Source organism: Patagioenas fasciata, chromosome 3 (assembly GCF_037038585.1).
Source record: "Patagioenas fasciata isolate bPatFas1 chromosome 3, bPatFas1.hap1, whole genome shotgun sequence".
Taxonomy (NCBI): Eukaryota; Metazoa; Chordata; class Aves; order Columbiformes; family Columbidae; genus Patagioenas; species Patagioenas fasciata.
In genome coordinates, this window is record NC_092522.1 from 92,688,179 (window position 1) to 92,976,536 (window position 288,358).

The following is a 288,358-nucleotide window of genomic DNA, read 5'->3' on the forward strand; positions in this document are numbered from 1 at the left end:
TCTTTTAGAAATACTGTTATAAAAATGAAAGAATGTTTTAGTTACCTGGTCCATGAGAAGTTGTTTTTTGAACTATTCACAACTTCTAATGCCTTAAAATTCTCCTAATGAACTAAAAAATACACTTATCCTCACTTAAGGGAACATAGGCGCAGACAGTGGAATTCATCTTTCTTGTCTTTAGATAACTGCAGAACTGTAGTCTACATCTGAGCTAGACGTCTGGCATTCTTTTATGTTTAATGGAGAAAAATAGGCACTTTGAAGGTGTGAGTCATTTGAGATATTTTTAGATATCTACTCGAGAATGAGAGGAATTGCTATCTTAAATCGCTATCTTAAATCTCCTGTTTCTTTCCATTAACTGTAGAGGGTATCTAGACATCTAACTCAGATGTAGATTTCTGTAGTGTATGAGTCCCTATTTGATCAGATGAATTGTATCTTGAGAGACTTACCAGAAAATACAAGCTGGCTGAGTTCCACACCCAACCCTAGTCTTAAAGAGGAAAGTACTGCATGAAGTTGTATTTCTATGCCCTGTTCAAGAGTCTCAAGATTAATTTAAATTTTTATTCTTTTCTCACTTGTTTTTCTAAGCAGGTTCTCTAATGCTTTTGGACCCTGATTTATGTTCAGAATATGCCTACAGGTCATGCTGTGAGTAGACACAGTTTTTCTACGCCACTGCTGAAAGCTGATGCAACCTCACACTGCAAGTGTTCTGAGCCAACTGAGGGTGTGTGAACTCAGTGCCTGGTCCTGCCTAATTAATTGTGCTGCATAGCAGCCTTGTTAGCTCCAGCATGGTGTGACACTTACTGCACTCACGCGTCTCTTGATCAGCACAGAACATAGGCAGGGTGATCTGGGGCCTGTCTAAAGTCATCGTGTAGCCAACGCTGCAGAAAGGCTATAACCGTTCCTTCTGCTTTTTTTTTTTTTTTTGCAGTTGTGCAGTCTGCTTGTCATCTGGTTAGGATTATGACTGTAATAGAGAACATCACTGCATATAAGTAAAATAGAAAAGATCTAATGATCTATTTGAGTTGGTGAACATATAGCTGCTTCTCTCTTCTGTGTGATCTGACTGAGTAGACAGCTCTCAAGAAAAGAATGTCCAGTCTTCTAAATAGGAAGAGCCAAAAATTAGTGTTACACCAGTGTGACTAATCACTAACTAACAAGAGCTATTTTTAAAGTTGCAATCAGAAAGATTAAGATTAGAGGAAGTTCTATACTGGGCAAAGGATGTGATGTACAGCCATTGGGGTATGGTTAAGACTGAGATTCTGCAGTGTGATGGCTTTTACAAAAATCATATGTGAAATCTCTCCAGGAAATTCAAGCAACAACTTCACCTCATGCAGTCTGTATCTGTAATCATCTCATCCACAGTATTATTTTCTCTTTTTCTGAGCTTCATCACTTACTGTGAAAATAGCTATATGACATTTTTCCTTAACTGTTGTGTTATCTCGTGGGAACAGGGAACTTAGAGCAAATTCTTTCTTATCCTGCCTCACACAGATGTCATTTTAATTGTGGAAACAGCACCTTTAATCAGTTTTGGTTTGGACTCCTCTATTCTATAATCTCTGAAATGAAAATTTCATCACAATTTTTTCATCTTATGAAATTATGTTTTTATGGCAATGTTTCATAGTGCTGACCTATGCATTTGATTAATATATGTAATTACAGAGTTTTAAGCAAGCATAAGAATTTATAGACTACTTGTCCATGCTTCAGACTAGAATGGAACGCTGTCCTTCCACAAGTCATTTACAAAGTAAATTGAAGGATTATGTTATTTTGATTTTTTATTATCTTATAAAATTAAAACTGAAGAATTACTGTTTTCAAGTTTTTGCAGGAGTGTTTTAATGAGCGAGCTGCAGAACAGCTCCTGTGAATGTCAATAGTTAGGCAGTCTTGGCTTTCTAAACTTTGTATGTGCAGAAATAAAAGAGGAAATGCCCTTCAATATTACTTTATCACCTTTTCAAATCATACTTTTAGAACTATACTTTTAGTCAGATGAATTGCAGCTGAAAATATTTCGTGTTTATGAAGCTAATCTTGACCAGATTGTGCCATTAGCATACTTTTGTTTACAAAACAAGAACAACAAAAAGTCCCGTCAGTCTTGATTGTAAAAATAGGCTAAACTAACTATGGAAGTATGTATGAACATTTCACTCTTCAGAAGAATTTACAAACCTCATAAAGTGCCCTGTCATATCACTGATGACACAAGGAAGCTCAGCATTAGGATAAAAGTAACCCAAATAAGTATAAGCCATCAGGAGACACCGCACTGTTTGATGACAGACCTCTTCTATGACTGGGATCTAGTGAATGCATTACAGTGGAATTTTAGTGGACTACATTTAGTGATACTGTATTTTCATAACAGCATCAAGAAGCTTTGATACAACCAGTCCAGCTTTGACTTCAGTTTCATTTACTGAACTGTCCATTAAATTTTTTAGTGTAAAGACTCCAGGACTTGATTGATCTAACGAGGTTTTTTTCATCTGTCACAAGGGGGCAGATTGGTACTGTTGAAGTTTCTATTTTTTTCCCAGCAATCGGCAGTAGCAATCTACAAGAGAAGACATAGGTTCAGACTGATCATCTGAGAATTCTTGAAGTACATTTTTGCCTACAGTTTGTTTGGGTTTTTTTGTTTGTTTTTTCAATATTGAATAATGAGGTTTTTATTTAAATATTTCAATCACAGAATGAATGCTTGCTCTGAGGGATTGTATTTGTAACTTTTGTAATGCAAGAAATAGAATTAAGCAATATAGTATAATGGATTTTCCATTCTACTTGTCACACTACTCACATAATGTTTGGTTAACCACTGCAAATGATTAGCTATTGCCACTTCTGTAACTTTTATAACTTATAAACGCAAATGACAAAGATTTGCTTCATTAAAGCTTGTGTCCAAAACTTCTCTTTCACAGTTTCTAGTAATTATGTAATAGTGTGTAGTACCTGTTAAAAATAAATTTTATTTATGAAGGTGAATTAAAACAGTAGAAATTGAGTTCCATAAATAAATCCCTTTCTGAATAAAACCCAAACCTTTATGCAGTGTATTCTTACCTCAAACTGCATCCCTCTCTGTTTATTTGCTGCAAGCATAATGCAATAGTCCACTCAGTTGCAGGATATAAACCGATTTACCTTGAATATTTCTCATGTACTTTTTCTCTCTTTTGTGAATTATACGCATTTCTAGGTTTTCATTTTCTGCTGAAAATTAAAATTCTAATTTTCCTTTTTTGATATTTACTGAATTCAAAGTAACAGCTTTCAAAATTATTTATATTTGATCTGGCCTTGCTATGTTTATGTATATACTGAAAGAGGAATAGTACTTCAGTTTACAGGGTTTTCAAGATGAGGCTCTGCTCAAGACCTTAAACACTTAGCACAAGCTAGTGTCTGACTCAAATGAGCTGTTGAAGAATCCCCTGAACTTTGATCTAGAAAATAGATAACAAAAATTTGCTTTGTATACTAGATAAAAACAGCAATAAATCAATTTAATTTACTGTATTCTGTAAAGAGAAAAAAAAAAGGCATTTCTGTTAAAATTCTTGCTTAATTCTTTTGTAGCATGACAGTATTTCCTGGGTGGAGAAGTTTTAGACTGAACATGCACGGTAATACATTATTCGAGCAAGTATTTTTAGAAAAAATTTAGGTACTAAAGAATGTATCGTTTTTAATACCTATGATTCTAGGAAAATAAGGATATAAATAATAAATCAATATATATTAAGAAGCTACTAATAGGAGAAAGAGAAAAGTGATTTCCACTTCTGACCATATACAACAGAAATGTTACTAGTATTACTTGGAGAAAATACAAGAAACACAGATGATTATGTGAAAGCAAGCCTAACTGATTTTCAGGGACAAATTTCATCAAAATACTGTCTGTTTTCTAGACTCCAACATGGAAACTAGTCTATATAGGCAGAGTCTTCTCTCTGCAAATCTCTAACAAGCAGGCAAACTTTTAAGCACTTGTGTATTAAATATGTGCAAAATAAGGTGGTCGAGAGGGTTGTAATTTGATATCAAATAGTGGCTTTACACTGCAAAAGCAACCCACCCTTAAAAGTATTTGGTCTCTTATGTAAGACAAGACACAGAAAAACAAGCCTTAATTTTGGAAGAGTTGCAATCAATCTTCATTAGAAGATGGCAAGGTTTTGTTTGTTTGTTTGTTTTTTTCTGAAATAAAATGTCTCAAACCAAATAAAAATAGCCCAAACATGAAACTTAGACCACATGTAGAAAATTGCAGCTCAGATGTTTTAGGAGATGTTTTAGTGATAAAAGCTCTGTCAAAGGAAATGGCATTTGACTAAAATATTTGACATATTAAATTTTCATGGCAAATTCAAACACAAATTATTTAAATGGGTTCATATATCTTTATGTGTGTGTGTACATATATATATATATAAATGCATCTTCAGATGTCAGGATTTGTTACAAATAAGCAAATGTCTTAGATAACTCTTCTCCATTTGCAGGTCATATGTATGTGGGATGAAGTACAGAGTGGTGATTGTTCTAAGATGAAAAGAAAGGCATTAAAAAGCCTTGTTGAAATTTATACTGTTTTTAAAAGAACAAGATGTCAGCTTGTCTTTGCCTTTTTCTACATCAAAACAATGTGATTTAAAGTTATATAATTGTTACATATACTTCTCATGGTTTCAACTGTCCCATGGTAATACTTAATGAGACAAACAGAAGAGGGGTTTTTATGCCAAGTATTTATTCCATGCTGCCATTACTCCTACTGGTAAAACTGGTGTGTACTGACCTTATTCATTGTAGTCAGGACATTATGTAAGGGAAAAATATGCATAATGTTGTTACGGACAGTACATCCCACACTTAAACAGAATCAAAGTATTCTTTAAGACATTTTCTAGAATGTAACCAGTGATAAAGACCAGATGGCAAACATTCAGCACACTGTGCTTGCAAATTTCAGCTGTGCCCTCTAAGAAATATTTCTGGATGTGAATGGACTTTTTACTCCCTATGCACTTGGAAACACCATTCAGGATGTGTAGCTGATGTTTTCTGTTTGATTTTGAATTCAGTGACAAAGTGTAATGCTCAGAAGCTTTTGGAAAACAGTGAAAAAGGCGATGGTAAGAAAGTGGTTTTTTATTTCACTTTTATGTTATATTTAGTGCTCCTTCAAAAAGTTGTTGGAAAATTAATTTTGAAGTTTAATTCAGTGTATAAATTGATTGTATTGTTTAATATCTATTCAAATATTAACCCCATAATGAACAGAGTACGAAAGAAGACCTGATGTCATTTATACTGTTGCTAAAAGTTATGTTGTTTTACTTGGATTTTTTTTGCTATATATACTGATATATACATTTCTAGTATATGTGTATATGTGAAGTATACGATAGTAAGATATTTAGGAAGTTTACTACAGTTAGAAAAAAATAATTTAACTTCAAGTTTTTAGGAAGGTATTTTTATCACTGTTTTACTGATCTCATGGCAAAAAATTATACATTTCCATGAGAAGGCAGAGGGTACACAACTAAGTGGGAACTATAGTGTTTAAAAAAAAGACACTAATGAATTGAAAAGGCTACTATGTGCTTTACATGCCACTTAGTCCTGCCGTGAAAATCACTAGAAACACACCATCTTAAAATGAAAGCTTAGACTGAAAAGGGCTGTTCAGGAGACATATAACAAAGCATTGGAAGTGCTCCCTCTGTGATCTCTTTGGAGGCCACAGGGTGGAAGCGGAAAAGGGAAAAGAGTTTTTGAAATATTTTTATGAAAAATATGAATAAGTATGGTTCATTTTATCCACTTACTTTTATATCATGATTTAAGGCCAAAAGTGTTGACAACTTCTTAAGAATGGGCAGTGAGAGATGGTTGTAGCTCATGTATTCAGGACTGTATTAGTATACATGAACTATGGCAAAATGTCCCCTTCTAAGAAGTTTTACCTTAGAAAGAAAATAGGAAATAGACATGCAATGCTCCAGGTGCCTAAATTTCAATTCAAGCTTCTAAAACAGAAACTTTGCTGTCCAGTGACACTGTGGTTAACTGTGCTGTAGGCCTGAGAAGGTGGGCGTAAAACTGCTGGAACATTCATAAACCATTTCTTTCCATTCCAATCTGAATACTGTAAAACATAATTTATTTCTGAAAAGGCTGCCCTGTCATCTCCCAGAACATCAGAGGTTTGTGTTCGTACCAAGTGGGAAGCTCTCCAATAGAGATTTAGCTTTATGGATGTAGCTGAAAGAAATCTATGAAAAGAAGGAAGGTACATCTTTCATGGTAAATTAAACTATGGGCCTGAGTACTGACACATGACCATATCATTAAATTATCAGGGCAGACCCTGTGACAATTTTGGTTTGTGCCAAGCAACGTTTTCCTAAATAGTCCCTGGGCAAGGTTCAGGTTAGCACAGGCTAGGGTCTGCTCCCAGTAGGCAGTCTGCAAGCAGGTAAAGAGGAGCCGTGTGACCACAGCAGTATTTATTAATACAGGTGTAGCCGGGGATGGTGAAGCCAGAAACCCAGTGTCAGGGTGATGAGGCTGGCAAAATTGAGACATTTAAAGGCTGGTAGAAAATGGTTTATTTCCGAAGGAGTCGTATAAAGGATCTGGTAGAATAAGAGTTTCAGTGGTCCATCTTGGTTTACAGGGCATAGAACAGGCGAGCGTGTACCATGAGGCCTGTTCTGCACTGACTCTGAGGTTGACCTCCACAGGTGGAGCATCTATGTTAAATGTGAAGAATTATAGACATATAATCACATTATTATTATTTTTTCACTATGAATCTTATGTTTTCTTTTGCTGATAGTTGAAATATATTTGCATCAATTGTAAGAATGAATGCTATATATTTGCCCTGAGACTCTAAATAACTGGTTAGCTATTGTGCCTGTTATAAATGGACAATAAAATGCTTTTAAATCTAAGTGGCTAGTAATAAGCTTTGAAATCTTTAGGTTTAGAAGATCAGTTTGTTTTAAACACTGAAGTCATAGTTGGTTTTGGTCAGAAGTCGAACAATTGGACGTTGTAAGTGACAAACTTTAAATTTAACAGTTGTTAAAAGCACTGAAGCACTATACCACTAGATGGCATTATCTAGTCATTTAGGATCCATGGAAAGGTACAGAATACTGATAACCAATACAGATCATATGGAAATGGTTAAGTATTACTGCACCACAATAAATTCTTTTGTTATCAAGTAGTAATAAAAATGTCTCATACTTACGGCATGTAAGATATGATATTTGAATATTGTTTTTTAACGACATACTAGTAATTGAGAGCTTATTAACTCAGACTAGCAGTGTACACACACTTAAAATGATCTTCAGAAAATTTAGTAATATTAAAAATGGGGCCAGATAGCAAAGGCATCGTGAGTGCAATGCACTCACACAATGTCCCATCCCTGGAGACATTCAAGGCCAGGCTGGATGGGGCTCTGAGCAACCTGATCTAGTTGAAGATGGCCCTGCTTATTGGTTTGAGTGGACCAGATGGCCTTGAAAGGTCCCTTCCAACCCAAACTATTCTATCATTCTATGATTCTGTGATTCTCCAGTACCTCCATTTGCATCCAGCCTTGACTTAGAGCTACAGATGGATCTCAGTTAAAACCCTGGAGATCAATAACTTCAAACCCTGATGATGTTCAACACTCATTTCCAGTTAGGAATTTTGCAAATGTTCCCCATGTTTAGAATGGGGCTACCTCCTGGAAACAATTATTTGTGAACTTTAGTGAGCTTGAAATCCAGTCTCAGATTCAAAATCTAAGGCCTCAGTATATCTGTACTAAGAATACTGTGGCCCTTGGGACTTTTTTTTAACAAAGCCTATTCAGTATACCAGTTGCTACGATGACTTCATAATGAGAGAAAATATCCATGAGAAACTAGTTTTCAAATGCCTCAGTTCTGCAGACAATGCCCATAGCCCAAAGGCTTGTTCTATTAGTAATGTCCACAATTCTGACCAGTTCTTTACAGGCATATAGCTCTTGTTGATTCACCTTTACAAATGAAGGCAAATTTAATCATTAGATTTCTCAAGAATCTTGATTAAAAAAAAAACCCAGATTTCACTTATCGTTTAGTCTTATTTGTAAATTCTTTTAGTTTAAATTCCCCCCAAAAAATCTTATTTCTGACCTGTACTAAGTAGACAAAACAATACTGATGTTGAGCAAATTGTAGTCGTTTTCCATTTTACTAGACTAGTAAAACCTGACACTATTTAGGGTGAGGAAAATCCAAGCATTGTCTCAGTTTTGTACTGTTCCAATACATCAGCTCCTGGATGCTACATGTCCTGATTAGAGTAGGGAAAATCCTACCCAAAAGGTCCATGACATGTGTGTGTCGTGTCCTCTCATAGCATGTTGAGGACTTCAAGCATAAAGTTTTCAGTTGGGACCATGACTGCCAGTGGGGCTTCTGGGAGCCTGGGTCAGTGCTGGGTGATGTGCCTGCTGCAGGTCCCTGTCAGTCTGTGACACCAGGAAGAGGTATAGCTGGAACAGGCCAACCAGCTGCACAGTGTGTGCTCAGGGCTGAGGCAGGAAAGTGGCCATGATGGGCAACTACTGATCTTTGAGATGGAGGTGCAGCAGCAGTGGGAGAACCTGAAACTCCTGTCAAATGAGTACCATGCTCTGTAAGGTATTTGACATGTCTGGCAACAGAAAGGAGATGTTGTTCCCTGGTAGTATCTACAAAACAAGAAAGGGAACTGTTCTTTTTAACCTTTCCCACAGTTTCTGCTGCATGACATTGGTTTCTCTGAACAAAGGAATTGTAATAGTAACTACAGTTTGGTGATAAGTAGCTCATATGGGCTGTTGATAATGGTACCAGCAAGGAGTGGAGAGATAACATCAGTCTCCAGAGCAATTAGTGGTGGGAATCCCCGATTTGTAGCACAAGTGTCTTTCAAGTCCCAGAGGCAGCATTTTTAGTGAATGCCAGAGTAGACAAACTCTTCAGTGGGTCACTACAGGAAGAAGCTTTCCATCCTACATCTTTTTACTATTTGTCATTAGGATATATGAGCAGAAGATATAAAAATAGATGTTATTTTAAGTTTTATTATTTTTTAGGATTAACCTGGTAAAGTTTTATTCAAATACAGGTATAATAAACATAATCTGTTCTTGTCACCAGTCACATTCATTCTAGTATAGTAATGTAACATCTACTTTATCCCATACTGGGACATATACATACAAATGTGGCTTACTATTATAGCACGTTAAGTCTATCTGCTACCAATGTATGACTGTCCAAGGCACCTTAATTGTTTTCTAGCTTTTTTTTTTTCTTTCTTTGTTTTAGCACACACTGAGTATGATGAAGTGTTCTTTTGAAAGATCTGATGTAAATAAGGCTTGGATCAAACTCATTAAGCTTTCCTGAGATAATCAGGATGCTTTCAAGAGGTTTTGGTATTTTCTGCTATGCCGTTCCTTTTTTATGCTGACTTCAGCTGATGTAAGCATAACCACAGAGCTAGTTTACATTAAGCTCGAGTTCAAGTAGAAAAGCTTGTGTGAAACTTAAAGCAAAACATCATTAGCATATAATTGCGTTTATTCCCAAGCCACATAACTCTATTGATCCCTAGTCAGTAGGTCTCAGTAGTCTTCATGAACTGCGGTATGATACTCTGGCTAGAGAGAAGAGCTGAAAAAAAAATGGAAAGCATAAGGCTACTTAATTTAATGAAAATGGAGAACAGAAAATTAGCTGTTTAAAATAGATGCTTAAATGAAAACTTCAGGTTTGTGAAAGAAATGCAGGCTTTTTTCAGTGGTACAAATAGATACTTGGGATTTGAAAGCAACAGTTAAGATGGTAAGGGTAAGAATCATGTAATCTAGTTTCAGATGTCAGGAACATCTGATTTAATCTCAGCATCTTATGATCAGTGAAGAGGAATAAACACTCCTAGGGAGTGATTTCACCAACTATATTAGTAGGAGAGGAGCTACTTTTTCGAAATGCTTGTTTCTCTCAACGGCACAGGAGGACAGAGCAACTAGCTCAAAAGCGTTCACGAACACTATAGATTTCTGTATTGGTAGAGCTGAATCCCATGCTGATCATAATGTATATGATCTGTGGTATGGCATGGTATGGTATGGTATGGTATCATAATATAGTGATGGGGGCTCTACCTTGCTGCTCAAATCCGACTGTGGAGGAAAGAACCTCTTGCTCCTGCTTGCTTGTCCTTCCTCTACAAATTCCTCAGGTGTGAGATGCAAAATTCTTTAAAATTAATAGGTGTTTGTTACAAAATGAATAAATTTGGACAAGTTTTTAGCTCCAATTTATTGACATCTTGCTACTTACTGTATAAAGCACAGTTATTTCAAGGTCATAATGGTTGTGTTTTTCTTCCATTTAATGTAAATTGGCTGAAGCACAAAGTTACAAAAACTCCTCTGAAGTTTTCTAAACTGGAATATCTAATCTGAAGTATCTTCTCTTCAGGCTTCAGATTTCTCACAGCTGTACTACTTGCATGTAGAGCAATTGCGGGATTTCTTCTTCTGACCAGTAATTAAATGGTGCATTTCTGTGTAATCACTATCAGCACCCTGAATTAGTTTCAGAGCTGTGGGATAGAGTTTGAGCAATATTCTCATTCTATAATATAGTTAAAAGCCGCAATATACAGTTTGTCAAACGTGTAGCTAGTCAAGTCAATTGGGGAACTTCCATGCTGGGTTTTTAACAAATAGCACATTGCTGTTTTACTGTGAGGTGTACCACAGGAAGAATGAGAAGGCTTAGAAGCTGTGGGCAATCCAGGGGAATGTACACCACTGTGATTCCATTTTTTGCAAAGGTCAGGTGAAGGCTGACTTAATTTTGTTGGTAGCTGAACTGAAGACAAATCTATTTACATTCCAGAAGAATTAATTTCGTGATTGTGGAGGAAGTCAAAAAAGAGGAATTTTGGAGGGTACACTCATTAGTGATCTTTCAGAATAACATTTTGGTGCTTTTCCTTTTATATGCTTTAACTCATCTGTTTTTATTTTGTTCAAACAGTATAGAAGAAAACCTCAATGTCTTTGGTTTTGAAGTTGTTCTTTGTGAATAGTTTGCTTTAGGTATGCTTACTCTGTTGTAAAAAAAGTAGGTATTTTCATAGTATTTATAAAATTCTATTTTGTAAATGTAATAATATTGAAGAATTATTGAAAACATGGAAAACTTATTGTGCTGCCTTCTCTTTTACTTACTTATTCACTGAAGAAACCTGAGCGAGATCTGGGAAGTCAGAAATATTTATGTAAAAGAATAGAGAGGTATTTGTATTCAGTTCTATAAATAGATTTAAAGTTTATATGATCCATGTATGTTTGGACTAGATTTCGTCGTTTGTGGCATCTCTCAAAAGTATGCATCTTAGTATTTTTGGAGTAACCTATCTTTCCATTCATTCTTGTAATGTATCCAGGAAAAAAAATCTGGGATAGAATAAAAGGGTATGCACTACCTAGGATTAAATTAAAAAGCAGGGAATTGGTGGTAACAGGAAAAAAAAAAAGAGTGCCTGAACAGTCACTAAAAACCCTCCTGCTTCTGTCCATGACTTGAAGACATTAGTAGAAGGGCCAATTCCCACAGTGCCTCTGTAAAGGTTTTCCTGGTTTTGATGGAGAAAAATCTGAAAGTAAAGAGATACTGCTCTTCACTGGAAAGCAGGTCCCTCCTGAGGGTGACTGATCCTGCCTGTGTCCTTGTCAGAACAGTGGAGGCTCTCTTGCTTTGTGCAGTCAAGTAACTTCAAACCCTGGCCATCCTTTGCCTTTCTATGAGTCTACTATACACAACTGTCAGTAAATTCCTTATATACAAGAGGAAAAATACGTAGCAGGCAGCTGGTGAGGAGCTGTATAATTTCCTACCATCCTAATAAAACTTCTTATAGGTAGCTCTCATTCTACACCCAACTCATTTCCACCTCTGCCATCCTGATGATTTGAGATCATTGCCCAGGAGTGTCATACAGATTACCAGCTACTCTTAAATACAGTGTTTGTCCAGGTTTGCTTTGTCCCGTCAGTTCTGCGTCAGTTCTAGGTCTTCACAGGGTGTGAAAGGCCTGTGATCTGCTGCTGTACTCTGCAGGTCCCACTTACAGCTCCAGTGACTCTCTCTATGTTGCTACCTGGTGCATTCTGTTGTTCCTAAGACCTACTCCAAACATGCTGTTTAGCAAATGCAAAACAGATATTTTCTGTAGTTTTCTCTATTTGTTTTGTACTTCCTGAAGGATTGCAAAGAAAATTTTCTTTGCACTTTGAACACAGTGATGATGCTGATCCTTATGAGTGACAAGTTGTAAAATGCTAATATGTGCAGAAACAGATGGAAAGCATACACACTGCCTGCTCATTGCCTTTACTGTACATGGTGGTGGACTGCCCATTCCTCTCTGTTACTTCCTTTCAAAAATAAAATGTTTTGAAGACACAATGTTTGTACAATATTTCAGGCTTTTAGAAATGAGTTTTGCCCTCAGATGGGTTTCAACATCGTGAGTTAAAGTCTTTCTCTGAGGCCTGAGTGACATCACAGTATCACAGTATCACAGTATGTTTGGGATTGGAAGGGACCTCAAAAGATCATCTAGTCCAATCCCCCTGCTGGAGCAGGAACGCCTAGGTGAGGTCGCACAGGAAGGTGTCCAGGCGGGCTTTGAATGTCTCCAGGGAAGGAGACTCCACAACCTCCCTGGGCAGCCTGTTCCAGTGCTCTGTCACCCTCACTGAGAAGAAGTTCTTTCTCAAATTTAAGTGGAACCTCTTGTGTTCCAGCTTGATCCCATTGCCCCTTGTCCTATCATTGTTTGCCACTGAGAAGAGCCTGACTCCATCCTCATGGCACTCACCCTTTATATATTTATAAACATTAATAAGGTCACCCCTCAGCCTCCTCTTCTCCAAACTAAAGAGCCCCAGCTCCCTCAGCCTTTCTTCATAAGGGAGATGCTCCACTCCCTTAATCATCTTTGTTGCCCTACGCTGGACCCTCTCCAGCAGTTCCCTGTCCTTCTTGAACTGAGGGGCCCAGAACTGGACACAATATTCCAGATGGGGTCTCACCAGGGCGGAGTAGAGGGGAAGGAGGACCTCTCTCGATCTACTGACCACCCGCCTTGTAATACACCCAAGGATGCCATTAGCCTTCCTGGCCACAAGGGCACAGTGCTGGCTCATGGTCATCCTGTTGTCCACCAGGACCCCCAGGTCCCTTTCCCCTACACTGCTCTCTAATAGGTCATGCCCCAACCTATACTGGAACTTGGGATTGTTCCTGCCCAGATGCAGGGCTCTACACTTTCCCTTGTTAAATTCCATCAGGTTATCCCCCGCCCAACTCTCCAGCCTGTCCAGGTCCCGCTGGATGGCAGCACAGCCTTCTGGCGTGTCAGCCACTCCTCCCAGCTTAGTGTCATCAGCAAACTTGCCGATAGTACACTCAATTCCCTCGTCTAAATCATTAATGAATATATTGAATAATATTGGCCCCAGTACTGACCCCTGAGGCACTCCACTAGATACTGGCCTCCAACTGGACTCTGCACCATTGACCACCACTCTCTGGCTTCTCTCTTTAAGCCAGTTTGCAACCCACCTCACTACTCTATTGTCTAGACCACACCTCGTCAATTTAGCTGTGAGGATGCTGTGAGGGACTGTGTCAAAGGCTTTACTGAAGTCAAGGTAGACCACATCCACCGCTCTGCCATCATCCATCCACCTTGTTACATTCTCATAAAAGGCTATGAGGTTGGTCAAGCATGACTTACCCTTGGTAAAGCCATGCTGACTGCCCCTAATGACCCTCTTATCCCTGATGTGCCTTGAGATGACACCAAGGATAAGCTGTTCCATTACTTTCCCAGGGACAGAGGTGAGGCTGACCGGTCTATAATTACCCGGGTCCTCCTTCTTGCCCTTTTTGAAGAGTGGAGTGACATTTGCTTTCCTCCAATCCTCGGGCACCTCTCCCGTTTCCCAAGACTTGGCAAAAATGATGGATAGCGGTCTAGCAATGACTTCAGCCAGCTCCCTCAGCACCCGCGGATGCATCCCATCTGGACCCATGGATTTATGGACGTCCAGACTACTTAATTGTTCCCTAACCCAGTCCTCATCGACTAAAGCAAACTCCTCCATTAACCTGGCTTCATCCGGGGTCTCAGGGGTACAGGGTTCCCCAGGACATCCTCCAGCGGAGTAGACAGAGACAAAGGCGGCATTCAGCAATTCTGCCTTCTCTGTGTCTTCTGCCACCAGGGCACCCACCTCATTCATCAGTGGGCCTACATTGCCTCTGGTATTAGTTTTATCTGCTATGTATTTGAAAAAGTTCTTCTTGCTGTCCTTGACCCCTCTCGCCAGCTGTAATTCTAAGGAGGCCTTGGCTACCCTAGCTGCCTTCCTGCATCCTCTAACAGCAGCCTTATATTCCTCCCAAGTGGCCAGTCCCTGCTTCCATGACCTGTAAACTCTCCTCTTCTGCTTGAGCATACCCAACAGATCCCTATTCAACCACGCAGGTCTTCTGGCTCCCTTCCTCGACTTCCTACGTGTGGGGATGCTCTGATCCTGAGCATGGAAGAAGCAATCTCTGAATGCAATCCAGCTCTCTTGGGCCCCTTTTCCTTCAAGCAGTCTTGCCCATGGGATTTCCCTCAGCAATTGCTTGAAAAGGCCGAAATTAGCCCTGCTGAAGTCCAGGGTTGCAATTCTACTTGCTATTCTGTTCCTGCCACACGAGATGCTGAACTCCGCCATCTCGTGGTCACTGCAACCCAGGCAGCCCTCGACCTTTACTGCTTCGACCAGACCCTATTTGTTAGTGAGGATGAGATCCAGCAGTGCACCTCTCCTGGTGGGCTCCTCCACCATCTGCATGAGGAAGTTATCATCAATGCACTGGAGGAACCTCCTGGACTGTGGCTGGCTGGCTGAATGGTCCTTCCAGCAAACATCAGGGAAGTTAAAATCACCCACAACAAACAGGGCCTGTGACTGTGAGGCCACTCTCAGCTGCGCATAGAAGGCCTCATCAACTTCCTCAGTCTGATCTGGTGGCCTGTAATAGACACCTACAACAGTATCACCCCTGCCAGCCTGTCCCTTGATCCTGACCCATACACTCTCAACTTGTTCCTCATCCGCTCCTGGGCAGAATTTAGTACATTGCAGTTGCTCTCTCACATAGAGAGCAACTCCACCACCACGCCTGGCTGGCCTGTCTTTCCTGAAAAGGGCGTAGCCATCCATGACCACATTCCAGTCATGTGAACTGTCCCACCACGTTTCTGTAATTGCCACCAGATCATAATCTCCCGACCGAACATAGGATTCTAACTCCTCCTGCTTATTCCCCATGCTGCGCGCGTTGGTGTACAGGCATTTCAGGGAGCGAGCAGAGCACACCAATTTCTCCCTAGGGGCACAGGAGGCCACCCGGTCCTCATCTGTTTTAGAATGCTGCCCCACTGGGGCAAACCCAACTACAACCCCATCCCCCTTCGAGCCTAGTTTAAAGCTCTCCAAATGAGCCCAGCTAATTCCTGCCCCAGCATCCTTTTGCCTCTGCGAGATAAGCCTTTCCTACATAACACTGTCTGGACTGGGGTCTTATAAAACCAGCCATTATCAAAAAAACCAAAGCCCTGCCTGTAGCACCAGTCTTGGAGCCAACCATTTAGAGACTGAATTTTCCCATTCCACCCCACATCGTCACTTGAAGAGGGAAGGAGTGAAGAGAAGATCACTTGAGCCCCTGAACCTTTCACCATCCTTCCCAAGACCTTGAAGTCATTCTTCATTCCCCTCAGACTACGGGAAGCAACTTCCTCCCCATCTGTCTGGAAGACCAGCAGTGGGTAGTAGTCTGTCGGGTGCACCAGTCTGGGGAGCTCTCTAGCAATATCCTTGATCCGGGCTCCAGGTAGACTACAGACTTCCCTAAGATGAGGGTCAACCCTGCATATTGGGCCCTCTGTTCCTTTCAGAAGGGAATTTCCTATTACAATCACCCTTCTATCTTTCTTATCAGAGGTAGTCTTCAGTTGTGTAGTCAACCGCCTCTTCCTATGTGATCTTGCAGGCAGGCTTGGCACCACCTCCTCACCTACCTCTTCTTCAAGATCCAGGGCCTCAAACCTATTATGGAGGGGCACCTGGGGAGGCAAATCAGGCAGGGAGGGGGGCTGCCTGTGATGCCGAACTGGAATAAGCTTCCAACCCTCATCTTCTTTCAGGTCATTTACCTCTGCCCGACAGCGACAAGGGTGGGGCTGTCTCAGGACCTCCGCCTCTGTCCGGGAGGGCAGGAGGTTCATCTCCTTTTCGGGGGTACCTCCCTGGGGCCTTTCCGATCGGCACGTAAGGGTGTTACTCCACCAGTCGATCTCCCTTTTGCACTCTCTGATGGAGGCAAGAGATCTGGTAAAGATCAGATTACAGCAGAGGGATCTTACCGAGTCCTGTCAATATCTGTACTGTTAAGTAATTACAATAATGGAATTGCATCTAGCTGATAATTCCAGTTTTCCTGCAAGCTGTCCGACTAATGAAGGCAAGACAGCAGAAAGAACTGAAGCCATCCTAAAGACATATGACCAGGCTCTCCACTGTTATAAAATAGATGTTGATCTACTGACTGCAATTAGTATACAGTTTTCTGTTTCACAGCTTGTTAGATCTTCTGAAAAACCTGGGGTGCGGAGTGGGTTGAACACAATTAAGCTGAGCTACAAGAAGAATAATGGTTTTTTTGGTCTTATTCCATTTAAAGTGTAAGTGAAGTTTGTGTTTAATTCAGTAAAAGCAAATGTTTATAATAATCTTTGCATGTGCTACTGATAATTACCTACCTGCAGCTAATATTTTCATGTTCCTTTCTGAGTGTTTTTTCCCTTAGGTAGATCTCTATTAAAGTAAGATTAATACTAATATTAAACAGAAGGTGATATTTCAATTGCATTACAAAAATCTGTGGCAATCCTTTTGAGCTCCCTTCAGGGTTGAAGAGTGCACAAGGCATCTTGAGAAAATACAGGACTATTTTCATTCAGTGCAACATCTCATCATGGGACTATTCATGAAAAATAGATGTCCTTTCAAGGAAATATTTAAGCCTCAAAGTAGTATTCTATTTTTGTCTGTATTTAGCCATATTTAACTGATGGATAATCTAATGTCACAGGATTAGACAAGAAGGATGATTGCTTATTTACTTGATTATTTTTTAACAACTCTAGGTAGTCTGAGTGGGTTCTTTCATAGTATACAAGTATCTGCCAAAGGACAGTAAGAAGCTCATTATGTTTAGTCCCTAAAAGAGGTGACTCGGTACTGACTTGATAATGATTTTTAATTACTTACTTAGTGAAAAGTGATGTAAAATTGTTTTCACTCTGTGGTCCAATGACATCTGTGCACTATGTCCAAGTGGGGCACAAATCCCAGGAAAATCACAGCTAGCTCCTGTAGGCTTAGATTTTCTCTGCGGAGTTGTTAATCTCCACAGGAACAATTTTAGAATCAAATAAATTGAGAGAGGCCACTGACTAGCCATCTCATGGGCTAGGAGGTAAAGTCACCCACCATCAAGCTGGAAATAAATTGCAGAGTTTTGGTTTCCTTGAAACATTAATTGTAATCAACTGTTGGACTGCATTATATATTGCTGTGGCCAATTATCCGTAATTGATTTTTATATTATTTCTAAAAGATGTACTTTAATTCACTGCAACTTGCTGTGTTGCATGAGGAAAATTCCACAGCTTTTCCTGTACAGGAAGCTGTATTAGATTATGAAAATAGTTTATTCTGGCCTTAAAAGCAATTAGCCCATGTTCAGCTCATTTTTATCAGTCTTTGAGCAAGTTGCATACCACTCCTGGGGTGTGGCAGTGAGGCAAATAAGATGATTTACTGCATTTCCAGAGATCTGAGTTAGCACGTTCCTCTAGGCTTGTGCTTCGGACTGTCTCCGTTTGACCCAACTGTAAGTGAGAGCCAGGTTCTGGGGCTTTGGACTCAAAAGCATCCAAACATGATTCTAAAGTTATCACTATATTTCTGACATTTTTCATAGACAGTTTTGTTCCCCTCTAAGTCTGACGGACTATCTGATGTTCTTGATGTGGCTATGTCTTTAACTGTCTCAAGTCATCTTCGAATTGCACCTCACTTCATTTGGAGAAGAGTTATGAAATGACAGTATTTTTGTTGGCACCATGGAGAAATACAAATTCTAAAACAACTGAAATGGCCAAGTCTTCTAATATAGTTCTTTCATTAAAATTGCCACCACAAAGAAGGCAAAAAATGTTTTTGAAGACAGAATATATGATCACAGCAGCATATGAAGAATCAAAACAAAAGACACGCAGTTTTTATTTCATTGATAAAGCATGCAAAACTGTTACAGGAAAGACTGTAAACTCCAGTAAGTGTGCCTGGAGGTTTGTGGCTGTGTCAAGGATCTTAAGGCACTGAATTTTTTAATATATCTGACATGTTTACCGCTAGCAAAAGTAAGATTAGTGGCATATTTTTTGCAGATGTCAAAAAAGGGAGTAAATAGTGTAAGGCAAATAGCAGTGTTAATTATGCAATTCACTTTTTAAATTCTATGTGGTTTTCTTAGGAAAATAATTTACTTACCTGGGAAAACATTTGGATTGAAGCATGTTACAAAGTTTTTTTTTATTTTCAATAATTTGGCAAGGTTATAAAGCAGATAACTAAACTACATTTCTGAGTACATGACAGAAACGTGTTCTTTGTTCTGAAAAAACAGGTACTTGAGCTGAAGGTATAGCAGATCTAATATCTAAAAAGTAATATCAGCTTTTATGAGGTGACCATAGTATCTGGAAAAATGTAAAAAATGAATACCTAGCCCTCTCAAAATGGAGATTTGAGGGGATGCAGCCAAGATCAGATTAATCAAAACTTGATCAAACACCCTCCCTTCCAACATAGTATAAGGCAGCACAAGTTATACTGTAAAGCCAAAACAAAGCTAAAAGCAGCAGCACAATCTAAAATAATATAGCTTTTATTGGAGTGTGCAGTAGGTATTATGTAAGCAGGCTATCTGAAGGCTGTGGTGTACTACTCTTCAAGCAAATAAAAAATTAACTTCTTAGAAACTAAAATACTGATGACTCTTACTTGAATGCATTTTAAGGAGCAACTTCATGAAGAACTGACAATAATTGCTCACACAGAATTATACACATAGTAGAGCTCCTCAGGACATACAGTTAAGACACTCTAAGCCTATTTAGATAAATTCGTTTCTAATATATTGGTCTAGTTAATGGTGATGTAAAATATTTAAAAAGGATAATGGTAGAAGGCTATGTCTCTGGGTGCCACTATAACTTAAGTGATGGACAGCTGAGATAAAAATTATATAGTGATACTATTGTATGTGTTCCAGAAAAAGCTTGTTTATAGGCACGCATTTTAAGGTCAAGAGGGACCAGTAAGGTCAGAAAATACAAGAAAGTCACATTTTAGACTTAGTTGCAGGTTGTCACTAGGACTTAGGATGGTGCTGTATATTGACATTAGGACCTAATGTAGAATACCAAACTAAAATGTCTCTCTTGTGGTTCTGTTTTTTCTCTTATTCCCCAGCCTCTACAACCTATCTATTTATAACTACTTTTTCCATCGTTCAGTGGGGGAAATACTTAGATGTGAACCATTTTCGTACTGCACGAAGTTAAAAGATTTACAGTTCCAGTAATCCAGAGTAATTACACTCTTTCTTTTGCTAGAAGCCTCTATGTTTTCCTTGCTTCACTTGCAAAATCTTCTATGTTCCCCATTTTTTCTCCTGAATTTCCCACTGTGTTACAGGATTAATATTTATGGTGCACAGCTTGAGGAGTAAGTTTGCAAGTGTACAAGAATGAGCAGGCTTGCATCAGCAGGTCACTATTGAAACCCACCCACAAGGGCTGGCAGCAGAGATTGCCTCCTGAGAAGTTGTATTGTTTTCCACTCAGTGAATGTGCCACTAACTAATAGGAGAGAAATGCTGAGAATTGTTCTTTTTTTTCTCTGAGATTTATGAGCCAAGTTAATAGTTTTGTTTGCCTGATTTATTATACGTGAATGGATAAAATACTATTATTATAGTATTGCAGTTTGAGCAAGAAGTTAAGGCCAGAATAGTCAAAAAGTTACTCATCTGATTGAAGTACCTCAATATTATGCGAGGGAAGAAAATTAGATGTTCCTCTTAGAATGTGTATATATGTAACTCACTTCAGCGGAAGTGTAAGCATTTAACACCAAATTTTGTGCCAATATATTAGCTGTTTCTACAATAATCTTCCAAATAGCTATTTCTGTAAAATAGAAGTTTTTCTGTCTTTACACGTTCTACGTATTCTGTCCAAGTCCAATATGGAAATGGACAATGTGAAATTAGTGATTATTACTTGTTCTCCAAAATAAAATATATTTGACATGATGGAAGTTTTTGAGGCATTAATAAATGTGTCATCCATGTCTAAATATCAGTTGCTTGACATAATACCTAATATTCGTTTTCTCCTTATAAGCTCCTTGGGAACAGTAACACAGATGAAGCAGAAGTCATTCCAGAGACAGGGTTAGAGCACCAGTCCACAGCTGTTTCCTGCAAGGGCTTGTGCTCACTGCCCAGTATCTCAGACAGTTGTACTGTATCTCAGACAGTTGTACTGTATCTCAGACAGTTGTAGCTGGTTAGATTCCTGCATGATGAAATTGTCACAAAGAACATGGTACCTTTTCACTGCCGTCCTGCTCTTTGCACAGTGACCCAGCATCACTGAAAGGTACTGTTAGACTTTCCTTGAATCTTCTACTTTTGCTCTGAGAAGCTGCGGTGTCTTCATGTATAAATATTGACAAGCAAACTTTTGAGCATCTTTCTAATTTTTTCTTCCCTTTCTTCTTTATTTCCTTCCTCCTCATCTAACCCCAGATGAATATCTCAGATCATCAGTAGGGAAAAGCTTACCAATAGAGGCCCATTCTGCATTTCACTCTGAAGCACAGCTCAGATGAGAACAGGATTGTTGGTGTAAGGAGTTTTCTGTTCTGCCATGAGGTGGTAGAGCTTCGCTATGGAGTCTGGGATCTGCAACATCTTTGGAGAATATTGATATAATGGTGGTTTGTGGTCTGAAAGCTGTCCAAAGTTACTGCTGGTCTGTTGATTAAGAGACTTACGGCTTAAAATTAGGAACAGTAATTAGATCCAGAAGCAAGTGCGGATACATCAGAATGTATACAGCCCTGGAGTAATGCATTCCTAATACTCATATCAAACAAACTGGGATTTGTGTGGTTTTCCTTTTCTTCTTCAATGACAGTTATAGACAGAGTACGAATTACTGTAGGAAGCTCTTGCTCTGGGAGAAACAGTTGTCTTTGGACTAAATATCACACTGAAACTTTTCCAGCCTAAGCCTTTCATTAATTTCTCTGTGTCATCTTAATATATTCAAAGTCTGTAAAAAATTATGCTGCAGAAAGTTCTCCCCACGTGTAATTTTTCCTCGAGTGAAGTGCATACCTTTCAAATTATAAACTTCCTACTTGTCCTAGGAAAATCCTCACTGTATAAATAATTGAACTCATCTGCTGAGAACACAAGTATCCTTTCTCTAGCAGTCTAAAATATATGCCTAAATACACATCTTGTACTTAGTGCTTTAAATAGTAATTACTCCCGTGAAGTCACTGGAAGCCCTTAAAAGGATTTGACAGTTTCCCCACAATCTTGCAGTGAATGTAGTAGCTGGGCTGTGCAGTGCTACATTCACTGATAATTCAGCAGCTGAGGAACTCAGCGAAGCCTGCTCCAAACTTCTCAGCTGTTGACAGGCTTGACTTGCTGAGAACACTGGTTAAATATAGCACAAGCGAGCTGAGCTCAACAAAGTCATTGCTGTAACACTGTGTGAAGAGACCAGAAGAGGGGAAATACAATCTGAGAACTAAACTGCCAAAGCCTAACACCACCTAGCAACAGTTGAAAAAACTTTTAAACAAAAGTCTGGGTGAGACACAGACAGAATATACCTCCTACTTCTCCTGCCTGGGATTTCTGTGAGAAGCGGCTCTGGTCTTCTGTTCTCTATCCCCTTTCTTTCATTACTTCAGCTGCTGGTAGACCTAGAAAAGTGGGAAAAGTTTCGCTCTTTGTGTTCTCCTGGGCTGGACCAGTCTACTGCTGGGGTAGTGCTGTGGGACGAGCTGCTGCAATCTTGCATTGTAAAGGATATATTCCTCGTTTCGTGTTGCTGACAGGTAAGACTGAGCTAACTGCTCAAATACGTTATTTTAAAATCTTTTTTAGTGACTATTGTCTCTTTCATACTATGAACAATCTTCTGCATGATTTGGAAATGTCGGTAGATGAAAGCTGAGATAAAAGTTTTAGATGTTTTTTCGCTTTCATCACAGGAAAACATTACTTAAAAAATTTTTGCAGCTCTTAGTATGAGGATAATCAAGTAGCTAGTTATAATATGAAAATATATATATAGGTTTTGCCTTGTATCTTGCTTCTATCTGCTTACATGCTGACAGAAGACAAACCAACATTTAAGAATAGAATACATATCATCCATTACCAGTGATAGTCTAGCAGCAGCTATTAAAAACAGTGACAGCCTTTGTGATAAGTAAGAGGAAATAGCCATTCGGTAACTGAATTAACTGAATACTTTGTGACAGCGCATTTGTACTTTTTGTTTCCTTACTAACTTTTAGCACACAGGCACACCTGGTGCTTTTCGTACTACCCTTGTGACAACAGCTCTTGTTCTTCCTCTTGTACTTATTTACATAGAACGAATATTAATATCTGATTAATTAGCTGTATAATCCAGCCATCCTAAAGACTGACCTTATGTTTATTGTACCCAAGTGTGCTTGAGCTGCATCATTGTTGTTAAACTGTTTGTGTCTTCTAGCAAAATAAATGAAAAACCAGTTCTCAGAGGCTGTACCCTGACAGCAGAATGGAAGCCTGTTTGTCTATTGGAAATGCATATCCTATGGTCCCACAATGGTCATGAAATTTAAGGGAGGAATTGCTTAATATGGTTTGCTTTGACTAAAGTGACAAAAACTGTGTGGTCAATTGAAGAATGAATTCCCCCCACCCTGTCTTTTAAAGCCATTTTCTCCAAACAAAAGAAATAGAGCATGCATGAATTTTTAAAGTATGTACTGATTATTAATTCATATGCAATACAAATTCAGTTATGAAAGCAAAGATTTAAAGACTGTACTTAACCCCTGTAAAATTCCTGTTCGCAGATTTATGTAGAATTGTCTCATATGAAAAATATTTGTCCTGAAGAAAGAATGGACTGACTGAGTCTCTGCTGTCTGTGGTGTTTGACACTTAGTCTGTGGACTCTGGGAACTGCCTCAGGAAGATGAGATGGTCTTGCTTTAGCTAAATAATTCTAGTTTCATCCCTGCATACTATATAAATTACATCAATACCACATCTTAGCAGTGACATGCTTACAGATTGAATGAACTTTGACTTCGTGGCTGAGAACGTAACTGCCTGTTAAACAATAAGATAAGTGAAGTATTAGGATGGAGGAAAATTCTTAAAAGCAAAAATATAGTTTACATTTTATTTCATAGCAAGGGGCATGCTACTTAAACACTAAATAAGAATACTTTTTGGTGGCCATGATTTAATATGATAATCATTACTGTGGAATTACTACAGCACTATGGTATCCCAAATCTAAATCTCAAAAGGAAACTTTGTTATTACTTTTTAATATAGACATATCCTGAGAAAGTTCTTTTTTCATAAGAAAGCTATACAGTGAGAACTAAAACTGAGACAATGTATTTGTACAGTTTCTCTCATCTGGACATTAGGGTGAAAATTACTGTTTCTTATTTTGACTGAGTTAATTGACAAGTAACAAACTGTGGAGAAATGGCAAATTTGATGTTCTGAATATACAGAGATGACAAAATCTGGGGAAAATGCTATGCTAATTTTGACTGCTTTTCGGTTTTAGTTGTTGCTCAGTATAATGTATGGTTTTACAGTTTTACATTTTCTGCACAAATTACTTTTAGCAAAGTTTTTAAAGGCAAAATATAAATTTATTAGCCTAATAATTAAAAAATTAAGTGACTTCTGAACAGTCTGATAGCAACTTCCCACTCTAACACATGACGTTGTGGTTTTACATGCATCTGTCTTCCTTTCCACTTCAAAATGGAGGAGGAGGCTAAAATTACTCTTCTCAACAGGTGTCCACAAAGAGGCTCTGAGATTTTCCAATCAAATCTGTGGAATATGTAATATGGCTATTCAACAGATGGTTTCATATTTGAAGAATAGCCAATCCTACTAATGACTACAGTGAAACCAAACTTGATTTTATATCAAATCAAAAAGTCATTTAGGTTTTGGCGATACACTTGCTTGTAGAGATTTTATTGGAAGACAACATAGCGTAGCCATTTATTTTCCCCATTATATATTATTTTGATTTTGTTTATACTCCCATAACTGTGGAACAAATGTTGCTTTTCATGGTGCTAAAGACTGTGTATTTCTCCCAATCTGAATCCACTTCCAGATTCTGCCTGTGGTTCATTCTTTCACCTTCATTACAGCAATATTATAATTTATGACTTCCTTTAGCCAATCTAGCCACAGCTAAAGTCGTCATCTTAACTGAGTGTTTTGTCATCACCTCAGTCTTCTAGTCTCTTTATAGAATGTCTGGTTCTTTTAAACACCAAATGCAGACTTGAAATCCATCTTCAAATCTCAGCAGTGTTCTCTCCTTGCCTGCATCTTCCCTGATTTTCCCATTCTCCTCTGGCTCATATCTGGTACTCCGTTAACCTTTGGCTCTGTTGTTAACTGGCCCATCCTCTCTGCTACTGGCTTTAGTAAGCTTGAAATGGACCTAACAATCTATGAGTTTTCTATAGTGGCTCTCACTGTAGCATGTGACACTAATGTCATGGAAAGTCTAATCTTGAAGATATAGTTGTGCTCCCTGGAAAGCAGCTTGTGGAGTAAGTGTAAGCATGTTGGGAAATCTCTGCTTCTACTTGTATGCCCTGTTATGTTCCTCTGGGTCACAGTTTCTCCAGTGTAGCCATTTATATACTAAAACCTCTTTTACTGATACAGGTGAATAAAACTCCTCCTGATACAGGATCTTTCTGTTGGCTGAGATTCCACACATGCTTAATTTAAGGCTTTTGGTAATCTCATCTAACTCACTTGATGTGCCCCCAAGGCATAAATTAAGAATGTGCCTCAGAGCTGTGCTTAGTCAGAGGCCAGGTTTATGCCACTGAGTTTAGAGTGAGATTTCCTTTGAGTTTAATAAGATCATGTTTTAGTGCTCAATAATTAACAGATAAATTTCGCGTTCCCTCAAGAGCATTTAACAGAATGGATCATCTGTATTCCTGTCCAAATATTTTTTTTTCCTAAGAGACATTTTAGTTTTTCTCTAATTTCCTGTTTCTTCCCTCCCTTTCTCAAGGTTTGTTGTTGCAGTTTGCCATAGTATTTTAATATATAAACTGAATGTGGGGGCAGTGGTTTTGTCTTTCTACATGCCTAAAATGCCATTTGAAGAAATAGAGCTATAATATTTGTGAAGACACCAGATGAAACGGCAAGGCAAAGGAGGAGAAACTCCATTTCATCTATTCATACTACCCATTTCACCGAAAATATTTAGAATGTAAAACCTAAGACAAGAATTGAAAGTTAGAAAGATAAAATAGTGGATGTGCTAAAATAATTATAATCTATTGCACAGAAAAATTTAAATATTTCATTACAAGAAGCACGAACACCTATACTTTTCAGCTTTATCACCTTATTCTGGTACTTTTCATTTTTAGCCATTTATCTTTTCATTTCTCTCAGTGATGTTGTTCAAATACTGAAAGTTGTTTCCTAATTTTATACAGAAGAGTGGGATTATTTGAGGAATACAGTTCTTTTCTTTATATTGGAGGATATTGGTTAACTGAGGTAAAATTATTTAATAAATAATTAAGATTTCTTAACCTCTCTTTTTCTCATTTAGTAGCTAGTATTTGTACCAAGTTAGTGATGATACTAGAAAAATAAAGCTTTTATAACACAGTTCTGTAGCTATTCTTTGAGGTACAGGTGTCCCAACGAGAGGAGCAATTATCCCTGTTTCCTGTTCAGAAGAGACATTGGGAGTCTCTAATAATGTTGACGATTGTGAGACACTTAATGCATTTTGTAAAATTGTGTCTTTCTGGATACTTGATTAGATTTTTCTTTTTATTTTTGGTCTTTTCACCTCCTCTTGCAGCTTCTGCAGATAATCTGCACTTTCTGTATTACTTTTTATTCTTACCATCATAGTAAAATAAGTACTAATATCAATGCAAACACAAAGTCTTCCAAAGTTGGGACACCATTTTTTTATTTTTTAATTCAAGATGGCTTTGCCCTATCATTCTCATTCTGCTTTTGTTGGACTATAAATCTTTCCCACAAGCAAAGCACACTCTAAAGAAGATATATAAGATTACATAGATTGTGGTTGACACCAAAATTGTTTACACTTTGCAAGTACAGAGAAACAGACAGTTCCTACCATTAAATGCACATATCCTAAAAGCACAATTGATTTTTATTTTGAAATTATTCTTCTATGGATATACAGCTTTTAAAATACATTATTTATCCTGGGCTGTTTAGAGAGCAGTGTTCTGAGCCAATGAAATGGAATTTCTCTTTTTTATCCCCAGTTAATAGAAAATTGCTGTATGTGGTATTATAGAACTGAGGAGAAACTGACAAATTCCAACATCCAGTTCCTTAATTTTGCTGAAATTTAATCAGGAATGTATGTGTGTGTGTCTTTTGTAAGAAAACAAATGCTTTCTGGCATTACAGAATGCATTGCTGAAGGAGTGGGACAAACACATCCGAAGTACAGGGAAATGGGCTGGAGCTTGTACTTTTTCCCTTAAATGGGCAACCAGTCTAGTTGCTGTTAGCTGACACAAGTAAAGGGGTGTGTGAATCGAAAAGATTGCTGTACATTGTCTGAATGAGTTTCATTTCAAAGCTGATTAAAATCTTTATTAGCTATGATGTGGCCAGGCTCAGATAGAAAACAGTGTGGTTTCAAAACAAGATCAAAAACCTCAATGAATTTGCGATAAGCTTTTTGAATTTGGTTTATATACTTCAAGAACTCTTTAATACAGTAAGCATCACTTTCATTGCTTTTCCTTTTTGGGGAAATGGTGTCAAAGCATAAAATGTTTTGTGATTTATGCTGTTCAAAAGTTTGTTCCAGTGCATATGTAAAAGTACTATTTTGGAAGCCACATCCATTTTCTGTCTTAGTCCATGGTATTTAGAGGCTTGTAGGTTTTCGGGGTGGGCAGAGGCATCTAACTAACTAGTGTGTTATGGCTGTGGATAGCAAGAGCTACAGCTTCACTAACAAACTTACAAAAAAGATTAAAAGTGGACTCTATTGTAATAACAAAAAAGGATTTTTTTAGAAATTGGTTTTAAGGCTTCTCCTAGTAAAAAAAAAAAAAGAAAATGAAACATTATGTGTCCTTGGGACAAGAATTTTCTTTATGGTTTATCAGACTGCTTGCATTTTTCAGAAAATACAAAGCAAATGAATGGTACGGAAAGCAGGAGGCTGCTAACATCAGTGTAATCGAATTGCTGCCAACTTGCCTTGTTTATCTAAGAGATCTCTGTGAAAATAAGGTCTTTCCCACACAAGCATGAGTCATAGGATGTAATGGGGCTATGCAGGCTTGCTTCGGCTTTCTAATGTGCACATATCTAAACTAACCTGTTTTAGTGCCTGTTCCTGTGACTAAATGAGCTCTGGCTTGACAACAGGAAGGGAGAAATGGTGGTGAGTTCATGGTGCTATTTCAGTGCAGTAACCTGAATGGTAAGGAAACTATGCAATTTCCATTTATTGGGAGAACTGCAGTTACTGTGACAACAAATATACACTGAAGAAAAACATATACAATTTAACCTCAAGTTCATATTTCTGAATGTACTAGATAGGATATTAATAAAACCTCACACTCTCTAGTTATGTGACGCAAAGGACATTCTTACTTTTAAAATATATTATCCAAATAGTTGAAAAAAATATCCCTTTAAAAGCCATAAGTATGGACATAAACGAAAGGGTGGCAAAGTATATGTGGTTAACCATGACTGGTTCTCTGTTGGGCTGACTAAAATTTTTTTTAAAATATATATTTCTTATGTTAAAACTATTCAATTCCTGTGTCTGTCATTCATAGTTATCCCAAAATCTCACTTGTCCCACCATCTGTAATCAAAAAACCTCTTGGATCTAACTTTTAAGGTAAAGGTTACAATACTTCTGCAGTGTCTTATTTCTCCTCCTTTTAGTCTTCTACAAGGACTTCTGTAGTAATAAGAAACATGAGTTATATTCCTGCAGATAAGGATTTCGGTTCCTCAATCTGATAAAATTCTTTAGAGAAAAAGAAACAGCCTGATTTTTGACTCCGGGCAGGAGAAAGAAGGAAGGGAACAATGCCATGCTAGATGTCCTCAAGCATGTTAAACATAGTGCAGAACAAGATGTCCCTTCTGCACGGAGGGGCACACATGGCAGCAGAGCTCCTGAGTGCCAGAGGAACTATGTGTTACACAGCAGCTGGCTATGGGAACCGCTGCTGCTTCGGGTGGCAGGAGCCAGAAGCTGGAATCCAAGTCACAAAAGGCATCACATTGCAAATAGTAAAAGGCAGGGTCACAGTAGCATGTCCTCTGAATGAGAGATGCCAGTTCTGGAGTTACAGAACCAGGATTTAGATGGAAAGAACTGACAGAAGTCGTCCAGTCTCACTCAAAGCGGGACTAACTTCAGCGTCTGATTAGGCTGCTCAGGGCTTTATTTCAGTTATCTTGAGTATTTTTAATTTTTAATTATTCTAAGGTCTCACATCTTATTTAAATCACAAGGCTTTGAACATGGATGGCTGAGGATTATTTTGCTAGTGATGATAATCAGTGTATCAAAATCCATACGCTGAATAAAAGATGGCTGGAGGGATGGTTGATAGTAACATAAATCACAGGCCTTTGGCACTTTCAAAATTGCAAAAGCAGTAATATCTGTAGGGGCTTTTTTTGTTCAATTTTGTTATGTTTGATGTGTTATATCCTAAAATAAGCATAAAACGAACCAAAAATCTTGTATGTAATTTTCTATTCTGATGTACTCCAGCTTTTAGAATGCACACCCTCCTCCCTGCTGCATTCTATTTGAAAGCCAAACATCTAGAATTATGATGCCATTAAGATGCCATCTCTCTGCAAAAGAATTCTGGAAAAAAAAAAAAAAGTTATGTCTATTCTATCTTTATATTTCCACGTAGTCCAATAATTTGAAAGGCTAGCACTGAGACTGTAAGCAAATAAGGAAGGAAAACAGAGATGCTGCTTTTAATGGAGCTGGAGACTGCTCACTTTTTTTACTGAACGTCTCTTCCCAATTGTATCCTAATCAGGAACAGAGCATGCTGCACTTATGGCAAAGAGGATTCCTAGATGGAGTTCTGGTTAGCCTGACACTAGTTTAAGCTCTTTTGGTTTTAAAAAAGCCCTTGGTTGTGGAAGCATCTAAATTTGCCTGGTGGTGACTACTGTAGCATCAAGCAAGGACGAAGTAGTGGCCTTGTGGCACTCAAAGGGAGGTGGCAGGCAGTCTTTCCACATAGGATTTGTCATACCTATTAAGAATAATCACTGAAGACAGGTGTTCTTCTCTTTAGATGAATAGGCAAGTAATATTTCTAAAGCTGGATACTGTAACTAAGATTTTGTCATCATCAGTAGAGATGAGTGAAAACAGGCTAGGGAATTCTCACAGCCAGTGGAGTACAGAGGTCTCCGATCCCAATGTACTTGTCTAGAGCAAACTCAGAGCTTGCTGCAGACAGGAACTTGAGGAGCTAATATGACTTGTGCACACATACAGGTCATACAAATTACCCTGGCAGCTTTATTTAAATAAAAGAAGCTGCAATATGCTCCAGTGGGGGTTAAGGTAGAGAGAAAGTTAGTGAGATTCAGGAAGAAGAGATATGCCTTGAAAGACACCAGGACAGCCTAGGACAGACAAGAAGTGCTTCAGCACGAGAAGCTTAGTGTTTTGAAGCTATGGGCCTCTAAACTACGGGTAAACCAGATAACAGCATCTTTACCTACTCTGCCTTGAATCCATGTGAGCAGCGGTTTTAAAAGTAGGTTATGGGTTGGAGAAAAAAAATAACTAAACTGATTTTCCCACTTTCAGAGAACATGTTCTTAAACCCAAAAGTATTTTGGAACAGCTTTTTATTAGAAAGATGGTGAGGGGGTCAATGTAAGTACCTTTGATACAGAACTTGGCCTATTTGTAAATGAAAATACACAACAGGATTGCTGTGGTACTTGGGGGCCCAGGAGGTCCTATTCAGAGCTCTCTCTGACGGTGACACAGCTGCCTGGCTCCAAGAAAATAAATTCCCTGCAGTGATTCCAGTTTCTATCCTCTGTTCAGTATCACTACTAGCCACAAAGTCTATATCACCACAGGTCTCTGAAAACTAATGAAGAGCTGGAAAAATATGTGATGTTACCTATAGACAGTGTAATGAGCTCTCCTTAGCTTAGGTAGCACAAAGGAAACACAAGAAAATATCAGAAGTAAGCTGCGTAATCTACGTGTTTGCTGAATACCCTGAACACAACACAACGCAACAGTTTGTAAGTTTGTTAAGGAATTCCTAAGTAGAGCAGAATCAACCACACAGGCTACTGCTATCAACTCAAAAAGTCCCTCTAAGAGAGCAGTGAGTATCTAAAAATGAGGCAACCATAACTGCACACAAGGAGGGTTAATTTATATACCTCCAGCATTAGTTAAGACTAAATCACACTGCAGGGAACAGGCTGCAAGAGTGACGGGACACCTAATAGATTGCTTATTAATCAGCAACGCTTTGCTAAATTCAGGTTCCCTCTCCAAAATTTTCATGCCATGTTTGAATTTTGTTGTTTATCCCTTTCAAATAATGTTACCTTAAAATGCGAAGTGCTAGGTATCCTACCAGGGGAGAGAAAAACTGGTTAAATAGCTGGCTTTCACATCACTGGCTCCTTGTGTGAGTCTCAGCAAGTTATTTACTTCTACACTTGTAATAACACCTGGGATGTCACAAGAATAAATATAGTAGTGACTCCAACACCCCGAGATGTTGCAGTATTGAACATCATGTCAACAACTTTGAATAAGGAGACTTAAATAGCCCTCCTTGGAAACCAGATTCTAATGGGAGATGTAGGAATAGAAGTTGAATTAATCTGAATGACAAGAGTATGTATTTTTAGAGGAGCTCCCAGAGGGAAGCATAGCTGTGCCCTGAGTTGCGGGTAGCAAGAAATGAGGAATGCTGGTAAAGCACAGCACAAAAAGGAAAGAGGGGGACTGGGGATGTGACTGGAAGCTACAAGAACAAAATCATACCAAAATAGAAAACAAACTAGTGTCAATACTAAGATGTTTTGGGAAAACCAAAGTAAACCAAACCAAAAACATTCTGTCAGGTTCAGATGTACCAGAAATAATTAATAGGACAAAGATGGTGCTGTCACCTCCTGGCTGCTTATTATTTTGGGAATGCTCAGGACAAGCTGCCTGGTACAAGAAGGAGGTTGCTGATGAAAGAAAACAGCTTGGAGGAAAAAAGGACCTTTAAGGTAAGAAATGTTCTGTGGCCCTGCCTGTCTTCTACAGGCCTCGCAAGCAACCTGGGTCTCGAGTCCTGCCTGCTTGGTTAAAGCAATGGTGACAGCTTGGGCAATTCTCTTGGTAACTGAGATTTTTTAGAAGGATTTACCATAGGAATTAGTTTGTCATTACATGACTCTCAGCTTTACTTAAAAAGAGAGAAAATCAGAAAAAAACCCCAGTCCTTATGGCTTCAAGAGAGTTGAAGTCTATGAGCTCCAGATGATCTTATGCCACCACATGTTGCTTTGTATTCTCCTGAAACACAAATTTCTAAGATTATCTGAAGATTCCAATGCATGCGGTTGACACTTCTTAGTTTACTTGAGAGCCTCCCTAGGGGGAAAAGAGTCGAGTCATACATGGATCTTCCTTGGATTTAATGAAAGGGATGTCAAGTCTTTATTGTGAGAGCTTCTCCTGACAAAAGGTGCAAAATGTGCAAGTCCAAACAGCCCTTTGTACCTGGGTGCACCAGCAGCGACTGGGCAGGACCCAAACTGCTCTGCATATCCTGCTCTGCTGTGAACTGCAGTGAAAGCTGTAGCCCTACCACAAAGAGTAGGGGAAGAGTGAAAAATGAAAGTCTCCTGGGACAGTTATATTAAGCTGCAAGAAAGGGGATTGCAAAGGAAAATAAATCAGTGGCACCAGCTTTAGGAAAGCAGTTAATTTCCCTTCAAAAAATAGGGGTCCACAGTAACAGTGTTTTGAAGGCTCAAAAAATGCTATGGAGTTGCATATATAACATTGGGGTGTACTGAAATGTAGCAACATTTCAGGAAATTATTTTACATGTGGAGAAGGGAGCTTCTCCCCATGTGTACAATGGTAGCACACATGCTCTTGTAAAAAAATCAGTCATATCATTCTTCGACAGAGTATGAGTTCAAGAAGTTTGTATAAAGTCTTACTGTAAATTGTAGCATATCAGTATTTTTTGCTTAGTTGTTTGTTGTTATTTTGTTGTTGTTGTTTGTTTAAATGAGGGGGGTTGGTTTTGTCTTTATAATGAAAGAAGCAAGTTAAACCCTCAGAGTTTTGGACCTACTGTCTCAAAGCTGAACCTAATATCTAATCTCCAGGCTCTCCTGAACAGCTTATTTCATTCTTGTTTTCCTGATGTAAAAACAAGGAACTCTGAGAAACAGACAGCTAGTAATTTCATTTCAGGGTGGTCATTTGGTTGCTTCTTGAACCAGGCAACTTGAGATGCTTGAAAACAGCTCAGTGTATCTCCCCCAGAGGATATATATACATCACATCTCTGATGTGTCTAAGCTCCCTTGGCCTCTGTCCAGGAACATCCAGATTTCCTGACTCATGGCAATGTACCCTGTCTGGTTGTACTTCATTAGCTCAAAAATCAGAAGAGTATTCTGCTGTTGCATAAGTTTTTCCAAGCAGCAAACAATGACACCCCGCCACAAGCTTTATTACATTTATCTTGGAATTCAAGATCCAGAAGAGACTGCTGTTTATTATTTTCTTTAATGGCAACCCAAAAAGACTGTAAGATGTTATTCTTTAATAAATATTTTCAGGATAGCCTAGTATCTTATTAATTAAATGTTCTGAAATGGAAGAATAGTTGCTACAGAAGGTATAGTAAGCCAACAGTTTTTCTTCCAGCTGCATCATGTTTATGATTTTTTGTTGTCATATCAATTTTATTCTTTTATCAGCACTTATACACTAAAATGGTGAGAGTAAATCTAGAGCTACAGAAGCTGAAAACAATTAGTAAGAAAAATCACATTTTATAAGAGCAGTAACATACCTTTCAGTGAGTTCTATTCTAAATAGCTCTTCTTTACTTGGATCTCAAGCATTTGTTTAAAACATTTTAAAGCAATAGCACTATTAACTGTCTCAAAGCAGGTTTGAAAATAAACAGTCCATGACTATTAATGGGGTTCATTAAAAGAAAAGTCTGTCTGACTCTAAAATCTATTTTGGAGCTACGATTGCTCCACTCCCCTGCTTGTAGCATGATGCAGCTGCTCTTTCTTTAATATTTTTGCTGACAGCTACAGCTGACAGATAACATTTCAGTTCACCCCAGCATCAACCCTATCTCAAGGGTCCCTTAGCTTAGACTGAAAATGCTACCTTTCTCATGGCTTTACCTGCATCACAGTGCAGTTCTGTACTATGCAATTATTCATAGTGATCACTTGTAATGGAACAGCAGAAAAAGGGTCAGAATAGGGTCAGGTCATGTGTTGGTGAAGCGTATCAACCATTCCACAGTTGCTAATGTTGCAGCAACAGCTACTCTTCTTTCCCTTATTTCATCTCCCCTCCCATGCCTGAAGTAAATAGGCACCTGCATCTGGGAACAAAAATAATATTGCATATGTAGCTATGCAATATGTCCACTGATATTTTTAACGTTGCATTATTTCTCACCTTATATCTTTGTTATAGTCGTATTTGTTATCATAGTCAGTATAAAAAAATATTTTATTTATCTTAATGTATAATTCCCTGAAAACCAGGCTTTGTTTTCTTTGTTCATAAAAGTTTTCATGTAATATTCAGTCACTCAGTAATACTGTAGTTATTCACCCCCAAAAGGAACTTTTCACAAATGCGGTACTGTCTTCCTCCCAGGCAGAAAACAAAAACATTTACACTTGTTACAGTGCTCCTGGTTATGCCCCTGAACCTCTTAAGTTGTAAGAAGGTGGAGGATAGGTTTCAAAAGCAGCCAGCATGCAAAAGAGAGACTCAAAGAGAAAAGTGGGAAGTAGGCCTTGCTCAGTTTGTCCTTCAAAGGAATTCCCAGGAAAATTAATTATGATTAAGACTGTGCATATATATATATATATATACTTTTTTGATTGATGGCTCAATCTAAAAAATAAAAACAAATAAATGTTTTGCTATGTTTTATCAGGATTTGCAGTAAGCCACAATAGGTTTTGTTTGGATTATTTTTTTATGAGATTGCAGAATATTGTTTTTATTGGAGGCTCTTCTAGCAAAATTTAAAGAACAGGAAAATAAGTGGGAGTTTGGAACCATGGAAAAAAATACAACCCAGAAAGGAAAAAGTTAGAATAGTTTATTGCTATAATATAGAGATTAAAACACTGTCTTCCACCTCCCAGGAAAATATTGTATACACAAAGTATTCTGAGATGATTGCTTCACTCTTTGCAGAAAAAAAAAAAAAAAAAAAGAGAAATCTACTTTGTATGCAATTCTTAAATATTCACCAGAGCAAGAGCTGACACTTGGGAAGTCCCAAAGCTACACACAGATTCATAGTTTTTCTTACTCCCTGTGACCTAAAATTCATACATTTATATTCAAATACTGATTTTGAATCATGCAGAGAATTTGAACAACAGTTCCTTTCTGTATAGTAGGAACTAAACCACTACTGGGCTTTGACAGGTAACTGGGACATGGAAAAAGAAGGCAGAGGAACAATTTTCTCATCATTTTTCTTCTTCACTCTGATAGCACCTCTGTCTTCTTGTGATGTTAGTGTGAGGAAAAAAAAGTTGGAAATAGCAAAAGGAACTGTTTGTGCGGTTCATACATTCCATTTTCAGTTTTTGTTTTTCTGAAGTCTATACTGAATTTGACCCAAATCTGCTTCAAAGGACTCAAACCCATGCTTTTAGCGGAATGAATTGTTTACTTGAACAAATTGCCCAGCGTAATTTCAGCTGCAGGCTCTAATCAGACTGTTCTGCCTCCAGTCCTCCTGCGGTGGCAAATCCCCAAGGGCAAAGCCTTGGCCACAGAAGAGATGCGTAGCTGTACCACCAGGGCTCAGTGAGAAAAGCACATCCTTGAGCCTTTAGAGACAGTGTGCCAGTGTCCCAGCCCTTCTCTATGCCACAGGAACTAATTTGGTGTTGGAGAATTCTGGTCTTAACCTCATATTGCTGTTTCTTTCCATAGAGAGAACCTAAACAAGCACAAAGCCATCACTGAAAAAAATATCTACCAGCACAAGTAAATAATATGCTGCCACTATACTATGAAGAAAGCAACAAACGTAGGTTTTCTGTGAGTCTGGTGGTATGTAGCCTTTAACAGCTGAAGAAATATCTAATGTAGGTACAGTTGTATTTTAATTTTCTTTTCTTTTGTCTTCTTTGGCACTAGTCTCCTTCCACAGGCTTCTCAGAGGTGGCAAAATCTTCACAATTCTGTCATGCAGTTCAATGAAATCACCTGGATTCTAACTCTGAGGAGCAGTGTTTCATCTGCATAACCCTTAAAATTAAAACACTTCCTTTATGGAAACAAGTCTGCCTTAAACAGCTTGCATTAAAACTCCATTCTAATTAATAGGTCAAAATTCCCAAGGACATCACAGAAAAGTCTGGCAGTGTCAGATAGGTTAATCTTAAAAATGCTGTCATAGAGCATCGCAGGCAGGCATACATAAATTGCAGACATTATGTTAGCTTGATATATTTTCAGAGTGCCGCCAAAATGGGTCATTTGCAGATGAAATAAAGGAAAAAAACATTGCAACTTTGGCTGAAACCATTATAAGGAATATTTAGAAATTTCTTAGGGCTTCTTTGAGAATGTGCTGTATATGTCAGCTCACCAATCATGACCATCTCCTTTTTTCCATGTACTCTCTAAGAAACCATGAAATCCACTGAGAATAAGATAGTGAAAGTCAAAACAAACACTACTTCTGATGTTTCAGTTATAAACAAAAACATATGAATTTATTTAATAAAACATCTGTTTTTATTTTCGCATCTTTAAAAATGCTTCTTTTTGAACACAGAAGGGAGTTAGTGGGTTTGTTGATAAGCAGTCTTATCAATATAGGTACATTCTGAGTCTCATCTGTTTAATTCTAGAAAGATAGCTAGTTGATCTAAGTCAACTGCTTCAGTAGTTTTCTCTTAGATTTTCTTTGTGAGTCCTTCTTTAAAGGAAGAAAATGGGAAAAATCAAGATGTTCCATCCAGATACTTTTATGAGGCTGACACAGATTTCTCTGATCTAGAAAATAAATCTGAAACTCTGCTAATAGAGACATTCGAAGGATTTTTATTAGTCTCAACTTTTGTTATTGTGTTAGCAAAATATAGCTAATCAACTGGGAATTAGCAATAGATGAAAATGGAAAGTATAAATGTGAGCATATATTAAATGCTGTAGTAAGTCAGGTATGCCAATTAACTTGCAAATGTGAAGTTAAGCTGGGACATAGGAGACATGATACAAAGCAAGCTGATAACGAGACCCCTATCTAAGTTTGCCTGACATTTTTCATTAAGAAATCTAGTCTTCCATGAAACCCAGTTGTTTACAGCTTTGCCAAACTTCAGTTGTTCAGGCTGGATGTCTGGCTGAGTCTGAATTGTTTTTGGAAGTTTCAGCTAGAATGCTTTGAGCATTTCCAAGAATGAGATGAGAGAAAATTGTTGTTTGCCCATGTGAAAACAATCCCATAACCATTTTGCTGAAGAGCTTTAGCGTCTCCATGTTGCAGAGTGATCTACTGAAATTCAGCTGGGGAACTGCTCTGTGGCAGTGAATTGGCTTTTGCCATCCCTGTGAAAACTATTCCAGACACTGAAAAATGTTTTTCACTGAAGAGAAACAGTAGAGATTTGTAACTGACTTCTCAGTATACCCTGCATATGCTGATGCTGTCCCGGTTCTTCACATCTCAACCCGTTGCAGCTGCCTTAGGCACATGCTACTTCCAGAGAGCACCTCTGTCCCAGGGTTACAGGGTTAAGCAATGCTCTTCCCACAGTTACTTCTTTGCCTGATGCTACAGCACTACAGCACAAAAAACAAGATGAAGGATCTTGTTTCTTCTCTTTCAACAGTACTTCCTCAGCAGTGCCTGTCCCATGGTGGGAAAAAATAGTGTGGACAGCATGATTGCCCTTGCTGCTGGGGAAGGACACTGGGAAGGAATACCTCTGTGACAAGCCTTTGTATTAAACCTTTGAACCTGTCAGTCAGGATCTCTTTGCCAGTGATAGGTGTTGTCCATCACCTTTGCCATGGGATGGAAACACTCTCTTTGGGAAAGCAGAGGATAATCAGCAATCACACTGACACTTTGTCAGTGTAAACATGCTTTTATTAGTAATTTATCTGGATCTTTGGTTGACTCACTTGGAATCAAAATTATCTCAGTTCATGTCTCTCTGTGGTCTGAGCTTTGTGTCACTGCTGTGTTTGGTGTTCACCATTGCCTGCCAGGCTGAGCTTGGACTTCTCTCTTCATCCCAGCATCTGCCTCGGCTGACCTTCCAGCTGTCAGCTTTGGAAGTGATTGTGTCCGATCCTCTCTAACAGCTGTGGCAGCACAGCGTCCAACACCACCTATCTGCATGGCACCACACTTCCCTGCAAAGATATCTTCTCAGTTCTTTCCTTTGGATTTGGGCACAGGACAGGCTCCTGAGGCAATTTGCTTGACCCGCTTTACTTTTGTAGAAACAGCTTTGGCAGCTGCTATTCTCGTATTTTTACCATGCTCACTGTTCCTCTTGTGTCTGCTGCACTCCCCCTCAGGAATTCATTCCATCTGACTGTGCCATCTGTCTGAGTGCTTCTCATTTGCTTGCCCTCCTCTCACAAATCCACTTCTCACAGTTTTACCCTTGTTTGAAAGCAAAGTGGTAACAGCCATACAAAAACCATTAGGAGTTTATGGATGACAGTTTGGCAATGTCTGCTATCAGGAAATTAGACAATGCCAATTCCAGTTCTCTGACGCTCAGCCCATTTATCACTGGTCATACCTACGTTATTAAACTTCCTCAGCCTTCAAAACAGGTTGGCTATGTCCAGGCTGCCAGGCCCTGGCCAGGCTGGTCCCCAGCCAGGGCTAATTCCTGAACCATTCCAGGAAGAACATTGGTTAGTGTGTGCCAACATTTTGACCAAGCCTTGGCACTATTTAACCTACTAGTTTAGACGTAATCCTCATGTCATACTCATCTGAACACATCAAATGCCTAGGATCATCTGAACAATTGCATAAAACCCTTTCTGCATTATAAAGATATATTTTATTATTATTGAATCAGAATTCTCAAAGATTATAGATAGACTGCTTTCCAAGAATATTTTGATCTTTCAATGCTGGAAAATTCTAGCATTGAATAAAGTTTGTGACGCATGTTTGAACTGGTTTTGTAGTTGTTCCCAAGGCATTATTTTAGTATCTTCTCTGCATGCACCTCTTTTACTTTCTGATGTTCTGCTTCAAATGTCTGCTTCCTTGTACTCCTTTCTTTAGATGAATAAAAACCAAAACCATCCACAAACAAAAAACCCAAAACAACAAAAACACACAAAGAAAAAAACAACCACCACCAAAAAAGCCAAACAGATCATTTTAATAAAGCTCAAGGACCAATGTTTCCACCTGAACTATTGTAATTAATGAGCATAGCAGATGATACTTTGGTCAGATGAGTCAAAGCTAATAACACTTCATTGAGTCTTCTTCGTTCCTCACGGACAAACAGTGCTTATTGCTACTTGCACAGTTGCGGGTGGGCTTTCACAGGACCATCTCCTTTTCAAAAGGAAACATGTAAGCAAAGAAGAAAATGCCAGCAAAAAAGCTTATTTTAAACATATGTGATTTGGGAGGACTGTATTTTATTGAACGGTAGTTCAATGAGTAATATACAAAGCTCATACAGACAATTCTATCCCCTGTCAGACAATTGTAAGAATTTCTTGATGTATTAAATGGTAAACTCTAAACAGCCAACAAACCAACCAGAAACTCAAATAACCACTTTGAATCCTTGGCTCCAGTGGAACAGAGCACACAACTTTTACTTAGTGGGAACATCAGACTGTGCATGGCTTTCTACACCATTACATGCAGAAGTAGAGCATTGGGTATTGCAGCAACTCATAAGGATTTGATACCAGCAGAATCCCTCAGCCCTCCTCTCCTGTGAAAGGACAGCGGCAGTGTCTTAGGGTCTCCAGGAGTTCTTCCTCCTATTAATAAAGCAGAACTGCAGAGGCAACTCTGTCCCACAGTGATAGCATGAAATAAAAAAGACCACCCTCTTCTTGCAGAAGTTTCCAATGCGCCATGTACAATGCATTTTTTGTTAAAATGAATAGAAATGAATATATCACAATTTTAAAGCAAACCAAAAGGACTTTCATCTGCCAACATCCCTGTTCAAATCGTTCTCCAAGAGCTGATGAAATCATCTGACATAAAGCAGAGCAGATGCTGCATTCTTTGCAGAGCTTTGAGTGATACATTTTTTACCAACTCATCCATGAGAAACGGATTCTCGAACAAAATAGCTAAGTAAAAAAGAGATAATTTAAAAAATATGCTCATGAGGAATTTCAACTGTGAACACTGCTAATGATTTCAGATATTGGACCATTCTCCAATTAAGAAGCAATTAAATATACTTTTAAATTGTAGCTCTGAAAACATGATTTATGTTTCCAGTACTTTTATCTTAAACAGTTTTCCTGGGTTAACAAAAATTTGGATGGAGATTGTTTAAAAACTGGCAAATCCAATACCAATTCAGCTGAAAAGTTCTGAGGAACTACTGTTACATCACAAAACACAAATCTCTAAATACATGTAAGATTCAGATCCTGGCTGTTCAAGATAATCACTTTCAATTTTAGGTGCTTGAAGTATTATTGAAAGCTTAAAAATGTTACTGAAAAGAGTGCTGTGACATCTGAGCCATGGCATGCATTTGTGTGCCCAGTGACAAACCAGCGTGTTCTGCCCTTCTTTCTGTCCATGGGAAGAGCTGATTTTGGATTTAATTTAAGGGTGAGGCAAGTGCTTTTGAGATAACATTTTGCAGTTCCCTGCTGCTCTGTTCTTATTTGCAGGCCCATTAAATACTGTTTTGCAAGAACAGCTTTCTCATTTAAACTTCTCAGTAATGACAACAAATTTTTGTGGTTTAAGACTAACATAAGCCAGTTCCAGAGCACCTGCCAGGAGATACGAGGATTTTTGTGTACTTCAGCTGAGGGTACAGTCAGCTTGTGTTTTGCAGGATATGTATTACAGTTTTTCTTCTAAAAATAGAAGTCTTTTGTACTCAGACAATAAAGGAAACTAACATTTATATTCAAAACAATTCAATAGAAGCATCCTTGGTGAGATAACAATACACTTTTCATGTCAGAGCTATGGTGTGCTAATGAAGCCTGCTTTCAAGGGTTCCAGCCAAACCATAGTAATTTAAGATAGCTGAGAATCAAGTCCTTCAGTTTTAGCTCAATGTCCTGCCATAAGCAATCAGATGAAAAGAAAGAAGTTTACTAAATTAGTAGTAAGCCACCAACTAATTTTTCCCAAGGTGAGGTTTGAGCCTTGCACTCTCTCTGTGCCAAACCCTGCAATTCAGTGAACTGCAGGGAACTCCACAGCGTAATCTGTGGCAACTGGGGACTGCATTTGTGCTCTGCCCTGGGAAAGCAAACAAATCAACCAACACACAAACCAGTGGCCAAAAGCAGATAGCCAAGAAGAGCAAGTGCAGGGCAAGGATTTGAAACTTCCCCCAAGGACTTGCCCTGCCTCCAGCTCTTTTCCATTTAAGAGATTGCCTGAAAATGATGTGGTTTATCTGGTTAGCAACCATAAGTGAGTATTTTGTCCAAGGATTTATATGGTCTCCCTACAAACCGTGTTAACTTTTGCATCCATAGACAAGGCATTCTGCAGATCAGTGTGTGAAGAACCACCCTGTTCCATTTTTGGTGGAGACTGCTTCAAAGCCCACGTAAATAAAAAATAACCAGCTAAAGAGCACAGGTGCCATGACAGGAGCATGGACTAGTTTTTTACTTGAACTCTTATGGATTTGAAAGATGCCAGTCACCCACCTTCCTGGATTCCTTCCCAGACACAGCCAGGACTGGAGGCTGTCAACTTCGGAGCCCTGTGGAGCCCAGCTCCTCGAGCTGCAGACGAGCAAGGAAGGGTGAAGACAAATGCCCTCTGGCTGCCATGATGCACAGAAATGATCTGATACCTCTGGGAGATTCTTTAGAACAGGTTTGCCTCTCACAGCTGATGAATAAAAAGCCTGCACATGAAATTCTTGCCCAGGGATCTAGATCTAGAATTAGTACCATAAACTTTCTGACATTCCTGGACTGTTTCCCCTGATATTTCAGAGGAGCACAGAAGCCAGTGGTCCTTATGGAGGCTCTACTATACTTTTACCAGTCACAGTGGAGACATAAAACCTACAGTGCTGGAGATTCTGTAGTGAAGCCATCTCTTCTATCTGATAAACAAACCTGAATGAAATAATGTGGCCCATCAGGATTTTCTCAGACACTTTTCAGGATCCTGATGCTTCTTCATTGACTCACTTGTGAAATAAGTTCATTACCTTTGCCCTGTCAGTGTTCAGCAGCTCTGTGTGGCAGCTGCGTGCAGGATACCCGAGTGCTTTTGTTATGTGAATAAGCATCTGTTAGGAATCCCACCACAACCACTAATTTATTCCATGTAAACATCAGAGAATTCATGAGAAAATAGAGGCTCCTGCTTATAACCAACCTGGTCTACTGTCACATAAACACATATAAGTGTGGCATTTTGATCAGCTCTGGCTGAGTATAGCAGCCATGCTTGATTTATTTTGTGTAAATCAATGCACTGAGTGACAAGCGCTTTCATTGGACATGGAGATGACTTAATTTATGGATTGGTGAAATCAGTCTATTTACACAGTAAAGTACATCTTGAGCATCGAAGGGGAAGAAAAAAAAGGCAGAAAACGCCTAACCACCTTGGTTTTTTTCACATGTCTTTAAGAATTATCTGTGAATTTTTCAACTGAAGATTAGCATAATTCAACATGTCGTTGTTTTAGAACTACATTGCTATATTTACTATAAAAAGGTGGAATAGAGACCGGACATCATGCTTTAAGTTACTGGGTGATCCAGTGCTTTGTTACCTTTAATGTGGGAGGAACAAGTTAAGAATTAGCAATCTGATGGCAAATAAGTCTTGACAAATGAAAAGAGTACGCTTTGAAAAACATTTTTAACTGCTGATGTGTGAATTCAGAATCTAGTGTCAGAAAATATAAATTCAGCATATATCTTTTCTCTTGAATATGGATCATGTTTTCTCTTAAAAATAGTTGTGATATTTCTCCCCACATAGGAAAAAATATTTCAGAACACCCACCTTCTGAAAACTCATTGGTCTCCATTTATTCATGACCGGTTTGCTTCTGAAAGAGTTCAGAGCACATGGACAGTTTCTGTTCAAATCCAAACTGTTTTTGCTTGAAACAAAAGTAGCAGTTTAATGAGAAAACAAGAGTGTTTTGATATATATACATCATGTGGGCTGCTGAGGTGAATTGGGAGCTCAGAAAATGCGTTTCTCTTTTTATCAAATACTCAAAAATACATAACGGGAATAGAAACAGAGGCTATGATGTAAATCACTAACATTGTCAGAGTCTAAAGTGAAACTGATTGCTCAGTTGAGAGAAACCAATGCAAAGGAGGCGTGAAGGAAGAATGTTGGATAAGAAGAGGCTGGAGAAGATGGATGGACACTCCTTCATAATGCATGAATAAATGTACATATGGTAAAAGCAGAAAGCAACAAAATTAGAAGGAAAAAATACGTGCAAGCCATGCAGATAAACACATATGCAAATGGGTACTTGATTTTTCACCATTTGTGATTAAAGCCAGAAGCTTAGAATGCTTTCAAAAGAATTTTTCTATAAGGTAGGAAATGACATTAGACGCCAGTATGGTCCCAAACCATCCATTAACGGATAACAATGGAGAGAGCTTGTTCATTCTGTGGATCCTTTCTTCCTGAGCATCTAAAGCTGAATCTGTAGAAGTGAAATTAGCATTGTTCACAAGAAACTGGTGAGAGATTTTTAACTGCATTGGCTAAGAAAGTGAACTGCTAATGGCAAAACCAGCAAAACCAATATTAGGTTTATGAAACCCCTTTGAGTGGGAGCAGAGTGAATCAGATTAAGATTCTATTAATTGCCATAAAAGATAATCTTATAGTACTACTTTGGCCATTGTCATGGTAAAATTTGCCTTCACTCTACTAGTGCTCTTTATGTTAATATAACATGCTTGTATTTCTATCAAAATTTCAAATAGGAGCTATAGGAAAGTGGAAATATATGTAGTTCCATCATTGCCATACTTTTGTCCCATTTTGGGAAGCGGGGAGGCAGTTCTCTGTGTGTCTGTGTGTGTATGTGTGTGCATTTAGAAATAAATACTTTTTGTAGATGATTGATTTTAATTTAAACATTTTACTTTGGTGAAAGCAGATTTACTTCAAAACTATTTTTTTTTTAACCCAAGAAGTTTTCTGTCTTGTAGAAGTTCATGGATTTTTAGTCAGAGAAGCAATCTTTTACACATGAAAAAAACTGGAGTTCTATAAAGTATCTCCAAAACCAGACAGCTTTGGTTTTAACAAAATGTCTTTCCTCTCACGTGTACAACCCATGCTATGACCAAAGTAAATGAGAAACAATCATAATTCTGTTCCTTTGGCTATATCTTTTGGACACCCTCCAACATAAAATGCATTAGCACAAAAATGTACTTGTCCTTAATTAATTTATAGCTTAGAGCAGAATACCAGAAATAACAGTTGAACTTCAGCTGCAAAGGTTTTAAAGTCATGGATAAAATATTGCATAAAATTAGTATGAAACATTAAACAGTGCTAGAGGACAAGTAGAACTAATTATCAATAATCTTAGGAATTTCAGTGATGGACAACTGAATGTAAAAGATGTTTATTTTTTAATACATTTGGATTCTATTGAATTTATTGTCGTTGTGGGAGAGAAAATTATTTAAGATATGCCACTACCCTGAACAAATACACTTACTAGGCTGAACTATATGGTTGGGGATTTTTATTTGTTTTGGTTTGGTTTTAAATAGCTTGAAGTATATGAAGTATGCTGGCATATCTTGTTCTGAAGCACGTGTAGTTGAAGGTTACAGAGTCTGTGTGATAGAACACAGGAACTCATGACTGGAAAGGATCAAATGGGTCATCAAATCTATTGTCCTAATATTTCAGGAATCCTATCTTATAATCCCCTTCATAAACTCATCAAGTTCCACTGTGACCGCAGTTAGGATTTTTGCTGCTATTACTCCAACAGGAAAACTGTTCCCAAATCTCATTGCTCCAAATGAGAACCTGTTTCTAGTTTCTAGCACAGATTAAATTCTGGCCAATCTGTGCCAATGGGTTCCCTTGCCAACATTGTAATTTAGTTTAAACGGCTCTCCCATCTCCCTGATGTTTGCCTTCATGGCATATTTATAGACAGCAACAGGATCCCTTAACAGCCCTCATTTTGCTAAGCTAAAGAAGCCAAGCTCTTCATTCTGTCTTCTCATATGATAAGTTCTCTATTCCCCTGATCACCCTAGAAGCCCATCTTCGTACCTGAACAAGTCTGAGGTAATGTGCTACAAATGACAAAGTACAACAGTCCTGTATAATAGCATAATAAAAGAAACCATAGCAAACAAAGTAATAATTTCAGGCTTGCAAAGATGTGCTGTGCCAAATGTTTAGGAGGTTGAGTAAAGGTTTTGTAATCTTCTAAGGGGATCTTTAGTAGAAATAACAGGGCTAAGTTGTTTTCTAAGTTGTTGATTGAAATTGCACTATGAAAGGTTTAGGGCTTTAATCAAAAACTGGGAAATTAATGAAAATTGTTATTTGGTTGAGACTTTCAGACAGCATAGTATGCAGTTGATTAGATTTGTGACAGTGATCTCTGAAGAAATGACTCTGTCATTTTGGAAGTTTGTTTGACAAAAGTGACTGAGAAAATTCCTATGAACACTGCATAGTATGTTGTGAGTCTTTCCTGGACAAGCGACAGTTGAATTCACATGTTGTTGTTAAAAAATTTCAATGGCAGATTTCAGGGGGCTGGTCCCCTGGCGTTAGTTACCTCTGCAGAGCACTCCTATCAGCGTGAGCCACTGGAAAGCAAAAGAGAATGTGGGAGAACTGATTCAACCACCTCCCAGGACCACAGAGAAAAGGGTATTTGGTCAAATCCAGTATCCCCTGGTCTCTTGTGCCATAGTTTCTTGGAAAACTCTAGGAAACTCCTGACTCCCACCTGTTAGGACTGTGACAGCATTTTTTTTTTTTTTCCTCTTTTACTTACAATCCTTACTGAGTCAATATTTTAATCAGGTTTCAAGGTTAGCTTCATACAGAAACATTTTTCCAGTCTTGCTGAGCCTGCTATCCCAGTGCTTGGGGCCACAATCACTGGAGTGTAGGATGCCTCTCTTAGTGTGGAGGACAGACATTGTTGGGTTTGGAGGTGGTATTTGTTCTTCTATATTCCTTTTCTCAGGAATAAACACACTGATTTATCTTTTTAGCTTTTCTCTGTCCTGTAATATAAGCAAAAAAAAAGCTTTTGTGGTACGCTGCTGGAAAATTTAAACTGATACATGCACATACAAAGATCAATTTAAATTAAAAACTTTTAAAATACAAACAATTTCTTAAGCAAGAGCAAAGGGAAATCCCAGCCTTGACTACAAGCAAGTAAATACACAACGAAGGAAATACATGTCAGGGCACTGCATGAGTGGCTGCTTCTGGGGTCTGGGAGCAGGGGAATCCCCATGGGGACCAGTGGGCTGGGGACAGCCCCAGCCCTGGTCACCAGGCACTTCCCTAGGGATGGGATGAGGATGGGTCAAGGTTGGGATGGGCCATAGGCCCATAAGTGGGTGCAGCTTGGTGGGACCTGTGGCCAGGAAGGGCAGGGCTGTAGGGATCTGGAAACCGGCCCTGCTGTGGTGACAATGGGCAAGGGCTAATGGCTGACATGGGGTCCTAGGTCCTCAGGGCCCTGACAATAATGGAACTGTAATTCTAATGAACATTTCTGATGATGGTAGTCATCATCAAGTAGCTGATTTGATAGTGGAAGCTGTAGCATGCTGCCTCCCGCTATGGTGGCCTATGGGCCATGGGAAGTAGGTGCCCCTTCACACATCCCAAAGCCTTCTCCAGGGATGCTAGTGGGGCATAGGGTGTTTGCCAAAATCAGCTTCAGTTTGAGTCCTATTCTGACTAGTTGTGCCTAGCCCAACATTCACAGGATCCCACCAGACTGTCCATCCAGAAGGACTTTCCTTTTGTGGTACCATCTCCAGAGTGACAGCTGAGGCTTGGAGCTGCAAGGGATTGAAAAGCAACTTTGAAAGCTCTTTGCTTTTCCTGGGCATTGCTTTGAGTGTTCTGGGAATTGTGGATTGTGGTTCAATGGGAAGATGGAGACTTTCATCAAAGCTGTCATTAGGGTATCTTAGCCGAGCTGCCAAAGAAAACTTCAGCTTTCCTTCTCCTAAGTTTAGCTCCATGATCTGTGATGCACTGGGGGAAAAAAAAAACGGGATATATACGTGACTGAAGAAAATCAAGAGGCTTTCTCCAAAACAAATCTATAGAGAATCAATAGCTTTGTATTACTGCACTGAGAGTAAGAAACAAAAATGATTCTATTTAGTGCATGTGATTAAAACTCTCAACAGTTGGCATGGGAAAAAACAGCCCAAGAGACATCCTGCTGTGCAAAGGGCTGTGATGTTGTTGTAGCCCTGTTAGGTTAAGGATGCTATTGAGGCAAAGTCTGCAAGCAAAGCTAATTCTTTCGTTAGCCTAATGGGTGGTTAGGAGCATTTTTGATGTACCTGTGTGATGGCTGTGAGTGAAATAACAGCTTTATTCAAATAAGTGGCAAAATCCCATGGGTTTTTCAGTACAAACACAATGCTGTATAATGGAGAATGTTTTAATTAAATACAATGATATTCATCCTGGCTGTTTCTTTAGCTCACCATATTTACTGTGGCATCACTTTGTTAAAATGAAGAATAAGGCATGTATATGCATAAATATTATTTGAAGATATTTTAAAGTTTAATGAAGAAAATGGGTTTCCAGAATAGTGTAAAACAGATACCTTGTCCTGCTGCTTGGTAAACCATCAAAGGATCTAAATTACTCCAGACTTAACTCTGTTCCAGGATGTGTCCTCTTGGGAAGATTTAGGTGTAGTTACTACACTTGTAAGATGACTTTAAAACAATATATACTTTTTTAAACCATATTTCCTGTGAACAGGGTATCTACAAATCATGAACACCACCACTTTTGTTTTGCATTCAGTACATCAGATTTTAATATCATTTAGACTGATTAAAATTCAGAGCAACATCTTTAAACTCAGAAGTCAAGGCAAATGAGGTTAGAGTTTGACCCATAAAGCCTTAGTCCACTCTTTTTATAATCTTCACCATTAATATGAGATGATTGACAGAAAACTCTTATTTGTTTCTTATATTTTGTGAATCACACTGAAAAAGAAGCTTTTCATTGCAAAAATATGGCTTATTTTCTTTTTTTAGGTCTAGATAGCTGCACATTAACTTTTAAAGACAATTGTTTTGATCCTTCCTCTGTTCAAATTAATGAGGAAACTATCACTGACTTTTTTGAAGGACAAACTTTTTGTAAGACAGAGAATTAACTTCTGTAAATCCCATGTGCCTCATACAAATTATCTCTACTTTGCTTCTTGTAAACTGTCATGCCAGATGTGATTCAGAGCTTGTGGGTATAACAGGGTGATAACTTCAATCCTTGCACTTGTAGGAAATGCTTTCTACTATTAATTAATAAATAAATAGATGGATAATTGCTCAATTTTCTCCTAGAACTAGCTGTTCAAGACCCAAGTTTCCTAAACAAATTTTCAAAAAAATCAAAGTAATTATCAATAAAGTATTTTTTTCCCATAAATCAAAATTTTACTTAATATGTTTGCAGGAATTTAAATGTGATTATAGCTTGGTTAAGTTTTCATTATTGTATCTGTCCTTGTGTTGTTCATAATCCAATAAACCTTGTTCTTTCAATTCAGAGTAAGGACCAAAAGCAATCTTCAAATGCAAAGAATTTTGCAAGAATTCATATATAGTTTGTTAAGAAATAATAGAGAGATGTGCCATACACTGTTCTGACTGTTATTAACTTATCATAGTAGTTCTGCTTTATTCCTTAGATGGTCATGTCCCTAGTATGACTACATTGTTATTAGAACTATATAAATTATTTCAATGTCAGTCTGTAGAGTTGAGCAAAATTGTTGCTGTTTTCTTTAAAAAGATCACAGCTTTCCAGAACACCATGTTCTCCTTGCCCAAATGTTTTGCCAAAGAAAGGCCACCATGATCTGACAGCCCTCAGAAGCTCTCTGGTACCACAGTCCTGCCACTGAGCCTGCCTGGACACATCACTGCTCAGATCCACTGGCTCTGATCTTTCCATGCCAGCTGTCTCTGAAGTGGGTTTGACCTACCAAACTTTGCTTTTACCATGACTATGGTACACAGTTGAGAAAGTTGGGGCGGAATTCAGGGAATCCACAAGGTGGATTCAAATTCTGTTCGATTTTGGAAACTAATCAAATGCATGAATGAGATTTTATCAACTCTGCTTCCCACACACCCTGCAACATCCCGAGCTTTCCAGTAGCAATGATCCCAGTTCCCTCCATGTCTGCTATACCTTCATGGTATTTGTAGTTGTCACCATGTGCCCAGTCTTGCTTCATTTGCTTTGTGGGTCTGCAATTCTTGCTGTGCTGCAAATTGCCCAGCCAAGGGAACCACGCACTCTCACTGAGCATTTAGAAGTCTGCAGGCTGCGTGCAGTGTTGCTGAGGGGTGGGCTGAGGTGGACATGTTACTTCTCTGTTGTCATTTCATCATTTTTTCACTGCATTGCATTGGACACATTCTGCAGAACTAGCCTACTCAATGAGGAATCCAGCACATTACCTACCAGCTTTTTCCTTCCCTCGTTACAGCTGCTTTTGTTTGCATGGAGGGCGTTACTTGTATTGATGCTAAATTAAAGCAGAAAGCTGTGACTTGTGGTACCAGCTCTTAGGAGGCAGCAGGTGCATGAGATTTTACCACCTGGGTCAATATACCTGCATCATACCTGAAAACATGTTGTGTGGTGTATTCTGGATACTTCAGGTCGCTGTGCTCTGTCATGGCTTTGGAGATACATGGATAAAGTCAATGGGAATCTCTAAATTAAAAAATATAAGTATTTTCAAGCCAGTTTAACTCTAGAAGTCTGTGTTTTCTGGCTGGCCTGCTGGCTGGCAGGCAGAAAAAGCAGAACCTGCTGCTTCTTGCTTTGTTCTTATGTGCCTCCCCTGAGCCTTATCTTTTCTCTAGGGAGCAGCAGGGACCCCAGTCAGCCTGAGGTGGGAGCAGCAGGGCGATGGCAGAGGGACACCTCCATCCTCGACTCCCTCCTCCCCCCTCCGGACCTAGATTCTAGTGAAGCCCCTGCTCTGGAAGCATCCCTCGACACAGGTATTACTCCACACCACGGGCTCTCCAGCTGACATGCAGAAACTCCCAGGTGGAGCTGTGCTCCTAAATGTATAGCATTCAGGAGGTGCTGTTGCAATGGCATGGCTGGAAAGGAACACTTGAGCTTCCTGCTGATGTCAGCTGCAGGAGGTGACCAAAATGACTTAGGTCATCTCTGGTCTTCCAAAGGCTCATCTGAATTGCAAAGCCATCAAAGCCCCTAGGGACTGTTGAGGATTACCAAGGATATCCTGAATGTATATTATTTTCCCTGATTTTTTTTAGCATTACGAATTAATAATAAACATCCTGAGTTAACGAGTTAGTGTAAGAAGGAACTCTTCAGCATGCACTACTGACTTTAATGACCATACTGGGTGTCTCACAATATTTGTCTGTGATTTTGCCTGTCTTTTAAAACCCCATTGCTAGTAACACATTGGTTATACAGTAATCTTTATTTCCAGTTTAAAAATGCCTCACAGTGCTGAAACATACTTTGCAATTGTGAACCCAACTCAAAAACTGGAAGGCAATCACTAATTGATTTTATAAAAATTTCAGAACCTTAAGCCCAATATCATATAATATTTTAAATATCTGCTTCATGGGGAAAGCTCAGGATTGTTTATATTCATTATGGCCCCAGAAGATCTATCTATCTCAACAGTCAGAAAACAACTCTGTTTGTAGTCAAGAATTGCAAACACAATCGTCCTGGAACTGAAAGTTGTCCATTGTGCAATTTTTATGGCTTGTATATCTTTTCTATTTTTAGTTGGTTGAAACCTGCAATACATCCTATAATCTTCTTTAAATTGTCATTCATAATGCTAATTTCCATTAACTTGGCGTAAGTAAGTTATTTTCTTTCTTAAATTTGTATAGTTGCTATTTTGCTTATCAGTGTTACAAAATGAAAACTTTATTTTCCTCTAATACAAATCAATGTGAGTACAAACTACTAATGATGTGTTTCTAGTTATGGAATTTTTAAACCAAATTAAAACAAAACAAAACAAAGCCAAAAACAAATAGTATTTTAGTTTGTATTTTAAAATATTCATGTGTTATGAAGTACAACAACTGTTCCATTATTTCAACAAAAGATTTATTTAATCCTCCACCTTTATAAGCATTTGGAAATGTTTCTCTGAGGTTTGGGAAAGCCTAATAAAATTGTGCTTTTCAGCTTTTTCGAAGATTGATACAATGGGCAGAACAATTATGGGTTTTTTCCTCTCTAGAAATGCATCTCCAAGATATAAGAGATCAGTCAGTGACAAATATTTGTACAGAACTCTCCAGCCTTGTTCTTGCTTGCTTAAATAGAGATAATGTCATGTATTTGGCAACCTGCAGAAGTCATTTGCGCAACAGCATCTCATGGCCTGGCTGAGCAAAGGGCAGGGGAGCAAGGCCTGCTGCTGCCACACCAGCTCCTGATGTCTGTGCTATAACGCTAAATGCTGTGTTCTGACAATATTTTTATTTTCTAGGCTTTCCTATTCCTCCAATCATAATCCCTTGTCTTTGACACATATACTTATTTCAGCAAGCCCAAGTTTTGTGGAATACTTGGAGTTTGCTGCTTTCCACAGGGAATGGCCAGATGATTTCTAGTGCCTGGAAGGCTGGTGCTACAGCCGAGCCAGGCCACCACGCTGCCATGTGCTGCCAAGCATTTTTCCGTGCAGACTTTTGGTTTTTCTTGATGCCAAAAAGTAATAACATTTGTATCAGTAAGTACAATTATAAACAGGATTTTTTTAAAAGCATGACAGCTACCTTAGGTCAAGCATGTGGCAAACTCCCAGCTGTACAGAGATTTTCTAAATATGGCCATTTCATACAAGGTCAGTTTTGCAGTCATAGAATCAACTAGAAAAATGCTGACTGATTTTTTAAATCATTATTTATTTATGCTGTTTGTCTGATGTACACTTGATGATGTTGTATAGCATGAATTCGAAAGATATAGTAGGATACCACGTTTTACATTAACTTTGATTAAATGAGTTACAGAACTTAAGATGGAGGCAAATACTTTTTTGGGGGTTTGACTGAGTTAAATAATTTATCTAGGACCGTGATATACAAATCTTAGAGCACAGTGTTATTAAAAGGAAATCCAAAAGTGTAACTGCATAGAAATGAATACAAATTGAAGTTTAATTTAGTTTCCTATATGATAAATATTTTAATAATAAACAATTGTATGTATTCTTCAAATTACATTTACTTTAGCAGAGTCTTTCAGGCTTAAAGATGTAAAATACTCTTAATAATTCTGTAAGGAAATATTTATTCAATGCAAGGAGTATGTCCTGACTTTTCTGAAAGCCTTGTGAAGTATTCTCAGTATATATAGAGTGGAGGCTCAGCTGGCTTGTCTGAGCTTGCTTTTTCTAGACAGCTGTGCTTACCAGTCAGCTACTGGGTGCTCTGGAGAGCTGCCCTTTAACTTTCAGCGGGGCGGGTCTGAAAAAAATTCTTTCACCTCTGAAATTCCTGCAGCATGCGTAGGAATAAGATAAGGAAAAGTTCTTATCCGTGGGCTGTGCAATGAATATTAAGAGGAAAAAGGTGGTACTGGAAGCTCATTTAGATGTTGTCACTAGGGATAGAAACCCAAGTGAGGTTTATTCTCGCTGGGAGTAAAACAGCATGTGAAATAAGCACATGAGAATACTTTGTTACATCTTGTTTCTTAGGATAACTAAATATAGCACCTTAATATGACAAGAGATCAATTTGCATCCTCACAGGAAGAAAACTGGTTAATCTTCCCTTCCCCAACCCACAGGTGAGAAGCTAAAATACAATAACAATACCATTTTGAGCAATTCAGACACAGTAGGAAAGATTAAGATTTTGACCCTAACCAGTGTTTACACCAAGGAAAGCAGCTGCCAGGGCAGTGTAGGGTCCAACTCGCTCCCTGTGGAGCCAACATTTGTTGTAGCTGCCAACAACGACCACGACAGGTCCTTGCCGAGGCCATGGGTCCACCTCACATGCATAGGAGAAGCAGCCTCAAATAATTTCTCAGTCACCTAGACTTCCTTGAAGGCAAATGAAAATACTTAAGGAAACAAAAAAGCAACGCTGAGATATTACATAACTACTGGGTCAGACAGCTTTTCATTAAATAAAACTATACAGTAATTTCTCTATTTATGTGCTGCTTTCTTACCTGTTTTCTTACCTCATTTACCAATTGTATGCCACCTGTAGATCCCTCTCTGTTTTTTTTGTTCGGATGTTGGCATACCTTTTCGGGATTATTATGAAAAGTCAAACTAGTCTTTTGAATTTGTATTGAGAGACCCAGTGATGCCTTAATATTTAGAGGCACCCACCAATTCCCTTCAGCAACACTGAACCCCACATTCCTTTTCTGTCATCCACCTCTTCATAGGAAATAGGAACTTGATTTTTTTTTTTCAGATTTACCTTATTTATTAAATATGAATCTCTAGTGTCACTTGCTAGTAACTAGAAGAAAGCTAACATAGATCCATTGTTTATTTCTGCTTCTTAAATTACTTGTTTGGGGCAATAATTGCCAAATTCTCTTCCTTTTTCCTCCCAAGAAAGAGAGTTCAGCACAAGGACTTGTGGCTGGAGAGTCAAATGAGCTCATTTCCCAGTTAGGTAACTCAGTAGGGTTAAGGTTTTGACTCTTTTCAGTACTTTTTAGAAATACTGGGTCCGTGTGGCAGCTGTTTGTGTACTTGTGCCTTGTAGAAAATCCATCCCAGCAGCACAAGCTACTTGAGTTTGCAACTTCATCAACACGGACTTGGCAGGGTTGGTTATAGCAGAGACTGTGAGGGGTGGGCACAGTCCCACAGCCTCTGTCGTGTCCTAACGGTTGCCACCAAGTGTGACACTGTCAGGTGCTGACAACAAGGTGCCAAATACTTGCTATTGCCTCCGCACCCAACAGCAAAATCAACCTTTGTGATCATGCATTTATGGATCCAGCGCCAGTTCAGTGAGCTTACTGATATGCCCAAATTACCACCAAAACGTCTTCAGAGAGATGAGTGGTGGCTGAGAGGGGCAAAACTGAGACCTCCCAGCACTTCCCACAGGGCCAGGATGCAGTGGTGGCCTCCAGCCATGTCCTCTCGCAGGGGAGGCTGGACAAACACTGCCTGCCCTCTGCCCAGCACCTTTTTCCGCAGAAAGAAAATAAGGAGATGCCTTCTCTGATAGACAGGAGCCATGGCAGGCTTCAGCAGTGGTCACTGGAGCTGCATGACTGATGACAAGGACAGGCCTGAAGTCTTAACATAGCCTCAGGGAGCTCAGGCTCCATTTCAAAGACACTGCAAATTACAGATGAAACCTAAACTTCTAGCTCACTCACACAAGTAACATACTTAAAGCTGAACAGTGTGAATTCATGCCAGTGCAGATGATTTTATCTTCATGTAGACTTGTAAAACACCCACTCCATTTGTAGAAACTCTTTTTAACATGTTTCCATACCTCCAAACTGAAATTACTTTCTAAGAAAGGCAGCTAAGAAGTTTTTACTCAGTTAGGTAAAGTAGGGTGTTTGGCTAGTTGCAGCAAGACAAACACAATTCACTTAGATTTTCTGCCTGTTGAAATCTAATTTTAAGAAGTCGCAGACAGTAAAGCAACTTGAATCTGGCAGCAGGTAATTTTAATTATGTTAATGTGAGATCAAGTCCATGCAGAGATATTTTTTCTTCTTCTTTCCCTTTTCTTCCCCTTCTCAAAGTAGCCATGCAGTGCTTTGATCTCAGCCTGACTTTTTGCTCTCAACCAAAAAGGCACATGAAGATTTGTGCGGATTAATATTGACAGACTGTTCAAAAAGAGATCGAAACCAGCTCAACCTGTAGATGAAGGATAACTCTTTAACTTCATTTTTTTCAAGAGAAGAAATTGTCTAGGGATTTGGAAAACAAGACATTAGAAGAGGCATGTAAATATGTTTTCTGTAAAAGAAAGCTATTAAAGACCATTTTCAATGCCCAGGTGATGTATCTGCAGGTTTTTGTGTTGCTCCCTGTCAGCATGAGACACTGGTATTATTTAAATCAGTTAGGCTGACATTTACTTCATTGCTCTTTTTTTTACCACAAGTTCTGAAGTCAGTGGAAAGCTTACAGGATAACTGGGAAATAATGACGGTCGCTGGGCTGGCACTGCCAGGAATGAAGTAAGACTCTCCTTTCCTTTCACCTCTTCACAAATAGTAATGACAAATGAAGGCTGGGGCTTTGAGCAATGCAAGGGCCACTCTGAAGCCTCATAGTGCTTGTCCTCTTATCAGTGACATGAAACAGAAGAGCTCAAATTTTGTACCACCAAACCCAGCAAAAGGCTGGAGAAGTCTGGTGTGAATTGGGCATGTTGTGCAACGTCTCTCTGCTTCAGTTGCCCTGTTTCTTCCTGACCCCTCTGCTGAACTGCTCTGTGTCCAGACCATCTTTTGGTAGTGACTTAAAAATACACCTCTAGAATAAGCAATATACTTCTGCTTGCCTTGATCTATCTGACTTGAAAAAATATGGATTCTTTTCTGTTTTCCCACCACCCTCTGCTTATGTTCTCTCTGCAAACTGTGTATTTATGGTGAGTTGCACTTTTCCTTTACACGGCTGATTAGTTTTCCATTTCCTTTATTTGTAAAGGAGCAGGCTGTGGAAAGGAAAAGCTGTAAATTAAACAGTGCTAGGGCATGAGCACAGACACTGCAAGGTGAATGTCTGTGCTTGTATTAAACCATCGGAGTGGTCTTTGGCACACTTTTGGCCAGGCCACTTAACACCCTCCTGAACCATTTGAGAGCGTGTTTCAGGAGTCAGCATGGGGTAGGAGCAATTCCCAGTGGGCAGTGTGGATGCAGCCAGCATGTTATGGATGCTGAGAGGGCTTAAGAGCCTGAAGGATTTTCCAGGACAGCTGGCCTCACAGTCAGAGAACAGTCCTGGACATGGTTAATCTCCAGTGTGCATGTAGCCAGAGAATTTCTTTTCTTCTCTTCCCAATGAGAAAAATGTTATTGTAAACACACTAAAATTGATGGTGAAATTCAAGGGCAGGTTTAGTGTTGGAGACTATTTTTAACTGTTTTGAAATCAGTTAAACTTCACAGAGTGCAGTTTTGGGTGGTGGAAGGCAGCCCAGTCTAAGGGAGGGGGTTAAATTCACCTCTCAAAAACCGACCAGACATTCATGTGCAAGCTGGTACTCTGTGTCTATCAACAACTGAAACTTCCTACAAAGGAGTCACTGAGAGAGATTTGGAACTTGCTCCCTGCTTTGGTTGACAGCTGAAATTTGAGATGCTGCAGATGTTTTTTTTTTACTCTGTTGTCTTTTTGAGACAATATTTGTGGAAGACACAGGTCCTCTGTAGAATATGTAAGAGTATCTACATCATGATCATTTTTTGTTATTTTTATAAAATGAAAGAAGGATTAATTAGTCAAATGTAGAATGTAGCTATGGCTGTTTACTGGTTTTAGCAAAATCAGAGCTGTGCAAATCATGGCTACCAAAAAGAATACAGGATTCATGATTCATGTCTAGTCAGCAACAGACAGCAGAACACTTCCCTCCACACAAAGCCTGAAGTTTGCTTTTGGGACGCTTAGCTTTTTGTTTTGTCTCACACTTGTTAAAATGAAGTTAATCCTGAAATAAAAAAGAATCTTCAAGTGAAAAGTTGAAATAGACTTTGTAGAAGGCTAATAAGAATTGGTTTCCTCATTTCCTAACTGCATTCCCTATTTGCCCTGTGATTCAGTCCCAAGTTAAAGTATGGTTGCAAAGATGACAGAATGACTTTACTTTCCATGCTGGTTCCCTCAGTGATACATCACTTTTAGGTTGTGGGGTTTTTTGTGGTTTTTTTTTGTTTGTTTTGGTTTGGTTTGGTTTGGTTTTTTTCTTTTTTTTTGTTATTGTAAGGATCAGGACAAGGGACTCGGAGGAAAAAACTGTGATGATTATCAGCCTGCTCCTCTCTATTGCTGTTGTCAGCATTTTCCTGCCATTTCAGAAGCAGAAAATGCATTATTATAGGAGCAATGGTCTTTAGAAACTACTTACAAGAGATACTGTGTGGTTCGTAAGTCCACGGTATATTTGATCTTGCAGGTTATCAGCTTGGTTCTGTGTTGTCAACAAAAATAAATGACTAATGCTTACCTAACACGAAAGATTACCCATCTGCAGGAGTCAAAAATCTTTGGTAGGCCAGTTAATCTGCATCACCTCTCTCACCATTTTCCAGGCACGTTCTGGCTGTCAAGTGATAAATGTTTGGTGGGTTTGGACTGAAACTAATGGCGACATTGCTAGCTTCATCTTCATGTGAAGCTCACAGTTTGATTTCCAATTGAAATGGCATAACTCAAAAGGGCAGAGAGCTGTAAAACCCTATGTGCAGAGTCACGATAGGACACAGTGCTCATCCAGCCCACCAACTGGGTGCAAGGTACACAGACCCAAGAAGCAGGGGAATTTCTTTCATCCAAGGATCCACGCTTTTCCTTCAAATCCAGAGTAGTCCTGGACACAAAACATTCAAGCGGGCTGGAAACAGGCTGGGAAGAGGGAGGAGTAGGAACCAAGTTACTCCCATGACTCCCATCTCAGCTGAAATGTGCTGGAAAGGCTGCACCACAGGCAGTTAACAGGGTTGCCACCTACCTTGCTCCTGGTCGGTCCCTTCCAGCCACATAGTCACTCCAGCAAATAAATATCTAAACCCTCGTCAGAGCTAGTGGCATGTTTGTTTAGTGGTGTCAGCTACTTGAGCTGTCTCTTCTCTATGACTCCTGTTTGTGCTTTCTGGCAGCTGAGAGCCACCGTAATCAAAACACGGGTAGAGTGATATACAAAAGTTTATTTTTTTGACTGAATGATGATCTAATAGCTTATCATTCCTCACGGCTCATGCATCCAAGATGTTTTTCCAGATGAAGCCTGGGAAACATGAATCTTTGTGAAACAAGTCTATGTTACTCCTTAGTTGGTCAGCATGCATTACTCAAGTAAAAGTATTCCAGCTGAAACCACAAGTTTTCCTGAAAATGACAAAATTAATGGAATTATACCAGCATAAACTCTGTTCTTTGTAAATCTGTGCCATAATTTAGCCAGTGAAGAGTTTATCTTGGAATTAAGAAAATGATGTTAAAGTGGTATAAATCTGCCTTTGTGATGACTGGGTTTCCTCTTTTAGTTTTGTGAAATCCTTTTCTGGTTTCATGTGGGCAATACTTATTCAGAATGGCAACTGGATAGGGAATTTTCAGAGATCTTTTTCTTTTCTTCTTGAAAAGACATTTATAGTTATTCCTCTCTTTTCTCTCTTTTTCAAGCAAAGGAACTATTGTTGATATAACCCTTGGTGAATATAAACCATGTGCTACTATGCCTCAATAAGATTCATTTTTAGAAGCTATAAGCCAAATCTTTGATAAAGCAAAAAGGCTTTGCTGATTCTCATGCTGTACCTCAACAAGTGTGTCTACTATAACTTTGCTGCTTTTCTACACTATTTGCAAGCAGCATAAAAAGAGAAGTTCTGTTCACCAAAATAGATTAGGGAATAAAGAGTAGCAATGACTTCATAGAACTAAATGATCTATGTCCTGAATCTAAAACAGCCACTGAATTTTTGTCAGATACTCAAAACAGGGACAAATTATCCTTCATTCTCATAATTGAAAAGACTCAGGTTTCTTCCACCAAAGAGACTCGATGTATGGTATGACAAAATGAGGCAGACACCGTGACACCCATCTGCCATGAGGCAATATTTCCTTCCTGCATGGGCTCCTCTGAGCAATGCCATGGCCTCTCCCCCTCACTTGAGTGCAGGCAGCAGGTCAGAAGGACCTTTTCTTGTTTGCTCTTGCAGATGAGTCATGATGCATATGAGGGCAAGAGATTAGGGGAGGCTTAGAGGACACAATGAATTAGTGCCCTAGGCGTGAATGTTTAAAAATTCAGGAAACTCCAGAACTGACAAGGGTAGATATTTGTTCTGTTCTTCATTGCATTAGTCATTTGGTTTAGCACCCTCCTCTGACCAGCATGACTGAAACACTGGAGTCATCTGCAAAAAGCAAAACAAAGAATGAGGTCTGCGTTCCCTTGGCATGGTGTTGTTCGGCTATCGCACAGTCTGGAGTCTGATATGTCTGCTTCGTGCAGCATCCAAGTCCAACTGGCAGTATTGCTCAGCACGTGCCCCTGCACAGTGCAGCCATCAGTTCCTATCTGGTCCTATGACAATCCCTTGGTAGTGTGATTCCTTTTTATTTCTTCAAGTCAGACAAAACAACAATAACAAACATTTGCAGAGTCCAGGAAAAAAGCCTGGAATAGCTAATAATAAGGAATAACTAATAATAAAACTAACAATTTTAATCAGTCTCTGAGTTGGCATGAACACTTGCATCTCTACCTGTTTGTCCTGTAAAAGCCACACCACTGAGGACATACAGCTTTAGTTCTGGCTATCTGGATCCCTGGGGCTAAAGCCATCCATGTCATTTGAGGTGGTTCTTGCTGAAGACTCCTAAGAAAACAAGGTCAATTTGGTGTCCCTATCTTCCTCTCTTACTGACATCTGAGAAGGTGTCATATTTTTGTTTGTTTGTTTGTTTGTTTGTTTGTTTGTTTGTTTTGCTGGTATCTACTACTTATAGATACACACTGTTACTGTTTTAAAAGTTTTACAGCTCTCCTCCTTATTTATGGGGTGTTACAGATGATGTAGTCTTCATTTTGAGTAAATTTTAATTCTTTTTCACTCCTGGTGTTATACATTGATTGATAATCACTGGTCAGAGATTCAGCTTGCCTAGTGCCTGAGTTCTCAGCAATTTCCCTTGTGTACAAGGCCTTTCTGCACAATGTTTTGCTCCACTCAAAATGCCTGTGCAGGAGAGCCTCTGAAAGATACAGTTCTTCATCACACAGTTCCAAAATTCACAGCTGAGAAACAATTTCAGTTTTGACTCACTAATAACCCAACTGCACCAACCCTACAAGACATCGTTAGCCTGTCAGAAACCCAGCACTTTCATGTGATATCTCAGTCAGTTAGATCTGCAACTGAACTCCAGACTACCAATTTATAGCCAAAGGCAACAACCATATCATGGGTATAAAACAACTTGTGTGTGTGTGTATTATAACTTTGTTTTTGTTTTTGTCTTGTTTTGTTTTGTTTTGTTTTGTTTAAAAAAAAAAAATAAAAGGGAAAGCACTATGGAGCCAAAAGCAGAATATACAATTAGCAAGAGGGACTACATGTTAAGTTCAAACAACCCTTTTGAGTTATCTGATTCTAACAGCACTAGTAATGGAGACTAATCTAACCTGTCATTTCAAGAGCTATAGGGAGAACAAATTGCCATCAATGGGGGAAGGGTTTGGAACAGCATGCAGCCTGTCCTCTCCTGACATCCTACTCAGCAAATTCCTCACAAATTTCCTCCTGATGTCAGTAAAACTAACATAAAGGTTATTTCATAAAATCTTGTGTGGATTGCTAACTTTTGAAAACCTAAGGACTCGTGCCCAGAACAACAATACGGACTCAAGTAAATAACCATAGCATTTGTCCTTTGTGCTTAAAGCTTAACAAATGAGTGAAACAGAGGAGAGGCTGAAGAGTTACCCTGCCAAGTACCAATGCTGTGAGCACATATTGAAATGAGTAGCCAATAAATGTCGAAATCAAGGTGACTGATCATATAAAGACTTCTTGTTTGACTGGAGACTGTTAGGAAAGGTTTCCAGTTTAATACACAGTATGATGAGGGGTGGAAAAAAACACAGTAGAGTTAAATATTAAATGCTAAACTCATAATAAATCATACCAGCTATTTCTTCAGGGAACACAATCCCTTCAGCAGATCAGGAATGCTGTAAGATATAGAGACATGATAAGTGCAGACAGCAGGAGGACATTTGTTACCAGTGTTAGACTGGCAGTGTCCCCAGAATCAGTTCTGGAACCCTGATGAAACAACAGATAGGCAAAGTTTTGGAATTTTGTTATTTGCATACTGAAATAATGTCATGCAACTGGTCAGAAACTTTTTTTCTTTATCATGATGCCATCCAAAATACAGACAGATGTCCAAAATGATAACACTAACCACTCCTTTCCAGCACACAGTATTTCAGCCAGGATCACTGGTATGTTCTGGCTACTTCACACTGCTCTAATTAAAACTCAGTCATCCCTATAGCTGCTTTGTGTTCCTAGAGCACTGCACAACATCTGGATCGTGCCGTTCATTTTGGCCCTTAAACTCCTTGAAAATTACTGTGTGAATATCAAAACTTTGGCCCTTTCAGTCACCATTCAAGCTTTGAGCTCACCTGCATCTCTGGCTTCACCATACAACACCTTTGTGTTTGGATAACATGTTGGAAAATTATTAACATCTGAAGACAGAGTAGGTGTCAGTGTTACCCTGATTTTGGCAGGCTTTTACACAAAGAAAGGCTGTTAGGGCCAGTGTCCCCAAGAGTGACAGACTGTCATACTTACTGTAAGACTTGCTTCAAAATAAAGCGTTACGTTTTTTAAAGGCCAAGTTCTAGAAATCTTTAAAAAGGCCAAGTTTGTCTTCATTTAGTGACAATCATATGCTAATTAGCTAGTTGATATAAAACTTCAGATCAATTGGTTAAGCTGCTCTGCTGCTGTATTAGTGAATTAAAAAAAAAAAAAATTGCATCTGTCCTTTGTGGACCTATATTTATTTACACCAAATGAAAGCATACTTTAAATATGCATTGATTGTTTCTCTGTTAGCATGGTTACAAACCTATAGTTTTCACACAGCTTCATGAATTGTCATCTCAGCTCCCACGGGGACAGATGGGACAGACAGATCAATGTCTTGAGTTATGATGTGACAGGGTGACACACCACATTTTGTGAAGTCTGACATATCCAGCTAAGTGCATCTGGTTGATTATGCAATGCTTGAGGTGGATGATGTGTCTCAACTAGTCATGAGTTAAATGTAAAATTAATTGTGCAGCTTCAGGTCTAACAGTTGAGTCATCTTACTAAGGAGAAACCACTAATGCAGCATGTTACTAAGCAGAATACACTGTAATGTGATAATCTGTTTTCCTCTGGAAAACATATGTAAGACAGACTTGCAATATTTATTCTTAAAACATGTAGGATGTTCTAGAGCCATGAAGCCATTCACTGTGAGCCATGAAAAATAGGTTTGGTTTAGAGACGAAAGTGGCTGGAGGCTGTGACCCACAGGGACTCAGAAGGAAACACTCAGAAAATAGAGACAGATTGGATCCCAAGTGCTCTCTCCTGAGAGGAAGCATGGTTGGAAAGTTTAAAACCCATTAAAGTTAAACAAATTGGAAAGCCCTATCTGAGAGGAAACATAGTACAATGTTTATTTTTCCATTACAAACCTGAGACCTAAAAGATTTCCTGAGGTTCTCAGGTATTGTTCATGCTTATAATGGAGATCTGTTTTTAGAAAGCGTAATTCATGTATTTAATCGAAATTGTTTGATGAAAAACATACTGCATAAGCATTCAGGAAGTTAAAAGCCATTGTATACCTGTGTCACATATTGTTTGGATGTGAGCAGACCTACAATGCAAGGAATCTCACCGTGAAACTTTCACTCAAAAACTTTGCGTCTAATTCTCTCCCCATTTATGCTGCTGGATGAATTCCATTGAATTAATGGAGTTAAGACATGAGTAACCAATGGTAGTAAAAAGACAATCTTCCTGCTGAGTGCGAAACTACCAGAATGCAAGGCCAATGTGAGCAAGAGATTTATGACACTGGCCTGAGTCAAGCAAGTAGCAAGCTGTAGCAGACCCAGCGTAACATTACCCAAGCTGATTAGTCCATGTATTTTAGGTTTTGCCCCATCACTAGTGAACTGCTGCTCTGTGATCCTTATCAGAAAAGTGTGTGATGTTAACAATGTTGAGAAGCATCTGTTTGACAAGTGAACAAACCGCAAACTAAATCCAGAGATGAATTTAAGTGCGAGCAAAGATTTGGAAGCAGTGAAATATTCATTAGATCTATTGATATAAAAACTGGGCAAGTTTCAGACATACAGACCCTTCTTTAGCATTCTTCAATCTGTTTGTTCAAATTGTAGTTCACTTAATGCAGGATATTTCTCTCTGCAGATCTTGCTTTCTAGTATTCTTAGTTTATCTTGGATAAACTGGGTTTAAGTAAAAAATTAAGGTACCAGAGTATATGACAATATACAAAAGTAAATTGGAGTAAGGCAACATAAACTCCTGATGGTGTTCCTTGTCTGTTATATAAGCAATTTCAAGTAAGACGAAGATTATCTAATTTTTAGGAGCCTGGCTTATTTTCTAGATCTGAATTTGGCCCTGTACCAAGACTAAATTCACTATTACCTTTGTTTTGCATATGACAAATATCTCGATTACAAAAAACAATCAAGATCTTCTACAGTTAAACACTGAAAATAATTACAAAGACCTACTTCAACCTAACACAGGAAGGCGACAGGATAGCAAGGTGACAGGATTGCAATATGGGCCCATGTATGTACATATCTGAGTATCCTACGCACATCTATTTATTAATGATAAGTAATGAAACGCACACTGATGAACCCATCTTGTCTTCTGTGCCATTACTAGCCAGTACCATAGGACTAGAACTTACATAGTAACTGGGACTTTAAGGGCTAGCAAGGGTCAAGGGGGAAGAAAGGAGAGAGATATTGATAAGAGAAGACAACAGGCAGGCATATTAAGCTAATTTTAGCTGAATGTGTTTTGTGGATGACAACTTGAAAAGGGCTGATGGGTAAGAAAGAGAACAGTGAAAAGATTTGAAGATAAGTGCAAGTGTTTAAATTTTATATCACTGAATGGCATCAGAGGGGATCAGAGTGAACTGTTGTTTGGTGAGGATGATGGAGAGAAAGGATGATTTTCACAGCTATACTTTGTGTGACACCAAGGCTGTGTTACTTGTAAACTAAGAAGTCCCAAGGCCCTCATTCTGTCCCTGGGATCAAACAGCAGAATCCAGCCATGCTTGTATTACTAAACTCTTCCAGAACAGGGTGGCTCATCTGGACCTAGCCTGGACTGATTGCTGAACTGTGCCCAGGAACTGGTTGGGAGAGTGGTAGTTTGCCTGGATCAGAAGTGTGCCAAGGAGTCTGCTAAAGTTTAGCAACACAGCAAGTCAAGTGCCAGAGCTCAGGAACTGTCACTGTCAGCTGTCACTGTTTAATTTCCTAGGACAGATGTAGTCTAAGAGTACTATGTGGGTGCTTAAGAGAACACAGATGTGAGCATACAATAACCATGACCTGACATTTTTGAGAAGACCTGAATCTTCTGGAAGGACTTGCCCGTTCACCTCTTAGCAGTTTCATGTGCTCTGTGCTTTTTTCAAACTTCTTTTCAGTTTTTCTTTATTGCACTTACTGTCTAATAGTCCCATGCAGTATTTAGCTTAGGATGGAGTCAACCACTTGATTTTACCTGCATTCCCCATTTGTCTTTGTTACCTGGGAGAAAACCATTGCTTCAGCGAAGCAAACTGTAGAGTCACCTTTGTTTACCATGCGTTGTTGCTCCACTCTCATAGAGAATTTATACTCAAGGAATATGTTTTCCTAAAATTTAACTGCATTCCTGTGTCTCAAGTAAAACCCAAGTTAAAATAAGATCTACTTGACAACCAGATTTGTATTGTAGTGATGAATTGTGAATGATCAAAAGGTTGACTGAAGGAAAAGGAACATTGGAAAATGTTCTTTATAATTTTTCCATATCGCTTTTAAGTTCCGTACATTTAAACTCATATCAGCATCTTGGCATGCTGAGAAAGATGGTTAGCCTTACTTCAGGAGTTTGTTCAATTTGTAATTAATTCCCTGGATTCACTGTCTGCCACACACGGAGTTGCTGAAGTGGTTGAGCTTTCTACCGCTGTCTCTTGAGCATGACAGTATTTTTCAATTTTCAAAAGACTGTTGTTCTTCCAAAAGGCAGTATTTCCACTGCGGCTTTTTGTGAGTAACTTCATTTATAAATGCATCGTTATGTTTGTTTCTTTCTAGGTAGGGATGAGATCCCGAAACCAAGGTGGGGAAAGCTCGTCTAACGGGCACTTCTCCAGTTCCAAGCCTGTCATCAGCCATGCAGAGAATGAAAAACTTCAGGAGGATGCCAAGAAAAAGAACAAACCTCATCGGAAGGAAGATGAGGTCATGGTTTCAGCAACTGTCAAACGGCACTCAAAATCACCTGGACCTACTGAAAGAAAGAACAAGAAGTCCCTAGAGTTTTCTAAAGAGGACTTGATAAAACTCCTCAGTATAATGGAAGGAGAACTGCAGGTAAACTAATTCTATTTTTTACTATATTTTCTATGTATCTATTTATTTTTAGGATGTCCAAGATGTACAGGGCTCAACTGACAGTGACATGCAAATTTAAGGCAAAGGACCATAAGGAGAGAACAGTGGTAGTTGGTGGTTAACAAGACAGTCATAGTTTCAAGTGCTGCTTTATTTGCCATCTCTATCTGCAGCTACCAAAGCAAGAGAAATTATAAACACCTGTCAGAATTGATGAAGAAAGAGGGATCTGAAAGTCTTGAACACTTTAAAAGAGGCAGAAAACAACCACAGGGAATCAGTTGGGAAAAAGACAAGCACATATAGTGAGTGTACTTACAATCTTCAATGCAAATATTCAAAAGACAAATCTGCAAGTCAGTAATACTGAAAAAAGGACATAAGATGGTCCCTGGACCTTCTGCATATTCAGATGTTGCTCAGTACTTGACCTGTCCCACCTGGCCTCCAGCACTCTGAACATTCCCTGCCTTGCAAAGGCCCATTAGTTCTATCTCTTGGAGTAGTACTTGCTATAATATTTTCTTGGTTGTCCTGATTTGCATGTTTATTCAGTCCAATAATAAGTCCTTGATAGCAGACAGCCTGATTTTGTGCTTAACTCACATGCCCCAAATTTCCATCCAGTTTTGAGAATTCTCTTAATTGTTAATAAATCACTGAGCTCTCAGGAATCTCAGCCTTCAGTGAAAATGTGATTTCAAAATAAAGAGTTGAAGGATTGTATTTCAAAAATTCAGTATGAACACTTGTGACTTTTTAAAACTTATCCCCTTTTGTGGCAGGACTGCTTGCTGCTTGGCAAATTTATGCATTCTTTTGTTTGCACTTTAATGGTACTTTTCACTGAATCCACGAACAAGAAGAATAAAACTGCCCAGCTTGTGTGAAAACTTTTTACATCTCAATCCCTTTTTTCTTGTTTAAAATAATTATTTAGCATTTCATATAAGGCTTTACTTTTTCACTGAAACCTACATTCATAATATTTTTACTTTCATTTTGGACTTGTTACCATCTTATCTGATTAAAAGAAGCAATTGTTTTGGAAGTGATCGATTAATTTCTTTGGTATATGATTCACCTGAGTTGCACCATTACCACAATGCTGAGGTTTCATCTAATCAAGTATCACTCTTCCCATGCATAATTCACCTTCAGTTTGTCAGAAAGTACTTCCAAGTTCAAGTGCGTTCAAAGTAAGTAATTTTTATCACAAAGAACAGTCGTTTTGCAGTGAAAAACTGGGGAAATAAACAAGAAAATATGTTGAATGCAATTTTGCAAAGGAAAGAAACTTTTATCATTAGAGAACACTATCCATATTTATAGTGTTTCATTTTACTTTATTAAAAAAAAATATGTATATGTAATTTCCTAAATGATGGAGCTAGCATGCAGTTTCAGTGGTGAATAGAGCCAAACCTCATTAGAAATGTATCATGCTCATGTTATTAGAAGTCTTTACCCTGAAGTCACCTTTGTGGTCTGGAAAGGGGAGGCAAAGAAAGTCACTAATGTTTCCTGGGTAGCAATAAAAGTGGTCTTTATTCTTATTTCTGTTCAATACATGGAAATCTGGCTCTTCACCATACTCTTACTTTGTAGGGGAGTCACGCAACCTTTAAAGGACTGCCCACATTCTCATTATCACTCTGGGGATGGTGAGGATAGCCATCTGCATTGTAATATGGGCTGAAAATTCTCACCAAGATGATAATCCCATTGCCATGGACAATAGTTTCAGGGATATTCTTATGTACAGACACCACAGAGAGGTTTAAGCACTGCTAAAGCTTCCCAGCACCACAGGAGGATTGTGAGGACAACTCCATTTGTAGCTGTAGACCGTGTCTGTTCTTCTGCTCACTGCCACCAGGCAAGGAAGAGAATAATTATTCTTTTAATCCACAGGAGTTTCTAATTTCATTTTTAAAATCCTATTTGAGCTAGTTATTTACCTATTACCTGTGCCGAACCATTACTGAAATGGGCAAGCTATGGCACATTGGCTTGAGATGAGAGCTTGGCTTTGACACTTTAAATTAAGATGAGCCAAGGAAGACTCCAGCCAAAGTAAATAGTCTGGTATTACCTCCTGACTGTCACAGTGACCTAATGCACTGAGTCATTTCATGGCTTTTAATTTTCAGATCTGTTCGGACATCTCCAGTGGTTGGCTGGAGCTTTGTTGGACTGACAAATCAGACTGTGGGTTTATTTTGAAGCCATTTCAATACTGGCAAAGCAAATATTATATAGGAATATGTAAGATGCAAACAGTGAGCTCAGCCACGGACAGTAATCTGGTCATGCCAACCATGCAGTTTGCAGGGTAAACTGGTAATGTACACATATGCTTTACATGCAGAGTTTCACTGCTCACATAATCTAACAACACTGGAAGCGTAAGAGTTCTGGTCGATTACAGGTGGGCCATGAGTCAACAATGTGCCCTTGTGGCCAAGAAGGCCAATGGTTTCCTGGGGTACATTAAGAAGAGTATGACCAGCAGGTCAAGGAAGGTTGTCCTCCACCTCTTCTCTGCCCTGATGAGGCCGTATCTGGAGTACTTTGTCCTGTTCTGGGATCCCCACTTTAAGGATAAGGAATTACTGGAGGGAGTCCAGCAGCGGGCTACAAAGATGATTAGGCACCTAGATGACCTTTGTTATCAGGAGAGACTGAGAGAGCTGGGTCTGTTCAGCCTGGAGAAGAGAAGGCTGAGAGGGGATCTCATCAATTTTTATAAATATCTCAAGGGTCGCTGTCAAGAGGATGGGACCTCTTAGTGGTACCCATCGATAGAATGAAGGGCAATGGGCACAGGCTGAAGCACAGGAGGTTCCATCTGAATATGAGGAAAAACTTCTTTACTTTGAGGGTGACAGAGCACTGGAACAGGCTGCCCAGAGAGGTTGTGGAGTCTCCTTCTCTGGAGACATTCAAGGTCCGCCTGAACACATTCCTGTGCAATCTGCTCTGGGTGAACCTGCTTTAGCAGATGGGTTGGACTGGGTGATCTCCAGAGGTCCCTTCCAACCCCAGCCATTCTGTGATTCTGTGACCCATGCCATGTTGCTTTTGATATCAATTTTGAGTCCTTACTTTGACCTTCTAGTTCTGCATTTTGAAGATGAATGTGCCAGTTAACCATGGAGACACGCCATAGCAGTGATTTTTCTGTCTTCTTATACATATATAAAAATATAATTTTTTTCCTTTTAATTATAATGACCTCAGGTAGCTTGCCTGTGTGTTTGCTTCTAGGGCCAAGTTGGGCTCAGCTCTGCCTGTAGTTAGATTTTCTGGCTGGGCCCTGCACACTTACTGAACACAGAGAAGGAAAGGTTTCAATAAATAGCTGAGGTTACTGTAGCCTGGGCCTTGTTATGTGAGAAAAGAAAAGGGCAGAAAAAGCATACAGAAGCTGTAGCAATGAAAATGTATCCCAATATATATGGCAGGAGACCTCTTAAGTACAACGTCTCTGAAGGAGAGTGGGACACAAACGAACTGATGACAGGAATTAATTTCAAAGGCTTTAAAGTTCAGTGGAGTGTCTTTTCTCTTGTGAAATCTCAGTGCTCATATAAAAAAATTCTAATTTTAAATACTTCAAAACTGATTTGAAAGGAAAACTACCAACACCAGTAGAATAAATTGGACCATGAAGGCACTGTATTAATTTCCCTGATAGTTACAGTCTAACTGATGTTTGAATAATATTAACTACAGAGCAACACAGGCCGTGTGCATCTTTCAATGAAGATATAATCCTATCTGTGGTTCACAGATTTTTGTTCAACAGCCTATGTATTTGTCCTGGCAGGAATATATTCCCTGTACACTTTCTGAGTACCAGTCATTAATCTCTCACAATCTCTGATTTTCAACGTTTCCGGATTAGGGGCCTAAAGTAAACGAGAAGCAGTGTTTATACATGTTTATCATCTGTTGGGTGTTTGGAGAAAAACCCCACAATAACAAAAGTTCATTTACAAAGACAGCACCCCACTACAAATTCTTGGGGTTTTTAAGAAGAGTAATTTTTTATCCAGATTCTGTGCCTATTGCCAGATGACAATTTAAGTTTGGGATACAGTTTCCTATATTTCATACAAATTCAAATAGGAGCAACTTTTCCATTCAGGACCTCTATTATAGCTCGTGTTTTACCATGTTTCTGCAGCACTGAGATGGTATTCATTCCCTGTAGCTCAGCCACCCGCTTCTGTTGATGTCCTTCACTTGCTTTAGGGCCAAGAGAAATGTTTCCTGAGAGCCTGGTGCTGTGGAGGGGCCAAGCTTTGGTCCTCAGAGCCAGCAAGTGGTGTGGGATGTAAATGAAACATGTATTAAGGTATCAGCTGTACATTTCTTTTGCTGCAGGCCTGAGGATGTGGATGGGAAATATGTGAAACATGGTGTCTTAGAGAACAATATGTATAAAATACAAGTGAGATGTAGATTAATCACAAGCCACCATTCCTGAGAAGTCTTCAGACTTCCAAATGGTCTAATATAACAATGGATTTGGACAGACTTTTGAAGGGAAACACTGTGTAGCATATAGTCAGAAGGTGAACTTATTTGCATTGAATCCCTCCTTCAAGGGGAGAGACCAAATGAATTTGCTGTCAAAGAAGCTCTTTCCTTTAATCTGTATTTGCTGAAGACTGCATTTAATGGTTGAGTATTCACACAAGGTCTCAGAGCGAGATATCCCGAGGAGGGAAGTTTCCTCTTGCCTGGGGAGCAGCAGCCAATGCACCCCACGGCAAGGGGTGCTCCCCCTGTATCTCCAGTCCTGACTTGAGGCCAACACTTCTTGTCATGTCCAGCTTGATTTGGTCTCTCTGAGGAGGTTGCTAGTGAAACCTTCATTCCAAGATTAAGACTGCCTGCCTGGGATTAGTAGGTTAATTGCATTTGTGCTTCTGATTAGCAAACTGGTGGCTTCATCAGCTGCAGAGGGGTTGTTGTAGGGCAGGTTTGGGGGACTGCTTGCTCATGGCTGAAACAGGGTTATCATGGGGGAAAGGAGCTCGCTCATCCAAAAGAGCCAGGAGGAACTCATCTTCAGGTGCGCTGTAAGACATTCTTCTTAACCTGAGTATTTCAGGAAAGGTTTAGCAGGGGTGGGTGAAGGCTGTGGGTTTTGTTGTCTCTGATAAGGTCTTTATGAAACACTTAGGTACCACTGACCGTACATCCTACCACAAGGGAAATCCTCTTTCTTAACAAACTCAAATAGCAAGTACCCACATGGGTACAAGTGATCTACTGCCTCTTGCATTCTAACATTTTTAAAGGTATTTTGGTATGTTACCATCTATCTTTCTATCAGAAATCTAGGTTTTGTAAATGTAAAGGGGGAAAGGAAAATTGTTTACTGTTTCCATTTTTCTACTTTCTTCTCTTTTGTATAGCTACATATTTTATTAATACATTCTATTTTATAATCAATGTTCTGTTCTCTTTCCCAAGTTTGATCTTTCCCTCTTTCTTCAGCTTTCCTTCTCTTCTCCTTTTTTTCTTTAGCTGTGACTTTTTTCCCTATTCTACCTTTTTGTCACTTCCTCATCCTGATACTGCAGATGCATTGACTGACCCATTTTCCTAAGAATCCTGGATATAAAACTTTAGAAGATCTGCTGTAAATCAAGTCCCAGCAGCCAATCCTCTAGGCAAAGCCTGTATTTAACCTTTGTCATTAATTTATCAAGCTGTGTTTTCAGACTAGGTGGGTTGTTTACCTCGACTGTTCCTATTGGAAAACAGTTCCAGAGCCAAAAATCTTTAATGTTTAGCAAATTTATTTCTTTCAATTTCTAGTGCAATTGTAATTATATCTAGTGAAACTAGATCATACTGATCATACTTCAAAAAGCCTGCCTCTCTCCCTACCGTTTAATGACTGATGTAGACTGCAGTCTCTCACCCTCTGAGTCTTTGTTTCGCTCTGCTAGCCATGCCACGGCCTTTTAGTTTCCTCTAGCAAAACAGACTTTCCAAATCTTCCATCACCCCTCGATCAGCACCAATTACACCCTGGCTTCATCTTTCTTCACATCTGTAGCTGGAACTGTGCACAGGGCTGTAGGAAAGAGCTTCCTGATGCCTTGTACATTGAGTTTAATATTTTCCTTTCTCTGCTGACATGACTTTTACTGGACCTTCCCATCACTTGTCAGTCTGATTGTTACAGGCCAAAGAGTTTGACTCTGTATCTGTATTTGTGATGTTTTTCTCTCTATCTCTTCTTCCTCTTTCTGAAATGTGTAAACTTTCATGTAATGCCTTGAACTACTTTTGTTTTGAACTTGACTTCCCTGAGATATCAAAACAACATTGTGATAGCCATCTCAGTATTGCTTAGTTAAAAACATCATACTAACTCCTATATTTTTTCTTCAGTGCTTTTCTTGATACTCTTGCATTAATATTATTAAATATTGAGCTGCCTGAAAGCTTAAGTGAGGAATATGGGGTGGATAGATAGGTGGAAACCAGATGTGTTTCTTTTGGGTAATATTAAAGTCAGAAGATAAAGCTGAAACAAGATGCCTTGGCACTGGAGGAAAGAGTACATAACAGAGTGAATAGGAGTTTTCAAATGGTCATTAGCAATATTGCACAGTTTGAGAAGCAGAAGAGGAACCAGAGTGGAAAAAATAGGTAAAGACAGAGGAAAGTGCATGTAGAGTAGCTTTGCATAAGGGTTTATAACTGTGAAATCTTGTTAATTGAATAGAAATAGTTTAAGATTTTCTGAACATATACAGATGAAATTCAAATCATACAAGAGAAAAACCTTGGCATGTACAGAGCTACAGGGAAAAAGAGAAGATAGGGTTAATGTGAGGAGGTGACTTAAGGAGAAAGGAATGAGAAGAAAGAGGTTGGGCAAGAGAAGAAAAGGAGTGTAAGGAAGGGGGTGGGATAAAACAGTGATGAATGTAGCCAAGCTAGAGACATGGAAAGCGGACACATAAAAGGCGAGAAAATGAAGAGAAAGATGGTACCCACACTGTAGCAAAATTAAAGGCTAAAAAAAAGATCCTTAAAAAAGTCTGACATATGAATGAGTTAAATGAGTACAATGAGTTAAAAAATGATCTCTCTCTGACTGGCTCCTTGTTTGTTTGTTAATTTGTGTTTTCCTGGTGAAGAAATATTTTGCAGGACAAAAAAAATTAAGATAGACTTGCGACCACAAATACTCTCTTCTATTTTCATTGAATAACTTATAACCAGAGATGAATTTTGTCCAGAATATTATGTTTTTTCTGTAGTTTGCACTCATTGCTGTGCAAAGTGCAGGAGATACCATGGGAGGTAAGCAGGGCTTGTCTAGTGAATCCCAGAAACATTAATTTTAAGATAGAACTCTGCTGTTTTATGAGAGAAAAAGAAATATATATATATATATATATATATAAAAGACAGTATACGAAAACACAGAGTGTTTCAAAAAGATGGACCCCAATTTGAAATCACTATATCTTTGAAACTGGGGCCATCTCTTTTAAACAACCCATATAGTCAAATTGTGCTACTCAGGCCATTTCCTGCTCCCTCTGAAATTAAGGGCAGAGGTACTATCAACCCTAGCGATGATCGCCATCTCTTTGGTAATAAGATTGCTTTAGAATTATATGTTTTTCAAAGTAATTATCCTCAATAAAATGTTGTCACTAGACAGCTGTAGGCAGAAAACCTCTTTCACAAAGGCATTTTAACATCCTTATCTGTTAATGCCTGAGATGTATTAACAGAGCTACATCTATAATGTTATTTAGGTTTGGAAGGTCAGAACAGAGAAGAAGAATAATTGGCAGGTGTCTCTGATCCATTGAACCTCTCATCTAGAGCAGAGGGAAGGGTGTGAGCAGTTTGGTGTTTTTTCAAAAATGCTTGGTCTTCTGTCCAGAACAGTAAATGCGGTCCTTGATCACCTTTTAAGTTTTGGTCTTGTTCCCATTGGGTCAGTGTCTTTAGCTGATCCTCCTTTGTAATACTTTAAAAATAATTTTAATCAACTGATGTCATTTAACTCCTTTTTTTCTTTCATGTACTTAATAGAAATTGTATACTCAGTGCAACAGTAATGAGAAAGCTTGTATCTTTTTTCTCATTTTCTTGAGGGAAGGCTCACTCTGTGGGAGAGGACATGGCCAATCCTTTTGCAATCAGTGCTAGATGCAGGGACATTCTGGCTTTAAAATATCTGGGATTCTTGGGAAAGCTTGCAATGAGCATATGTCTTATGTGTCATAAGGCTGTCCAGTACTCTGAGTCACCAGTTGTTAATTTAACATTGCGGTTGTAGCTGAGTCTGTTTTTATTAACTTTGCTGCCCCAGTTGTGTATTTATTAGATTTGTGTCTCCTGTTCTCCAGCTGAGGATCAGATAAGCTCTTGAGAGAAAAATTGATTATTTTCCGTCCAAAATGAGCTTTAACAAAAGCAAATATAAGTCTTTATAAAATAATTGTGAGAACATGGCTATTTGAGAAAGTGTCTTGTTTCTAGGGTTAAAGGCTCCACCTATTGGTTGACTAAAATAAGAGAAATTTCACATTTTCACATAGAAAACTGCTGGCCTCGCTGAGCATCCTGTGTCTTGCCACATCTTTACAGAATTGCTGGCGTCAGTGTAGAATTTTGCATGATGTCTAAAATAAAAAGAGCCCAGTGACTTACTTCTGAGGTCTGTGCACATGCAGCACCCGAAGTGATGCACTGCTGAGCCACTATGAAGGAAAGTCTTTTCCTAGAACAGGAATGGTTTGGATTTTGCAAGTGGAGCCTTTGTTATCCTGGAGATTGTTGTTTATCTTCACCAAAAAAATCAGTGTCAGTTCTTCCATGTGAGCAAAATGAGTGGAACTGACTAACCCAAATACAGTTTCATGACAATTTCCAGGCATTTGTCACCTTCAAGTTTAAACAAATCAGAAAAAGAAGTATTGATGTGGTCAGCTTCATAATGAAAACCCATTTCCCCAGCTCTGGCTCAGGCAGTCTCAGCAGTTCAGGCAAAATGGCATTTTGAAGGGCTTCAGTGTCATTCCTGGGAATGCAATGAGAGGATGCAGAGAGGAGAGAATGTCCAAATGGGGTTTGGGGAAGGCGAGGGGAAGGACAGACATTGGGGTGGATCAGGGAGATTTTGGAGACAGAAGGAGGCTGTGAGGGCACCATGGACATGTCCAGGAGCTCTTGCTCTGTGCCTTTCATTGCCCACCGTCTCTAAGTTACTTTAAGAGTTTGTGCCACTTCCCTTGTTTCCTCTGACAACTCCTCTGTTCAAATAATTGGCTATGCTGGTGAGTGCTTGCTGTCGCGCAGTCCTACTGTTCTTGCCCATTCATCAGTCGTCAGAAACTCGAATGCACATCCATGTAGCACAGAGTGCTGAAAAACATCTTGTTGGATTCAACGAAGTGCTTGGACAAGTTAAAGTTGTGTATACAGTTTGTTACGCATGTATACACACTCAGGTCTGTTGGTATCCTGCTCTGAGTTATGCTGGCGTCTCCTCAGAGAAGGCAGAAGGATTTCCTCTGAGCTTCATCTTCCTGATTGCTACAACCCCAGTGGCACCAGTTTGTCTCTCTCCATCCCACTCCACACGTGCTCATCCCTGACAGAAAACAAATAGGTCACTGTAGAAAAAAAATACCTAGGCAGGTTTGTTCCTCTTGGAGAGGGGGTACTTACAGCAGCAGCTTCAAGTGTCTCCCTGAAGTTCAGGTCAGAACACTTAATTTCAAGTGCTTCAGTTCCTTATACAGGCAATGAAGAGCAGTTTTGAAAATCTGAGTTACATTTCTCATGAAGATACTTTTTAGCTTCAAATGGATTTCAACAAATTGGATTATAGAAGTACATAAACATGGAAGAAATAAAATAATATAGTTAATGTGGGAAAATGAATAGGAGAACAGCTATATTGAGGTCAGAGTAACATATTTTTTTAGTATTCATAATGTTAGTATATAGATCTTATATACTTATGAATTAAATCTCACCACCTTCCTGGGAAGTATTGTTTCCTTTATGGAATGAAAACTGGAGCACAGTGATGTTAATTTTGTGTGTGAAGCATGAGAAAGAGGTCCATGAACAGAACATGGATCTCTTGAGTCTTGGTCCAGAGTGTTTAACATAAGATTAAAGGCAGATGATAACACAAGAAAGATGAAAATGAATTATTTTTCTGTTGTTACCCTTTCATTACTCATGTTTTTTTCTTCCTAAAGAGGTGCTAACTGATCACAAAATAAGTTGTGGTTACAAAAGGAACACAGCAACTTACTACACAACTCCAGCAGTATAGGAGCACCTCAATGAGTGGGAAATGTGCTGCAATTTTAATGACTTCCTACATTACTATAGTAGCTTGAGACTGGCCACTCACCTGGGACACGGAAAGCTGCAGATAATTTTCTTAGCATGCATAAACCAGAAGAGGGACTTATTCATTTGGGTTTTCATGTCTGATTTGGAGTACCTGAACCAAGGAGATCTCCTCTGCCTTTGCAAGCGTTGTGGTGACTAGTACCGCTCAGAGGAAAAACCTAAAGCTGCTTTGTCCATGACCTCATTTGCTAGGATGCACGCTGCATCACGTAGTCACAAATCAGCCCTTAACTGCAAACACAATTATTTTTTGTGTTCTGTTGTTCATGATTCTTCCTGCTCAGGTGTCCAAAAAGGTGTTTTAATAGATGTTCCTTTCTCTCCCTACTGGCTAGTTGGATCAATCAGTGGTCTCTGATTGCTGCCAGGCTCCAGATCATGTGCAAAATGTTATTGTGTCATTAATGTTGGCTGGGATGTAAACTACATGACTGGATATGGCAAACCCAAAACACCAGCTTTAGCCATCGGGATGCATTGCTGAAGCACGCAGGGCATATCCCAACATGCAGATTCACGCACAGAACTGACAGTGACCCCTCGCATTGGCTGCTCTGTACTGACTGAATCATGACACTGTAATTCTATATGCTGCAGCAACTGCCCCACAGTATGATAATATTGAGCAAAGCACTCTTGCAGCGTGAAAAGGCAAGACAGGGTATCCCAGACCCTAATAATTCTGAAAACATCAAGCAGTGTGGAGTTAATACTTTTCGGGGCCTTGCCATGGGAATTTTCTGGCTGTGGCCCAGACTGCAGATAATTAATTATGTCAGTGAAAACTCTGGTGGCCTGTTTTCTTCACAAAAAAGTGACATCATCCATGGAGCTCTCTGGCAATAAAGCAGAACAAAGCTGTGTGGGCAGGAAATAACAGACAGATGTCTTCTAGTACTCATTTGATCTGTTTCAAAGCTTGCTGTAAGAAATAATACATTGCTCAGTGCTGCTTCTCCTCAGCTCTGCAATCTTTAGTGTGGACTTTTTTAAACATAAGAAGCCAAATTAATCTCTGATGTAATTCTTCTGGAGCCACTTCAGAGGGTTTGTGTGGTGGATGAGCTGATCTATCATGTGCCTCTCCTCCAGTATTGATTTTAGAAGGACTTTCTGTACTATCACTGTAAGATAACACACAACAAAAAGAAATACACTGTATAGCTCCAAAAGCTTCATACAAGGCCAGAAAGTTCTGCACGGTGTGAAGACAAGGCAATTCTGTTTCATATCCCCAGATTCATAAAGGATCACTTGCGTTTCCAGATATCTTTCACTAAAGTTTTGTACAAAAAACACCAATGGTCACTTTTCATCTCTGAAGTCACCTCTTTACATCCAAAGTAAATCATGCACATAGACCTGAGTCCAAAAATGTTTCAAGTGTTACGGAATTAAGCTAAATGAAAGGCAAGAAAATAATTTTGCTGTATGTAGAGTCTTCCTTGCAAGAAAAACTATGCATACATGTCATTAGCCAGCATTTTGCATGACTAGAATCAGTAAGTGATATAAATAAGGCTATTTCAGATATCTGGTATAGGAGAGAAAAATACTTTTTGCATTTTTAGCAAAAAAGGAGCTTTGCACAATGCAAAATGCATTAGAGCATCTGATTTCCCAGCATTGAAGCATGTTTTGTACAGTATTTACATCTGACCTGGAAGATAAATTGCTACCCAGTCCTTGTAGCAATATGTAGGGATAGTTTGTGGAAGCCGGCCTTTAGAAGAACTGTTATTCCAGTAAATGGGGGTAATTTTTATTACTTTCTCTGTTCACATTCACAGTATCATGAGACAAAATTAAGAAAGTGCATTTTCCTTTTAATTATTTGAATTTCCTCCTAAGGTAAGAAGGGAAGTTACTGAGTTTAAATAGGGATTAAGTGGATTAGTGTTAAGAAAGTTGTGCAGATATAGGTTTTTGAGCATACCTGCCTGAAAACATTGTCTTCATTAAACTAAATGAATGCACAGTATTCATTTTCTGAGGTCTCTAATGAGAATTTTTGGAAATAATGGTATTCCTGCCCTTGGTATGACACGGTGCAAGCTTGTTGTGGATAGTGCAGAAAGCAGTGTGACAACATTCTCCTGATCTCCCTCAGAAGGATGCCTTGACTGTGCTGTTTGTTAGCTCTAGGTGAAACATTTGTAAAGTCTACTGGAATTTAGGAAATCAGCCACTGGTAAGACCACAACATTACATGGAGAACCTGTGACCTTATCTAGTTTCTGATGCAGTACAGAGCAGCTGTTGCACTATAAATAACCTGAACTGTGTGCAATGCAAGTAAGCACACCACAAGTAGAAGTAAAGGTTCCTGCCTGTGGTTTGATAGTTATTTCTTGTCATTAATCACTGGCAAGAAAAATATGACTTCATCAACACTAAACCTCTGTTACTTAGTGCTTTCACTTGTACACGCATAAAAAAGAAATGTCATGATAACTAGAAAAGAAATAGTCAAAAGCTGGAAATACCAGATCTTCCAAATATCACATAAGTGTATTCGCTATAGATACTACTCCTGGTTCTGAATTTTCAAATTTCTTTCGATTAATTGAGATGGTTGCCATCATGTTATTGAAATATTTAGATTGCTCTCAAATATTTAGATGTATTTTAGATCCAAACATGGAACTATGAAGGAAAGAGTTACTGGTAACTGATTTTGAGAGATGCACGCTGTGAATTTGCAGGAAGGCTACTTACAAACAAAATTCAGGAGAAGAGTTTAGGAGATGTACAGGCAAAGGATCTTGAGTTGGGTTTTAGTCTCAGCTGACAGTGATTACTTTGACTCCATTCAGCCCATCTTGAATACAACCAAAATTTTTTTTCTCATTTACTAGATGCCTTACATGAAACAAGTTCGATTAGCTCAGTCCCATTTCCCAGGTGACAAATGAGCTGTAGAAAAAATTCCTTGTTTAGTGGGTGCTGAGTTTTGTTAGCAGTCTCATGGGAGAGGCCAAAGACTGTGGGAATGGGGAGAGAGGGCTGTAGTAAATTGGCAGGGCAGGGCACGAGGAGGAAGCACGTCCGAACGCTGGGCTTGTGTAACAGTCTTTCCATTGACCAAGAATTTGGTTGCTAGGCTGCCAGTCCCCTTTTACAAGCAGCAGAGTCATGCTATTGTTTCCTAAATGGTTTCAATTTTATGCAGGGACCTCTTTACATCCTTCCTATATCATTTAAATATTTTACTAGGCACGTAGTAAAGCGAGGTTTGGAAGTCGGACCTCTGCTCAAGCCAGTGAGAAAAAGAAAACCCTTCTCTTTTATTCTGCCAAAAAATTAGTATTTTAGGGTAGCCCTGCAAACAGTGGCCTCATGTCAGCCTTCCAGCTGGGCAGCTGAGGAGACAGAAGCATTGTCTTGAGGAATTCATATTTCCCAGGTAGAAATGCAGACCCCACAATTTAAGTAAAGGCACTAATAATTGGGTAGTAGAGAGGAAGGAAAGGAGAGCAGGCAAAGCTGTGCAGGACAGCAGTGCTCCACAGCACTTCAGCCCCTCCATGGATGAGGTCATCAGCCTTTAGATTTTGGCATTTCCAGTAAGCACAAAACAAGACTTAGATACAGTTCAACTTTGTAGTTCTTCTATCAGGAGGGACAGCTGGAGGAGTTAACTGAGTACTGTGTCCAGTTCTGGTCCCCACAAATCAACAAAGACACAGACAGGCTGGGGAAAGTCCAAAGGAAGGCCACGACAATGATCAAAGCGCTGGACAACTTGTCCTATGAGGAAACACTGAAGGAATTTGGTCTTTTCTCCCTGGAGAAGGCTTATGCGGACCTCATCCCAGTATTCCACTACTTAAAGGGCAGCTACAGAGAAGAGGGAGGCTCTCTCTTCACAAGGAGCCACACAGAGAAGACAAGGGGCAACAGATACAAATTGTACCAGGAGAGGTTTCATCTTAACATACGAAATAAATTTTTTTACTGTGGCAACAAATAATCACTGGAACAACCTCCCCATGGATGTGGTAGCATCTCATCTTAGGAAGTTTTCAAGGACAGGGTGCTAAATGATCTCATCTGGGCTTCCTTTCCCATGAAAGGCTGGACCAGCTGATCTTTTGAGGTCCCTTCCAACCTGGGCTGTTCTATGGTTCTACAGTTCTGTGAGTCTGATGGACAGGGAGTCTCTAAGAAGGCTTTGCTCCTGGAGAAAATGATTGTAGAAAAACAGCTCGCAACATATTGAGCCTTCTGTGTTTCTTGCCATGAAAATATTTCTTAGAGGTAAAACTGATCTTTTCATTAATCTGTCCTCATTGCTTCTACTTTTACAGACCCAGGTACTTGGGGGGATTTATTAACAGAAAAGTCTGTTTTCTAGAAGCCGCAATATGAACAACACAGACTGAAAGTTAGCTTTTTATTTTCTGTAAGACAATTTAAGTAAAGAAAAAAACAAGGTAAATGTATGTGTTTTCTGAATTCTGTATCTTGACTTTAAAGAGCTTCTCTGACTAATCACAGTCTTCTGGATTTACGCAAATAAGTTTCATTGTGTTACAAGCTGTTGCAATGTGGTCTTCTCATGCCTGAATATTCTCTCTCAAAGCACCAACAAAACAAAAAGACTTGAGAGATGGCTTTTCTGTGCCAAGCACCACATTTCTTCTACCAAAACAGCCAACAACTTTCCTCTGGGATTTATATATAAATTTACTTGCAATTTGAAATCTTGTTTCTTGTGTTTGTCTCCTAGCTTATGATTTACACTAAACAGCATTGTGATTTGAGAAAAGGGAGGCCCTTACTGTAGATATCCATCAGTAGAAACAGCTTGCCCGTATGGTTTCCTATTCTTAGCAAGGACCCCCCATTTTAAGCCTCTTGTACCTTTTTCCAGGCGCATGTGTTGAAGTAGCCCAAGTGTTCCTCCACAGGATTATTCTGACTTGTTATCTGAAAATCATCTGTATCCTGCAGTTTAATAGTTGTTCATTATACATTGAAAGAAAACATCTCCATGTGAGTTCTCTTCTAGTTGTTTCAGTGGAAAATTAGTCATCTGGAGGAAACATGAAATCACAAGTCATACAGGCCTGTTGTTTCAGCCCCTTCCCTCGACATTTATCCTAAGGAGTTTCAGAGAGACTGACTGGATTTTAAATTCTCGGGGCTGATGGGAGGTTAGGATGTCTCCTGGGCCCCTCTCTGACCTAGACTAGCTACACTATGCTGGAGATTGCTGCTGACCAAATGAAAAAGCAAATTTCTTTCCAGTTTATTATTAGCATGAGGCCCATTTTTTGGTCCAATGCTTCCTAGCAACCTGAGTGTCTGTTTGTTAGTTTGCTTTTCACAAACTGTTATCATAAATCCATGGAAACAGAGTACTTGGTGAATTAGCTGATACCCTTGAAAAGATAACGATAGGAGCAGTGGCTAAGCCCAGAAAAGGCAGAAGGCATCTTGCCATGCTAATGCGATCCAGATCCTGAGCGCCTGCAGAGCGTGGGGTGCCCAAGAAGGGGGATACGAGTGAAGGGGATGCCTGCACCCCGAGGATGGTGCCACCAAGCCTGGTACCCTCTCTGTGAGCTACAGTGAGGGGTTTTCAGGGCTGACAGCCCTGCGCTGTCCCTTGGAGATAAGCATGTCACTGCTTCCTTTTAAAGACAAAGCCATGAATAAGCGTCCCTTTCAAAGCTCTGAATTGAGCCTGGGCACCTTCTCCTTTCCTGCCTGAGGTGCTGGTTCATCCATTCAGCATCACCCACTCCTCTGGCTCGGCTCCCTCTGGCTCTTGGAGGACTCAAACCTTCAGCTTCCAGAAATCCTTCTTAGCTGGCAAGTTATAAGGTGTTTCAGGGACTCTCATTTCCTCCTGCTAAAGTTGCTCCAATATTAATCACCAATGATTAAACACTAACGAGGCTGGAAAGAAAGTATGCACAGCAAGACACAATAGGACTGGGGTGTCTCCATCAGTTGTTACTGTATTGAATACCCATTGCAGGGACTGGAGTCCAGCTCCTTGCTCTCCCAAATCATAGCATTAAATCACCAAGCCTGAGTTGTCTCTGTTCTACCTGGCCATATCAATGTTTAATTATGCCATCCAGGCCCCAGCTGTTTCATCCTCCTCCACCTCCCAAATAGCCTAGGGTCCAATGTGTGCCCATCCCTGAGGAATGGGGTCTGTGGGGCCGGAAGATTTCTGTGCTGAGGACCAAAACGAATCGAAGTTGCAGCATGCCTGGTTGTGGCACTTGGTGCATAGAGTGGAAGGTGGCTGACCCCTCATCCCGCCATTTTTGGTGCTCCTCTGACACAGTGCTGTGTGTGCCTCCGGAATGTGGCACCTCCTGCAAGGTGCACAGTGGGACACCAAACTCTTTCATTGAGGCAAGACACGGATATGGGCCCAAAACCGTCACTTCCTAAAAGGGCCTAAGACTATATCTTAAAATTATTTTTATAAATACTCTCAAATTCCTGTGCTGTTCTATTAGACTTTTTAAGGGCTTTTTCCTCAGTTATAGAAGCATTAGCCTCATAGTCATGAAGACACTAAGATAACTGTTACTTCTACAGGGATATATTAGATGATATATTCTCAAGCCTGTCTAAAACTTTCCTAAAATAACATTTTTTCCTGCATGGAGGGTGGGCTATTCCCAGGACGTGATGTACTGAAGTGTACGGGTTCTCTTGGCACTTTTGGGACTAACCCACATGGTTCACTTGTAGTTTTGATGTCTATGAGTGATACACCTTTCCCACGCTTGTGCTGAAAAAACATTAATCCTATTACAGTCTGTATTTTGTATCTTACAGACATGCAGAAAGCTTTTACTTAAGATTGCATAATGTTGTACAGAGTAGGTCCCTACAGTTAGGTGTTTATAAGTGGGCTAGGTCTTGGATGAGTGGCACGATCTTTGCTTCAAAGTGGTCTGGTTTGGTTTGGTTTGGTTTGGTTTGGTTTGGTTTGGTTTAGTTTGGTTTAGGGGTTTTTGTGTTTGTTTGTTTGATTGTTTTGTTCATTGTTGTTTGTTTTTTTGTTTTATTTTTATGTCACACTACATATATATTAAAGAAAAAAAAAAAAGGATCTTTGCCATTTCCTGAAATTATTTCCTTGTTTATTTAAAAAGCAGGTAGTTTTGTAGAGCTGCAATGCCACTGTGGTACTGGGTAAAGACTTAAGATTTGTTACAGGGATATTGCGGAGTGCCATTATGAACACTGTGGAAGAGCATGAAGTGTTGGTCAGTTCATAAATCCTAAACAGTCATTGCTTACATAGAGGCAGGATTTGTAAGAGATTTTTCCTAAAATATCTGAACCTTTTCTTCACCCTTGATTTGCTTCCCAAGCCCACATGGATTGAGCATCAGAAGGGCAGGCGAGAGAAAAATTGGTGCCAGTACCCTTCTGCCTACCATCCCTTTGGGCTTGTGGGAGAGATGGTCTCCAGGGAAATGTATGAGCTCCCTTGTGTCCACTAAAAATTGTACCTTTTACAGCCCTCCCCTGGAGCACAGCCTTATAAACCTTCCTTGAAGGACAAGCAAAGTGCCCTGTCCCCATTTTACACATGGTTTAACAGATGTTGGCAAGTATCATCAGAAACAGTGCTCAGGATTAAGTGTTTGTGGGCAGAATAGCCCTAAAATGGCCCTTATGCACAGCCAGGTGACCTTGCAGAACAGTCTCATCACGCCCAGGTGCCTGCTAGTGCTGCCTGGCACTCGGGGCTCCCATGCAGGGTGGGCACCAGGAGCTGGGCCCTGTGTTCCCCTGCACCACGGGTGCAGCGCTGCTCCTGCCAGCGTCCCCAGCTCCAGCATCCACAGCCTTCCTCCTTCGGGTCTGCCACCAGTCATGCCAGTTGGCTGGGATCTGCAGCACTTCTAGGGTTTTGTTTCAGCAAACAAAAGTTAGAAAACTTTGAGAGTTCATTGAAGGGAACATTCAGTCACAAAGTCAGGTAGGGAATGATGAGGAAATACTTAATTCAAGACTGACTGAGAAATATTAATTCAGCCCATTTGTGCGTCTTGTTCTACTCTTCTCCTTACCCCACTCAGGGAACTGCATGGGCAGCACATAAGATGAAGGATATAAAGAGTAGTGATGTTCCCTGGTTATAGTTGCAACCCAGATAAAAATTCATAGCATTCAAATGTAATGACAGGCAGGAATAGATTAATTAATGCCTACAAGGATGACATTTGGATTGCACAGATCATGTTTACTCTGATATCTCCCAAAGTTTTTATATTTGTGTTGAAAGCCCAGCATTCTTTTAATTTATTTTACTTTTGTGTATGCAGTCTCTACATAGGAAATTCCCCCATTTTCCCTGTTTTCCCTATGGGTTAATAGGTTGGCTTATGGTACTGAATTGCAATGTTACAGGCAAGGGAAGATGTGATCCACATGCTGAAGACAGAGAAAACCAAACCTGAAGTTTTAGAAGCTCATTATGGGTCTGCCGCTCCAGAGAACGTGCTCCGAGTGCTACACAGGGATGCCATCCTTGCCCAGGAAAAGTCTATAGGGGAAGATGTCTATGAGAAACCAATTTCAGAGGTAATAACTTCTTGATTTACATCATTACATCTGTGCAGGGAGAATCCTAAGCAGAAGTGAGACTCCACGTACTTTGCATGTGTGCAAAGCACACAAGCAGATGATACAGCCCTTGTACAAATGACAAGAAATGGAAGAAGAATTTAACGCTCTTGTTCACTCAACAACAGAATAAATTGTAAGCAAAGTCACAAAATCACTGGGTTTGAACATAAACAATAAACAGCTTGTATGCTCCTTAGGGTTGGTGCTGTTAAGTGAGGAAAAAGTCCTTGGGTGTTACTTTTCTGTTTTTTAAAATTCCTTTTGATGATAGGCTCCAACCTCTACTGCCCACAGCACTGGTAAGCAATCTTTGATTTTCTTGGCATGGTAGAGTGGTATCATGTGGGTAGTTAGGAAAAGAAGACCTTCAGAGATTGACTTTGGGCATATTTAGAGGATCATAAATCCATAATCATTTTATGTCACTTAAGCTCTAGGACTGCAAAGTCAGTTCAGCCCCTAAAGGAGACTTGTAAAACTTAAATCCTTGCTTTAAAATCTAAGCAATAAATGAATGTAGAATAGACCTGGGAATGTCTTAGGCCAGTGTGAATGCCAAAATAAGCAGCCACTGCTCATGTTTATAGTTTCAGAACAGTCCAGGGCATGGAGAAAGAGCATTCTACAATGTACAATATAATACACTATAGTACCTGTCCAAATCTTCATAGTTCCTCCTATTAGAACATGATTTTTTTTCGCTAAGAATTGTGCTTACTATGGGATATTTTTATGCTCTGTATTATCATTGAAGTGTTTTCTGGAATTTTTGGGATGATGGTAAATAAAGAAAGCAATGATTAGCTGTGGAAGCATGCATGAAATACTGTTTAGCAAGCTTACAAGAGCTTAGCAGGGCTTTAGCCTGAAGAAGTTGATCATTTGATGGGCACCTCAGTGTAAAACTTTAGTCACACACAGGTCTGCAGGAGTTATGTTGGAGCTAAAACAGGATGATGACAAAATTTCATAAGTGCAAAAGATCTGCTCCCAAAGGCTGAATCCAACCCAGCCGGTTTAAAAATGCAATGTTTTGCTTTGACTGTCATGGCCAAGTTCTGGGGAGCAAATCACTATGGTCCTCGTGCTCTTTTATTTCCCTCAGTTTGCTGAGGCAGCCTGTGAAACAGCAGCTCCCTGGTGCAGCCAGGGCTGAGAAAGATGCAATTCCCACCAAGCAGGGGCTGGGGTTGGGCAGAGCAGCTCTGCCAGCTGCTGTACCAGGGGCAGGCGAGCAGAGAAGTGCCAGGGCTGTGGGCTGCGGGCTGCTTTGGTGGGGAGGAGGGTGGAGTTTGTTGTCTACTCTCAAGGAACACTGAAGCAGGCAACATGAACAGCTAAGGTAGTTTTGATGTGCCCCGGCAACTTTTTAGGCACACCTCCCCGGCCTTGGTGTTTGTTTGAATAATAATTGGCAGATTAAATTAATATTTAAAACAAAACAAACAAACAACAAGACAAAAAAGGCAAAGTGTTGCTAATAAAGAAAGAGACATTTCTGTCAAAATACAGGCTGAGGGGAAAACCGTAACGCTTGTAATGAAATGTATCTGGAAATGTAAAACTCAATCTATGCTGAATCTCATTCTTATCTCAGCAGTCCTACAGGTGTGTTGAATATGTACAGCCCAAATTTCAGCCTCAAGCTTACGCTTTACACTCCACATGTCTAGTCCCCATATAGGTGCATGAACTCAGACTCCCAGGGTCGGAGGGCATGTATCCTGCCCTGGTGTTTGCTACAGTTTTTCCCATGCGAAATGAGGAAAGTGTGCCCAGCACCTCACCACAGGAGAAATTCTTCACTGCAACAGTATTATTTGTTGCCCTAAAACTATGCAAAGTTCTCTTCTTTGTATATCTGAGAATCATGCAAATGTTTATTGCAGACATGCCATCCAAAGAAATCATTACTTTTACAGGACAGTTACTCTTATTTCTAGTCACTGTTTTATGTAAAGCCCAAGACATAAAATTATGGGACTCACATTTACCAAACACAACATTGTTGGTTAATAAATCAGATGAAGTAAGCAGAGACCTTTAAAACAGTCCATTCTCCTTTCCTACAATCCAGCTGGACAGACTTGAAGAAAAGCAGAAAGAGACGTATCGGCGCATGCTGGAACAGCTCCTGTTGGCAGAAAAGTGCCATCGCCGCACAGTTTATGAGCTAGAAAATGAGAAACATAAGCATACAGATTACATGAACAAGAGCGATGACTTTACCAACCTCTTGGAACAGGAGCGGGAGAGGTGAGTGAGTACCTGAGACAGTGGAAAGAGTATCCCCAGTGTCCTGGTGCTTGTCGGTTCGGCAGTGACACAGTCTGGTATTTTCTGTTTAAATGACACTAGACTCCTGTCAGTTCACTCACATTATTAGTATGTACATTCCTGTGCAAGCCTTGAGTTGGAAGAATACCATTAAATGTTCCTCTAGTGTGCACTTGGATTAAGAAGCAGATTTGTTTTGAATTACTCATGCCCATTTTGGGTTCACCTCCTGGTAGCTTTTGATCAGATGTTATTTATGTTGGCTAAGTTTGAGGCAGGCTTGCTCAGCTAAGTGCCACATTTAGTGAAGGACGGGGCACTGTTTGTCACAGCAGGAGGACAGGGTAGGGAAAACCACAACACACATTAGGATACTGGCACACAAGTGGTAGGGACTTTGTCATGCCCTTTACATTCAGGCTTGCAAAGTCACAAACCATTTGCATTATTTTTTATATTTTTGAAGATACATGCCTCAGGCAAGATTTACGCTCCCCCAGAAGAAAATATTTTCATGTTTTATAAAATTGTTCCCAGCTTGGAATGGACTATCTCACAGGCTCATACACTCCAGTTTTTTGGTTCAAGTGTTTTGGAAGTAATTTGTTCTCTGAGTCTCTAAGAAAAGAAAGAACACCTACCTTAGGTGAAGAATGATCACCCGGTAACAGCCTCAGTTTTTCAATATGAAATTTTCATGCTCATACTAAACTTCTTGGAATCAATTCACAAAGGTGTTTCTGGTTTTTTTTTGGTTGGTTGGTTTACTTGTTTGTTTGTTTTAAAAAAGGTCTGAGAAAAATACTTAAGGCAAGTTCAAAGAAGAAATGCTTTTGAGGAAACCACAGTCTGATGGCAGACATGTCCAAAAGGCAGGAGCTAAACTGTTTAGTGTATTTCCCGAGCTCAGTACAGCGCCAGCTTTGGGTAGGTGGCAGATGAGCTGAAGTGACTGCATTTCCTGGTTTAATAGCTGCTGTTTTTCTGTCTCTCTGTTTTCCTGGGTTGATTGGCAAGCTTCTGCATCGTAGCAATTTCATTGTCTTAGCAGAAGATAAAAAATGTGTTATATTTCCAAGTGAAGAGCAATTTCATATCTGACTCTAGTAGGTGTCATTGTTTTTCTGTGTGCTGAATATCTGTGTGTGTGTGGACATGCATACAACTAAAACGTTACAAAAGTAAAAGTGGTATCAAGACACCATTTACATTTGTATTTACATTTTATAGTCATTTTAATTTGACAATTGTTACCTTATTATTCCAGCTCAGCTCATGAAGGCCACTAAATAGCCTAAGATTATGGCCTGTTTTGAACTGACTTCCTTCAATGAATTGATTAGCAAGCTTCCTGTCTCACTACTGCTGAGATATCAAGTCCTATCTCTTTGGGCATTTTCTTGTACTCTTCCTGCTCCTTTGTGTCTTTTAAACTTCAGTTTTTCTCCTTTCTACAATTTTTTAAAAAACGGCAATAAAAAACCAAGATAATTTGAATTTGAACTTCTATTGAAAGCAGATCTTTAAGAGCAAGTAAATCTGCTGGCTTTAGTCACCAGTGCCTCTGGACTGGTGGCTGTGGGTGAAGAAGTGCAGTGCTGAAGTGCTTTTGATTTATGTTGAGTGACACAAGAAACCTGATGTTTGCTATTTAATCCACTTTGTTTGTTTAAGGCACCAATGAGAAAATTTGTTTCAAGTTTAGTAGTGACCAAGCAGAGAGAAAGAATATGGCATGTAGCTAAACATAGAAAACCAAGTATTCACATCCCTCCCTCCTCAGGTTCTTCCTCCCAGATCATTTGCAGAGCAAATTAGCAAAATCAGGATGGGCTGGGAACCACTCATTACTGTACAGTCTTAAATGGTCTCAACTCCTCATCTTTCTTTGCTGAGTGCACATGAAACTGAAGCTGCACCCACATCTTTGTATGTATTAAAAGCTGGAAGTAGTATCCTTTGACGGCTATATTCATGGAGAAAGAGAGAATGATGGGATGACTTCTTAGGAAAGTCCCACAGTAGAGATCAGCATTAGATTTTTGTCAAGAAAAAAAGAGTTTGTTATAGAAAGATTAAGTTGCAATGGTTAAAACATATGTAAAAAAACCAAATCAAAACAAAACAAACGTACTCGCCTAATCTGTATATTAGGACAGAGAACTGGCCTGCCCAAAGGCATTTCTCAGGGCCTTGCCTAGGCATTCTTGTTTTATAAGTACCACTATTTATATAATTTATTTTACTGTGGTGCTTTGAGGCCTAAGGGTTATTTTATTAAAAGCTGAACAGACTTGTAGTCTCCACAAAAAGGAAAAGGGACACGGAGGTGAACTTTGCCCGTCAGCCACTCTGCTGCACTCACAGTTATAACGTTAATGAGACAGGGTGAACCGGAGGAAGAACAGTCCTGCGGGACAGTCATCTCACAGAAGCCCGCTACAATGAGAGCAGTAATAATTTCTGTCCTGGTTCTAAGTAATTTAAGTAATTTCTGTCCTGACAGTAATTCACCATCTTTTCTAACCATTGATGTCTACACAAGCACTTAGAAGCCACATCAGCTTTTGCTGTCCTGTGAAAGTTTGAAGAAGATAAATATGGAAATTCCTTAAGAACAGAAATATGCCATGGTTCTAATGCATTTCTAGCACTCTCTTAATGTATTTACTTTGGAATTTTTTTTTTTTTTTTTTTTTTTGCATACACTTTCATACAGTATCTCTAATCCATCCACAACAACATGATATGAAAGAAAACAGTCCTCATGAGGAACTAATTATTAGGTCAGCCTTGCACAGGAAGGAAGTAACAGGAAAACGTGATTTGTCAAGAATAATCATGTATGAAAAGTAGATATACAAAAGAAAACTGTACACATGGATATTCAAATTGTAGACAGCTAGGAGGGGTAAATGAGGAAAGCTGGAGGGCCTGACTGTTAGTGTTGGCTCTGCAACAGAAACGTCATGAAAAAGGTTGCCATGTTACAAGAAAAGAGTAGTGACAACCGTTTGCTGGACAGAGATGAAAGAAATCTGGTACTTTTAGCGGAAGGTGCTTCTACAGACATGGTGGCTGAAGTGTTTTGCATATTTCACTACAGTACGCTATAATCATATCTAAAGATGGGAATGTTTTGAAAGTTGGGAACAGTGTTTTATTTTTATCGTTTGAGCAAATTTCCCCTTTACCATGCTTGCCCACCTCAGCCACTGTTCCTGTACCGTCAAGTTGTCCTCGCTATCTCTTAGCCCTGTGAGTGCAAAAGCAGCCATCTTCCTCCTGAGGAGGATGAAGAATAGGGAGAAGAGATCAGAGGCCTTTGGTTGCAGACGGTGGGGCAAGGGGTCTCTGGCCTGACAAGTGGAGAATGATGGGTCTGACTGGAACTGCACTGACAGTGTGGCTTGCAGTGGACAACTGAAGAGCAGCAAGAGCTGCAGTGATGAAGTTGGTCCTCCCAGCAGAGGCACACTCCTGGTCTTCAGCTGCACTTTGGGGAGTGAGCTCTGGCACCAGCTGAGCTGGCTGCAGCAAAGCCAGCTATGGGCGTGTCCCTGCCCTAAAAAGCTCTTGTGTAAAGCAGGCTTAGCATGAAGTGGTAACTGGTTATTCTCTTCTCTGCCTAGTCCCAGCCCTCTCACCTCTTTAGGGAACAGTAGAAAGGGGTGGGAGGGAAGAAATACATTTTCAGGATTGAGGATGAACTTTTTCATCTGATCAGTAGGGCTTTTTCTTCTGCTGGAATGGGGGAGAGCTCTGTGTAACCTTGGCACTGCTTGGACCTCTTGAACTACCAAAGAGATGAGGTTTAAAATCCTGACATTTTTAGAAGTGCTAATCTCTGAACAATTTGTCTTGTACTCTCCTTTTAATCCAGTTTGTTGACAGCACATTCTGCAGCTATTGAAAGCGTTGGAAAGCTCCCATTGATTTTAATGGTTCAGAAACAGCCTTGTGGTGAGGACCACTGAGCCAGTCCCGCAGGATGGATGGTAGAAAAAAGCTGAAAGCCATCAAAAATTTGGAGAGGAGGGAGTTTCTTTCATATGCGTGGACATGGTTTGTAGAATAGAGGGTGGGATGTGGCAGAAAGGCTTTGTCGAAGCTCATTAAGGGAGATCTGTGCAACTGCTTTGTGAGCAATTTGATCATTTCCAGCATGATCCCTGAGACTCTTTTACACCGCCAGACAATGTAACAGTAAATACACAGCCACTATCTAATGCAAGTATAGTCTGCCTGAAAGCATTGATATTATGTTTAGTCACATTTTATTGTAAGACTTTGTTGAAAGTGATGAGGATTTTAAATTGGCTCTTGCTTTCCTTGCTGCAGCTTCAAATTATTCTTCACAGCCACAGCAACAGTGTTCCCAGTGCACTGAAGCATTTAACGTTTTCCTCAAAGGCAAGGCTGAGGATTCAGTCTGTACTTCCTAAGCAGTGCCCTGCTAAATATGGTTTTAGTTAAACCCTCTTTTTGAAGTACATGGCCATAATTAGATCTGCTTAGAGGAGACAGCAGGACTGTGACCCCAGATCTTTCCTCCACAAAGTTTCCTTTCAGTGTTCGCGTAAAATTGTCTCCTCTCTGCCTCCCCCATCACAGCACCCCCAGCAAGGAATGCACTGGCAAGTCCCTCGGAGGTCTGTGATAATACATTCCTCTCGGCTTTGGTCATCCTGGCACAGAGATGCTCTTGGCTGTTCTGCTGGTGATGTAATTCTGGGCCCACATCACCTGCAAAGGAAACTGATCTGCGAGCAATAAAGCACACAGCCGTCTTGAAACAAAAATGGGAGTGTTGGTGTTAGCAAGTTTTTAATTTCCAACCCCCCTTTTTCGCATTTCTGTTTTTATGACCAAAGCTCCCCTTCTCCCTTTTCCCACGAGACGGCAGCACCAAGCCTTTCACTGGGAAATGCTTGCCTTTTCGTTTCCCTTTATTTCATGGACCCAAACGTGTAAAGGCTGGAATGTGACATAGCTTGGAGATTTTGTGTGTGTTACCCTTCCAGTTTGCATTTTCTCTTGATTTTCATGGAGATTGTAAAATAAAGAAGCTGGCAGGAAGACAGCAGGGCAGAGTATCCATCAGTCAATTGCTTGTTTAGAGAACAATCAAGCCAAAAGTATGAAGTGTTCAGGGCTAATAAACCTCTGTGATTTACCAGTTTAAGGCCAAATTCTGTGGTAAGAATAGCCCCATATGGAGACATTGGGGTGAGGTATAAGGTGCAAACATATAGCACAGATTTGGGCCTGTAACTGTGCAATCTGTTGGTGATTCCTTTAAAGTCTGGAAATAAGGCTACTCTACAGAAAAATTTTTAGTATTTTTTTTCTCCAAGACTTCTTATCTATGTTTGTACTCTGACTCTTTTCTCATTTGGTGATTGCTTCTGCGTCCTGGTTTCCAAACTGTGACCCAAAAAAAGGAGAAGCCAGCCCGATGGGACTGTGGGAATTGCCTACAGTAGTTACTCATCGTACTGCACATTACTGGCTGTAGTAGAGAACTGAGTCACTCTCTGTCTACTTTTCAGTAAGTGCATCTCTAAACTTTTAATCTTACAATGTAGAAGACCAGGGCAACAGTACGGTTTTTATTATTTTCTTTTAGGCTGACATGCTATCTGTATGGTGTGGAAACACTGGCTATTTTCTATCAATGTAATACATTCACAGGATCACAGATCACAAATTCTGTGCTAGTCTATCAAAAGAAACAAATGAAAAAACCTGGCAATGACAAATACCATTTCTGCAGAGTTAAGTAAATCTGAAGGTCATCCATTTTGCAGGTCCTGTTTTACGGCTCTAGCTGACTGCAAGGCAGCAACTGCCCAAAGTTTATGTTTTAACTAATGAATCTGGTCCCAAGTTCCAACAAAACGGCTCCAAAGGTAATTTAAAAATGAGAGAGCAAACAGCCACATCAGACTGTGGAGAAACAATATGAAAGATTGCAAGTCTTACACAATGTGAGGCTTGCCATGAGCTGGGACTAATCCAAATCCATCTCTTCACACTTGGATAGTCCTCAAAACTGTCCAGTCTTTCAGTCACTTCTGGGATTATATAAAATGGCATCATGTGTTGTTTCAGCTATTCTTCCAAAATTATTTCTAAGTAGGCATCAGCTTCATGGCCCTTGAGAGAGAATTATTATACAAAACTATATGTAGTTCATTATTCCTAGCAAGTTTGCTTGCTAAAATCATCAATTCAAATGTTCCCAGGTCAGACAGGGGGAAAAAATGACTTCATTCAAAATCTACTCACGAACTCAAACTCTGTCCAGGGTGCAATAGGTAACAATTTTAACATTTAAGGGGCTTTTGGCATGTTTCAGAGTTATTATACTACTGAAATAAATACCAGTTCACAGCTCTACTGAGGCCATCTTTTTAAGTTGTCATTTTTTAGGCAAAGAAAACAAGAACTGAATCAGGGTCATGTAGGGAAAATTGTTTCCTCATTCAGAAAGATTAGAAACAGGTTTCAGCTGAAGTGCCAGGTTTCAGTGAATTTCTAAAAAAATCATATAGATGCCACTTATTTACAAGCACAAATACTAATACACTAAGCACTCAAGCTTGAACATGTAGGATATTTTCTTTGTGTTTAAATGGAAGTTTACCTGTGCAGAGGTGTACAGACTGATTACTGAAGTATATGACTTACTATTTTGGTTAATGTCCTGCAAATATTCAAGGCGTCTCCTACATAGTCAGATAACTTCCACTAAGTTGTCTAAAGAACTTCAAGATCTTATCTGACCTGGGGGGTTATTCTGACTTGATGAGCCTAGATATAATCTTTCCTAACCCTAAACAGATGTAATGCTATTGCCATCTTCTTTCCCAAAAAGGGCGCTAAATTGTTCATCCCTTCTCATTCCTGCAGTGAAGAATACAAATAATGAGTTCAATATTTGCATCATTTCAGCTACCATTTCTTTTTTAGGCTTCTATATGGAAAAATCTTAAGGCAGAAGAAAAATTCCCAGGGGGTGCAAAAATTCAAAATAAATATTCTTGTGAAATTTACCAAAGCTTGTGCAAATGTGAGGGGGAAGAAATGCAGAACACAAAATCTATAATTCAGCATGTATTTGTGAAGTGCCTGTGATTATAATATTGTGTTGCCATAGTTAGTGTTTGACCAATTTTTTTTAAAAAATCATTTAAAAATGCCATTTGGAGTGTAAGATAATAATCACAAATGTCCTTAAAGAAAATCCATTGGCCTAAGTCACAAGACCAGCTACCTAAAAACCATATCAAATAACCCTGTAATGATGACATTCACCTAGACTGTGAAAGACTTTCAGTTGTCCCATCAGCCTGCCGGGATCTGAACCCACCTCCCTGAGGAGCCCTTCCAGGTCTTGTCATCGGGTCTCTTGGGGCATCTGTTCCCGCTTGTCCCAGCTAAAATTGTTCCATTCTTACAAGTCATTTACATCCTTATTGAGTTCTTTTCACCAAAGGGATGAAAATCTTCTTGTAGGTCAGTGCCTGGGTATTCAAATTCACCAAGACACAGGAATTCACTGTGCCAGGTCTCTCCATCTTCCAAAAAGTGAGGCTTTTTCACTTGTTTGTTTGATGAAAGGTGCTGAGTTATGGTCCTCTCTATCTACTGCTTTTCTTAAAATGACAAAAATTACTTATTCAAGATGAACACGTTTCACTGAAATCCACGTGAAACTTTTTTTCACTTGAATGAAAGAGAAAAATAAATCTCTTCTTTGATAATTACTTATTGAATTTTTGGTTCAGCTCTGGAACTGAAAAATCAGTTATTCACACAGCTCTGTTATTCAGTTGCTTATGTTAAGAAATGATTAATAGTAACGTAGCTGAATATCTAATAGCCTAATGAGAAAAGACAAATTAAAGAGCAGAAAATGAGGCTAAATTATAGCAGAGTGACAGCAATGCTTTTCTGATGATAGCAATTATGTCGTAGGTGAAAAAGTATCTCTTGGTGACAAGTATATCTATCACAGGATGAAAGTTCCTGTACAGTTCCATTTAAAATGTTTATTTTCAGAGGAACTGGAAGGCGATAGACATATTCTCTTTCATTATTTAAATGTCAGGCTTTTCCTAGATGACTTGTTTAAAAATGATGCATAGCTTTCCACATTTTTTCATTTTGCAGATTACTGGCTGCGATACAACCCTAGTTTCCAAAACCGGTAGGTGCAACACCGTGTCCACAGGGGTGACAGGCAGGCGGGTGGTGTGGAGGACAGGGCACTGCTGCTGGCAGCTGTAGTCACCCAGCTTCGGCTTTGTGGGCACCGCTAATCCTGCGGTGGAGAAGAGTGTGTCCTGGTTTGACCGGCCCATGTCCTCACCTGACAGACCGAGTGCTGTTGGTCCGACTTGCTCCCAGTGGCGAGCACTAGCACTTTGTGCCCATCATGAGCACACCGAGGTCTCTACATTAAACTTCTTCGAGTCTTAGGAAATAACTAATCTGTGAAAAAGGCCAACCTGACGCTGGATTTTGTGAGCACAAAGCTGGCACTGGTGAAATTCCTTTGAAGTCAGCAGAGCGCTTCTTGATTAATGGGATTAATGAGAATCAGGGTAGGAACTCTGAAAATGTTAAAACTGTGTGTGCATGTACCCGTACAAGTATTTATACGCACATAGAAATGTATTACATACAGCAGTTTTCTGACTGGAGTTATAGACCCTGGATAAGAGTTTGCTCTCCTGCAAAATAACTTAACAACATATATTTCCTGTATTATTATATTTTTATATAACTTCTATATGCATTTCTGGTTATGATAATAATAATTTATTGCCATATTATTTTTACATAATTTCTACAGCCAAATAACACTTTCATGTTTTGAATTATTTTTTGTCAGTATTGCCTATTGATTCTACCAAGGAGGCTGTAAATTTTTCCAAACTGATTTTGCCTCTCTTTATGTGCAATGCATCATTTGCACTTATGTCACTATAACATTTTTTAAAATAATAGTGATTTGTAAGTGAGGATGCTCAGTGGAAGTCAACAGCTGCCAGCCAAATACCTGTTAGAAAACAGCACAGCCAAGATGCATAAGCCCTGTAGCTATTCAGAGAGCAACACAGGCATGGTAAAAAGAAATTTTAAAGCAAGCAGAAGCAAAAAAGAGCACCTTCTAATTCACACTTACTGTATGAAACCGACCCGGTTTCTCCTTGCTTGCTCTCCATCTGGGTATATGAGTTTTCCCTGTCCTTCCACCATCCAAATGCTCAATAGGCTGGTGGTTGGGACATTATTGGAAAGGGGTAGTGCAAGCTGGAATTATTTCAGACTGAGAAGAGAAATAAAACCAGCTATGTTACTCCCTGGGCCAGTAATGCAGCTCACAGGTGCTGAGGCAAGAGGCAGCCGCCTTGCAAGTCTTCCTTGGAATGGAAGCACCTATGGCTCCCAGCCTTATGTGATGTTTGTGGTCAGCCCTTGTCTCCCTGGTCCTCAGAACAAGCTCCTCACCATTGTGTGTATAAATACATGTATTTCATGAGGTCCATGTAACCACAAGTGGAGAATGATGTTCAGCTCAGGCAAGACAGTGGCACTTCCAAGGATGTGCAACAGCAAGTTTGGATGACTGAGATACAGATCTGCTCAAAAATCAGGCATCTATGAACATTCAGATTAATATGGGAGTGTGTGGGGTATGATTTTTTTAAGTTATGTTTTTAAAATCTTCCTCTCTTAAAATTCTTTATTAATTGCATTTCAAAAATCTATACAAGTAGGAGGTTAAAATAGCATGCTCAAGCCGTGGGGGAGTCTAGGCCCTGGGTGAGTGCTGTGGGGTGTATAGTGGGGACAGTCTCTTCTCTAATTCCCTCTCAGTAGACATAAATTTTATAATGCAAGCAGCAAACCTAAGAATTGCATGAGCTGTAGTAACTAGTTATGTGGTAGTAGAAAAGCTTGTGTAAGTATGTTGTTTTTTTTTTTTTTCTGGTTGGTTTGTTTCATTTCATTTTGCTTTTGGGGGGCTTGTGTGGGGTTTTTTTGTTTGATTGGTTGTTTTTTTGCGGGGGAGAAGACGGAGGAAGGAGGACATGTCCATTTATGCTGCACCTCCAGAACACAGGGGCAAAAAGCACTAGCAAAGGTGGAGTTGCGAGATCAATATAGTGGGCAGGTGTGTGCTCCCTTGTGTTCAGGGAAAGAGCTGAGGGTCCTGGCATGAGTGTTAGCATAAATACCTTCAGAGCCTTTCAAACTGAGAGTTGGGATGCAGCACATTAGGATGTGGTGTGACAGCCAGGGCTACTCAGTGCTGATGTTGTTAAAATCTATCAGTCTATCTTTAGTCCATAAAAGCAGCCACTGACTGCTTCTACAGCATTTGAAAATTTTACTGAGGATTCATTATTTGCTAAGTCACTGAATGTGGTGCTCACAGGAAGCCACATCAAGAAGGAATCTTCATGACATTAATTACTTTTCTCCGCTTTTATAGGTGTGTATTGTTTTATCCCTATGTCAAGCTGTGACTGATGTAGGCAAGTATAATACGAAACAGTGCACACGTAGCCTGTATTTCTAAAATCTGAGACCCTGTGTTGAGGGAAATGGAGTTTTTATACTGACTCCACTCGAGCAGACTCTTGCTTTCAAGCTGCATTGCTGCTGTACAGCTGTGTGAGCTTTTCCATGCTTGACTAGCTCAGTGCATGCAATTATACGAATGATGCTACTTCCTAAAACTAGAATTTAAAGCTCTTCACTCTTTTTTTTCGAACACTTCTCCCATGTTTGAAGCCCTGTCATGGTGGTCCAGACATCATCACTTGGGTTGCTTTATGCTAAAACAGGAATTCTTTGTGTTATTCACTCCATCACATACATTATTATAAGGAAGTCAAGAAAAGGTCAGCAGGAGTTAAAGCAACGTGGCAAGAACTGAACTGATGGAACTGGAAGGTAAAAGACAACAAACAGTGAAGAGGCAGGTTGAGGGCAGGGGATGCCAGCCACAAGACAAAGAATATGGGAAACGAATCTGAATTAAGAGATACATGAGAACAGAGGGAGTGGTGAAGGGAACTAGCTGTTGACAAAAGTAAACTGCTGCAGAGCCTTCCACATGGGTGACAGAGGGAAGAAAGATGGTAAAGAGATGACATAGAACAGAGACCAAGCTGCAAGCAGAAGACATATAAAGGAAAATACATCAAAAATTAAGCAGAAGGTATCATACTGATGATGTTGTTTGATGCAGCACAGCACAGGCACTGGGACTTCCCAGAACTTGTTTGCACCAAAAGATCTTAGAGAAGAAAAGTAATTTTGCGTTGATTTTCAGTTTCCAGTAAGGGAATATTCACTACTGTTCTTTATGAGTTACTTATTGTCATGCTTTAAAATGTGACCCTTATCTCTAGATGGAGTATTTCTGTTCTATAAACCCACACTTGGAGAAGTTGGGTGAGAGGGGGGCAACACCAGCGAACCACCTGCCAAGACAACAAAAGAAACATGCAGGTGAAAATCAGTCAGGGTTAATTAATGTCCCAGACACAACTTGAACAAGAGGCTGAGACACTGTCAAAAGACAGAGTCTCTCCTGGTGAGCTGAGAATAAGCACAGCTCCCTGTTCTAAAGGCCTCAAGCTCACTCCTCCATGGCATTTTTCCACATGAACACCTACCACATCAAAAGTGAGTAATTTAGGAAAGCAAAGGTGGACACCAGAGCAGGTGAAGTTGGCACTAGTGGGGCGCTTTGATAAAGCACAGATACGTAAAGGTGGCAATGCTTAAAATGGCAGTTCCACAGAGGAAAGCAAGGAACCATCCTGCCATGTTGCACTTTGCTAAGGTCCTGGACACCACTACAAAATGGTATCTTTGACTTGGTACAATTAGCTGTGTTGATGGGTCCTACTTCAGCTGTAATCTACCTACTTCAGCTGTAATCTTCAGGGAGTCCCACCAGTAATGGAGATACTGAGCTTTCCCAGATATCAAAAGGATACATGCAAGTGTTAAGAAAGCAGAAAACCAAAAGGGGGGGGGGGGGGTAAAAAAAAAGGTGGAAAAATAAAACAAAACCAGAAATGCTTTTGTTAAACTTTTCAATCATGCTTCCATAAGAGGCAGCAGATCCTAACATAAGGCAATTTCATGCTGCAAAGAGAAAAACAATTTTAAATCTAGGCAGCATGACTTATTTAGAAAGATCTGGGGAGTAATAAAAAAGCCAGTGTGTGAATGTCTGTGTTTGTGTGTGCACAGTTTCTCTAACAGCTGCATGATACAACCTGTTTTAAATAAGAACAAAGGTGAACAAAGCCAGTTGTCAGTGCAGCTCACCAAATCAAGCTTTTTAGTGTGCATGACGTATGCAATATAAAATGTATTGCCTGAGAAATAACAGGACAGAGTTCAACTTGAAGTCTTTTTCTCAGGCTTTTCCTACAAAGTCATGTTTCAAGAATTTATTATATTTATCTTTGTTATTTATTTGTGCTCGAAAGGCCCAACAGATCACCTTGTTCACTCTATTTTCAGCAGCAAATTAAACTCAGCCTCTTCCCTCCCTCAGCATTCAAAGTTCTCATGTTCTGTCAAGATGCCACCAAACTCATTAATATCTCTTGTGCTCAGAGCAGGCAACTGGCTAAGTAGAAGTGGAGGACAAGTCTGATTTACCAAACGAGTTTGACTTACCAAAAGGGTTTAACTTACCAAAAGAAGCAAGGCGGGGATGGGAAATGATGGAAGATTTTCACTGCTTCGGCTGTTTAACAAACAAAACCATTAAGTCTGGCAAGCTACACAGTGTACTTTTTCACGTATTTAAATCAACACAATTTCAGGAATAGTTTTGTTTTGTGCAAATAGAAATATTCAGGCTTCTCCTAACATGTCAGAGCTAACTTGGAAAAAGTTGCGAGTTCTGCCTTCACTGTAAATGTTACATGTGTTTCTGCACTGAAGATAAAGAGCCAACAGAGAGTAGGGCAGTCCGCTGGAAAGGTTACAAAGCCCTGCTTACAGGGAATTTTATAATCAGGCAATCATTTGTTACAAGTCTCTAAGATCCACAAGAGCAATCCATTGCTGCGCACAGTTTAGCATATTTTTAAGGAGAGCAACATATCAAAGAAATGTGTAGTCTATTAGCACATCATTAAATAGTTAAACCAATTCTACCTTTTGCTTCCCAGTTACTCTCCTTTATAGCAGACAACTGTGCCAGATAAACAGTACAATTGCTGACTTTCAGAGGTGAGTTGGAATTTGGGATTCCTGTCTATTTCCTCCCTGCTTTTATTTCTTGGTGTTTTTTTAATCTGGTCTCCCAGTGTTGTTCAGTGCTGTTTTACTCAGGAATGTATTTCTTGGTCTACTTCATCCCAATGAAAGCATAAACAAAAAGATTCATGAAATTCTGGGGAGCAAGTTAGATTTTTCCCAGCCTTTGATGTGACTTAAAAATGAAGGTACTATCGAGAAATAACAACATATGGAGTAGCTTTATATTGTTATATATACATATAATTTGATTCCTATGCAGTAGAAGTTATAAAGGTTAAAGGCCTATTTGACCTTAGCTGTGACATTCTACATGATGTCCTCTATAGCTCTGATACTGCTGTAGTGGTGGGTATATGGAGTATTTAGACTGGTGATGGAGAATACTTTAATTATGCAGGGTGGTGGTGGTACAAACACATCTCAGCTAGTGCAGGGTGTGTAGGCTCACCACTACCACGCTGCACTTTCACTAACAAGTCTTGTATCCAGTTGTCTGCTGGCTCACATCCAGACAACTCCAGTGACTCTACGTCACCTTCCCTCGGCTTTTATTTCTAAGCTGCAGAATAAGATTGGGGAGCTGGTGGTCTGGCATAAGTCCCCTCTGAGGATCACTGGTGGTCACAGGTGCTGCTGGTGATTACCATGAGGTACATATGTGGTGTATGTCACCTTGTCTTAGTGATCTGACCTAATCTAGATTTTTTTCAACAGGCCCTGGAATGGGTTGCTCAGACAGGTTGTCATGTCTCCATCATTGGAGGTATCTGGGACTTGGGTAGAGCAAGCCCTGTTCAACCTTTTCTAACTGGACCTGTGCAGGGCTGGACTGAACATCTCCAAGGTCCTTCACAACCTCAACCATTCTGTGGTTTTATGATGTAGCACCCTCCAGAGGACACCACACACTTCCTTGTGACTCTGCTTGCACCAGGGCACAGTGGCTTAGACCAGGACAGACTCTGTAGCAACATCTGGGCATGCCCTTTAACACGTTCCTTGCCAGGAAGGGACACTGGCAGCGCCCTCGGTCATCCTCTGGTCTTCTCATGGCAGGTTAAGGTTCTGTCTGCTGTCATTTTGCTGCCAAATCCGTGATGAGTAGAGATAATACTTCAAAGTGTGTGCGGTAGGCTTATGTCCACTACATGGCTGCTGTGACTGTGAGTGGTCAGACTTCATGACGAGTGATTCCTTCTGTCCCAGACCCACAGTGCCCTCTCCCTTCTTCATGTGACATCTGTACAAAGCTGATTGCTATAGACTAACAGCTGCTTTCCTAAAATAAATATTAAGCTCCTCTTGATGTCCCTGAAATTTCTGCTCTGAGCTGAGACCATAAAAACACAGATGAGGAGAGGTGTGCTTCTTGCAGTTCCAGCCTGGACCAGCATGGTATCACAGATCGGAGAAGAGCCAAAGCAGATATGAAGGGACATCTATGACGGTTGTGGATTTGGGAGCGGTGGGGGTTAGAAATGGAGTGCAGAGGTGAGGAGGACCCTGGGACTGAACAGCGGGTGCAGCAGGACTGGGTGGGACAAGCTGTGCCACCAGCTCAGAGCTCAGAGCCACCTGGGACAGGGTGTGTGATCAGTTGTCCTCCTGCAGAGCCTCACTCCCAGCTGCTGATCACAGTCAAACCCGTCTGTCAGCAGATAGTTTAGAAACCTACTTGCAAAGTGCTCTGTGCTCTTCTAGTATCAAACTGCCTTGAGGTTGACAACCTGCTATTGCTATCAATAATTTTCTTAAGTCAGTGTAGACTTTTATGCAAGCAATCTAAAGGATCTAAACTCTTCTGATGATCTCCCTAAATGCCAATATACTGCCACATCATTAAATTTTGACGGTGGATATTTATTTTAGTGTTAGCCATTGTGCATGCCATTTCCTCTTTTTAAAGAGTACGTAGCTCTACCAGAACAGCTATTAGGATTGTGAAGGACACAGTAAGTAGGTTAAGCAGAACATCATCCCCTCAATACATATGCTCATTTGTAACTGGATAATCAAACACAAGTTTTGTACAGAAACCTTTCCTCTGACACTGGAAAAATAAAAACATGTTGAGATGCATCAGCTTTGTACACAGGAGGCAAGGATTTATCCATAAGACCCCAACTTCAAGTTTTGGAAAGTATTTAGTAAATGAGGTAGGGCAATATAAAAACGGAGAGAATTATTAAGGCTTTCCTTGGAAAATGTGACTTACTCCTGTTGAGTCTGTGTGATGGATTTCCTACATGGCGCTAGTTAAGTCATGTGAAGCTAATTTACATGGGCAGTGAACATTTTTCAATTTAAGACTGTCAAGGGTTAAGATTGCGGGGTGACAATCAAACCCTGGCAGATGTATTGTTAACCTCCTCTCCCCCACACTTCCCCCTTTTGCCCCTCCCTCTCCCCCCTTCCCACTCAGGACAGGCGATCGGGAGGGAAAAAAAGGACAGAGAGAAGAGAGTTGGAAAAATTAAAGATGTTTTACTAATGCTACTAATAAGAATAGAGAAAATAATACAAAATATACAAAACCAATCTTGAAAGTCTCAGCAACTGCAGGGCCAGCACCCAAAGTCCTGGATTAGACTCTGTAGCCAACCAGAGCTGGATTCAGTCTCTCACTAGGCCTCAGTTCGCAGGGACGACCAGCAAGGTCCTCTCCTAATGTCAGCCATGAGGAAGAAGGGAAGGAAAAGGGACGAGATCCTCGTGATCTCCCACTTTTATATGAAGTATTCACGTCGATGGAATGTTATACACCGTTGGTCAGTTTCTTGGTCACCGGTTTCTCATTGCCCTTCTCGCAAGATGTCCATCCGTGCTTATCAATAAGTTTGCATTTCATTGCTAGGTTTACCAAAACATGTATCTGGTTCTCCAGGAAAATGCAGCTAATATGAAGGCTTTAGCTGACAGGCAAAATTCACTAAAAGAGAAACTTGTTTTTTAACAAAACCAGGACAAAGACTGATTCTGATTTTGGGGAGCTTGTTGGAGATGTGGGCTCTGAAGTGCAGGAGTCTGGAGCACCCACGGCTGAGCTGGAGGCAAAGGGGGCTGTGATCTGAGCACATGCAGCATCCATCCTGCAGCATACTGAGAACCACATCTGACATACCCCAGAGCAGGTGTCCAAACTAGACCCTAGTCCCTTTGTGCTCCTATTTTCCAATCCAGAAATAGAGTGTGTGGTAAACAAAGCCTTGAACAAAAAGCATAAAATCAATCACTAAGCACCTGCTTTTCAGATGAGCACTGACCAGCCTGTATGCTGAATGAGGTGAGGGTCCGTAGGAAAAATAATTAAAGAACATCAAATTAAGTAGTTTCTCAAAAATGTAAACACACACACTGGTCCATTTTTGTGGATAATAATATTTGACATTATATGCTTTCAGTGATTTTGGATATTACAGGCTTCTTTAAAAAAGGAGGAATGTGAATGGGAAGGGGAAGGTGAAGAGGGAAGAAAAGAAGAAAGAGAAGAGGAAATGGAAGAGGAAGGGAAAGGGAAGAGTGGTTTCTAGTTCCCCTTGTAAAGACTGAAAAGGTGACTGTGAGCAATCTAGGGGACCATTAGGGAAACACAAAGAATTCTCAAATTCTTTCATGTTAGTTTGGGAACAAAAGGGCTGATTTAGGATTTATTTAGTGCAGGGAGCTAAGAGAACAGTGCTTTTCAGACTTCATGCAGACTCTCGGCTGGCTTCACTACTATGCATGAATTTTCAAAAACAAATACGCATGTGTATTAAATCCACAGGGGATTTTCTTCATGTGTTCATGCCTTTATCAACTGATCTGAAGATAAGTCAGCGCTTACCAACAGTAGTACTGCCACTTCAAACACCACCAAGACAAGAGAAAAGCAACAGGAACTTTTCTTGAGTCGGAAGGATGAATTGGCAGCTCAAATTGGGAAGCATTGCTTTTATGCATCCCAGTTCAGTCGAGCGAAAGCAATTCACAGGGGCTCCCTGAAATCAAATTATTATTTCTTAATCGCTCACCTATAAACCGTAAGCCCGGAGGGGGCTGTCAATAATAAACTCCGGGGAAGGGATGCTAAACGAAGGGCTGGCAGCAGCCAGCCACCAAGCCAGTGAAACCATCCCCAACCCACTTGCTCGCCGAGGCGCGGCGGCGGCTCCTCCCCTTCCCCCTGCCCCGGGAGGGAGCGCACAATGCAGCCCTCCAGCCTCCCCGGCCCCCCCGACCCCCCGGCGGGGCGCAGCCCTCACCTTGCAGTGCGCGGAGGACATGGCAGCGACGGGAGGGCGGAGGGGCCGAGCCGTGCTGCGAAATTATCATTTTTAATTATTTTATTGGCAGCCTAAAAAAAAAAAAAGTCTAATTATAAGGTAAGCGATTTCCCTTTTTTTTTTTTTTTTTTAAATATTGATGTATTAATTTGAGCGGAGCTAATTGTTCTTGTACATGCGCACTTCACGGGTTAACCGGCTGCGCTGGGCACAGGCGTAGGCGCCGGAGAGAGGTTGGAGCAGGGTCTGCGGCCGGGACAGCCCAGCTCCCGCTGCCGCAGCTCCGGCTCCAGCCGAGCTGGACGGGGCAGAACCGCGCTGGATTGAAGGTTTTGGCTGGAGCCCTGGAGGGTGCGCCTGGAGGGGCCGTGCCGCGGGGCTTCCTCGCCGGGACAGCGCATCGAGGGGTCAGGGAAGGATAGCGGCAGCTCGGAGACAGGTTTGGCAAATTTCATCTCTCAGCTGAGCGCTGCTGCTTCCTTTTCTCACGGATGCTGTCTGTATGCTTTCTGCTCATCCCCCTTCCTCTCCTCTGACCTGCGAAATTAATGTGGATGTCTTAATTGGCGGGCTGGAACAAAGTTCCTGTCCGGTTACGATACTGTTTCATAGCCTGGACGGGTTCTGCTCGTCTTTTGGTCTTAAAGATCTTTGGTGCTTTTCTTCTGTGAACAAGGTGCTAGCAAGGTGGTGGGACTCCGAATCTAGTAAGTGTTCTTATTCCAAAATACTGCCCTTGCTCAATGTTCAGTTGAAGTAAGACAGCTTCAACAAGAATGAACTATTTCAGCAAGCTGGATTTTAAGTTTTACAAAACCAGTGTTAGAAACAAAAAAAAAAAAACAGGACAAAAAATTGTTGTAGAAGGCAAGCAATATGTCCTAAATAAAGAAAATATTTACTATAATTTGGGAACTGTCATATGGTTCTGAAGTAGCAGGATTATTGAATTGCATTTGAAATAGTTTGATACAGTCACTTCTTAAACGTTAATTCAGCAATGAGGAATATATGGGGTTTTTATGCCTCAGCTTTGTGTAGTAGGTAGCCACAAAGTTTGTCTTTAGAGTCACTGGAACTGATAACCAGTTTTTTACAAGTTTTTATTTGTTTTCTGTGATAAATTGAAGGGCATCTCGGGAAGTTATGTAGCAAGGTCATCCAAACATTTATCTCTGTACCTTGTCTTTCAAGTTTAATGAATAGAAAGGAGAAAACAACACAGATGTGCTTTACTCTTACCATGGGATCCAAATCTCATTTACATCTTCTCTCAGTTGAGATGGATGTGAGGGAGGGACTGAAGCTGATGATTTGAAAGTGTTACTTAATATTAAATTTCCCAACCTGAGTGTTAGAACTGCATGTTTTGCTTCCTAGAGAGCCTGACCACCTTTTGGCTTTCTTTGATTTTAGCTGAAATTGTAAGTGCTCAGAATCACTTCAACTCAGCCTCTGGGTATCTCAGCCTGGAAGCAAACACGGAAGCACTCAGACATAGCCCTTAAATGTGGAGGATTTCCCAGTGGCTGTAGAAATAATCTTCAAAATCAGCTGTTGTACATTAAAAAGGGGAAAAAATATGAAGAGGGAACTCCTTTATTAAGTTAAACCACCTCTTGCTGGTTTTCATTGTCCTGGGATTCTAGCAAGCAGCCTCTCACATCACTTAATGGGCAGCAGTTTCCTAATTGCCAGTAGGATGTGTCTCTCCAACTCTGCATATGTGGTAGCAAACTGTTTAGGGCCAAAGTGGAAAGATGAGCTTGTGAAGGTATTTGCTTTCCCAGTGCTTCCCTGGGATGCTGTATGAGTGGCAGAAATGCTGTTGGCCCCTTGGGGAGGAAGCAGCCGTCATCAGCTGTCAGTCAGCCCATCCTTAGAGTGACCAAGTCCTTGTTAACACACTTCTCTTAACCCTCACTTACTGACCATCCACAAAATAGGATGGAAGTCATCACATCCCATTGCAAGAAACTTTTTGGAATTCAAATGGCAAAACAGGGTACTACAAGAGCAGTATGTCTGCGATGGCTTTGTGCTAGAGCAGCAAAGGGGAGCTCTGTGGACCTCCAAGCTGTGTACAAACTCAGTTAAAAGGTCGTCCAGAGACTACCTGCTTCCCTTCTTCCCATCCTCTTCCTTCTACCTGCTGTTCCTCCTGCTGCCCCTGTCTTGATAGCGGAGGAAAAAGGTCTCCACCTCTCTCCAGAGTGCCCTCCATGTTAGCCCCTCCTGTGAGTGCTTCATTAGACATTGTGAGACCCCTTGGGAAGCTTGGCTTAGTCTGTGTGCAAAGCAGGGAGCTAAACCAGGCCAACATAGCTGAAATACGGTGCAAAAATATTCACATGTACACAGTCTGCAGGAGCAGCTTATGTCCTTTCAGATCATCCTCTGGCTTGCCCTGCCTTACCAGAGTTTCCTTGCATAGGTGAGTGTCCATTTCTGTGCTAGAGATGGAAAAGGTCACATGAGCGTTTGTGATGTTTTCTTGTCTTCATGGAAGTACAAATGGGAAGGGCAATGCAAACACTGGTGTAATTTTCCATAAATGTTTTGGAGGCTTTTCACTTTTGCATGCTCTGTTTAAAACATTTTGAAGTGAATGCTTTATTGAGGGGAGAGGTGGGGTTTTGGAAATCACTGTGCATCTTTCTCCTGATAACTGAAACTTCTTCATATTTTCTTTAAATATTGTGAGTCGCTTTGTAAATTGGCTTCTCATATCAGCTATCAGTGCTAAGCATGTTTTTTAGAGTTCCCAGTCTGCTAAATTTATTATATTTCAAATGTAGTCATGAAGCTTATGATCCTTCACAAGGCAAGAAAACGTCTGCTGACCACTATTTGTAATTTCTTTTACAAATGTAGGCAAGAACTAATGGTTCTTGCTAAGCTAAGGTCTTGCTGCAGCTACTGCTTTTACAATTTACAAATAAAATAAATCCCATTTAAAATCCAGTAATGCCTATAGGAGCTCTTCTGTTGTGAAATGTCTTTCAAGACCACAACGTTATTCTCCAACTGTGAGTTTTACAGTTCATATTGAAGTCTCACTCTGGTCTGCAAAGAGATGCTGGAGAAAAGGAGGCTGAGGGGAGACCTTGTCACTGTCTACAACTACCTGAAAGGAGGTTGTAGCGAGGTGGGTGTCAGTCTCTTCTACCAAGTAACAAGTGATGAGAGGAAGTGGCCTCAGATTGCTCCAGGGGAGGTTTAGATTTGGTATCAGGAAAAATTTATTCATGGAAAGGGTTGTCAGTCATTGGAATAGGTTGCCAAGGGAAGTTGTTGAGTCACTATTCCTGGAGGTGTTTAAAAGACCTGCAGATGTGGTACTTAAGGACATGGTTTGGTGGTGGACTTGGCAGTGTTAGGTTTACAGTCAAACTCGATGATCATAAGGGTACTTTCCAACCTAAGTTATTTTTGATTCTATGAAGCCCATCTCTGGAGGGGTAGGATTCGGAAGCTATCAGCATCCCATTGTGCTTCTGTTGATCAGTTCGAAGCTTGGAGGAGGGAAGGAGAAGCAGAAAGACCTTGTGCAATAAAATGCTTCAGCACCAAAGAAAGGGGGACAGTGAGGGCCTGATTACCGTGCATCCTCTGCTTCCAGCACGCCGTTCATGAAGGATGTTAGAAAACTAAGTCCATAGTTGCTCTTCCTCCACTCAGGTGTCTACCTGCTCTGCAAACTGAGATTGGTTGTTGGAAGTCTTCATGCTCCTAAATCCCCAGCATTGCTGCCCACAGACCTTCCTCCTGCTGCCCTGGCACTGCCCGGTGCAGCTGTGAGCAGCTGATGCTGCAGTCTGTGGAGGAATGCAGGGGACACAGCTCCCTGATGCAGCGAGGACCATGCGAGGTTGCATCAGTAGCTTTTGTAGGCCAGTGTCCTGCCCCATTCCAGTCAGGGTCAGAGGCATCTTCTTCCTTTGTGGTACAAAATTGGAAAACAGCATTGTTCTGGGGTGTTTGGTTTTAACTGAGGCAATTAGTGCTTCGCACATATTCATACATAAGAGTTTGCTATTTTATTTATCCCATTTACTGTAAAGGATGAGTGTGATCATCCTGAACGCTGTAGGGCACCCATTCTTCAAATACTGTGGGGAGAACAGAGAGAAAGGAGAGGGAGAGACTACCTGGACCCTCATGGCAGCAGAAGACCATGTGTTCAGGACGACTAGGGCTGCATGTTTTGACATGATACTTGTGGCAACCTGTGGGGAGAAGGTGCTGCACAGACCTCAGCAGTGTTTTCCAGAGACAAGCAGGAGGTACAGTACCCCTCTCTACAAGGAACTTGAGCAGACCTGCCTGCTTCCCCACTGTGATCTGGATGCTGAGCCCCTGAGACTTTTACTGATAAATGCAGATTATCCAGTTTTCTCCAAATATTTCTCCCTATCTTAAAAAAAAAAACAAAATTGAGGTAGCAAATACAGGGACTGGACTGGGGGTACCAAACTGTTGGCTTGCCAGTGTTTCGGCTATATCTAGCCCCCCGTTTTATTATTAAAGCTCTTCTCTCTCTCCTCTCTTATTGTGACCTGAATACAGGTACTTTCAACCTCTTGACAATCCAGAGTGCAGTTGCTCTGGATAACATGCTGAAGATACACATGCTCTGAGTTTCTGAGGTTCTTTTAGTGTTGCGTTGGACCCCACGCAGGTCTGCATTACTTAGCAAACATTAGCAGCAACAGCAGTCAGATGAGAAGTCTGATAATAAATCAGTTGTAAGGTCAAGAGGGGACAACATCACCCCTTGCAATCCTGCTGAAATTCCACTGTAACCATGGAGTTATGATAGTTGTACAAGGATGAAAAGGCATGAGCAAGCTTAAACTCAGCTTTATTTTGGTGTTTAGAAGTAACACTGGAAAGGTGTAGATTTTGTCTGTTACTCTGACATCTGCAAACTTTGACATCTGTAAACTCGGATGCTGCTTTTCCACCCATCCCTCGCAGAAGCAGATTTTAGAAGCAGTTTCCCTAGACATGGAAAACAGAAGTATTGTCAAGTACCTTCTGTGTAAATTCACTTGTCAAATCTTACGCAGCCTAGTTTCACTGCATAAAAGCTGAGGCAGGATGAAATGCTGCACAGTGCTTCCCACCTTGTTCAGCACAGACATGTTAGCAAATTCATCTCCCCATATTGGCACAGTTACCATGCTTTATTTTTGCTTTTCCCAGAGGGGCCAGGCGAGTGATTCCCCACTGCTAACATTCCTGCAAGGCCGTGACAGTGATAACATACTTTCTTCTCCTGTTGCTCAGTCTCATCCCTGGAATTCTTGCCTTAGTTTAACAGGGTTTTTTTTTGTTTGTTTGTTTTTCAGTGGCCTTCTTAGCAGTAGTACCCAGTAGGATCTCAGGTAATTGTGTGGCCAGTGAATTATTTTGCACTCTACTCAGCAGCCTGGCTGGTGTGTACCACCTGTAGCAACTGCTGGGTGAAAATCACACATGCCCTTGATGAACAGACTAAGAATTAGAAAACATATGCAGTTTTCTGAGCTTCTCTACATAGGCTTTCAAGTGGCAAGGCTGTTAAAAAGAAAATAAAGTGCTGTCTTCTGTGTTTTGAATTTATAGAGGTCACTGTAAAATTTTCCTGTGGACAAGGGAGGCTGGAAACATTCTCCGTTTTGAAGATCTCATATTCTCGTATATATGTCCATGACTTTGGGAGACGGGTCATTTAGAGCATCACTAGGTTCGGGAACACTGTTCTGTCACAACAAATAATACTTTGTTGAAGGACGCATGCTATTTCTTTAAAAATGTAGCCTGGGGGAGATGAGGGAGAGTTTTTGGGCAGAAACTTTTGCTTGAAGCAGTGTGATAAAGTAGCCGGGGAATATATTGGATGCTAATAAAGTTCCTTCCTCAGTGTGAAAAATGCATGCTTTGTGAGAGGCGGCAGGTCTTTTTTTACCTTTTGACATTCTAACTTGACCCATAATGAGGCATCCACCTACAGGCCTTTTCAGTCCTTTCCAAAGAGCTGCCAAAACTAAAGAGATTTTTTTTGAGAACAATCTGTGACCCAGCAAGGTTGGCCGTAAGGTTTGTTTGTTTTTCTCTCTCCCGCTGGTTCCTCCTATTCTCTTACTCCCACATCCTATCCGACTCTTGTTTTCAAATGCATTCTTCAGCCTTCTCCTTCACTACCTACTGCATCCTGTGTTCTGCTTTCTGGCTTCCTTCTCTTTTCTTACAGCTTTTCTTTCCAGTTCCTGTTCATTCTGGTCCCGGAGGAGCAATGAGTGAAACATTAACAGTTGCTGGAGGACTAAGTTAATATGGCTGTTGTTATGAGTTTAGGGTTCAGGTGAGGGCTCTGGGAGACATCCTTTGTGTACAACATTGTGCCCTGGAGCTCTGTGCACCAGTTAATTGCTGGGGCAGCAGGGAGGAATGTATATCTGTGCTTTACCCTTTACCATCTACAGGCCAGCATTTAAGACAAAAATACTGATGAAAGTCGATCTCTGCTAAGATATGGATGTTCTGATTATGGCAAGTTAGTTAACAGGTGGTAAATTGCTCTGCTGTTATCACTTTACTGTGTTTCTCGCCTACAAAGAAGCTGAAAAGCTTCAGACATCAGATGAGCAGAGCAAGTGGATTTGAATCATCACATGTCTTGATAGGGGATATGGGAGTTGCTGGTAGTTTGACAGTGGTTTGAAAACCATGTAATTTCACAGTAAATTCAGTGTGCATACCTATGTCTTTTCTAAGTCGTGTTACTACTTTTAGAATAAGGCTCTTATATTAGTAGGGGATAAACGTATTATCTGTACCTCTTTGTCAGTTGAGGATCACAATCCTCATAAATCTGTGCTTACAATATGTGCAGGACCTTCCTGTGATGATGTCAACATATCCTGAATATAAATCACAGATACAAAATACTTACATTACTAGTAATTTCTTCATTGAAATGTTGCATGGGTAAGGCTGGAAAAGATAGGTCTTTATTATCTTTCAGAAGATACACATAATCTGTGTATCATGAGCTTTTTTATTGTTTGAAAATGCAGCTTTGCAGACTATATAAAAGAAGAGCATTTTCCAGCTGAGGTTAGCCGTAGCCAAAGGTTTGATTAGTCTGATCCTTGCAGTCCACTAAATCCTCTATTGTAAATGGAAATGTGCCTGGAAGAAGAAACTTTTAAACATAATAGTCACTGTACTGCCAAATTTATCTTCCTGCTAATTTCTTATGCCTGTGATGCCAAGATGGTTCTAAGTTGTGTGCAAATGTGATCTGTGTTGCTGGTTTATATATAACCAGGATTGATCCGTTTGTGTATTGCTGCGTATAGCAGTTATTTTTCATTTTTTATCTTTTTACCCATTTTTGTGTATGCAAGACATAAGGAGGAATCCACCTTGTAAAACAGGTTTGGTATAAATGGATTGGTGAGTAGATATACCCTGTCCTTTTGGGATATTGTATGCTTTTACCAACATCATCCTATCAGAGAAATAAATGTAAAGGAATGAAAGCCTGACGTATTTGTTACCTATACATGTATATAATTTCACTGCTTTTCAGATTTCTAGATGATTTTATATAGATTTCAGTTAACTTTTGTAATTTAAAATATTTGGTTTGGGAATGTAACTGTAATGGGTAATTATTTCTTGAAGGACTACCTAGGTTATTAATAAAAAAAAAAAAAAGATAAAATGAAGGTGATTTAAGAAATGGAGAAATACACCAAAAACTTTTTTTTTTTTTTTTTTCACTCAATATATCTCTTCTAACTTGTTTTAGGTTGAAGAAACTTCTTGAGCAGGAGAAGATCTATCAAGCCCGGAAGGAGAAGGAACATACAAAGAGACTCAATAAACTAAGAGAAGAACTAGTCAAGCTCAAATCATTTGCACTCATGCTGGTGGATGAGAGACAAATGCATATTGAACAACTTGGTCAACAAAGCCAGAAGATACAGGACTTAAATCAAAAACTAAAGGAAGAAGAAGAAAAACTGAAAATTATTAGTGCAAAAACAAAAGAAGATGGACAAAAACTGATGAAGTTAGAGGCAGAACTTGAACTGAAAACATCATCATTTTCTCAAGAACATGAGGAGATGACTGCTAAACTGGCTAACCAAGAGTCACATAATAGACAGCTAAGGCTTAAGCTAGTGGGGCTGAGTCGCAGAATAGAGGAGCTAGAAGAGACTAACAAAAATCTTCAAAAAGCTGAGGAAGAACTTCAAGAACTAAGAGATAAAATAGCAAAAGGGGAATGTGGGAACTCTAGCTTAATGGCAGAAGTGGAAAACCTCCGCAAGCGTGTGCTTGAAATGGAGGGGAAAGACGAAGAGATCACAAAAACTGAATCCCAGTGTAAAGAGCTGAAAAATAAGCTGCAAGAGGAAGAGCATCATAGCAAAGAGTTGAAACTTGAAGTGGAAAAATTGCAGAAAAGAATGTCAGAACTAGAGAAGCTGGAAGAGGCTTTCAGTAGAAGTAAATCTGAATGCTCTCAGCTACACTTAAACTTGGAGAGAGAAAAGAATTTGACTAAGGATTTAATAAATGAGTTGGAAGTGGTAAAGACTCGAGTGAAAGATCTTGAGGCATCAGAAAGCAAGTTGGAAAAGGCTGAAATAAGCTTAAAAGATGACCTGACAAAGCTGAAGTCATTTACTGTAATGTTGGTTGATGAACGAAAAAATATGGTGGAAAAAATCAAACAGGAGGAAAAAAAGGTTGAAAGTCTGAACAGGAATTTTAAAGTTGAACAAGGGAAAGTTATGGATGTAACAGAGAAACTGATAGAAGAAAGTAAGAAATTTTTGAAACTGAAATCTGAAATGGAGGAAAAAGTGTCTAGTTTGACAAAGGAAAGGGATGAGTTAATAGGTAAATTGAGAAGTGAAGAAGAAAAATCCTCAGAACTAAGCTGTAGAGTTGACCTGTTAAAGAAGAGAATTGATGGTATGGAGGAAGTGGAAAGAGAAATTACAAGAGGTCGAAGCAGGAAAGGATCAGAGCATGGTTGTCATGAGGACAACAAGATTAAAGAACTTACTGTTGAAATTGAAAGACTGAAGAAACGTCTCAAACAATTGGAAGTGGTTGAAGGAGATTTGATGAAGACAGAAGATGAATATGATCAGCTAGAGCAGAAATTTAGGACTGAGCAGGATAAAGCTAACTTTCTTTCTCAACAGCTGGAGGAGATGAAGCTCCAGATTGCCAAAACCAAGGCAATCGAAAAAGGTGAAGCAGTGAGCCAGGAGGCAGAGTTGAGGCATAGGTTTCGTCTGGAAGAGGCCAAAAGCAGAGATTTGACAGCAGAAGTTCAAGCTCTTAAGGAAAAAATCCATGAGTTGATGAACAAAGAAGACCAGCTTTCTCAGCTCCAAGTCGATTATTCGATTCTGCAGCAAAGGTTTATGGAAGAAGAAAATAAAAACAAGAGCATGGGGCAGGAAGTTCTGAACCTGACAAGAGAGCTGGAGCTTTCCAAGCGTTACAGCCGTGCTTTGAGGCCCAGTATAAATGGACGTAGAATGGTTGATGTTCCTGTGACGTCCACCGGTGTGCAAACAGATGCTGTGAGCAGTGAAGCAGCAGAAGAAGAAACTCCAGCAGTGTTTATAAGGAAATCCTTCCAGGAAGAGAATCACATAATGAGCAATCTGCGGCAGGTAGGTCTGAAAAAACCCATGGAGCGCTCTTCAGTGCTCGAGAGATATCCTCCGGCAGCAAATGAACTTGCGATGAGGAAATCCTGGATACCGTGGATGAGAAAGAGGGAAACTGGGGCTCAGGCGACTCCTGATAAAGGAGCCCGAACCCATGGCAGTCCAGCGCATCCTGGAGAGGTTGTCCTTTCACCAAAGCAGGGTCAGCCTCTTCATATTCGGGTGACACCGGACCATGAAAACAGCACAGCTACTTTGGAGATAACCAGTCCAACCTCGGAGGAGTTTTTTTCAAGTACCACTGTCATTCCTACTTTGGGAAATCAGAAGCCACGAATAACCATCATTCCTTCTCCAAACGTTATGCCCCAAAAAGGGAAAGGCAGTGAAAGTCCCCTGGGCTCAGATCGTTCTATGTCTCCAGTCACTATAACAACATTCTCCAGGGAAAAGTCCCCAGAAGGAGGGAGAGCACCCTTCGCCGACAGACCTACATCACCAATTCAGATCATGACAGTATCAACATCTGCAGCACCGTCAGAAATCTCTGTCACTCCGCAGTCACAAGATATGACCATGGGAAGGGCTGTCTTCAAAGTAACACCAGAAAAACAAACCGTCCCGACTCCAATCCGCAAGTACAACGCCAACGCCAACATTATTACGACAGAAGACAACAAAATCCACATCCACTTGGGTTCCCAGTTTAAACGCTCTCCCAGTGCCGCACCTGATGGTGCGAGTCCTGTGATAACAGTCAGACCAGTCAACATAGCAGCAGAAAAAGAAGTTGTGACCGGTACCGTCCTTCGATCACCCCGGAACAACCTGTCCTCACGACCTGCTGCAAGTAAGGTGACAAGCACTATCACTATAACGCCTGTTACGACATCTTCCACACGAGGAACACAATCAGTGGTAAGCAGCATAGTCTTAATCTGTAGTCTTCATGGTGAGGAGGGAAACCAAAGCTTGAGTTTGAGACACCAGAAAGAATGGGTGGGGTGAGGAGAAACTCTTGACTTCCCTACATTTGTTTCAAATACGAACCTAACTATAAAATCACAATTTGGCAGAATTGGATATTTTTGTACCAATGGTGGATGCTAATGTACTTTTGGCACTGCCTCCCAAAGGAGTAACTTTGGAAAGAAATCCCTGCAAAGTTACTGAAAATTATGTAAATCCTGTAAAATTGCAAGTGAGAGGCAGTGTCAAAGAATGATGGAGATGACAGAGCAGGAAACTATTTTTATTTTTGGTGAATGCAATTTCTGATTTCTGAAAATAGCCATAATGATTTTTGGCCTGGCTGGCAGGTCTTTAGAGTCCAAGCATGCAGGCTGGTATTTCTTTGGTATAATCCCATTATATTTGTCATTCAATTAATACTGAACTCCAGAGGAATAAATAGCCAGATGTGGTATCATTGCTTACAGCCTCAGGTCTCTTTTGGCCAGTAAATACTAAAGCTCTTTCTGTTCCTCTGAAATTTTCAGCTTTTATTAGGACCACATGACAATAGTGCTTCTTCTAATATATTTTTCCTGCTTTCTCTCTGTGCCTCTGTGTTGGCTTCCAGGCTTCTGTTTTGTACAAAATCTTACTTAAATCAGTCTCTCACCTCTGTCTCTGAACACACTGAACAATATTTATTGATAGTCCTCCACCAAGGTTTACTATTTTGCATTGTTTTAGTTGGAAATACCCTGGGAAAGAAGAATTTAACCAAAATACAGAACCAGCAGTATTGAATTAGTCCGAAAGCTTTTTTAGCTAGGCAGAGCCTGTAGCAGATGCTTAAGGGAAGATTATTTTAAGTGGGTAAACGTGCAGTAATGTTTCCAGCGTCTGTTCCCAGTTTTTGGCAATAGGTGGGTATTTCTTTCTGGACCAGGGCCTGTAGCCACATCTTTGTGTTTAATAGACCGTGGCAGAGTTTTCTTCTATTTATTCTTCTAATTGCTTTTTGAACTCATTTATACTGTTGCTTCCGCAACATCAGGGGGCAGTGAATTTGGTTGTGGGCTCTGGAAAAAATGCTCTTTTGTTTGGTACCTTTTATGCAATACCTTCATTGGTTACACCTTCTTTCTTGTATCCTGACAAATACTGAATAGTCATCCCCTGTTTGTTTGTCTGTGCTGCTCAGGATCCTGCAGACCCCTACAACACGCCTCTTCAGGCATCTCCAAGCTGAAATGTCAAGCTGTATTTAAGATACACTTCTACACTTTTGGAGAGAGGCTGCCATTCCTATTTAAGCCCCCTGATTTAAGAAAACTTGCGTTTGTCATACAGATCTGCTTGGGATTGCACAAGTGTGTGCTTTTTCTCTCCACGTATATATAATATATTGTAGATACTTTACAGTGTTTTCCTACATACTAGAAGCAGCTGTTCATTTTTTAAAAAAGTCTTGAATTAATTCATTTACAAACTCCTTTGCCTCTCAGAAGCTTGGAAAACTTTTTTTAAGAGTTTCTCATTCTTTTTTACTAGATGTCTGTCTCTACTGTGATGATGCACTGAACCGTGTCTGACAAAACTTTTTTGGTTTTTTCGGTCATCTGGCTAAAAAAGTGACTTCTTTCTTCACTTCATCCTCCCTGATTTGGGATGTAAGGAAAATAGTTCAGCCATAAGATTTACTTTATGTAATGCTTCCCTTTGTTTTTAAGGTCGCAAGTCAGATAAGCAGGGAACTTTGAACAAGCCCAACTGTGCCTTCTCCTCCCTACCCTTCTGAAAAAAAAAACCAAAACCCTGAATATTCACCATCTGTTTTGCAAATGACTACTTTACAAACGCATTTCAGTACCTCTAGTCAGAAAAAAACAAGTCATGATCATTTACTCAGTAACCCTAGAAGAAACCAACACTGATATAATTCTGAGGGTTAAGTTAATAAAATCAAAGAAGACAAACTGATACAATACTGTTTTCTTAGTTCACTGCCTTTAATTTCTTCCTTAACTCTCCTCATACAGATGCTTTGTAGAGTGTACCAATGCAGTGTCAAGCTACAAATTCTCAAATTTCTAGCTCTCATCTGTTGCTATAGCAAATTTGTGGTTACTGTTTTCATATTTGAAAACACTTAACTCTTCTTTCAATTTGAATTTATAGGGTTATGTTCAGTACTGCAGGTGAAGTTACCTTGGTACCATGGTACTTATTCCTGCATGTGTGAGCCCAAAACCAGAGACTCTGATTTCATGATGGACCATCATGATTTTTGAATCCCATGAATCCCACAGATTAACGGGTGTTATGGTTGTGTTGATTTACACTGACATACACTCTAGAGTAGCTACAGATTTATATTTCCCTGATACAAGGCCTCTTCTGAGTCTGCAATAGTTTTGATTTTAGAGAAAATGAAACCCTGACCCAAAGAACACAGCCACCTGAAGGAAAACTGGGGAGATTTTTGAGTACTTGATCAACCATAAAACAGTCAGTGACTGTTTCTCCACCGGCACTGGAACTCATTGGACCCAAATATTTTGGAGGCACTTATGTCCTGCCTGCTGCAGAAACCCAGGGCTGGCCCATGGAGCAGCTTGGCCTCATCACACCAGCGCTGCCACCCAGCCTGGCTCAGTCCCACAGGGTCCTCCATGGCAGGAGGCTGTTTGGCCAGTTGGATTGAATTCAGCATTTAACAGAACCATTGCCACTTTAATTAAACAAACACACAACCAACAACCAAACCCTAAGCTGGTAAATGCCTTTTATATGATAGCCTATGGATTTGGGTAATTACCATAGAAGTGGAAGAAATTTGGTTTGGTCCTCCTTAGCTTGATTAGAATCAAACCCACTCCCAGGAAAATACTCAGACTTCCCTAGCAGACCTAGCAGATGATTTTTTTTAATCACAGGTGGACCACTGCACAATGAAAAATTACATACAATGAGACCAGAGAATATGCAGGCCAGAATGAGCCTGAAACTGTAGCCTGGTTGTTAGTCTTGCCTTAGCACATTACCCTAAGTCCCTGTTTCCAGGACAGTTTATAGTTTACATTAAAAAACCCAAAGAATAAAAGCAAATATTCTTTGGGAAAAGAACAACTGTGATGCCTATATCCTGTGTTTTGATTTAGGCGTTACATTTGGCTATAGGATTACTGGTGAATTTTGATCATCTTTGGCTACCAGGATGGGTGTCAGTCCTGTAATTACTTCGTCCCTGTGCTCTCCACCTCCTACAAGCCTGGCATCCTCTGCTGGCTGTTTATGCTGCCAGGGTACACGGTGAATGCGGTGACGTGCAGATCTGCAGGGAGCAGAGGGAATCCCGGCTGCAGCAGAGCCAGCATGGTGGCACCGCACCAACCACGCAGGGCATCCTGTGCCCGAAGCAGCAGGCATGGCCAAAAGGCTGCAAGGTGCCAGAGCTAGCTGGGCACACGTTAAAGCTATAAGGCTGAGATCGGCATCTAAATTTAGTTCTCTGTAGGTGCCCCATATACGCTCTAAGCTTCTGTTAGAGTTACTGAAGATTCAGGGGTCAGCTCGCTCACTGGTACAGTGGTGCATGGTGCTTTGCATGCCCTGTGGCAGCTGAGGCTTGTGCATGAGACTGGGAGGTATGACATGGAGCTGGACCTTTCTGCAGGGGAAGCTGACAGGATACCTCAGATAGCACAACATGCCTCAGTGAGGGGAACTGAGTCAGTCCCCAGTCATCAGTCCCCTTGTCAGCACCGAGCCCTGTGCCCCATGGAGACTGAAGCTGATTCAGCAGAGATGCTGCTCCTGTCAGTGTGAGCTAAATCATCCACTGGGCTCCACTGACTGTATTGACTAGTCTCAAGTCCCACCCTTCAGTTGCTAAAACCCACTTCTTCAGTGTCATTTTAAGTCCTGTCAAGTAGCTTACCTAGCTTCCAGCTGCTTTATCAGAGGTTGTGGGTCTCCTTGGGTCCTCTGTCTTATCTACCAGCCCTGCGCAGACAGCTTGAGTAGCCCAGGGCATTAAAATTACACTAAATATCTGTGTTAACCACTGAAATGGACCATTACCATCCAGGGCAAGGTGGTCCCTGATATGACTGGGAGCAAGTGCTGAAAATGCGCCTTTGTTATTAAAATATTCCAAAAGTGAACGTGTGCACGAAAGTACTCATTTTGTGTATCAATAAAAAATGCACTAAGCAGGATCTGTTATAAACCATAAAAACATGCTAAGTATTCTGTACATTCAAATTGCTTTTCTTCCTTTAATGGGACTGTCCACCCTTACTGCAACCTCACTGCTTAATATACTTGCAGTGTCTGCAGTGAGCGCTGATTATCGACCTAACCAGCTTAGTGGCTGCATGTTATTTATCTCACTCTCAGTAATGTATATACTAATCTCACTCTGGCCCCCGTGGGTAGCTCCAGCACCACGTACTGCCAGCTCAGAGCCAGCCAGCCAGCATCACTCCGTGTCCCACATCTCGGGAACTCTGTGCTGGCTGCCTGGAGTTGTGCTGGTTGGAGCCACATTCCTGTATCAACCAGATGACAGCAGCCTGCAAACAGAGCTGGAGGGAATTGCTGAGAGCTTGCTTCTTGGAAGAAATGACCGAGAGACAGAAGGACATGTGGGTTCTCTGCCATAGACACTACAGATGCGTACCAGAGAGTGTCCCCTGCCTGTGTACCCCGTCACTCTCCCCAAAGGGGACTGCTTGCTGAAGAGCCACCTTTGTGCCATTTGTGGTGGCTTAGCCAACAAAAAATGCTTTTGCAGCTGCCGGTGAAGCAGGCATTAACTTCCATATGACCAACATGTTAGTGTGCCATAAGGAAGGCAACTAAGACATTTAAAGCAAGTTAGAGTGCTTTTCAAAGTCCTTTTGAGTGATTTAAGCTTGAAATGGGTAACTTGAAAGCACCCAAATCCTTAGTTAATAATTTACATGTGAATCAAGCTGAAGAAATGCCTGAGATTCCAGCTACTTCATTTGATTGCCTCATGTTTACACACTGTGGAGCTCTTTCAGGGAGTACAAGATGTTTGTCATTTGGTTCCCTGGGATGTTGACATATTTTCCAAGGCTGCTGGAATGCATTTGCATGTTTTGCCCTACAGAATTGTATGGGCCTAACTTGTTTTGACATCTACATGTGAGTTCCATATTAGCCTTTAGACTGCTATTGTAAATGTTGCTTTTAGTTATTGAAAATGGCTTCCTTCCTGCCAGGCAGACAGCATTCAAGTTTTCCAATTGTGATTTTTTTTTGGTGTACACATGTGGGTTTGAACTGTTCTTAGAAGATTAAGGAATGGTTTTCCTTTGAATACTCAGGATGCAGACAGAAGGCTCTGATGCTACTGGCTGGAAATCCTTCGAGAGAGAAAAATGCTTCTTCATGGAGCATTTTGTAATTAGCATTTTTAAGTAAATTTGCAAATACATATTGCAGTCCACATGATCCCCTAATTCAACCTATTTCAGCAGTTTAGTTTTATTTTGCTTGTATGTCATAAGTTGTAGAATTTAGTCATTTAGCAGATGGGTCTAGCTAGGATTCCAGGATCTCATGAAAAGTGTTCTCTTTTGTGAGATGAAAGTCTTTGTCCATTATCTGAACAGAAAAAAGTCACATGTGAAATTCAGCTGAGACACTGAAGTTGTGCCCATTAGCATTTATTTCTGTATTGCATGCTGCAGAAGGTAAAATACATTTTCCTTTCAGAATTGTCATGGTATTTTCATTAGGTCATGGTCCATGAGGGGTATCTTCCAGTTTTGGCCTTGCAGAGTATGTGCAATATTATCTGGCCAATGGATACAGAAAATACCAGTTGACCCTTTTGGATCTTTTTTGTCCTGTGCAAGTACTCCTTGTGCACTGACACAGCGGGATTCAGTTGCCTAGACGTATGTACTGATGGGCATTTTCGAAGCTACAGGATATCCGGCCTGGCCCCCAGCTGGTGCTCCAGAAGGGCACAGATCCCTGGTAGGAGCCATATTGGGTCTGCCAGTCGTGTGCTTGGGTCCTCAGCCACTGAGGCAGTTTCTATTTTTTGTTTTCACTCTGAAGTCCTCAAACTTGAGGATAAATGTGCTTGTTAGGCTGTTGTCCAGGGCAGCAGACTGGAAGAGACAGTAAAATGACCATCACTACGCTGCTTTGAGGCGTCCCTGGAAAACTGGGCTGCCTGCTTCATCCTCACCAGAGTTCACTAAGCTGTGGGTAGGGCTTGGAGGAGGAGAGCCCTCTCCCATGTCCCTCCTTCTAGAGCTGCACGAAAAGGAAACCCAAATCTTTGCTCTCTCTTTCTCCCAGCCCCTTGCACTTCCCAGTGCAGAAAATAGAGGCCCCAGCCATGGCCTGAGCGTACTTTGGGAAGCAAAGTTCAGTTTTATCTATAGTGCTGAGAAATCTTGCTCATCTCTGAAAATATGGCACTTAGTCTGGGTTCAGCATTAGCCTCACGTGGCCAGACTTTTTTGATGGCATGTGCTAGTCTCTGTACAAGATGCTAATATTGTACCTGTCTGACATCTAAGCCAGCGCTTTGGTAGCCTCTCAGGCCACCCTGCACTGTGTCATGCTGTGGAATTAGAATTTTGCAGGGATTCCCATCCCTATCATATCCTGATCCAAAACACTGGACCTCAGCTGTGGGAAACTTGTTTGATGCTGACTTTGTACCTCTGGCCCTACTGTAGCAGCATTTACTACAGCCAGGTTTCAAAGGTGAACATTAATTTGCCAGTAAATATGATCTGGGACATTGTTGCTGGAGAGGTAAATGAAGAGCCAATGAAAAGTATAAGATGAACATAAATGAGAAGAAAAAGTCCTCTGTTCGTGTAAATTCTCTCTGTCTCTCTATTTTGCAGACAGGACAGGATGGGTCATCCCTGAGACCTGCACCCACCCGCATTCCTGTGTCAAAAGGTATGAAAGCAGGAAAGCCAGTAGTGGCAGCCCCAGGAGCAGGAAATGTGACAAAATTCGAGCCTCGTGCCGAGACTCAGTCTATGAAAATAGAACTGAAGAAATCTTCAGCCAGCAGCTCTTCCTCCCTGGGCGGGGGTCAGGGCTGATGGCGGTGGCTCAGGGGGTATGTTCTGCAGGTTTTACTGCTACCATGGAAGTCAGACCCCAGTCTGTGTAGTTCCTCACGTTTGCCCGTACTAATGGAGTTCTGCAGCCATCACTCACAACAAACTAATAAGTGTGTGCACTGACTACTCAAGTAACAACATCCTTTTGCTTTCTTACTGAACTTAAAAAAAAAAATTGGCCATCAAAAAATCAGTAGTGCGCCAGGAAAATTTTCAGCTTGGGAAGTAAGGATGGGGCAACTGCACTAGGTTATTAATCTAGCCCAGGGTTTCTTATTGATAGACTTGATCACTTTTTAATAGATGGAAGGAGGTTTATTCACTTCTACCTTAACCAGCTCTTCCACCTTAACGGATCACTTTCCACCTTTGCCACTGCATGGGACACTGCCTGTGATCACATTTTGTGAGATGCCACATGTCCTAGGGAAGCAATGCCAGGAGACAGCACACTTGGGGCCCTTTTTTAATGAGAGCTCATACCTCAGGTTTGGGAGGGAGGGGAAGGGAGAAAGGATGGGCACTGTGTGACCAGCCATCTATCTAGGAGTCTCCCATCCAAATCAGTGTTTCTCAGTGGTGAGCTGCTTTCTTAAAGCAGTTAAAAATTCCAAGGGGTAGGGAGGTTGCACAGTGTTAGGCAGCACCAGTAGTAAGCAGCAGGTTACTTCTTACAAAGGGGGTTAAGGCTTGTAGATAGTAGTTACAGCCAGGTCTCTGACTTACACACACTGGGTTACTGCCAGCTCAGGGGTCAGATGAAGGCAAGTGAGCCAAAGGGTGTTTAGTCTTTAGAAAAAGCTTAAGAAACATTGATCTGGCTAAAATCAATACAGTCCATTTGTGCCTGCTCCAAAGACTGCTAAAGGCTATGAAGCAAATCACTCCATTGAGTTCACTACATTTGCAGTTTTCCTGATGGGATGGACTTGTGCTATATATAATCCTTAGTTGCCAAGCATCCTTGTTTCTTAGAGGGGAAATAAACACAGACTGCTGGTGGCAGAAATTGCTATCTAAAGGCACAGCTCAGGTACAGACAGTGAAAGAGATAGGATTTAGTATGGAAATTACTCTCAATTCTCAGTCATTTGAAATAATTTGTCTTAAATACAGATCACCTCACAATACCATGGAGATGAATCATTTTTCCTTCCCTCTTTGTGATTTCCTCATTTATATGTTTGCACTTTTAAGCATGTTTTAAGGAGTTGTTCCAGCATGGAAATGGTGTGGATGCTGATGATTGTTATGATGGTTTATTTAATAACAGTAAAATTATTAAAGAGCATTTCCATTAAGCGATCCATTTCCACAGACAAAAGTCACAGCCAAAAGAGATGGAGCTGAGCAGACCAATAAATGTGGGTTTTAAAGCTTATATAATACCTCAACCACCACAGCAAGCTGTAAAGGACCAAGTGGTTAGGAATAGCTTTCAGAAGGCAAGACAGGAAGACCACCAATAAATAGGAAATACAATTCACAGAAAATAAAATGCACCAGTGGCTGAAATATTAAATGGCTTTCTGTTTGGGAGAGGAGATTTGATGGAAGAATCTGCCCCAGAAGTTCAGCAAAATTCTATTAAATCCAAGCAATGTTTAGTCTTCAGTCTGCACTTTGCATTGCTCTCCAATTTAAGATCCAGATATGGCCATTATCCCAGCGTGAAGCTGGCATTTTATTATTCATATGAAGGACATTTTGTCTGTTGTGTATAAGCTGTGGCCACATCAGAAAATAAGTAGGTTTCAATTTTTACACATGTAGCACTGCAGTACCTCTTAATTTTAAAGTTCTGATTAATATGACATCTGAAAATCAGATTTGTATTAGCAGCATTTTTCATAACACTCTATTCCCAATATTTCAGATAAAACTTGGAAACTGGAATTAGCGAGCAATGTGAGTTACTATGCCAGAAATACATCAGATCCACTTAATTAATTATTATCACTTAACAGCCTCAATTTGTCGATAAATTGTTGCCAAGATCTTACTGTTCTTATTGTAACATAGACTTTTGAGCAGATATTTGAAGAAAACACATTATTAGGAGCTTTTTGCTGGATATTTACTCTAAGTACTGGCACTGAAGCAAGTCTTCAGGTCAAAACAGTCATTTAAATAATATTGTGAACATGAGCCCCAAGCTAATGTGGCTTGATACAGTGATGAACTACAGCTGCCTCATGCCTTCTTTTTCAGATACTTGTTTCAAATAAACTTAGTTCCTTAGTTAACTGTTGCTATATCCAAGGCAAAATTCTCTGTGTGTCCATGGTTGAAAAAATTGCTTTTCTTGAGATCTGAGAAACTAATTCACCTAAAGAAACAAGCCAGCCTTACAGTACCTGAAATCCAGGACACACATTAGCACAAATGAACAAGAACTGCAGGCTCAAGCTCGATATGACTCTTGTGGAGTCCGTAGGATTTCATGAGATGGACTCAAGAAATTCCAGGCAGGTCAGACCAAGAATTCTGTTGTTTTTCCCAGGGGCAGCACAACAAAAAGAAACTTCTGCTCCATAGCAGAAGCCAAACAACTTGGAATCAGGCAACTGGTTTAATTGTTAGCTAAAAATAGGTATTTAGTTGTACTCATCATTTTTGACATCTGTTTTAAGTGACCTGAGAGTCTTGTTTCTTAAAACTAGAATAAGGGTAAGATGAAGAAAAAAGAAAGCCTATAGTTCAGAAGTCTTAAAAGTTGAAGCATAACTGTCTCTATTATATTGGAATTTCCTCTGAATCTGAAGACAGTTATGTTGAGTGACTGCAATAAGATTCTCCATTCAGTAGGTCAGCTCCAGAAGGCAATTTAGACAACGAAGTCTAAAGACAGTTCCTAACCCCCAGAGGCATCCTGAAGATCTTCTTGAAGTTCTTCCACTGCCTTTGTTTAGTCAGTGTTTCAGCTGTGACTTAAATAGCACTGCAGCCTTTAAACCTAATCAAGATGCGTAATCTAGATATTCTTGTATTTCCTCTACAGACTTTAAGTCAAGCCACAATTTCATGGTCACTTAAAGTCAGGATGTAACCCCGCACTGGAGTCAAAAGCTGTAGTTCTGTCTTTGTCACCTCCAGCCAAGAAAGTCCTCACTTCCATGTGGTTGTCCCTTGAGCTGGCACGAGTGTTTGAACTTAACTGGGGAACTGATCTGAACTAAGAGAAATCTGGCAAAAACCATAAAGGTTAGTTTAACATAGCTTAGTTCCAGGCTCTCAGGCCAGAAAAAGAAAGGAGGAAGGCACAGGAAACCAGTGACTATTTTAAAGTAATTGTGGAATCACAAATGTCTCCTAATAGATAAAATACCACACAAATGTAGGGGTAGTGCTGCTTATTTTAAAAAGCTTTCGATTGAAATCTTTCTTCAAAGGTAGGAGATGAGTCCCTGTTCTCACCAGCAGCTGAGGAGACTCAAATCCATGTCAGCTCCAACTAGGTTCACCAGTGGCACTAACAGACAGCTGAGGGGGAAGAAGGTGGTGTTATTCCTTCCTGCAAAGATTCTGCACGGAGGGCTTCAGTATTCACTAAGCAGAGAGTGGTTGAGTGCTCAGGATATTGAACAAGGAGAAGGGAGAGCCTCTGGCTTCTGGTCCCTGTTCCAAAGGCTGCGTTTGAGCCTGGCCTTCTGTGAAAAAATTGCTTATAAAATGAAGTGCCTGTATTCATCCATCTCTCCATCTGCCCTTGATTGATGAATAACGTTGAACACATCAACCAATTTCAACCAAATCTGACAATGCAATAGGAGTCTCCACAATAAGAATACGAAGTTCCTCCAGTTTAATGGAAAGGGTGACAGAGAAGAGGAGCAAGACTTCAGCAGTGCCCCACTGTGTGGAAGAATGTAGCATGAGCTCATCTTCATACAACGTCAAAGAACACAAGGCAGTGATGTCAGAAATACCAAAAGGACAAGATTTGCTCAGACCTCAGATTCTACTAGGCACCAAAGAGTCCAACTCTGATACACCACTTCGCAGGACAATATTAAGGTCTTTATTTACAGGGTTTCTTGTGTATTCTACATGACTGGATTACAATGCAGAGAACAAACCTTCCTCTGCCCAGATGATGATCCAGAATGACTCATACTCATGCTTTCTCTCTCTTACCTTTTTCTCTGTATTGATTTTTGGTTTGGTTTGGTTTTAATGAAGTGGAAGAACTGTTTCAGTAGCAAAATGGCACTCAACTCAGAGTACTAAGGATAGTTACAGTGCTTCATCAGGAACTGAGCTGGCTGAGAACCAATTTTCATATTTTTGGTAGGTTTCAATGTCAGCTGGAGAGATGCCCCATTCTGGCTGGCTGAGTGGCCATATAGCAGTTGTGATAACTTAAGACCAGGGATGGGAACATATGGCTTAGGAAAGCAGTAAGGTGGAGGAGTGGAAGAGCAGGAAAAACGTCAACCCATTTGTGAGCAGCACATATGGACTGAGAAGGTGCACCCTCAGTTCTCCAGATGTGATACAAAATTTTGTTCCTAGTAAGTTTTCCACTGTGTTCCTTAGATTAGATCCCATCACCTGCATTACTGTTTTATGTGAGTATTGCTAATGTAGTCATTAGCAGAGAAATACATTTGAATAAGTGTGACTGAAAATGAAGGAGCACAGAACCTCAGCCCAAATGCCTGGGAGATTTGTCTCAGGTTGGTAAACATGCCAAGTAAATAACAGAAGAAAAACAGAGATTATGATTTATGTTGCCCACCTTTATTTCCTTTCATGACACCTATTAGTGCGATTAAAAAACAAAAAACAAAAAAAACCCAAACAAGTAACACTTTGTGACTCTCCTGAATGTGCCCATAACACCTCAGACCACTTGCAGCACATAGTAATTAGCATCATGTGAGTAATCTCTAAAGTCACGTTAACATGTTGATTCATGCCCATTGGATGCCAAGTCATATGGTACTGCCTGAAATATGCTACACTTTTTAAAACCTGCTCCATATTTATATGAATGTTAAGTAATTCTGATCAGATGTGGAAGAGCATGTCTTTAAAGGGAGTAAGCTACCGTCCTGCTGGGTTTCAGGTGCTTGGCATAAGCTGCAACAGACAATCTTCTGACCAATTATATGTTCCCATCATACATCAGTGCCCAATTTCACTGAGTTGCTTAGAAACCTGTAGTTTACTGGCAGGAGTTTCTGTGAGCTCATCTTTCGAACTTGCTTTCATTTAGGGGAATGTTTTTCTCCGCTACATCAGTATGAGTTATCCTCTTTCCCTTGATTTTTCCTGAGCTCTCTCAGGCAAAACTATATGCAACATTTCTCATTATAAACGTTAACTTCACTTTGAATCTTACTCCCCACACACTGCGTTTACTTGGCTTTTTGGAAGATGCAATCACGGTTAGCCATTCTCAGGTGCAGAGCTATCAGGTCTCAGAGTCAGGTATGAATCACTCTGATATGAATGGTTCTTCACTTTAAAAACTGTTTTCAGGATTTTTAAAATAGAAATACTGATGTATAATTATCTTCTCTTGCTTGGGTGTGTGTTGTCTGTGGTATATACATTTTTGTATTATCTGGTGTTATTTGTTTGTATATATTATAAGGAGAAATTAAACTTCATATGTTAAAATGTCAGTTGATGTGCTTCATTATATGAACTGCTATTTTCCATAGGCCAGCCATTAATGATGTGTTTCCCGGAGAAGTTCTGATTTACAACAATGGGACTGAAAGCAGAATTAACAGCTTTACATTATCTTCATTTTCTTTTCCTATCATTACAACAAATTGTTTTATTTAAGTGAATTCATAGCTCCTTGAAATATTCACATCTATAACCCTAGAAAAGTTTATGTAATCCTGTCCTACAGATATAATCATATCCCTACAGGGAGTGGTCCAACAGACTTCTGACAAAATCTGCCCTACTATAATTTTAGCTTAATAGCTGCTTAGACATCTCTTTTATTAACCAGAGTGTGTGTGTTTAATTTATATTTATATATATATATAAGCATTTCAAATACAAACTGATAAACAAACTAAGAATATACATCTATGTGTGTGAGAAATGAATGAACAAATGAACACTAGGAGTAGAAATTATTTGATTTTTTAATTATTTCTCCTTTTCTGCCTGATTGTTATATTTGGTCTGTAGGAAGAAGACTGATTCAGAAACCTTTGTAGTTTTGCTGTTCATTCAGTGACTGAGTTTTTGCAGGGAGCATATTTTTCTGCTATCCATTTAGTCTTTAGAATTTTTGTATCTAAACTCCATATTCATATATAATATGCATAGTGAATATTTTAAAAAAAAAGTTCCATATAGCGTTTGAGTGACTCCCATCAAAGTTAATAGGAGACTTTGCCTGAGGTTACAATCTGATATTAAGCAGCTTTTTACATCATATACCGCAAGAGTTTGAAGTTAGAGAAGAGCACTGGCTGTAAGGTAAAATCCTACTGTAGTTTGTGGTTCTTTCACATTAATTGCTCATATTTGGGAGAACTGGTATATGTAATTTATTGAAAATCATTTGTTATTGATGAGTCATATGGAAAAGAAATACTTTCTACTTGGGAAATTCTGTTATTTCATATACCTTGACACATCTTCTCGAATGTTGCCTTAGCCCTGCTTTTTCTGATTCACCACATGTGAAAAGCATCATTGGAATCTGCCATCTAGTGGCAAAGTTCTGAGTTCTGACATTGAGCACATGGAAAACATTTCAATTTTTCTTTCTTAAAAATGTAACTTAATAAAACCTCTTGCAGATATCAGTTAAAAAGCAAAGAAAGGCAGAAGTCAATAAAAATGTAAAAGGGAATAATTATATAATTAGTGTTATTAATTTGGTCGTGTAAATTTTGAGAAGACTTCAGACTCTTAAGAAGGAATCTTAAGAAAAATAAGTTCAAATCAGAAACTGAGTATTTCTGAAAATGTATTATTGTATGTTTCTAGTTTGCATTGGTACCGTTACATTATTTGAAATGCATAAAATACACCTGTTCAAATGAAAATGTCATTGATAGCTAAATTGTTATATTAAAAAAGTTGCCTGTGAGAGCACTGTATATAGATATGTGTGAGAACAGAAGACCGGGTCATTAGTATTTCAGCAGAGTCCAGACATGAATCAGCGTCAGGGATCTCCTGCATTACACACAGGGCAAAGTTAAACCTAGACTTTCAAAGACAACACCAACACATAGTTCAGCATACTGTGACTGGAATTTATCCCCATTAATGTCAGTGGCAAAATTCAAGCAGACTTGCTGAATTTTGTTTCTAAGTTGTTAAGTTTCTAAGCCAAATTTAAATTAAAAACGAGAAATTACCCCATACCTCGTCCACATCCCCATTTCAGAATTGACAGGAGATTTATGATTCATTTGCTTAGACAGGATACAAGAAACTCAACTCTGAGTCTTCTTCTACCTCATTCTGGTGTGGGACTGGAACCTTGGTGTCCCTGTGGTTTGATCCAAAAGATGGTCTTGATATGGAGGTGGAAGCTGAGGGCCTCTGAGCCCTTGCCTGGTACTAGTTTAGTTTCCCTTCGTAGCATTAGCCAGGACAGTTTCAGTCAACCAATGTGTAAGTCTGTGAGACATTTCCAGAAGAAAAATGCTTTGCGCTGCCATTGTAATTGTTCTTTAAAGTAACTTGTACTTGCAGTCGCATAAAACCACATGTTTTGCTCTCTTTTCTTCTAGAGAGTGTCATCATTCACCAGTTACGCATGAACTCTAGATGAGTTCCCGCTGTACGCGCTGTGTGCACTACTCGCCTTGCCAGTCGGATGGGTCACTGTCGCAGCTCTTCGCCATCAACACCAGGGTCACTTGTGCTACTGATTAGTCATGGAAGTATTTATTGCATCAATTAGATTTTATATATATTTTCTTGGTAGAGCTTTAAGAATGAAGGGCTTTGCTGATATTTTGAAAGTACATAAAGAGAATCAGTCTTTCTGCCAGCTGAATTTCACTTTTATTTGCAAAGCCTAAGGCACATGCTTGATTTTGTTTGATGTTTGCCGTATAATTTATTTTTATAATACACTTTGTAAAGTAACTGTCCCAAAGTTGCAATTCCTGTTGTCCATGGCGCATTTATTTGTAGAATACACTGTCAAATTCGCAATTTGATATTTTTGTAACAGCGAGTATGTAAAGAAAGAAAAAAATTAACTACAGCAATGTTTTGTGTTTAAATAGAAAAATATTCAGCACATTTTTTGCCACCATGAGATTCTGTGAGACTAAAGACTCTGAAGACTGCTGTATGGAATTTGTACTTTTCCAGAATATTTCTTGCACTGTGTGATGGTTTGGCATAAAATTAAGTATTAAAGTCCAATGCCTTGAAATACAACCAGATTTACTAATTTTAAACAATGTAAGCCAGTTTTTAAAGCTGTGATTTTTTTTTCTATATAATGTATGTTTTTACTTCTTCCTGTACCAAAAAAAATGATTTTCATTACACTGTAACTAATAAATTTTCACAACTATGCAAATGTAATCAAGTGTTTGAATTTGAACTCTAATTTCCTCAGGTTGACAGTAGTCATTTATGTATTTGTTTATAGGGACAGAATGTTTGGCTTTGGAAGTTCCTTTTTGTGACTGGTATCTCCCTGCGGTATCATGGTGATGTACATAGTAAAACTGATTCAGAAAGGGATCTATCACCAAGCCATTAATGACCTAACAGTTCCTAACCTTGCACTTCCACCACGTTGGCAGATACGCCTGATTGGTACAGTCAGAATATTTAGTCTAGGACTAACACGATGGTATAAATGAGATGCCATGCACTCTGCCATACGCTGAAGGGCGCATTTTACACTGGTAGCTGTAGCTTTTCAAATAGAATCCAGAGAGGTCTGCGGCAGCTATTTGTAAAATGATTTTTTAACTATTTATATATAAAGCTGGATACAACCTGGGCAGGGTGTTTTTTTCTTATGCATTTCAAAATGAACTATTTTTAGTCTAAGTCATTGGCATATGTTTAAAATACTGCAGATTTTTTTAATTGCAGAAGCTACTGGGAGAATTTGATTTTTGGAAGGGAAAACAGTGTTGCTTGCAGGAGATATGCAGTGGGACACCAGCAAGAGTGTATTAACTCAGCATCCCACGGAGATGAGGCCAGTTCATCTTTGAAGTTGTAATAACCCACTGCTATGTAGTCAATTTGATCTTCATGGTTTAGTTCGCTTGCCAGCCGTGGGAGCTGTTTTTTTCTTCTAGATGTGAGTTCTGCAGCAAATGCTGACATTGTAGGGAGGCAGGATATTCTGGGACCTGTATAAACTTTATTGGAGTTGATCTGCATTGTAAAGAGTTTGCTAATACAGCTGAGTAATCAAAATAAATGCTGCTTATCCTTGCAAAAGAGTCTTTCTGTTGATAGAGTTTATACTTCAGCTGGTACAGCCAGTTACACCCAGTGTTTTGAGTGTGGGTTGGTTTTTTTTTTGTTGTGGGTCTTTTTTTTTTTTTCTTATTTTGTTGTTGTTTGTTGTTTTGTTGTTGTTGGTTGGTTGGTGGTTTGTCTTTTTTTTTTTTTTTTCCTTTTTATGGCAGACTATGTAGTTGTGTCTCTAGATCATACTTTAGGTTATCAAGAATTCCAATTCAATTTCCGGCTTTCAGAGAGTAATACAGCTGAGGTGAATAAAGTTTAGCATGTGCCACATTTCAATTTAACTGTGCTATAGAATGAACATTGTGATGACCCACATCTTCTATTTTCAAAGCACTACTTGGGAATCAAAACCTACCCATGTTAAGAATTACATTGAGCTCATCTGGAATGATATTGGCAACCATTTGAAAGCAACAGTGATACACCTGAAATAAACTTCATCTTTTAAATATGAGTAAGACATAGGTAAAATCTTATTCTGAAGTTGAGTCTAGATTTAAAAGGTCCAAATCAAAGCAGAAAATATGTTTCCTTGCCTAGATTTTAATAAAAAGCCAATTCAGTACGAGTGTATGTATAAGTTGTCCCCTTTTGGTTTATGATTCCTAAACAAATATATAAACATTTATGGTTTCACAAATACATTAAGTTTTTAAGCTTTACAAAATAAAGGTTTGTTTAAAGCATAAATACAGTTGTGGTGTATTTGAAATAATTTAGACTTTAAAATGTTTTTTATTAACTGTAGCACTTAGGAGTAGGAGACTGGTGACACTACTCATAAAACTCCATGGTGATATACACTGTTTCGTTACTGATGTTGGTTTATGCAGGTAGAATAATAAATTCTGATCTGACATCTGGTAAGGAGCTTAAGTATTTCATAGAAATGCCTGGAGGGTGAAGCTCATGTGTGCAAATGTTGTATTTAATCTTTGATGTATTTGTGCTCCTGGTCAATTTTTGTACATTACCTAATTTGGATTCTAATCTAAAATAAGTAAAGAAAGTGCATTAGCCACATAATTAGCCTGTACTTGGGGGACACTCAGGAAGAAATCTATTAATAGAGACTAAAGATGCGATTAATTTCTACAAGTGCTTTCAGAATTGGACAATGTAGACACTACCTTGGGCTATAGATATCAGTAGCTTTTAAGCAACTGAAAGCCAGTGAAAGATCTACTTTTCTCTTCAAGATCTCTTACTATCTGAAGAGGGCGGAAAGACCTGTGTTAGTATAATTATAGGCAATGAAATATGATATTTCGATCTGTTAAAAAAACCGCTTTGATTTCTAGACAAAATCTCTCTACAGCCAGTGAGTTTTCCTTTTGCCTCATTGTGAAACATAATTACACCAAAGAAGACAGAAAACTGCCCATTTTGTAGTTTAGTGCCCATCTCCAGTGTAGAAAACAAGATATAAAATTAAGGTTACTGCCCTGACTGCTCCACCTCTTAATATGAATGGCTGGGTTTTATTTCTTCTTCTGAACAGTAACATTTAAGTTGAAAACTTCATATTTAATGCTTTAAGTTATGTATATTTGCTCCCTTACATACTCTATTTGGCAGTTAATGCATTTTATTTGTGTCACTTGTTCTAAATATTAGGGGTTTCAATCACATAATATTTTATTTCTTTTTTGAAGTATTTATTATTTACATCTTTCCTAGAAATAAGTGTACAATAGGATAGGGTAAGTGCCAGAAGAAGATAATTTTGAGGGCTTCATGGAATACAATTAACAAGTAAATGCTGATTGGCCGTCTTTTGGATTAAGGAAAATAGATTAATTTTTTTACATTTTTAAGGCTCATTTTAGACCTCTGAAATCAGGCTTCAGTATTCAAATTATTTTTTGGTATTTTTATGATTTATTTTTAGGTAGTCTGATACATATTTGCTCCCTCCTTACCTTAAAAATGTAACATACTGAGGCCTTGACTACGTAATACATCGGTGTAGCATTCATTACTAGGTGAATGCCTAATAAATCAGTTTGCCATTCCACGTATTCAAAAAGGAAAATTATAAATTTATGTTTCAATATGTATTTTTCTTCCTTTCTTTTTTCTATACCTATTTGTCTTATAACTTAACACAAACCAATGTGAAGTGCACTGCATCACACAGCACCTCATTGTAAAACTTCATGAACATGAAATTTGTTGTTTGCCCCTGCCGTGATATAATTGAGTTTGCTGTAGCGTAAAACTGTGAAATAATATCCAACCAAGACCTTAGCTTACTGGTCAAAAAGGAAAGCAAATATATTGAAGTATTTATGCTGATATTCTTTATTTCTATAAAGAATGAAAGATATACCCTATGATTGCATCTAGTTACGCTACTGAGGATATAATTATTTTGATAAAAAGAAAACTCATGCTTCTAATTAACCTAGTTGTTACAGTGCAAAGTGCATGTGTAGGCTGAGCTTGTAAACAAACACACAGCTTTAGACACAAGTAGTTGAAAAGTGAGAGCTGTAACTGGCTAATAATAGTGGATCTGGTCTGTATGGTATGTTAAATAGTTTTTCTGTTTCCCATCCTGCAGAATGGCAAGCAGAGATTTGTTTGGACACCTTGCTTCAGTTGTTGCTTTCTCAAGATCTGGTCAGCAGTACTGATCCTCGCATCAGGACTTGGCTACAAGGATGTAGACCATACCACACCGTGTTAAATTTGCCCAGTTCAAAATCAGACAGCATCTGATTCCACTGCGGTGGAAATGAGGAAGTTCTTCTGTTCTCTTCTTTTTCCACATGTCCATTTATCCGGGGTTTTTGCAGCTATGGTTATATTAGCATGCCATTTGATACAAATGGAGCAGATCAGCACATGAAAGTTCTGGGGCTCTTTCAAGTCTCCATTGGTCATAGTTTGAGGTTTTCCTGGGCTGGATTTAGTCTGGCCCTCTGGGTGAGATGTCTCCTCTTTTTGAAAGAAAACTTTCACATCCACCTGTGTTTGCTTGACTGAGTGCCCCTCTGCAAGATCCTCTACGAAGCAGCATGCTGTTCTCCTGCCCATTTCACACAAATGACAGTACTACATCAGTGATCCACTACCATGGCCCACAGCATCACTACTGTGGCTGTTCCCCAACAGCTGACAGAGCCCGTGCCCAGCTTAACCACTGCAGAGCAGTTTCCCCCACAAATTGAACATGCCCTTTCTTGTCAGTTCTCTCATACCTGGCAGCATGAGGTTCCCAGCTTCCCAGTGTTGCCCCTCAGTTAGCCTGCTACTGGAGAAATGTCTTGCCACCTCACAGCACAGGTTTCTAAGCAGCCTCATTCCCTTGGGATCCTAGGCTGCACCTCACTGTGAGGCTGTGGGACTAAAAATTACTTGAGCTGAAGCTGGTAATTGAAAACAAAAGCTAATAAAGAAAAGGGTGACAAAAGGGATAAGGGGCTTAGCTAGGGGGAATGATGGCAAAAAGTAAGGCCCACAAGATAATGGAAAGGATAAATTAAAAATGTAGTTTTAGCACAGATGCTGCAAGGATTACAAGTAATTGTTGAACCCTATACATTTAGGCACCAAATTAATTATTAAAATTTTCATGCTTAAGTGTCCCTATTTCCTATACTGTCTGCTAAGAGGGGTTGGTCTGCAGCCACAGAGACCACATTTGCACAGGTCATTTGCTCCCCCCAGTGGTCTTTATTAATACTTTGGATTGTTCAGAGAACTGAAAAACATTTATTTTAGGGAAACTGTTCCACAGGCAGCTGAAAAGTCTTACACTGGATTACATGCTTCTAAAATTATTTAATTAAATAGTTTTAATTATTTTTTTCCTAAGAATCAAGCAAATACATAAATACTTGCACGAAAGTGGATTTTGGCTACACTCTACATAGGAAGGACAATACTGTCCTCACAAAACTAACTTTAATGTAGAAGTGCCAATACAGTGAGAAATATGGACATTGTTGCATCGGTTTGAGGAAAGCTCAATAAAGCAAGTATTCTGGGATACAAATACACATCACCACACTGCTTTTCACAAGGTGACTATTTAGAGAATAGAAACTGGATTAGCTCCTAAGGGGAATAAAAAGGAACAACTCTGACAGCACAGTCCCACACAGTTCCTGACAACAGAGCAGGAATACAGCGGAAAACAACTCCCAAAAGTGACGGTTTGTATTAATAGCTTCATTAAAGCTCTTTCAGCTTCGCTGAGAAATCACAGAAAGTTAGGGATTGGAAGGGACCTTGAAAGATCATCTAGTCCAAACCCTCCGCCGGAGCAGGAACACCTAGAGGAGGTTACGCAGGAAGGTGTCCAGCTAGGTTTTGAATGTCTCCAGAGGAGACTCCGCAACCTCCCTGGGCAACCTGTTCCAGTGCTCTGTCACCCTTACTGAGAAGTTGTTTCTTCTCATATTTAAGTGGAACCTCCTGTGTTCCAGTTTGTACCCATTGCCCCTTGTCCTATCATTGGTTGACCTATGTTATTACATCTTCGCAGCAGCACTGATGCTGTTCCTTTTCATGAGAGCAGGAAGGGCGAGTTATCTTCTCCATTTGTAATCCAACGGATGCTTTTATCCAGCAGCCACGGTCTGAGGCAGTGGGAAGACGAGGTGTGCTGGGAGGGGTCCTCCTGAAGCACTGAGCGGGGTTGACAGGGCCACAGCCCCGGGGTTCTCTGCTCAGAGGTGGAGGTCGCGGACCAAGCCGGCCTCCGGGTCTGCAGAACAGGGAGCCAGAGCCCCGCAGCAGCGGCAAGGCTTTGTGGAAAGGACTCTGCCGCGGCACAGAGGGCTGGGCCAGGCCGCCCCCTCGGGAAGGGGTGTGTATGCCGGCCGGGACACGACCGCCCCAGCGGGACTTGCGCCGCGGGAAGAGGGCGAGTGAGACAGAAAGTGACGCGGTGCTTCCGCCCACGGCGCGTGGCAGCGGGGCAGGCTTCGGAGCCACGGCCCCTCACTGGCACCCGCTGCCCGTCAGCGCCGCGCTGAGCGCAGGGGGGTAACCACGCCCCTACCCTCCTGCCCGGGGCGCGCCGGGCCGCACTGCGCATGCGCTCCCTAACCCCGCCTCAGGCCGGCGGGCAGCCTCGAAGCGCGCAGGCGCAGCTCAGAGTCCCCGGCGCCGGGGCTCCGCCATTTCTACGCATGCGCAGTATGGTTGCGGCAGTGCTCGCCACCGGAGGCGGTTGGGTGTGGCTATGTGCGTCATCAGCCGCGCGCCCGCCACCTCCCTCTAGCCGCGGCCGACTGCGCAGGCGCGGCGGCCTCAGTCACGTGCCGGGAGGGAGGGGCAGGTGACGCGGGGCTCGCTGTGTCGCCGGCCGCGCCGGTGGCAGCGGGCCGGGCCGGGGAGGCACAATGGCGGTGAACTACAGCGCCAAGGATGAGGCGGACGGACACCCCTCGGGCGGCGTCGGGGTGCCGGGCGGTGGGGCGGTGGGCGGCGGCAGCGGCGGGGCCGTGAAGACCCGCAAGCCCGACAACACGGCGTTCAAGCAGCAGCGGCTACCGGCCTGGCAGCCCATCCTGACGGCGGGCACGGTGCTGCCGGCCTTCTTTATCATTGGCCTCATCTTCATCCCCATCGGCATTGGCATCTTCGTCACCTCCAACAACATCCGCGAGTACGAGGTGCGTGGGCGGGGGACACACGGGCTCCTCCCGCCGGCGGGTGTCGAGGCCCGGCCGTGTGTCCGGGCGCGGCGGCCGTTTGGAGACCCCCAGAGGCCGTTCGGGGGGCGCCGGGCCGGTCCAGCGGTGTTGGTACCGCCTGCCCGTGGGCGGCTGCTCCTCCTTGCGAAACCCGCCGCCGGCTCTTCCTGCCCGCGCTCGATGGGGGGGAGCGGCGTACGTGGGTGCCGTGGTGAACGGGCACCTCGTCCTGGCTGCTCCAGTGCAGTTTAACGTTTGTGCTCTTTAACGAACCACCCATCCGTTACCCTGAGTTGGGGTTGAGCTTACAGAGTATTCTCCGTGTAGATTGTATCCTCTTGTCAGCTTTGCCGGTGCTCCTGAGCGAACTGCCAGGGAAGTTAATGCCAGTGTTTTTTAGTTGATCAGCACAGCCCAATGGAAGTTTTGTTCTTGGTAGTACAGAAAATACGTGCATCACTTCTGGGATAGGGTGACCTCAATAATATTTTATATGTTTATTAATGTGCAAAGGGTGAGTGTCAGGAGGATGAAGCCAGGTTCTTCTTGGTGACAACCAATGATAGACATGGCGCAGTGGATACAAACTGAAACACAGGAGGTTCCACTTAAATATGAGAAGAAACTTCTTCACAGCAAGGGTGATGGAGCACTGGAACAGGCTGCCCAGGGAGGTTGTGGAGTCTCCTTCTCTGGAGACATTCAAAACCTGCCTGGACACCTTCCTGTGTAATCTCATCTAGGTGTTCCTGCTCCAGCAGGGGGATTGGACTACATGAACTTTCAAGGTCCCTTCCAGTTCCTAACATTCTGTGACAGTTTGTGACAATGTGTTATAAATCTCTAAATGTTCTAAAGTAATTGTAGTTTCAAGACAAAACTCTGTATTATAATTCTTATGTGCAACAATGATTTAATGTTTTAGATGCTCTATGCAAGATCAGGGTGTCCCAGCTAAACTTAGAAACAAAGATGGAAGAGTGTGGCTTTTTCTAATTACACTTACAAAAACTGAGTCATTTACATCTGATAATTAACCACACCACTGTTGTAAAAAGTTGCTAAGCATCAGCTGAAAAGTAAACTATATATATCACAGTCAGGTCCATTTGCTAATGCTTACTTTGTGTTGTGAGGAAACGGGGATTGGACTAGCTGATCTTTTGAGGTCCCTTCCAATCCCTAACATTCTGTAATTCTGTGAAACAACCTAAAGGGCTCAGGGATAACCTTGAAAGGCAAGTTGTCAGCTATGATTGATTTCAGTGAGCTAATGCGACCAAGATTGATTGTAGGAAAAAAAAGCGTCATTTTTTGTTGAATTGCTGTATTGGAGAATTTTTGAATTCTAATGTGTTATGGATCAAATTATTCTAGTTATCAGACTAAGCTGTCACTTTCATATAAGTAGTGTTTAAGACAGTGGTTTGGCTAGTGGCAGCAATGTGGCATTGAAGCCCGGTTAAAGAAATCCTGATGCAGACAACGAATGGTGTTATATTTTCATATTTCTGCTAAAATGCAAACAATGTTATAATAAAACCAACTTAAGGTTTACCTTCCTCTTATGTTAAGAACTAAAATTCAGGTTATATGTAAGCATATTTTTGAAAAGCAATTGCTTCTTCTGTCAAGGTTTGAGGGCAGACAGAACATCTGGAAATTGACACGAGTGCCACAGAGAACATTGCCAAATTGTCATGGGCACACAGACTTTTAAATTGTCATATTATAGTCATATTTAAGGTAAATACAATCACGTGTTTCCAACAGGGAGAGAAAAGTAAAAAAACATCTTTGCTAACTTTGATTTTTTGACAGTTGGATTTAAAATAGCGATTTCCATAGTAAAGTAATACAGAATCCTAGATAATAATGATTGTAAGGTAAATATGATTGGATAAATGTATCTCGTTTTTTCATTACAACTGGATCTGTGTTGATCTATAGGGACAGGACGTGCATCAGAGTTTCATGAGTTCGAATATGTAAGCGACTTCTTGTGCCTGTATTGCTGCTGGATGCATATACAGAATTTTATATACTATTGTTGCTTACCAGCTCAATCGTGTACGCCTGATAAGCTCCAATAGGAGCCAAAAACTAGCTGTTCCCACCTGACATGTAGTACGAAAATCCATAGGTGAGCTGGGAGAGTAACTGATGCTCCCCTACACAGTCATATTGCATATATAAAACAGAAACAGCCATTTATATTTGGAAGCCAGTCGGTAGGTGCTGGCCTTTCCACCCTTTCTAATTTCAAGATTGGAAAGGGTTTTATTTGTTTATTTTACTGTGTGGGTTCGCTCTTGTACCATCCACCCTTTGTGAAGCTCTCACATGTGAGATCATTAGATTTTTGTGAGGGACAGAGTTCTTGAATTCTGAGAGTATGATCAGACAGTCCAGTTATGCAGGTAAGAATGAGGAAACTTGAGTTCTGTTCTCTGGTCCTCATGCTTGTTTTATCAAGTGTTATAATGTAGAACTTCTGTGAGTGAGTTTATAATTCTAAAGACAGCTGAATTTTGAAAAAAAAAGGTTTAAATCAAACTGTACAACTGCAGCAACAACACGTAGATGAAGCATTTCATGGCCTACCATTTATGCTTTGAACACCAGTGAGGGATGCAGTTTCGCACACTGCTATCACCCATATGCTTAGCTGAGATACGTCCCTGCTTAGTATGTTGGCTTTTGTTAGTAACCTCCAAATGTTATTTACCAATAGCTGTAAAATTAGCTCTGGGAGACAAGACATCTAGAAGTTGGGTACAGTGACTAAGCTCTTTTAAAAATGTAATCGGGAAAGGAAGCAGAGGTAGTTATTTACACCTACCTCCTAGACAATAGCATACTTATTAAGTGTGTGTGTGCATATATATATATATCTGCCTGTAAACTTAGTGTATTGTAATTGAGTAGTATGTATAATTTATGGCCCTGAAATACATACTAATGTACAGTTCAAATCACCCTTGCCTGGAACTAGATATTGCAGCCATTAGTATCTCTGTGAACTGTGCTGTTCTTGTACAGGTGCAAAGACTGAGCAGCAAAATGTAGCTTTTCCATTGATTTCCTTTATAAGCTCTCTTGAATCCAAATGTGGAAGATTTCCAACAGCTTAAGTGTACTAGAATTACAGGGAGTTTTGTGTTGGTTTTTCTCTAGAATTTTCTTGCTGTTTCAAAGGATGTAAACAGCCATTTATCTTGTGTCTATTGTGAAAATAGTTCAGTTGAGTAGAAAATGAGAATTGACTGTGTAAATGTGTCTTTTGGCCCTGTTACTAAAGAGTGAGAGGGTTCTGTGTTTACTGATTTTATTTTTATTTATATTTTTGAATGGATAAGAAGCATTGACAGACCATATTAATATATGATAAAAATTGTGGAATATCCAAACCATTGTGTAGGAAAGAGATCTTTGTGCTCTGACTGCTGCTGTGAAAAGCATAATCATAGTTAAAAAGCCAGATAGGCTTCAAGTCATGACTAGGAATAAAGAACTGAAAGAAAATAGATTACTGTTGCATACATCTGCAGTGTTGTGTGCAGCTTTGGTAGCTCTATCTCAGAAATTATACAGAACTTAATAAAACCTACAGAGAGGGATAGCAAAGAGGACCAGAGTTATGGATGCCTTTTATACAAGTGGGCAAGCAGAGCAGGATAAGTATGTGACAGTGTATGAAGTCTACAAAATACTAAATGGTTTCGAGAACATGTATATGCAATAGTTACGTTATTTCTATACTGTGGACGTGTAAATCAACTGAGAAAGACATCAACAGCCTGGGAAGCTGTTGGTGATAGGTAACTTGTATATATCCAGTGATCAAGGGTTGTTGGGGAGGACACTCTGTCTGGTTTTGTCTTGCTCAGCTGCTGGTCGATCCTGGGGATAGAGCAGTGAGTCAGACAGGTTCCTGCCATGGACCCCAAAGTTGGTCCTTCAGTTCTCTGTCTCTGTCACTTTGTCAAGAGGTGAACACAGATACGTCCATCCCTTTAAATCTCTCTGTTGAATGTGACCTGTAGATGTGGATGCAGAAATAAAACACTTGTATTGATAGTTGCTGTACAGGAAAGTTTTTGGATAGCACTGAAGCTGATAGCAGTCGTCAAAGTCATGGTTCTGTTGCAATATACATCAATTTCATGCTCCACAGAATTTAGTTGATTATCTTTTTAAAACTAAAGGCTTTAGATCTTTTGCAAACTCAGAGTATTTGAGTTTGTCCTTGATCTGAAACTTTTCCACACATTGGAGAACTAACTAGCTCAGGATATGGAGGTGTAAGTTCTTTCTAAAGGAAATTTTTGCTTAAGCTTACTTTAACAGGAAAAAGAACCCACAGGGTTAGCCTTGAACAAATGAGATGTTTGTTGAGAGCTGTGGTGGTCTGTCTGCTGTAGCTAAACAGGACTGCTGCAGTAGTGCTATTTCTAGATCAGCATAAACTCAATATCTCGTTCAATGAAGGAAGCAAAGATTATGTGATCCTCTCTCCGCTAGCTAATAGCTTCTGGAGCTCACTTGTTTCAACCTGGGTATAGGGCTCATCTGTCAGAAATCTGGCAGCAGAGCAGATACTAATGAAAGTGCTGAGGAAAGGGCTGCAGCTTAATAGATATCGAAGAAATCACAGGAAGAGAGACCTTGAAGGAGATCCAGAGGAAAATAGGCTTTCTTTGTTCCCTAAACTTTGAAACTGCATGTTTGTTTTAGTTAACCTTAATACACGTATTAAGACAGATCATAGATCCCTCTTAATTCTTGATAATGCTTTTTACTACAAGCATAAATGAGGGCAAACCATTTGCAGCAGCCTTTCATAAAACTGTGTAGGTCTTGTAGTTTAAATGATACTGCTGTTGAATGGTGTGCCATAACTTGGTGTATGTTGCACCAGTCTGAGTCCAAATGCTAAATAGGAGGTTCATAGTAAGTGTAGAAGTACATAGCTTGTAGGCAGGTGGATGCTTTCTCTTGCTACGCTTGCAGTTCATCTGCTAAGCCCAAGTTATTTCCTGCCATTCACATGCTGAAGCAATACATGAGAGAGAGAGCTGATGTGGTGAGGCGACTTCAGTTGGCTTGGGCCATAGGGTGAGCTCATGGCTGCTCGGGGTATGTTATGCATACTGTCCAGGTAGCCTGTATGTACAAATTTAAAATACTGGCTTGTTTTTGAGCTATGTTATTAAAAGAGAGAGAATATTGTATTAGGCAGACCAACACTGATCATCTTTTGTGTCCATCTGCTGGTATTTTTCCATGCTTGGCAAAACAATATTAGTGTCCTCATCTTGTATATTTTAGGAGAGTTCTTCGGCATTAAGTGAATTTTTTATTTTATTTTATGACTATACTAAAAATGATCAGCAAAGCAAATTTTCTAATGCAAACATTTTTTATTAAATATCTAGACTTCAGCCTCTCTGGAAAGCATGTAAAAGCTCAGATCTGCTTGTCATATAGTGTGTGTTTGTTTGGAAACATCATGTTGTCTGGAGTATTTGCTGTTTGTCTTTTGGTGGGTGTTTAGTTTCATTTTCCCTCAGCAGTAATGGCCCACCTCAATATTAAATTTGTTTGAGGCTGAAGTCAAGCATATAGATAGAATCACAACATCATTTAGGTTAGAAGGGACCTCTTGAGATCATCAAATAGGCCTGAATGGGCTTTTGGAGTTGAGGTGTAATAAGACTGCAAAACAAATGCCACTTCAACTCTCTGGCTTATTAATGAATTTTCTTTACTCTCCCATTGTAAATTAATAACTTTTTTTTTTTTTTTTTTTTAATTTCTGTTATAGATTGACTATACAGGAACAGAGCCTTCTAGTCCCTGCAACAAGTGTTTAAATGTGTCCTGGGACAGCACATCACCTTGTACTTGCATCATCAATTTTACACTGGAACATTCATTTGAGGTATGCTACCCTGAATGCAAAGTGAAATTAGAACAGTTTATATGGTTTATTTCATAACCAATAGGAAAGCTGTATCACTTCAATTTTTCTTTTCTATTTTAAAGAATTATTTCTAGTTGTCCTATGAACTTGGACCTTATTTTTGTGTGCCTTTCAGTAGCAGGAGTGAGATGATTTTTAATGCTTCTGTTTATCTGGAAACGTACAAGATTAAATGGCATGCTTGTGTTTGACACCTTTACATTTACAGTATCTCTCATATAGTTGGTGAGTAGATCTGCTAGTCCTGCATGATTTTAGAGAACCTCAGAATTCAAGAATTGGAAATACCAGAAAAGTGCTTTCTGACAAACTGGAGCCAAATAAGGAGGCTTATGTGCTTAGTATCAGACAGGATAGATGTTGGGATTAGTGCTGGTGAATATCGTTGTGATAGTTTATTGCATGTTGATACTTTGTGACTTCAGGATGGCAGCTTATGTTAGGACAGTACTCAGGTGAGGACAGGCTTGAGGCTCCTATTCTGTGAATAAAAACGGAGAGTTTAAGCAGCTAAAACTTTTGTGTTTGTATGTTTTATTGATCTGTTCTTTGTGTGAATGAAAAGCCCTCTTGCCCCATGTTGCTTCTTGTAGAGCAATGTATTCATGTATTACGGACTTTCCAACTTCTATCAAAACCATCGTCGTTATGTGAAATCTCGAGATGACAGCCAGCTAAATGGAGATAACAGTTCACTACTTGTAGGTATTCGTGCTTGGATATTAATAAGCAACTAACTTCTTATGATTGCATAAATTGCCACATAGCAGAGTATTTAGTTTAATAGTAATGAGGTACTAGAATTTTTGCATAACAGAAGGCAATCCATAAGGAATTCTTATTTTGTTTACAGAAAATAACTGTGTAAAATGCTATAAAATTTCATGTTAGTCATTTCATTAAGCACACAGCAATGCAGTATTTCAATCATTTCTCCAATTTGAATAATTTTAAACTGTCTTGTTATTTTCAGTCACTAGTATCTATCTATATCCATTCAGTCTGAAGCTCTTGTTTTCAGTTTAAAATATTATTTGGTATATTGCAGCTAAATGCATCTCTTTTTGTTGACTCTGGTTCAATACTGAACATCTGTGATACTGGAAAATATCAGTATTGTGTACTCTGTTCGAGCCACTGTGTCATGTTTAGGGCCAGACCAATCTTTCTTGTAATTTTTATGACGAATTGTGTTGTGTTCTTGCTCCAGCAAGAATGATTCTCCGTTTTTACCTGTGAAGGAAACCGTCTCATGAGGTTATGTCTGATGACTGACACAGGGTTTTGGTGGAGCTTTTTTTCTGCTTGCATTTTTGACATGCTGTTGGAGTTCTTGCAGTCTTTGCCATTTTATGTTACACTTGGTTTCTTATTATCCTCTTTCTATAACACTGATGCATACTTAAAAAAACAAAACAAAAGAAAAACAAACACTTTAATGGAAGAATGGTTGAGTCCTTCATGTTGGAAAACTGTTTCTATTGAAAGATAAAAGAAAAAGCTCCAATAACTTCCAAGAAAAGCCTTATTTTTAGTACGACTGTGATGGTATTCTGACTTAATGTTTTATTTAGATTTTATTGCTGTTTGTAAAAGAAAAATCAACCATGCTAACTAGTATTGAATGCTGAAGTATTTGTAAATAATCTGACTTGCAAAAAGATTACTTTGTGGTACATTTAAGATGAACACATTATCGAGATATTGTAGTAAAAAGCAGGTTAGTTGGATAAAGTAGCACACATTCATCTGCTTTTTTTCTTTCTGTCAGAACCCAAGTAAGGAATGTGAGCCTTACCGCACAAATGAGGACAAACCCATTGCTCCTTGTGGAGCTATTGCCAACAGTATGTTTAATGGTATGGTAACAGAATTTTAAGTTATCACTTAGATGTTTTTGTGCTTTAGTGTATGTTTTGTGTTGTATTGCAAATTGTTCTGAGTAAGGACATCATGGGCTTTTTTTGTTTTGAATTAACACATTTTCATTGCTCAGAATAAAATATCTTGTACTGCTGTTGCTTTTTTTTTTTTTTTCAAAATTGCTATCAAAATTCATTTAATCTGATAGTGTACAAAGGATGGAAATACCTGTTGTGAAAAGCTGTTATTGCTCTGGAGTAGACATATAGATATCATATATGGATAACACGCTACTATCTAATGTACATTAACTCCTACAGAACAGCTTGTGATTGTGGCAGGCAGTTAATAAATGCCTTGTCCAGTTTTTTGTTTTGTTTCTCCTGGAGATAATTGTTTCACTGCCTATCAGGATCATCTGTCTAATGAAAGTTTCTCCAGCTGGTTTTCTAATTTGATTTTCTCCTTAGATACACTGGAATTATACCGCATTGATAATGACACAGTGACTCCTATTACTTTGATTAAAAAAGGCATTGCATGGTGGACAGATAAAAATGTAAAGTTCAGGAATCCTACAGGAGATGGAAATAACTTAACGGCACTTTTCCAAGGTAAAGGAAAAAAAAAAAAGAAATATGTGAAATTTTAAGAACAAACCACTTCAAACACATTTCGATTCCAGTAAGTTTTACCTGACTGACAGCCTTTGAGTGAACATGCTAATTAAAAATACTGTGGTTCTCTGAAGAAATCCAACCTAAGGACTACTCTGCTATCTAGAAAGGTTGTCTTTGAAAAAGGAAAGCTGCAAATTTCACGTGAAAGTGTTTGGGTTTTACCTTTACTGTAATCATTAACTTGTTGCTGGTTTTTGTTTGGGGGTTTTTGCTTGTTTTTTTTTTGGTTGGTTTTTTAACATTTGTTTTTCACCTTAAATACTGAGAGAAGCCTAATAGCTGCACTGTTTTTGTGGTTTAACCCCAGCTGCTAACTAAGCACCACACAGCTGCTCCTTCCATGCTCCATCCAAATGGGATGCAGGGGAGAATTGGAAGGATAAAAGTGAGAAAGCTTGTGGGTTGAGATAAAGACTGTTTAATAGTTAAAAAACCACGTTGTAAGGAAAAAATAAAAAAGAAAAGCCAACTGCCCAAGCAGCGTCAGCCGGTGCTTACCTCTACCTGCCCCATTTTATTATTGAGCATGACTCATATGGTGTGGAATATCCCTTTGGTCAGGTGGGGTCGGCTGTCCCGGCTGTGTCCACTCCCAGCTTCTTGTGCACCCCCAACCTCCTTGCTGGTGGGGTGTCGTGAGGAGCAGAAAAGGCCTTGAGGCTGTGTAAGCACTGCTCAGCAATAACTAAAACATCAGCATGCTATCAACACTGTTTTCATCACAAATCCAGAACATAACAGGATACAAGCTACTACGAAGTTTAACTCTATCCCAGCCAAAACCAGTACAACTGCTATAATGCTTGGATTTATTTCATTTTTTAGGTTAAATGCAGTTTGGTAAATCAAGGTTTTCTTTGGCCACCAATGTCTGAAAATTGTCTTCCTCAGGGCTCTACAGTGTGTGGGTGTGTTGATGCAAGGTATCTAATAATTTCAGGTTTAACCTGATGGTCAATTTCTTGCTTAGTCACAGCCAAATTATGTGTTACCAATGTGATGCTACCCTTGGAAAAGCAGATACTAATACAGTGTAGAATTGTATTTCTAATAAAACTAGCAAAAGCATTTATATGGCATCATCTAAAATGTCATACATAATTTTATTTGCTCGTGGCCCAGGAAATGGTAGTTAAACTCTTCACAGGTCTGCAGAAGAACTATCTCACTAGAGTAGAGTAATGTTTTGAGACAAAACTTTCTAGCTATATAAATATGTAGAGGAGGCAAATTTGTTTAAATGAATGGGCACTGCTGTCCAGAATAAATGGACATGCACTACAAATTAAGCTGCAAAATAAAAAGTTGTTAAACAGCCTAGTGTCTTGCAATAATAGCAAGCCAACCTGTCCATATTGTTTAGAAGTAATTTTTTTTGTGTGTAATCTGAGAATGAATTTTGATGAGCCAGTGTGCTATTTAGTCCTGTATTTGAAATACTTCATTATTTTTGTTTCATTCTAGGCACAACAAAACCTGTAAACTGGCCCAAGCCAGTCTATATGCTGGACACGGAGCCTGACAACAATGGCTTTATCAACGAAGACTTCATTGTTTGGATGCGTACTGCGGCTCTGCCAACATTTCGCAAGCTGTATCGTCTCATTGAAAGGAAGAATAATTTACAGCCTACCTTGCAGGCTGGAAAATATTCTTTGCATATTGGATACAGTATCCTTTGAAAAACCTTTGAAAGTAGCTAAGGACCTTAGCTGGATTATGCAGGCATATACTTGTGCAAGTTCAAATTGAACTAGCCTTTTTTCTTACCATGTCTAAAAAAAAAAAAAAGATGGTATTGAGCTGTGGTTGAAGACTGGTAGTGAGGACTGGGTGGAATAACTACCATCTTGTACTTCTGTGCAGGTTTTTATAGAATTGTGTGTGGCTGTTAGAATGTGAAATCCAGTCTGGTTTTTAACCTTCATAAATGAAATGAGTGGGTTAGACTTATGCTCTTTAGTGTAAAGTGCAGTTTTAATCATACCATTCTTAAGCTATTTTGAAGTTCATATACAAAGCCATTTTTAAACCATGATGAAAACATTCAGTTCAGTAAAAAACAATTAAAAAAACAATTCCTCTTTAGAGGAAGCCTTTGTGAGGAAATGATGGAGATGTTAATCCTAGGGAAGATTTCAGTGTAGAATTTACCTAGTAGGTAAATTTTAGAGGACGCCAGTGTCTTCTGTGTACACTTAACTTGAATTCTCACAGATGTATGGTCAGTCTCATTCACTTTTTTCTCACACATTTTGTTCACATTTATGGGTCCTTGTGGTCTCCACTAGCTGCCTCATGTAGAACAGAGGCTGAAGTCTGTGTATGGGAGCGTTAGCCAAGTTCTGGTTTCTGCAAAATACTATATATAGGCACACTTTGTTTACCCTTAGGTTGATAATGTGCCAATTTGCAGTGTGCATTTTTACTCATCAATATATGCACTACTAAGTCTTTGCCTTCCTGTGCTTTCCTATGGATGTATAATTATTGCATTGACACTGAAGAATATTGATCATCTGGGAGAGACACTTTTCATGAGTGCAGGAGTTAACATTAATTCAGGAGGAGTCTGGGCCCTTCTTTGGGTCCTTTTTGGATTCACATGTTGTTGTCAGATTACTCTCTACTTGTGGACTTGCTCCAGAGCAGCCTGCTCTGCTGTGCAATTATTCAAATTTGTGTATAAAATTAAATTAGTAGCTTCATAGTGAGAGGGAAATCAGATTGCTTGGGTGCTATAAAGGAATTGAGAGAAGCATAGGAAAAAGGAAAGAACAGAGGTAGCTGATAGCCTAGAAATTTGAGAACTTTAACTTAAGGATGTAATGACAATCAAGGGCAGACTGACTTTGGAGGTTAGAAAAATGCCAGCACTGCAGATCAGGTGAGAAGGACTGTCATTCTATTTTGGACAAACTAAAGACTAGCTAGAAGTGCAGGAGACTAGAAGAGGAGGGTTGTCATAGTTACTGAATTCTTAAAATTTAAAAGCACTTAATGATAAATTTAAAATAGCTACTGCAGTATTTTCCTTTGCTGCAAAACTGAGGGGAGTACATGTAAAACTGAATGAATATAAACTCACTGAGAAAAATCTTGTTCTAAAATATATTCAAGAATTAAAATTTAGATTTCTCTCACTTTACTGAAACTGCTGTCAAAACCCCACAAAATCATGCATTTACTCTTCCCTTAAAAAAAGGTTAACATCTCCTAACGTGGCAATTTTCTTGGAGTAGCTGACAGTTCCCAGGTTAGTCTTAGCCTACAGGAATAGCTACATTTTTCACTTCCAGTATTCAGAGGCAGCAGCTTGTATTTGGAACCTGAGTGAAATGACTCAAAAATCGTAATGTGCCAGACCACATAAAGCTACATTTGGAAATGTGATTCTTGTTTTCCTATATATTTTTTTTTCAGATTATCCTGTACACAGTTTTGATGGACGAAAAAGAATGATCCTAAGCACCATCTCGTGGATGGGAGGCAAAAATCCCTTTCTGGGAATTGCTTATATCACTGTTGGGTCCATATGCTTCTTCTTAGGAGTTGTGTTGCTGATTATCCATCACAAATATGGAAATCGAAACACTAGTGCAGACATTCCCAATTAATCTTGCATTCTGAAAACAAATGTACTGCATGTGCATCAAGGCCAGTCCAGAATGTACCCAATTTTTGAAAGATCAGTCTCTGCTTCTGTCACTTCTGAGGCTGGGTACATAATTTTTATCTAAAGCTCCCCTTTCCCATACTGTGGATTAACTCTTGACTGGTATACAATTAGCTAGATTGATTGTATCTCTGCCTTTTTCTGATATTTGCCTCTAACTGGGCAGGCCACATGATGCATGTAGCTCCTGTTCCCTTGATGCATCTGCTGCTTGTTCATGTGCTGTGTAGTGTTGGTATGATTCAGTACATACAGATTGTGTGGAGAAAGGCTGTTATAAGATACTGTAAATTGTTAACCTTCCAGAATTCAGGTGTCAGTGCTGTTGAAAGGGGAAGTGAAGTCTTAAATGGTTTTTTCAATTTACTGTCTCATGTGCATGGGCTCTTATATTTCTTGCTGAGATTTTAATATATTTATAGAAGTTGTTAAATATTTTTCCTGCGTCCTACCCACCTCTGTTATGTTATATCCTTTAAGTGCTGCGTAAATTTCAGCACTCTGGATTCTTTGTATATTTACAATGTATGTGCCTGGCCAGTAAACAAGCATCTTATGAAGCTATCAAAAAACCCATTGGTTAATGATCTATGTGAGTCCCTTTTAAAGTTTGTTCTAAATTAGGAAATGCTTGTTGCAGGTAGAATCTGCTTTTCTCTAGTTTTCTCTGCTTTAACTCATATCCAATACCAGTTTACCTATTGTGCTTGCTGGTTTTGCTTTTTATGAGCAGCTCCAAGCATTAATCAAGAAGAACCTAATTTTTTAATTATTATTATTTTTTTTGTTTGGTCTTGTTTTTTTTTTTTAATTCACAAATTTGGCAGAATTTCTTTTACTGGAGGAGGTTCCTGATTTTCTTGAGGCATGTGTATTCTGAGCAGGCTTTGTTGTGAAGGAATTGTCATATACTTTTTCCTTATTTGGAGTAAACATCGCTTTAAATTTTTGCAGTGTTAAGACAGTAAACTGTAGAAATTCGAAAGCTGGATGGCAGTAACATCTTCCAATCGAAATGCAGTTTGAGCTTGCTGTGAAACCTAATTTAAATATTGCAGTTAGAAGCAATGTGCAGGTTAGTGTTTTAAAGTAAATCACAGAAGGGTTCATTTTTAGGTTCATTCAAAGTTAACTGCAACCTGTAAAATACTACTTTTTGGTGAGGTTTTGTTTTGTTTTTTTAGATAATGCACAAAAATTGTAATGTATATGGTGGAGATCACTTTATATGCAACTAGCTTGATAAAGTATTGAGCATATTAAAAAAGACCTAATAAATTCTGCAAACTGTTTAATAAGAGATTTTATTTTGTTCTTGAACATGCATTTATTTTCATCTGGATGAAAATATGTATTCTTATTAAGTGTGATTGCAATTTGAGTTGTATTTCTGGGATTGCATATTTGTCACAAAAAGTTGTTTATTCATGGTCCAGTAGCTTAATCTATAGGCAGTTTTACACGACACAGTTTATCACAAACATGACTGTTTTTACTGATTTACTTGTGTAGTCTTTTTAAGCCAGCAAGTTAAGTGTATGAACTGTGGAATGAGGCAGTGTTCCCAGTGTGCTAGCTTTCTGTAACTCCATATAATAATTTTTTTTTGGCAGCACAGGACTTTGAATAATCAAAACACATTAAGAGTTTATTTAGTGTTCTATGTATTGCTGGGATTACAGAATAAGGGTATGTACCTTTGTATATTGCCAGGCAGAAAACTCACACAAAATATTAAATTTGCTTTCCTCTGTGAAGCAGTTGCTAGTCCAAAATGTAGAAAGCAAGTAAGGGGATGTCTCCAAGTTACTGGTTCTTACATATTTTTATTTTTAAACTTTGTCACTTGAAATGCAAATGTATTCTGTTTCATTCATTATCCCTATCCTTTTCCAAGCAGGAAATGCTGTTTTTTGGGTTGTGTTCAAAATTAAAAACAAAGTATTTTTCTATTTTTACCTTAAAATATTTTTCAATGCCTTTTCTACTGACTGTAGATGTCAGTGCTGCTTTTATCGATAAAGTGCACCAGGATGAGAATTGCTGTCTGGGTTTTTTTGTTAAAATTAAGCTTTTCTTCTGAGAGCTTGTTCCAGGAAATACTTCTCAGGCTTTATGCTTAAGAGACAGTGTGCCTGAGAAGCCTAAAATGCTTAAAAGAGTGTAAAATATTAGGTAAAATTTGTAAACGGTTCCTTCGCTCATACTCATTTGTCTTGATGTCATGTTGGTAACTGTGGAGAAGCTTAGATTTTGTATTTCCTAAGTGTTGCCCACATGTTGTGCGTTCAAAGGTGAAACCACAGTCCCTGCCTGACTCATCTCAGGGCAGGTGTCACTGTCTGGGTGTTCAGTGTCATGTGTTGAATTTGGATCTGAACACCTTTGACCTGGTTCCTCAGTGGCACCCTCAGAGGTGTTTGCCACCAGGGATCAGATGTACAAAGATCAAGGCCTCGGCTTTCCAAGTTCAGTGCTTTTCAAGTCTTACCCAACTGAGGCAGTGCCCAAAGGGTGAAATATTATGAACTTTCTGGAGGCTGCTGCTGTTATGAGGGTTCGCTTATTAATGCATCTTCCCTGGAGAGAGTAATTTAGGGAACTAGATATGTCCCTGCCTAGCGTAAGAGCTCTCCAAACAAACTCTCTTGTGCAAGAACAACTTTCTTCTGGCTTCTTGTAAAAATCTACATCCCTGTAAGGAAGCAGATTGTCACCTCAGTTATTCTTTTTAACTGCATCAGGCTATTTGGGGAGCTGTCGATTGTGCTTTGCGGAGTCAGAGGGAAGAGTTACCAGCTTATAACTGGAATGTGAAGGATCCTTCACAACCTTTGCCTCCCAAGGTCACACTAGTACAGAAACCAGGTTCTCAGCAGTGTTGTTTTGCTTTAATTATGAGTGTTAAACCTTGAAGAATACAAGTCTTTTTTAATTGAAATCTCTGTAGGGGAAAGGCCATGACAATCCTGGCTCAAGTAACACCTGCAAGTGTATATTATCTGCTTGAATCCATCAAATAGAGCAATGAATGTGGGTGGCATTTCGATTGGATTCATGGGAAGCGCTTTTGACTGCACCTTTCTCTTAGATGTCCCAGGTGCAGTGGGAAGATAAGGGTTACAATGCCTATAGACAGACAGATGTCCAAGACTGAGTTGAGGTGAGTGTCTGGTGGAAAAATGTGAGTAAGTCTAAAGCACAATATACCTACAGTTAGTTAAAAAAAGTTATCGATTGGAATGATGCTGCTGAAGACAAAGAACAAGGCATAACCATAGTGTAATTTGGCAGCACTGCAAATGATTCTGATCTTCAGAGTTCCCATGAGGAGAATATGGTTTCTGATCTTGCCTGCAAATTTGTCATCTACCCTTGGTACTAGGTAAGTTTGTTTTCTATAGAAGTTTGGTATTTGTGTTACCTGGTGAGTTAGAAATATAGAGTGTGACAACGTAAAGGCCTTCAGGAAAGGCTGCAATATCAATCTTAAAATCAGGCCAGTCCCATGGGGGGATTCTATTGACATAGTTTAAGAACAAACAAACAAAAAAACCAAAACCCAAACACTAAACCAAACACTTCAAAATGTTCCACATATCGAATACTTGTCTGTATTGAACAACCTGCTAAAAATTCTCACTTTCATAGTAGGAGGAAAAAAAAGTAAAATCTAAGCCAGTTTTATTCCTGCTTTCAGCAACGTGGCCGGTTTACAGAAGAGGCTGCTTCTCGAAGTAGAAAACCCAGTTGCAAAAGGTTCTTCTTAGTAGTAGTATTAAGTTTTCCTCAGCTCAGCAGAAGTATTTTCATGTAAAAATACCTGATGTTCTAGCTCACGGAATCTGTTCTGATCACCATATTGCCTTCTGTGCTGAAATGTGATGTCTAATCTTACTTGACAGTTTCAATTAGGACTAAAGTCCATTACGAAATGGCCTGATAAGAATCAACATGTCCTTACGTGACCCAAGTCTCAAATAAGAAACTACCTTCCTGTAAGCCTCCCCTTCAAATGCACGAAACCTGTGCTTGATAAGAAAATAATGCTTTCCATCGAGTTAGGCCAACTGCTTCTAGAAAGTCTGAAGTTGAGAGTAAAATGAAGAGAATAAAAGCTTAAGTCTATAATTAATGAAGCTCAATAAGTTTTTAAAAAAAAAACGTTCTTTCTCACCGAACCCTGATTTTAGATAAAGGTGATATAGAAGAAACAATTTCAGCCAACCAAAGGGTTAGTATGAGTTTAACTGAATTTGTACCTGAAGGTTGTGCTCAAATTTTGCAAAATAATGTTTTAAGTAGTGTTAGAGGGCCAGGAATGTATAATGACCTCATTGAATCTGCTATAAAAATGGGAAAGATTTGACTGTAATTTTGTTGGAAAAAAAATATAATTGTCTCTGGGCTTGCCTACTGAGGTCTGGAGTTGTGTGGTTGAAGTTAGGGGAATGCTTCACAATAGATGCTTGTGTACTTCAGAACAAATCTTCCTGTCAGCAACTGCTTTTAATGCAATTTTAGTGTATTACACAACTCAAAGTAACTTGAAAAATTGTTAGAATTCAGTGTGTTTGCTCTCTTCATACACAATGTAACTTTTAACTAGGAAGTCAATTGTTTTGTCTGCAAGAAAAAAAACAGTTGGCAGGCAAGACTCAAGAGGAGGTTTAAAAAATTGCTATGTTCAGCTGTCCTGATAGACCAGGGGTTTCCACATCCACACCTGGGTTGAACATTAACTCCATGGTTTGTGTGATCTCTTTAGCGGGGTTTACATACCTTTCTGTTATTGGTTTAAGAGGTAAAACATTTTTTTGTGATGAATGCTTATTACATTTAGATTAACAGCCCTGTTTTCATCCTGGCTTAAATAAAACTGTTCAACAATTAACTTTGATTTAATAATTATTTAATTATTCTTCCATTCTGCCCTGCTAGTAAAAAAAAAAGAGTCTGAGTTTGCTTATAGTGCAATATCCTCACCCTGAGGCAGCAAGTTGCTGTTGCTCTTTCCCTCAAATTTTTATTTCTCCATAAATTAGTCAACACTGCAGACACCAGCTGTGCTTGCTAAGCAGTCGTTTTGTAGCTTCAATTGGTACGTAACCCACAGGCCAAGCTTTCAAGTGTGGCCTTTCTATTGTAAAGTGTGTTTTGACAGACAATAGCACTGAAGCTCAGATTCAGAAATACCAGGAAATAGTCCACAGAGCAGAAATTAAGCAATAATAATTTGTCTGGGGATTATGAGACTTTTACCAACATCTAAATACAACTAAGTATACAAACATCAGAATATGTATATTATATGCACTCATAAGATGAAGATTGCAAGAGTAATGAATGAAAATCTACCTTGCAGTAGTCGTCATGTATTCTTAATGTTATTCTGTAATTGCACTGCTTGAATGTTTGAAAACTATTAAATAATGCATCCAATTTCCTGTTTTGTTACAGCACATCATATTTCTCTATGACTATGGTAAATGGTATTTTTAATATTCTGCTCAGCTAAGACTATACCTATAAATACTTTGTCATCTTTGTGTTTTTAAATAGTTTCTTTCTGGGGCAGTTCATCAGATTGAGAAGTGCTGTGCTTTGAGATATGATCCTTGTTATTTCCATACTAGATTGAGCACTAATTTTCTGTGTTTGACACATGTTATTCATGTGGTGGGCCGGGCCCACCTGTCCCTACTGCACATCCCACCTGTCCAGCCCCATAGCAAGCTGAGCCCCTGCGCTGTGCCTGGCTGGCTGCCCAGAGGCAGTGAGACAGTGAGTAGAAGGCACGTCTGGGATAAATGTGCAGCCGTGAAAGAAACATCCTGGTGCCTTGTGAATGAGGTCCTGGCCAACATTGTCACTGGGAGCCTGGGACTTGGCCCCCAGATGACTGAGGCAGCAAGGAAGGCTGTCCTGGTGAAGAAGGAAGACTGGGAAGATGGGAGAAGCAAACAGTGGTCCCAGTCTTCCGACGGGACCGACGACGCCATCCACATCATCTGGGTCAACCCCCATGCCAGGACCCCATACAGGTCCTCAGGAGGGGTCCGGCTGGCCCAGAAGCACAGGCACACATGTGGAACCCGAGGCAGAGAGCCAGGCACCTGCCTCGCACAGCCCCACAGCCTATGATGTGGTTCTGTCAGACATTGTCAAGTGCACTGTCAGTGAAGTCCTGCACAAGGTTCCTACTGAGTGCCGTGGACCCAGCCAGCAGCCAGGGTGAAAGCAAGGAGGGCCCTCCTGCAGATGCCAGAGGACAAACCAGTGGCCCTGGTGAAGAAGGAAGACTGGGAAGATGAGAGAAGCGAAGAGTGGCCCCAGTCTTCCCAGGGGACTGACGACACCATCGACACCATCTGGGTCAACCCCTCGTTCCAGGAGCACTTCCAGGACTCCGATGCAGGTCCCCAGGAGGGGTCCAGCTGGCCCAGCACCATGAAAACAGAGGTTTGGCACCAGGGTGAAAGCTGTGTCATGCCAAAACCTGAGAGCCCTGCAACTGCAGCAGAGCCAGGAAATAGTGTTCCTGCAGTGCTGTCTCTCAGTGCAAGGTTGAAGCAGGAGCTGCAGTTACAAAGCCAGATCTGCAATGCAGGAAAAGCACCGGCTTCTCAGAGGACTTTCCCGAAGGGCAAATGGATTCTTCCTTTAGAATGAAATAGGCTTGCATTTCATAGAAGTCTGGTGTTGTTTCACTGCCTGCAGTTTGTGAAACGTGAAGCTGAAGTCGTGTTTTCTTTTCTCATGTGCAGATTACTCAGTATCTCAGTGTATCTGCTGCTACTGGGATGTGAGGCAGGGGGCCTATACATGATATAGGTTTTGTTGTTGTTTTCCGTGTGTAGTGGCTCAACATCCATCTCAAGGGTGTTAAGGCGCACGCAGCTGGGTCAGGCCTAGGCTCGGTGTCCTGCCCCCGGCAGAGGGGACGCCGGGGGGCCCGTGTGAACAGCAGCGGCCGGTGGCGGCGCTGTCCCGCAAGAACCGCTTCCAGCCCCTGCGCCTCCGAAACGTCCTAATGCACGGGGTGTCGCGGGGGAGAGAACAGCCTTTCTGACACCAGCCTGGGAGACGCCTGCTCCGCCATCGCCTCCCTCCCCGGGAGGACTGACGGCGCCTGCGGGGCGGCGCTCTAAGTTCTGCGGTGCCGCTCTGGGCGCGCCGCGCGCCTGCCTCTGTGGTATCAGCGGTGGGGGCAGGGGACCTGCTTCCGCTTCCGCTGCCCTTGCTGTCGGCGGGAGGTGACGGGACCAAGAGCCGCGATGTGGCGGAAACTGCTGGTGAGGCCGCTGGGCCGGGCCGGGTCGGGTCGCGGGGAGCAGCCGCTACGGCCGCGGCTATCGCTTTGTCAGCCCGTCTGCGGAACTGCCGCTCCCGGGCGGGGCGGAGGGTGTTGGGGGATCCTGTCACCGCCATCCCGGGTGCTCGCCCGGGCTGCCGAGACTCGGCCGCCTGGTCCCTGCCGGCCGCGCTGGTGCCGGGGGCTTCTGAAGGAGCTGCGGCGGTTAGAGGGAAGCGTTACTGTCAAGGTCGCGGCCCGCTGGCACCGCCTGGTGCTGAGCGAAGGGACGGGAGCCCAGGTCTGGGGTGCGCCTGGGCCGTCTCTAAGGAGATGAACGTTATAGTGTGTTTGTTTGGGGTGGGTGCGGAGGTGTCAGTGTGTTGGTCCGTTACCTGCAACCAGCATCGTCTGGATATTTGTTTGCCCCGTGGCTGCATTTCTAGCGGAGGTAATTTTGCGGGGGAGGATCCATGTTGTTAATGTTGGTTGAAGGAAACTGTTGGGAGTTTAAAGGTACAGTTAGTTCTCACGATACGTGTTAACGAAGGCAGGCTTTGAACCACTGGAAGAATTATGGATTATTGGTGGCCAGACCTGCACCAAGGAGCAACCTATGTGATCTGCCTGTGCAAACAGATTCCAGCATAGAACACAGGAGGATGTTTTTAAACTCGAGGGTGGGAGAGGTCATGCCTTCTTCAGCTCTGTGAAGGTAGCTCCTGGATTGGTGACTAGCAGGCGAACTGCAGCTATGACGGAAGATCCTTGTCTACACAAACATGTTTGTCTTAGATATTGTTGTCCCCATCACGAGAGTCAGACAGAGCAAATGGTGCCTAAAACTGAGATCTAAAGGGCTGAGATAAAGATTTCCCTCAGAAGGATGCTAATTATCAAGGTTGTGCTGCAGATCCATAAATCTATTGTATCTTATTGAAAGTAGTTTTCCTGATTTTTTTTTTTTTTCCTTTTAGGTAACCAGTCTTATGAGTCCTTTATGTAGTCAGTTGAAAGACTGACTGAATTCAAAACCAATAGGTTTTGGTGAAGTTTTGTTTGTTTTGTGTGTGGTTGGTTGGGTTTTTATAGACTTTCCTTTCTTTCTATCCCTTCGACTTCTATCTTACTTTTAAAAGAAACAATTTCTACCCCTTGTGGATATAGCTGAAAAATTTCACTGTTTTTAAAACACTGTTATCTCTTATTTCAGAGTCTTCGCCAAATTTCCCAGAGGACCATAAGCACTGCTTCACGCAGGCAGATTGAAAATAGAATTGCTGAGAAGCAGAAGTTTTTTCAGGTATTGAGTGAGCACTGATAGTAGAATGTTAGTAGAATAACAAGGTTTTAGTAGATTATACTTGCTTACATTTTGTTTCTAAAGAGGTGGTGAAAGTTGTCTTTACATCTGAGGTGACCTCTTGCAATCAGTTTTGTTGGTCTACAGTGTTTGAAGTCATCAGTTATTGTCTATGGAAATTAAGAGTATTTGTACATGCATACTTGACTTGCTGACTCCTGAAGGTTTTTTACCCCATGAAATGACATGTACCTAAGTTTCTTATAAGTTGTAGATACTATACAGAGATAAAGACAAGGTACCCTTAAATGAGCTGAGGTGGGGGAGTATGTCCTAAGAACAAATAGAGAAGAATAAAGTGAGAGAACAGAAGTACAGCAAAAAAATTAAACCTGCAATCTTACAGATATAGCCATAGCTTGTAGATAAGCCCCATAATTCTTAATGAAGATGTGGTATTACTGTGCTTCTCACTTATGAAAACAACAAAGGTCTTAAGGAATTGGATTAACTCCTGGAAAATTATTGAATTTTTGAAAATGATTTCTGAATTAATCTCTTCCTGGTTGATAGGGCCATCTAGTGACAACTAGTGGTTCTTCAAATGTCAAAGCAGTGGATACACAAGAGCATACTCCCAACTGTGAGCCATAACCTGGAGCAGTAGCTTCATTCTGAGGATAGAGTAGGCTGGGCTTCAGCAATGTGAAAGGGCAAAAGCATGTTAGAAGCCCCACTTTAATAGTTTTTGTGTCTTGTTGCTTTCCTTTTCCCTGAAAGAGAAAGCCAGTCTTGTTGGGACACTGCCTGAGGAGCACACTGTTAATTGTATGCCAAGGGGAAACAGGATGTTGGCAATGGGTGAGGTCAGAAGTTCTGCTTCTGCTGGTGGAGATCTCTGGGCATATCTCTTTCTCCTCCTGTTCCTTACTTGTTGGGCAGCCAGTTAAGCTGGTCTGGGTTGCAGTTCACCGACACTGGAGCCCAGTTTGAATTCCAGAACAGCGTGAACTTGCTGACAAGGCTAAAGATCATGTGAATCTGGTGTCTGGGTGTTTCACTTCAGGTGAATCAGAACAATTTCCTGTTTGACACCAGGTGACAGTAGAGGCTTCTCCCCTTGTCGCTCCCTATAGCAGGGGTTGAGTGTGCTGGATACAGATGGGGAGTTCAGGGCTGCTAGTTGTATTTTGTGCCCCGAGGGAGCTCATGGCTGATGTCACAAGTGTTTAGGTGTTTGCCCATCACCAGGCATTTAGAAATGAACTTGCGCATCATTTTCTATACTAACCTAGTGTGTGATCACCTGACACTGACCTGAAAGCTTGAAAGGCAAAGTGAAATCTAAATAAGGTTCAATGCCTGTTGGGAAGAAAATTTGGGGAAGTAATTCTTGTTCTGGGTAATTCTGGTTATATTAACACAATATTGCAAGAACTGTATTTAAATAGTTTCTTTTTGTTGCTTATTTCCATTAGGAAGAGAATGGCATCCCAGTGCATCTTAAAGGTGGTGTAATGGATGTTCTGTTGTATAGAGCCACCATGGCTATTTCGGTTTTTGGTAAGGCTAACGTTATTTATGCTTGGGTACAGTTTCCAATGTGCTAATATTAAAATACTTTTTGTTCACTACAGTCTCCAATATGTCTGGTGTTTCCTCTGTAAATTAGTTATGCAGTTCCTTCAGTCTGTTCTTTAGAACATATAAAATGCATGTAGGGAGATCAAAGAAGCATTTGGGCATACTATATATTTATTTGTGCTTTCTCAAGTTTAGATTTTCAGATGGATTTTTTTTTTTCCCCTGACTGACAGTACTGTGGGCTGATTACTCCAGAATTCAAGTATAATGTTAGAGAAAACTAGAACTACTTAGAAAGCTTATTCTGAAAAGGAGTAAAACGTAATTGTAGCACATACATATACCAGTTTTCTCACTAGCCTGACTCTTTTTAGTGCTAGGTGATAACTGACGTGCTGAGGTTTCACATGCTGTGAAAACTAGTAGAATATATCCAAACTTTATGATACTACATATATTTAACCTTTACTTTGCTTATTACATATGTTTTGTAATAGCCTCTATCTTAAAAATGTTGATTTAATGGATTTTCAGTTCAGTTACTTTAGGAATAAGGAATCATTACTTTTGTGATGATCTGTGTAAGTTCCACAAACATGCCTCTCTCCTTTTTCCTGTTTCTTTATTTTTATGCAGTCTCTGGAGAGGTATCTAAGCGTTTTTTTTTCTCTAAAATATGTATTCCCAAGGAAAAAAAAAAAAAAGTTGAGACCTGGCTATGGGAATGTGTCTGAATTGCAGTTGCTTATTGTCAGTACTTCTGGGAAAGGAAAGCTGACTCGAAAGGAATTCTGTTTACCATTACGAAAATACCTTTTTTGTCTCTTAATTCAGGAACAGCCTATGTTGTTTACCAGCTGCTTGTTGCTTCAATGCCCAAGAAGCAGAAATGATTCCAGTTGAAGATGCCTCAGTGACTAGCATCTCTTCGTCCAATTCCATGTGACTATGATGGCAGCTTATACTCATCATAAACAGCTGGCTTAATGCTTGGAATCATAATTTAATTGTAACATGTTAACTGCAATCAATAAAGCAGGTTTTACGTTGTGTTGTGGTGGCCTGGAGTGTATGTATCATGTGTTCTACACTAGAATGGTTTTTACTTCTAGTAAGTGTACATCGGGTTGATCGGTATGCAGATGTTTGAATTGTGAGCCTCTTTTCTTTGTATGTGGTATATGTTAGTACTTCAAAGGTGAGTGGAATGCCCTGAATCCATATGAGACAGTCTTGTCTATTATAGGAGTTTCCTTTAGTGGAGCAAATTCATCTTATAATAAATGACTAGGATTAGATTCAACTTATGTGGAGATGAATGTTGAGGACTTGATTATGCTGTATCTTTGCTGTCAGCTGCTGGAAGTTGGCTTGAATACATCTAGAAATAGAGGAATCTGATTCCTGATCACCATCCAAAGCTGACAGTTTTGACTACATAGTGATGCTAACACTGTCCTCTGCAGCTTCAGGGATTTGGAAGTAGTCTCAGTTGAACTCAGAACCTTCATGTGATAGATTTCTTTTTTAGTGGAACATAATATTTCCTGAAAAGAATGAAGTTTTGTAAGCAGGCAAATATGACTAGCAAGTGATCGTGTATTTATTTTGCTGTCTGTGAAATCAACATATATATGTCAATCATGATTAAGACTTCATAACCTTCCAACATTACCTCACAAAACAGCTTGTTCTCAGTCACTAGGCTAAGCATTAAAAAAAAAAAAAGGAGTGTATTAGAGAATTTGATGGTATTCTAGAGCAAACAGTAAAATAAAGGAGGGACACATAAGTGTTAATACTACTACACTGTAGTAGTGCAGTGCTAGAATGTCTTTACTGGTTCAAAAGTTTTACGGTGGCTCTTAATTAGGCAGATACTCTGGCATTTGACCGCTAATTTGATCTAGGCTAAAGAGGACACTATTAGGCCAGAAAAACTGAAGATAGTGAAGGCAGTGTTTATAAAAGCTTGAAATCATTACGAATGATTTCTGTTGGTCTTTAGTGTCCTTTTGGAATAATTTCTCCAGAGGTCTCTGTAACTTCAAGGACAGGCTCAGAGACGTTTCTTTCTGTCTCCAAATTGTACTGTTCTGTGGTTTGAGAAGAGGAACTGACTTGTGTCCATAGGGTAGGAGCAGATCTAATTCCTAAGTACAGACCCTGTGAAGTGGATTAGATTTCAAGCAATTGTAGCATAATTCAGGTTGGGAGCGACCTCTGAAGGTCAATTGGTCCCAACTTCTTGCAGCTACATTTCGTTGCCTGGGGCCTTGACCAGTCACACGGGGAGTATCTGCAAGGATGGAGATTCTACAACTTCCGTGCAGCCTGCTCCAGAGTTTCACTGTCCTTGCTCTGGAGAGTGTGTTTCCTTTTCTGGGATACAGGCATACATGTGTTTAAAGCCAAAATTGCACTTGACTACTTCCACCTAGACAACCACAAATTTACAAACTTAAAGGGAAAAGTGGGTGTCTTCCAATGTCTTCTGTTAAGACATTTCACAGAAAATGAGGCAGAAGCTGTAGGCATGGCAGAGTTTTAGGCTGTTGCCGCTCCTTCATGTCAGGGTGTCAGTAGCTGCTCTTTCTAAAGCTCAGTGAACACTATGGTTTCTGGGAGAACTTTCAACTCTGTTGCCATGCCATTTCTATTGGGTCACTACAAACTTTCTGGCAGCAAAGTGAACGATGTGCCTGAAACTAGGTTTCATCTCTGATAGCTGCTGTTAGCTGTGCACCCTTAGTTAAGTTTTAGGTTTCTAACACAATTTGTGTCTTTGTAGCCTTCCTGTCAAGTTGCTCTTTGTGGTTCAAATAATCTTTTTGTTTCTCCTCTCAAGGAAACACTGTTTTTTTCCAAAACATGAAAATGAGCACAATAGTCTAGGTTCCCACAATACTCTTGGGCCTCTTGTGGATTAAGTTTTGTGTAGAATTTTTCATTGCTTGTTAAACTGGAGTCAAACTGCAACAAAAGGGCCAATGTACTTGGAACTTGCCAGTAGAACCAAAAATCTTGAAAAAGGAGGGTGGGGGAATACCCCTCAATGGTAGTCTTTCTGCAGAGGTGGGTCTGGCCAACTGCATGACTAAAAGAGTAAGAACCTCCTGGATGGATGTCTCAGAAGTTTTGGGCAATAGAGTACAGCTTATCTTGAGATGAATGCTGATGCCTACAAGGAAGAGAAACCCCACAGCACAAGGAATTGTGTTTCATGGTATATGAAGGAATCAGTCTGCCCTCTGCAACACTGGTAAGGCTTCTGCTGTCACCATGTGCCCATGTTTATTACTACGATGTAGATGAAGTGGTGGGCATCTGTAAGGCAGCATAAAGAAAGATCAAAATCTTTAAAAAGTCTGCATCCTTTGCCACCTGCAGGAATGGTGAAGAATATTGAAAGGAGGACAACTGTTCCAGTAATCTAAATTATAAAAATCCTGTGAATGTACTCTTATTCTCACAATCAACTACATCTCAGTCCCCTGTCTCAGGAATGGCAGCAGCTTCTGACCCTTCTAGGAGGGCACGTAGTGTTAATGCAAACTAGGGAAAAGATCTGCATACTATGAGTTGATTGGTGTTTATAGACAGAGCCTGGAAATGTTGTTTAAATGAAGCTTCTGATGACAAAAAAATGGTTCTGTAAAGTGCCTAGTCACTGCAAGACGTGCCTGTGGGGTCTGTGGTGGGAGGCAGGAGGGAGGGGGCTGGCATTGCCCATCTGTGCTGTGCCGCTGCCAAGTGCTTGCAGGACACCAAATGCAAGTTGTGTGTCTGACAGCACTTCTGGAGTTTTTTTCTGGAGCAGTAGGAGGATGAAAATAAACAAGAGATGTGGTCAACTGCTCAGCACCATTTTCTGGGACCACACTATAAAGCTAACCGGGCAATTCTCGTGCCCTGTTCAGTCTATATGTGTCATTTGTTGCAGGTATGTCCACGTGCCAAGCTGCCAGAAGATGTGCATTTACTGCCTATACTGTCTTTCCCTAGGAAAATGCAAAAATAAAGCTATGCATCTTCTCTAGGGCTAAAATTAACAGAAAATTTTTAGAAATACCTGAAGAGCTTGACTTCAATGGGCCTGTGGATATTTTATGAGTAAGAAAAATTAAAATAAACAACTTCTGTTACTTCTTGTTAACGTGAGAAGTTACAAAATTAAAAAAAAAAGAAAATGGCCAGTAATACAAAGTCTTAGATTGATAGCAGCAGATGTACTCCAATTATGTTATTTTCTTGTCTGATTCTATTACTGTAGTGCTCAATTACCATCCTTAAATCAATATATTTTGGAATTTTGGAGTTCTAGGTCAGACAATCCTTTCTGAGACTTCAGATGTACAGACCATGTTTTACTTTCTGTGTTGGGAAGGCAGCTCAAAACTATCTACTTTTAGAACTGTGCCCTGGGCTACATTTTATTGGTTGCTGGATATGTGTATAGATCAAGTTAGCCTGACACACCTGCAAATTTCTGCGGTAAAAATCCAAGGACTAATAATATACTATATCACAGCATCGACTTCCCAAAAAAAAGAACATGAAAAAAGTTAAGAAACCCTCAGAAGTAAAAAGGAAACACCAGGAAGATCTCTAAATGTATGATCTTATCTGTACTTTTTTTTTTCTTTTCCCAAATACCAGAGTAAAAATACCACTTTTCTCTTGTTGCTCACCTTGGCTATTGCTGCTTTATACTGTAAGAAAGCATGCTGCATTTTTTTTGACATCCTTTGTATTGAGCTTTCCTTCCCTACTCTCCCATTCTTTCCCAATTCTGTTACATATCAAAGAGCTGGAGGTTTACCTTCATAGTTGCTAGAGTGAATCAGACATGCAAAGACAATCTCATCAACCTGACTTGACCTTAAATAAAGTATTCAGGTGATGAGTAAGTCAGAACCAACATATCTTTTCATGTGCATGCTTGTGCAATTATTTTTTTAAAGAAGTTCCTTTTAATAATAACACCACCTTTTCTAGTCCAACTTGTCTGTGCCTTTCTGCTTATTTTTTTAGTACTTGGTCAATTCTGCTGTAAAAATAATGACTTGTCCAGAAATACAGTTTGAGAAGGATCTCTTGGGTGTTCTGTACTGTTTTTTTCTGAATGTGAGTATTCAAGTCTTCAGACTTAGTGGACACTGTGAGATATGCTTTGGTCTTGTCTCAATATTTTCCAAGATATGGTCTTATTATTCACAGGTTTTCTATCAGACTAACTGATTGTGGGCTTCCCCAAAACACATGTAAAGCTAAAGTAAACTTGTACCTATTTTCTCGAAAAGATGCATCTTTGCAAAAAAGCTAATTAGCCGGGTTTCCTGTTTGTAAATGTGACAAGCCAAATTCACTCACAGGGGCTGGGGAGGTACCTGAGAGAAAGGTGTTACCCCATGGAGTCCCCAGTCAAGCAGTCCTGGTTTTAGCTCTGTAGGGAACACCAGTACCTGTATACAATTCACTCAACTCATAAAACATTTGTTCCCATTGAATATAGCCTGCTATCTCCTAGAGAAAATGACCAAAGAGGAATGGATTTGTCCTTCGCTAATGTGTTTCTTTATTTTTTATAATCCCCAATCCACCAGTTTGAACATTCTGAAAGGTAAGGATCTTTCCTCTGTCTGGTTTATGCAGTGCACATAATTATCTTTCCTCTCCCTCCCCAGTATTTTGTTACTTTATTGATATGTTAATAGCTTAGGTATTTTCATTGGTGAAACTGTCTGTCCCGTGTCTTTTTGGGTCTTTGCTGGTTTTAGGAAAAAAAAAAAAATGCTGTCTGGTGGGCATGGAAATTAATTGGAAGGGATGATCAGGTAAAATCTGGTAATATTTAAGCTCTACATATAGCAGAAGATGGAAGGAGCTACAATAGAAAAGACCACAGGACGCCTGGAGGTTTAGAGTTACCTAAATTAAGGCTTCCTAGATAGAATTGTTACAAACTAAGTATGAAACAAACAAGGTCTCGGTATTGCTTTAAAAGCATATTGCAGCATCTATGCTCTCTTTCTTCTATGAGCAACGCACACTTGACTGTTAACGGAGCTGTAAAATAAGAGAGGAGTAGAGTATCTTGTGATATGTCAGTCTAATAAAATGGTATCCTTACCATTAGAGGTGTATTGAGGAAAAGCTCTTTTCTTGAGGCTGTCTGTCAAGTTCTCCTGGAGATGCTGTTCCTTCTCATTTCACCAGGAGCAGCAGCAGAGTATTTTCCTTGAAAAGAACAGTAAGATGTTCAGCTGAGATACTTTATATGTGCTAACCCAAAAGTGTTTCAGCTGCCACAAGGATCCAGAAGCAACTTGAACTGTCTCTTAGTTCTTTGGGATAAAAAATTTTGAGAGAACTTCTCAGGACCAAAAAGAGACACATGTTGGTTTGTCCAGTTTTAACAAAATCTGAAACAGCAGAAAAACAAAAACAACCCCCAACCTTTAGATGGCTGTCTTTCATTTTCCATGGTTTTCCCTTTTAACCAAGAAAACAGGGCTGTGCAGGACCTGAAGCATGTGATCTGCCCATAATGTTGTTACCTCCAAATGACAATTCCTCTAAGAGTTTCTACTCACATCTCCTGGTATCATTCTCATCAGTGCAACTGTAACATAATGCATAGATATTCAGCAATGTTTTTGGAAGAACAAAATGGTTCCACATTGTTTCATCTCAACATGAGCACTTACTCTGAGTGACTAATGTCCTGGGACCTGAGGTTTATAATGGAAAGGTTGGCACACACATGCAATCTTATCCATCATAACGCTGTGGAACAGGGACTTATATAATTAAAACATTTTAATAATCTCTATTACCCAGTGGGAAGTTACAAGTCCCAAAGGAACCTGGCCAGCTTTGTTATCAAGGTTTATTCAGTCATCTCTTAGGAGCTGTAGGGCACATTTATCTAAATATAGTGCGGTGTGCTAATATAGGCTCTGTGTGGAGCGTTGCAGAGCTGTAGGGCAGTGCACGGGGAGGTTAGTGCACCTTCTCCCTTTGGCTGGGATTTTCAGAAATGAGAGCCTAAACTTAGACTCCTAAATCCATACTCGGGCATTTACATAAATAGCCTGTTTTTTTCGAAGCGCAATACCAAGAAATTCCCTCCTATTAAAATCATAAAATAGAAAAGAATCTTTAACAACAACAAGAAAGAATTTTATTATTTCTGGAAATAGTTCTCAGAAGTATGTCTGGATTTGTGGGGAAAACACAATTTTTGTTTACCCCAGCTTAATTAATTATGGGGCGTAAATGCAGCTTCTGAAAAGAAATCACAAAGCTTGGGAATGGTGCAGGAGGGATATGAACTGTATGGCTTGGCAGTAAAAGCTGCTTGTGTTGTATTTTACAAATTTAGGCAGGAACCTCTGTCACAAACTTCACCTCTCTGTTCAGGTCTGAGATCCAAAAGCAGATGAGTAGAAACTGGAAATCACTATCATCTAAACATCATTTGACCAACGTTAGGCACATTTGCTGGTTTCACTCTAGGTCCCAGTAAATAGCTATTTACATGAGGAGACTACAAAACTTGGCACTAGCAGAAGGTTTGGCTGGCAAAAATACCAAAGTTGAAAAGTAAAAGTCCTCAATACAGTTGCCTGAACTTGGGTGCCTGGCACCAGCTGAGGCTGTATTTGAGACATTTGCTTGGGACTGGCAAACAGAGGACCTGCAGGAGACTTGCAGGCTTGTGTTATAACAGCAGGGGGCATAGCAGGATGCCTGTGGCACCCAAAACAGCACTGGGGCCTCTGCCTCCTAAGTGGTCTAGTACAGTTTGAGATGTGCCGGGTTATATGAGTCATGGGCTGTAGCTGGCAGCTCCACAAGATGTATCAGATGCTTCAGGGCACTCATGGCTCTAGAGCCCAATGTGTCAGCAGCTGAGCCAAGCCCCATGGATGGTGGGTGGCCAAACTGCCCAGACGCTGCTGAGTTTATTAACCAGATCTTCACAGTCATTGCAGAAGTTTAGATGCTGGGCCTGTGTGCTGGTACGTAAATGTATCTGAACCCAGAATCAAAAGCCACCTGAGGTGACTGTGCAGGACAGAGGAATGGGTGCAGTCAACATGACCAAGCAGCCGAGCTATGGTGGTGGTGCATGAGTTAGGCGCAACCCCTGTCTGCCTTCTAGGCTTCTCTGGAGGATAGAGAAGCAGATTCTGCCATTTTTATTTAAAAGTAAGGTGCAACAACTACTCCTAATGTAAAGAAAGGGACCTCACATTGCAGCTGCTGCTGTTTTTAACTGGAGAAGATAATGATGCAGTAAAGCCCCATGTTGTGTTTGCCTTAAGCAGCACATCACCAAACTACATTTCAAAGAGCACTGGGCAGAAGGCAAAGGAGCAGTAGATCAGATTTACCAGCTGAACATTCAGACTCCAGAAAATGTGATAGGAAAAGATGAAAAGAAACTGGAGGACATTTCAGAGTGTAATTTGTGCCTAAAAAAAAATTGTTTGGTAAAACTAAGAAGAGACTGCAGCTAGTACCAAACACATTCCTCCAGGGACGACTACATTATGACAAAAATCAGGACAATGCCAAAACCAAGACATTCAATAAACTGGGGTGGCTAAAAACTAACAGAGTAGAGAGGCCAGCTGGAAAGCATCCAAGAGAGCAGAAGAAAGGTCATATGAGAGGAGACATTTCCACAGCTTTCTGTGAAATATCTCTGCAGGTTGTAGAGGTGTTGATACACAAGAGAGAGACTGAACTCCAACAGGTGAAAAAGGCTGGCAGCAAAGAGTGGATAGGAGCTTTCAAGTAACCTTTAAAAGTAGAAACAAAACCCAATAGTTTTCTGTTTACACAACACAGTGCTTCTGATACTGAAGCACAGGGCAACATCTATTTATAATCCAAATAAATCTTATGTTCTGGTATTTGGAACTGTCAGCATTCAACATATTGGGAAGCAGCAGCCACAAGACTGCATTAAGAAATGCTGATTTAAATCTGCATTGTTTTTCTCTGTGTATTTTCCCCTTATGCCACTAGCCAATTATGATTTGTGCGGAAGAAACAAACTTATTTTTTAAAGTTACCTCAAGTGGAGTTCATAAATGTCCTGCCCGGTGATACCTAGGCAGTGCTTTTAATGCCTGTGTCCTAAGCTCTTGCTTCTCTTTTCCACAAAGCCTCAAAAACTCCACCATCACCTGCGATAGGTGACATGTAGATAAGAGCCCCATAGGTCTCATGGAAGTATATGTCCTGGGCTATCCAGTTCCTTAGGCCTGGTATATTCCCTCACTGCATCCTGGCCCAAGTTTTGCCCTTTGTGCACTTTCTTTTGGAGAGGAAGGAGCTGTGGTGATTGCTGCAACCCACCAGGCTGGATATCAAGCCACTGAGATTGGGAAGGTCAGGGGAAAGGGGAGCAGGGATGATGATTACCATGGAGTGCATTTCCCCTAAAGTTTAGAAATGGTAAAAAAATTACATGACTGTCAAGTGCAGACATACTGCAACAGTAAAGGGTTTTTTAGCACAACTGGTGGCATCTGTACCTCTGGCAGTCACATGCAGGAAGGAATCTCCCAGTCCTAGTTCTTTGCTCTCAGGCTGAGAGTTTGAGAGATGCCAGTTAAGAAGACAATTATTTTTTTCGTATTAAACTGAGACTATTTGTGTGGAATCATCCAAAGATACAGGCTTCTCTGGTGCAGGGGGGTGTGTGTGTGTTTTTTTCTATATAATTTTTCCTTTCACTTCAGAGTTGACTTTTACTTTGTCAGTCCAACTTATTTCTGAGTGCTGTGCTCATAGACCAACTAAGGGTAACGTGACTCACCTAAAACAAGTCATTATCTATTGTCAGCCACTAGGAAAAGGCTCCCAAGTGTGTTGTTAGTACTAAGTATTGTATGGAGGATTTCTCTTTGAAGTCCTACTGTTCTTTAAATAACTGGGGACAAAATAAATGACCTCTCAGGATTTTTTCCAGCCTCGTTTACCATGGTTCTGTCCATTCATACCAGATTAAGTAGTTAGAGTGCTTAAGCATTTGGATGTTTGTCCCGCTGGAATGGCAGGAGGTTTGGGGCTGACCTTTGCATTCTCTAAACTTTCTTGGAAATCTGTGTATGGGGAGAGAGCGCAGCAGCTGCTGTTTCCCCTTGACATCTTCCCTCTGAACCTGCTCCTCAGGCAGGGGAATGGCAGCTTCCCTCAGCACTCAATGCCTTTTGTGTCTAAGGGAAGGGAAGGCCAGCATCAGCAGTTGGCCTAATGACAAGGTATTTGGTCTTAAAATTTCCTCAATATACTAAGTTATTCCACTGTCTGCAATGATGTGATCCGGTCATTCATTATCTAATGCAGCTTGAACTTTCAATACTTTTGACTACCTTGTACATTCAGGAACATAAGCAGACCCTGCTGTTACAATATAGATTGATATTTTTTGACATAGCAGGACTAAGAAGAATTAGCAAAATGTTCTCTTCAGAGCTTGGCACTGCACCATTTCAGACTTTGTTGCAGCTTAATATTTTGTGCGTCTTTGTAGGGAGTGGTTACATTGAAAGAGCTGAAAGTTTTCCAAATGTAGGGGAACCCATGGCTATTAACCTTTCATCATGTTGAATCCAATTAGGTACTCAGAGAACACTGCGTTATAATGTTCTGCAAGTAGCAACTAGTGGCTAGTAATTTTTAAAAGTGTTTTGTTTTTTTTTTTTAAATGCTGTATTTCCTCAGTGGGTCATCATTCTTCCAGTTCGGACCCCTTAGCCATGTGCAGAAGAGGAATGGTCAGACCCGCATCTGCGAGGCTTTTTTGTTTGTCCATTGCTGTGACAGGAATGGTCACATTAAGACATAATATGATACCTGACAAATATACAGGGTCACTGTCCTAAGTTAATTTATTTTCTTACCCTCATTAATCAAGCAAGTTTTGTACAGGCTTCACTGGGGACTGCTTTCTGAATAGATCAGGATTCTGCTGTGAATGATGAACCAACTTGTTTGAAACAAAGCAACTTCATTTTAATATAAAACATGTTTGTGTATGTATATATGAAAGTGACTATAAAATTGTTGCATTTATTTTTTTCCAATTTTAGTATTAAAGATCTGACATTTTTAAAAAATGTCTGCCTACAAATTAACTGGCTTTTATAAGACTCCCAAATCACATCAGAAGGCCAGTTCCTTTCTATTTATACCTCTGCTTTTGAACGATTTATTTACTTTTCCAGTTCTACTTATTTAGAACCACAATCATTTCTTACTTTCAGAGCATGACATGATGGGAAAAATCAGTTAGAGAAATTAAGGGAATAAATAGTTGCTAAGGAAAACATACCTGGTGAGGCAGATAATTATTTAATGGCTGTGACACCCTCCAGGGATGTTGGTTCCGTAGTTGTTCCACTAAGTGAGTAGATTTCAGATAGAACCAATCCTCTGTGAACACTGCTAATATAAGAAGCCATTCCTCATTATGAGAGGTCAGACTAGTGCTGCTCTCTGAATACCAGCTCTGAATTGAAATTATCTGAATAAATAAACACCAGACTCAAGACACAAGAACCAGAGTTCTTGTCATGCCATTTACTGGAAATCTCTCAGAGAAGGCAGAGCCTGGAGGAAGCAGTTTGCTGTATTTTGTCCTTCTGAATTTTATGTATGCAGATAGAATACTGTGCAATATTAGCTTTATGACTATTAATAGTGAATTAAAAATACACTGGAAATGTCATACTTTGTGCTGTAAGGAATGAGTGGACGTCCTAAATGTCTGTACTAAGCCAATGTCTAATTTACATACACTGTAGTGACAGTTGCAGTGAAAGATGGACCAGAAAAGTAGTTTCTGGGTAGATGTAGGTAAGTCACAGTTTTGCCTATATAACAACATTTAAATGCTGAATCTGTCCAGTGTTTAACATTCAAAGAGCTGACACTTGTTTTGATTCTTCCTCTGTGTAAAGCATATACACAAATATATACATATACCTATGAATAAGGCATTTACCCTATTGGTATGTAAAGCAGATGCAACTAATTGGTCAGGAAGACACAGAGGCCAAATCTAGTTTGATATCCACATGGAAAACAATATTCAAGGTTTACCATGCTGAAATGCAGGGTGTCCTGTTTTATTGTGTTCTGGCAATGCTGTCTGAGGAAACAGAAAAAATAAAAAGGAGCCCAAAGGACAAAATATCTTGAATTACTCCAGACCCAAAGTAAGTCTACAATTTTTAAGAAATTCCTGGTTACCTGCAATATCACTATCACATACCTGCACCAAAAATGGGCAATATTATTAAAAGCATAAATCTGAATTAAAATATTGATTTTTGTATTTAAATTTGTCACTATTTCAATTTATTCAGCTTAGCAAAGAAAAATGCAGAGCTAGAGTGCATGGTCTTAATGTTTTTAACACTTGTCTAAGAAACAAGCAGACAGGAGAGTGTAAGTAAATGTTTATGCATTTCAGAAATGCCTTCTGGAGCACATATTGTGTACTCAGACTATGAATGTACATAGCAACAGAGCTGATTAAAACCAACTCATTTAATTACTGTGATGTATGGAAGCACACACTCTAAATGCAATTTGTTACTGTATTTTACATGTAAAACATATTAGGAGAAACATGATTAGAATGAAGAGTTAAAGAATGAAGTCAATTAATTATTTGCTCTTGCCAGCTCTGTGTCTTATTTCATGACAAGAAATTAAGCAAAGCTGGTCAGCTGAGCGGACTGGGAGATGGTCCCCTCAGCAGCACTGAAGCCTGCAAGGGACAGTCTGTGAGATTCTTGCACCCTTAAGAGACTCATTGGTTTTAAAGTCTCCACTAATGTAAAGTCAGTTGTAGAATTAGTACCAAATTACTTACGTATTTTTAATAATTGTTCTGAGCAATTTAACTTTTAGATAGAATAATACATATTTTCTTCCATCCTCATTATTTTCATTAATTGATTTTAGCTATTAACATCAAGCCTTGGTTATCCTGTGATGAAAAAAATTCACAGTACATTGTAAAAAATACAGTCTCAGTGCACAAGTGATTAAAATACCTCATTTGCATTAATTACCTTCCTATGGAAGGATTTTTCATTGTAATCCCTGATATCCATTCTTCTGAAACTATTGGTCACACCACATTTATACTGGTGTTCCTGGTGTGTTCGCTCAGAAAACTTTTATTTTTTTAAAAATATTATTTCTTAGAAATATTGCTTTCACATATCAGATCTGGACAGAAGAAGAAGAAATTAAATTCCTGATGTCAAAATGCCAAAAGAGAAAATCCAACTCAACAGCTGGGCAAGGGGGTTAATAGGTCAGAAGTATTTGAAAGTTTATCAGCAGTGGAGATGTTGCTTTTGGGAAGTGCATTTTATCAACACCAGACAGCTGAAGCTGTGGCACGTCCCTAAGAGCAGCTGATTCACTTCCAGAGTGTCTGGAAATGTCAGCGCACGTCTTCTGGTTATCACTTTCTTTTCAGTGTTTGGGTTCTCAGACAGATAACTGATCTATCACAGAAATGAAGACAACCTCTTTGAAGAGACAATGTCCCATCGACATGTCCTTGATTTCCCAGTCCTCCGGAAAAGTGCCCAGGAACCGTCCCCCTGTAAACTGTTAATCTCCACTGTGAGGTACATCCAATCCGGCTGGACCTCGTGTTGATTGTTCTGAAATTGACGCCTGTCCAAAAAGCTGACACGAGGACAATATGCCCCGAAATGTTACCGGCCCCTCCAAAGCGGGGTTCTAAATCCCACACTGAGGGATTGTCCCGTTTCCCCCTCTCCCCAGCCTTTGTTTTTCTTCTTGTCCCTTTCCGTTGAAAGCTTCTTTCTACCAGCAGCGGTCCTGGGACGCCCCGCGGAAGCCTTGGCGGACGGACGGACAGACGGACGGTCGGTCAGACGGACGGTCGGTCGTCCCCTGAGCGCTGCCGCCGGGGGGCGCCCCCGCACCGCGAATGGCCCCGCTCCGGCGCGGCGCGGCGGGCGGTGGCGCTGGGCACCGGCTGGAGCGGGACCGCGGCGGCCAGACACCCGCAGCTGTTCTCTCTCCCTGTTTGTCCCCGCTCCTCGTCCATCTCTGGTCCCTTTCTGCCTCCCCCGTTTTCAGGCCCGCTCCACGGAGACACTGCCATCCCGTAGTTTAGCCCGAAATGGCCCCGGAGGCGCCCGTTCCCAGAGCTCTACCGGGGCTGCCGCTCCCCACGGGTGCAGGAGCAGACCCCGCTGCGGCGCGGAGCCGGTGGCGGCCTCTGGAAGCCCCGGCCGGGGACTACCTGCCTCCCCTGGCCCCCCGGCCAGTTAAGGGGCCGTGTGTCCCACTGTGTTACCCTCTGGGACACGTCGGGTGCCACGGGCAGGCTCTGGGGAGCAAGCGACGGGAGACCCTCGCAGAGCCTCTCACCCGGAGAGCTGCCCAATTTTGGGAGGTGCAGTTTCTTTTGAGGACACCCGGTTTCAGACAGGGATCACGGTCGCATGTTTACCCGCCGGATCTGAGGGAGGAGGCGGTGAGGACAGTGCACCCCGTTCCTTCTGCCCGCAGAGCCCCGCTGCAGGCGGCACCCAGCACCGGCGGTGCTCTGTGCTCGAAGCAGAACACCTATACAGCGAGGGAGGTAGTTTAATTTAGGTAGGGTACACAGAGTGGAGGCCAGACACACCTGAATTGTATTAAAATGCCTGTATTCTTTTTGGCCCCGAGGCTTCCCGGCCGCGCCACCGGGGCTGCCCGCGCTCCTCTGCGGGGCTGTCCCGTGGGTCAGCCCTGGCCTGGGGAGGGCGAGCGGGCCCTTCGCTGGGGAGGGGGGCGACTGCGTAGAAACCCCTGCGAGGGATACCCTCCGCAACGCCGTCCATCGAAGCCGTGCCCGGGAACTCAGTTTTTCCACTGCCCTCCCGTGTTCCCCCCGTTTGGGAAGCCGAGGGGAGGGAGGGGGCGGCGGGCCGGGCCCCTGCCCGCGGGCGCGCTGCCGCGGCGGCCGCCCGCCTCATGCCGCAGGAATGCGCGGAGGTATGCGCCAGTTTCCAGAAGTGGATCCCCTTCCTTGCTGGAGCAGAGCAGCGCATATATCACCCGGTGGCAGCAGTCCACCTTCCCTGCAGTTTCGTAACCGCTTACGAGGGTAAATTGAGAGTTGGGAACAGCCCTCTATTAAGTAGCAGATTGAGAAGAGGCTCTTCCCACTTGGAGAAGGCAAGTCTTCCCAGACGGACCCCTAACACCGGGAGCTACAGTAATCGAGGCGCCTCCTCTGCGCTCAGCTATTGCCGCTGCTTCTGCTCCTCCTTCGCCGCCGCTGCTACTTGCTGCTCCCTCCACAAGGTGCCCCCGGAGCTTCATCCTTTCTCCTCCTCCCTTTATCCAGGTTCGACGGCTGCGGCTGCTGCTGCAAGCACCGCCGGAGTCACCGCCGACGGAGCTGCCCCATCACCGACCCCGGCACCCTGCAGCCTCCCTTGAAGGTCTGTGCCCGCGCACGAGCGGGGATCCCCTGCTGCCCCCTCGGCCGACCCCCGTTGCCTGTCCGTACGCACCACGCACGCAGCCCCTTCTGAAGCACTTTAGGCTGAGATTAGCAGCGCTGGGCTGAAGGCTGATATAGGAGGGGGCAAAGAGCGTGTGTGTGTCTGTGTGTGCTTGTTGGGCATGTCAGAGCCGGCTTGCAGGCGTGAGGCCGAAAGGGCGGAGGTGCAGAGCGGAGCGCCCCGAGGGGCTGCTGGCTGTCGGGCCCGGGGGGGCCCGGGCTCTCCGGCCCCGGGTGCTGCCGACGGACGGGTGGCGGGGCAGAAACGCGGTGGGAGGCAGCGGTGGCGGTGTCCCTGCCACGGTGGCTCCCTCCGGCTGCAGCCGGAGGCCGATGTAAGTGCCCAGGGCGGCCGCAGGCACGCTACCGCTGCGGCTTTGGCAGCAGCTCTCGCTTCCCTCCCCGGGGTGTGCAGCTGCCGGTGATGCTTTCTCCTGTTACCAGTTTTTTATGCCTTTGATAGGTAGTGGGTTTCTCCTGTGTGGTGATTTCTTTTTTCTTATTGAAAGTGGGAAATGTCATGCACTGTGCAGTTCAGAAATGCTTAGGCAAAGCTTCTGTAGATTGAATTAGTGTGAGATTGGACTGATACTGGTGAAAGGCCCTTTTTTTTTTTTTTTTTTAAGTGGTCTCTGAAGATCAATGAGAAAACCTTTAGTCCTGACACAAAGTCTGCTTGTGTCCTTGCTGAGTCAGTGAGAGGAGTTTTCCCCTGCCATCTCCAGGCTTTCTTTCATGCACCTAAGTTTGCAAGAAAGAAACAGTTTCTAGGTGGGCAAACTATTGCTTTGGCCGAGATGTTTTATTTAATGAAAAAAAAATGTACATCAGGAATGGTAGCCCTGCAGCACTAGTGAACTCTTAGATGCCTTTGTGAGATGATTAATTTCTGCTGCTTTTCAAAAGGATCAAAAGATGGCACTCCAAGCCCACGCAAGATTTCCGGGACAAAAGTCCATTTACGTTGAGTTTAGGCAATCCACAAACCCACTGCAGAATGCAGCAGATGTGCTTAGGGACAGACGTTTCCCACGCAGAGCAGTGATATGATTTTGGAGCATTTCAGGAGAACTTAATGCAAACCTTGTTCTTTCTCGTGTTAGTGTCATGGAGTTGTTATGGTTAATATTACTCTTCTTCTGTTTACCCGCTGGAGGTACCATTGGACTGAAACCATTGCTTAGTTTTTCTTTAAGCTCTTGGTATTTTTATGTGCAGTGAAGGCATTTGGCTAAGGCAAGCATACACAGCTGCCCCGCAGAAGCCTGTTAAGTTCTGCGTCAGTAACTGGGAAATTCCTGGATCTCTATAGCATCTACCCACTAAATGTGCCTTGCTGGTTAGTTCTCTAGATGGCAGAAGAATATTATTTTACCCTTCAGCTGTTTCTGTGGACTAATGATTTATGTATTTTTCTTTTGTTTTGCTCTTGGCATCTTCCTGATAGAATCTGTTGCCTAATTGCTTTTGGAATTCTCTTTCCTCCAGCCTAATTATGATATATGATGCATTTATGACTTTTTTTCAAACAAATTAACCCTCCCCTACTTCCCGAGATGGAAAAACGCAAACTTTAGAAATACTTATATGCATATGCAATGAGGACTGTTCATATTATCTTTTACTTGGACAAGGAAATAATTTGGAAGTTTTGCTGGAGTGATTTGGAGTAATTTGACATGACCTAGAACATATAGTTATGAAGGTATAGCTGCTTGCAATTAGGAACCACTAACTTGGCCTAATCCCATTTATTTTGCTGGACGACCTGCAGTGACTATGAGCCTCTTTTACTTGTCTGCTTTTTATAGTGTATTTTAAATCTGTTTCTCTCGGAACGTGTAAATGAATTATCAGATGTTGAAACATCATGGCTAGACAGATGTGTCAGGTTTCAGTTGTGTGTTACACACATTTCTGTATAATCTATTTCAGACCTTCAAGAAATGAGGAATAGCACATTCGTAGGCAGAACCCCTCAGAAAGAGTTTTATTACACTTTCCAAACTGCCTTGAGACCACTAAAACACAGCTAACTAAGTGCTTCAACAGTTATGAAAAAGGAGCCGAGTAAAATCCCCAGCTGAAAGAACCATTTAGTTGATCCAAGGCAGGAATGACCTCTGAATTAGCTATCATCACACTCGGCGATGAAGTCATGGAGCTCCCTCCTGGCTCCTGCCCATGCGGAGGCATGGATCTTCACTGTGCTTCCCTGATCAAATTAACCCCGACTAGGTTAAAGCTGTGTATGTTTACCGCACTTGGAAAGGGTTCAGCAACAAAAGGCACATTATTGCAGGACGAGATTCTCCAGTTAGTCATGCAGATCTGTCATCGTTCTGGACAGCTTTCAAGTCTAGAGGTTTCAACCTGGTCCTGTGGGTGGGGGCTGGGGATAAGGGAACAAAGTGAAATCCACGGTTCGTCTTTTTTATATTTCATGAATACACCCACGCCAATACTCTAATCCACGCGTATCATTTCCTTCTCCTTTCTCTCTTCCCCCCACCCCATCGCTGCAGATTCATTCATGTTGTTGTGATCTGAAAGGGCAGAAATGAAGACAGCGCTGTGCTCGGCAGTCGCTGCTCTGTGTGCAGCCGCCCTCCTCTCCTCCATCGAGGCTGAAGGTAACCTTCCCCTCCCTGTCTCCTTGTCCCCCATGCCCTGCTGACAAGCAAACCTCCCAACCAGCCCTGGCCTACAGACTCTCTCCATTTTGAGTGTAACTACTTCACCTTCTCTTTCTCTCCTTCAGAGAAACACCTCTCCTTCCTTGCCCAGCTCCTTCTGTGCTCTGTTTCTCCCGGCTAGTCAGCCGGACCGTAGCTCTCTCTCTCTGTCTCTCTGGTGTGCTGTCCACACCACTCCACAGACAGGACGTGGGCCAGCTGGCATGGCTGCCCAGGCCCAGCGCCTCCAGGAGCCCGCTGCCACTGCTGCTACCAGTGGGCAGCTCGGCACGGCTGGGGCCTGTGGTGCTGCCCCGCTGACTGATGAAGAATGACTGGGCTCTGTGCTGTAGAGTCTCATTTAGTTATGTTGAGAGATGAAACGAAAAATCCATCACCCAAAAAACTTGCAACTTTGAAATAAAATGCTCCAACAGAGTCTGGCTCTCTGCGCCTGTGTGTTTTGTTCAGGCTGGACCCCTTGCCTCTGTCCCACCGGCCTGCCGGTGCACTGGCCTCCCCGGCTTGGTGGGGCGACCCCCTGCGAAGCCCTGGGGTGGCCGTACCCTCCCTTGGGGATACTGCAGCATCCGTGGCGGGTCTGAACTGGGAGACATGACAGGGGAGATACTGTGGCATGTCCTGGGCACCACCGAAGGGTGGCTGGGCCTGGGCTGGGCCTTGCTGTGGTGGCCAGGGCCCCAAGGCTTTGGCATGCATGTGGTGCCATCACCCCCAAAAGGACTTTTCTTTTCCTCCTTGTCCTTGCCCAGTCTCTCTGGAGGCTGAGGTCCTTGTCAGCTCATGGCAATGTCCTGCCTCCAGGTGCAAGGATGAAGACCTGGTGAAACCCATTTATGGCTACCACACTCGCCACAGCATGGCTCAAAATGGCCTAGCCCTGGCATGTTTGCCTCCCTGGTGGATTAACAGCAACTGTGGGGGAAACCTCCCCTTTCATACTCTGTGTGAACTGCACGGCTTTGTTTGTAGTAATAACATTTCTGCCAGAAGTGGCTGCCAGGGGAATTAGAGATGCTGAGTGTCCTGTGCTGAAATGACTTGATCTGACCTCTGGGACCTGACTCCCATTGTAGGGTGAACCGATCTGCTGGCTGTGAACTCTCCCAGGTTTACTGGGAAAAAACAGAAGCCAGCATCTGATAACTCAGTTTTTTCTTTTCCTTCTCTTTCTGCATTAAACTGAAACAAATTATTTGACTGTGGCCTGCTGCAGGCTCCTGTGCCTGGACTTGATCACCTTGGCTGATGGCTACTAAAAGCACAGCATGTCAGAGATGCCTCTGGGGTGTTTGAGCCCCTAGTAGTGGTGCTTACTTGAGGCACACAGATGCAAAGTACACTGTTTTTCTGGGAAAATATGACTTTTCTGACAGTAGTGCAACATCTGGTCACCCTAGGAGAGAATCAGCTTGCTGCCTCCCTCTTGCACTGCGTTGTTGTTGGCTGATGAACCAAAGAAGATCATTTGAAGTCATTTCAGAGTTGCATTTGAAATGCAGGACCACTGTGCCAGAGAAAGCAGGGAAAATGTGCGGTTTTGATGGAGGAAGGGAGTGAATGTATTAGTGTGTCCTTCCCCATCTTAGGAGGGAGCTCCCTAGGAGCTGGAGTAATGTAGTTGTCCTGCACCACTGATTACATGTATGGAGTAGGTTATTTCAAAATGTAAGCAAAGGTGTTTTATTTATCTATACTGTGGACTAAACCAGTCATAGCTTGTGTACTGTTAATGAAAGCTATAAAAATATATTTGGAGAAGCAGACAGTTATTTTATAACTAGTAAAACTAGATGCATTGCCAGACAAGCTGGCCAAGCTATATAGATCTGATGTTGAAGAATGTGCCATTTTAAGCAAAAGAGTGGATAAAGCCTGGTCTTGTGAATTGTAGAGCTCTCCTGGACATGACTTACATATTTCTGAGTGAAGAGTAATGTATTGAATAAAATATCTAGTTTATAACAATCAGGTTTCTATGAGGACCTTTTCCTAGCTCCAGAGTTTCCAAGTAAGGGCAGAAAATTGTCTTGAATAGGAAATGCAGTGAGAAACAGTGGTGCTGAAAATGGAAGTTCAAAGCTACAAGTACCTTAGGACTTGCTCTGATGGAGATTTCATACAGCTTTTTGCAGTGTGTTTTTTGTTCGCACTATGCTGGTTATGCTTCTGCACTGTTTTAATTCTGTGCTTCAATTTTGCATCACCTTGTAAATTGCATGATGGATCTTATTTACTTTAGTTCTTCCATCCTGTCTGCTGTTTTCTTTTTTTAAAAAAAAAAATTTATTTAATTTTGTTTTTATTCCTCTGGCTTTTTCTGTGGTGTTCATGAGAGAAGTGGTTTGAATTTTCTTTCCCTTGGTGGGGTGAAAAAGTGAGAGGAGGATAAGGGATGGGGCCATTTGATGTGGTAAAGATTGTTGATAGAGGATCAGAAAATGGAGTGAAAGAAGAGGGAAGGAAAAGCTTAGTTCTATTTTGCTGCCTTCCTTCAGCTTTCATTTTTCAATCCTCCCTGGGAGTAGATCTGTTGTTTATCTGATACTGCTGGTCGTAGGTTCCCAAGTCTTCCAGGATGAAACTGGTTTTTTATCAGCATGATAGCTGCTCAGTGGGTTCTTCGTGAGAGCCGTGCTCTGGTGCTGTTGGCAAGGCAGTGATCTGCAGTAACAATGTTACGGCTTTTCTACAGAGATACCGCAACGCAGGGGTTTCTAGTTGGAAAATCACTGCAGCAGTAGAGAGGGCAAACCCAGCATATAGTCTAAATCCATTTCACTGGGGAAGTTTCTTTATCCTGGACAAGGAAACAAATCTGGTTTCATGTTCATTTTTACTTTTTTCTTTTGCAGTGAAATTCTTCTAGCTTTGTTTTGCAATCCTTCTGATGTCTCAGCTTAAACTTCTTGTGTGTGATGCTATATTTTATGCTCTGTTTAAGTTGTTTCTTGCCTTCTTAGTCCAGCACTGCAATACTGCAGTGCATTCCTTGTGCGTCCTCATGTCAAGATTTCTTTCTGTCACAGCATTTTTTCCATCTGTGATCACAAAGAGCCAGTGGGAAATCTATGTCCTTTTGCTAGATAAGATTTTTTTTCATTATTTTAGTCATAGTTAAACCAAGTAGATTAGTATGTGAATAACCTGTTAGTTGTAATCTTAAGGAAATGCTATGATGTCATGGCTTGTGTAGTGTTTTGTGTTTCCTAATACAGGGGGATTTTCAAAGGCACAGGAAAGGAATGAAGAAATCATTGGTTCTATGTGACCTCACTGGCCATGTAAAGGTGCTGACTTTTCAGTATTTCAGGAACTGGTTCAGACCTAGAAAAGTACATTTTCTAGGCTGGATGCAGGGAAGGAGGGCGTCACTGAGCCAAGCATGGGATCTTTGAGTAGTGCAGTGCAGAAAAAGGTTTGTCAGGTGAAAAACCTGTCTCCAGGAAATGCAGTGCAGTAAGTGACAAATAATTGCAGCACAGCAGTTACAGAAGATTAGAAAGTTTCTCATGTAATAAAACTTGTGTCAAGTACATTAATTTGAATTGACTGAATGGTTTAGAGATTATTTGAGATAGCTGAAACTTTTAAAGTTAACACCTTCTCAGCTTTGGAGCTGTTGGTGGGACCACTGTTTGATTACCTTTAGATGTCTGATTTCTGTCTTTCAAGATACTAGCTGTTGATTTCCAAGTTCCTAAAAAGAGAACAATGTAGACTGATGTGTGAAACTGATTTTTGTATATACCTGACAGTGGCTATATGTTTTTACTAATGCTAATTAGAAGATACATATACATATATATGCACAAGCATGCATATAATCTGGCAAACATGCATGCATGCAGTGTGTGTATATATATATATATATATATTCGGTTATGTTTAGTTACATACATCTTTATAAGTATGTATATTTAAATGATTTTTTTCAAAATGCACTTATGATCTATATATCTTGTATTTTGAAGAAATTTCATATACGTGTATAAAATACAAAAAATGCAAACATATAGGTGGCAATATTTCTGTGTTGTGGTCAGCAATGGATATCAGACAAGGCTGAGAAGCTGCTCTTTACTACATTGCCAGGCTATAGCTCACTCTTTCTCCCATTCACACTGGCAACACTGACTTCAAAGGAGCTTGACTGGGGTTGTGATCTAGTTAGTTTTGTCAAACATGTGCTATATATGAAGAAAATAGTAAATGAGGAGTTTTGGCCTCTTCCAGCTTCAGCAGGGCTCAGTGAGAGCAAGGCTGGGCTTTTCCTTCAGCTTCCATGGCCTCTATGTTATTTTAACACGGGTTAACATGTTATTTCACATGCTATTTATTGTCAATCTTTTATAGTGATGGAATTGCAGTTTTTATTTCACATAGGGATTGTGGATGGCAGCTATTTCCAGGTTATATCACTTCTAAGTCTGGTTCTAGGTTTAAATTGTTTGATTTTCTGATTACATTTTACTTCCATCTTGTTAAGATATTGTGATTCTCTAGCAGTCACATTGTTTTATCTGTAAAAAACTGTAGACTTTTGTATATTAGGTTTGTATTACCTGTTAAGTAATACAAGCTAGTATAAGACTTACACAGCATAAGAAAGCTGCCTTGCTTTATATTTTTTGTTTTGGAAAACATGTTGTTATTTTACATGTATATAACATAAAGAGTGGAAATTAATTAAGTATATTGTCAGGTTTTTTTTTCTTTTTTTTTTTTCTTTTTTTTTTTCTTTTTTGTCTTTTGTGGTGCATAAGATAGGATATCTGATTGAGGAAGTTATAATACCACAGTTCTAAAAGTGGTGGAAATTAACACAGTCTAAACGTTATAATCACACAGCAAGCTGTCTTTTTACTATACTGGAAACCTGCAGGGGAGCCATACATTTCTGTGTATCATCAGTGGAATCACTGTATTAAGGCAATGCTATAATACCATCACATGTTACGATCATGATTCTGTACCCTGACAAGCCAGTGAGAGGTTTGGCGTGGATTTTGATGGACACAGGATCTGACGGATCAGCAATGTCATACACTGTCGGCATATGTGCAACTTCACTTGTGTAAGTAGCCTGAAATCAAGGCTGCTTGCTTGAGTTAAGCTGTGCTTACATGTGAGCCTTTGTAGAGCCGTGTTTTAAGGTTTGTACCTGTCATGGGACAAACTCCCATCACAATCCAGTGCATTTTGTTCCTGGAAGTCTGATTTGACTCCATGTTGAAGCTGTACTATATTTCCAGTGGTCAATTCCCTACTTCAAGAAGAATTTTAATAAGATGGAGTTAACAGTTGCCCTGTTTGATTATCGCAATAAGGTTTTTATTATCTAAACGTTTTGCTGTATTTCAGATCAATTTACTGCTCTCGGTTGTATGACCATGGTTTGGTCTTCACCCCACAGCCACTTTCACATGGGTGAAATCTGATCCATGTGAAGGTCTGTGGATGTTTTTGAAGTTGTCTTTGAGTATTGAAAGCTCACAGACCATCCATAAGACATTTTGAAAACATTGGATCCAAACTGGCTTTTTTCACTCAGGCAAGGTTCCCCTTTGGATTTCAATACAAGAAGCACAGAGCTTGAGTTTGATAAACCATTCACAGGTTGAGAAGGAACGGATTTGAAGTGCAGCAATGAATACTGGGGTTAGGTGTCAAGAATAGTTTTATGATGATAAAGTGAGTGAGGCGTTGGAGTAATTTCTATGGGAAGCTGGCAGTCTTGCCAAAAGTGGAAGTTTTAAGACTAACATGGGGTGGCTGATCATGTCTTGGCTGTGGGATGGACGAGGGGCCTTTCTGAGGTCCCCTGCAATGCCGTTGTTCTAAAAGGCTGTGAACACCTGGATGAACGGATACCTCACTTATGTATCCATGTAGTATGATTGTTACCTGCCAAGATCCACATCTGAATTTTCATAAAGCGGATTAAAATCCTTTAAAATGTTAAAGACTCTTCCTCACAGTCAATTTTTTCAGTTTATCTGGAATCCGGTCATTTGGATATCAACAAGTTGGGCTGCTGCTGTCCTTCAGCAGTTAAAGCCTAAAGCCTCTGCTGCAACATGCCAATTTACTTGCAAGGTTGGTGGCGCTATTTTTTCCATGTACTGAATTTTTTTTAAAAGCATGCTCAGGTCAGTTGTCTCTGCCTTTGCATTAAATTTGTCCTGAGCCATTGCTACTGAAACAATATTTTATAATGATATTCTTATCATCTAAATGTATTTGACTATTAACACATGTTGCATGATTGTGATACTAAGTAACTACCGTGCTGTCCCTAGCATTGTGATACTCATAAGCTGAATGATGAATAAAGTATGCATGCAGGTTAATGGTCTAATCTCACTGCCTGTGTATGGACAATAGGAAAAATAACATTTACTTAGTACTAGTGTATCTATTGTATCAGTATTACAAAGCCATATTATCCTATGGTTGGAAATGACAGTAAGCGAAAAGGAAAAAAAATACCTATACAATTGGTTGCCATTTTTTTGAGCTCAATATTACTTATTGCAATTGGACAATGTCTTTTTATAATTATATATTCTAGCATTTATTTCTTTATCTGCTTGTTAAATTATGTTGAAAACTAAAACAAAATCTTACATATATGGAGATCTCCTGTGAAACAGAGAAGATCTGTTTATTAGAAATGACTGCAAAACAGTCTCACAAGTAGTTAAGGAAAGTATGGCTGAATCTAATCTTACTTTGTAGACCTATTTAAACAGTAATATATAATACACCTACCATGCACTGACAGTGAGTCAGTAAAATACTGCATGAATAAGCATGACAATTTTACAAAGAGAATATCATTATAAAATATTATGAAACCTCTTTGTGTAATGAACCTTGTACATGGAGGCTTTTGTCCATTGTGGGAAGCTAAAAAAATAATAATCAACATTTCATTTACGTATGCATGATGCTGCAAAATAGCGTATGTAAACTATTTCCTTCTGTACTATTCAGTTACTTCTGTCATCAGCTCCTACAAGTTTTATTTGCAGTCATTTGTTCAGATCACTGGTGCCCTCTTTGCTGTTCTCTATAAATTCTGTAAAATAAATGTCCATAAATATACTTTGATGTTGTCTTTTCATAATTAACCATTGTGTTGTTTGGAACCATACTGGCATTTTATGTTAAAATGCCACTACTAGTATGGGTACACCTGCTGCAAAGGAAACATGAAAATGATAGTTTACACCTTTGAAATTTTACAGCAATCTGGTGTAAACAGGTAGAATCTTATTTTTGTGAACTTGTGCATCAGCTCAAATATTTCAACAAATTGCAACCACTACTAACCCCACTTATTATCCCCTTTGTTCCTGAATCTTTTGCAGCCATATGCAAAATATGTCACTTCAGTGGCTTCTAGGAACAAAGGGGTGGAGCTCTCCATATTTTGAAATAAAATGCTACATCAGTATATCATTATTACTGATATACATTTTACATGGATATTCATATCTGGACCCTAACAGAAATCGTTTTACTAAACATTAAATGCCCAATCTTTTCCCATATTTTTAAAAATGTTTTTTCTCTGCCAAGTTTCTAGATTCAGTGAAATTGATAAGAAATATGACTATGCAGAGACTATATTAAAAAGCTGATCAATTATTTGATGTCTAATTAAGAAGAATTCCGTGTTCTCAATGTCCTAGATGATCTCATGATATTGTAAGCAGGTTGTGATTTGGCATGCTTGTACGGATTGCACCCAGCATGTAAAAAAAATTCCTTTAATTGTTATGTGAAATGTTTGCATATGTGGTGATTATCTGTGAACTCATTGTACATGTATTCAAATGTGTTTTCTATTGTGCTTGATTTTGCTGGCCATTCTTGAATGTCTTGGCAACTCAAGAAACATATGTTCTGTGCTGTCCTCTGTAATGTGTATACTCTTTGATGTTTCGTCATATCTTGTCAGCTTTTATTTTATTCTTTTTCCAACAACATATCTTTATATTTGTTGGAAACAAATTTATGCAAAGACAATTTTAGTAAGCTTTGCTTGACTTTATTTATTCATTTGCCAAATCTTGTTCAAACTTTTAAACATCCACCTGGTATAAATCTTTTGCAGTTAATCCGCCGTCAGACTTGAATTTTACAATTATAGATGAACATAATGTTAAAATGTCATGGAAAAGGCCACCAGATGCAATAGTGGGTTACAGGATAACTGTGGTTCCAACACATGGTGAGTTCTGTAAAATTTTGTTGTGTCATTGCATTTTTTAAAAACTTGGGTTTATTTTCCCTCATATCTAACTTAGGTCTGAAAGTAGCTATTAACATCTTTCTGAAGTTTGTGATCAAGACTGGGTAGCAGCAAAGGGCATACAGGAAAAAACAGTGATTATTCCAAATTAGAATTTTTCTTAACATATTGTTTACCCTTTGGGTACTGCAAGTAATAAGTTTTGCATGCCTTTGCTTTGCAAGCAGCGAAAAAAGAGGTAGAATCACCACTCTGCTCCTCTTCTATGTTTTTACCTTAAAGTTAGAGAATTGTAATTCTTTCAAGTACTTTGCCCAGGGGAAATATTGCATGTGTCAGGTAATGATGCAGTAAAGTCCTATTACTGCCTGATAATGGGTGTGTAAGATACCTATTATTCTATTTCACTTTGAAATATAATCAGTGTAAAAGTGATATTGAATAAGAACTGGACCATGATTTGTTAGATGACAATACATATTGTACATGCATGTTAAGTTTCAAATTTCTTGGAATTTATTAAACAATTTAGTAATTTTGTTCACTATGGAAAACACGTTAGTTTGAAGTTTGGTGTTTCAAAATCCTACTTCAGGAAAAAAAAAGGAAGTATATAATTCTAAAAATATAGTTGCATTTTAGACACATTATTCTAATTTTGTTCTATTTATTTACTTGTGTATTTATTTATTCATTACGTATTTATTTATTTTTAAATTTTAAATTATTGACTTGTCATTGATATTACCAGATTTAAAGGCCACATTAACTATTTTGTATATTTATTGCAGATGGACCTACTAAAGAATTTACTCTTTCACCTAGCACTACCCAGACTGTCCTATCAGATCTGACACCTGATGTAGAGTATGTTGTATCAATAGCTTCATATGATGAAAAAGAGGAGAGCCTACCTGTTTTTGGCCAGCTGACAAGTAAGTACCTGTAACAGAATTAGAAAACCAACTAAGATAACTGAGTTGTCATTCACAAAACTTGACTTTATCCCAGTTCCTCAACAAAATTGCCATATACCTAAACTGTGATCAGATGTATTAATATCTGTCTGAACAGCCTTTTTCCCTTATGCATCATCCCTAGCAGTAGCACAGTTAATTTGTAAGAAATAGAGGAGACTAACAGGTATGTATCATGTCTGACAACCCCTATAGAATTTGTTGCAGGAGGCCACTGATTCTTTTGAGTTAAATGTACTTCCTATGAACTGCATCTGCTGAAGTCAAGGTGAAGATTCTCATTGACCTCAGTAACAAATGAATCCAACTGGCTTCCTGTGTGTGTGAAAAGAAAAATCAACTATCAAACAAGAAATCTAGATGTATAATAAAATATGGAATTTAAAATTTATTATTTAATATTTAGTAATTAAATAAAGCATAAAATAAATTTAGTTAAATAAAAATGTTGCACACAGCAGACTATCTTCTATGACAAATTTTATCATACGTCTCAGGTTTCTCGAAGAACTACAGGAAAATTACTTATGATGAGATCCCATATGTATTAGAGCGGGATAATATTGGTATTTCATCTAGGGATGTCATAGCTGATTTTCAGGAAGTTACTGTACAAGACACACAAATACGGAGGATTCTTAATTATTTGTATTTTCTATATTTTGTGTTGCCCTGAATGTTATGTTGTCAAATCTGGAAGAACAAGTGATGTATTTATAACTTACATTTATATTTTCAAATTCTGAGGCTTGTCAGATTTGTGTCTCTAATTCTCTACATGCTTTTCTTTGATGTTAACAAATTTAACCTGATTCTCTCTATGTTGTGTTTTGGCAGTTCAAACAGGTGGTCCAGGAATACCAGAGGAAAAGAAGGTTGAGGCTCAATTACAAAGTAAGGTGTTTTGTCTTTCAAGCTATCCGACATTTTAGAGTTAACTGATGTTTATCTCTAAGGCACCATAAACTGTGTTCCTGTGTTACCTAGCAATAAAGTTAACTTGTAAAATTGTCCAGAGTTAAGAAAACTTGGGAAGGGACTGGGATGGAAGGAATTTATAGTCACACTGGAAGAATAAGTTGGTACTTAAACCAGGAATTTCATGCAACTAATGTGAACAAGTCAATAGCTGTCATAGTACTATTGACAAAAGACTTTGTGCTGTGGATAAAAGATATTGCAGAAGAACCTATGTGGCTAATATGGGAAGATAAAGATGCAAAGCAGAAATGGTAACAAAATGAAATGTTAGCACAACATCGAATTGTTGTAAAAAGTTTTGTATGTGAGTTTTCATCTGCTATGGCATAACAGATCTTGTGGAAAAGTGTGAGAGGCGTCTGAAAGCTGAGTATCAAGGTGACAATTCACTTTTGGTAATGGCAGCTAGAAGGCTCGTGTGGGTGTTCACTTATGTGAATAATAGTTTCCCAAGTAAAATATTCCAGATCACAATATCAATGTATTAAATATCTGATTGTTTTGGCTTTACCTACTGAGTTTCTGTCAGATACTCCTCATTGATTTGTTAGAGTGCAATTGCTCATTTGCTAACAGATTTTTTTTGTGTGTGTGTGTTCCAGGATGCTCCATAAGTGCAATGACAGATTTAGTTTTCCTGGTAGATGGTTCATGGAGTGTAGGGAGAAATAACTTTGGATATATTCTGGACTTCATGGTTGCTCTGGTATCAGCTTTTGATATTGGGGAAGACAAGACGAGAGTTGGAGTTGTTCAGTACAGTTCCGATACAAGAACAGAATTCAATTTAAATCAGTATTTCAGAAGAAGTGATCTTATTGATGCAATTAAAAGGATACCTTACAAAGGTGGCAACACAATGACAGGTACAGATTTCCCACATATGTGTTTATACAGTATTTCACTTTAAAATTAAAATTAGCTTTAAATCCTAGTTCATTCAAGCCTAATAAAATAACTTGTGGTATTGTTTTTAGGTGAGGCTATTGATTACCTGGTTCAAAACACCTTTACTGAGTCTGCTGGAGCAAGAAAAGGCTTTCCCAAAGTAGCAATTGTCATTACGGATGGAAAAGCTCAAGATGAAGTTGAAATTCCTGCAAGAGAGCTTCGCAACATAGGAGTTGAAGTTTTTTCTTTGGGTATGTTGAATTTTCCTGATGACTGAGAGATTAATGTCGCTAAAGAAGTTATATGTTTTACAGATTCTGTATTTCATGAATTTTGCCACGCCACTATGTTCATATGAATGCCTTGAAATGGGTCATTTGCTCCTTCAGAGTGGAACATGTCAGTTGTGTTAATTAGATAGTAATTCTGTAGCTGCTGCACGAAGATTAAAGTGACTGACAAGCATTGTCTCAACCTTGGCCTTATTGAAGCTACCACATTATTTTCTCAGGCTGAAATGGAGCATGTGATCTCATTGCATCAATCTTATTTTGTAGCTGGATTATTGATGATGACAGAAGACAGAACTAAGTTAAACTCAGCTATATCCCAGGATGTTCTGATACTTCATGAATACATTCACAAGTGTCTGTATTTTATGGCCACTTAACACAGTCCTGTCTATTGTAACTTCTAGGAATCAAAGCAGCAGATGCAAAGGAACTCAAGCTAATTGCATCTCAGCCTTCACTAAAGCATGTGTTCAATGTGGCTAATTTTGATGGAATTGTGGATATACAGAATGAAATTATCTTGCAAGTGTGCTCTGGTGTTGATGAACAACTAGGTGAACTGGTCAGTGGAGAAGAAGGTGAGATACTTTATATAAATATATCTGTTGACTTCTCTTTGTTCTGATGTGTATTTAAGGGCGTATCCCTACTTTCTTTGTTTCTGGAGTTTGATCTGTTGCTTCATCTAGCAAGTGTGGAAAGCTGGTCTCATCTTTCTGCATTTAAATGCAGGAGAGCAGAACACGTGATGCAGTAGATTTGGAGTATCTCCATTATTCCGCAGTTTCAAGGGTCACACAATGATGTGCAATTATCAGAGCCTCATATAGTCAAATCTGGACACAGGCATCACTTCTATGGAAAATGTACCGAAGGGAAAAATCCTGCTTAGTGAATGGGAAGAATAAGTAATAGGTTAAGAACCAAGGAAATAAAACACACTGGAAAATACTGAGAAAACACAGATGTTAAGCTGTGTCATTGAAGCTTTCTGGCCCTGTAAGATTCTAAGTAACTAGTTATTCTCTGACCAGAATGGTAGCAGAGATGGCTCCACTGTCCCAGTGCTTTGCTCAGGTCTGCATTTGTTCACAGTTTCTACTGTGTTTCAGTGGATCTTTCACTTTTGGTTGAAACAGTATTACAGCAAGGCAGCATTTCTCCTGGAACTACAGTCAGGGGACCACAAATGCATTGTTCATGTTTCTGTCCTTTCACTGAGACCCAATTTAGACTGTCTTGTAATTCACTTGTATTTATTTATGCTAAAAAAGTGGGGTTTTATTAAAGATTAAGCAAAGATGACTGAATTTATTACAGAAATAAAATTGTGCAATATAATATGTATAATTGTAATTAATACTTTGGGTTTACTTTTGATTTTTTTCAGTGGTGGAGCCTCCTTCAAATCTGGTGGCCACCCAGATCTCCTCAAAATCTATCAGGATCACCTGGGATCCATCCACAAGCCAAATAACTGGCTATCGGCTGCAGTTCATTCCAATGATAGCTGGTGGAAAGCAACATGTACTGAGTGTGGGTCCTCAGACTACCGCTTTGAATGTTAAAGACCTCTCTCCAGACACAGAATATCAAATTAATGTTTATGCAATGAAAGGACTGACCCCCAGTGAGCCAATAACAATAATGGAAAAAACACAACAAGTAAAAGTTCAAGTGGGTGAGTTAGGAGCTACTGTGTTATTTTTACCTGGTAGCTTTTTGTTGTTGAAACCTCTGACGCTTGTTTTAATGTCATACCTTCATTATTTATGAGAAAGACCTTTACTTAAAATGGTTTCTTTCCTTTATGACCAACTAGATACGATACATGAACTACAGATGAAATTATAGTGCTGTGGCTACTGAATATCTGTTTACAGTGGCAATTCTTTTTCCTTACAGAATGCTCACGTGGTGTTGATGTAAAAGCCGATGTTGTGTTTTTAGTGGATGGTTCCTACAGCATTGGTATCGCCAATTTTGTTAAAGTAAGAGCCTTTTTGGAAGTTTTAGTTAAAAGCTTTGAGATATCGCCTCGAAAAGTACAGATAAGTCTTGTCCAGTACAGCAGAGATCCCCATATGGAGTTTTCTTTGAACAGATACAACAGAGTGGAAGACATAATTCACGCTATTAACACCTTCCCCTACAGAGGCGGATCTACCAACACAGGCAAAGCGATGACATATGTAAGGGAGAAAGTATTTGTTACCAGCAAAGGATCAAGACCAAATGTGCCGAGAGTCATGATTCTTATCACTGATGGAAAGTCGTCAGATGCTTTTAAAGAACCTGCAATAAAGCTGAGGGAGGCAGATGTAGAAATATTTGCAGTTGGTGTGAAGGATGCAGTGCGTACAGAGTTAGAAGCCATCGCAACTCCTCCTGCTGAAACCCATGTTTATACAGTGGAAGATTTTGACGCTTTTCAAAGAATATCATTTGAACTTACGCAGTCTGTCTGCTTACGGATTGAGCAGGAACTGGCAGCTATAAGGAAAAAATGTAAGTAACTACTGTTACTTAGAGAAATGTAGAAGATGCAATGAAAAAAGGTCTGAACCAATGTTTTGTACCTGTAGTCACCTAAAGAACTGATATTGATGAAATTGTCCGTATACAAATTGTAATTTTAATAACTGGGGATTCAGTTATCATTTTCAAACATATTAAAAGCAATGAGGGAATCTAGTGGAGAAACTGAGGTGAAAAAAAATATTGCAGAAATATTTTTTTTGCCTCCTCTCCTACGTACCTAGAAAGCTATTGAAGTGTATGTCTATCTGGAATGACCTTCGTGTATGTGCTCTGCTTTTACACTCAATATGTTGAGTAAAACCGTTACTTACAAGGGCCATTCTTCTTTAGCTGTCCAAAATCAGATAGCTAGTCTAAACTTGTCTTTTAGAGTTTCAAAGGTAATGGAGCAATGTCGACATCTCCAGAGGGCGATTCGATTAATTTTTAGGGTAGAATAAATAACTCTCCGAAATGGGCTTAGATAAGACGATTTGAGACAACAGATGCTAGGTGATATTAATCTCAATCTAGCTGTAAAGACTGAAATGATGTAGCACATGAAAGTCTTAAATACATCCAAATTTTTCAAGCTTGGGAAATGTTTAATATTTAAAAGATTTCTAAATGACCGACTTCTGGTCACCTGAAGTTGCTTATGAGTAGTGGCACCCTCAGTGTCCCTACCTATGTTCAGTAGAACACTAACATTGAATAGTCCCCAGCATTGAAGACCCCACTGTCTTTAAAAATAAGCCTTTTGTTTCAGGATAGCTTTGAGGAACAAACCAGCAAAGCAGCCTTTGTTTTAGAGGGCTCAAGCAGTCTTAACATCCCCACTGTTAGACTCACTAGGCCAACCAAAACAAGCCCAGGATGTCAGGTTCGTGTTTGTGCCTCATGTCAAGTTCCTTGTTTCCCCTTTGACTTCATTCCTGAAAAAATACTGGGATTTATTTTGTCCTATTTCTATATCTAGATCTGAAAAAACCTACAAGGATTCTTAGTTCCCATTGAAGGCATAATGTTATTGCTGTTCATGGGACATATGAAGGAGGGAACCCAACGTATCATCAGATTCTAACTTGAGTTTTTAGAAGTGCATTTTTTTAGGTGGACTGTTCTCATTTGATCTAGAAATCACTGAGTTGTTGCTTCTAATCATTGTCATATGATTTGGGGCAACCTAGATATCTTCATGAAATTGGACAGCTATAAGCAAGTATAGAAAACAAATGCTGTTGCATGTGCAACAAAAGATCTATTCAATTAGAATAAATCAAATTATTGATGAACATTTTAAATTTATTCTAGAGATTTCGTGCTAAAAATGTTCTAGAAATTATGCCTTATCTATGCATTTTTATTTCCATACAGCTTATGTGCCTGCAAAGAATATGGTCTTTTCTAACATAACATCTGACAGTTTCAACGTGAGCTGGTCTCCAGCTGGATCTGAGGTTTTGTCCTATCTCATTAAATATAAAGTAGCAATTGGTGGAGAGGAATTCATTGTTTCAGTACCAGCTTCAAGTACTAGCTCAGTTCTCACCAACTTGCTACCTGAAACTACTTATGCAGTCAGTGTGATTTCTGAATACGAAGATGGTGACGGCCCTCCCTTGGATGGAGAGGAAACCACCTTAGAAGGTAGGCTTCCCATTATTCTGAGACACAAAAAAATCCTATGTTCAAATAAGAATTTGCTTTGAGAGAATGGATATATACAGAACAGCCAGCTAAGGCTGAGAGCCTGTATTGGTACGCAGGATCAGAGTAAACATTATTGTGTCTCAGTGCATTTAGTAAAGATATACAGTTCCAATAATAGGCCAATGCTGGACCATTAAGATTGAATTTTATTTTTCCTGAAAGTTGAATGGTTGCTCTGTTTCTCTTCAGTGGCCTATTTTTGAATGAAATGATGTGTTGTCAAGAATTCATTGCCTTGTATTAATCTCGATATACACTTCAGCTGGACTAGACGATCGTTGTAGATCCCTTCAAAATTAACTATTCTATTGTATTTAATAATTATGACTCAGATCCAGGAATGTATGTTGACTTTAATGTATTTAAAGTCAAGAATGTACCCGTGTAATTTGCTGCGTCTACATCTAACTCACGTTAACAGAAATTCTGTTCTATATACAGAATATACAGGCTTATACACAGGCTTAAAGGGTGCTGAGTTTTTGATCAGCTGCTTCTCATCAGAATGTCACGTGTCTGATCCAATAACTCTTACTGATTCAAAACTTGTGTTGATGTCAGTGTGAGTTTATGTGATCGATTGCTGAAAATTCAAACAGAGTAGCTGTACTTTTTCTTGGTAGAGCTGTCACGATTCATTTCCACTGATTTAAAGCAGAAGGATGATATTAAATTTGATTTTATATACCAGTAGTTGAATGCTCAGTATAGTGTAAATCACGCTTTTCAAAATATTGATCCACTTTTTTTTCATTATTCCACGCTGTCATTTGTGACCTTTGGTGACGTAAAGTGTTCCAAGGGAGCAAAAGATACAGCATGGAAATTTTTAAATTGTCCTTTCCTCTTAGGATTGATAGGAATATGCATTTATAAAATAGCTTAGTTTGAATGTTAAGTTAGGAAGATGCAGGTTTCACTGTTGGTGTGCCTGTTTCCATGACTGTACAAGTCAGAATGTTTTGGCCACGCATAACTTTCCCTTAGGAAAACAGAAAAATTCTTGGCTGATAGAATATGTAGCTTGTGAGTGTAACGGACAAGAGAAGGAATAGCTTTAATAAAAATAAACAGTGTTACCATGTTGTAACTGATACTACCTTAAATAATGGTCAATATCTTGGTCTGAGGAAATCCCGACATGTCAGAGAAGACAAAGTCCTTCTGCAATCATGTAAACATCATCAGCTCTTCATACACATCTAGCTAACAATTTGGGCTGGATAGCTTTCTTGGCAACTAACTTTGGTTTCAGGCTTGTAAAGAATTTGAGATAGAGTATTGTGTTTCTGATTAATAGAAAACACTGAATTCATATGAAATTACCTGAGCTGCTATATCTTTTATCAAGGAAAAGCCTAGGTTAAATGATACATCATGTTTTTTCACTAATTTCCAGGATAATAAGCTATTTCTTATCTTTTAGTTTGAGACATAATTTAGAAGCCTTTTTAAAATATTCGATGCCACTCATATTGCAATTATTGCAATGAATGCACTTTTTGTTGTGAAAATTCAACTTACAGAAATGGATTTTTTTTTCCTATTGCATTTACCTTGATCATTTCTTTAAAATAGGAGAGCTGCCTGTGCATAGTCAGGTGTATTTCAACAGCTATCTGCAAAAGGAGGTGGTGCAAAAACAAATGGCCATGACAGAGAACTTACATTATTTTTTGTGTTAAGAAATTTCCCCACTATGCCCAAATATCCCTCACATGGTTCAGTTCTACTGTTACTGCTAAACACAGTCAGACTGTCTTAAATTTCAGAAGCAATTATATAAACTGGGACTAATGTACTTTTGCGGACAACTTTTTTACACTGCTGATCGTAACTCCGGCCCTAAATATTTAGAAATGACTAATGATTTGTGTACCTTAAAACAATGGGAGGGCAATATAAAGTGTTGTTTTGGTAAACTGAGCTAAAATGAACAAATAGAATGGTTGAAATGGTTTCACTTCAGATATTACTTGATCAAAAGTAAATATTTACAAATTATATGTCTACATTTTTTGTAGTTAAGGGTGCTCCTCGAAACTTAAGGATAACAGATGAAACTACTGATAGCTTTGTAGTTGGTTGGACTCCAGCTCCAGGAAATGTCCTACGGTACAGGCTTGTATATAGACCACTGACTGGAGGAGAAAGGAGACAAGTGACGGTCTCAGCAAATGAAAGATCAACTACTCTGCAGAACTTGATCCAAGATACAAGATACGAAGTGTCTGTTATTCCAGAGTATCAGTCTGGACCTGGGTATTCACTGAATGGATATGCAAAAACTGATGAAGGTACGTGATCAATGTTGTGAATGTAGTAAGCTTGAGAACTCCTTGCATGCTGATGTGTTCATACTGAAAAGATCATAATCCATATTGGCTATATGTATTGTCCCAGATGAACAGGGAATTACAAAATTCCTCAAACCTAGCTGACAGATAATTTAAGACAATATATCAAAATTTTAATATGTTATTTTAAAATATGGTATATCAATCCTGCAACACCTAATATGGCAAGGTAACTTGAGTGAATATTTTACCTGTATATTTAGTTGGTTATCCTCCTGATTCTCCATATTGTTAATGATATAAATTATATATCTTTTCAGCAAATTCAGGCCCTGTTTGTGCTTTGTTCTGAATGGCTAGCAAGGAATGAATGGAACATTTAATTTACTGAAGTTACCACTGTAGCCTTAACTTGTATGAAAATGTATGATCCTTTAACAAGTATCATGCCTTATTAAATGAAATCTGAAGAGTACAGAGACATTACAAATGTCTTGATCATTAGTGAATCTTCACAGAGATTATAAATATCAGAAATCAGAAAAGCTATCATCAAAAAGAACTTTATAGGCAACCATAATGTGTTGATTTCACATTTCATTGGTGATCTTTGACCTGATTCTGCTGACAGATTCTTCAACATGGGTCTCAACATGTTGAAGTTGAGCATATGTTGAGGTGCTAGTATGTATAAGTGTTCCAGAACTGGGTCTGTGGTTTTAATAGGGAAAAAAAAAAAAAAAAAAAAAAAGAAAAGAAAAAAGACTTTATTGAGCATTTTTGCCTAAGGAGCGTGGGGACAGAGTTACACAATCCTAATTACAGTAAATTATACTGTAGCAGTGTTAGTGCATGCTATTCAAGAATTATTTTTTCAGCTTTAAGTCTTATGTTGCGGTGACCTAAAAAATAAACCAAGAAATGAGGCTTGCTTCAAGTTGTTTTCAATGTCTTTTGACATGTGCAGTCCGAGGAAATCCAAGAAATTTGAGAGTTTCTGATGCTACAACATCAACAATGAAGCTGTCTTGGAGTGCTGCTCCTGGCAAAGTGCAGCAGTACTTTATAACATACACTCCAGTCACAGGAGGTGAAACTAAGGAAGTGACTGTGAAAGGTGACACTACCTCTAAAGTGCTGAAAGGCTTAGATCAAGCCACGAGGTACACGTTGACCGTGTCCGCCCTGTATGCTTCTGGAGCAGGAGAGGCCCTTTCTGGAGAGGGAGAAACACTTGAAGGTAATTATTTATTGTTTCTGTACAGTTATACATTTATTTGATTTACTTTTAAGATGCCTTAAAGTGTATTGCCTTCCTGAATTTTCTGTAGAAGTAAATATGTAAATGGAATATAGGCATAAAGACATTCTCCTATTTCATAGGTTTTTTTCAAGCATACTGTCCATTGGAGAAAACAGTAGGGTCAAATCACTGCTTGTGGAGGGGACTCTTGTTCTCTTGAAAAAGGTGTTGCTAGAAGCACCAGCCAAAACTGACTGCACTTCTACACCAGCATTGGTGAAACATTTTGTTTTATAACTCAATTTCCAGGCAGTTTCAGTGACAGATTGTCCTTAATCTAATAGAATTAATTAATGGGGTTAAAATGTTTCATTTTAAAATATGCAGGGTTTCTACTGTATTGAGACTGAAAGATGTTCAGTCTAGGCAATGTCAAGCTTAGGCAAAGGAGTAATGAATCATATCCTGCTTTTAACTATTAGGAATAAGAATATGGAGCAGAGCATTAACAGAATACTGGCAAAAGCAAAAGTCAGAGCCAAAAACTTTCTTATAAGGAGGGGAGGCTGCTTTCACTCTGTCTTTGAGTGGAGAATTTCGCAGACTTCTTCTCTGTGAGCATTCTCAGTGTCATCTGTTAATTGTCAGAGGACAAGGAAAGCTGCCTCCTAGGCCATGAAAGGAAGTGTGACTGTGTTCTGTGCTGGCCGGGTATGTATTGCTGAAGTCTGGCACTGCAGCTGTGTAGGCACAGCACTTTAAAACATCTTACAGATTAATTATGTGGAATCAAAACTCGTCCATTTACGCTAATGGTGTTATGGTAGGGATATACTTCGCTTTCAGTTTCTCTGTCAGTTTAACTTTTTGTGTATGACATAGGTTAGGAAACAAACCAGAAAACCTAGTTTAAATAGGAAACGAACGAACAAACAAATCTGTTGCAATGATTCACCAATGTACTCAATTCATCCCACTAAGATTCATGCACTTAAGTGAAAATCACAGTTCACATCATGGACTTTCCCGGATTCTTCTGTGATTGATGAAGAAAGGCAAATACAACCAGAAGGCAGGCAGTCCATCTGATATCTCATTTTTGCTTCAAAGAACATTTGTCTGTTCATTGACTACAGAAGGAGCAACTGAGAGCTAGGTACCAACTCCCTGCCTGCTCCACTACCTAAGTCTCAGGCAATGATCCAAACACCTGTTCACACTGAGACAGGGTGCAGACATCAGAGAATCAGACACCTTACAATTCATGCTGAAAGTTTCTCTCTCAGTTTCACAACCCATGCAAGATTCAAAATGCTCCTTTTGCAGGAGACAAGAACCTGTTTCCTGTCCAGAACATTGCTGAGATCCAGATAAACGAGAACAGGGAGCTGGATTCTGCCTGTATCACCCAGAAAAGACAGAGGTGATCAGGACTTAGTGAACTTCCCTGTTGATGGTGGTACTGCCACTTCCTTTTGTATGGTAGTCTATTAAGTCTAACATTTTATGGGGAGAAGAGGGAGCACGGATATGTAGGCCTTGCTCAGTTTGGGAGAGTTTGAATTCACATCTCCACATCCCAGAAGGTTGTAGTGTATGCTGAGATACCTTGGTCTTACTTTGGAAATCTTGAGAGGCCTCTGTCTCTCTGTTAAACAGACTGAATTGTCCACTTCCTTATGGAGATGCCCCAAATTTTAGTGAAGGGTTGATCAAGTTAATTGTTTACATTTAGTGGAAAGGTTTTCATTGGGTATCTTTGTAATAAACCTGTGAGAGATGCTTTGTTAGCATGGAGCTCTTAGATTTTTACCCTATCATAAAACTCGAACAATAGAAAAGTCTTTTAAGGCATTACCTAGAGCTTCAGTTAAAATGCATTCTAGATAGAGAGAGCAATGAATGATATGCAGCAGAATAAAAAGGACAGAGTAGTCAGAAAACCAGAATTCAGTCCCAGGTAGAGACTGTCCTGTCATTTCAGTGCTTCCCCCTAAACCCCAGGAGTGCTCTGATTTTGATTTGGACTTTCTGCAGTGAAAAACTGTCAATAAGAAGAGTCAAAGAATTCAAAAGGACAGTTGGTTATAGCTCATGAATGTATTTATATGCAACCACAGGGAGTCTAAAGTAGACGTTGCACTTAAAAGGACGCAGAAGCATTCCTGCAAGAGGTTTTACTTTAAACAACTGAATTAAAACCTTATGCCAAATATTTTGTGACCAACTTTGTCTTGTGATAAATATGAATAAATGAGCATCCTGTCACTTAGCTGGATTGTTTTTTATTCGGTTCCTCAGCTGGGAGAAACCCAAATTTAAAATTACTTTCATAATTTTGACAGGTATAGCTTTGTGACTCAAATGCATATCCTTTGAAAATTCAACTGGATTTGAAAATCCTATCAGGTTGCACTCAAGAAAACATTACTCTTCACATGAAAGCTGTATATTAATTTTTTTTCAGTCAGATAAAATGTTAGTAAGAGCATATACAGATGTCAGTCATTACTGGATGATCAAATGTAATGAATAGAATACAAACTTCAGTTTGCATGACAGCAGAGGCATAAATCATGATGTTTTCTTATGGAACATCCACCAATTATTTCAGTAATCAGCATATCTGCAGTTTCATGTGGTAATAAAATACTTGTATTAGACCAAAACTCTTTGGACATGATCCATACATATTTTGAAACACTGTCTGACTAATGTTGTGAAAGGTTCTCAGAATATCTGTTGAAGTACATATAAGACAATATTTCATTGTATGGCACTGTCTTACCTCATTGAATGACAAAAAAGACAAAACCTTTGAGGCAAAACAGGCAATTAAGAATAAAAGGATTGCAGTTTTGGAACTAAAAGGTAACATTCAAACTTCAAGGCTTAGTATAGAAGTTTACTTGAAAAAATAAGTCATGCGGCCTGTGAAGCTAAAATAAACATGGTTGGACTCAGCTGAAAAGTTACACAGGTTGGTAAAGAGAATACTTAAGTATTAGCTGAAATAATTTGTCTGACTCAGGTTGGGAATGGGACAGATCTTAACTCCTGGAGAAATAAACTTATCAACAGTAATGACAAAAAAGCTGTGAAAGGAAGCATAAAAAAGTGTTTAGTTTTTCAGTTACTTTTTCCATGAGCCATGGTGTCTGAGAAACAAAATAGTGTGGTGTGTGTTTTTCATTGCCAACAGCAGTGAAGTACTGAGCACTTAAGTATTTTCCTGTATCAGGAATCCCAGTGGGGTTTACTTGATGTCTTTACCATATGAATTTTCACCAAACCTATTCAATCAGTGATGTCGTAGTTGCAGGCCATCATCATATCAAGAGATTTCTTTTCAAACTGGGGCAGTCAGTTTATGGTATTGATATGTAGTATAAGAGAAATCAGTTTGGATTTAGTGAATATTTCAGACTTAATAAGAAAGTGGGTAAAGAGGAGGTGGATACAGTAGCTTCTCCAGCAATCATATAATCAAGTGGTAGAAAATGCAAAATCCAATGTCTTGCATGCTTATGGAATTTTAATGAGTCACTAAATGGTCTCCTATGACTAAGGGTGTAGACAAACATTCTTACTGCCTTCAGTAATGATATATTTTACTCTGCAAGTAGTAGGAGAACCCGCATGGTCAGTTACTCTGTCTTGGTTGCAAGGGTAGCCTTCAGCAGATAAAGAAAAACTGACAGTCTTCTAGACTGCTTTAACATGATTTGCAAGAACATGTCTGCCCAGACATTCATTGAAGGTCCTTCACTTATGTAAGTTTTCTGCAAAGTAGTTTGGAGCAGTTACAAATGGCCACTGGAAGTTCCTCCTCTTTCTCTGCTTTGCCTTTGCATGGCAGTTTTTCGGTGTTTTGAAATGCCTTGCTCAGGAAAACCACAGAAACCCATCAAACATTCTGTGTGCTCGAGATCATGTACCAGATGGGTAATCTCTGCTTCTTCTTTTGTTTTTCTTTTTGCTAAATATATGCTTACCCTTATTGTTTCTCTGCATAAAGCAGAGATTGCAAATATCCCCCCAAGTAACTGTAGATAATCTCTTCCACAAACTGTTTGCATAGCTATCTGGTCCAGCCCAAAGATAAACACATGCCAGAGGATCAGAATTTTATGAACTGTTCACAGACAACATGGTACAGAGAGTTTAGAAAGTGACTAATCAGAAAATTATTCGTTTCTGAGGGTGCTATTCCATACCATACAGATAATCGTTATTCAGAGAGAATGGGTTTATTTTGTTCATGTGTTTGTGGAGTGGGAAAAAGGAAACAACATTTTTGTTCCTCTGTTGAAGGAGTGTGCTTTTCTTCTTCAGTATTCCAGATTTTAGAAAATTTATGGTGTTCCAACCTTTTATACAGCCTCTTTCAGTTACTGGCTGATTTTGTCTGCATATATGAAGTACTGTCCGGAGGTGAAAGTTCTGGGGCTTTATATTTCATACTGCATTAAACATAACCGCACGTGCAAAATATGTGCTGTAGAAAACTCTCCACTTTTATCCTCTCACTTTCAAAAGTGCATGGTGATTCTTCACTAGGCAGCTTTGAGTTGGAGCCCTTCTATAAAGGTGCCATGGAAAAATTTTCCTCAGACACATTTTGTTGGCTGTGATTCCCCTCAGCTCACACAAAGTCATTGGAACTGCTAAAGTAAATTAAATCAGTGCAGGCTGCCATTTGCTGTGTGATGGAACAAGAAAACTGAGGGAACTAAACAAGTTAGCACTGATGGTTGTATTCAGTGATGCATCATACAGACTAGAGAACAAGCAAGAAACACCCAGAGAAATGCCTAAGGGAAAAGTCTCCCTCTTATCCCCAAACAAACCATTTGGCTTTCAAGTTTCTTGGGGATCATATGGTCTTACCCAAGCCATCATTTACTAGAAATAAAATACAATGGTAAATGTGGTGAGGGTAGTGAGCATAAATGCAACAGACAGCGAGCAGTTTGCAAGAGCTACTGTTTTTCTAATCTGTTTTTTAATAGAAGAGATGGTTGCAAGTCTGGTAAGAATTTGGTTTTCTGCCCAAAGGCGTGCTGTCAGATGAAAAGAACATACTGTACATTAGCTGCTAAAGAGATTAACTTTCATAATTTGAAGTTGTTTTAAAGAGAAACAAATGCATTGCTAGATTAAGCAATCTAGACAGAAATATTTAATCCTAATGAATGTCTGAAAAGTTTGAAAGCTGCGTATCTGTTTTATTAGTGTCTTTTTTGCTGGCATTTATATATTTTTCAGAACAGATCTGAGAATATTTCAGTTACTGACTCTAAGCGGGGGAGTCATTACACTTTCAAAGACAAGTTTCAGAGCAATTTAGAAAAAAACCTTAATTTTTTTTTTCCCCGAAAAAGAATCAATGGTCACATTCCCATCTTGCTTGTACCGAGAAATTTCAAAGTGAAATTCCTAAGATAGAAATACTCTTGATGTAAAAGGACATAGTTTTTTTAAATTAATGTGACTGCTAGTTTGCATTAGCAGAGATAACAACCCATTTTCTTTCTTTTGTACATTTTAGAAGGGACAATAAGAGGTTTAGTGTGTTATGTTCAGGAGATAAATTCAAGAGATAATTATATCATAGTCTCTTCCCCTTTAGAATGAGAATAATTTTATTTCAGAGAAATAGGGCCCAATCCTGCCACCCTGTTGATGGGTAGCTATTTGTGCTGTGAGAATTAGGCTGTACTAAAGCAATATATTAAAAAAGGTTGTAATGACTGAGTCACTTTTCAGTTTTATTTTATGTTGTAAGCATTTCTTAGAGTTTAGTGGTTTTTTTTTGGGGGGGGGGGAAGGGCATGGCTCTTTTTCGGTCAGAAAATGGATAGAAGTACTTTGATAAATAAATTATTTCTTTTGGGTGTTTCTATAGCAACATAAGAATGCTTTAGAAATGAATGACCTCCTACAGACAGACCAGTACAAATTCAACTGACATTTCCTTACAATGAGGTTTTTAGCAAATCACAGGGACCTTACGTAATGTTCAGACCGCATAGTGCTGCTTCCGTCCCGACAGAAACAAGGACTCAGTGTCCTCGGAAGATTTAATGCTGTTTCATGCAATGTTAAAATTATACATTCCAAGATTTTGGAGTCTGGCATTTGAAACTGACTTTTGATAATCTGTGGACAATTATTTTTGTTTTATATAGGAAGCGAAATATGTATAAAAAAAAAAAAAAAGCACAGGGGAAGGTTGAATGAAAAATAAGAAGATATTTCCAGACAGTTGAGAGCAGTGTTAACTGGTTAACTGTTGGAAAAGACGGATAAAATGTTAAAAGGACTGAGTATGAATTCCTGTTGGCTTTATCCTAGAGCAGGGACTCAGGTGTGCTCTGGCCAAAGTTCCTCTGTTTTGGGTCAGAACTGTCCTGGTTTGCAGCTTCTCATCTTTCTCCATTTCTGCTAGCAGAAGAGCAAGAGACCTGCTCTAATAGGGCCATCTGCTACCATCTCATCTGGTGTGTGCACTTGGATCCTTGGCTGTGGCAACTTACCCTGCTGACCTAATGGGATACTCCTGACGTATTCCCATTGTAAACAAGGCAGGACTCAGGCCATAAAATTTTGGTATATGTCTCTGCAAGAGTGCAAGAGGAGGTTAATTTATTTAGTTGATTCTGACCTTTTAGGATGTTGGCTTAGATCAATCCTATGTTTAGCTGAAAAAAAATCCATGGCTCTGCATGGAATTTACTGCTGCAGATTGATTTTGAAAGCTGTTTTTAAGAACACATACAGAAAATTGTTTAAATTTGGGCCTTAACTGCATGTACAACTCCCATGGAAATCAGCTGGAGTTGTGTAAATGTTTCTGAGGGGAAAGGCCATTTGAATAAAGCCATTTGATTTTTATGTATGTCAACATTTTAATTTTAGCTGATTCACAGTCTTGTGTTCAATAACAACAGTGACTGTTGGAGAACCATGGGAAGAGAGCCAAGTGGACACAGGGAAGCTCTTAATATTATATTGTGTCTCTGGCATACTATAGCGGGAAAACTTAGCACAAAAACTGGACATAGCAAAAATCCAGAACTGGGTGTAAAAGCACCGGTCTGAAAATTATGAAGTTAATTTCTGAGAGTGTGTCTGCACGGAGTGATGGTAGAGACAAATGAGGGACTGGAGGCAGACTGTAGCTCTGAGCTAAAGACTGTCGAAGAGAATCTGAAACCAGTGACTGGATTGCTTGCCCAGGCAGGGGTTTGGCCTGTCTGTGCAAGCACCTTGTTCTACTGTGCTTACACCAGCTGCTTCAGTGCTTCAGAGCATCACAGGACCTAGTGCCTGTTAAGGGATAATTGCTGACGACTGTGGGGCTGTATGAAGTGATGGGCAAACTTTAATTTTTACTTCAAGTTAGGAAAAAGAGGGAGTCTTTTGATTGTTAACCACTTGTGAGCCAGCCAGCCAGCGCTTTTCTTTCTTACAGACTGCATTGTCTTTCCACGTTCCTTATCCATTCTGCTTAACCAAGCAAGCAAGAAGTGGGTGTACAACAGCAATTTCTGAACATGTGGAACAAAGAACAGAATGACTGCTTAGGTGTTACTGTTGTTGATTTTTTTTTTAACATAAATTAAATAACTAGGTATTTTTTTTTAATCCAAGGGAAAATATCTCACAGGTCTGACTGCTGTTTGCTAGTCACTACAATATACCAGTGTTACTGTGGAGCATGAATACATTTCTTGACTCTGAGTGTAGCAGCTTACTTGATGGAATCCTAATAATTTAAGACTTACAGTTGGACTGCATCTTAAACACAGCTGCTCCTCTGATACAAAAACACTTGTAGGAGATCCAGTGAAGCAGAAAAAAGCTGTCAGTCAACTTCCACCTCACACATAAGGTGCAAATCAAGTTAGTGTGTTATGTTAAAGAAATGTTCTCAGTTGCAGGGTAACATATAAAAAGTCTAATTTCCTTTAGTAAGTAAGTTGTCTTGTCAGCAGTTTCCAACTGTTTGAAGTAAAAATTTTCCATTTAGTTCTAGTGGTTTGGTAGAAATCCCAGTCCCTTTTCCCTCTCTTACCTTGCCTTATAAAAAAGGCATTTAGTTCCAAAGGATATTTCTTTCAGAACCAGAATATTACAGTAACTGGTGCTCATTACAATCTATTCCAAACAAATTATTTTTCTCTATTATTTAACGACCTCAGTAATGACTTAATTAATAATGGTTTTAAATATGCACTTATTTTTGCACTGTTTCCAACATGTATCATTTGCTGTAGCATCGAGGAGTAGACTTGCAAAAAATTGTGCTGTGGTAGCAGATACTTTAATACTGAAATCATGTTGTGGCAGAGCCATGTTTTAAAGTAGCCAAAGTAAAGTGACTTGTATATTTATATTACATTAAAATATGGAAAGAAAGGTTTTTATTGTGAGACATCTGTGCATTCTATCAAGTTAGGTTTTCCATATTTTTTCCATTTGGATTGCCTTAATATTTTCTTTATTGTATGAAAAAGCCAAGATTTGGGAGTAAAAGCTTAAGAGCAGACAGAAAAATTGGTGTAATTTACTTTTGAAGGCAAATCTTTTTTTCAGGCTTCCAGGAAAATTGGTCTTTGGAGTTTAGATTCTGCCCTGGCTTTCGTTTAGTGTAGTCACTGAATTCAGTGAGACTGCATGAAGGATGAGTTGAATCAGGCCTTTTCACTAAAACTTTTCCACTATATGAAACAGCTGTTGTGAAATGATAAACAAGTGAACTTTACCAAAACCTTTGTATCTTAACCTTTTTTTTTTAATAGAACATGCCATAATTTGTGGTGATTTATATTGTAAAGATAAAAATGTGTTTGAAAAGTAAAATTGTAAGAACTAATGTAGATTTAAGGTAAAAAAAGTATTGCCTCCAGAAGAACATGGTAGGATGTCCCAAGACTGTGAATTAAAATCAGAAACCCCCGCATAACACAAAGGAATACTGTTACATGCTCTACTTGTTATATTTGAGAGTCAGCTTTGTGATACCCTCTGATTCTGTAATCTGTGTATCTGATGAATCTTTATTATACTGTAAACATTGTTTTCAGATAGGTTGACATTAATTTCCATTAATCGTTAAGCCAAGTGGGATTCATTCACTCAGTTTTAATGAAGTTGTGTTGGTTATGAGCTATTTCCAAAATGAAGCCTTTCTATGGGTGTTAATAGTTCTGTTTGGTCCTGCGGGATTAAGTTTGGAAATGTTGCAGATTCGTGGTGGAAACAAAAGACAAATGAATATGAAAAGTGAAAACACGTTATACGACTGAGCAACTTGTTGCTCAGTCTTGCACTGAAGCTTCTTTATGCTTCTGAAAACAGTGAGGCCTGTTCTTGTAACGAGCCTAAGCGGTGGAAATTGGATAGGAATTTATTTTCTCTGTGTTCAAAATTTGACTCTGGTCCTGTGGCTGCTGTGGTATAATATAGGGATACATTTTTATCAGTGTACGTAAACTTAACTGTGATGCCATGAGACCAGCTCAAGTGTTGAAGTCCTCTTGCTAAGCAGTCTCTCAGGAGTGTCCTGTAGGCCACACAGATGCACACCAAAGAACCAAGAGCTTCTGTGTGTATGTGGATCTGGTTTTGTAGATCCCTTTTGCAGATTTTGCTCTGGTGAAGCCATTGCACTAAACCCACCAGTCAGTACTCCTTTCCTGCCATCAAAAGCTAGCCACTGGAATAGGAAAATTGAACATATGGTATAAATGTACATTAAACATTAAACAGAGGCACATCTTTCACTGTACCACTTCAGAGCCATAAGCTCCATATTAAAGCAGCAGAATTACTCTGGTGTGTTAGGTGAGACTCGTGCATTCAGCTGACAACTGGATTTCACAGACTAATGAGCTGTTTCCTTCATTCCAAGCTGGCTGGAACAAACTACAGGGAGGAAAGAGGTACAAGTCTTATGAGTGGAAAGATGAAGAATGTTTTCTAATGTAACTGTTGCTTGAAGTAAACACACTGCACATTAGTTAGAAACATAAAATGACATAGCTGGTAGATCTGGTAAGTGGTACTCTGGAAGATAAGAATAGTGCTATTAAATAAGAAGATAAGTTTGTCAGAGAAAGGACTGTTTCACTCAGGTGAAAATCTCTTTTATTTACTTCTCAGAAGAAAGTTACACATTTGAGGATGAAGATGGGTTAAATAAAACTATTTACTTGAGACTTAAAACCTACTCAAATGAGCTGTAGCACATCCAAGCACGTTCCAAGTCTTTGATTAATGCCATTTTGATTTTACATATTCTAAAGCAAAACTGCTAAATATCCTGCATGATAAGGGTTAGGATGATTCATAGTCTAAAGTCAGCTTTAAACATTTTGTTGAAAATTCCATCAATTTCCTCTTGAAACTACAAATATATGTTGTTCAAACTAATGTTGATGTGAAAAGTTTGATTTTGCTCTTATGGTCAATTTGCTTCTCCATTTGTGCTTTGCTAACTGTCACTATCTGTACTTTAGAGACAATTTGCTCTTTTATTTCTTGCAGAACGTGGTTCACCACGTAATTTGGTTACAACAGACATAACTGACACTACAGTTGGGTTATCATGGACACCAGCTCCAGGAGCAGTTAATGATTATAGGATAGTATGGAAATCACTTTATGATGATACAATGGGAGAGAAGAGGGTCCCTGGAAAAACAGTGGATGCTGTGCTAGAAGGCTTGGAGCCAGAGACTAAATACAGGATTTCAGTATATGCAACCTACAGCAGTGGAGAGGGAGACCCAGTAGAAGGAGAGGCTTTTACTGATGGTGAGTGTAGCACAACGTTACTACCACATGTAACATTCTGTTCTTGGTAAAATCATGGTATTTTAAAGAAAATTGACCTTACTTTTCTTGATTTTGTTTTTTCCTGAAAAGTGTCTCCCCCTCCCCCTAATAACAAAATGCCACCTTGGATCAGTCAATTCTGGATTTTTGCTTGACCATTAAAAACAAGGAAAACATCTTCTATGTCATGTAGATCTGGATTCAGCAATAATTACTTCCAGCTTTAGATGTGATTTTGTCTGCAAATTACTCTGAAGCCAGCCTGTCATAGGTTTTGTGTAACTGCTGGAAATCAGGTGGAAGAAATATTATGGATAAAATAAGGAGGAATGGTGGGGTAAATGCCTACAGAATCAATGAATTTCCTTTCCAAGCTACTTCCCTTTCCAGTCTTCACAGTCCTCAAACTGAGGCTCACTGGGTGATTTTGATGTTTGTTATTTACCTTTCCTGAGGCTCTTCTTTTTTCTTATTTGATAAACATTAGGTACTATTAGTCAGAGCAGGCTCAAGTCTCTCCTGCAGTTTAGGCAAAGTGAAAAACACTGAGGGGCCAGGGATAGGTTGTTGCTGTACAGCAAGAACTGGCAAGTAGACAAGACAAAATGAATGAAGGGATGCCCTGGATGAGCCTTGATGTTTCTGTTGTTTGCCTAAAGGGGTCATGTGAAGACAAAGCCTGAGGGAGCACTCTGGGCAAGCAACATATGTGTTTACACGTTCTTGTTCTCGTTCCTAAGCATCTGTTTTGACTACTGTTGGAGACAGGCTGCTGAACTATGTTAACCTTTGTCCTTGACCCAGTAGAGCTGCTCTTAAGGTCTTGCAAGAGTAGTGACTGCTGACATTAGTAAGAGCTGACTCCCCAGAGCCAAAGCAGACTGCTACCCTCCATCTTACTTCTTTTTGCAAGAACAGCAACATTAGCTCTCCAGCCTTTTCCAGGTTAAGTAGACAGCTTAGTCACATTGTTTGTTGCTCCTAAAGGAACTTGCTGTCAGGCCTATCGATAGACCCAGACCTGAGACTAACTAGCGCTGCATCTTTTTTTTGCAAACACAATTAGAAAGCCTCAGTTCCTAGGACTGGGAGAGGATACTGCAGCCTGCAAAGCCTGCCTTACTGTATGATGAAATATGGACCAATTCTGGCATGCCAAGAAGGTTCTGTTTTGCCAAAACCTAGATGGCTTATTCCAGCTGACAGCCAGCATTGCATACCTTTCAGTTCACTTCAGATCATTTGTAACATTTGTACAGTCTGGAAAATATCTCTTAGAAGCTGAGTGCTGCAATTTGTAGAGAAAATACTTTATTAGTTGATGTGCCTATTTCAGCACATATACTATCCTGCAAATAGTGGTTAGTGATTTTCCAAGCATTTGAAAAGCCACTCACCACAATTTGCAGGATAGATTGTATGGAACCCCAACACCCAGCAGTTTAGGTATTTACCAGTAGATTATCAGAACTGCAAATTCAAAACTTAGAAAATCTAAACTGTATAGGACATTGTGTTCATAAAAAAACCAATGGCTTTATAGTTTATCACTCTCATTTTGAGAGTGCTGAATTCATTGCATTGAAAAGTGTGGCTAAATGAAACTCCCAATTATGCTGTGTCATCATGTAATTTATACTTCCTTTTTTTTTTTTTCCTCTTTTTTCATCTGTACTGGAAAAAACACTTATATTTCTTTAGACAACTGCAATTAAAATATAATTTAACAATGATCTCTGAGATTCCCCTGTGTCTTCCCCACAATAAAATACTGTAATTTTAAAGAGAGCACTTTTTAATTTTTTTTTTTTTTTAATATGGCAGAATTAATTTTGTAGGCATGCATTTGAACATATCTTTATGTGACAAAGTAAACATTTATCCATATTTTTACACTGAAAAGTGTCACCAAATGCCAGGACTGTGACAGTAGACAACGAGACAGAAAATTCAATGAGAGTTACATGGCAGCCTTCACCTGGGAAAGTCTTGTCTTATCGTGTGTACTACCGACCACGCACTGGAGGAAGACAGATGTTTGGAAGAGTAAATGCCCCTGCTACAAGCATAGTGTTAAAGCGACTTAAGCCGCGAACTACATATGACCTCAGTGTTGTTCCAATTTATGATTTTGGACAAGGAAAATCAAGAAAAGCAGAAGGAACAACAGGTATGTATTACAAGTTAGTACAAGATTCGATATTTAAAGTTTTGTGCTTAAAATTAATAACCGTGATACATAGAAAAGTATAGTAGAGTGTGCCAAGATCATGAATTTATATGCAAACTGAAGAAAATGTTAGAGGTTTGATTTATTGGAAACTTCACTATGGCATAGTCTGGGCACAGCTTTTTAGTGTTGATATTGAGAGTGTAAATACAGTGTAAGCTCTGGTTGAAAATACTGGACTTGTGTCCACTGTTTCTTAGCAGAATTCACAAGCTGAGGATATTTATGACCTTTCAGCTATAGTTAGATAATTGCATAGGCATAGAAATAAGACAAACTCACTTTTTCCCCTCCACCTTTTCACTCCAAAGCTATAGTGCTGACTTCCCATCTACTCTAATTCCCATTTTACAACTTTGAGATTATGCTACTGCAGTATTTCTATGGTTGCACTTCAGATTTATGCAGGAGTAAAAGTGATGCAGAAGCTAGCAGCAGGCTTATTGACCACTGTCTGTCTCTGAGTACTGACCTGCACTGGGTAGCCATCAGTCTTCAGAGAAAGTTGCTCTTGACCTAAAACCCTCATGCTGTTTGGTTGGCACTCCTCTGAAGAATTATTTTTTGACATACTGTGGTTGGTGAAGTTGCTTGAACTGCCAGGCTCTGAGCATATAAAGGGAGAGGAGAGGATTGTTGGCAGGACCTTTTCTACAAAAACTTCCTTGCTTCCATCCTCTCCATGCTCTGACCTGTGACACCCAGAACTCTGAGGGAGCAGCTTGAAAAGTGATACTGGTGACTGAGTATTAGCTGGCTGTAACTTTTGCCTGCAGTAAATTCTGATTTTTCCAGTGTCCATTTGAGGGGAAGTTGTTTTCATATCTCTCTTTTGATCTATATGGCTCACCTCCTTGTTGCCATTTAAAAGAGAGCGCTAGTCTATAATTAATGAAGAGGAAGACTGATGGTGGTTAGTCCACCTATTGCCAATATTTGTTAGAAGATCAGATGGGAGTTTAAGATAGGCAAGATGAATTGCTATCTATCCCTCAGTCTGTTGACTGTAGAGGGAGCCTTGATCACAAACGTAACCCACTTAGCTGTTGGTTAGATGGCTAAAATTAGGTGAAGTGAATCTCACCTTTCACCTCTTCATACTTGTCTTTATGTCAAAGGAAAGACACAAAAGGTTTAGGGCTGCCACTAATATTAGATTTGCATATAGATTTTTACATAAAAGCATACTTTTTTTTTTCCATGACCAGACCTGATTTAAATAATTTTTTTCCATCCTTGCAGCATCTCCTTTTAAGCCACCTAGAAATCTGAGAACTTCTGATTCAACTATGTCAAGTTTCCGAGTAACCTGGGAGCCAGCCCCAGGGCGAGTGAAGGGGTACAAAGTAACTTTCCACCCTACTGAAGATGACAGGAGTCTTGGAGAATTAATAGTTGGGCCATATGACAGCACAGTGGTATTGGAGGAGCTTAGGTATGGATAATAATAATTCATGTCCCTTTTTTTGTTTTGTAAATAACTTCAGCTTAGGGTTTTGTTCAATCATGATCTGGGATTGAAATGCCTGGCAAAATCTACTGTAAGTAAGGAAGTAATTTTGTCAATAAGCTAGAAGGATCTTGTTATGCAGTCTCTGAAAGGCACCTGGCAGGGCTTTTTGTGAGCTTATTTAAATCACTTCTCACAGGAACTGAAGGAGGCAAAGATGTGGGCAGAGGTTGTATTCTGCATTTCACATACGAGAAAGCTAATGGGACACTGGAGAAAGTTGGGATTTCTAAAGTTTCCTCCCAAAAGTTCCTTACCTCATGTTAAAAAAGCCTAGTTTAGTTCTTGATTTATTTTCCTGGAGGCCTGGATTTATAAAGTAGGCTTAAGACCATGTCAAAATCTGTTATGCAAATATACTAAAGTAGAATCATTAATTACTAATCATATTAGCCTTTATTAGTCTTAAATTACTTGAATGAAGAAAGCTATAAATTTAAGTATGGAATCTAGATTCAGGTTTTACATTGTCAAAACTTCATTCTCTTGTGGAAGTCTTTGGGCTTCACTTTTTAACATCTTTTCCATGGTGGATATTTTTCGGTGAGAATTTCATAAGTGAAATGTCAGCTTTTAGTTAGCTAAGTAACTTTAGTTACAGTACCTTTCTTTAACTATTGCAGGGCAGGAACTACCTATAAGGTAAATGTTTTTGGAATGTTTGACGGAGGAGAGAGCAGCCCTCTGGTTGGACAAGAGATGACCACCCTTTCAGATACTACTTCGGAACCATTTTTATCTAGAGGTAAACATGACTGAATTGAAGAAAAAGCAGTCTTGGCTTTTGGATTAAAAAAAACTCCACAAAATTTACCAATATTTTTATCATTTGTTTAATGCACACAAATACTTCTTTACAGGATTCAGTATACTCCCTACCCTGATGACATAACCTCTAGTCTGAAATGACTACTAAGTATGCCCCACTTCACAATTCTAATCCTCTGCACCCTGTAGATGATCTTATGAAGACAGTAACTCAGACAACCATGTTTTGCTGGTTACTCAAAACCATCTGCATTGCATTTTCAAGCCATCCACATCTGTGTTAAATCACAAGGTCAAATTCTTGAACAGAGATCGTGGCTTATCTACAGGGGTGTTCACAGGAGTAGAACAAAGGATTTTAAGCAGATCTTTAGCCCTTGGCTTGTCCTTATATGGTGACTTTTCCTTTTAAGACTAAGATGTCATAATGAACAAAGATCTGATAGTTGGGAATGTCCCAGTGTTGTTGTGTATTATTTGAGATGGTATGAAACTTTTTTTTTTTTTTTTTTTTTTTAATATAAAAGGAGGAGACTTAGTTCAGAAATGCAATTGCTGAGTGCTGTCCTGTGTCTGTTTGGGAATTTCTCCCTGTGTAGCTAAACCTTCCAGTCAAATTTTTTATGAATGTTATGATAGCAGCTTCCTTGGGCCTTTGAGTGCTAGTAGTTGTGTCTCCATACTCTTAATTAATATTGGATGAGGAGAGTTTTGGTGCTCAGTCCTCCTTCATGGAAATCAGGTCTTTGCTTATTAGTAGCCAAGTATACATGTAGAGGTAAAGATTTTTCTCCTCTGCCATTCTGAGGCTAGTATATCCATCAGAAAGAATTTGTTAGCAGAAAGAACCTAACTTCAAAGGCTTTTCAGAGTTTAAGAAAAGAAAATGTTTCTAACAATTTACTCTATATTGTTTTCACTTAACCTCTTTGATGCCCTGGTTCCACACTGGGCTGTGTAAAAAATATTCCCCTTGTGCAACTTTATTGACAACATTTTTAGAGACTTCTTAATTAATTGCTGTCCTATTCTGTCTAATACAAGAGGATAAAACTGAGAAAAACTACATAACAGACCATCAGTTACTTTAGAGTAACACTGTAATAAGTCTGCCAGAAAAAAAATTGCACCAAAGGTGGTTTGTTATTTTTTATTACAGCAGCTGTCATTTCTGTCTCCAATGTTATATTCTTTAAGCTAATTAGTTTTACTAATGCATGGATTTGAGTCATGGTTAATGTGAAAAATGAATTTTATATCTGGGACTGTAAATGTAATAGTACATTATTTATTAATAGGGGAAAAAAAGCCACCCTAGATCTGGTGCCTTTGCTGGAATTTTCCATGTGGGGAACTATGGTAGTTGGAAGAAAAATAAAAGTCAAAATAGTTTAACTTTTATATTGTACATGAAGCTAACTTTAACTTCCATATTAAATTTATGCATGCAATTTTTTGAACTAACATGGTTTTACTTAAACCCTACTCCCAACTGATTTTATTGTCCTGACTAAAGACTAGATCTATATTTTCTATGCAGAAGAGGATCATGCTTTTAACCCCCAGGTACATGGAGTAGTTTTATTCATGAGTCTACAGTGTTGGATCAATTATGTGGAACATATATGAAATCACAATATCTTTCAACTGTGATGAGTGTGGCTGATTTTTCTCAATGGGATTTCTTCCATATAAAGACCAGAAGCTCTGATGGCTGGAAGCTAGAAAATTTGCAGCTGGTAACACAATCTACAGGAAAAGAGAGAGAGCAAGGATCTTTTTTTTTCTTCTTTTTTTTTTTTTTTTTCAAATGGCTGTGGATAAAATCATTGTGTCTCTCTGTTTTGTACAAATATTTTGTGATTTTCCTTGTGATGAAAACAATATGATGCATATTTTATTGTGTAATTTGTAAACTGCAGATATCTGATATAACTTCCTACCTTTTCAGAACATTGCAGCTTTATATAAATGTCTGTTCTTGTCCCATCTCTTTCTCTTGACCTGCGTTTATGTTTGTGTATTTTCTTTAAATTGTGTTCTTTCTTTCCTGGATGTGCAAACTTCTATACCGCCTGTATTTACTATGTCTTTTTCCCCTGAAAATTCAGAAATGCTATTTATTTGAAAATGGTTGTAATATATGCTATTAACTCCACTATTACATAGTTGAAATTGAGCAGTAGGTTAGTCAACCATGACAGACTAAAATGCTGTAAATTTGGATATTATGATAATGCTCATGGCCATGTCAGTGGTTAGCTTAGTAGTCTTTTACAAAACCTCTGAAAACAAGTTATCAACCATCTTTAAAGACTGAAACAGATGATGGCATGACAACAAAGAAGAGCACTGGCCTTGGCACTTGTGAAGACTTATTATAAAAGGAGACATACATGAAAAAAATTATACAGCTTTTGCCATGGAACCAGTGACTAGTGTGAATAATGTTCACAAGTAGGTCATACTTGAAAGACTGCCAGTGAATGAAAATAGAGCTATTTTGGAAGCTAAGTCAACATATGTCACATAAAAAGATGGGGAAAGAAAGCTATCATGCTAAGGCTATATTTTCCTGGTTGAAAGCTATCATGCTAAGGTTTCATTTGTCTGGTTGACATGGCAGGTTTAGAATGTAGAACCAGAGCAGAAGCTGATATCGTGCTGCTGGTGGATGGCTCATGGAGTATCGGGCGGCCAAATTTTAAAACTATCAGGAACTTCATTGCCCGTATTGTTGAAGTTTTTGATATTGGTCCTGACAAAGTACAGATTGGTAAGTCTTCATATGTTGGGGGGAAAAATGAGGTATAACTACTACACAGCCACATAATAACTGCATAATGATGGCTTTTTTTTCCAGGTCTTGCACAGTATAGTGGAGATCCCAGGACAGAATGGAATCTTAATGCTTACCAAACCAAACAGGCTTTGTTAGAAGCTGTAGCCAACTTACCATACAAAGGAGGCAATACTCTAACAGGTATGTCACACTGTCAGGATTTTCCTTAAGCTCCAATAAAAACAACTCCAGTAGTTGACCTCAGTATTGTTCAGCGAGCTCAAATTTGTCCGAATTCCTTATGTTTGGAAGAGAACAGGCATAGCATGTACACATAAACTCAGTGGAAACCTGGAGAGAAATGATGAAGGAGAATTTGGGTGATAAAGAGCTTGTGTTGCTGTTGAGCATATGAGAAGAAGGAAAAACAGTTCCTTGTCAAGGTTGGGATGAAGACAAGGTGAGGACCCAGAAGGGAGGCTGGAGGAGACCAGATAGGAGGGTGGTGCATAAAAGATAAGAGATTAGAGACTTAGAAAGGGCTGAAATAGTATCAGTTACTGGTAAGTCTAGATGATGGGCTGCAACTAGATTCCAAGTGATTCTAGAAGGAAGTAAATTGTGGAATGATGTTGTCAGGGTGAAATTACTAGGATGAAATACTCTCCTTGGTCATGACTACTATGTGGAAATAGTTTATAGTGATGGTTGCCTTCTTTGCATCATGCTAGGCATGGCCTTGGATTTCATCTTAAAAAATAGCTTCAAACAAGATGCAGGCTTAAGGCCCAGAGCTCGCAAAATTGGTGTTCTCATCACCGATGGCAAATCACAAGACGACGTAGTCACCCCTTCAAGAAGACTCAGAGATGAGGGAGTAGAACTTTATGCAATTGGTAAGTATTATATGACGAGGTGGCCTGTGCCAGCCCTCTCCTACTCATCTGCTAAATGCACAGGGAAGTGGCAACATACATAAGTACCTAAAAGGGTATTCAAAGCATGTGTTTAGGAACTTAAGCTCATGGCATTGTGTTTCGTGGCTGTCATTTCTAACAAGTTTTGTTTTCATGTCTTCTCTGTAAGGTATTAAAAATGCAGATGAAAATGAATTGAAGCAGATTGCAACGGATCCAGATGACATCCATGCTTACAACGTTGCAGATTTCTCCTTCCTGGCTAGCATTGTTGATGATGTAACCACAAATCTGTGTAACAGTGTGAAAGGTCCAGGTACATCATATTTTCAATCTAATTAATCTTTTTTCCACTTATGTGCTTGCACTGCTAATTCCTTTTTATTACTTACTGGGAGCACTGTGTAGCTCTTGGCTGTTTTTTCAGCTGCTGGTGTGAGGAAGTTGTGCAAACCACCTGGACTACCCTGCAGGGGTTCTTCCTTTCCTTTTAACAATGACTGTGTTATACCTAGCACAGCATGACATGGCTGGATGTGCCTTCTTCTCTCCCAGAATTGGGAAGTATGTTGCTCAGTGTGTCACCTTTTTGCTCAGTGTGGCAGGTTCTTTGATGCTACTCATACAATAAGGCAAATTTCAGCAGCACTGCTCAAGTATTAATGTCTGACAGCCCAAAAGCAAAGCCTGGTATGAAAAAACAGTGATGTTAGTTGATGGTTCTCCAGTGAAACACTGGTGTTGAAGGTGGAATAGGAATAATAGTGGGTTTGTTTGGTCTTGAGGGAGTGATGGTGAGCTATCTCTTCACACAGTTGTTTCAGGAATTCATGAAGAAACAAAAATATAAGCAAGCACCTAGTGTGATGGGGTTTGTTTTGTTTTGTTTTTCCTAAGTATTTTTGTCTCATATTTTTATTTCTGATGATATAAGATGAATTAATGATTTTTTAATTTGCTTTCACTTGTAGGTGATTTGCCACCTCCTTCTAACCTAGTTATTTCAGAAGTGACACCTCGTTCTTTCAGACTGAGATGGAGTCCACCTCCTGAGAGTGTTGATAGATACAGAGTTGAATATTACCCTACCTCTGGAGGTAGCCCTCAACAGGTTTGTACTATATGTTCATCTCTGACTTGGACTTCCACATCACACTGATGTCATTTTGAAGTTTGTGTGTTTGCTGTATAACAACAGATGAAAAAAGACTCCCAAGGTCAAGAATATCATGCCTTGGTAAATGACACACAAAATAATGAAAAGTAGGAGTATAAAGATAATTTTTTTAAAATTTAAAACATAAATCCAGGAGTAAAATGTATTTCTTAAAAAAAGTTGACTGGTATTTCTAGTAAATCCTTTCTGTTCATATATTGATTTAAGTATGTCTGTAGCAGAAATTTTCTGAGCATACTTATGATTCACTGTCTTCTTAGTACTTTTTCTTGCTAATAGAAAAAAAGACAGTGGATGATACAAGTTAGGAGTTAGTGCTTAGATTAACACTATATGATGGTACTTTGAGTCTGTACCTAAGCATATCCTCCAAACTGTTTAATGAACAGGGTCAAACTCATCTTGTGGTTATTATTTCTCTACATAGAGAGTCATTAATTGGCAACCCTTGATTCTAGGCAATCTGAATTGCTCGTCACTTTCTTCAACCAGAGAGAACAGTGTTTAGGAGAATGATGTTAGGTGCCTCTCTGTACCTAACTCTGAATTTCTCATCTCTGAATGTGACTTTTAAATCTTAACTCAGATTTGACTCATGGAGAATTCCATCTTAATAAATCACAACCTCAGAATTTGACCTTTGATTAAAGTTGGAGCAGTCATTCCAGTGCACACTGACTTTACAGCTTGACTGCTTCCTGTCATTTCTGTTCTGCAAGGTGTTGCTAATGCCATGTGCCATAAACATCTAGATTATTCTGAGTGTTAGAACTTTTTTTCAAAGTGGTAACATATATTCCTGACACTTTCTTTATGTTCCTGTGTAATATAAAAGTGTAAAGCATGTGTGAAAGCAGAATGGACAACGAGTTCTCCTAGATATATCCAGCTCTATTGAAAATGGGTGTCTGTCTGAGATTTCCGTACAACTTGCTTTGCAAAAATAATGGTATATTTTCAGACAAAGTACACAGAAGATTAAGACCATACTTGTTTTTAGTTCTATGTCATTTATTTCTGAAAAGTTTCACAAAGAATGATTTTTTTTTCTTAGAGAAAAGATTACAAATGCATTTGTTGTACAGTGGTTAACATTGCTTCTCTTTTATGTAGTTTTATGTAAGCAGGATGGAAACAACTACAGTTCTGAAAGATCTGAAACCTGAAACAGAATATGTTGTTAACGTGTTTTCTGTGGTAGAAGATGAAAGCAGTGAACCTTTGATCGGCAGGGAAACAACTTGTAAGTTGCAAATGGAACTTGAGTAACATGTTAACATGCAGCTGGCATCTGGGTAACTGCTCAGTAGAACTTTTAGCACTACGGGATTTCTTCTTAGAGGCAACAGCATTTTTAATTTGAATGACCAAATTGTGTTGTGTTACACTGGTTGCTCAGATCTTGGCTGGAAAACTTTAGCAAAGTGTAACTGCAGTGTGATAAAAAGTGTTTGTCCCAGCTTCTCTCCAGGCTCATAAAGCACAGCTGTACAAGACTAGAGCAACAGACATGAATTACAAGACAGAGTTTATAAATTCCTGAAATCTGATCACATACATATATGTACTTCTTATTTTTTGTGCCAGATAATTAATTCCTGCTACTAGCAGCCAGAATATGATAGTAATTCAATCTAATTTTATAAGATTAACAAAAATCCAGTTCAAGGCAATTACATCACTTCTATGAGACATAACTTAGGCGCATTTCTACTATTAGTGGTCTATATGATCGATTTAGGTATATTTGTGCTAAATGCAACACAGAGTGACTTTCCTGCCCCTTTAAGAATACTGAATGTTAGGCGTTCATTTCATTTCTTTGTTTGTTCTGTATTAGGCTTGTCAGAAACTGTTGAAGTATGTACATTATTTATACGAAGTATGTGGCAATTTTTGATATTTATTACATAATTTGAGAAATACAGAAAACAAGAAGAAAGTACAAAAAAATCCTTTTGCAAGTATAGATCCCAAACCAGTCATGTTGGTTCATATTAGAGCATTCATGTGAGCTAATGTTGCTTTTTAGAATATTCAAGTGTTCCAGTGCAGACGTGTAAGACGGTTTTAGTTGTGTGTATAGCAAATCTGTTGCACGTTCAAAACGTGACAACCATTACCTCATTCTTAAACTAAGCACCACTTAAAGTACAACTTCTTGCAGGTCACCTTTCCACTACCCGTAATGTACCCTAATACCCATATACAATATTCTCAGTGGTACTACCTGTGATGTAAAGTATGAAAGGTGAAGGAAATAAATTAATATGTACTTTCTTTATTTGACAGTGCCAATCTCTTCAGTCAGAAACTTGAATGTTTATGACATTGGATCAACTTCCATGCGAGTGAGATGGGAACCTCTCAATGGAGCTACTGGTTATTTGTTAACATATGAACCTGCAAATGCCACAGTCCCAACCACAGAGAAAGAGGTAAGAGAACTTATCTTCACTTCCTGTTCTCTACAAAAATAAATTAAGAAAAGCTGATAGATTTTCTTGATCTATCATAATAGTCAAAAGAAATTGGCATGTACTTCTTGAAGTGTGGTTAACTTACTGGGATATTGTATGCAATGACATCAGTCAGGAAGCTGAAAATATACTGTGAATCTCACAAACAAAATTCCCTTGAGGTTAAATCATTGCTTGCTTTTCTGCCATTGCTTCCTTCAGTTTTTAAACATGGTGTGTTATTTTTCATGTGCAGATGCGTGTTGGACCATCAGTGAATGAGGTGCAGCTGGTAGATCTCATCCCCAACACTGAGTACACTTTAACTGCTTACGTATTATTTGGTGATATCACCAGTGACCCACTTACCACCCAGGAAGTGACATGTATGGACATCTTGATTTTTGCCTTGTTATTGTTTCAGCAACATTTAATTTCAATTTTATTTCATGAAACAGTTTCTATACAGTCTGTTTTGTTTAGAAGACCATCTTGTCCGTGTTTTATACATTTGCCAACACTCATACATTTCCAAAAGATCTTAGAGGTGATTTCAATTAAAAGGGGCTAACTATTAAAAGAGGAAGAAAAGAGTTTCTTGCTTGAATAATGAAGAAAGTTGTCTTGACAATCTCAAATTTATAGTGTTTTTAAAAAGGTCTCAGTTTTTCATGCATTAACTTAGAAACCTTGTTCCTGAATTCAGACCTTCTTTAAAGTATAGGAAATGCTAAGGAAACATCCCATATCAAGAGAAAATTGATCTAAACATGGCTTTCTTTTTTATGTCTTTCCTTAAATATTTTCTATTGGCAGAGGTATTTCTGGGCTAGATGCACTCATTACGGTTATTTGGATGTTCTTGAAAAATGTTAAACCCTTAACTGTACATAAAAAGTTGCTGTTACCACCAGAAATTATGATCTAAGCACTGATACTTCCAAAAGTATTGTGCTCGTAATTTAAAAAGGTGGAGCTACTGTAGTTTATAGCTATTCTGCTCATTACTGGGACAATAAACTACTTAGCTGTCTCACCTAATGGCCAGAGCAATGAAATTCCCAGAATAGTATTGCCTCCATTTCAATGAAATTCATGAAAATAATTCAATTCCTTCTGTGAGAGGCCTATCCCTTTGCCATGAATAGCATTTTCACTTGCTACTGTTGTTATTTTTACAGTACCTTTGCCTGGACCCAGAGGCTTAACAATTCAGGATGTTACTCACAGCACCATGAATGTCCTTTGGGATCCTGCCCCAGGGAATGTGCGAAAATACATTCTAAGATATAAAATAGCTGAAGAAGCTGATGTAAAGGAGGTAAATGACAGGAACAGTCTTGAAAGTACTAGAAAACAGTTTTATTTTGAGGAGCTAGGTTACTAAAATAATAGTAAAAGTAATATAATAAGCCACTACTGAGAATAAAGTTCATGGTGATTCCAGTCAGGAAAGGGTACTGATTTCTTGGAAACTGAATTAGCATGAGATATATTTCTTTGTGTACTCCCCTATTTCTCCTCCTCCAGAGAGAAAAAATCCTGGAGACTTTTGCCATGCTTTGAGCAATAGTCATTTCTACTCTCTGCCTGTTATCTTGCCAAGCTCTAAGAACTCGCTTACAATTAGGAGTACAGGGAAGTGCCCACTGTCAGAATACGTGTGAGCATTGTTAGAGATGTTTTTGAGTTATGTGGAAGCTTTCCATAATTGCACTGCTAGGCATGAATCAGCTCTTGGAGGATTAAATGTGTTTTTCTAAGGGAATGAGAATTTCCTGGAGATGCAGTCTGCATCCTTATTTCCAAAAGAATGAAGCAGCGAAAGCTCCACAAGTAGTACTAGTATCTGAGACAACATGCTTTGCAAGGGGGAGTTAGTAGATAGCACTCAATATTCAGGTGTAAATTTAGGAGTAAAGGGCAAAATTTAGTGCAGAATACTTCTCTGTTTTTCAGTACATGAATTTTTACCATTTAATTAAATACAGGGTCAGAATAGAGAAATTTGCAATTCTTAAGTCACTATTTTTATTCTTAGGTGGAAATCGACAGACTCAAAACAAGCACTACTCTCTCTGACCTTTCCTCCCAAACGCTGTATAACATAAAAGTTGTTGCTGTATATGACGAAGGGGAATCGCTACCGGTAAATGCAGAAGCTGTCACTCGTAAGTTTTGCTTTCTTGCGGTTATTTTTGCCTTATGTTCTATTTAAGTTGTATGTGTTACAATACATTTCTGAGTTTAGGTGGAACTGTAATTTAGTCTGAGAAATATTTTACTTGCATTTGTAGCATTATTTGCAATATAATAATCCTTGGAAATCTTGTGTGATTTCGGTGTCTTACTGCAGTAAACACTGAGCCTTGCAGTCTGCAGAGAGGTGAAAGACCAGCAACTAAAGCAAAATTTTTTCTGCTTAGGGGTTGCATGAGGTGTGTAGGGGTAGAATTAGTAAGAAAATATGTATGAGGGTGAAAGAAAGGTTTAGCAAGTCCTTGCAGGAGTCAAGCAAAGTGAGTAGGAAGCTGGAGCATATATTTGAGGATTACAGAGACATGATCTTGCTTCTGATCCAAGAGAGATTTTGTGCCATGGAATGCTAAACAGTCTGTACTTTTAGAGAATCACAAAGGCAGCATTTGAGCAAAGTCAACAAACAGAGGCAAGGAAAAGATGTCGCACAAATGGTAAGAGGTGATCTTTGTACAAGAGTGGTGAGAGACTGAAAGGAGAAAGCTCAGAGAAGCCTTCATTCTGATCTTGGCTTCTGATTTAAGAAGACAGCTAACCAGAAGAGTTAGAAGAGAAATGAGCAAAGTTAAGTCCCTCACTCTAATGCACGTGCATAGGATGTAATTTTTTTTTCTTCTGAATTTTTCATTTTGTAGCCTAGTGTATTCAAAAATGTGTTTATGTGCTTGCCTTTCATCTATAGCTGTGTTTTTGTGTGAATATGCGTGTAAGAAAAACAGAAAAGCTCTGGTTTTACCTATTTACTCATTTCTTCCTAGTGACTATAATATTTCGCCTCCTTAACCTACAGTTAACCTCCGTGAATTCTCTCTAAATAAGTGGTATAATTCAGTCAAGACTTATTTGGCTTATATAAAGAATTTTAAGATCTGTGAGAAACTCATGCACGAGCTGGACCTCTGTGTGTGGGAGTTCATAATCACTCCTCCTAATTACAAAACCTAAGAGCCAGGACTTTAGTTGTTTTGAGTAGGCATGTGAGTTGTGACCTCTATGGGGGTCGGTAGAGATACGTCTACTTTATCAGATGATGACCTGGTGATGTAACCTTATGGTTGGACTTGATGATCTTGAGGGTCTCTTCCAACTGAAATGATTCTATGATTCTATCATTTGCTTAGTGTAGGTGGGCTGGGTTATACCACAGAATTTTATTGCAGTCGTTAGAAGGATGGTAATTGAGAGGTCAGTCTTCTACATATTCTAAATTCTTTTTCTGAGTAATTCCTTGGTTTAACTGTATCTGTTTTGTAGTTACATTTGTGGAATAATTTTCCTTTTCTCATAATAGAGCCTGTGCCAGCACCAGTCAATCTCAGAATCACAGATGTAACCACAAACAGTTTCAGAGGAACTTGGGATCATGGAGCTTCTGATGTCTCTTTGTATAGAATAACCTGGGGACCCTATGGAAGACCAGAAAAACAGGAGGTAAAGCTAGTCACCATAAGATTTTGTGGGCAGTTTCTCAGAGGTTATATTTCTAAAATAGGAAGTGTAATTAATAAAGTGGCCTATAACTTGCAAGCCCTCCTGTTATGCTCAATGGAAATTCAGTAAGAAGGTGTAGAACAGATACTTAGAGACACTTTTAGTGAAGTTACTGTGTAAAAAGTTACTCAAGTTATATCCCAATCTCTGTTTGTTTTGTCTTTATTTATTTGCTTCCTTTTTTTTTTTTTTTTTAAATTTCTCCATAAGACTATCTTAAATGGGGATGAGAATAGTGTGGTCTTTGAAAATCTGAATCCAGATACATTATATGATATCTCAATTACTGCCATCTATCCTGATGAGTCAGAAAGTGATGACCTCATTGGCAGTGAACGAACATGTAAGTAAATAAAGGGTTTCTGCATGTTGATATTCATACTTATTAAATCAGAAGGCATACATATACAAGAATTCTGAAAACTCTTTCTACTTTTTTCTAGTACCCTTGGTACCTATCACCACACAAGGTAAGAATCTGAATTTCCAGGTATGGAGTTATCAAAGAAAACTGATAGCTATCTTTTTCTAAACTGTGACCAATGTTGACATTAAAAAGCTGAGATAATTTAATATATCTTATTGTATATTTGGAAGAATATTGAACACTAGTTTACCACATGTTTATTATTTTACAAATATTACACTTTTGTCATCTTGGAATTAGGGCATTCTGGTCTTGATCAGGCATTCATGCAGCCCTCAAAGTATGAATGACGTCTTTGTCCATGTTTTTTGCTTGAATTACATATTTATTCTTTTCTTTATTACATTTCTCAGCCCCAAAGAGTGGACCACGAAACCTTCAAGTGTATAATGCAACTTCACACAGTTTGACTGTGAAGTGGGATCCTGCCAGTGGTCGAGTGCAGAGATACAGGATCATTTACCAGCCTATCAGTGGGGATGGTCCTGAACAGTCGGTAACTAATTTTGATGTACTATAATTATTGAATCTTAAATGATACTTCTGCGAAGTAATCCATTAAAATAATTTATTTTCAAAGCACAACAGTGTATATATTAATCACCTTGTAGATGAAGTTTTATATTTATAGCAAGTATATATTCCCACATTATTTTTTTCTCCCCTTTCAAATCCAAGATAGAATGCTCTTTATGGAGCAAAATTAACTTTGGATACAGCCTGTTTTCTTGAAAATCAGATAATCTAGGGATATAACTAGAATAAAGTGAAGTGTTGAGGAAGAAGTCAATCAGCACATGAGACTACAAATCATAGATATATGGTTATGCCAACAATCAGGAAATGAACTACCATGATTACTTCCATAGTCCAGAGTTTTCCATTGTTTTCATGATGTGGCTGATGTGCTATCAGAGGGACTTTGCAGTGGAACATACCATGGAGAGTAGAGACTGTCACCATGCTAGGGACAGAATAACTGCCCAGAAATGGCAGCTGCAGAAACAAATCCATGTAAAACACATGCTGCAGAAGTGTTTTACGTATTTTAATGTCTTTTAATATGACTGAGCAGCTGTGATGATAGGAAGAGCCAGTACTGTATGATCAGCCAGCTTTCCTCAAGTCGTCAGCAAGAGCTGTGCTGACTCCTGGCAGCCTACACAACACAGCTTGGGAATGGTAATTCATTCAGCCTGTTTATCAGAAATGTGCGCTACTTAAAAATGCCCTGTTCTGCAGTGGGAGGGTGTTGCGGTTACTGCCAAATGACTCAGAGGAACACTTTCAGATGAGAACCACACACATTTAACTTGCTCCTGTAATCGGAGATCACATGTTTAGAAGCCTATCGAGGAATGTTTACTTTAGAATCAATTGGACACATGCACCCATTTTCACTCTTGTCTGAACAATGTGCATTTGAGTTGAGGTAATTGAGCTGTTGACTGAATTGAGAAGTTGAATGCAAGCTTAGTGAGAAATCACTAGAAGAATAAAGAACAGCAGTAAAGTTGATTAATATCTAATTAATTGCTGGTACTGGAGTAAAAAAGGAATTATGAGCATTCTGCTGAAATTTATGCAAAGAATAGATTTAATGGACTTAACTGTTCACAACGAGATGGACTCCAGGAGAAACTACCTCTTTCTGAGGGCAGCACACAGAACACTTACGCTCTGTTCACGGCATTTTAACATCCATCTACAAATAATTCTCAGTTATATGATAGTAATTCTTTGTCTGCTTTTTTTATTAATGTGATATTTTATTAAGCTGAGGCTGCTGGGTAGGCAGTAACAGTGCCTCAACTGAAATGTTGAAAATAGAAGTTCTAGAAGGTTTTTATTGCTGTCTGACATCTAACATCCTTAGTACCAAGAAAGAGCACAGATTATCTGAAGACAACACTGCAAAAACTGAGGCCTGACCTCCAGGGACCACAATGACTACTAACGGTGGGATTTTGAAAGACAAACAGATATCAAAATGCAAAGACAGCCATGATGGGATGCTAAAAGCATTTTTTCTTTGAACTTAACTTTGTATGCTTGAGTACAAATAAAAAGTATCCTTGCAAATTAAAATAATCTACTTCTATGAAATGTGAAGGTGTTTAAATGCTTGCTCATTATCAGTTCTTCATCACCAGAAGCTTTTAAGTGTTATGACAAACGTATTTGCTGAGTAGGCTTTGAAAATGTGCAGATGGTCTTAGAAGTACAAAGGATGCTCTTGAATAAGTGTAATTTCACACAATTAAAACCCCAAAAGCTCATGATTCATAACCGCTGAAGAATCTAAGTATCATTCTCAGTGCACTGTAAATCTTCTACTTGGTGGAGATTATGATTGAAGGAGTATATGTAAAAGAAAAATTGAAATGAAAGATACATAATGATTTTAGACTTTTAACAAATATGTTTTATAAGCTGAAGTATCATTTTGTAAAATATTTGAAATTAAGGAGAGACAATGTTGATATTCTATCAAATGTACATTAGAGATCTACAGAGTGTTGTAATTTATTCCATGCCTGGATTGTACCTGAGAGTGGAGCATAAAGAGCCCAATTTGAAATCTGTCAAAATGAATAAAAGGCTGTCTTTGATTTCAACATGATACAGTCAGAGGCAACACTGTGCTGGCACAGAACTGGCAGTTGATATATAATTGTGGTTATATGCAAGTTTGGAGGTCTTAAAGAATACTGGCTTTGTGTCACTGGACTCTGTCTAAACTTGCTAAGATGAATTTGTACTAAATATTACTGTTATTCAATGTCTACTGTCAGTGCCAATCACAAGAGCATTGCAGCGTATGATATATCATGGTGTTTTCTGCTCTGCATCAAATGCTTACATTCTTCACTGTAATAGTAAGAATAAAAGGGGCAGCATAAAAGTGCTTTTGATATTTTCCTTTTATTTATTGCAGACTACGGTTGGAGGGCGGCAGAACAGTGTGGTAATACAGAAGCTGCAGCCTGACACACCATATGCTATTACTGTGTCATCAATGTACGCAGATGGTGAAGGGGGACGAATGACAGGACGAGGCAGAACGAGTAAGTAACTTCTTGAGATATTCTTATTAGATGGGAAACAATATTGATATATTGCCTTTCAAATTAGTTGAGAAAAATTTCTTGTGGTGAAATTCATCCCATTGGTATTTGTCCTTTGATGGTTTTCAAATATCTGAAGTAAGAAGGCCTGTCAGTCTATTGGCTCCAGAGAAACCCTGGACCACTGCATAGACTGGATGCTCGGCTTTTAGAGGTTGAGTGCTACTATGGAACTTCTCCCTCATTTTAACCTATTTAATTGCCCTATGTCACAATGTAGCAAACACCTTCAAGCATCTGAAGGCATGTGGCTCTCATATGTGTGCTAATAAGTGTAAGTTTACTATTTTCCTGTCAGCACCTTCAGTTCAGAGACTGACCTTTACAATGCGCACTTTGAGACTGTACCGTTTTATGTTGATAGCATTATTTTGACCCTGCTATAGAAAGCACTGAGTGATTTGCTATCAGAGGCAGTTCAGGCATAAAAAACAAGTAACTATTTTAAAATAATTAATTATATAACTATAAATGTAGTGAAAAATACTTAGTTTACTTTTGAGTCTGCAGTGGAAAGTCAGACAATGCAATGTGTTTGGCGAGGAATGAAGAAAAAATCCTAATTAACTCATTGTCTAATTCTAAAATACTGTCCAGAAATAAATTTTTCTTACTGTATTTAGCTTTCCTTATGCTATTAGATGAGGCTGATGTGTTCTCACTAATTAAGAGAAATAACATTTAACATGAACTAATAAACCTGTTGTTTTTTAAATTTCCTAATGATATGTTACATAGGCATGATCTGACAGCACAGATGAGAGAATGTGGTTCCACATTTCTGATAGCTCATTGATCTGTTTCAGAACCTCTCACTACTGTGAAGAACTTGCTAGTTTATGACCCAACCACCAGTACTCTGAACGTTCGATGGGATCATGCAGAAGGAAATCCTCGCCAGTATAAAGTGTTTTATGGACCTACAGCAGGAGGTGCAGAAGAAATGGTAAATAATCCATGTGTATCTCACTGTCCCAGATAAACTGTGGTTCATGGTGGTAGTGAGAGAAACATTGCTATGTGAAGTGGGTCTTGTTTGCCTATGCACTGGCTTTTTCTCTCTTCATAGTTCTCCTGGAGAAAATGCAGAGCACCTCCATGGAAGTCAGTTACTCCCATAGGTATTAGAAATGTTGGATTTTATATAGTAAACCTTTGGGAATTCGTTCTTAACACAGGGACTTAACAGCACACACAATTTTTTGTTTGTTTATTTGTAGGCAAGTGAATGCAAATGTAAGACTGACTTCAGGGTGTACAAAAGGCTGTTAAGTCAGCAGACCTCATTTCAGTCCATTTTTACTGCTAAGAAGTCATGTGACTGTAGGCAGTCAGCAGGATGATATTTGTGAAGACAGAAACATCCATACAGACCTCTCATTCTAATCTCCTAAAATTACTTGAAGAGTGAACCCTTGTTGATGACTGGGAAAATACTCTTTCCAACTTGTGTTACTTTTTCCACATCTGTGCAATCTAATGTGCCCGTGAAATGAAGTGTACTTGAATTGCCACTCTTTCAATAGCATCTGGAGAGATACTGATGATAAATATTCTTAAATTCTGTGGAGTTTTACTAAATAAAGTGAGTTACTCATTATGTATTTCCATTAGCAAGTTGTAGTGTTGTTTAATTGTTTATTTATTTATTTATTTATTAAATTTAAATAGTCACCTTTTAATGCCTCTGAGCTGCTAAATAGTTGCTATTAAAGAGATCACTGCAGATTAGTATAACAAGTTCTGGAGCCAAAAGTGAAGACAACTTTGGGGACTGCATAGGAGAGCATAGGATTTAGCAACCATTTTTGTTAAGCCCAAGACAGAATCTTCTTAAAAGGCAATTCCAGAAGATACCACACACTCTGTTACTTCAGGCTTCATCTTTTGTAAAGTTTTTATCACATCCAGTCTAGAAATGAGATGCAGCAGACGAGTAAGAGAGAAACAAAAAACCTGAAAATGTTACATATTTATGTAAATGTCATGCCCCTACCTTTCTTTTTAAATTTCTAGACCACAGTACCAGGAAACACAAACTATGTAATCCTGAGGACTCTTGAACCCAACACACCTTACACTGTAACTGTGGTTCCAGTTTTCCCAGAGGGGGATGGTGGACGTACCTCTGACACTGGAAGAACTTGTAAGTAAAATAGTCCTTTTCAAGAAAATGTTTGTATTTTTTTTTGTGTGTGAGTGGCTTAGATTATTAGAAATTGATTTTACATCAAAAACGGAAATTTATTTTCCCCAAAGCGTAAGTGTAAGAAAATCTGTTTACCTGTTCAGTTATGGCTGCAGATCTGTAACTTATTCTGTTTTCTTTGCTTATTCAAGTGGAGGCTTTCAGTCCACGTATCTCAAGTAAGGTTAGCTCTTATGTTGTGCAGCCAACTCACTGTTCGCTTCCACTCAATAGTAACATTTTAATTGTAGTGTTAGTAGCAATACTGGTGAACAAATGGGAAATATTGGTGTTAATCCATGCAAATTTGCCAGGGAGTTTGAGCTCCTAACGTCAACATGAGCTAAATTGTGTAGTTTGTGACTATATTTCATACCTGTCTGATTAACCATAGAGTGACAAAGTGTTGTGATATCGTACCTTCAATTTGCAGTATAAACAGATGCACTTTGCTGCATGACAGGGATGTTCTTAAAGACTAATCACTGAGATTCTCAGATTTGTAGATTTTGTGGTGACGAAAGTGATGCGTTTATCTTGGGCTGATGTGCTTTTCAGCTTCCTTTGAGCACTGTTGTAAATTCAAGTAGAACTAGAACTTACCTAAGCAACTTTGTAAAGCTTAGTTTAATTTATTCTTGGTCTAGTGGAGAGAGGAACACCAAGAAACATTCAAGTTTACAATCCCACACCAAACAGCATGAATGTCCGATGGGAACCTGCTCCAGGTCCAGTACAGCAATATAGAATTAATTACGCTCCACTGTCTGGCCCAAGGCCATCAGAATCTGTAAGTAATTTAGTTTTTATACTATTCTTTAACAGTGTGTGGAGGATATTGCTTCCTTAATGAGTATAGAACAATAATAATTAACTGTCTGTCTTCTACTGAAAACGTTGTGTCTATAGGAATTCAGTCCATTGTAAATAAATGTTTAATTTGGTGAAATAAACTGAGGATTGAGGATAGAGTATCCTTTATCATATTCTGTTTACCCCAAATCATTAGTGTTAAGTAGGTCTTGGTGAGCAGTGAAGTCTGGATATGGGTAAAAGTTTGTCTTCTAGATGTGAAGTGTTCTTGAATTTGTATAGAAATAGGTGCAGTTTTAGGGCTAAGTCTTTGAACGGACTCACACAAAATGTATACCTATATTGCACCCATACTGATTAATATATTTTTATGCACAGGAATTGGAAGAATTTGCATCTGTAAAGTGAAACTGCATATTATTTCACACATGAGTGGGAACCTGTCTATTAGTACCCGTTAGAGTATGGCCTTTATACATCAGTAAACCAGAATTTACTTTTTTTGGTTTCAGTTCCTGAATATTTCTTCTTCTTCCTTTTTTTTTTTTTTCTTTTTCCCCTGAACTATTTTCATGTAAAATGTAAAAAATAACAATTCCATTTGCAGAATGAGAACTCCTTATGTATTTGTCATTATTTTACACCTGCTCTTGAATTTTTTTTTTTAAACTCGTATTGGTTTTTTTGGAAAGTGTGCACCATAATTGTGTTCCTGTATTTCATTCAAATTGTTCATTTGAACAAGATATGGTATAAACTGAAGCTTTTTTAATAAAGGTGCCTTTTTTTTCTGTTTTAGATTGTGGTACCAGGCAACACTCGTGATGTGATGCTGGAGCGCTTGGCTCCTGACACTCCTTACTCAATAAATGTTATAGCTCTGTATGCAGATGGGGAAGGAAATCCAAGCCAAGCACAGGGAAGAACATGTAAGAGGCATTCAGTGTTTTCTTTGTGAAAGATATGTCAAAATTGGTGTGTGAAGGGTTTATACGATCGATTGCAATCTCAATTAGTGTAAGCCATTCAGTGCAACTCTTACATCAATGCATCTGAATTATGGCTGAAGCAATTATAGGCTTCCATGGATGGGTGCTTTTGCTATGTTGTCTGGCAGCTGTGGCATGTGCATAATCCCTAATGTAATTTTCACTTGTGAAATAAATTTAATTTGAATGTTTAAGAGTTTAAAACCTGTTATTTAAAATGTGATTGCAATTTGTCCTTTGGAAAAAAAAAATCACACTAAAATGGGTAGAATTTGCTGTCAAGAGAAGAAAAATTGTGATTCCTGTTCTGTGTCTTACATGATAACTGTGTAGGTCAACCTTCCCAGATTTTTTTTTTTTTTCCTGGAAATTCCTAAACGACAGAATGTCCTTGTTACAACTTAGTTTGTGGGATCTTGGTTGGTTTGGCTTCTTTATTACTTTTTTAATTCATTTTAGAAGTAACATGTGAAGAAACTGTCTCTGGCAGTGATAGGTCACCTTTCTTTTGCTGCTTCTATACTTTCTCTGTTAAACTCCCATATTCATCTAAAACTTGCAGATGCGACAGGCTATAGTTTTCTGTAAAAGTCTGAGAAGCAGCATGTTTGTAGATGCTCACTTCGCACATCCCTCTGATGTTCTCCCCCTTCCATACTGCTCCAGTTCATCCAGTTAAGGCCCTATTTCTATTTAAGGCCTTCAGACACTGCTGTATTATTGTTGAAAAAATCTACCTGTATATGCCTATTCAGAGTTTCAGGGAGCGTTTGAATCAGGGAGAGTGACACTGAGGTGGAAGACTCATGCTACATACAACCTTCTGTATTTTCTTTCTTTAGTGCCTCGCAGTGGTCCAAGGAATGTGAGAGTGTTCGATGAGACCACAAACAGCCTTTCTGTACAATGGGACCATGCTGACGGGCCAGTCCAGCAGTACAGAATCATTTATTCACCCACTGTGGGAGACCCTATAGATGAATATGTAAGTTCCGTAATTCCTTAGTAAGCATTGAGACATTCTCAGTTGACACTTTTGGGTACAGAAAAACAGATACCTGTTCTATAAGTAGTATACTCTGCATACCCTGTGGTCCTTTAGTCATTGTTGTCAATGGTAAGAAGCCATAGTTTGTATGAAACTTTTTTTCCACAAAGTTGCAGAACATGTATGGTTTAATGAACTATCTTGCGTGTAAAATAATGTTAAATATGTGAGTCACACATTAATCAGAAGATGTTGAGCAGAACTTGCTTTCTGACATTTAGTTCAAACATTGTGCTACAGTGAACAACCATCTATTACTTCATACTCTATTCATTATGAAGTCAGTGTGCTAAGATACAGAATAAACTTAAGCCTCCATTTTATAGAGGGAAGAGAGTTGCCAGAGTTTAATAACAAAGCAGTGATAACTTTGATTCAGCATCTCACTTGCTTTTGTAAGATTCACTATGAAATATAAGTGTTTGTGTTTAATTTCCTTCAGCTTAATGACAGCACAAGTTAATCTGAAGTTTATAAAATTCTGAGTGCTTATAGCAAAACCAAAATCAGACTTTATAGAGGTCAATGACAGAATTCCTGCTGACTGTCACCAGCCAAAATATAACATGTACAGAGTGTCATTCAAATGGTATTCCTGCTTTTATGTTATTGTACAGGACAGGCTGAAAATCCAGTGTTTGAAAGTTCCCTGCCGGACCTGTTAATCAGGACACACATATTTTTCAACACACATATCTTCTTTGCAGAAAATATTTGACATGTCATAAAAGCAGCAAGACTCAAACAACTGAAAATTTTTGTCAAGTAATAAGGAAAAATGTTGACTGGGATATGTTTTTGAGATAGATATCTCAAGTTACTTTCTATAGTTTCAGTGCTTTATAGCCATTTTATGGAGCAGTGTCCCTTTTTGGATTACACCTATCTTCTCATTAGAAGGGAGCAATACCTGATGGCTGCACCCAGAAGTTGAGATGTTGAGAGATGTATAAACAGACACATTTTTACATATTAAAATATTTAGAGCTTCCTTTTCACACTTAACTGTTGTTTCTGCCAAGAAAGTGACATCCTAAGATGAGGATAATGAAAAAGTAGAAATGAAACTGATGAGTAGCCTGAATCACTTTGACTTCCATCCTCATTTTAGAAGCTTTTCCCTCTCTTTTTCTGTCTTGAAACACATCTTCATGACTTTTTCCTTTCTATGAGGGAACAGTAGGGAATTCTTAGTGAAGAGCTAGCAGCATCTCAGTCTGATGTGAGGGTAGGGACTGAAGAGTCAATTTGTTTTATCTTTTTGCACTGATCACAGCATTTTATATTTTAAAATAACAAATACTGATAATTGTTTATAGGCTATAACCTTTAAGATATCCCAAATGACCCTATCTACAGTGGTACAAAAAAGTGTGCCAAGTGTTAAAACAAATTTTTACTCCTAGTTACTCTTATTATTGATCAGTTACAGGACTGTGAGTTTGTTTACTTCTGTTTCTTTTGTATTATAGACAACAGTTCCTGGGATAAGAAATAATGTGATACTACAACCACTGCAATCAGATACACCATATAAAATTACTGTTGTGGCTGTATATGAAGATGGAGATGGTGGGCAGCTGACTGGAAATGGCAGAACTGGTAATTAATTTTAATATTATATATAATTTTTTAAATGTATGACACATATTCCTTGAGCACTACATCATTGTGATTATTACCTATGAGAGCTAGAATGTAAGCTTCTAGAGGCTGAAAAACAGTCACTAGTCTAATTAGAGTGCTTTTCTTCCTTTTTAGTTGGACTACTTCCCCCTCAAAATATGTATATAACTGATGAATGGTATACACGATTCAGAGTTTCCTGGGATCCTTCACCATCCCCTGTTCTTGGCTATAAAATTGTATACAAACCCGTGGGTAAGAAAACCTTTTTGTTCTGAGTTCACTTTCAGATCACTGAATGGTTAATGGAAGATCAGAATAGAAATTTTGATGGAAGCTTAAGTCTTGTTATCAGTATTTTATACAAAGCACAAACTATCAAATACAATGTTTCACACATTCAGTTACAGAGATGGAATTATAGAGTTAAAATTTAATACAGTGAGTAGATCAAGTCCTTGACCATGCTTGTTATTTTCTGTAATGCCTCTTGTCCTCCTGGGGATATGAACGAACTGGTGTATATGAAATGAGTATTGGACAGTTATTAAGGTACTAATGTCCTTCAGAACCTTTGTTTTCTGTGGCAGTGAAACAATGTAAATACTGTCCTATAAGTTAAATTAATCACTAACATTGCACAACAGTTTGTAAAGTTGTGTGTACATTCTGTTTGTAACAGTCTAACATACTAAAATCCAATAAATTAGTATGTTTTGTTTTCAAAAAACTGAGATTAACAATTAATGAGATGTAAAAGATGGTAGATAGGTTTGTAGCTCACCTAATCATGAGCCTTTCCCTCTCTTTACTTTCTTAATGCTTTCTTTCAACACAAGGTTCAAATGAGCCCATGGAGGTTTTTGTGGGAGAAGTGACTTCCTACACCTTGCATAATCTGTCTCCCAGTACTACTTACGATGTGAATGTTTACGCCCAGTATGATTCTGGAATGAGCATACCCTTGGCAGATCAAGGCACTACATGTGAGTCAAAATAACTTCTTTTGGTAATCATGTTAGATACATATGCTGATCTGAAATAACTTTGATTAAGAAAGGATTTTTAAATCTGATTGTTAGAATGTCTGAATATCCTCTCATGGAGAATGCTTATCATCTGTCCATGGTGTAGATCGTAAAGACACTAAGTTTGGGAACAGTAATGGAAATACAGTTTTAAATAACAATTTGGTAACAAAAAATTTTCTAGTCTGCCTCCTAACCTTTTTTTCAACTATAGTTGGAATCAATCTTTGACTGTCTATGGGGTACTACAGAACCTAATCATACTAAGCAGGTCTTGGCTTTTTGCTACTCTGCTTTTATCTCACAGGAATATCCAGTGATTGAAACTTCGGTTATTGGAAGCAGATGATTTTATTGATGGCCTTAGTTAAGAAATTTCTAAAAATTTCTTTGATTAAGATGAATCAAGAATCCTGAGTTTTGTTGACTCAGCACACTGTTTTCATACTGCCATATATAGGTCAGATTCTGATTTTTGGAAGTTTCTTATTTTATCAAGAACTCAACTTACTTCATGTGAAATCTCGTAAAATGGACTGTTACCTAAAACAGGAAGGGTATCAGACTTTAAGTCTTTGTAAATAGCTAGGCTGGATTCTCTAAAGCATAACAGAAAATGAAGAGATTTGACTATAACTGCTCTTTTCTTCTGTGAGTACTTTAAAAATCAAGTTCTGGACCAGCACTGCTACTATAGTTTTGATGTGCTTCATCTGTTACATATTGTTTTTCAGAAAATAATTTATCTCTTTCTCTGTTCACAGTATATTTGAATGTCACTGATGTAACAAGTTACAATGTGGGTTGGAATACTTTCTGTATTCGATGGTCACCTCATCGGTCAGCAACTTCCTACAGACTGAAGCTAAACCCAACTGATGGCAAGTGAATTTTATTTTTTGCATTTTCTGGAAACATAAATACCTTATTTAAGTGGCAACGATGTTTATTTGGGATGACAGCAAGCACCCACCAGAAGCTATGATGCATCATGACGTGTTTTTATAGAGTGGTGAAAAAGGTGAAAAGAGAGGGTGCTGTTTATTGTTTGGTTAATATTCATTAGTGAGAATCTGCTAGTTACCTGGGTTTCACATATACACTGCATTGTTACTCTCCAGTATGTTCCAGAGTGCATAGTCACCACATAATCTTGGTCTAGAAAGACTTTTATGGGACAAGACTGCTGTCCCATCTGCTCCAACCTCCCCTCAAGAAGTCTCTAATCTCTACAGTTATTTGTACAAATATTAAAAAGGGAATAATGGGTTTTAAATTTATTTCCATTGGGCTTTTTTGACAGGTTCCAGGGGACAGGAAATCACTGTCCGTGGATCAGAAACAAGCCATTGCTTTACTGGCCTCTCACCAGACACAGAATACAATGCTACTGTCTTTGTACAGACCCCTAACCTTGAAGGACCTCCAGTCTCCATGAGGGAGCGTACAGGTAGGTAATAGGTACTGTGAAGCTTAAGTTTTGGTTCTAGAACTTGTCTTGTTTCAACTCTAGAACTTGTCTTGCTCCTAAGTGCCTTTCAATACCTCTTTTAAGTGCAATTCAATTCAACTCAGTGCAATTTCAACTACAGTTGATGAGCGAAAGAGAAATTCCTGTGCTCTTCTTCAAACCAAATATTTCCTAGCACTTGGATAAAAAACAGATGCATTATCAAAGTACAGTGTTACTCAGCTCATGTAAAAATGTTCCTGTTGTAATGAAATCATGTACCTTTTTAAACAATAACTATAATCTTTTTACTGTTGTAACACAATAAATGTTTCCTTGTCTATTGTGCATTGTTTAGGTTAGGGAAAAAAGATTAGAAACTTTCTGTGTGGCAATATAATACATAATCTAGAGCTTTTCCTTGAATGAAATTATTTATGTGGAGTAAAAAAAATTATTCCATTTCAGTGCTCAAACCTACAGAGGCACCAACTCCACCACCTACCCCTCCTCCACCTCCCACAATTCCTCCAGCTCGAGATGGTATGTTTATTTGTAGAATTATTCATTATTTTTCTGTAGATGCTATACTGCTTCAGAGTTTAATTCTATTTTTCATGAATTTAAATATGTTTAAAACTGGCACAGCATGTTAGGGAAGTTTGAGACCAGTTTCCTGATGCCATCCATTTGCTCTTGAGCTTTATGAGACTTCAGCATTTCCTGATTTAGAACAGAAAGGTGCATAAATTTGGTGAAAAAAATAATGGTGTTCTATAGCCCTGCAGCAAGTCTGTGAGTCTGTCTGACCTGAGCAGACAATCTATGTTTTATGGTAGATACTCAGAAAAAAAAAAAAAAAAGTAATTTAAAACATTTACATTTGATACTTGAGTTCTTCTTTATTTCTTGAACTTTTATTTGAAAATTTTTATTAAATGTTTTTGTGTTGAACATTAGCCAACTGCCAGGTTGACTGTGTGGTAGTAGAAGCTTGCTGAATATTTGTCATTCTTGAATTTTCAAATTTTGGAGCAATGCTCTTTATTTCATAGTGATATGATTGATGTGTTTTAAGTTTTCCTTTTCTTGATCTTTCAGTATGCAGGGGTGCCAAAGCAGACATAGTATTCTTGACTGATGCTTCCTGGAGTATTGGTGATGATAACTTCAACAAAGTAGTGAAATTTGTTTTTAATACAGTAGGAGCTTTTGACTTGATTAATCCTGCTGGAATCCAGGTGGGTTTTTTTATTTCTATTTGGTATATTTTGGAGGGAAGCTAAAGACGAAATTGAATTAATCAAGTTACAACTGATTTTTACTTTCTTTCAGAATGCTGTCTTTTTTTTTTTTTTTTTATTAGATTGTTGTACAATGCAAGTGTACATGTGTGCATGTATAACTCTTTATGAAATATATTGGTCATTTTGTAAATACAAAGGGAATCTAGTCTATCATGAGAGGTTACTATTCCAAAAGATTAAAGTTGCAGTGTGTGTGAATCCTCCAGGGAGAGAAACTGGCGTCGTGTATGATCAATGTATGGTTGATTTTATATTTTAATTTCTTTGTATAGGGCATCAACAATTGGCACACTGTTTAGTTGTTAAATACTAGGTTCTGTCTGTGTCATATCATCTGTTTTGGGGGTAGTCTGACTGTTGAGTGGGGGTTATGTTTTAATTTCTCAGTGCAAGAAAGGAGTCTTGTACATGTAGAGACCAGGTCCCTGGCCATTAGCGCCGTGTCTTGTTGAGCTGCCTGTAATCCCAGTGCAGTAAGTAGACAGAATCCCCTTGAGAAACACTCTTCCACAGATCTTTTCATCCCATCCTGAAGATAGATAACATGGGTCCACTCCACAGTGGGCATAGTAAAAGTGTGAAAAGGTGAAAAGTTGGTCCTCTCAATGAATTAATACATCTTGAAAGACTGAACAGTAATAACCACTGAGGACTTTCAGCATTTCTGGGCTGATCATAGTCATGTCAAAGACATTTCCCGCCAGGCTTCTTACTGTGAGCTTGCACCAGTACTGATTTTCTTCTGCTTATGGGAAGATGGATGAGATCACTGCCTAGGTTCCCCTGGCCATTTCTGTTTCATGACATAAAGTGAATGATATGAGATGTAAGAGCGCTTCTTAAGAGGTATTTCTGCCGCATTGCAATGACTTACAGGTGCAGTGCACCTTCCTTACTTAAAAGGGTTAAAAGGCTGAAGGTGGGTTTTTTTTGTTTCTTTGTTTGATTTTGTGTATTGTTTTTTTGGTTTTGTTTTTTGTTTTAATTTTTGTTTTGGTGGTGGTTGTTGTTTTTAATTTTTTTTGTTTGTTTTTGTTTTTGTTTTTTGTTTTGTGTGGTTTTTTTTCTTTTCTTTTTTTTTTTTTTGGTGGGGGATTGTGGGAGGGATTTTGTCCAGTAACTATAAAAACTACTTACACTGCTCATGAACTGCTTTTCATCTTCTAAGAATGTTTTTAGAACTTTGATTCTCTATCTTCAACTCTCCAGACGTTTAAAGGAAAAGATACCCCTCACACTTGGCTTTGTCTCAGACATTCTTTATCCTTCTTAGCTCTAATCTATACCGGTAGTTTTCCTTTCCATTTGTTTGTTTGTTTTATAATCTTTTTTTTTCCCATGAATATGTATGGCTCCCTGGCCTAGCGATAGAGAAGCCTAATAGAGGTGACAGAGACATGTGACAGAGACATGTGTATGCTAATGTTTAGTAAAATATTTAACTCACATACCTCTTGAAATAATTGCAACAATCTCATGTTTTGAATTGGATATTAATAATTTTAAAAGTGGAATTTGCTTCGATAAATACATGTGAATATACACATATAGAGAGATGTCTATTCAGCATCAAATTAGTATAATATTGTAATTTTGCAGATTATTAGAAGGCGTAAAGTGAAATATATAAATATAATATTTAAAGATGATTTGAGAATACACGTTCGGTGATAGTATTCTAGCATTTAAGGCAAGAGACTACACAATTTTGTACATATCCAATTTTGTTGACATATACTTGCCAAATAGTCTTTGTATTTCCTAATTTAAAAAAAAGCAGAGTTTTTGTAAATACTGTACCTCTGCTCAGAAGCAGAGAATAAGCACTATATGTATATGCATCATAGTAACAGCAATATTTTAATAATATGTATTTAAGGTTACATCACATTTCTTACAAAAAAGAGAAAGAAGGAAAAAAGTGTCATGTGCATGTCTGTGATGATATTTGTGTTGGTAAATATGTATGTGTGTATATAATCGTAAAGATATGAAAAAGATTTTGCAGTTATTTAATGCCTACTACTATACCACAATACATATTTCAATGGAGAGGGTTGGTTTGAATATGGAAGTATGAGACTAAACACTGTGATATATTCCATTTCAGGTTTCATTTGTGCAGTACAGTGATGAAGCAAAATCTGAGTTTAAACTGAATACATTTGATGACAAGGCCCAGGCCCTGGGAGCTCTTCAAAATATTCAGTATAGAGGAGGAAACACAAGGACAGGTAATTCTGAGTGGTAATTATATTTCTTTAAGATAAAGTGATTTCAGAAACTGCCTCACTATCATAATATTACATGGCTGAAGAATTAGGTTTTTATGTTCTTTTGTTTTAGATTTGTGGCTGTTGTCCTGTCAAAGTAAGGGATTTCTTCTCTTGTAGATAATATGACTGACACCTTGTTCACTGTGCACTTTGCAGGCAAAGCCCTAACATTTATCAAAGAAAAGGTTTTGACTTGGGAGAGTGGCATGAGGCGAGGTGTTCCCAAGGTACTTGTTGTTGTCACAGATGGTCGGTCTCAGGATGAGGTGAGGAAAGCAGCAACGGTCATACAGCACTCTGGTAAGCAATTCACAGTATCTGGCTGTTTCATTCCCTTATGTGTTAAGCAATGCAATTATAAGTGGTGCATCAGTTATCTGGGAAAACTTTACTCATCATTTATGGACTCAGAAACGTATTCTGAGTACTTGGGAAAAACTCAAAACTGTTTAAAGATATTTAGACCCTGGGCCAGACATCGCTTTTTCTTTCTCTGTCTTCTTTCTGGGGAAGGATGTGGCTGCCCAAGGCTTTCAAGTAATTTCTCATGCATATCATTTCACAGATGTGACTTTCGGTTACTTCTTTCTCTCCTTGCTGTGTGGACCCCAGGGATCATTGTGAAATATATGGCATTCTAGTGCTTTTGGTGTAATGGACCGGGCTTTTTGAGCTTTATGTTTTACCTGGTATAAACCAGTGGATCTCCGGTTAAAGTAACTGCTTTTGGTGGAGCTGGATCTGAATTGACTCCTTCATTATCTTTTGAGCTGAGAAGCATTGCGCTTCCTCTTCAGATTTACTGAATGTGGCTTATATGAGTTTAATAATCTATTCCTGTCCCTGCACCCAGCAGTTTTGCATTTTGGTGCATGAACTACCTGGAGTTCTTTTCCCTGGGTAAGCAGATTATGTACTTCCTTATGGAAATCACTGGCATGTAAAACACAAGTGGTGGTCTTCTCTGCCTCCGTGCTCTGAAGGAATCAGCTCTGTCTAGATGACTTATAAAGATGTTTGTCTAACTTATTCATAAGTCTCTACAGTCTCCCTGGATAATCTGCTTCAGTGCTTAACTGCCATAATAGTTGGAAAGCTTTACCTCGAATTTTGCCTTTGTGTTTATTGATGCTAATGATTTTATTGTCTTATTTTCATTTACCTAGTTAACTAGCAAAGTAATTGATCACTGTTCACTACAGTGGGCCTTCGTATTTGAAGTCTGTTGTCATTTCCACTTCGTCTTCTTTCTAGACTAAACAAACCCATTTCCTTCAACCTCCTCTTGACCATGTTTTCTAAACCTCTTATCATTTTTCCTGTCCTTTCTACTTACTTTGGTTTCTTCCTATCTTAAACGTTGTGCTAAAAACTGGACAGAGTATTTCAGCCAAAGCTTCACCAGAATTGACTACAGAGGAATAATTACCCCCATTTCTTTTTGAAAAATTAAAAATGTAGACAAAGATAGTTTTGTCATTTGCAATAAGTGTGAATTCTCCTTTTAGCCTCCAACCAGATTTTCCAGTGTCTATGCACTTGCTTGTTGATGAAATTTTGTGTGATTTTTTTTTTTTTTCCCTTATTTTCTGTTATGGCAAAGAGAGGCTTAGGTAGGAGAAGGGAAATGAAGAAATGAATCATAGACAGAATTCTGTAAAGGCTAGAAGACAGCAGCAAACAAAAACTTGACACAGAAAGCAAGGAGACACTAATTTAAGGATTTGAAGAGGAAAACCACCCTGACAAAGAATCACAGAATCAAAGAATACCAGCTTGTAAGGAACCACAAGGATCATCTGGTCCAACTTTTCTTGGCAAAAGCAAGGAGATTATGATTTCACACCTAGTGAGATGAATTGCATTCTGAATCTGCCCATGTCTCTCTTCTGATTATAGAAGACTAAATAACTAGGTTAAACTCATTGCTAACTTGGAAAGTAAAAACTGGTGAGATGACTAGCACCCTAAGAAAGTGAAAGGGAAACCGAGAAGTATAAAATGCAGGGGATGACAACAGTTAGAGAACTCAGTAACTAATGGTGTGCACAGAGATTTTGGACACAGAACAAATTTAAGACACTGTAGAGTTGAAAGAATTGTACATTTTGTATGGAAGAGTGAGGGGACTATGTAGCCAAATCTGTGTGAGCTTGCATAATGCCCAACAAAAACCATTACCTAACACTGCCATGTTGACCACTAGACCGTGTCCCTAAGTGCCACATCTACATGTGTTTGAAACACCTCTAGGGATGGTGACTCAACCACTTCTCTGGGCAGCCTGTTCCAATGCCTGACAATTCTTTCCATGAAGAAGTTTTTCTTAATATCCAATCTAAACCACCCTGGTGCAACTTAGGGCCATTTCCTCTTGTTGTATTACTTGTTACTTGGGAGAACAGACTGACAACCACCTCACTACAACCTCCTTTCAGAGAGTGATAAGGTCTCCCCTCAGTCTCTTTTCCTCCAGACTAAACAATCCCAGATCCCTCAGCTGCTTCTCATAAGACTTGCACTCCAGACACTTCACGATCTTCATTGCCCTTCTCTGAACCCTCTCCAGCACCACAATGTCTTTCTTGTAGTGAGGAGCACAAGACTGAAAAAATATTGAAGGTTTGGCTTCACTAGTGCCAGTACAGGAAAATCACAGAATCACAGAATCACAGAATTGGCTAGGTTGGAAAAGACCTCAGAGATCATCAAGTCCAACCCTTGGTCCAACTTCAGCCCATTTACTAGATCATGGCACTAAGAGCCATGTCCAATCTCAGTTTAAAAACCTCCAGGGACGGTGAGTCCACCACCTCCCTAGGCAGGCCATTCCAATGCCTGATCACTCTTTCCGTAAAGAACTTCTTCCTAATGTTTACTTCCTTAGTCCTACTGGCCACACTATTTCTGATTCAATGAAGGAAGGAGGAGAAAGTTTTGAAAGAAAGATCCAAAACTGAGTTTAATCCCTCCTGACTTTGGTAGGGTGAAAGGATCTCCAGATTGTATGCTTATGATGAAGGTCAGGTAAAAGATTTGGTAGAGCCTGAGAAATCAATGATAGAGATGGCTTGTAAAATATTGACCTGAAAAATGGTAATATATATTTACCACATTTCAAGTAACAAGTGTTATTTTTACAGGCTTCAGTGTCTTTGTGGTTGGCGTGGCTGATGTAGATTACAATGAGCTGGCTAAGATTGCCAGCAAGCCCAGTGAGCGTCATGTATTTATTGTTGATGACTTTGATGCCTTTGAAAAGATTCAAGATAACCTTGTCACCTTTGTGTGTGAGACAGCTACCTCAAGTGAGTAGAAGACATAAATTTCCTTTTTCCCAAATGAACACATTTACTTACATACTGCTACAGTTACCATCCCATTTAAAGTACATAAAAAGAAATGTTTATATATAAAAGTTAGGTTTTGCAATAACTGGACAGAGTTTAAGGGAGCAAGTTATTTTTTAAAAACGTTGAAGTAGGTATTGCATTTTATGTAAACTTGTCACACATTTTAAAAGTACTAGTATAACAAAAGGAATGTAACAGTGAGTGAGACCTATTGCTTTTTAAAAGGAAGTAGAATTTTGCCTAATGTAAACTCAGGGGCACAATAGGTCTCTTATTTACCACTGGTCTAGGCCTGCTAAAGAGGTGCAGCTATAGTGTGTGATGTTGATTTAAAATTCTCTCAAATTAGATGTTTACTCAAGTGAAATCCTTCTATGGCAAAAATGAGAAATTCTCAGGCCTGTCACGTGCAACTGTGTACTCCCCAACTGCCTCATCTGCTGGCTCCTGAGGAGACGTATAAATCTGCAGTTTTTCCTTGTGAATCTGACAGCTATTATACAGCCTGACTCATGCCTTAAATATTCATGGAAAGACTGTGTAATTGTTCTCCTCTCTTGTTATGAATCAGACTCTTAAAATATTTGGGGGATTCATTTGTTATTCCATACAATTTGTCATTGTAGAAATATCCTACTAACAGTAATGAGTAAAGATTTTAACAGTAATTCTGCCACAGAGCAGAACACAGCATGACAAGTATAGAAACTGTTGGCTGATAATTAATAATAGCACAGACTTTTTGGTAATAAAACTTTCTGAAGTATATATGTGTTCATATCCTGTTAGGTTTCATAGTTTTGAATTATATGTTTTTCATGTCTTTTAGCTTGCCCTCTTATTTACTTGGATGGATACACTTCACCTGGTAAGAAACTGTCTAACATTTTGCCATAGGTTCATGTCTTTTACAGCTCTACAGTGTTTTTATTTTTCTTTTTTCTCTCTGGCTTTCAAGGTTTCAAGATGCTGGAATCATATAATCTAACAGAGAAGCATTTTGCTTCTGTACAAGGTGTATCACTGGAATCAGGCTCTTTCCCAAGCTATGTAGCATATAGACTCCACAAAAATGCCTTTGTCAGCCAGCCAATACGGTAAGTAAACCTGGAAGGCTTATATTTATGGAAAGAAGGTGAGGAAGGATTAATAGAGTTTAGAGATGATAGAATTAGAATCTTATGGAAGATGCATTGATTTAGCATTCCTTTTACTGAACTCCAAGAAATGTATTCTAAAGAACGTCTATCATTGTTCTCATTAAATGCTAATCTATTTCTTCTGTTGCAATCTGTTCACTATTAATCCAGTTGATTATTGTTCTTTTTTTGAGATTGTACTTTTTTAACCATTTGAGTTACATAAAATGCAGAGTTTGTCCTTAAGCAGTTGAGCAACAGCCTCCTTAATAAACCAAGCTCCACATTGCCAGAGGCAAATGGTTTCAATATGGATGTATGGGCACCACTTTTTGCAGGGACATTATTCATGCAGCCGTAGGCAGCACATTGACGCCATTGACACCATTGACTTAGGGTAGTTTCTCCTCTAATTGAGTTGCTGTATTTGGCAAATGGAGTGGAGTTTTCATGGGCCTGTGGTCTTAGAGCTTGGTTATGGAGAAGTAAATGTATGGTCATTCTTTCCAACATTTTCACACACGCACACACACACACACACACACACAGAGAAGAAAAAATTAATTAGCAAATTAGTTTTAGTAAGAGGAGAACAGTACCTTTCTTTTTCTTTTTACATTTGTTTCTGTGCCACCTATTTAAGTAAGTTTCAAAAAAGTCATTCTGAGTCAGAGGAGAAGCCTAAATATATCCCATTGTTCCTATTAAATTTAAGGAAATTTAATCTTTTCACACAAACCCTTGAAATTTGCAATCCTGCCAGATCAGGTAAAGATCAGTTCACAGGCACAGGAGCTGAGGTGTATGAAGAAATTATTTCTTTTTGACAGCCTTCTGATCTCACAACTTTAAAAGTGGAGTACTTGAGGACTCTTTGAGTTCACTGACATGCCATTACAGTGATGGCAGTGATAGATCTCTGATAGCCTGGATTTTTGTGATCTAAGGAAGTACAGATAATCCCAGTCACAAGGATCTTGTTTTGTACTGCTCTTCCATTAAGATTTAACCCACATTTAGCAGGATAAAATTATAAAAATACAGACTTCCTATTTATTTCATTTTTTTGGAAGGTTGTGATACATAGTAGTCTACTATAAGATGTGGAGTAGACTTTGCAGAGTATTCTGGGCGCTTATTTTTCACGTGAAACCAGAAAATAAAACTCACTATAGACTGATTTAGCAAAGTAATAAAAGCATCCTGATGGCATAGCTGTTTCCATATCTGAAGTATAAATAGAATTGCTATATTTACTTGAATATTTTATTTCTTGCACTGTTTGGTGTGGTGTTGCTGACTTCGTGATGGTGCTTTTATTGCAGTGTTCATAATCATATAAGCTTTGCCCAGAATACAGAGCAGCTTCTTGCTTGATTTTGAGATTTCTGTGTTAATGTTCATGAGGTCAAATCCTCTTCTCAGTTCAGTTATAATGATTAAGGAGAAGCAGAAGCTACCTCCTTTCTTACAGATCCCTTCCTTAATTCTCTCCCTTCTCCATAAGAAAATGCTGGAGGCCATTTAATGCATGTTTTTATTTACTTTTGGCTTTCTGTTTTCCTGATGTCTAACAGTCTGAACATCACAAATATAAACGCCAGCCACTGATGAATGAGGTGGAGTCCAAATACATCACCAGTTGCAGGGAATACATTAAATACATCCTTCACTGTATCTGTGCCTCAAGGGCAGCAATAGTTAAGCACTGTTTTCTGTTGCCTGTCTAAAACAGGCCGGATGAAAAGCTAAAAGGGCTATGGTCCTATTTTCTGTACTTATCATCAAGGAATTTAAAATATGTGTAGTTTATGCAGAATCTTGCCATAGGAATACATCTTCAAGAGTTCTTGGTCATGTTCTGGCTTCTTCCACAACCATGGTGCCTGGGCCAATTGAAGACAGGCTGTGAGTTCATCTTAACAAATCACATAATGATTTTTATCACAAAGTTATTTTCTGTTTGAGAGAGTAGTTTAAATGCTCAGTTCCCTAAAACACTGTGGTTTCCCTGTTACTCTCATGCCCTTTCTTTGAAAAAGAGCAAATGATGATTATCTTATTTTCCTCATATGTTTCTATGTGAAAAAATGTCCTCATATTGTCTTAACAGGGAGATTCACCCAGAAGGATTGCCACAGTCATACACTATCATCCTGTTATTCCGCCTTCTTCCTGAATCCCCCAATGAGCCTTTTGCAATTTGGCAGATTACAGACAGAGATTACAAACCACAAGTTGGAATTGTGCTTGATCGTAAGAATGATTTTGCTTATTGTGCATTTATAGTTTACGTTACTATGCATGCAATCTTCCCAAATATTTCCAAAACCAAAGCATTCTTACTCAGTAAAAGAATTATATATTTTTAGTTTTAAAATATATGACTTTTTTACTTTGCATATCAATTATTTTTTCAGCTAAGATATTTTTCAACTTTGATAGTATCTCTAAAGCCACAAGAATATACATCTATGTACTTATGGGTCAGTAAAATCACCTATCACTACGTTTACCTATTTGAGTGATATCCTACGTTTTATCCATAAGTGTATCTTAGGATACTAGTTTCAGTAGTACATATAAAATGAAATGTATTATATTCATTTATTGCAGCTGCCAGCAAAGTGCTTTCATTCTTTAATAAGGATACAAGGGGAGAAGTTCAAACTGTAACTTTTGATAATGATGAAGTAAAGAAAATCTTTTATGGAAGCTTCCACAAGGTAAAGGATTGAAATTATGAATGTTGCTTTCTGAAGTGCTGTTCTTTGAAACAAAAGATGAGCAAACAGAAGTCACTGTCAGTTTTATCCAGTCTTTGTATAGTTCTGTAAGTTGACAAGATCTCTGGAATTATAGGTCTTTTTCTTTTTTTTCTTCTTTTTAATTGAGTTAATGACCTACTTTGAACCAGTGTAAGAGATTTATCAAGATTTCATCAATAATTTGTCAAGACTGTGTAAGTGGAGGGGTATATATGAAAAAGATATCATAGCCTGATTCCTGGCACACGAAAGAGCAAGAATGGAAGACAGACTGGAAAAGAAGAAAAAGTCGTGATGACAAAAGATTGGGGTTGTGTATAGTGATTTGGAATCATTCAGAGAAGAAGAGATAACCACAGGAAGCAAATAGCTGTTGACTTACATAAAAAGGCAGGGAACCAATGTTGGGAGGTGAATAGCATGTTGAATAAGATTCATATGTTTAATGAACATAATACATATATATGTACATATTTGATGTGTATGTATATATTGGTATATTTTTGACTTATGTTCACTGGCCCTAAAATATTCCAAAGTACTCCAAAGTAATATTAACTGAGGAAGCAATAATAACAACAGAGATCCCATAAAAGATCGCATTACCTGTTTGCAATTTAGAAGGAAATTCACGTTCTTTGAGTTGCCAAAATGGCTAGTGAAATCCTTACGTGTTACTGCATCTGCCTTGTGTGCTTGCTTTTCTAATTTTATAAAATTATGAAAACTTGATCCTCCCAGGCTTCCTTGCCTCTAGTCATCAGGAGGTGATCTGACTCATGTTACATATGTCTAAAACACAAGTTAAAAAATATTTTCCTGCTGTGTTAAGCGTATATGCTTAAAGCAAGAAAGTGAGTTGCAATTGCAACATTTTTAGTCAGCTGAAATGCACATTCTCATGTTTTCCTTTATCTCCCTTCTGTTTAGTTTAGTTTTCTTCTGATGACTAAATATGGCTGGAGTATACCATTTGTTTTCTTTATGATACCCTCTCCTGCATGACTAGTCACTACCAGTGCTCCTCTGAGGATACAGATAAGAGGTTGCATCTGTCAACTTGCAGATACTGGAGGCCACATTGCCATCCCGGCTCTGCTAGGTTGAAAGCAGGGAAAGCTGGCTGGTGCCAGCATTATGTTTTGTGACTTCCTTCTGTTTAAAACAGAGATGACTACAATAATCACAGATGACTACCCTGTTTCCCCGAAATTTAGACAGGGTCTTATATTAAATTTTCTCCAAAACTTATTACTTTTTTACATTTACAGCTGCCTGTGCACTATTTAAATTGACTTATTTAATGGACTGCAACTAGGGCTTATTTTTGGAGTAGGGTTCATATTTCGAGCACTCTCAAAAGTTCCAAAAAATCATGCCAGGGCTTATTTTCAGGGTAGATCTTATTTTCAGGGAAACAGGATATAAAAACTATTGGTTTCCTCAGAGTTTGACAGAAGATAATTTCCCAAACTGCTTCGATATCATGTTCAGTTATTCTCAGGTATATTATTTAATGACTAATTATTTTTGCATATACAAAGACATGTTTATGTCACTGGCTTTGTGACCGAAACTTGTAGGTAGACTTGGATCACACCTGCATTAGACAGCCTCTATTTTGTCCTTGGCAAATGACTTTTTGCCTTTTTTTTTTTTTGATAGCTTAGTAGGACAACAGAATTTTAACGAAATGTGGTAATCTACTGAGGTGAGGAAAACTGTCAGTAAAGGGTAGGATAGATATCGTTTTAGTGTAAAAATTCAGTCATCACCAAGAATATTACTATTAAAACACAGAACAGCATGTAGCGTGTCACATTTTAGATATCAGTATGAGAGTTGAGACTTCCCTTCTCCAGATTGGTGGTGTGAAGCTTTCTACATGCTGTACTGCCAACAGTCTGTTTTAAGTGTCTACTGCTAATTTAATTGAAACTCAGAGTAATGTTTTTCCTTGTAGTTCCTCTAAATGTAATAGAACTGAGCAGAACTATCAGACATCACTTAGAGTGAATCTCTGCTCATTTATCAGAGCAAATGGGGACCAATATTCAACTCCAGCAACACTAACAGTTATGTAGAACTGTTTGTTATACTTGCTGGTGAAAAACAGCTACAGGTGAAATAGAAATCAATACTTAACTATTATTTTAATAGTTAAGTACACTCATATATATGAACAGAAAGCAATCGTAAGATACCAAACCATGTACAGGAGTAACAACCATTTGCAAACTATCTCAAAGCTCTCAAACTATGAGTTCTTCCTTGTGAGACTATTTGTTAAGCAAAAATTAACAACGTATCAGTTATTAAGTGCAGTTTGTAATATTTTTTCCCCAGAAAGGAAACAAAAGTTCAGATTTTGGTAGTATTTAAAGTAACTGGAGTAGTCTTGATTTAAAGAACTCTGTTTGGGATCTTTCACCATGCAACTGAACTGGCTCTTCTGGATTCTCTCCAGGATGATTACTGATATTGCTATATGAGTTAGGTTGTTAATTATAGCACCATGGGATTCCCCACCTCATGTGCTGGGAAAGCCATATGTATCAGGCATGTTGATTACCTCCTAATAAATTATAGCAGTAGTTTTAGCTGAATAAAAGAAAGAAAGATTAACACATTTCAAAAACAACTTCTGCATTTTCTCCTGCCATTCAGTTTCAAAAAAATGACAAATCTTTAGAATGCAAGAAAAAATATTCCAAAATATCAACATTTTTGTGGCTTTCATTTGATGACTTACTGGCTCACTCAGTGAAGCACAGTTAACTACACCTAACTGTCCGGGGGAATTTGCTTTGGCATACTTGAACACTTTGCGTAGCATGGCTATGATGAAAGCTGTTGAATCTGGCAGGTCCCACAAGAAAAATCCTGACTGCTTGAGACAGTCCTTAAATATATAACTGAATGTTTTGGAGAGACAAATGACTTCTGCTTACTTGTTCGTACCATGCTAGACTTCCTTTTAGGTTGCAGTTTTGCAGTAGTCAGCCACAGCAAATTTTATAGTGAGTGTATGTCTTTCTGATAATGTACTTACGGAATAATAGTTTTCTTAGCTTATTGATGTGGTTTGTTTAGCAGTAGATCAGAACAACATCAAACTTATCTTAAAAGGGGTCCAGAGAGAAAGATTAAAGTGTGTTTTCTTAAAATCTCACTGCCTTTTGGGACCGGAAATGATTAGAAGAGATGCTTTATGTTGGTGTGTTAGAAATTGAAGAGAATGTTTCTGTTAACATTTTGTTTTCAACAAATTATAGCAGGATTGAATACAGAGATGTTTTATTTACTGTAAACACTAAATGCATATTTTTATTAGATTTATGCTTGGGCCATGAGTTTCAGGCTGAAATTCAGTACTAGCATCAAAACAGCAGTGAACCGAGTCAATAATTTGGGGGAGCCCTGCTTATTTTTGACTGCTGGGGTCACTTTGGATAGATAGAATTAGTAAATTAGATCTGTGATAAGTTTAAACTGATGCATTAGTTAACCTATTAAATTCATTCATATAACCAAATGACTGAGTATATGATGTATAAATTATAATGAATTTAAAGTTTTGGCTTGGTGCTTATTTTATTTTGTGGAAAGTTTGGTATTTAATACCAAAATATACTTTGTACACACTCACTTATCTTTCCACTATTATTTTATTTGGTTATCGAACAATGTTGGGAATGTTAATTACAAAATCCACTTGTGTATATAGCACAGAGAATTAAACTCTGATGCCAGTTGCATTTCAGATTACAAAAAAAGAGAGCAGCTTCAAAAGTCTTAATTTCAATACATCAAGCACAAGCACACAGTGTTTAGAGTTTTAGATAAGCTATGCTGTCGCCTTGCAGACCACTCCACATGAGAAAATATTTAATATGGAAAAAAGAATTCCTAGGCGTTTGTTCAGGCAGTTGTTGACTCAGGACATTTAAGGGAATCTCTGTTTCAACTTTATGCTAATTTTTTTAAGCAGTCATCAAATAGCAATATGTTTCTGAAGGGTTATTTACTGTGATAATAGAAGCTTTAAAATAGATACATACTTCAAGGATTCTTTACTGATGGTCTTACTGTGTTGATATTTTAGCAATTACTTAGATGTTATAATGGTGTATATACAATACATGCAGCATGTAAGGAATACAAAGCCACTGAAACCTTTCTGTTGTCTTGAGATACTCTTCCTTCAACTGCATATTAGATTTACTAATCAGACCCTTGTTGCTTTCTTGGAGACTCCTGAATGTCTTCTGTTTTCATAGATACATAGGAAATTAATTTTTGTAACATTCATCACATTACTAGAAATTTTTTGAATGGTAAATTATGCTTCAATTTTGTTCCTTCTGTTTAAGGTTTACTCGGTTTTCCTCGAACACTTAATCCTCTTCTCCTGGTAGATTTACTCTTCCCTTGTTAGTCATTCTTTTCTCCCTCCCAAGTTTCTCTTATTTCAAGTAATTAATCTCTTCCTCTTCTTCCGTGTTTCTCCTTACTTTGACATATGCTTTTGTAGCCAAATTTCTCTCATGGAAATTTCTGTCTTGCATCTTCCATTATTTTGTCTTTTTCTGGGCAGGCTTCTCTGCTCACTTCCTGTACCTCAATGCAACTAGTGCCTCTGGTTGAGTCATCTGTGGAAACGGAACCCTGGATCTTTGGATCTGAAACAATCTACTCTCTGAAGTACAGAGAGTCTATTAGCCAGTGGGCAGTCACAGACTCATAAACTTCTTCTGTGGTTCTAGCCGTCAGAAGAGGACAAGAAGAGCTTGTATATACTTCCTATCAAAAATTATATTTATTTTTTACTTTTATGCCATCTTAAAGTAATTTTCAGGCAAGTTTTTAAAATAGATCATTGTAGCTCAACTGTTTTATTTAATAAGTTGTGCTTGTGTATTCATCTTGTTGACTTTAAATACATTTTAAAGAGGTTACTGAAGTAATAGACTTTCTTTGAGTTTGAATTTTTACACCAGTTCAAAGTAAAGCAGGATTACTAGGAAGAAAATTTAAAACACTATACTCTAAACACTGAAATACTGTTAAAGTATTAAAGTAAATACGCCTAAGTGCCCTTTCTAAATACTATGTTGAACTTTTTTCAGGTCCATATTGTTGTAACTTCATCAAATGTGAAGATTTACATTGACTGCAGTGAAATACTGGAAAAACCAATTAAGGAGGCTGGGAACATCACAACTGATGGCTATGAAATACTTGGGAAACTTCTGAAAGGTGACCGGAGATCAGCTACAGTAAGCAATAAACAATAATAAATTCATTAATGCAAACCCTTGAAATTTTACGAGGAAAGAGATTAGAGATTAAGGATTCCTAAGAAACCAGTATTACACCCAAAGCTTTCAAGTGTCTGTACTACAAGACCCAATATACTTAACTGAGAAGTTTCGTCTTGCTAGCATCTTTTTCTAGCAGAACTGCAAGAACAAAAATCTAATAGTTGAAAGTTGTATTCAGGTGAAATCAAACAAGAGTGGAAATGTTTTTCTTTTAACAGGGAGAACATTTAGTCATTGGGCCATCTACTGTGGATTTTCTATCATTGGAAATCTTTAAATGAAGATTGTTTTATTTTCTAAAAGAGAAATGCTAATAAGCAGGTTTTAGTTCTGGCAAGTCCTGTGGTCTGTCTTGTACTGGGTGATCAGAGTAATTCCAACTGGCTTTATTATCTATAAACCTTTAATATAATAATGGCTGCTGCTATGAAGGGCTCATAAATTTTCTTGATAGTTAACCATACTTAATATATAATCAGTGCCATTACTTGGGCTTCATATTAGAAGATGTAAGTCTGCAATCTGACCCATGTGTACAAACTTTAACAGCAGAAGATTCTTGGTGCTCATCACCAAATGTTTGCTTGTATGTATCAAACTGCAGAATCATAGCTCTTGGGGTGAAAAATAAAAGAGAAGAAACTGCTTTTACCATAAAGTCTACCTAAGATCCCCACTTCAGCCTTTCTGCAGAACTTTTCCCTACTAATGTCAGCTCCATACATGATCTGCATTAATATATGACCCAAGGACTGCAGTCCTTAAAGCTGGCCCAAAAGTTTCTCAGACAGATTTCATGTTGAAGTGCACAGGCACTCAGCTGATGTAGTGGTTCATTGGTATTATCCATTAAGTATTGCAAAATATTACTTAAGTCACTTTATTTCATTACTTTTCACCTCAGAGCAAGAGCAAACATCAGGGCTTCAAGTTCTTGTAGTCTTATATAGGCTTGGTTTTAATTTTTTTATTATTTGAAATAATTTTTCTGTCAGTGTCCAAAAAAGAAGTGAAATTCTGATTAATACTAACTGCAATAGAAATAGATTGTTTGAGGAGTAATTTTTAGTGATAATGTCAGTAGATTTCATAAATAACACCTCTAGTATATTTCAAGAGTCACCCTTTCTTTTACAGTTAGAAATACAGAATTTTGACATCGTATGCAGTCCAGTTTGGACTAGCAGAGACAGATGCTGTGATCTTCCTTCTATGGTAAGTGTAAATGAACCAGAGGTTATTCAGAAAATCATTATTAATAGCAAATTTAACAACATCAATGTTAGCCTGGTATTATACCTTGTACTGACAACACATCTAAATCACAGTTGTCAGAACAGTCAGTGAAAAACATTGCATTTCAAAGTTTTGTATCTGAGGGAGGAATATTACGATGTGCTAGAATTGAGTTCCTTAGGAATAATGGAAAAAATATTGGTTACATTATGTATTTCAGTGATATGGAAGATCCCGGGTATTATGAAAGGAATAGCTATATTATTGCTATCTAATCTGTTCTTAGATTAGTATTCAAAAAGTAACTAGTTTATTCTCTGTCACTGCAAGCTGATTGTCTAACGGATTTATATATTAGAAAAACAGAAATTGCATATGAATTTGATTTTGCCTGTGCCTCTGTTGTCAGTGTCTTGTACAGCTTGCAGAGAAAATTTACTGAAAACATGAAAGGTCCTGTAGAAACATTTGGAAACTTCTGTTTAGCCATGAGTTTTACTTGTACTTGAAAACAGGCTAATAGAGAATCTTGCTTTTATTGTTTTGGAAAAACATGTTGCCATCAAGTACTTTTCTTTAAGAGGGCAATAATAGTTGTGATTGAATTTTCAGAGGGATGAAGCAAAATGTCCAGCTCTTCCAAATGCTTGTACCTGTACTCAAGACAGTGTGGGACCTCCAGGACCCCCCGGACCAGCTGTAAGGAACTATTGACAATAGTCAGATTCTCTGATTTTTAAATTTATGGAAGTAGGTTTGTGTTGATCTGTGGTTTTGTGAAACAAAGATCAGTCAGAGGGGCTGACAGATCTTTCTGTCAACATGTCCATAACATCATGGTAATCAATTCTCCTTTCATCTTAGTTTAAAACACAGCTGGGCGGATCCTACCAGCTCTACTTGTTATATAAAAATCCTTTTCCCATATTTCCAATGCGATCATTGTGAATAGCTCCTCATTGTCTGACAGGTTGAAAGAATCTGGCCAAATCTCAGCTGCCTTGCACTTCATGTACAAGATATTTTTAATGGACTGTGCAAATATTTTTCCTAAATACAGAGTCCGGATTTCACTCCAAGGAAGGATTCCTAACTCTGTCAGGGAAATAAATTAATTTTTTTTTCTCCTTTTTTTTTTTTTTTTTTTTTTTTTTTTTAATGTGGAGAGATAGTAATTTATGGAATGGTTATGCTCCTACCAAATGCTGTGAATATAAGGGAGTTACACATAACCCAGTAGTCCTTCTACTTTGAGGCTATAAAAAACGCTGCATGAGGAATTGAAACCCAGTTGAGTTTTCTGACAGTCCACTAGAGAGGTATTCAGAGATTTTGATGAATATAAATTGAAGAAGTTTATATCTGCATAGACAAAAAAGACAATAATTTTTCATATGCTGAACCAGCAAGGATTTACCTGATTTTCTGATGCATCTGTTATTCTAATACTCTTTTTAGCTGTGTGATCTATACACTTCAGAACTTTGGGTTTTCACAGAAGAGTTCAATAAAGAAGATTCATAATGCACACCAGTATGATGTACCCTTGCTTTCTCTATGTGAAATAAATTTTGTTTTCAAATATTCACTTTAGGGTGGTCCAGGCGCTAAAGGTCCCAGAGGTGAAAGAGGTTTGACTGGATCATCTGTAAGTTTCTTTCTGGAATGCACCTATAATGTTGCTACAGGCTTACCTGTATGATAATTTGTATACTTAGTTCTTTGCTGAGCTAAGAATGGAGAGTAACAATTTACTTGGAAACATACCTAATTGTTATTTATGTACAGCCTATCTATGTGAGACTATATATACACAACCTATGTATGTATCTAGCCTCAGAGGTATTGACTGCACATTAAGAAACCCGAGTACATGTATCAGGATGTTAATACACACTTTGCAGCATTGGTCTTTTCTTCTGCACAGAGAAGACAGGTATATTCCTAATTAACACCAGCAGAAGGTGTGTATTGACCTAAGACCACCAACATGAATCAGAGAATAGCTTATGAAAGGATATGCTGCTTGGATAACTATTTCCACAGTTGTTCTGAAGTATTAAATGTGTCTCCAGGCTTCTGACTTACCTTAAGTGTCTAACCCAAATAATTTTGCAGTTACACACCCAAGAAGGTGTTGTCATTTATAATCTTGTTTTAATTTTCTGCTTTAAGGGGCCACCTGGTCCTCGTGGTGAGACAGGTCCTCCTGGCCCTCAAGGTCCCCCAGGTCCACAGGGCCCCAATGGGCTGTCAATCCCAGGTGAACCGGTGAGTGGCCATTCTGAGTATGGGTGGAAATGTGTATGGAGTCAAAGCTGTCCATGGGGATGATGGTCTTGGGAGGAGGGTGACAGCTTTGCCTTAACGTTCATTTTTCTCTGCAACACAGTAGTATTATGATACAAGTCTCTTTCTGAAGTAGTTTATTTCAATACAATAACACCTTCTATCCTGAATGTTACATGTGCTTATGGGATGCCTATGAATGGACAGAGTCTAAGTATTGTAACATTGTAACATTGTGCTACTATGTTTCTAATCTTATAGCTTTTCTGTAGAGTTGCTAAGGCCTTCAAGTTCTAGGAATCAAAGCTAACAAGCTGTGCTGCAGGGAAATTAAGCATGTAATATTACTCTGAAGACTTTCTCACAGATTTACATCTCCAACTTCTATTTTCTGAACTTAATCCAGTAGCTGAAAGTTCAGAGAGACAATAGCTACCTAGATCTAGGTATACAAACCAGCCCTTCATTCCTAGAGGGCTTTCTTGGCAACGGCATGTGTATTTTAGGAAAAGGCTATTTCTGATTTCATGTACATGCCTTGAAAGCCAGAGTATCTATTAACACTGATGAAGTCTCACCAGACAGCATAGCATACAGCATAGGTAACCCTTTGTCTACATTCTGAATGTATTAAGTCTGCTTTTGCCATATTTTAATAAGTAATCACCCAAAAGCAGTAATAAGTAATCACCCAAAACATAGTTTGGACATTTCCTGTTTAGGATTAGGTTGAATTTTAAAATAATCAGGACCTTTTTGTATTAAGTCTCTAATTAAAATATAAAGTTTTTTAAAAAATAGAATTGGTGTCTGCATGCTGTCTCATTTTGGATTCGAAACCAGGTTATCCTCTCAGTCTGTAATATAATTTGGGAAACGGAAAACAAATTTGTTTTAAGATAGAAGTTAGGTACACCTTCTCTTTTGTAAGGACAAAACAGAAAGGTCTTGTTAACCAGCGTAGGTGCTTTTCAATTTTTTGTTATATACTGGGAGGAAAAACTTCATCAAGATGATGTAGAGGTGCCGAACAGCAAGAAAGGCCAAACACATTCCTTTTCTATTTAGAATATAATAAATACATACACTTGTCACATTCAGTTTGAAAACATCTGAAGAACAAAAACATCAACATCGATGGAACTTCTTGTTAGTTAATAAGTTAGAGCGCCACTTTTGCATCATGTAATTTCATTTTTCATATCAATTGCAATTCACATTGGCAGGCTACGTTTTCAAATTGTTTGATTATTTGCATGTCATCAATGGTTATTAATGCTGGAGCATCATGCAAAACACTGTGGAAAATAAATACTGTGTTGTCAAATTTAGCTCATGTGGGTTTAGACTGTTCATTTATACTACTGCTGTAGTGTATGAGAAATGTGAGCTAGTTGAGAAAGGCAATACATCGCTTGTTCATGTGCTCCTACACCTTTTGTCCTAGAAGTGTGTAATACCTTTTAGATCATGGGTTAGAGAAAAATAGTGATAATTTTAAAAGACAGAGCTTTTACCTTTCATGAGTGTAGACAGCTCCATTTATCAGTTGAGAAAGATAAGAGCAGTTGGGAAAAAGCATGCAACCCTTCCCTGCTTTCCTGCTTGGGAAGACATCAGTATCAGTCTCTGTTACTGAAAAGTCCATGTCACTTCCTTCTGAAAACATGTGCCCCCTTCAAATGTCTGCTTTCCTATGTTTTTAATACAATGCCAACCAGTCATCTTGCATTTGCCAACAATTCTGAGATGATCAGTATTGCTTCAGTTGAGGTATGTGCATCTTTATTTATTCCATAATGCATAGTTGCCTTATGCATTCCTTAATTTAAATGTTTTGCAGGAAAAAAATTGTCAATTTACACAAATGATTCTGTGATTTTGCCGATCTGTTCTGTAATTCAGAATCTCTAATAATAATTTATGTAAATTATAGGGTCGTCAAGGAATGAAAGGTGATGCTGGCCAGCCTGGACTACCAGGGCGATCGGTAGGTTGATGCTGAGACAAGACAGTGTCATTTTGCACTATTCCTGGTGCAGGCTGGCTGCTGGACAGCTGTCTTTGACATCATTAGGAGTCATGGGCTCCTCTCATACCTTCCTAAGCAATAGTTTTGGAAACATAATTATCTTACACTTAGGAGTTTGGAATGTAGAAATAGTAAACCATTCAAAACAGCAAGAGTGAAGGAACAGCTGTACTGAGTTAAGCCAAATGTCCATCTGGACAATTGTGAATGCACAGAGACAGATCATTGGATTAGAAAAAGTAAACTGATAACTCCTCAGGAAGGTCCCTCAACTTCTGACCACCTGCAGTTAAATGTCTTCCTAAAATAAAGGTTGCAGAACCTTTGCTGAACCCCTCTGCAGCAATGTTGTCTAATTGCTTTCTATTTTTGGAAGTCAAATGGTCTTGAGACATTAATTGTATGCTTTCTGAAAGAAGAAATCAATATTGCATTTCACTTACTTGCAGGTTTCTATATTGTAAAGTAGAATTAGGGTTTTTTTGATAAACAGCCAGATTTGGATAATCTAAGGTCATTGATCTACATATGTGGTTGGTTACTGTATTATCCTTGATTTCACTGGGGATATAAAGACTATATAGGAGATGATTAAATGGTGGTGTGGATTTAATTTCATATATCAGATAAGGTCAGTCATGGATCAAGGGCCTTGTATTCTTTACCGGTTTTATTAGTCTTTATAAGCCTGAGTAACCTACATTTAGGGAGGAGTAATGCCCTGTAGAAAGCAATGCTACATTTCAGTGTACGGTGAGATTAGACAGAAAAGGAGGAAGAACATGCCAACATGAGAAAAGGCTGTTAAATATCCAGTTCCTACAATAGTGGTACCAATCCTACAGAGTGTTGAATGAAATTATTCCTGAGTGTCCTCTAGTATAGCCTGCCAGTTTAATTTTAGAGTTTATTCCCTACCCAGAACCTACAAGGAACAGAAACATAATTTAGAATGTCCACAACAAAGCAGCAGAGTGTTAAACAACAATACAGTACAGGGAAAAGAATAATAAAGGAGTCAAATTCCTATTTCTTTAGATACACTCTGATTAGATGACTGCAGCTAAGCTTTAGTACCAGATGTTAAAGGATTAACTGACATCTTAAGACATGCTTGTAAAGGCAGTAAACTAGATATATCTGTTTTATGGGAACAGTACTGAAAATTACTTTCAAAGGTGAATTATGGGCTGGTAAGGAAATGGATGTAAAAGGTAGGGTGAGGGTGAAGACTCTTGTGCCATGTGTATAAAATAAATGGTTTCTCCTAAAGTTTTGTTTTATTTTTGCAATTGTCAAAAAGCAACATTGAAGACAGTTAAATATTTAAATGCGTGCATGTATACTGGGATGATTAACATAGCAGTGATGTTTGTTCTGTCATGATCACAGTTTGTTCTTCTTCTTCCCTCTAGGGAACCCCAGGTTTACCTGGTCCACCAGGCCCAATGGGACCTCCAGGAGAAAGGGTAAGGTTTCCTCAGTTTATCTTCTGAAAAGACCAAGTAATTTTTTCTTACTTCTTTATCATGTTTTTCTGTTTTCAAATACCTTTCAAAAGGAGTAATTTTATCAGTATCCAAACTGAAGAGGTTATAGTGGAAGGACTGGAAAAAAATGGAGGTGAAAACCACCCTAGTTAGCCACAGGATAACCAAATAGCTTCTGTAGAAATTGCACTGCTCACTCTCCTGACTAGGTTCTCATATGCCTGCACCCATACAGCAGCATGTCCACTGAGCCCTGCTGTCTTCCACACACTGTTGTTGCTGCAGGCGATCCCTTTGAAACTCTGCTTGTCCCAATGTCTGGGAGACATTGTATCTGTAAAGAATCTGTCTGTGCCATTCTTACTGTGAAGGTCAAGTTTACTCCTTAATCTCCGACTGCCTGGAGCTAAGATCTTTGATTTAGTTCGGGGATTCTGAAATGTCATCATAATGAAGGGCATGCACACACGTATTTCATTGTGGAGTTGTTGCAATCCCTTTCTTCTAATTTGGGATCAACTAAGCAAATCTCTTTTGCCTTTGAGATAACTGAAGCCATGACTTACCTTTACAGTCAAAATTAATAGCTGATACATGCATTTACACCTATCCTTGAGTGAGAGTTGATAGCTGGAAATGAAAACAGACCACCATGTGATAGATACTTGCCAAAGAACAACCCATTGGATTGATTGGTCATTAGTGGGCCATGGACAATCAGTGTTTGTGAATGCTAGGCTAGATTATTGAAATGGGATTTCTCAGCATCTCTTCTTTCAGGGGAAGTATCCAAGAGGGAGGTTGTTCTTCATTTAGAAACCTCAGATTTTCCAGCTAATCTGTGAGTAAGAGAAGAGCAAAAAGAAAGATCTAGCTCCTCTGGGACAGAAAGATTCCTTTTCTTAAAAATATTGAGAGAGACAGATTTCATTTTCAGTTAATCAACAGCAGCTGAACATCATCTAAATTGGCTGAAGCTCATTGTTCCATAGCCTTCTCCAGCATTAGTTATGATAGCTATTTTTTAACTTACATTGTGGATAGGTTTCAAAATACATTCTAGTAGTAATCAGAAGTACTGCAATTACATAATCTTAAAGGCCATTTTAATCAGGCTACAATATTAAGTTAATCTCTAATTATGCTTTTGTTTTTGAATAGGGTTTCACAGGAAAAGATGGTCCCACAGGTCCCAGAGGCCCACCAGGACCAGCGGTAAATATAATTTTGTCTTTGGTATACTATGAAGTAAGAGAACTGAGCCAAGAGAATGCCACATTGACATTTTCAGTTTCTGAAATGGATCTGGGAAACACTCAGTACAAGGTGATCAGACAGCTGTGGAAAGCATGTATTCACAAACAATCATAGAGTGGTTTTGAAAATGGTATCTGCCAGTGTAAATAAGGGAGCAATGAATTTGCCTGGTTCTTTAGCCATGATCTTTGAATGCATAGCTATGTCTACTGAAACCAATCAGCTTATTACTCATAGTCTAGTGAAAAAAACCCACGACATTAATACAAGTTTTTCTTGACAAGAGTATTTGAGGATTAGTTTTTGCTTGAAAAGCTCCTTCATTGTGTTTTGTGGGACCGTGTTAGAAAACGTACTGGTTGTTAGAGAAAAACATATTATGCTGGATCAGAGAGCCCAAGATAAGCAAGTTGCTGCAGCTTCATGTTATCATGTCCAACCAGTAGTAAAGTGGAAGATGTATTCCCAGTAGGCACACATACACAGAGCACACATTTACATCATATATATTTATATAGACAGGAGTCTCTAGGGCAGGGTATTATCTGGGCTGCCCCCTCTCCCTCATGATTGTCTTTCTGATGTTGTTTTGTGCGTGAGCAGATGAGCTTTTGTCACATAATCTAACACTGGTCTTTCATTTGTTCATACTTATCTAGTATCACTAGAATGATTTTTACGGACTTGTGGACTTTTGCATGGATCGCAGACGTGCTAGATGAAGTTAGAACATCAAACTGTCTTGTACTCTTTTAAGAATCTGTCATTAAGAGTGATACCAAAAACATATAGGCACTCTGCATCGTTAGATTCAGAAATGCCCTTTAAACTGTGGTGTTATGTTAAAGGACACATTCCCATGAAGAAACAAACTCTTTTTTTCCAGAGGAAAGTTTTCAAGCCTGATATGTACCTAACAGAAAACGAAAACAAAACCAAAAACGTGATAGGAGCCATTTTCAGTATTGCTTTGTACTCAATACAATAACACATTTCTTTTGAGTGCTTAGGCTGTTGCAGATTTCCACAATTCACTTTACTTGTCTTCTACTTTAGGGTGCCCCAGGAGTTCCAGGAGTTGCTGGTCCAAGTGGAAAGCCGGGGAAGCCAGGAGATCGTGGGACACCAGTAAGATAATTATACACTTACAGTATCAAATTTAAAATTACAGTCTGTTGAAGAATGTGAGACTTCTCCTTGCTTTAAACACTTGTCTTACACTTATAACAATGGCGAATACAGTGGAGCTGACCGAAGACCACAAGTCTTTTTTTGAAAAATTTTGTTTTTACGGTATACCATTTTGCTGAGTTTAATATTTGGGGCTGGAAATTGTGGTCTTTGGTTTCCACTAAAAAGATTGTAGGTTATTATGCGCCAAGACATACATTTCTACACTGCAGAAGCATGAAGAACTAGGTCAGCAAAATGACTTGAAAGTCTTTGTATTTGTGTATGTGTGTGTTTAATGAAAAAGTGGTACACTGCTGAAGGTGGACAATCTTTGATAATATTACATAATCACTTCTGTTATGAAAACTTTTTGTGTTTTTTACAATGTGATTTCAAAATTATTTTTCTACCTGGAGTTGTGTAAAGCATTTGACACTGTCCTGGATGGCATTCTTGTGTCTAAATTGGAGAGACATGGATTTGATGGATGGACCACTCAGTGGATAAGGAATTGGCTGGATGGTCGCACTCAAAAGAGTTGCAGTCAATGACTTGATGTCCAAGTGACAAGTGATGTTCCTCAGGGACCAGTATTGGGACCAGCACTGTTTAACATCTTCGTTTGCAACATGGACAGTGGGACCAAATACAGCCTCAGCGAGTCTTCCAATAGCACCAGACTGTGTGTTGTGGTTGACACGCTGGAGGGGAGGAATGCCATCCAGAGGGACCTTGACAGGCTTGAGACCTGAAGCTGTGTGAACCTCATGAACTTCAAGAAGGCCAAGTGCAAGGTCCTGCATATGGGTGGACACAATTCCAAGCACAAATACAGGTTGGGTGGAGAATTGATTCAGAAAGACTTGGAGGTGTTCATTGATGAGAAGCTCAACATGAGCCAGCAATGTGCACTTGTAGCCCAGAAAGCCAACCACGTACTGAGCTACATTAAAAGATGTGTGACCTGCATATAGAGGAAGGTGATTCTCCCCCTCTACTCTACTCTTGTGAGACCCCACCTGGGGTATTGTGTCCAGCTCTGGGGCACTCAAAGTAAGAAGGACATAGACCTGTTGGAGAGAGCACAGAGGAGAGCCACAAAGATGATCAGAGGGCTGGAGCACCTCACCTATGGGGACAAGCTGAGGGAGTTTGGGTTGTTCAACCTGGAGAAGAGAAGGCTCTGGGAAGACCTTATAGCAGCCTTCCAGTACCTAAAGGGGACCTAGAAGAACACTGGAGAGGGACTTTTTACAAGGGCATGTAGTGATAGGACAAGGGGTAATGGTTTTAAACTGAAAGAGGGTAGATTTAGATTAGATTTAAAGAGGAAATTTTTCACCAAGACAGTGGTAAGGCACTGGAATGGGCTTCCCAGAGAAGTTGTGGGTGCCCTATCCCTGGCAGTGTTCAAAGTAAGGCTGGATGGGGCTTTGAGAACCTGGTCTAATGGAAAGTGTCCCTGCCCATGGTAGGATCCATTGGAACTATATGATCTGTAAGGTCCCTTCCAACCCAAACCAACGACTCTATGATTATTTTGTGGTGGTTTCTGCAGGCTCTATTCAAAACTTTCAAGTGTATCCTGAACAGAGACAAAGGGCAAGAGATGCTGCCTCCCACAAGCAGTTTCAGGAGAAATTGGAATTGATTCATTTATAGGATCTCTGAGAAACTGTTTTTGAGTCAGGAGTGGAGACAGCAATTGAAATAGGAAGTCATTAATGATTTGTACTTAATGACTGGCAATCAGTCAGGATTTTACATCCCACTTCAATATCATTGTGTATATGACAGCCGGATAATTTGGAAGAACACGTAGTAGGCTGGGAAGCTTGATGGTTATGATATGCAAGTTCCCAGGAGCTCCTGGAAGATGGGTCATTTTCTCATACAAATGTTGAATTCAGTCTGTGTTTGCCAGACTATAAATTCCATTTCTTCTTGCAGTAGAGGACACTGAGTGTCTTAGGAGAGCACTGAAGTTTTCCTGCCTTTAGACATACATTGCTAATGTGATATTCCTGCCAGGTCAGATACTTGATAGATATAGCTGGGGCACAAGGTGCTGCAATTTGTTCAGACAAGAGCTTCACACTACTAGCTATATCCAAATTTTCCTTCACCTGGGACACTGGATAGCTGACCCAGTTCAGCAGCAAAAATCTTCTGCAGGTAAATAACTTGCATAGAAGGAAATTTGGCTAGAAGCCCTGTTTCAGTGCTTTTGCAAAGCAAGGCAGTCAACTCCTGTCCAAGCACCACGTGTAAGTTCTACACTCTAATCTTAAGAGTTCCTTTCAGCGAGAAATAATTTTTTTTCCCCAGTTCTTGCACTTTCCTGTAATGTGACACTGTGCATCATATTGGCCATTTCTTATGTTTCTAGAACAGATCCCAGCAGGCATTCTGGCTTGCACTTTGCGCAGATGTTTTATCAAACTCCTGGCTGACAGAATTTAAATGCTTTTCTTTGTGTTCAGTATTAGAATTGCCAAAGGTGCTACTTAACAGCCAAACACAACTTGCAGTGTCCTGAGTTACAGTTCAGGCCCGCCTGAATTTGTAACTTCCTGTCCTGGAGAAAGATCATGAGGTTTCATGTTGCCTCTGGTAAATACAAGAAGTAAATAATTTTTTACTACATCTGCCTTTTTTTCTTCTACCTGAACAATCAATATTGTTGATACTATGCAGTGCCAATCAGGTGGTAGACCCCTACAAAGCAAGGACCAGTTACATGCAAATTATTAGGAGCCTTGATGTTGTGAAGACATTTCCAGTGAATGCGGTGAATTGGATCTCTTTCCTGATGTGTTAAATACAACTAATGTGCTAAAAGCTGAGGTGGACCACACCACAAATGTAGCTGTAAACATTTCTCTACCTCAATGTGTACTTATACTAGAACAAGATGATACTTGAAGCACTAACTGAATTGTCGTGGAAATAGGAAATTTGGCTTTATAAATCTGCTTATAAGTACTTCCCAGAGAAACTTATGTATTTTTTTCAGTGTAATGACAAAGTGACCAAGAAAGGAGCAGTAAGAACACAAATGAGTCAGTAAATCTCTTGAGAACTAAACATTGACTGTCTTAGAGGAAGCTAATATATCTGTCTTCTGGTCAAACAGAGGGTGACAAATTGGTACATACATCATAGGGTAACAGCCAGCAAGGGTAAGAAAGAGCCATTGAGCTAAAAGAGAATATTGGCTCAAGAAGAAATGGGTAAATATTTTTTTAAATAAATGTAATGGGAAATAGAAGATCTTGGACTATCAGAGAGGTTCCGGTATTGTTGTTTTATAGGTGTGAGAATGAAAATGGCAACAGATGGATAGGCAGACAAAACCATTTTAAGGTGGAGCTGTCTTGTTTATAAAATGGACTCTCACAATGGAATCTGACTTTGTTGATCTAGAATGACCCCAGGAAACAATGCAAGACATTTATGTTTTATATATAAGGTACTGTTAGACTGATGCCTCTAGGACCAAACAGCCTGTGAAAACCTTTAAAGGATAATTCCAAGCACATAAGGCAGATGTTTGTTCTGAGTTAAATACAGTTTCTGTGTATTTTCCATGCTCTGCTGCCATGTATTCACTGATCTTGTGTCCATCTATGAAGACATCCCAGATGAGGTCTCAAAAAGAAACTGCTTTGGGAACAGCTAACTGGTGGTTCTTGTGAGGAGCAAACATTCTTTTGGGGAAAACAATAGAGCTCATTATCTTTTAAAGTAAAAATAGCAAAACTTCATTTGTTTTTTCCTCCTTCAGCCATAGAACTTTGCAGTGTCGGCCTTCATCCCACAGCTCAGAAAAATCCCACATACAGCATAAACTAGCTTTTCCTCACACTGACCCCAAGTAACTCCCTCATTGCAGGATGTCAACAAAACAGAATGTCTGCAGCAGCTGCTGCCTCTTACAATGATGGCAAGCAGTTGACTAAATTGCAGGTTTTTCTCTATTAAAAGAAAATGAAATGAAATTTGAGAAGAATATTACCAAGTGGGAGGAAGATGTAAATATCAACTCAGCAATTGCAATTGCAATTATTGTTTGGAAAACATATTTCTAAAATATCCAGATGGAAAATGTTTTTAACAGAGCCAGTCAGCCTCTAGTCTTTACATTTTAAAATTAGTTAAGAAAAGTCTACAGATTTCCAATCATAAGGCTTAATTGCTGTATCTTTTGCAAAGTCACAAGTTGAAGAATGAGGCTCATTTGATTGCAATGAATTGTAAAGTTGACTATGTATCACTTATATTTAAGGAATAGCCTTAGCATTTTTCTAGCTGGGGAGCCTTCACTGGCAATACTTTGGAGCAATGTTGTGCTTTTGTTACCAGAACACCTTCCTGTCTTACCATCATGGCTTATGGCTGCAGACAGCATGAAGAACTTTTCTTGACTGGTCAGAAAAAGTATTTCCAGAAATAACATTTGGACATGTTAAGTTTGGTTTATTTTTCTTCTCTTCTGTTTATAGTTCTGGTGTGTGTATGCACCAGTGAGCGAATTCATTGGAACCAGGCATTTTAAGTAATTAATAGAATATTGCTGATACCGTAGACCAGAAATCTGACTTCTGATGCTTGCACTTACATAGTGAAAAAGTGAGAAGACATACTGCATGATTTGCTCCTGGTCAAAATAGTACAAGGTTGTACCATGACAGCCATAAAAAGAATGTGAATTAAAATGAGCAGGTGTTATAAATATGTCCTCAGCAGGTAACTTCAAATTGATAGATTTTTAGAAAATAGGAAAAAGATACCAAGTTTCAAACAGAAACAGAAGCACCATATAGTCTGTTAATTCTTTTTACCCCCCAGATTTTCATGTTATAGGCTAGAACAGTGAAACAACTGTAGTTCTGTTCAACGGCTATTTCAGATATGTGTGATAGTTTTTGACTGAGATGTTAATGACTGTTGAATAAAGAGTAAAATTACATCTTTTTTAGGACTTCAGTACATCAGCATTTACCACAATGTTAATTATTAGAGAATGACAGATCGATATGTCATATTTTCCTGGTGGTTTAAGTTGGTAGTTTATTTATCTTATTATGGCATTTACAAGCCTGTGGTCTGTTTCAGCATGTGTCTGTGCTAAGCTAAAACTCAAAGGCAAATCTTTTCCTTGTGGACTTCACAGAATAAGAAAAGATACAAATGAAAGAGTGAAAGACAGAGTGAAAGAGTGAAAGGCTCGTCAGTTTGATGGGTACATTGTGTACATATTAGTAACTGTGTCATTGGTGGCATAATTTGTTCCAGTGGCACATTTATGGTGTCACTAGTCTAAATCTTTCATTTGAGTCTGTACAATTAATTTTGCATGAACAATCTGTTATGCATGGTGCAAATGTGCTGTATGCCAACTACTTAACTCACTGATGGATGAGCTGCCTCATTTTATGTGGCATGTCATGGGGTAGGAGTATGCAACACTGCTGCAGAGAAGCTCAAACAGCATTCTGACTTCACACCCTGACATACTCCAAGGGAATTTGTTTGCACCAAACCTCGATGGAAGATAATGAAACAGTGCCACCGCATTTGAATTGCATCTGCTGTGACCTCAGTGGAATGATTTGTTGTCTTGTGTTCTTGAAATTGATTGTGGGTACTGTAGGAATGTTATGAGAAACAGCTGCGGCCCACACTTAGCCTTTGCTTTGATAATGGTGATAAACAAACTCCTTAAAGAAATACTACGATGTAAAAAGCAGTAATACTTGAGATATATGTGTAACTACATGGAGAGCCTTGCAGAGCAGCAGATGACCAAACTGATCTTTCACCTTTGAAATATGTCTTATGCTCAGATAGTAATTTAGGACAGAAGTGAAAATCTATTTGAACTCATACCCTTTGTGCTTGACTAACAAAGCTCCTGTGCTCTTCTGACACATTCTGGAAATGGAATTTACAATAGGTTTTTAAAAGGACTCACTGAAGTCACCTGTAAAACTCACATTGGCCACACCAGGAACCATAGTTTAGGGCAAAGTTTTGAATGTACTGCCCTGGAATTTGGCACATGTGGCATTTGTCACAGTGAGTATTCAAGACTGGAGTTTTCAAAGGTAAATGGAAATTGCTGTTAGACAAAAATTAGCTCTTACAAATGTCAATAATTATAAAGCAGCTCAAGCTAAGACTTCTATGAGACTATTATAAGACTGGAAATGGTTGAGAATGAGCAGGGAAGCTGTCATTATAAATAGAACAAGCACTTAATGGCATCTCTCTCCATCTTGTATGTCATCCCTGCATAGTGTTTTTTTGTTTAACACAGGGTCTGTTTCTTGTGGGTCCAAGGAGACAGCTGCCCTTCCTAGATGTGTTATTCTTCCTAGCTTGCCTTCTTTAATGATGAGTTGACTTAAGACTTAAAATTAAACACTCATATACAACTCATACAAGACGATTCGCTATTTACAGAAATGTGATCCTAGAAAGTCATCTTTCCAATTGCCAATGTGGTCCCAGTGTCAAAATACGTCAGTTCCTTTGGCCCTAGTTTGAATTTTTCCTTCAGATCTTTTTCTTCTGCATCTGTCAGTGTATTTGATCACACACAAAAGGTCATTGCTCGTCCAGTCTTTTCTAGCACCTGCTTTAGTATGTCTGAAATGTAAAGTTCAAGGGGGACCAGTTCTCTCTTCTTGAATGAATGTTTTGTAAAATTGCATGTCCCAAACCTATAGGTGAGGTGGAATAACATAATTGTTCAGTTATTTTATTTTTACTATATTTATTTTAGGGTGCACCTGGAATGAAGGGAGAGAAAGGTGACAGAGTAAGTCTACTTTAAAGTCAGTTTTTCTCAGATTTTTTTAAAGTAAACACTATGTCTTTAAAAGCACAGACACTTGCTAATAAAACACTTGTTTTGGTTTTGATTATTTAGGGTGACATTGCTTCTCAGAACATGATGCGAGCAGTTGCAAGACAAGTTTGTGAACAACTGATAAATGGTAAAGAATGTTGCTTGCTTTGTTTCTCACACTAGCAATTTACTACTTTCCTTATTAAAACAATGGTTTAAGGTGAGGGATATTGGCCACAGAGCATAGCAAGAGCTTGAGTGATCTGATAGCTGTCCAATGCCAATTATTTGGTGGAAAAAATATAGCACTAAGTTTTGGCCAGATACAAATGGCTAGTTTGATCATGAACTAATCTGTGACCTTTGGAAATACACATGCAAGTCTAATACTAAATGCAAGTACAAGGAAGGTGAGTTTCCTTTTACAGTCTGGTCCAAAATTACTTTTTCTTTGTCGTAGAATCAGTATACATTTTCTCATTAAAGATGTCTTCAAAAGGAGGGAATCAGTGAGAAAAATAATACTCACTGCAGGCACTTTACTTGCGGGGAAAGACAGAGGATTGTTGGGTAAATATTGTGCACAGAATCAGCTGTGCTATGCAAGTAAAAATAATATTTATGTAGATAAGGACTGCAAATTGAGAATCAGTCCTCTACTGCCACACAGTGCAGCCCTGCAGCCTGTGAAAGTGTTCTCTAGAGAAACTTTCTCTCTGATCCTGAGGTAGTGCTTTTGTGATCAGTAGACCAGCTGAGGAGGACAGAGACAAATATGCCCATAAATTGTTCTTAATGTTGTTTCTGTAACAAGAGGAAGTGCTGACTGAAATACACAAATATACCTTTTGGACCTTAAGAACACTTGTGTACAGGGAGGAGGACAGCATGTCCTTTAAAATGTCTGTGATGGCTGATATTAAAAACACTTTTATTAGTGATCCGTCACAGAGGAAGGAAAGTACATTCATTAATTTATTAGGTTTATGAATAAGGATGTGTTATCTGAGATCTTTTAGCATCTCTTTTTTGAACATCCTGGCCTTATTTTTATTGTGTTCACCTCATCTCTTCAGGCTTATACTAAGACTGGCACAGCATATTAATCAGATAGGGCAAGAGCAGGTCCCTTGTTAAGGGCTCCTTTCTGCATAGTTTCGCAATGCTGATGCTTTTATTCAGGCATCTTTCTTTGGAAATAAAATTTGCCTATATGCAGAAGGTATATAGGTATAAGCCTGTGCATCCTACAGGCTTAAGAAAGTGACTTCGTAGGCTGTGTCCTGCTAGCTCTCCACATGAATAATTTATACTGTGTTTGTGGTAACTTCAGAGCTCTGAAGGTATGCAGAAATATGATACTCCACCATTAGAAGTCTAACAAGTCCTTTCTGTTACTCAGAGTAGAAACAACCTTGAATCAGAATTCTGAGAGCAAGAGTATTTTAAACAAATGCTTATTTTGTGATTTAAATTTCTTGTAAATTATTTTGTGTTAATGCTATTGGCTTCCAGAATCCCCCTCACTTTTCTTCTCTCCCTCCTCCATTCACGTTCAGCTTTTTTATCAGACATTCATCTTAAGTCTTCCTAATTCATCTGTACTTGTTCACCACTAATTTATTGAATGGGAGAAATAATTTTTTTTTCCTTCCCACTCTGACAAGAGACTTTCACTTATTTCACATGATTTATTGAGCCATTTTCTTTCCTGTTGAAGGTCAAATGAGTCGGTTCAATCAAATGTTGAATCAAATCCCGAATGATTATTACTCAAATCGTAACCAGCCAGGGCCACCAGGACCACCTGGTCCCCCAGGAGCTGCTGGGTCAAGAGGAGAGCCCGGACCTGGAGGAAGACCAGGATTCCCAGGACCTCCTGGGGTCCAAGGACCACCTGGTGAAAGAGGTGAGTAAATTCCAAGGCAGCTGTATATTCCACAGTGGACATAGTGCAGAGGCTGCCAGAGGAGCAGTCTGATCCCTTGACCATATCAGACTAGGAAGCCCACACCTAGCAGTAGCCTGGTAGGTCAGTTGGATTACATGAGGGACACTAATGTTCTGGAGGACAAGGTTCATCAAACCAGTGATTTCCTCTGCTTTCCTCATCGCTCATGTTTCATGAAACATAAGTTGGTGTAACGTTTTCACTGCTGTTTCAGGCTCCCACAGGATATCCCAGGAAAGTGAATGTTCTCAGAAATCTTCTGGCACTAAACAGCTACATCTTGAAAGGCTGTTTGGAGTAACACAGCTCTTTGCAGAACAGAGCTATGACTAAGAAAGAAAATGAGCCATTACTAAGAACAAAAAGTATGAACTGAAAGAATTAGGTCCACATCCTTGGCTCTTTGCAGTACTCTGAGAGGGAAGCAGCTCTGAACTGAATTTGGGCATATGGATAAACCTATTCTGTGGCTACTTTGGATCACTGCAATGACATGGAGTGTTTTTACTCTATGGTGCTGTGGCCTTTGCTTATTCCTGCTACTCTACTGTTGCATAGACCCAGTGCTGTGTTTTCTAGCATATTTTTTAGTATAATCTTTAAAAAAGACTAGAAATAATCAAGGAAAAATGAATTTCTGCATCCTGCTCTTTCCTAAACTTATTTCATAACTGTTTCTAAGAAAGTGTAAAGCATCATTTATAGCAGAAGTATACAACCTTGAATATACCTTCCTGTTTATAGTTTAAAATAATAAGGTTATATGGTGTTTTAAGTATCTCAAAGACTTTTTTTTCTTTGAGAAAGTTTATTCACACTAAATTACCTCTGCATCCTATTTTATTTTTAGGTTAGTATATTTACACCCAAATTATTTTCCCAAATGCACATTTGGACATCTGTACAAAATAAGATTTGAACCAGCCTTGCTACATTAATAATGGGAACTAAATATTAATATCTATGAGAAAGCATTAAGAAGTATTTGTTGATGTGGTTTCCTTCCTTTGGTTTTTATTACATTATTATTATTATTATTATTATTATTATTATTATTATTATTATTATTATTATTATTATTATTGTTGTTGTTATTTCTGTAGGAATGCCTGGAGAGAAAGGCGAAAGAGGAACTGGATCTCAAGGACCACGAGGTTTGCCAGGACCACCTGGTAAATATTTCTTGTTTTATCAGATAAGAGAAAAGTAGAGAAAAAGACAACATTTCTTCACAGGGAACCAGAATACATATGGTGAATGAACATGCTTTACCTTATCCAGTTCATGTTTCTGATATGTATTAGAAGTTACTGGAAACCCCTCCAAAAAAAAGTTGGAATTTAGAAAGATTTTTGTATGTGACTAATAGATATTTACCTTTATCTTGTAATTTACTCATCCGGCATTCTTCCTGGTGTGAAAATGCATTTAATGAAAATACATTGTCCAAATATTTGGCAGATATTTTCATAAATGCTATCAGATAATTGTTTTGCTGTATCTCGTTCAATTTTTAAATTGTGGTTACAGAACTACAAATTGTCCCCAGACTACAAAATACACCTACATGCAGAGTAACCAAATGACAGAGTCAGATGATTTGACTATTGGTTTTACTCTTTGTATCATGCAGTTTTGTTCACTGATGCCTTGGCAGAAATCAGCTGCATCATTTGTTTCTACTTGTAGCTCACTAGGCTGAAAAAGGGTTTTCATTACAAGACCCATAAGATGCTTGCAGCAAGTTGTAGCTCAAATTACTTGAAGCTTTGCTTTTCTGCTAACTGTAATAAGACTGGTTCCAAAAAAAACATTACCTCATCTATCCTGGGGCTACAGGGTAGCAGAATTAATGTGCTCCTATATTTTAATTGAAATCCAGTGTGCTTGTCTAATCTAGTAGTTTCCCTTGAGATCTTTGTATCTTACACGAAGGGGAAGTAAACCAGAGAATTCATTGATCTTTCTTACTTGGCTCAACCTCTACTAAATCAGTTTCTGTGAATAAATCCTTAAACAAGCCACACACAGGGAAGCAACTGATGATGAGTCACATTTCTAGTTTTCTTCTGTTTTTCTTCCTGTTGACCTCCATATAGCAACAAAGTGCAAGTATTTTCTCACCAAACACATAGCCTGGTCTGTGCAGTCTAGACAGTAGTAACGTTATCTCTTTTATCAAGATAACTCTTAAAAAAACCAACCCCCCAACCTTTCAATTCTAAAATTAGGTCCACAAGGAGAATCTAGAACCGGCCCACCAGGCTCCACAGGATCCCGAGGACCACCAGGGCCACCCGGTCGTCCTGGAAATGCGGGTATTCGAGGTCCCCCAGGACCACCAGGATATTGTGATTCATCCCAGTGTGCAAGCATCCCTTACAACGGTCAAGGATTCCCAGGTAGGTTGTGAACAAAACTTGCCTTAAATGGCCTTCACAGATATGGCTGTTCATGTTAAGCTGCTTTGCTTGAGACAGTCCTGCTAGCCTGGACGTACTGAATCAGGAGGAAATGGTTGCAATTAACAGGGCTGCCTTCTAATGTGAAGGTATATGAGCAGTCTTTTGGACTTTGATGCAGATATACTTGATGTTATGTGTGATTCACTTTAAATAGGAAGTAGTGACCAAATATTTGTCTTAGTTGATAATGTTGCTTATAGGATCTAAGTGATGATTTTCTTCTTCTTTTTTCCCCTCCATCCCCACCCCTTCCAACTGTCTTCAGAACAAGGTTGAATTCTCCATGTTTCTCTCGAAAAATAAAAAGAACGCTGTGGTTGGCAACTTCGTGTGTCTCTTTTTGAGCAATTTCAGGGTTATTTCTACAAAATTGATACTTGAAATAAAATTTTTCCACAAGGGAAATCCATTTGATGATATAGTGCAGACAACTGAAAAACACCAGTGTCAGACAAATTCTGCAGAGTTAAACACCACGGAGTCTCTTATTAGCCCTTGGTCATATCAGCTTTCCACTCTGTAGCTCAAAACAGTAGGCTGCTTCTGGAATCAAAATAAAGGGTTACAGCAGCCACCAATTTCTAGCTGGAAAGATTCCAATATATTTTAACATGGGGATCCTGCAGGACCACAGTATTGTTAACAAATTAATATGTATGCATTGCAACATCTCAAAATTAGTGTATGTGATACTACTATTGGATATGATTTGCTGATAGCATATTGTGCATGTACCCATGAAAAGAAAAAAAAAAGATATTTTATATATATATATATGTACACACCTGCAGACTCAGTGTTCTTGGTTGAAGAGCCAGATCGTTATGTAGATCTCTCACAAAATTCTTACTTAAATGAAAAAGAAAGAAAATTGTGCCTGTGATTCAGCAGTGTTCTCCTTTCTAGTAAGCAGCTATGTATACATATATAAATATATGCCTATGACTTAACTGTTATGTATTTAGTTGAATGAAAGTATGTTTTTGCACATCAGATGGACTTTTTAAAAGACTAACATCATCTTTGACCTGTTTCAGGTTTCGGCTAACACATTTTCTAAGTCGCCAGTGCTGCTTACAGTTTGAATACCTGAAAATCCTGTTTCTGAGATGTTTGCGCACGTGCTTATTAGAAAATGAGTCCGTATGGATATTTCACCACGGATTATGGTTTTCGAACCATGTTGGCCTCCTAGAATGGGGAGATTCTTTTTACTAACACAACTCATGAATGAGATAAAGGACAGTGATGACAATTCCTTAAGCCTGTTGCAATTCAATGATAAAATAGATAGTCTTTCTTTTTTAAAAAAAGATCCAGACCATCAAAAGCCTCAGTGGTGAAGGAGGCTTATAAAACTACTAACCAGCAAAGGTAATACCATTAGAAGAGACAGATTTAACCTGGTAAATGACAAGTGACTTATGTAAATAGTAAACTAATTGTGGCTTGTAAATGATTTGTATGGGACCGTATCTGCTAAAATCTGTTAACAACTCTTCATGATGCTTTTGCATAAAAGCCTGCTGCTGCTTGCTGTATGCCGGAATAACATCTTTGACAACCTATGAAACCTACCTGTCTGTTGCTTGTTCCCAACATGTCTGAATTGGGGCATGTGTCTTTTTTTATATGTAATCTTGTTGGATTCTGTAACTGCAGTTATAAATACCAAAGTTTTATAATTATTTTTCTTCTGTTTTGCTGTAGTTTTTGGTGTTCCTGAAGCACCAGCTGTAACTCGGTTTGTTACGAGGAACAGCATGAGAAAATGACATGTACTGTATAGTGCCGCTGGTGACAGTTATGTCTACACTTACTTTCCCATTCTCAGAGAAAATTAGTATATGCCAAACCCACCTGTGTACTATACCTGTTCCATACCTTCTATTAATTACACAATCTAAAATAAAGTCCAGAGCTTCGATTTACTGAAGTAGCTGTAAAATAATATTTTTATTTGATTTGCTTTCATGTTTTTCTCTCTTTTAAAATAATGGGTCCCCTTGCCTAATTTAAGACTCTTTCTTCATTGTTTTGCGTATGATAAATACAAAGCCTTTCAAAATGAATTTTAGTCTATTATTTTACTGCCAAAAATTATTCGTGGATGAAACTGAAAACTACCCTTCCCATGAACTATTAATTTATATATTTATTATATGAAAATAAGATTGGACTAACATTATGTAGACAAACTAACTTTCGTTGTATTTGTGGATTCAAAGACATGCGATAACTATTATGTTCAATCGGACAACTATTTTCAACCAGAACCATACGTGCCTGAAAGCGGACCCTATCAACCTGAAGGTGAACCCTTTGTAGTACCTATGGAGTCAGAAAGGAGAGAGGACGAGTATGAGGACTATGGCGTTGAAATGCATTCACCAGAATACCCTGAGCACATGCGCTGGAAAAGGTCGCTGTCAAGAAAAGCATAAACAAATCCATTAAAGATCTGTGTCTTGTTTGGGTTTTTTTGGTTGGTGGTTTTGGTTTTTGCTATACTTGTACTTGCAGATACGTACAGGGAGAGTGCATCAGTTCTTTTGCAGTGTAGTTTTCTGGTCTTTTCATATCAGATGCACCCCTGTGTTGTATCTTGCTTGTGTGGGGATAGCAACATGTGTACGTAGAGAATCCATATTGCTCTGGAAATGCTTGTAAAATACTATTGCTTGTAGCAGCTGCATACAGGTTAATACATGCATTCAGTTATCTCAGTGCTGCCTTTTCGTTAAAATACCGTAAAAGCAAACAAATTAAAAAAAAGGAAAATCAAAAAACCAAACCAAAAATAACCATAGAGCTGCTGCAAATTTTCTAAGGACTGTCTGCTTTAGCTCTAAATTTTTCTTCTTTCTCAAATGCATGTTTGCAGGTCAGCCAGATCACAGGTCTACATAATCTAGTTAAAAAGGAAGCAAAAATTTCCCTCTCCTTCCAGTATCATTGTCATTTTCTTCTTTTCTTAGTTACACTTTGCAGAGCATATACTGCTCTTATACATCTCCTTTAAACACCACAAACATTAAGTAGCTGAAATCATTGTATCAACTGGATACAGTTTAATAATGCCTAAAATCTCCTTGTTTTTAGACACAATAACATTTATGCCAAATTGCAGTCAATCCTGCAGAGGTGGAATTGCATGTGTATGTTGTATATTTAGTATGGAATTTTTTTCAGAATACAATGTTCCTTAGTTATCAAAAGCAGTTGGAAATTGTTTGCAAGACTATGGATATAGAATTGCTGCTTTTATATTTTAACTGCAAATTGTGAATTTCACTGCCTTATATTATTTATTTCTGAAATGAAAGAGGCATTTTTCAATAAAACTACTGAAAATTTATATGTGTCTATTAATTTCTTGAAAGGTATGTTGAGGATGTTGTGTGCGTGTTCTATTAGTGTTATTCACACAACCATTTGGAAATGCCAGGTACCAACAACTAGAATGGGAATAGTCTTCAAATAGGCTGTGACATCTAGAAGTGAGAGGATGGAAGGAGGAGAGACTTCCTCTGTTTGAAGTACGAATAAAACTTTTAACAAATTCAGTCTGCAAGGCATTTGGTAAAGAAAACACATGAGAGACTCTGAGCTTCAGTTGTTGTCATTTTTTTTTTGGATTTCTGACTGATGGCTGCTGCTGAGAATGAGACTGTCCACCTGAGGGACTGCTTGAACTACCATGAGTATTTTAAGCCACACAAACTTTTAATTCCTCATGTGGTGTGAGCATTGTAGCCATGACAGCACTGAGTCCAGTCTTAGCAAATTGCTTGCCTGAGGACATGGGTGTCTGGTGTTTGCTGAGCTCCATCCTGCTGGGACCGTATGTGAGCTGGCTACTGTCTGCTTAGGAGGTCACCTCTATCTGCCAAGTGTTGATCACAGGAATGGCTGTGATGTAGCTTTACCTAGAGAGAGTGTCACGGACGATTTGGAAAAAAAAAAACCAACAAAACTGCAGTGGACCAGAAAAGTCACTTGCTAACTGAGGGGTTGATGGTGAGCCTTCCTTTCCATGGTATCTTAACCAAGGTCTGTCTTAACAGTAGAAATGCCTTTTGCCATAGGACCTGGAACACAGTCTTTTGACTTCATTGGAAAAACTGGCATGCCATTTCTTAGGACCATGCAGGACATCTGTCTTGCACATAAGTGAAGCTAGATGTGCAGGCTGGCTTCCTGATCACTGAATTTTACTCCACACTGGAAGCTATATGACAAATATTAGCATCCACAAATGGAAATTATACACTAACTCCATAGACTGCCTGGCTGGTTATCAGTGAAATGAACAAACAAATGGCATTTCAAAGAGTGATCCTGATTATAGCCATATGCCCTTTAGACTGCAGGAGAATAATTCTGGGGTGAACTGAGGAGCATTTAAAGGAGAACCAAAGGCATTCATTCTTTATGTTTTATTCTAATGGTGGAGAGTTAAGTATCAAAAACTTGTCCTGCAGCCTGATGTGCAATAAAGAAATGCATGTGTCTGGCAGAAATTTAGAGAAGTGATTAAAATATTTCTCTGAATTGTCTTGCATTGATCTCCCATCTGTCTTTTTCTGGCATTAAATATGTCCCTAGGACAAACTTAACCAGATGCCCATGTCTTCATAAAAAAAGATTTCCTTCTGTCTTCCAAACAGAAAGTTTTGCAGAGGGAATTCCTCATGTAAAGTGTATATTTTAAATTATTTTATTATTTCTTCACAAAATATACGCAGTGTCTGCTAGCCATGCCTCATAGTCTTTGTGTTCTTTATTAATATCAGTCTTAGTAGGTATGCTGCTATTTGATTGTCTAGTGGCCTGAAATATTTAAACATTCAATAAAACCTCAGCTTATTGGTAGTCAGCATATTTCAATGACAAAATTTTGATCACAGATCTGCAGGATGGATACTAGTTCTAGGATGTGTATTTCCTATTGAGACAGAATTACAATGTATGGATCAAGACCATACCTGAACTTAGATAAGTGCTGACAAGCATTTACATTTCAGAACGAAGACAAACAAACAAACAAGAAATGCTTATCCTTAAACCTGGTTAACATTTCTTTCACCTGTGCCATGATGCTTGACAGAGTCATCCTTCTTCTGGCCGTGCATTTTGAAGTAAAAAGGACTTCCACTGGCTCATCCAAAATCTGGAGAAAATACTTGAAATGTTTGGACAGCATATAAATCAAAGTTTACTGATGGAGGCCAACAAGGAAGAACAACTCAATTTCCAAGAATTCTCAGGGGAATGACTCTCCGGGGTTGAGAGGTACTGATGACACTTCTGGGAAAGCTGTTGCAAAGCTGAGCCAAGGGAATCCTAGAGAAATAGAGACGCAAAACAAATAGAAACAAGTCTGAGTTCCCAAATATCTCATGCACAATTGAGCAGTTTGTGTAGTCTGGTTGTTTTAAAGAATGAAATTGTTTAAAAGCTCAGTTTTCATTGTATATATATTTTCTTTCATTTTTTCAAAAACTGTGGAGATTAAAAAGTGGAGAGGGCTGCTGCTGCTTTGAAATTAGGCCTGAGCATTGCAGAAAGGAACATAATGAAGACAATATTTCTGTGCCTTGCAAACATTTGCTCAGAGAGCAAGTTCTTTGCATTCTTGATAGTATGGGTAGGAGATCTGCACAAGTACCGAGGCAACGTTGCTGTTTTATGAAGGTTAAGTGGTATGGTAGTGCAAGACTGTTGAGTTCTCTGTACAATTACAGGCAAAAATGAACTGAAAAACTGCACGTAAAGAGCCTTATTTCAAATAATGCCTTGCTTCATTTTTCCTTCTGTTGTGGTTTTGTGATAGATTTTTGAATACCTTGGCACTGACTGCACGGAAATGCTTATAAAAGAGGATGATAATGGGACAATGACTGATCTTGTTAGACATGAAGACTTTTGACCAACAGCATAAACAGTTGATCTTTGCTCCCATGATGGCCCCTTCTGGTATAAAAAAATTGGTATATTAGTGATAACTTGATCAAACTATATAGATCTTAAATGCAATAATTTTTGCCTGCATGTTTCCAAAATAAATTCCACTGTGGAAAACACATTAAAGGAGTCACAGAATCCTTGATGTTGTCCAGTACTTTTATGAAGTGAAATAATGTGGTGATATCTTTTGGCTGCAACTCAGACCAAAGTTACAAATAGGAAAACATTTTGGGAAGATGTACTGTGGAAACATTGATTTTTTTCACGTCAGCTTTTAAATATAATACTGAATATCTTTTGTGTCATTTTATTTTAGATGCCCCATTGAACATACTGATGTGAAGGTAGTTGTATTTCTGGTCTTCAAAGTCAAAAAGATCAGACTAGCTTACAGCCATTAAGAAAACACAGCTTTTAATAGCTTTTCTTCCTTCTGTGTTCTGCAGATGTCAAAATTTTACCTTGATCAGCTAGTTAAAAGATGCACATCCATCACTTTCGTGCTCTAGAAAAAGAGATGGGAGTGAAAGAAAATTCTCTTGAAGGCTTTTTCACATCTGAACATTTCCATGATCACATTCAGTTAAAAATAATAGACTCAGACGGGGATTTTAGTGCTGATACATTATCAACCTCTGAAAAAAAACGCTTAATTGCATTTTCATTGAGTTATTTCCTTGTGCTGTTTAATATGCTTCCATCTCATTGCTTTGTTCTTCTGTGTCATGCGTGAGATCATTGAGCTTATTGTGACAAACTACACCTCAAGAGATTTGATTCTGAAACGTAAAGTGAAAGCCTGCCTCCTGTAAGATCAGCTATGTTTTGCCACTGAATTTAGTGAAGCTAAATTTATAGTCTTGGCTTCATTCAGCAACTCCGTTCTGTAAGCCTGGAGATGTGGAAAGCCCTAGCATTTTTAATTTTTTTTTTTTTTTTTTTTTTTTTTTTAATAGGGAAATACAGCAAGAAAATTTGCAGCTGTCACGCAGATGTTGTTCTTGGTTTCATTTCTGGGTCAGCTTTGTTGTTCTGAATTTCTTTATCCTTAAAAATTGCTGTTTATTTCTGAACTGTTCTTACAGAATAATTTACTGCCCAGTTTTATTTCCACTGTCTTTCATTCCTATATAGATTGTCCTGGATGTCTTGAAGGTTTAGTTCATCACCACTGTACCTTTTCTTTGTGCAGCCCATATTTATTCCTCCCTGGAGTGATGCAAGCTGCTCACTGGATTTTCAAGAGTTGCTAAAGATTTGGGAACCTGACATTTCTGAGAGCTCACTGAGATACCCATTGATCTCTTAGTTTCAGAGGGCGATATGCCTCTAGTAGCTTGACCTCTTTAACCAGCCTCTAGTAATTTTCTGAGCCACTACTAAGATTATTCATATAATATTAACTATTTAACAAAACCATAAAAGTTGGACAGAGGAGAAAGAAGACATCTTCTGTCTCTCATTTTCACAGTATGTTATCCCTGCAAAGTTCTTTATTTAAAATACCGAAGGAGATGGATTTTCTTCCTTCAGCTATAATGGAAGTAGAAAAGCTTCAGATACTCAGGAAATACCAGAAAGAAGAAAACAAAAGCTATATATTTTTCCACTAGAGAGGGCACCTATCCAGAGATTTCTGCCATCAACTGCACCAGAATTGTTGGTTTCTCAGCAAAATAAACACATTTATAAGTTACCAGAACTCCAGTATTGATCAAGACAAAAGTGTTCCTGACTGGGTAAGAGGAAATACATAAAACAGACAAATAGTTTGGATAATATTGTTTTTACAGCTGCCAAACTGAAGCAAATGTGAGACATTTATCAGTTATAATGACCTGCTGGTTGTGTCTCATAACAACTACCCTTGGAAAGTTGCAACACATTATTTAACGTTTGCAGCTTTGGGCTCTGTTCATGACAATGAACAGAGCAAATTAATTAAAATTACTGTACAGTAATGATTTCCTCTTTACCAGTTATGCCAGTGTCATGCCCTGCACAGTCTTCTTTCCCTCTTCCATGCCTTCTTTCCTTCCTGAAGCTTATTCCCCTCTATTTAGCCCTCCTGCCTATGCAGCTCCATGCTCCAATCCCAAACATAATGCGACAAGGACATGTTGGAGCAAGTCCAACTGAGGATTACCAAGGTGGTCTGAGGGCTGGAGGACCTGGTGATTGCAAGAGTTTGTTTTTTTAGCCTGGCAAAGAGAAGTTGCACAAGTGTCTTCAACTCCCTTTGTCTTCCTGTTATTCCAAATACTTGTTTTCTTTTTATTTTGATGGCAGTATATAAATAAAAGACTAACAAAGTTCCCAGGATTCCTGGATCATGCACTCTATGTAGTTTGCATTTTGCTATTGCCTGTCTTGCATCCAAACCTGTAAAGTAGGGTTTTAGGAAAAGAGTTTTAGGGTTCCTTATTGTCAACATTTGTGTAAGTATTGGTCTTTTCAAGGCTCCCTGTGTCTTGCTGTTGGTCCTTTTCCTGCTTTTATTTTACTGTTGCAATAGATTAACAAGCAGGAAGGTTTCTGGATAGATTTCATTGCAGGTGTCGAAAAGATATCTTTATCCAAACTCTATTTCTTCTATGTAGTTACAAGAAACAAAACAAACACCTTTTTGCACTGGGAGACAGTGAAAAAAACCCCATACTCTTTTAACTACAATAGCTTTTAATTTTAACTTTAATTTACATTATGGGCAAAAAAATAAAGATATAAAACCATACCCTAGGTTTGGTATACAAAGAAAAATAATCTTTAAAATTATATAAATACATCATGTGTGGACACACCCAATTCCCACATAAGGGAAGGTTTTTTCATTTTTTTTTTAATTTTATTTTTTTTTTTCCTATAATTACTGAATTTTGGTGTATTACAACATATTTAGGATTTTTCTCTCAAAAGCCAAAGAGGAATCCGGGCCCGGTATCCATTCTTAGATGTTTATCCTTAAGTTTTCAGTTCTAGAAACTCTGTTGATTTGAGAAATTTCAGCATAACATCAAATAGAGAGTAATCTGCAGACTTGTTTTCTTTGGCAGTTCCTCAAAATACCATGAATACGCTCTGTTGTTATTTGGCAATGCCCTTGTGTACAGTATATCTGACAGAAAATGCCTGTAGAATGTAAAATCCCAGCCAGTGTACCCTCCAAGGTAGTATCCTAATGTTATATTTCTCAGTCTCCCTAGGTGATCTTTTTTCAGTAGCAACAAAAGTCAAAACAGCACTGAATATTTTATATATATGCCCCATTTCTCAAAGACATGTCTAAAAGGTGTGTTTTTTCCCTCTACAGTACTTGCTTCCCCAAAAACGAGCAAGAAATTTGCTAATGAAATAGGTGAAACTTTCAGAAATTTAAGAGAAAAAAGTTTGAAATGTATAGTAAAGATTAAAAGCTTTACTTTAGACAGCAGCATAAAATTAAATAATTTCCATTATGTAGAACAGGGGTAGCCCAATGTAAGTTCCCATCCACCAGACAAGAAAACCAGACAGAGACACTGTCTTGCACGAGGACTATGTAATATCACAGCATCACAGGTTGTTCGCATTTCTTCCAGAAGCTGAGGTATTGAAGGTGATATACTGCTTTTGGTTGGGATACAGATGATTTTCTTCATAGTAGCTAGTATGGGGCTACATTTTGTATTTGTGCTGAAAACGGTGTTGATAGAAAAGGGATATATTCATTATTGTTGAGGAGTGCTTACATGGAGTCAAGGACTTTTCAGCTTCTCATACTGCCCTGGTGGTGAGAAGGTTGGGGGTGCACAAGAAGTTGGGAGGAGACACAGTTGGGACAATTGACCTCAACTGACCAAGGGTAAATCCCACACCGTAGGATGTCATGCTCAGCAATAAAAGTAGGTGGAAGGTGTTGGGCAGGATGGCATGTTGCGGGTACTGATTGGGCATTAGACGGTTGGTGGTAAGCAATTGTTTTCGTTTGCATCACTTGTCTTCCTTAAGTTATATTTATCTCACTGTTATTTTCCCTTTCATTACAATATGTTACTATTTTTGTCATCATCATCTTTATTTTAATTTTTATTTTATTATTCCATTTTATTTTAATTATTTAACTGTTTGTCTCTCAACCCACAAGTTTTCTCACTTTTACCCATCTGAATCTCTCCCTCATCCTGGTCGGGGTGGGGAGTGAGTGAGTGTCTGTGTGGTGCTTAGTTGCTGGCTGGGCTTAAACCATGACAGATGATTAAAAAGTCAGGAAGGGAAAAGCAGAACTAATGAGATTCCCAACAGTTTCCTCAGTGCAACAGATTATTTAGCATGAGCCTAAACACTGAACTGTCTTCACTCCATGTTATCGGTGAGCCATGACAATAAGGACTTTCAAGAAAAAAAGACTTCCTAAAGGCCATATCCACCTTACCTGAACTTTGTCTTTATTTAATTCCTCTGAAACACAAGCTCTTTCTCCAGTGGGAGAAAATTCCTGACTTCTTCTTGCTCAGGTAGATGAAATCATGGAGAGGAGAAAGAATTTACAAGCTGCATCTCCTAGCGTCCTGGTCCAACGTATTTCTAACCACTCCCTAAGTGAGGGCTACTGGACTGGCTGGTTCAGAACTAAACCAAGGGTTGAATGTGAAGGAGCAAACGGGAGAATGCACAGGGAAACATCCAATTACATTCATCAGCTAGTGGTGGCTGTATTTTCTCCTGGAGTAGGCTGGGAGGAAAGGTGAGCCTTTGAGAGTGGAAGAAAGCTTACTCTTTACTGAGGAGGGAAAGAGAAAGGAGAAATATGACTTGCTGTTCTTTCCTTGATAGAGAGCTACGTCAGGAGCTCTTGCATAGTAGGTGTCCTCATTCAAACTCCGTCTACTCCCAGAAATCAAGATAATTTGTTCATTTTCATGAGGACCATTGTTGCTTTTGACCAAAAGAATGTTAGATGTTAGAATATTAGAATGCTAGATATCACAATATTAGAGACTATTTTCTGACTGCTCCTTCTTTTGCCCCACATGCACAACTTATGCTGCCACTGCATAAGTAACCATCTGAACAGCTCGATACCAGCCCTGCTGAAGCGTCACTGGGGCAGAAATTTAGCTGTAGAATGAAATACATTAAATGGAGACATAGACAATAATCTTTCAGCCAAGCACTGATCAGAGGTAATATTACAGATTTCCTGAAATGAAGGTTTTCTTCAACAATCCTACATGAGAAAATTCACTCGGTCATATAACTCTGACTGTGTAGGTATCACAAGAACAGCTTTTCTCATTTTCTGCATAGTAATATTGCACAATTTAAGCAGGTCAGTCTAGTGTATTAGAGTAAATGAAGAGTCTCAAAGAAAAACATATCTATCCCTTCTTAGAAGTACTTCTAAGATGGCCTCATAGAGTCTTGTAGGGTTCAGTGTGAAGTTAGAGATGTAAGAGAGGAAAAAGTATCTGGACGGGCATATACAGGGACTGTTTCATTTTGGATAAAGGTATAGAACTTACCCATGAGTGCTCTGAAAAGGTAGACTTCCCTTATTTTTATTACTTGTTAACAGTCTTTATCAGACTTTCTGCATGCATTGTAATGCTTCACAAATGTATATAAGTTATAATATAACACATTGATTTTATGATAACTTAAAACATCAGAAGTTTAGTTAAAATATTTTCAATACAAAAGAATGCTCCTGGTATACTTAGATGGTATACCACATGGTCAATTGAGAAAGTCCAGTCAAATGTACTTTCAGAAGCCCAAAAGATCAAAATAGCTTATATTTCCAATGTAAAATTACCTTTTTTTTCTTTCACCTCATTTTGCATTCTATGTAAACAGAGTGAATAGAATGAGGTACGGCATGATAAAATGTGTTTTGTGATTCATATTCACTGTCATGTTTGGGTGTAATTCATATTTCAAATATTTAATGTAGTTTGTTTTTACAGTCTTAGGAATGGCTGCAACTACAACATCTGGGAAGTTCTTACTGTAATACCAAGAGTGTATAACATTTTGTTATGGTTTAAAGTTCACCCAACTTTATCTCCTTTATCTGACTTTATTCTTGCTCTTCTTTCCACAGGATCATCACCTACACAAAATGCTGCAAAATTATACATATTTCTAAAGCTGCATGTATCAATTCAGCTTTGGTAGTCAAAATTTACAACCAACATTTCTCACTTTATTAGTATGTAGTCTTTTGGCACACTGCATTGGACTATGGTTATCCTGTAACATTAGCAGAATTGTGCATTGTACTGTGGGAAAAGCCACATTGCAATGTGGTGGAATTTCCATGGGAGGAAGAACTAGTTCCTTCCAAACCAGTTGGGTTTTAACTTTAATACAGTCTTTGGAAATGGATCAGTATGGAATTTCATGAGTTATGGCCAGTTTTTCAATAAGTCTCAGTAACCTGAGTTAAGGCTATTTTATTTATATATTTTTTTTCCCAGAAAGTTCAACTTCTGTTTAGGTACAGAGTTCAGTTACACTCTGGGTTCAGAAGTGAACCAGCTTTTTAAAAGAGGCTGGTTAGCCATACTGTCATGGTGCTGAGCCCTAGTTAGCAAGATCTGCTTAGAGGATGCACTTTCTGCTGAGGTTCGGTACTGAAATAACATACCTACATAGGTCCTAAGTTGCAGGTGGCTTGTCACAACCCATCTTCAAGTGTAGGGTACACATGTGCCTGCCTTGAAGTAACTACATGGCCTTAATCCAAATGAAATGGTCACATTTTCAAGAATGTCTATAATGTAAGAATTCATTGTCTGGCTTCAGTGAACATGAATATAGTAGACAGTGTCAGGGAAAAATCAGAGAAAAAAATGTTAGCAAGTGTCTTTGACACCCAAAGTGTGTAGACCAAAGGCCAGATGAGAGGGTAGAATTGGCTCAGTGTGGTAGCTCAGGGGAGGCAGTAGGATGGCATTACCAGAAGTAGGGGAAAGGAGAAGGAAACAGAAGAAAAATGAGAGCTCCACCCAGGTGCTGCTGAGCTGTGATGCACCCTGGAAATCCTTAAGGATTCCCTATAGGATCAGCCAATGAAGGTCTGCAGTTTGACATTCACAGATGCAGTAAGCTTTCCATGAGGAATCAGTATGCGCCTATAGAAAGGCAGGCAGTCGGGCATAAAAGTATGACGTCTTTTGCTGAAAAATTTTCTTCCCTGGTTAGCCAACCAAACTGTTTAGGAGAAGACTGCATGACAAGTGCTCCATGGTGGGGGTCCCATACCTATATTATATTTTGTGTTATTGAACCTCATTATCTCTAAAACTTCAGGAAACATGAGGCTAGGAAAATATAATCTTTGGGTGGGTAAATTTGAGTCTCTCAACTAAGTATGCTACTAATATTGTCTAAAAGTAAAATGCAGAATAATTTTATTGTGCGCTATTCTTAGGGTAGAAACTAGAAAACTCCCCAAGGAGAAAGTAAAGAATTGTCTCTCTCATACTAGGAATATTCATCCATCTCTCCTAATAGGTAGAACACACAAAAGGCACATCTGCTAAAAATATCTACCACTGAACAGAAGCATATGAGCTAGGTTATATAAAAGTCTAATTGTTTTAACATGATAAATAAAAATGAAATTAGCTTTGTAATTCCTATAAATCTCTCTGTCATCATATATATTTAAAGGAAATGTAAGTAGTTGGACAAGGACAAGCTAAAAAAAGAAAAACAATTTATCTCTGTCTGCTTTCTCTTGTACCTTAAAAATACTTGAATTTTCATAGATCTCTTTCCATTCAATCATGACTTCATGGGTATTGAAAAATGAGGCAAATTTATTGGTCCTGTCAGTCAACTTATTATAGACTGATCATTTATCATTCCTCACCTCCACATTACGCTGTGGAACAGTATGGATAACAACATAGTGGATGTCTGCTATAGACTACATGACTGGGAAGAAGTGGATGAGACCTTCTACAGATAGCTAGAAGCAGTCTTATATTTGCAGGCCTTGGTCCTCATGAGAACTTTAACCACTGAGATAACTTCTGGAGGGACAACACAGCAGGGCATAAGCAATCCAGGAGGTTCCTGGATTGTATTGATATCTTACTAACTCAAAAGATAGAGGAGCCGACAAGGAGACACGCTCTGCTGGATCTCATACTTGCAAACAGGGAAGGGGTTCATTTGGTATGTGAATGTCAAAGGCAGCCTTGGCTCTAGTGACCATGAGACGATGGAGTTAAGGATTCTGAGGGGAGGGAGGATGGTAAAAAACAAGCTCATTACTCTGGACTTCAGGAGGGCAGACACTGACCTTTTCAGAGATCTTCTTGAAAGAATTTCATGGTACAAGGTTCTAGGGGAAAGAGTGGTCTAAGAAAGTCTGTTGATATTCAAGGATCACCTCCTCCAAGCTTAGGAACAAACCATCCAAATGAACAGGATGCCAAGCAAAAATCCTGGGAGTCTTGCATGGATGAACAAGGAGCTCTTGGGAAAACTCAGAAGTTAAAAGCGAATATACAGAAGGCAGAAGCAGGGACAGGTAGCCTGGGAGGAAGATAGAAAAGCTGTCTGAGCATGCAAAGATGAAGCGAGGAAAGGCAAAGCCCACCTGGAATTGAATCTGACCAGAGATATCAAAGAAAGCAAGGACTTTCATAAGCAGTAAAAGAGAGGGAAAAGGTGGACCTGCTGCTGAATGGCGCAGGGGGCTTGGTGACAGAGGATGTAGAAAATAATGAGGTCCTGAAAGCCTGCTTTGCTTCAGCCTTTATTAGCAAGATTTATCTTCAGGAATCTCAGGTCCTGGAGGG

At 39.2% G+C, this 288,358-nt stretch overlaps 4 protein-coding genes across 23 annotated transcripts; all 4 read left to right on the forward strand.

Moving 5' to 3' along the window:
- Positions 1 to 5,032: 5,032 nt before the first annotated feature.
- Positions 5,033 to 132,024, forward strand: FILIP1 (filamin A interacting protein 1). 14 transcript variants are annotated; one of them, XM_071806853.1, is made up of 8 exons: positions 21,978 to 22,474; positions 50,341 to 50,481; positions 65,632 to 65,910; positions 84,760 to 84,933; positions 87,056 to 87,234; positions 112,639 to 115,444; positions 122,383 to 122,440; positions 126,381 to 128,243. In XM_071806853.1, exons 3-8 carry the CDS (start codon positions 65,638 to 65,640, stop codon positions 126,662 to 126,664), a joined length of 3,774 nt encoding a protein of 1,257 aa, XP_071662954.1. In that variant the 5' UTR covers positions 21,978 to 22,474; positions 50,341 to 50,481; positions 65,632 to 65,637; the 3' UTR covers positions 126,665 to 128,243. The 14 variants fall into 14 exon arrangements, with proteins under 14 accessions (XP_071662953.1, XP_071662959.1, XP_071662961.1 ...); XM_071806855.1 differs by having other exon boundaries at positions 65,636 to 65,910; XM_071806852.1 differs by lacking the exons at positions 21,978 to 22,474; positions 50,341 to 50,481 and adding an exon at positions 5,033 to 5,198.
- Positions 132,025 to 137,318: 5,294 nt separating this feature from the next.
- Positions 137,319 to 150,052, forward strand: TMEM30A (transmembrane protein 30A). Of its 2 annotated transcripts, XM_065833970.2 has the most exons (7): positions 137,320 to 137,687; positions 143,536 to 143,652; positions 144,288 to 144,395; positions 145,466 to 145,553; positions 146,028 to 146,171; positions 147,702 to 147,908; positions 149,661 to 150,052. In XM_065833970.2, exons 1-7 carry the CDS (start codon positions 137,415 to 137,417, stop codon positions 149,852 to 149,854), a joined length of 1,131 nt encoding a protein of 376 aa, XP_065690042.1. In that variant the 5' UTR covers positions 137,320 to 137,414; the 3' UTR covers positions 149,855 to 150,052. The 2 variants fall into 2 exon arrangements, with proteins under 2 accessions (XP_071662967.1, XP_065690042.1); XM_071806866.1 differs by lacking the exon at positions 144,288 to 144,395 and having other exon boundaries at positions 137,319 to 137,687.
- A 7,009-nt stretch (positions 150,053 to 157,061) lies between these two features.
- COX7A2 (cytochrome c oxidase subunit 7A2) lies at positions 157,062 to 161,144 on the forward strand. Its single transcript, XM_065834740.2, has 4 exons — positions 157,062 to 157,208; positions 158,421 to 158,510; positions 159,989 to 160,073; positions 160,929 to 161,144. Exons 1-4 carry the CDS (start codon positions 157,191 to 157,193, stop codon positions 160,985 to 160,987), a joined length of 252 nt encoding a protein of 83 aa, XP_065690812.2. The 5' UTR covers positions 157,062 to 157,190; the 3' UTR covers positions 160,988 to 161,144.
- Positions 161,145 to 175,191: 14,047 nt separating this feature from the next.
- On the forward strand, positions 175,192 to 276,951 carry COL12A1 (collagen type XII alpha 1 chain). Of its 6 annotated transcripts, XM_065835549.2 has the most exons (67): positions 175,192 to 175,337; positions 175,510 to 175,606; positions 178,194 to 178,301; positions 186,490 to 186,606; positions 187,419 to 187,562; positions 188,442 to 188,498; positions 189,188 to 189,451; positions 189,563 to 189,727; positions 190,174 to 190,347; positions 191,160 to 191,450; positions 191,675 to 192,277; positions 193,667 to 193,939; positions 196,027 to 196,299; positions 197,267 to 197,539; positions 208,097 to 208,366; positions 210,291 to 210,557; positions 211,860 to 212,052; positions 212,751 to 212,872; positions 215,522 to 215,671; positions 215,759 to 215,878; positions 216,409 to 216,573; positions 216,764 to 216,910; positions 217,566 to 217,705; positions 218,885 to 219,014; positions 220,064 to 220,209; positions 220,487 to 220,616; positions 221,412 to 221,551; positions 222,272 to 222,401; positions 223,781 to 223,920; positions 224,191 to 224,323; positions 224,424 to 224,450; positions 224,761 to 224,903; positions 227,346 to 227,475; positions 228,342 to 228,481; positions 229,552 to 229,681; positions 230,371 to 230,513; positions 231,336 to 231,465; positions 232,368 to 232,510; positions 234,046 to 234,175; positions 234,335 to 234,454; positions 235,039 to 235,185; positions 235,992 to 236,108; positions 236,531 to 236,677; positions 237,146 to 237,220; positions 237,779 to 237,918; positions 240,095 to 240,218; positions 240,417 to 240,560; positions 243,404 to 243,568; positions 244,443 to 244,481; positions 244,572 to 244,710; positions 246,866 to 247,008; positions 247,369 to 247,478; positions 252,650 to 252,799; positions 253,982 to 254,059; positions 254,693 to 254,779; positions 255,675 to 255,728; positions 256,256 to 256,351; positions 258,306 to 258,359; positions 259,817 to 259,870; positions 261,053 to 261,106; positions 262,205 to 262,276; positions 269,112 to 269,147; positions 269,259 to 269,325; positions 270,898 to 271,086; positions 272,232 to 272,300; positions 273,360 to 273,530; positions 275,868 to 276,951. In XM_065835549.2, the coding sequence occupies exons 3-67, from the start codon at positions 178,229 to 178,231 to the stop codon at positions 276,035 to 276,037; spliced, it is 9,357 nt and encodes a 3,118-aa protein (XP_065691621.2). In that variant the 5' UTR covers positions 175,192 to 175,337; positions 175,510 to 175,606; positions 178,194 to 178,228; the 3' UTR covers positions 276,038 to 276,951. The 6 variants fall into 6 exon arrangements, with proteins under 6 accessions (XP_065691621.2, XP_065691620.2, XP_065691622.2 ...); XM_065835548.2 differs by having other exon boundaries at positions 175,312 to 175,606; XM_065835550.2 differs by having other exon boundaries at positions 175,312 to 175,606; positions 274,631 to 275,963.
- Positions 276,952 to 288,358: the final 11,407 nt, after the last annotated feature.

Excerpts from the sequence above, each read along its gene's own strand:
- FILIP1 (XM_071806852.1), top strand. The coding sequence starts at position 5,160 with ATGCTCAGAAGCTTTTGGAAAACAGTGAAAAAGGCGATG. Across the intron at positions 84,934-87,055 it reads ATGAGAAACCAATTTCAGAG|CTGGACAGACTTGAAGAAAA; the intron begins GTAATAACTTCT and ends CCTACAATCCAG. Across the intron at positions 87,235-112,638 it reads TTGGAACAGGAGCGGGAGAG|GTTGAAGAAACTTCTTGAGC; the intron begins GTGAGTGAGTAC and ends AACTTGTTTTAG.
- TMEM30A (XM_065833970.2), top strand. The coding sequence starts at position 137,415 with ATGGCGGTGAACTACAGCGCCAAGGATGAGGCGGACGGACACCCCTCG. Across the intron at positions 137,688-143,535 it reads ACAACATCCGCGAGTACGAG|ATTGACTATACAGGAACAGA; the intron begins GTGCGTGGGCGG and ends TTTCTGTTATAG. Across the intron at positions 145,554-146,027 it reads TGCCAACAGTATGTTTAATG|ATACACTGGAATTATACCGC; the intron begins GTATGGTAACAG and ends TTTTCTCCTTAG.
- COL12A1 (XM_065835549.2), top strand. The coding sequence starts at position 178,229 with ATGAAGACAGCGCTGTGCTCGGCAGTCGCTGCTCTGTGTGCAGCCGCC. Across the intron at positions 230,514-231,335 it reads GCCCAAGGCCATCAGAATCT|ATTGTGGTACCAGGCAACAC; the intron begins GTAAGTAATTTA and ends TTTCTGTTTTAG. Across the intron at positions 237,919-240,094 it reads TTAATCCTGCTGGAATCCAG|GTTTCATTTGTGCAGTACAG; the intron begins GTGGGTTTTTTT and ends ATTCCATTTCAG.
- COX7A2 (XM_065834740.2), top strand. Across the intron at positions 158,511-159,988 it reads AGAAGCAGAAGTTTTTTCAG|GAAGAGAATGGCATCCCAGT; the intron begins GTATTGAGTGAG and ends TATTTCCATTAG. Across the intron at positions 160,074-160,928 it reads CATGGCTATTTCGGTTTTTG|GAACAGCCTATGTTGTTTAC; the intron begins GTAAGGCTAACG and ends CTCTTAATTCAG.